This window comes from Triturus cristatus, chromosome 12 (genome assembly GCF_964204655.1).
Source record: "Triturus cristatus chromosome 12, aTriCri1.1, whole genome shotgun sequence".
Lineage (NCBI taxonomy): Eukaryota > Metazoa > Chordata > Amphibia > Caudata > Salamandridae > Triturus > Triturus cristatus.
In genome coordinates this window covers 221,051,192-221,339,549 of record NC_140595.1, presented here as the reverse complement: position 1 = coordinate 221,339,549, position 288,358 = coordinate 221,051,192, and the positions used below count along the sequence as shown (strand labels likewise).

General features: G+C 46.2%; 2 protein-coding genes across 6 annotated transcripts in view; both read left to right on the top strand.

Annotated features, from left to right (window-relative positions):
* The first annotated feature begins 80,205 nt into the window (after nt 1-80,205).
* LOC146775745 (uncharacterized) lies at nt 80,206-191,542 on the top strand. Its single transcript, XM_085637805.1, has 6 exons — nt 80,206-80,818; nt 101,584-101,635; nt 115,703-115,890; nt 147,452-147,613; nt 168,665-168,775; nt 191,326-191,542. Exons 1-6 carry the CDS (start codon nt 80,558-80,560, stop codon nt 191,437-191,439), a joined length of 888 nt encoding a protein of 295 aa, XP_085493931.1. The 5' UTR covers nt 80,206-80,557; the 3' UTR covers nt 191,440-191,542.
* A 75,328-nt stretch (nt 191,543-266,870) lies between these two features.
* LOC146775743 (uncharacterized) overlaps nt 266,871-288,358 on the top strand; it is a 328,795-nt gene continuing 307,307 nt past the window's right edge. For all 5 annotated transcript variants that reach the window (XM_085637383.1, XM_085637382.1, XM_085637380.1 and 2 more), the window contains exon 1: nt 266,871-267,372. In XM_085637383.1, coding sequence (XP_085493509.1) covers nt 267,181-267,372 — 192 coding nt within the window. In that variant the 5' untranslated portion in view covers nt 266,871-267,180. The remainder of the gene's footprint in view (nt 267,373-288,358) is intronic.

The window sequence follows — 288,358 nt, the reverse complement described above, 5'->3', positions numbered from 1 at the left end:
GGGTGTTTCTGCCAAGTGAGCCCGGAGTCACAGTCACAAACGTCCTCTTCTTCCTGAATAAAAGTGAGATTGTGCTGCATACTTGTTCATATTTTAAGTAGTTCGCACAGACACAATGTTTTAAAAACAATAAAGTTCCTAATACCCGCCTTCTCTGAACAGTTAGCTTGCTGCCCCATCCCCTTCCTCCCTATCCTCTGTTGTGTGAATCCATGGACTAGCCTCCTCCCTCCTGCCATGCATGGTCTGATGTGCTGCCACTGCCCTCAATTTAGTATGATGTACCAGTCCACTCCTCCTGCCCTCCATTGCCCAATTCTATGCCCCATCATTGACCTCCTGCTTAAACTTTGTGCTTAGCTTGCTGCCCCTATTCTCCTTCCCCCTGCCCTCCGATGTCTTTGTGCATGCCCCTGCTCCATCCTTTTTGCCCACCATGTCCCATGGACCTGCCACTCCTATCTACTCTGAGTGTTCTGTTGAGCTGCCACTCCCCTCCCACCTGCCTAGCATTGTCAGATGACTGTAACCTGTCCCTGCCACCTCCACCCTGCCTGTCCACATGCCATGCCCCTATCCTCTTCCTCCTGTCCTACATGGTCCATTGTACTGCCACACCCTTCTGCCCTCCCTGGTCTGTTGTGCTGCAACTGCTCCTCCTGCCTGCCCTGTGTGGTCTGTTGTGAGGTCCCTTCCCCTGAACTTTCTTGTCTGTGCACAGGTCCTGACCCTCCCTTCTATCCTCCATCGTCCTTTGTGCATGCCCCTCCACCCTCCTTCTTGACCATCATAGCCATTGTGCTGCCACTAACCCTCCCACTTGCCATGCATGGTCTTCTGTGCTGCCATGGCCCCTCCCACCTTCCCTGTGTGGTCAGTTAGCTGCCCCTGACCCCCTCCCACCTTCCCTCCATGGTCTGTGTGTATGCCATCACAGTCTCACTGTTGCTCTTCATGGTGTGTCTTGCTTCTAGTGCCCATCCTGCCTGACCTCCATGGCTATCTTGCTGCTCCTGCCCTGCCCCCTTGCCCCCAGCCCTACTCCCTCCCTCCTGGCTTGTCTGTTCCATTGTAATGCCCCTGATCCGTCCCTCCTGCCCTTTATGGTCTGTTATGCTGCAGCTTTCTCTCCTGTCTGTCCATTATGGTCAGCTAGCTACCATTGCCTCTTGCCCCTCTGTTCTCTGTTGTCCATGTGCATGGTCCTGTCCCCTCCCTCTTGCTTTCTATGGATTGTTGTGCTGCACTCCCGTCCTGCATGCCCTGTGTGGTGTATTGTGCTGCTGCAAACCCTGATGCCTGCCCTGCAGGGTCAGTTTGGTGCACCTCTCCATGTCCCTCCTGTCCTCTGTAATCCAAGTCCATGTCCCTATCCCATTTCCTTCCATGATCCAATGTACCATACTTGCGAACATTTTGAACTTGGTAAGAGGGAGATTTTGAAAAAAAACTGGGGTATTGATTTTCCCCTTTGAGTTACATTGAAAAAGAGGATATTGTAGACAGGAGACAGATCAAATAAAGCCCATTTGAGCTTAAAAACATTGGACGTTTCCTGGCTGAATCGGGTCTGTTGGCATGTATGGTTGTACTACCATTGCCTCTTCCTTCTGCCCACAATGGTCTATTACATTGCCACAGCCTTGAAGGAGGGTAGATTTTGTATCACAGGGGGCCCCTGGCCCGTTCTGTCCACACCTGAAGTATGAGACCCTTGTCCTTGCCCTGCCAGCTGCATTTGTAGGCCATATTAAATTGACCAGCGGGTCCTGTGTTGCTATATAATTATCCTGAGACATCCTTACCACTCAGCCAGCATAAAACCCCTGTGTAGGCCCTTCTGTTCAATATGTAGGCCTCTTTGTTAAATTGACCATAGCTCTGCAATTTTAGTGTATAGCAGTCTGAAGGCAGGTCTGCGAGGCCTTCTGATCCAAACTAGTAGCCCCCACCCTACCCGAGTGCTCCGTGCTCGGTATCAAAGTTCAACATCCCCCTGAAGCTGTCGACATACAGTAGGCTGCATCCTGGACTGGTACTTGCTTCCTGGGCAGGTTTCCCGCTTTTAAGGAAGTGGCAACCGCAGAGCGTCAAGTTAGGAGAACTGAGGAGATTTTATACATGAATATATTGAATTCCCGTACAATACCCATTATTTTCTGCTTGCTCTATGGAACTTACGATAAGCGATTGGCCTGAGAGACTGACCTTTTCACCCAGTCCATTGTCAGCATTAAGTGGGTAAATGACGAAATGTCTGGTAAAATCTGCAGACGAAGCTTTTGGGTAGCATACGTAGGTAGATGTAGCGTGCAAAGGAGCCCACAAAATGATATAAAAAGGGAGCACCCACAGATATCGACGGACTACCTCGCCGTCTGTATGTAGGTTAACAGGCAGTGCAGGTTTTCCCCAAGAGCTGGGAGCTCTTGTCTTCCTTTGCTTAAAATGTCTTGCTCTGCTTTGCTTGAAGTATCTTATTCTATTTTACCTATATGAAATGTCATGTTATGTTTAACCATTGTTCTCTTTACTTTTGCATTTAAAAGATTTTGTATTGTAATTGCAGGAATGCTTGCTCTAAGAGTAAACGTGAGTGTTCCTAGGTAACATTTTCCTTGGTGTAACTTGTTTCCCATGATGCATTTATAGATGTGTTTTCTCTCTCTCTCTGTCAGTACATTAATTGAGATACAGAGAATATTATGACAGCTGTATGATTATCTGGATTCTGTATTTTGTACTTTATGTCTCTATTCTGCGGTTTCTTTGAAGTTGCATCTTCGCATTAAACTGCCATTGTATTCTGCCTCCAATTCCATGTCTCATATGTCTGTTTTCTTCATTTTTGGAGCAAGCGTTCCTAGGCACCCCGGCTCAAATTAAGGTGCCCCTTTTGTCCCTGACTCACTCTCCTGCTCAGTTCTGTGGTGGCTCCCGGGGATCTGGGGACCGCCCCTAGCTTCCTTGACCCGTAATAGATCTTCCCTCCAACAGCCTCTCTTGCAAGTCCTGTATTGTTGGTTTGTTGCCCCTGCCCCCCTTTCCACTGCCCTCCATAGTCTGTTGTGCTTCCACGGCCCTTCCTGCCTGCTCAGTGTGGTTAAATTGTTGCCTTTGCACCCTCCTACCTGCCTTCAATTTTCAGAGTCCGTGCCCCTGGCCTCTGCCTCTCAACAGTATCCTAATGAACAACTAGATTGCTAACATTCTATATTTATTACAAAAGTGTGGAATGCCTGACATCATCTTGATGTAATCAAAACTGTAATACCTAGAGCATTTCCTTTAGAAATTACATATATGAGAGGGTCTTATTGGCATCAAAATTATGGTTAGTGCTCTAAAAGACTAAAATAAGGACATATTTTCTGAGTTTTCAAATAGCGACAAAGAACTTTTAAATTATTTGTTATCTTTATGTTTTTTTACCCAGTTGACCACTTGATTAAATGTTGCACTTAGGGGAGAGGATGTGGTGTTACTTCCAGAACTGCAGACTTTGCAACTGGGGAACCAGGTTGAAGTTTCTGCTTCAGCTCGACATTCTGTGATTCTGGTCAAATCACTTAGTCTCCCCATGTCTACAACCAAAATGAATTTGTTCTTGTGTGATGTAACCAATGCTCATGTAAAGCACTCCAATACCTGACAAGTCTGCACTATATAACACTGCAAAAACACAAGATAATAAGTGTTTTGCACACTTCTGTCATTGGGCTATATTTGGGCTACATCTGGGTGATTTTGGGCTACATTTGGGCTCTTTTGTCTCCGGTGGCCATCTTGGGAGATTTATTTGTTATGAAGTTTCCTAATTTCCTCATGTACTGCAGTCTCCTCAGTAGGAAATGCTTTCAGTTTTTTACTTTGATTCCATCATGAAGGTATTCAGATATGTCACACATTTGCCATAAATTCTGAATGTTAGCACTCTATTTGCTCATTAGATCACTGTAGTAAAACTACTGCACCATGGAAGTCTGCTCCTGGTATTAAAAGTGCATGTTTCAGTCTGCATGTCAGAATTTTTTAATGAAATAGAAGAGGATTTGAGAAGTCACTCAAAATGTGCCCTCATTTTCTTTCTTCAGCATTAATCATAATTTCTATGGCAAAATGAACCTCCTCATTGTGTTCCTTTTTAAATTAAATGTTTTAAGTGTTACCAGTTTATTCCAATCAAGATGGCTTCAGGTGTGCCATACTTTTGTCATAATGAAGACAGTAAGCGCTCTAGTTGTTTTTAAGAACATTCTGGGACATTCTGTCATTGGGCTATACTTGGGCTACATCTGGGTGATATTTGGGCTACATTTGGGCTCTTTTGTCTCTGGTGGCCATCTTGGGAGACTTATTTGTTATGAAGTTTCCTAATTTCCTCATTTACTGCAGTCTCCTCAGTAGGAAATACTTTCAGTTTTTTACTTTGATTCCATCAAGAAGGCATTCAGATGTGTCACACATTTGCCATAAATTCAGAATGTTAGCACTCTTTTTGCTCATTAGATCACTGTAGTAAAGCTACTGCTCACCAGGGAAAACTGCTGCTGGTATTGAAAGTGCATGTTTCAGTCTGCATGTCAGAATTTTTTAATGAAATAGAAGAGGATTTGAGAAGTCACTCAAAATGTGCCCTAATTTTTCTTTCTGCAGCACTAATCATACTTTTTATGGAAAAATGAACCCCCTCATTTTGTTCCTTTTTAAATTAAATGTTTTAAGAGTTACCACTTTAATCCAAGCAAGATGGCTTCAGGTGTGCCATACGTTTATCATAAGTAGGACTGTTAGCGCTCTAGTAGTTCTTTGGAACACTCTGGGAAGCTGCAGTAGAACACAAAGGAATCAACTGACAGTCTCTGCCCTTGTTGGATGTACATGTTTTACTGAGAATGTCAGACTTCATTCTCACATGACTGAGAAAGATAATGTGAATTTACAGAAAATAAGCTCTCAGTTTAGCCTATAGATCACCTTCCAAACCTCTGTGGTAAAAGCATGAGAAAATATTTTTCTCTCAATCATGATATCCCAGCAGAAGGCTTTTTCACATGGTGAAATCACCTTAGAACATACCACAATTCCTAAAATGAGTATGGTACCATCAACAAATGATTTATAATGTAACTAAAGTCTTAAAACCTTCTATTAACTGCAATGCTTTTTAATGAGGTGCTATCATGTATATTGGTCCCAAGATGGCTGCCAACACTTCTTGGATGAAGTGCTGACAGCCAATCAGATCTCAGGATGAGATGTGTGGTTAGGCTCCGCCCACATATATATATGCTTTTAAATGCTATTTTCTCAGGAAATACTGAACAGATTTACACCAGACCTGCAAAAGGCACTTTCTTGACCTTATGGCTACCTCTCTGCCAAATTTCAAGTAATTCTGTTCAGCCGTTCGGGCTGTAGCTGTGTCTAAAGGTCCTATGGAAAAATGCATGGGGAAAACGCGTTTTGGGACCCCCCTTTTTTCTCGGCCCCTGCTTGACGAATCCCCCCGAGACTTTTAGGGTAGGAGCGGAGCGTAGCGCCCCACCTATTTTGAAAATTTCACGAGGATTCGTCGACCGGCGCCAAAGTTATTCCAAATAGAATGTTGCGGATTTCCTATGGAAACAGGGTCCTAACTATAACTACCTACTGGCGACCGCCAGTAGGTAATATATACGTGTGTGTGTATTTATATATATTCACAGAAAAACCATAGGTTTCAGGGGTGTTATAGTTAGCTGGACATTTCACTCGTGCAAAACCATACAAATTCCTCCGTTATAGTTAGTTCTGCTAACTATAACTCATGCACCCGCAATGCACTGCTAATGATGTCACATATTACATCATTCATGACATGGTCAGTGACATCACGGATGACATAACTGATGACATCTCAAATGACATAACTGATGACATCACTGATGACATCATCCAGTGAATGTGGTTTAGTTTGAAATTTAAATATGTATTATATATATACCAATCTGTATTGAAGATTGAGTGGATATATAACTGTCTGGATGGAGGATTTTGTAGCTGTCTGACTGTCTGTTTAAGTGAGTAATTAAAAGTGTCTCACTTAATACATGGATTAGTAACTAAACTATGTGAATGTGTGCATCACTGTCTCTGTTGTTGTATAACATGCTGCATCAGTTGGTCACTAACTACATGAGTGTGTATGTTAGTTATTGATTAGTTGGGTGAGTATTTGTATGGGACACTGAGTTTGTGTGTGGTTGGATGGGGTGTGGGTAACTCTATGCATAGATGTGTGAATGGTTGATTGGCTAGGTGTATAGGTTTAAGAGTGCATGTGGAAACAGTTGTTTGGGTGACTGAGTGTATTTATTTGTGTGCTGGTGAGCGAATATATGTTTTAGTTGTACATCTTCAACAATGTAAAAAAATAAAAGGCATTATATGTGAGAGTTGGTGTATATAAATAAGTATATATAAGAGTCAGTGAATGTGAGAGTAACTATATGAATGAGTGTATAATTGTAATGGTGATTTTTTAACATATTAACTATGAGTTACTATGTGTTTGAATAAATGAGGTGTTGTGTGTATAATTGTGTAAGTGAGTAAATGTAAGTGTGATTAATTTTTTTCATGAGTGAGTAAGATGACTGCATAACCGACTAAGATGACTGCTGATGTGTCAATGTCTATATATGTGTATAAGTGCATTTGATAGTGTTCTATTAATTAGTGACTGAATGTATAAGTGATTCTGTTGTTGAATGGGTAGTTGTGTGTGTAAACTTAGGAATCAGTGAGTGGGTATGTAGTAACTGGTATTGGTGTGTCAATCGTTTCAAATATGGTACTCTGTATTTTACAGTGAGTGATGAAAGGTTATACTAGTGTATGATGAGGTGTATCAGATTGTCACGTGGATGATGTCATCAGTGATGTCATCAGTGATGTGATTTGAGATGTCATCAGTGATATCATCAGCAGTGCATTGCAGGCATGTGAGTTATAGTTAGCAGAACTAACTATAACGGAGGAATTTCTATGGTTTTGTACGAGTGAAATGTCCAGCTAACTACAACACCCCTGGAACCTATGTTTTTTTCTGTGAATTTCTAAGGTTTTTTAAATGCTAATTTCTAACTATAACGTCTGTGAAACCTATGGTTTTTTCAGTGAATTTCAAAGCTTTTTTAAATGCTAATTTCTAACTATAACGTCTCTGAAACCTATGGTAATTTCAGTGAATTTCAAAGGTGTTTTAAATGCTAATTTTTAAGTGTAATAGTTATACCTAATTTTTTGTACTGATTTTCTACAGTTTTTTAATTGTTTATTTATAAATATTTTATTAATTAAATAACATTATATATTTTTCTGAAAATTGCAACAAAAGTTTTTTTAAAAAAATTAAAACTAAAAAAAAAAAAATGTTCCCAAAATTTTTTCGGAGTTGCGCACCCAAAACGTACACATCTCGGTGGGTGCGCGGATTCTAGCCACCATTTTAGAAACGTCGTGAAGGATCCGCGTACAGTGTGCGACGGCTGCGTGTTTTTCAGTTACATCATATACATTTAATATTACGTGATGTGCGTGATTGGCATGCAACCAGTCCGCGACTCCTGTTCCCACGCATTCGCGACACATGCGTATTGCGGTACGCGACGCTTGCACGGTGGCGGGTGCGCGACTCCCGCAAATTTTTTTTATGTTCTAAAATGATATGTATGTGTGTTTAATATACATATTAGGGCAAGAGACTATCTAAGATAATCATAAAAATATTATATTTGTACTTATAATAAACTTATGTTATTTTTAAATATATTTTTGCGAAGTCGCATCGGGTGCGTGCTTCATGAGCGCAGTGTGCACGGATCCCATGAGACCTAAAAAAAAAAGATTTCATTGGTTCATAACATTTCCCACTGTAACTATTGAAGGACCCCACCGATTTTAATGATTCTTGTTGGGGCATCTTTAGAGAGACATCTCTTTTCCTACAAGAACCCTTTTTGCTTGTTTTTTTTGGTGTTTTTCAAAAAATATCAAACAAAATGGCATCTGGACAGCAGCAGCAGCAGGAGGAAGTATCTTCTGAAGAAGAATTCTTGCAGGAGGCACCATGTCCACAGAGGCCGGAATCTGTCATGTGGAAATTCTTCACTTTTCCACCTGGAGAGAAGAAAGTAAATGCGAGAAAGGTGACGTGCAAAATTTGTGACTGAGTCCTGTCATGAGGCATTGAAAAGAAATACTCTTGTGGCACTGCTTCTATGTACCAGCATCTCCGGACCACACATCCTCTCAATCTTGCTTGGGAGGAAATGAGGCGAGCTGCTTTGAACCCCTCACCTGCTGTGGCAAGTACATCTGGAGCGTCCTCAGGAACACCTGCAATGGACATTAGGCCAGAATTCGCCTTTCTTGAGCAACACTGCGTGAAGTGTAAGAAACTTATATGCTTCGGTGAGCATTCGGTGGATGCAGTTTCTGCTGTGCAACGCAACCATTGTTGTTAATTTTTTTGTGTTTTTGTTTTTGGAATGATGAGTAATTCCAAATGTTTCCTGTTTTATTCGGTTTTTTTTGTTCATTTTTTGAAAAAACACCCAAAAAAATACAAAATTGTAAAAAAAAAAAATTTTAAATACAAAAAAAAAAGAAGAAAAAAAAAGTTCTTATCAGAACTACCTTATCTGGTTAAAGAAAGAACTGTAATTGCAAGGAAATGTGTAAAAGTTTGATTGAATATATGTATACAGCATGATTGACTGAAAGAATGTGTAGTGTGTGGTGAATTTATAGGTGAAGATTTATGAGGAAGTACAGCAGCGTGACACTGCAAGCTCTTTAGCTGCACTGCACTGTGGCACTTCCGAAGCACAGGGATGTGACATATTTACATAAATATGTTGCAACTCTGTGCTTCCCTCTGCACTGCTGCACAAACTGCAGCCATGCGGTGACACAGGCACCCTTGCACCATGGTGCAAGGATGTCTGTGTCGTGTGGAGATTGTTTTTGTGCAGGAAGGGACACCTTCCTGCACAAAAACAATCAGTAAAGGCATTCTCCTCTTTCAATGTATGCTGTGGAATGCAGTATGCACTGAAAGAGAAACAAATGAGGAGAAATGAACACAATTCTCCTCGTTGCGCCTTGCTACACCAACTCTAGGATGGCGCAGCATTCACACACATCTCCACATTTACGATTTCTCATAAATCTGGAGATGTGTCTTGTTCTATGGGTGTTGCGCGGGAACACCCACAGTAACACCTATGGGACACCCCTTCAACGCAAAGTTCTGTGTATGAAGGGGTCGTATTTACAAGGAGAGGAAAAACCACGCAGGGTGGCTTTTCCTCTCCTTGTAAATATGAAGGAGTGCCTGGCGCCATCACTACGCTACAAAAAGTGACGTATTGGTGGCGCAGGGTACTTGTAAATCTGCCCCATAAGTGCTTAGGTATTGGCAGACTGATACAATAAGAACATAGTGCTGGATGGGTGATTGAAGAATTGGATGAGACTGACAGGAGGTATCCTACGCTGCATGGGTACAACTTCAGTATTTAATGGAGTGGACCAATAGTATGTATCTGCTTAGAGATTTGTAGGGATTATGCACAGAATATTTTATGTGTACTTGTGTTGGTGCCTAGGTAATTTTATAAGAATACCACTAGTTACTGGAATGATGACAGTGCTGCAGACAGAGTGAACACTTAATTTATAAGTGCTTACGTATTGGTGGAGTGATAGGATAAATAGATAGTGGTAGATAAGTGATTAAAGAAGTGCATGGGACAGACTGGACGATTCCTACACTACATGAGTACTAACTGGGTATTTAGAAGAGTGTATCAATAGTATGTAGCTAGTTAGAGGTCTGCTTGGATAGTGCACAAAATATTATAGATGTACTTGTGTTAGTAGCTATTCCATTCCATAAGTTCATGACTAGTAACTAGAATAATTACAGTATTGCAAACAGAGTGTATAGTGAATTTATAAGTGCTTAGGTATTGGTGGAGTAATAGGATAAGTAGATAGTGCTGGATGGGTGATTGGAGAAAAGCATGGGACAGACAGGAGGATTCCTACACTGCATAGGTACTAACTGGGTATTTAGAAGAGCGTATCAATAGTTTGTAGCTGGTTAGAGGTGTGCATGCATAGTGTACAAAATATTGTACCTGCACTTGTGTTTTGGGCTACACCATTCTTTAAGTATACAACTAATAACTGTAGTAATTTCAGTGTTGCAAAGAAAGTGTGTGCTAAGTGCTTAGGTATTGGTGGAGTGATAGGATACGTAGATAGTGCTGGATGGGTGAATGGAGAAGTGCATGGGACAGACAGATGGATTCCTAGACTACATAGGTACTAACTGGGTATTTAGAAGAGCGTATCAATAGTATGTAGCTGGTTAGAGGTCTTCATGCATAGTGTACAAAATATAGTACCCACACTTGTGTTAGTGGCTAGGCCATTCCTTAAGTATATGACTAATAACTGGAGTAATTTCAGTGCTGCAAAGAGAGTGCATGCTAAATTTATTAGTGCTTAGGTATTGGCAGAGTGATAGGATGCGTAGATAGTGCTGGATGGGTGAATGGAGAAGTGCATGGGACAGACAGAAGGATTCTTAGACTGCATAGGTACTGAGTATTTAAAAGACTGTATCAAAGCTATGTAGCTGATTAGAGGTCTGCATGCATAGTGCACAGAATATTGTAGCTTTACTAGTATTAGTGTGTCTATGGTTTCGAGAATGGTAGTCTGTATTATAGGGTGTGAGGAGGTGCATCAGGTGATCACGTAGATGATGTCATCAGTGATGGCATTTGAGATGTCATCAGTGATGTTATCAGTGATGTCACTGACCATGTCATGAGTGATGTAATATGTGACGTCACCAGCAATGCATTACTTTAATCCAAAAAGCTGGCAGCCATATTGGCCTGGTCACGATGTGAAAATTCAGGAATTGATACAATAAAGAATACAAGTGTTAACATGCACGCAATGTCATTTCAGCATATCTTGCCCAGTGACCACCATACCTGTATGTTCGTCAACGTGACTTATTCCCCACCACATGGTACATTCTCTTGAATTGATTAAATGATGATACATCCGGGACAGGCTACTAAATTTAGGACGATACGGTACCTTGGTCGTACATTATCATATCATGCCCCCTTAGTGGCTAAAGTGTGGGGGCAAGCATATGTGATCCCACCCCACAATGGAGATTTCTAACACGTGCATTACATAATCAGGCATACAAGGAGATGATCCGTGAAGCGAGTGAGGGAGTTTTTTTATATTAACACTGGTTCAGTTACTTCATCTGGAGTTCTATGGGAAGTTCTTAAAGTAACTATTAGGGGTAAGTATTTGGCTACCACTTATGTCAATTTAGTTTGTAAACCGTTATTGAACATGTATTGTCAGGAATTCTGAACAGGGGGTGCTTCCCGCCACATTGAGAGAGGCATATATAGTGATTTTCCCTAAACCAGGGTGAGATGTGTTTGAATGTGAATCATACCGCCCGTTATCAATGATTAATATTGGCGCTAATATTTTAGGAAAGATTGTGGCTCACCACTTGGCTAAGGTGGCTGAAGAACTAGTGCACACTGGTCAGGCAGGTTTTGTAGGGGATGTACTACCACCACTAATATAAGGAAAATCTAGCCTATCTTATAATGGAGCAGATCCAAAAAGGGGAAGAACCTTGTGGGTTTGCAAATTTGGATGCGCATTAAGCATTCTACACTGTTGACTGGAGATTTATGATGTGTGTACTAAGACGTATAATTTAGGAGAAACTGATTTAAAATGGGTACCATTACTTTACACTGATAGTCGAGCCAGGGTGAAGGTGGTAATGGCTCTTGGATAGTTAGCCGGTGGAACAAGGGACCAGGCAAGGTTGTCCCCTATCACTGTTGATTTTTGCGCCAGTGATCGAACCTCTTGCACGGCTGATATGCTCTCGGAATGAAGGAGAGAGAGTACTGATATGTACTAAAAGGGAAATTATTACTTTGTATGCTGATGATATATTGCTGACTATTCGAGATCCTGAACACGCGTGGCAGTGGGTGTATAATACTATCATGGAGGTAGGGGCCATTCAGAGTTTATGTTAAATGCAGACAAATCTGTTATTTATCCAATACAGATAGCCGTCTTGGGAGACACGTCTGTTTCTGGCATTCACTTACAGAGAGCTCTCATTAAATATTTGGGAGTGCATTTGAGCTTAAACGTCACTGAAATGTATGATGTCAAAGTGGGGACCTTGCTACAAAGTGCAGAAGCAGCGTCCGACAATGGTTAAAGTTTCCTTTGTCACTTATGAGACGAATAGCGATTAACAAGATGATTCTATCACCCCCTGTATTATATGTTTTACAGCACAGGACAATGTGGATCCCGGATGCTTGCTTTAGACGGTTAGATGAACTGCTTCGACTATTATATTGAGGTTCCGGAAGAGTGTGTATTAGCCTAAAGGTATTGCAGTTGCCTTAGGATAGTGGAGGGCTACAGGCCCCACACTTCAGAAGTTATTACTAGGCCTTCCAATTGCTGCACATAGCTATTTGGTTTATGGCCCAGTATTCTGACCGTGTAACAGGTATGTTGGTGAGACCAGTTAAGTCACGTGGACTCCTGGCACTGCTGTTGGTCGATAGAAAGAGGAGGAGACGGCTCCCATTACAAATGTGTACATTATTGGATACATGAGAGCAAGCCACAAAAGATAACAAGCATTTACAATGCAATAGGTCTGGCATTCACGCAAGTTTGAGCTATTGGCATTGTAAATAGCAATGCCTTTTATTTATGTTTTGGGTTTTAAAACATAAATAAAAGGCATTGTAATTTACAATACTAATAGCTTAAACTCTCGCAAATGCAAGACCGATTGCATTGCAATAAACGGCCTTCTCGACCGCTTGTCAGATTGTAAATATCAGAGGAAGAGACCGGCCTGTGACGTCTTCAAAGTAGTGACCAATAGTGCAGTGAAGAAGATGTGTAAGTGTTGTAAATTACACAGACACAAAGTGTGAAGTGAGGGTTACATTTGATCCGAGCTATAAACACTAAGTGCTCCAACACCTTTCGCTCTGTGATTACACTGTCACGGCTGAGGAAGAGCGGGGGGCAATTTCCTGCCCTCTCCGTGATTTGAGTGTGCAGCATGGCATTGTGTAATGTCATTGTTATCTTTGGCCTCCTGGTGCAGAGCAAGCTGTGCTTGATGGCGGGCATGGAGGAAGCGAGGGAGGGATGATCTTGGCTGGAGCTCCGGGCTGGTATAGTGCCCCTGCTATTACTAGTGAGCAAGAGGCCGTGAGGTGGTGGTATTGGTATTGGTGGTGGTGCTGGTATTGGTGGATGTGGTATTGGTGGTGGTGCTGGTATTGGTGGTATTGGGTGCTGCTAGTATTGGTGGTGGTGGTGGTATTGGTGGCGGTATTGGTATTGGTGGTGGTGCCATTGGTGGTGGTATTGGTGGTGGGGTTTTGGTGGTGGTGGTATTGGTGGTGGTGGTATTGGTGGTGGTATTGGTGGTATTGGTGGTGCCGGTGGTATTGATGGAGGTGGTATTGGTGGAGGTGGTGGTATTGATGGTGGTATTGGTGGAGGTGGTATTGGTGGTGGTATTGGTGGTATTGGGTGCTGCTAGTATTGGTGGTGGTGGTGGTATTGGTGGCGGTATTGGTATTGGTGGTGGTGCCATTGGTGGTGGTATTGGCGATGGGGTTTTGATGGTGGTGGTATTGCTGATGGTGGTGTTATTGGTGGTATTGTTATTGGTGGTATTGGTAGTGGTTGTATTGGTGATGGTATTGGTGGTATTGGTGGTGCTGGTGGTATTGATGGAGGTGGTATTGGGGGAGGTGGTGGTATTGATGGCGGTATTGGTGGAGGTGGTGGTATTGGTGGTGGGGTATTGGTGGTGGTATTGGTGGTGGCTTTGGTGGTGGCTTTGGTGGTATTGGTGGTGGTTGAGGTGGTGGTATTGGTGGTGGTAATGGTGGTGGTGGTATTGGTGGTTGTGTTATTTGTGATGGTGGTATTTGTGGTGGTGGTATTAGTGGTGGTGGTTTTATTGGTGGTGGTGGTGGTATTGAGAATGTATTACTATTCATTTGTTCTAGTCATCGCTCATGCAAATATTTGTATTCAATATTTGCACTTAATGAGATGTTAACAGATATTGAAAATCTGTAAATTGCTTCCATGGTTCATAAGTAAATCGGGAAGAGGGAGGGGGTGAGTGGGAATAGTTGAATTTTGTTAATGTACTATTGCAAACCACAATAAAATATATTTAAAAAAAGAAATCTGTGGTCATACTCAGCGGCAGTAGGTCCCTTAGGGAGTTGGGGCATTGCTCCACTCGGATTTTGCCCCCCTGGGCCCCAAATTAATTATTGATTTAATCTGCCCGCAGCAGAACCGGGGCCCAAGTGCACTAGTCGGGTTGGCCAATTGCCTGTCTCCGGCCAGCCCGACATGCGCATTAGAGGAGCCACCACATGCTCATTAGTGAGCTGGGGGTGACTCAAAGTTACATCCCTCAGTCCCTGAAATGTGCGGTCAGGTGGACTGCCCCAGCCAATCCTGGCGCTTCTGTAACAACATAAGAAGCACCAGGATTTGCTTAGAGAGTGATCGGCGCCTATGTGTGTGTGTGTGTGTGTGTGTGTGTACATGTGAGGCAGCATAGGTTTGTTGAAAGCTGTCTCTCTCTCTCTCTCTCAGCAGTCGCCCCACAGAGCCGAAAGAATCTTCTCACATTCTGGCAGCTTGAAGAGCCAGGCCCCGAACTTTCATGTTCAGTTCGGCAGCGGATTGACAGGCCACATTTGGTGCTGGCACTCAGCATGAACAGGTCTGTTCTGAATTGTATCGCTGGTTCAATGCATTGCCCAGTTTCCATCCTAGCCTTTCCATGTTCCTCTCCCTGCACTTTAAAAGCACTGCAGTGAATCAGACACCATAGCCACCACTAGGGCTTTAAGTGGGATGAAAAAACTGAGGGGGTCTCTTAAAGGGGCGCGGCCGATGCAGTTAGGGGCGTGGCTAAACACACCTAAGCTAAAAATCTGTGCTTAGCATAGTGTGCCACCTGACTGGCATTTTGCTGCTTCTGTGATTGAATCCAGATATATAATAAAATAAGTAAGATTACCTACCACAAGCTAGGGTTAGTGGATGTGTCAATGGCTGTTAGTTGCATAAGATACAGAAGCAACAACTATGGCTTTGTTGCATATAATATTGAAAATGCTTCTGTTCTCAATTGAGATTGTAAAATAACTATAGCAAGTATCTTTGAAGTTACATCAGAGGCAGTGAAGGGCGGCAGTGCTGCAGAGTTAAGATTATTTTTTTCACTCCTACGGGTGAGGGCAAAAATGGAGAGTCCGGTGGAGACCCGTTTCAGCACCTGCTTTTTAGAACTGCCGGTGCTCATCACCGGCAAGACCCGGCCCACTTAAAGCCCTGGGAACCACACAGATGCTTCTCTCCTAGCAGTAGACATTCCTCAAATCACAAATCATACCTGCGTTGTTAATGTAAGCTTTCATGTTCCTGTTTGTTTTCACTAGAAAGGCTCTGCCGACTGACACCATTATCCGACTGCCTTTGAATTGCAAATGCTAGAATGTATGCAACCCAAAGGCACATAGGGCGTGTTTTTATAGGCTCTGACATGTATGCAATCCATAGGCACACTGGGCGTGTTTTTTTTCAGGCTCTGACATGTATGCAATCCAAAGGCACACTGGGCTTGTTTTTCCAGGCTCTGACAATGCAAAATTGTACTTGTTTGTCTCCCCTCTCTTTACAGACTCTTACAGACCAACCTGACTGGATTTGAGGATTAGGAAAACAATTGGCAGAAGTATAGTATGTACTGCCCACGTAAAGGCAATGATGCCAGCCCAAGTGTGCAGAGCAGAAACAGCATTGTGATAGCTCTTAAAGACATAGCACACTTCACAGAGCACAGGCAGCCTCCCGATGCACCTTTTAAAGACATAGCACACTTCACGGAGCACAGGCAGCCTCCCGATGCACCTTTTAAAGACATAGCACACTTCACAGAGCACAGACTGCCTCCCGATGCACCTTTTAAAGACATAGCACACTTCACAGAGCACAAGCAGCCTCCCGATGCACCTTTTAAAGACATAGCACACTTCAAAGAGCACAGGCAGCCTCCCGATGCACCTTTTAAAGACATAGCACACTTCACAGAGCACAGACTGCCTCCCGATGCACCTTTTAAAGACATAGCACACTTCACAGAGCACAGGCAGCCTCCCGATGCACCTTTTAAAGACATAGCACACTTCACAGAGCACAGACTGCCTCCCGATGCACCTTTTAAAGACATAGCACACTTCACAGAGCACAGGCAGCCTCCCGATGCACCTTTTAAAGACATAGCACACTTCACAGAGCACAGGCAGCCTCCCGATGCACCTTTTAAAGACATAGCACACTTCACAGAGCACAGGCAGCCTCCCGATGCACCTTTTAAAGACATAGCACACTTCACAGAGCACAGACTGCCTTCCGATGCACCTTTTAAAGACCTAGCACACTTCACAGAGCACAGGCAGCCTCCCGATGCACCTTTTAAAGACATAGCACACTTCACAGAGCACAGGCAGCCTCCCGATGCACCTTTTAAAGACATAGCACACTTCACAGAGCACAGGCAGCCTCCCGATGCACCTTTTAAAGACAGCACACTTCACAGAGCACAGACTGCCTTCCGATGCACCTTTTAAAGACCTAGCACACTTCACAGAGCACAGACTGCCTCCCGATGCACCTTTTAAAGACATAGCACACTTCACGGAGCACAGGCAGCCTCCCGATGCACCTTTTAAAGACATAGCACACTTCACAGAGCACAGGCAGCCTCCCGATGCACCTTTTAAAGACATAGCACACTTCACAGAGCACAGGCAGCCTCCCGATGCACCTTTGAAAGACATAGCACACTTCACAGAGCACAAGCAGCCTCCTGATGCACCTTTTAAAGGCATAGCACACTTCACAGAGCACAGGCAGCCTCCCGATGCACCTTTTAAAGACATAGCACACTTCACAGAGCACAGACTGCCTCCCGATGCACCTTTTAAAGACATAGCACACTTCACAGAGCACAGGCAGCCTCCCGATGCACCTTTTAAAGACATAGCACACTTCACAGAGCACAGACTGCCTCCCGATGCACCTTTTAAAGACATAGCACACTTCACAGAGCACAGACTGCCTCCCGATGCACCTTTTAAAGACATAGCACACTTCACAGAGCACCTGCAGCCTCCCGATGCACCTTTTAAAGGCATAGCACACTTCACAGAGCACAGGCAGCCTCCCGATGCACCTTTTAAAGACATAGCACACTTCACAGAGCACAGGCAGCCTCCCGATGCACCTTTTAAAGACATAGCACACTTCACAGAGCACAGACTGCCTCCCGATGCACCTTTTAAAGACATAGCACACTTCACGGAGCACAGGCAGCCTCCCGATGCACCTTTTAAAGACATAGCACACTTCACAGACTGCCTCCCGATGCACCTTTTAAAGACATAGCACACTTCACGGAGCACAGGCAGCCTCCCGATGCACCTTTTAAAGACATAGCACACTTCACAGAGCACAAGCAGCCTCCCGATGCACCTTTTAAAGACATAGCACACTTCACAGAGCACAGGCAGCCTCCCGATGCACCTTTTAAAGACATAGCACACTTCACAGAGCACAGACTGCCTCCCGATGCACCTTTTAAAGACATAGCACACTTCACGGAGCACAGGCAGCCTCCCGATGCACCTTTTAAAGACATAGCACACTTCACAGAGCACAGACTGCCTCCCGATGCACCTTTTAAAGACATAGCACACTTCACGGAGCACAGGCAGCCTCCCGATGCACCTTTTAAAGACATAGCACACTTCACAGAGCACAGGCAGCCTCCCGATGCACCTTTTAAAGACATAGCACACTTCACAGAGCACAGGCAGCCTCCCGATGCACCTTTTAAAGACATAGCACACTTCACAGAGCACAGACTGCCTCCCGATGCATGTTTTAAAGACATAGCACACTTCACAGAGCACAGGCAGCCTCCCGATGCACCGTTTAAAGACATAGCACACTTCACAGAGCACAGACTGCCTTCCGATGCACCTTTTAAAGACCTAGCACACTTCACAGAGCACAGACTGCCTCCCGATGCACCTTTTAAAGACATAGCACACTTCACGGAGCACAGGCAGCCTCCCGATGCACCTTTTAAAGACATAGCACACTTCACAGAGCACAGGCAGCCTCCCGATGCACCTTTTAAAGACATAGCACACTTCACAGAGCACAGGCAGCCTCCCGATGCACCTTTTAAAGACATAGCACACTTCACAGAGCACAGACTGCCTCCCGATGCACCTTTTAAAGACATAGCACACTTCACGGAGCACAGGCAGCCTCCCGATGCACCTTTTAAAGACATAGCACACTTCACAGAGCACAGGCAGCCTCCCGATGCACCTTTTAAAGACATAGCACACTTCACAGAGCACAGGCAGCCTCCCGATGCACCTTTTAAAGACATAGCACACTTCACAGAGCACAGACTGCCTCCCGATGCACCTTTTAAAGACATAGCACACTTCACAGAGCACAGACTGCCTCCCGATGCACCTTTTAAAGACATAGCACACTTCACAGAGCACAGACTGCCTCCCGATGCACCTCTTAAAGACATAGCACACTTCACAGAGGACAGGCAGCGTCACAATGCAGCTCTAAAGATAGAGCACTATTCACAGATCACAGACAGGGCAATGATACATCTCTGAGACATAGCACAATTGAGGACTGGACTAAAATGCATCCACCAAACCGCAGGCTGACTACAAATTCCAACCGGCCAGGGAGCCCTTTACTCGTACTAGACGGGAAGCAATACTCCTTTTTGATTCAGAATATGTACTTTTTGCTACGAATCTCAAATTTGTCTCTTGCAAAATACTAAAATGTCATTTCTAATGTGTTACTCTGAAATATAATTAGTGGATGGTTGAAATTCTTAATAACAGCTGATGAATATTTGTATTTAAATAATGTGATCCATGGTACTTTCTCATGAAATATGTTAACCTTTAAAAATATATTTTTTCTTTATAATTTCTACTTACCTAAGATAAGGAGCACATTTTAAAAGTATGTTTTTACAGAACACAATACTTACTGTTCTTTTTTATGACTGCACCCAATCATTTGCCCCGGGACCGTTCCGTTCTCTCTTAGACATATTCGACATCTTCCCAGGTTTGCACCTGTTCCCTACCACTTTTCAAATCCACCAGCCGCCACTGATGATACTGCAGTTGATTACCTACAAGACCGTCAGGCTTTTTACTGAAATGGATGAGGAAAATATCTGAGGACTCATGGAATATCTGACTGCATTTTAGCTGTCCAGAGCACTTACCATAATTTCTAAGATAAAAAGAAACCCCTCATATCTTCATGGGTGGTCAGCATGGTGACTGAGTATGAACTCCATCCACTCAGGATCTCCGACCGACCCCTGCCCCCACCACGTCTTCAACAAAGCCGACGCTGTCATCGCACCCCACCTGCGAGACATCATCAACACATCCTTCGACACCGCCACCTTCCCTGAGAGCTGGAAGCACGCCGAACTCAGCGCTCTACTCAAGAAACCCACAGCGGACCCCACCGAACTCAAGAATTACCGCCCCATTTCGCTCCTCCCGTTTCCAGCCAAAGTCATCGAGAAGACCGTCAACAAGCAGCTGGCCGCCTTCCTTGAGATGAATGGATCCCTCGACCCCTCACAGTCTGGCTTCCGAGCCAACCACAGCACCGAGACCGCCCTCATCGCCGCCACCGATGACATCCGAGCCCTGATGGACAACGGAGAAACAGCGGCCCTCATCCTCCTAGACCTCTCCGCGGCATTCGACACTGTCTGCCACCGCACCCTAGTACAGCGCCTCAGCAACGTCGGAATCCAGGAGAAGGCTCTGGAATGGATCATCTCCTTCCTCGACGGAAGAACACAGAGAGTCCGCCTACCACCGTACAAGTCAGAGGCCACCAAAGTCATCTGCGGCGTCCCTCAAGGATCCTCGCTGAGCCCCACCCTCTTCAACATCTACATGAGCCCCCTCGCGGCCATCGCACGCCAACACAACCTCAACATAATCTCCTACGCCGACGACACCCAGCTGATCCTCTCCCTGACCAACGACCCCGCCGCCGCCAGAGCCAATCTGCACGAAGGGATGAAAGAGGTAGCCGAGTGGATGACGACCAGCCGCCTGAAACTGAACTCAGACAAGACGGAGGTCCTCATCCTAGGCTCTTCACCCTCCGCCTGGGACGACTCCTGGTGGCCCCCCGCCCTGGGCACCGCACCCAAACCGACAGACCACGCACGCAACCTGGGCTTCATCCTGGACTCCTCTCTCTCCATGACCAGGCAAGTCAACACCGTCTCCTCGGCGTGCTTCAACATCCTACGCATGCTACGGAAGATCTTCTGGTGGATCCCCACCGAGACCAGGAAGACCGTCACCCAGGCCCTCGTCACCAGTCGACTGGACTACGGCAACGCCCTCTACGCCGGCACCACCGCCAAGCTCTAGAAGAGACTCCAGCGGATCCAGAACGCCTCAGCCAGACTCATCCTCGACATCCCGCGAACCAGCCACATCTCCGGACATCTCAGAGACCTGCATTGGCTCCCCGTCAACAAAAGAATCACCTTCCGCCTCCTCACCCACGCACACAAAGCCCTACACGACCAAGGCCCGAGCTACCTCAACAACCGAATCAACTTCTACGCTCCCAAACGCCACCTCCGCTCAGCCAACCACGCCCTCGCCGCCGTCCCCCGCATCCGAAGAGCGACAACAGGAGGAAGGTCCTTCTCCTACCTGGCCGCCAAGACCTGGAACTCCCTCCCGACCGACCTGCGCCTGACCCAAGACCACCTCTCCTTCAGGAAGAAGCTGAAGACCTGGCTGTTCGAGCAGTAACGGCACCCCCCTCCCCCCAGCGCCTTGAGACCCTATGGGTAGGTAGTGCGCTCTATAAATGTCCTTGATTGATTGATTGATTGACAGAATAAGTCACTTTGAATTGAGCTCCTTCGTGAAGCCCCAGAAAGAGCCAGAAATCCTGCACAAATAAGGTGTTGGGGACCCGCCGCGAATAAGCATGGCTCCAACTGCCTTTGGCGGGGTTGTACTGACACTTAAAAGCTAGAGTGTGAAGGGTGCCAGAGGAGGCAGGTGCAAGAGTAAGGAGGACCTTCAAACCAGTGACTATGGAGAGAGTGAGTCTGATACTGAAACCGCTGCCGGCAAAGAAGAGAACAAATTGTGGCGAAATTTGGGGCATATTATCAAGCACGGCGTTAAAATTATCGCTAAAGCGGCGATAACGGGCTTGATAATATGCCGTCGAGAATTCCAATAGAAGCCCATGTTGACACCAGAACATGGGCTTCTAAGGGAATTCTCAAGGGCATATTATCAAGCCCATTATCGCCGCTTTAGTGGCAGTTTTCAGCCGCTAGAGCGGCGATAATTTTAACGCCATTTCTTGATAATATGCCCCTTAGTGCGCTGGTGGCTGGAGCAGAGACTCTCAGTCATGTTTGAACGTGGTTGGGTGTTTAGAACTCCCGCCAGGACAATCCTTGTAAGTGTGGTGCTGTATGGTAAAGATTGGTGGTGCCCTTCCCGCAGGACTTATGGTTCAGAATATAAGTGCTAGCAGCAGGGGTAATCCGCAGGATCAGGCACAGCGCTCATCTCAACTAAACAGCCCAGTGGCTACCTCCAAAGTGAGTAGTCTACTGCGCACACAGGGCATCGTGCAATTAAAAAACTCTATGTGCATGATTTAGCATAAAAGGCCATTTATTAGGACACAGTTGCAAACACTTGATTTGAGCTTTAGTCAGCATATAAACAATAACATCGAACTTTGTAAATACGACACTCCCACACCTCCCGTCACCTCACACCAAATTTCATCCCCAAGCCCTCATACCTTGTTTCATACTTCTCTCTTCCACTCTTTTCTTTCTCAACGAAGTCCTGCACACTGTCTTTAGTCACCAGTAATCCGGTCTCCCCCCACCAGGGTGTTGATACTCCAGCATGTGTCTTTCCACCCCCCAAGATACCGCCTATGCCCTACAACCAGTCCTAAACTGGCAGCAACACTGTAATACCTTCTCCATACCATCCCATATTCATGTAGGGTGGGTGAATACAATTTGTCTGCGCAAAGCCCCCTAACCTCCTGGTGGTGCTCAGACTCGGGAAGAGGCCAGACATGTCCTTCCTGACACTAGCCTGCCCCTTCCCGTAAAGCAACCTATTCCACCCACGTCCTGTTTCCGCACGAAGCAGGCCGGGGGAAGACTAATCTGCGACTGTACTTACCATCATCATGCCATTAAAACACTCTATGTCCACGATTTAGCATAAAAGGCCATTTATTAGTACACGGTTGCAAACAATTTGAACTTTAAGCAACATATAAACAATAACATCAAAATTTGCACAATGCCTGTCGTATCAGACATGTTAAAGATACAATTTACCATTTCTGCAAAATGGTAAGGACAGTTTGTATGAATAAGTCCCTGTATCTCTGCTGAAGACCTTGTGATCTGGAGATCTGGAATACTTTCCATATTTCATTGTTGGCAGCATAAATGGCAGCATATATGAAACATTTCTGGCGTGGCTTCCTGGGACCTAGTAAAAAATCCTTAAGATCCATATCCTGTGTGAGTAAGGATAAGTGTTGTTTCACCTGTGTGAGTGTTGAGGTTTCTATTTTTTTAACCAATGTGATTCTACCCTGTCATAGTGATACTTATTTATTAATTTGTAGTTTTTTAGTGAAAAAGTGCTCCATGAAATGTCATGGGAAGGCACTAAGTGTTTTTAAAATACCCCTCACACACTATGAATCCCATGGTGTCATGCTTCATCATAGGGATCTTCCCGTCCCTCTACGGGGCGGGGCGGGCTGCGACCAGCGAATACGCGGGAACACTGTTGTTAGTGAAGGAATAGGCTATGTGCAATGTGGGAGTGAGAGTGGTAGGGTTAGTGAATAGTTACAAAAAAGTAAAAATTCTCTGGCTAGTAGAAAAAACAAATGTATTCATTTCCCTGGCTGAGAACATTAAACATGGGGATATGTAGGGGACGTACCTTAATTTGATACTCCCTACTGGGTGAACATGTTTCGTAAGCAGTCCCCACTGCTTTACTCATCAGGACCTAGTTTCATCCCTACTACACTCGAATATAATACTTGGTTTATATCAATTGTATGCCTATTTCTCAAAAGAACCAAACTGCAAAAGTTGTGCAAGTCTGGAGAACGTTTGTAAGGGTGCAATGACCTTTACCGTTTGTAATTACAAAAATCGGTATCTGAAATGATAAGAAAACATGAAGTAAACAACCCTGTGGTTGTTCATTCAAACACATCACCATACTGTGGAGTCACCTTATTAAAAGAAAACGTGATATATTTTCCTCTCTTGCTGTTATAAGCAGTAAAGTTTGTTGTTCTAAAAATCAATGAGAGGCTGCCCAACATTTGCGGAACATTATCGCTGGTTTTCGCACTTGGTTCAGACACAGAACAACATACACAAACGTTCATCGCACTCATCTAGTGTTGTTGAGTATTGTATCAAGAGTGGTGAATTGCTCATCTATGCAAACAAACATGCTTGTGGTAACGGACTCATCCCGGTTCATTATACACATACGTAATGGTGGTTAGGTACATACACTATTGGGAAAGATTATCTGGCTTCATGAGCTTGCACCGGAAGGAAGGATGCCTTGTAATGGTCACTGTAGATAAAGTGAGAAAGCATATATGGCGTTAGCGTTTATCGATCTCGCCGTGTCATCACGGCGCGATCGCAAAGACTTCTGAGCATACAGTGAAAGTGCCTAGTTTTTTAAAGATTTTGGCCTCAGTCTTACTCACATGTGGAAATGTCTCTCCTCGCCTCTGTCTGCCACCGTGCTGCTCCGTGCGATGCGGTGCAAACACTGGCAAGGGATATTTTAACTGATTCGTAATTGGTTAGAACCGGGAAAAGCGTCCATCTGAAAAAGACTAGAGCGTTGCATATCTTCAAAATGGCTACTCTTTTCGTCCATAGCACGGAAACTGGAAAGCCTTACTTCCTGGTATTGCGGGAGATTTTAGGACCACGGGATTATCCTCGGTATTTTTAAAAAATGAAGCGTGAGGTTGGGTTTTCTTTTAGCGTCGTGAATAAGGAAATGGAAATGTTCGCTTTCTGGTATTGTGATTGAAAGTTTGATTTACCCTGTATAGTGGAATAAATAACCGCAGGACGGCTATTGATATTGAGATGGCGGCAAATAGCTGTTCTTTGATGACATAATGTCATCGTGTAGTTTGCACAGGGCATAAGTTGTTGACTGTACTTTGACCTTCATTTTGTGCCGATGTATCGTTGCTTTACCCGTTTCGTTTAGCCAGCACCCCAGGTAGTTATAAGATTTTGCTGCCGAAATAATCTCCTTGCCCGCATGCCATTTCAGCAGTGATTTTTTTGGGAAAGTGTCAAAAAATAACTACTTTGGTCTTTTGTGCGTTTATTATCAATTCATTTCTTTCGTTATAATTGTTGAGGGCATTTAGACACCTTTGTAGCCCAAATTTCGAATGGTCCATCACAACTAAATCATCTGCATATTGTAGTAGTTGGAGTTTATTGGCTCCGATTTTAGGAGTTACTAGACTGGCATTGTGGAGCTTCTTTCCCAGATCGGCGGTATATAGATTGAACAATGTAGGCGCAAGTATGCATCCCTGTTTTAGACCTCGATTTGTGTAGCACTTCTTTGTTGTGGTGTTATATACTAGTTTTACTTTGATCCAAGTGTTACTGTACAGCGAAAAAATGGCATTGAGGAGACCTACAGGGATTTGCCAGTTGTGCAATTTAGCCCAGAGCTTGTATTGAGGCACCCAGTCAAAGGCAGCTGAATAATCTACAAAGCATGCAAAGACTGTTTTTTTATCTTTAGTGTTTGCTTGCTGGCTTAGATACGACATGGCCACGATGTTATCAATTGTAGAACAGCCAGTTTGATAGGGGGGAGGATTTAGTTCTCTTTGGTCCATCTGTTTAATTCTTTCAGTAGGGTGCTTGCATAGGCTTTTCCTTCAATGTCCAAGAGGGCAATCAATCTATAATTTTTGGGAGAAATGACCCACGCCATGAATCGGGCACCTTAACTTGTAAACGACATTCAATAAACAGATTCAATAACATTTTTCACCAATCTGCTGGGTCTTCTCTAAAAATTGCTCCTGGAAGACCGTTAGGCCCCGTCTTTTCTTAACTTTTTTACTATTTTTTGAACGGCTGTGCAATCTTGTTCTTCGGCCATTGTTTCCATTGCGGCCTCCACATCTATGTTTGTACTCACCATGGGATGTACTACAGTGCTTCCAGGGTCAATACAACCTTCCTTTTCAATGTAAATTGTAGATACGTGTCTCTGCCATGCGTCCGCGTGTACGGAGTTGCGCCTGTCCACTTTACCTTTTCCAGGCGGGCTATGTGTTCCCAAAGCTGACGTTGTTTGTGAGGCTTTGACAGCTCGTGTATCGTTATCCAGTCCTTCTCTATTTTATTTTGTTTGAGAGACCATAGCAGATGGTTGCGCTTTTTGGATAAATCTTTACACTTTTCCCTTGTTTCTTGGTTGCCCACAATCCTGTGCGCCCTTTTGGCCTTCTTTAGGTTACGTATTATTGTGCTTAGTTTTGTGTTGTTATATCTAAGTTGTGATGTGATCTTCATCTTTACTTGTGGGCTAGCTTTATTGTTGTTGATGAGTGTAGATTTTAAAGCTGAAATCCACATCGTCTAATTATATATACTAGGTTGGTTTACAGGGTGCTTACCTTTTCACACTTGCTTGTCTTTCCATGCATTAAACAGAGTGGCCTGGTGCTTGTTGCATTTTAACCTTCTAACTAGTGTGTATTCCTCAATCCCTGTTGAATGGGATACTATGGCCGCTTGTTCCTGTTGTATGGTGGTAATATTTAATTCAACCTGCAGCAGTGTAGGGTCACTTGTTTCATGTGATTGTACTTCAAAGTTGACTATTTTCTGATTAAGCTTGTTGCATAGAAAGATATAATCAATTGTGGAGCAGTTCTTAAATGTGGCCGTTCTGGAACATTTGGGATCCGAACTTTTCCATATTTCGTCGGTGGACGTTAAATCAGACTTTTGCAAGAAGGTGTTAAAAATTCTTTCAGAGCTGGTTTGATGCGTCCTGTTTTTCATATTTGTTCCCAGATGATGCAGATTGAAATCCCCCCACTATCACTTTAGCTGGTAGCAGATGAGTGTGTAGGATTTCCTGTATTGTGATTATAATGTTTTTGTGCCTTCACTGTGGCTATTGTTTGGTTGTTATAAAAAATGGTTTGCGCCAATATCTCTACTTTCATTGTATATTACTCATGCGAAAGCACCAGTGATGTATATTATGTAATGGTTTGTTGATTACTGCTTCAATTGTTACAGCATTTATACAGTCTGCTTTTTATACTGTGCAATCCAATAAAAATAATTAAAAAAAAACAAAACTATTAGTGTCTGTGAGCTAAATCAACCACTTCTTCCAATCGGGGTCTGATCTGTTGTATTGTAATATGTAATCTAGTATAATCCGTTCCTGTGATGTTATGTTACCCTCGGTGTGTGATGGAGTCAGTATCCGAGGTGTGTTCAAGTCTTTGTTCTTGGCTAGTCCAAGGCAAGACGTCTGTTGCACTGTCTCATTCAAAAATATGATTTGTTGAGGGATAAGGCATGCTCTGAACAAAGCTTCTATCCCCTGCACCTGCCAATCTCTAGTACCCAAGACAGATTTTTGGTCTATGGTGAACAAGTCGAAACCTTGTTCAGACATCTGGGCAATAAAGGAAGCAGAGTAAATCTGTTTGGTATGTGTCAACATATTTTTCTGTGCTGATATGGAAACTTCTGTTCAAATGTTTTTGAAGTGCCTTTCAACGGTGTTGGACAATGTTCTCACTGGTGGTAAGAAAACACATTTCTAGGATTTGCAGATTTATGCAGAAAGGGATGACCATAGTGTTGATAACAATACATAGTTTCGAAATCTGATGTGCCTTCCAATGTTTTACTATTAGGAAAGGCAGCAGATTTTTCCAAATCAGACAACATGTTATTAACAGTTTCAAAATCCCAATCATCGGAAAATGTACTTGAGGTAATGATATCACTTAATGACATTTTAAATAAACGTGGAATTTTTAAAAGTTCGGTTGGGCCAAATATATCGTAATCAACTTTGTCCCACACTATACCATCCGGTATAGGAACTGCTGTAATGTTCACTGATGACAAGTCTCTTTGTTCTCGATGAGATGATTGATGTGGGTTTAAAATTAAATTCACCTTTTGGGCTGCAAAGCTTTGTTGAAGGTATCTTCCAATAACAAGCATGCTGAAAACTATTACGCCTACCCAGAAAAGAAAGAAAAGTATCCTGGTGATTATTCATAGTTCTACCCAGGCTGACACCAGATAAGTCTCTTTAAGAAAGTTCAGAAAGTCTTTTTTGGCTGGCATCGTTTCCGGTTCGCTTGAATCCAAATAAAACGAATCAAAGTTTATGAAGTAGCCAGAAGCAGTTCGATCAATTGTTGGTATTGCACTTGGTAGTGCACTTTTACAGAGATTATCCTGGAGGGTTGTTAACGTTATATTTGACCTTTATGTGTTCATATTCCCTCTATTTTCTTGTTACAGACTGACTTATTGCAGCAACATACTTGGAACTTGTGAATGTCCCACATTCAAAAATTGAGGTAGCAGGTATGCCGAAGTGGGGCAATTTAATGGTAATAAGATCACTTCTGATGTGCGTAATTTCCCAGTGAGATTATTTTACTCTATGCGGTGTGTGGAGAGAGTTGATGGTATGTGATATGCTGTCTTTTTTAGATGCAACAAACGGAGAAACGAGGTACAGTGAGGACACTGACCCTAACCCTGACGAAATTGCCAAGATGTTTGTAAGGCAATGAAACATGTTGGTTTTAACTTGAGCAAATACACAGCAAGGAATAAAACAATATAGCCAGTGTATCTAGCTCGTTTTTAACACTAAAGCACATCAGGTTTCTAAGATAGATCCCGTCTGTCTTTCAAGGGTCACTGAGAGCACTTTTCTCTAATTTTTTGGTTCTTTATTCCTCACTACCCTATTTATTTTTAAGTAAGCAGTTGCTAATGATGAGAACCTGAGGACACAGGCGAGTACCAGCCTCTTACCTCCCTTGGTGTTACTCCCGTGAGGCACTGCCTACATTCTTCCTCACTTTTTCTTCACACTCTGTGACTGCTTTGGGAAAATTCTATGTCCTTCGTTCTCCTCTGATCATCCATACATTGGTGGGAGATTATTTAGAAATTGACAGCACATACCATAGTTGGAAATAGGGATTTTTGATCGCATGAGGGCAGAAGGGAGACTTGGTTCATCTGCTCTGACAACACGAAGTTGCCTGTTCAATTATATGGTGAACTTTAATAGTTGCACACACAAATAGAGGGAACAGGTCTATTGTTGAGTTACAGTTGATGAGTGGGGGGCGACCTGTTCTCTTTTACCCCCCTGAGCTCCAATTTTTGAATAACCCACCTTCTTGTCCCAAACAGAACCTCATATGGAGTGACCCCACCTAGAGAACTTCTTGGCAAATTGTTCAGAATTCGCTGCAATCCATACAGATGTTTTACCCAGCTCTCATCCGTGCCTAATACTCTATCTGTTAAAGACTGCTTTAAGTCTTGGTTTTTCCTCTCCATGACCAAATTTCCCTCGGGATGGTACGGAGAGGAGTATTGAAATGCTAATCTCAATCCTCGCATGCCTTCCTTGTGAGCCCGAGAACTAAACGCAGGGCCTGGTCAGAATGTAATATGTCCATTGCGTATGTCCCTATAAAGACTCGCAAATCTTTTAGAACAGTTCGAGCGTCAGCCGAGCATTTGGGCTACACCCATAGGAATCTTTAGCAGGAATCTACTGCTACCAAGATATACCTGTAAGCCCCATCTTTTTGTAAGGGGCCGCAGTGGTCCAAGTATACACACGCTAGTGGTTTATCAGATATTAATAATGGTGTCTGCGCTGGACTTGTTACGGTAGAACCTTTCATCTGCTGACAAATGTCGCATTTCAAGACCTAGTCTTTAGTGTGCTAGTTAACCCAAGCCACCAATAGCGTTGCTTCAACAATGAAACAGTCGCCGTAACTCCTGCAGAACCTATCCCTTTGTGTGATGCTAGAATTAAACGTAACCTACTATCCATGTTTGGAATTACTCTATCCCACACTCCAGGAATCTGAGCAAATGGAATGCTATTGGCATCTAACTTGTAGGAGTACTTGAGTGGAAACCTTTTTGGTACTTCTCTGTAGTTTTTCCGACAAGCATTGATTGCTACCATAAACTCACAGTCTATTTTCGTTTTAAAACAAGTGATTGCAGCTACGGAAGCCATGTGTACAGCCCCCTTTGCGGTTTCATCAGCCAATAAATTCCCTTCAACGTGAACGCCATCACTCTGGTGACTCAGTGTATGTATTACGTGAGCCCTCGGTAGTTCGTTTTTTAACTCCACTACCTGGTCCCATAGCATTTTATGCTTAATTGTGCCACCTTTTGCATCTTTGAACCCATTTCGAACCCAGTGCTGTAAATATTCATTGTAAAACTGCACACAGTAAAAGGAATCGCACACAATTAGTGTGGGGAATTCTCGAGCCGTATTTACCAGTGCCAGTATCAGCGCTTTTAACTTTGCCAGCTGTGCCGTGCAGTCTCCTAGAGATTGTGTTTTTGTGCAACTTGGGTGGAATTTTCCATCCCGCATGCGTCCTTTAATGATTGTGTGTGCTGCGCAATATTGTTGCTTACTTCCTATGGCCGGTTGAGCAGATCCGTCTGTGTAAATTATATATTCATACTTATCTAGAGGCATTATTTTGTTTGGTAGTAGATATTCTTGTTCATATTGCACGAATGCTTGTGTCTTTAAATTTGGGTCATACTTGTATTCTACATCTGTTGCAGTGAGAGAATTAGCCCACTGTATCCATCTTTGATGTAAGGCTTTAGCGTTGGGAACGCTTGCCTTTGTCGCAGCCTCTAACGCTGGAACTGGAGTCACTACTATTATTCGTTTCCCCTGAGCCAGTGGTCTTTCTCTCACTACAGCAGTCTGCACTGCTGTTAGAATCTTTTCTCTCGATGCGAAGCGCATCTCAACATTTGGGTACTGTTTCGCCTTCATTATATGTTAGATAGGTGTACCCAGACTGACCCGCTACTATACGGATCACCAGGTTGCGTACGTTTATGCGTGTCTGTAAGTGTTTTGAAGCTATCAGCTTGTAAGGAACGGAGTGTATCTGTATGTTCCTGTGTCAATTTTTTTACTGAAAAATCAGGTTTTATTAAATCGTAGAAAGGCTTTACTCTTTCTGCATAATCCAAAATGTATGTTCTACCAAAATTTAGGAATCCTAGGATTCATTGTAAATTCTTTAATGATTTTGGAGGTTGGAGCAGCGCACATTTTTAAAAAAAAAAGTGGTTGCCAGGCTTTTCCCTCAACTTAAAAGCTCATATCTTAAAAACAGGACGCTGAGGTGGGCAATTATTTATTTTTTATAGTTGAATTTGTAGACCTCAGATGCAAATCCCAAAATTATGGTATTCACCCTGTTCAAGTGTTCTTCGAGGTCATCGTCCGTTAGATAAATATCCTCCACATAAGACAATGCCTCTTCATCCAAATTTTGAAGTACCTCAGTTACTCTGGCCAAAAACAACCGCGAGTTATTCTTATACCCTTGGGGGAGTCAACAAAATTGATGCTGTGACCCTAGCGCTGAGAATGCTGTTAGACGCCTGCTTTCAGGCACTATATTTTGGCAGAAAAATCCATTTGAGATATCTAGTATTGTTTTATATTTTTTCCGCATAATGTTATTCATTAATGCGGCACTGTGTGTATTTTGGACTGCAAATGTCTTAGTACAAGTGTTTAAATGTCTATAATCTATAACTAGACAATATGAATTGTCAGGTTTCATGACAGGGAACAAAGGATTGTTTATTAGTGAGGTGCAAGTTTCAATCACCCCTTGATATAACAGTTGATCTAAGATCTCACTGACCTGTTTCTTAGCTTCTTGCTTTATTGGGTACTGCCTTTGTGCAGTTGTAGTATGTTTTATAGGAATTATGTGGTGAATTGAATCCTCATCCCATCCAACATGGTTTTTGTGTAATGCTGGAGCCTGTGCTACCGCCCACTCCTGCGCATATGTGTGTTGCAAGTGCCTGGGAATATGGCCCGAGAAGGCTAATCCATGACGAATGCTGGCGGCCAATCATGTTCAGCTAATAAAATGTCATAGCAAACGTCAGGTTCTCGCAAAAGAGACCTCTTACTGTTCTTCATTTGTCCCCCTCCATTTGGAGCGTTATTTCATATACTTTATGTGGGACACTTACCCTAGTATCGGGTGTTTCTACAGTGATATAATCATTCAAGTACGCTGTCACCAGAAATTCCATCAGGTTCTGGCGAGCTATTGTTATTTCTGCCGCACTGTCTAGCATCGTTAGAGCCCATTCCCCGTTCACTAGTCGAGTTCTCAGAATTCTGGGCATGTCTGATCTTTAGACCTGCAACTTTCTTCTTTTTGAACTGTGGCTTTTGCTTTGGCTTCTCTTTTTTTTCAGAAGGGTAATCTTGAGCGTGCTGATTTTCACTAAACTTTGTATGTTCTTCTTGTCTGTCTGACAGTTCTTCCCTCTCTGAGTTTTTCGATGAACCCTGAAAGGAACGAGAGGAACGTGTATCAGTATCCTGATACCTGTCAAGTTTCCTAATATTATCCCTATTCCTAAGGTTGTACCTCTTTTTGGAGGGCTCCCGTGGAGGAGAGCTACCTCAGGATTGAGATCTGTTTCCTTTAAACTTTTGTTGTTTATTATTGTCCCACTTCTTCATTATAGAAGTAGCTATCTGCTTGGAAATGTCCTGTTCAGGGCTGCCCATCAGTTGTGCTTTTAAAGCTTTCCCACTCAAACGGTATATGCCTAATTCCGCATATGCAGCTTTAATTATTTTGGGTAGTTTGTGTTGTTGTTCTAAAGGACTGAACTCCTTTGGACGTTGACGGATAGCCTCTGAAGCTGCTTCCCCTTTAATATTAGTTAATAATATGGCTGATACCTGCGCATAGTTACCTAGTAACTTCATTCCTAAGTTTAGGGCAGGCTCTGCTCCATACTCATGTTTACATCCGGTACTACTGCTAATGACATGAGTGCTGGTATAAATTGCAGCAAACACTATACCCAAGTGGTACAATCCCCTAATTGTGGTGTTATCCCCATGGACAAGCAGATTGTTAGCATTCTGTGTTTTTCATACAGGGTAGTATTCCCGAATACTGCCTCTAGCTGTGTTATTTTCTGAGCTACCCAGAATGGTATCTGTTCACGTTTTGTGGGCATTTTGCCCATTACTGTGTGTAATGTTTGTGGTGTGATTTTAGTTGCTGTACCCTGAACTTGTGTTCCATTAGTTGCAACTATTGCTGGTTGGACTGTAAGTGTCCTCATGACGTATTGCGTCAAGTTTCTGTATATTTTTCTCAAATCTTTGTGTTGTGTGAGTAAGTCTCCTGGTGGCATTGTTTCAATGTCAGGATGTGCTTTGTAGGCCGCTAATATTTTCCATGTTGCCCCTTCACTTCCGAGTGGGCAGAGTCTCACTCTTCTTCTTATATGGGGTAGGGCGCCTTTAAACCAGAATAAGTGTTCCTGGTACGTGAGCGGAACCTCTATGTCCTCAAACGGATAGCATTCTGCTGGTGCATCTCCTTCTGTGTATGAGTGAAATGTTTTTATTCTTGCATTTACTGCTGGTAATGTAACCCACAAAAAAAATACCTCTGTTCTGTTTGATTCGTGTGCCTCAATCACGAACACTACTATGCCACCCCTAGATGATAAATCATGCTCTAGCAGTTTCAGGGTGACTGTTTTTCTAAAATTTGGTGCAATTTGTATTGCGTCTGCATTTTCCTCATCTGTGAGGGGCAGTTCTTGTTGCAGTGGGTCTAAATCTTGGTTAGACATTTTGTTTTAGTACACTAAATAACTTTTCTAGGGAACCAAGATACGGTGTCTGTGCACAATTTCAGGAACACTGTGTCCTTCAAGCTTGATTAACCAACAGCCAATAAATAGGATTTTTCGCCTACGGCGGAGTTTTGTGCCCACCCACTCCAGATGTCTCTAGTGTTTTGTGAGTAGGGGTGTGAGAAGTTGGCCTGATATGTAGTGCTCACTATTCTAGTGATCACTGTGTATCATTCCAAACGACCCTTATTGATGATTGGTTGTAAGTCAACCTTATAGACCAGCTATCCTAGTAGCGTGGATACGAGCAGTCTTAGGCTAAACTCTAGAGGGCGTGTTAAGCCAGCTGTTTACCATCACATATACCCCTTGAACACCAAGTGAAAGGACACCACACAAGTTGTTATGAAAATAAAGGATATTTATTTATAACAAGACTACCCTGGCTCTTTATGAGTCAGGGAGCTAAGCACAATACAAAACTCTTAGGAAAATACTTCTGGTTGCACAATTTACACAAATGCCCGAGGGCACGAAACCATTACACTGCAAGTGGAAGGGGTGAAGTTAGAAAGTCTAAAGTTACTGATTCCGGAGTGATCCGATCAGTGGGACTAAACGAAAAAGGAACTGGACACTTGTAAAGCGAACCTGCGATGGAGCACCGAAATGCTCGAGTTACCTAGCCCAGAGGCTGCGGCGGTGGAAGGTTCGGCAAGATGTCGGAAGTCCTCGTTGTAGTCTCAGGAGCCTGAAAGAAGAGTTGCTGGCAGGCGACCAGTGTCGATGTTCAGCGAGATCCAAGCCTGGATCGGTGATGAAGGAAACCTGAAAGCAGAGGGGACTCAGTTCTCAACCGCTAGCCAGCGATCGTGTGGGCACCAGGAGGGTACCGGCTGAAGTCACCTCGACCAGGTGAGTGGATGACGTCGGACTCGGCCGTTCCTCGGACCAGGAGGCGCGGCGGCGACCAGGATGGAGGGCGAGCTGTCCCACGCAGGTGTCTGCTGTTGATGATGCTGGGCCCAGGAATGGGGCAGCGGATCTTGGCAGTGGCAAGCCCACGCGGTGGAGTCAAGATGGCGTCTGGAGTGGACCAGGAGGGTCCGTGGTACTCCTCTGTTGAAGGGGAGCAAGAGCCAGTCTGGAGCAACCAGACTAGTGATGAAACAAACGTGGTGCGTCGTGAAGAGGGCCACAAGCCGGTCGGCAAGTGGTCGAACAACGCGGTGAACAGCAAGGAGCGGAAGGGCCCCCACGCAGATCTCGGGGATGCGGGGGAGGCAGACTTCGGTGCTGGAGCTGCTCAGGGTTAGGGCTTCTCAAACCCTAGGTGCACTCACTCGAGGGTCCCTCGGTGGGCGTGCTAGATAAGCGTCGTGCAGGTTCTGAAGATGGCCGGTCCCGCAGGTCTCGTCACACCTACGACTCTCAGCTGGGCTGATGAGGTAGGTAAAAGGTCAGAGATGGCAGGGACTCAGGCTTCGTCGAGCTGGGCAGTCTTGATCCGTAGGAGAGACTTACAGCAAACCGCAAGCGCTTAGGTGGTGCCTGCTGGTGCAGGGTGGCTACTCCTTAGCCACAAGGGAGAGTCTTCAGAAATAGTCAAGAGTTCCTTTCGTGGAAAGTAGTTCAAGATTCAGAATTATCCAATTTGGGAAGGGGACGCGCTCCTACCTTTATTCTAAGAAAAAGGGGCTGGCCCGTGACTAGGTTCTACCTATGGGTGGAGCCAGGAGGGGGGTGGTTACACCCCTTTCCTTAGTCCGGCTTCGCCCCAGCTCAGGGGCTGGTGTGCCCCGAAACTGGTTTGAGCCGGGCTATGCACAGTGAGCACCGGGGTGCCACTGGCAATCACCTTCCTTTCAGCCCTGCCTACCTTGGATACACAAACCCCGTCTGGGATGGTGCTAACACCGCCCTCGACAGGAAACCCTTTGTCCAAGCTCCCCTCGCTGGAAGGTCTCCCAGCAGCAGGAGGTCAGACTTGTGTCTGGTGGCAGCATCCATTTTGTGATGCTGAGGCTTGAGTCAACTTTAACCAGGGTTCAAGGTTACTTCCATGTCGTGCCCCTCTAAAAGGGGGGAATGCTAACCCCGTCGCCAGAACTGGCGAGGGGTTCGTATTCCAATTCGTATGACACCTTACTCGACATGTGTAGGTGATGCGATGCCAAAGTTAGCAAATAACCGCGAGGATTATAATGCATTTAAAAGTAGTTGGCCCGCGTCACCATGGAACGGCTATTAGGACTTGGTTCCGCAAGCCGTCGACGGGCTCAGCTCGCACCAGAGCACCGTCCCACATGATTCCCTGCACTCTGCCTTCAGGATTGATAAGGCCTACCATAGGAGTGACTTATAGGAATCCATGTGTCCATTTTAGGGTTAGGTGTAGGAATACTACACCTACAGCAACGGGTGATTACACCACGTTGCCCCAGCTGGCGTGCAGCCAGTTGTGTCAGATTTGGGCGGCCATTCCAGGGGTGGCATAATACATGCTGCAGCCCCTGGTAGGCCCTGGGTACACCGATGCCCTGGATACCTGTGGTATGCTGAGACAGGGACTGACAAGGCGGCCCAGTTCCAATTGGTGGATGCACCTAATGTACATGTGTTTAATTTCGAGAGAGAACAGCTAGGCTGTGGGTCTGATTGGCAGGCCCACAGCCGGGGAAAGTCATAAACCAATGAAGCAAAAGCAAAAAGTCTGGGTGATCATAGGATTGCAGACCCTACTCTCCTACATGACCCCCCCCAAACTTTGGGACAATAAGCTAACCTTGACCAGGTGAGTCTTCTTGCTCTAAGTGGAAATACCTGGAGAGCCCATCTGCATTGCCATGATCAGTGCCAGGTCTATGCTCCACTGTGAAGTCCATCCCCTGTAGGGAAATGGACCACCTAAGTAGTTTGGGGTTTTCACCCTTCATTTGATTTAGCCACAAGAGGGGCTTATGGTCGGTCTGAATCTTGAAGTGAGTGCCAAACAAGTATGGCCTCAACTTCTTCAGGGCCCAAACCACAGCAAAGGCCTCCCTCTCAATAGCTGACCAATTCTTCTCTCTGGGGGTCAGCCTCCTGCTAATAAAAGCTATGGGCTGGTCATGACCATCAAAATCCAGTTGAGATAGAACAGCTCCCACACCCAGCTCCGAAGCGTCTGTTTGGACAATGAATGGTCTGGAGTAGTCTGGACTCTTTAGGATAGGTGCTGTGCACATGGCCTGCTTTAGGTCATCGAATGCCTTCTGACAGCTTGCTGTCCACTGAACTTTTTTTGGCATCTTTTTACTTGTCAGGTCGTTTAGCGGGGTCACAATGGATCCATAATTTCTGACAAACTTCCGGTAATAACCAGTCAGGCCCAAGAAAGCTCGAACCTGAGTCTGGGTGGTTGGAGGAGCCCAGTCCTGGATGGCCTGTATTTTGCTCTCCAATGGTTGAACCTGGCCTCCACCTACAAGGTGGCCCAGGTATACAACCTGTGTCTGCCCTATCTGGCACTTAGTGGCCTTGATAGTGAGGCCTGCCTTTTGCAGGGCCTCTAACACTTTCCTCAGGTGGACCAGGTGATCCTCCCAGGTGGAGCGAAAGACAGCGATATCATCCAGATACGCCGCGCAGAAGTCGTCCAACCCAGTGAGAACTCGATTCACCAGCCTTTGGAAGGTGGCAGGTGCATTTTTCAAACCAAAGGGCATTACCACGAACTGATAATGCCCACCCGGGGTAGAAAATGCTGTTTTGGGCTTGGCCTCCTCAGCTAGCCTGATTTGCCAATACCCAGCTGTCAGGTCAAACGTACTTAAGTAGCTGGCCGAAGCCAACCGGTCGATAAGTTCGTCTGCTCTTGGTATTGGGTGGGCGTCAGTCTTAGTGACTGCATTGAGACCTCTGTAGTCCACGCAAAACCTCATCTCTTTCTTACCGCCCTGGGTGTGAGGTTTCGGCACGAGAACTACGGGACTAGCCCAGGGGCTGTCCGAGGGTTCAATGACTCCCAGCTCCAACATTTTCTGCACCTCCGTCTTGATGCAGTCTCTGACATGATCAGGTTGCCGATAGATTTTACTCTTTACGGGCAGACTGTCCCCAGTGTCGACCTCATGGGTACACCAATTGGTCTGACTGGGCGTCAGAGAGAACATATGTCGAAAGGATTGAAGAACCTGTTTACAATCCTTTTGTTGATGTCCAGAGAGGCTGCCACAAAAGACAACACCATCTACTGACCCATCGTCAGGGTTCTGAGAGAGCAGGTCCGGGAGAGGGTCACTCTCCTCCTCCTGTCCCTCGTCTGTGGCCATGAGCAAGCCCATGCCCTCCCTGTCGACATATGCCTTGAGCCTGTTTACATGGAGCACCCTGTGGGGACTCCGGGGAGTACCCAGGTCTACCAAGTAGGTGACCTCTACCTTTTGCTCAATGATCGTGTGGGGCCCAGACCATTTGTCTTTGAGTGCTGCTGGGGCCACTGGCTCCAGCACCCACACCTTCTGTCCAGGCTGGTATACAGTCAGGACAGCCTTTTGGTCGTGCCAAGCTTTCTGTAATTGGCTCGCCTCCAGGTTTTTAGACGCCTTTTCCATGTACTCCGCCATCCGCGAGCGGAGACCGAGTACATAGTCCACAATGTTCGATGCCGGCTGTCTGAGAGGTCTCTCCCATCCTTCCTTTACCAAACAAAGGGGTCCCCTTACAGGATGTCCGAACAGAAGCTCAAAAGGGCTGTAGCCAACCCCCTTCTGCGGGACCTCTCTGTAGGCGAACAAGAGGCAGGGTATCAGGACATCCCATCTCCGCCGAAGCTTTTCCGGTAGTCCGTGAATCATCCCTTTTAGGGTCCTGTTGAATCTCTCAACAAGCCCATTGCATTGTGGGTGATAGGGTGTGGTGAACTTGTAGTTGACACCACACTCCTTCCACATTGCAGTCAGATATCCCGACATGAAGTTTGCACCTCTGTCTGAGACGACCTCCTTAGGGAAGCCCACTCTGGAGAACACTCCAAGTAGGGCCCGTGCCACCACAGGTGCTGTAGTGGTCCTAAGTGGAATAGCTTCAGGATACCTAGTGGCGTGGTCCACCACCACCAGTATAAACTTGTGCCCTGATGCTGTCTGGGGTTCCATTGGTCCGACAATGTCGATCCCCACTCGTTCAAAGGGTACCCCCACCACCGGTAGTGGTTTGAGGGGGGCCTTTGTCGTGCCACCTGACTTACCGCTGCTTGGCAAGTGACACAGGAGCGGCAAAACTCCTTCGTATCTTCGGACATGTGGGGCCAGTGAAAGTGTGGAACAATTCTGTCCCAAGTCTTATTCTGGCCTAAGTGACCTGCAAGGGGAATCTCGTGGGCCAAGGTAAGAAGGAAACCTCTCAGAGACAAGGGGATGACCAGCCTCCTGGTCGCACCAGGTTTGGGGTCTCTTGCATCGGAGTACAGGAGTCCATCGTCCCAGTACACTTTGTGGGTACCTGTGGCGTTCCCTGCAGCCTCAGCAGCAGCCTGCTGTCTGAGGGGTTCAAGGGAGGGGCAGTCTAACTGTGCCTTCCCCAGGTCTTCCCTGGAGGGTCCCCCTGAGCCCAGAAACTCAACCTGACCAGGTTCAAGCTCTTTCGGCTCAGTTTCCCTCAGTTCTTTAAGGTCAGCCTCCTCAGAGACTTGATCCACGACCTGGGGCAAGGGGGAAGGCGAAGCCTTACCCTTACTGCTCCTCTTCTTGGAAGGTGCCTGGTCCGTTCTTCCAGGATCCAGCACCTGTTCAGTGGGGCACCTTTTGGCCTGTGACCTGGTCACAGCAAGGACATGTGCTGGCAAGCCTAACATTTCCATGTGAGTCCTCTGCTCCACTTCTGACCATTGTGACGTTTCCAAATCATTGCCCAACAGACATTCTACGGGGAGGTCTGAACTAACCACAACCTTTTTCGGGCCACTTACCCCTCCCCAGGAGAAATCAACAACTGCCATACTGTGATTGGTAGTGACGTTGCTGGCATTGGTCACTAGGTAACTGGTACCTAGCATGATCTGTCCAGGGTCCACAAAGTTAGGCGTCACCATGGTGACACTGGCACAAGTGTCCCTGTAGGCCTGAGCCACTTTTCCATTAATCAAAGGTGTCTGTCTGTATTTGCCCAAAGTATTGGGACTGGCATCAGGGGACATATCCATATCCCCTGTACAGACAAGGACGGCCTGAGTGAGTGTGCCGACTAAGTCGTCACTCCCCTCGGTTCCCAAGGTTAACCCAACTAATGCCTTGGGAGGCGCACTACCACTGCTGACTGTACTAGGGGGTGCAGGTGCCTTAGGGGCTGCAGTGGTAGGAGTTTGCCCTCCTTTCTTGGTGCACTCACTAAACCAGTGAGTCTTACTTTTACAGTATTGGCACCACCTTTTTGACTGGCCTTCTTGAGTCTTCTTCTTCTGTGAAGCCTGACCCCCACCCTCTTTGGTTTGTTGGGGACCTGTCGAAGACTTCTGGTCATTTTGTTCGTTTTTGTTACTACCCTTCTGGTCTGCTTTCTTCTGACCACCCTGGTTCTGGTTCTGGTTCTGCTTGACCCTTGTTCTGACCCATCTGTCTGCCTTCTTTCCCAATTCTTGGGGAGAGGTCAGATCCGAGTCGACAAGGTGCTGATGCAACAATTGGCTCTGACAGTTGTTTAAAATCTGTTCTCGCATGATAAGATTGTACAATCCTGTGTAATCAGTAACCTTGCTACCCAGCAACCAGCCTTCCAAAGCCTTAGTGGCACAATCGACAAAGTCAGTCCAATCCTGAGACTGAATTTTCTGGGTGTCCCGGAACAGCACCCGGTACTGTTCCGTGGTTAAGCCGAACCCATCAATCAGTGTGTTCTTCAGGACTTGGTAGTTGTTAGCATCCTCAGCTCTTGTAGTGAGGAGCTTGTCCCTTCCTTTACCTTCAAAGGAAAGCCACAGTATAGCTGCCCACTGACTCGGGGGGACGCACTGGACAGTGCAGGCCCTCTCCAAGGCAGTTATCCACTTGTGGATGTCGTCCCCTTGTTTAAAGGGGGCACTATTTTACTCAGGTGTCTACTGTCTATACCCCTGTCTTTCTCTCTATTGAGAATGCTGCCACCAGTGGGATCTAACCCACTTAATTTCTGCTCTCGGGCCAGGGCAAGTCTTTCTTTGGCGAGGGCAAGTTCTTCCCGCTCGATCCTCAGATTGACTTCCCTCATCTTCGCTTCATGCTCCCTTCTCTGAGGGGACGTCATTCCTCTCTGAGAAGATGCCTGAGAGACATGTGTGTGAACCGATCTGCCAGAGCCTCTGGAGAGAGATCTAGCTCGTCCGTTTCCAAGGTTAGGCCTGCTTGAGCGTGGGCCCGGGGCTCCCCCAGTTCCATTCTCATGCTTGCTTAAGTTGGTCCTTGTAAGCCTGCCGACTACCACTGGACCTTTGTCTGCCTCGTCTCCTGATAACTCCTCCTCGTCCTCCTCCTCTGTGTGGAGGTCGAGGTCTGGGTCACCGAGGGTTCCCTCTAAGGGAGGCATGTTCCCATCAGCATCGGGGGGACCTGTGTTAGAGGACCTCCTAGCATAGTACGCCTCTAAGAGACCTATCAGAATTGCGATGGTAGGGTTAGAACCCTGGTTTAGCTTCCTGGAGGCACACAGTTGTCTCATCTCCTTGAAGCTAAGAGTTGCATATCGTGACACGCCCTGTGGAGGGTCACTGACCACTAAGGGAGTCTGCGAAGACTCTCCGTGGACCGACATGCTTTTCTAGTGAGGTGTAAGTGATGCACCTACCTACACTATGTGTTTACCTACTGATCCCTTGCTAAGAGTTGTAGTCAGGGTGTGCTAAGCCCTGTTACACTACAACAGCCGGTTCAGTAGAACTCGGAGTATTCTAAGTTAAGTTATATGTACCTGGGTACTTATGTGATCTTTCACTGCGATATTCTTAGGATACGTGTGTGGTAAAACAACAGCAAGCTCAAATCCCAACCGCTGCTCACCAATGTGAGAAGTTGGCCTGATATGTAGTGCTCACTATTCTAGTGATCACTGTGTATCATTCCAAACGACCCTTATTGATGATTGGTTATAAGTCAACCTTATAGACCAGCTATCCTAGTAGCGTGGATACGAGCAGTCTTAGGCTAAACTCTAGAGGGCGTGTTAAGCCAGCTGTTTACCATCACATATACCCCTTGAACACCAAGTGAAAGGACACCACACAAGTTGTTATGAAAATAAAGGATATTTATTTATAACAAGACTACCCTGGCTCTTTATGAGTCAGGGAGCTAAGCACAATACAAAACTCTTAGGAAAATACTTCTGGTTGCACAATTTACACAAATGCCCGAGGGCACGAAACCATTACACTGCAAGTGGAAGGGGTGAAGTTAGAAAGTCTAAAGTTACTGATTCCGGAGTGATCCGATCAGTGAGACTAAACGAAAAAGGAACTGGACACTTGTAAAGCGAACCTGCGATGGAGCACCGAAATGCTCGAGTTACCTAGCCCAGAGGCTGCGGCGGTGGAAGGTTCGGCAAGATGTCGGAAGTCCTCGTTGTAGTCTCAGGAGCCTGAAAGAAGAGTTGCTGGCAGGCGACCAGTGTCGATGTTCAGCGAGATCCAAGCCTGGATCGGTGATGAAGGAAACCTGAAAGCAGAGGGGACTCAGTTCTCAACCGCTAGCCAGCGATCGTGTGGGCACCAGGAGGGTACCGGCTGAAGTCACCTCGACCAGGTGAGTGGATGACGTCGGACTCGGCCGTTCCTCGGACCAGGAGGCGCGGCGGCGACCAGGATGGAGGGCGAGCTGTCCCACGCAGGTGTCTGCTGTTGATGATGCTGGGCCCAGGAATGGGGCAGCGGATCTTGGCAGTGGCAAGCCCACGCGGTGGAGTCAAGATGGCGTCTGGAGTGGACCAGGAGGGTCCGTGGTACTCCTCTGTTGAAGGGGAGCAAGAGCCAGTCTGGAGCAACCAGACTAGTGATGAAACAAACGTGGTGCGTCGTGAAGAGGGCCACAAGCCGGTCGGCAAGTGGTCGAACAACGCGGTGAACAGCAAGGAGCGGAAGGGCCCCCACGCAGATCTCGGGGATGCGGGGGAGGCAGACTTCGGTGCTGGAGCTGCTCAGGGTTAGGGCTACTCAAACCCTAGGTGCACTCACTCGAGGGTCCCTCGGTGGGCGTGCTAGATAAGCGTCGTGCAGGTTCTGAAGATGGCCGGTCCCGCAGGTCTCGTCACACCTACGACTCTCAGCTGGGCTGATGAGGTAGGTAAAAGGTCAGAGATGGCAGGGACTCGGGCTTCGTCGAGCTGGGCAGTCTTGATCCGTAGGAGAGACTTACAGCAAACCGCAAGCGCTTAGGTGGTGCCTGCTGGTTCAGGGTGGCTACTCCTTAGCCACAAGGGAGAGTCTTCAGAAATAGTCAAGAGTTCCTTTCGTGGAAAGTAGTTCAAGATTCAGAATTATCCAATTTGGGAAGGGGACGCGCTCCTACCTTTATTCTAAGAAAAAGGGGCTGGCCCGTGACTAGGTTCTACCTATGGGTGGAGCCAGGAGGGGGGTGGTTACACCCCTTTCCTTAGTCCGGCTTCGCCCCAGCTCAGGGGCTGGTGTGCCCCGAAACTGGTTTGAGCCGGGCTATGCACAGTGAGCACCGGGGTGCCACTGGCAATCACCTTCCTTTCAGCCCTGCCTACCTGGGATACACAAACCCCGTCTGGGATGGTGCTAACACCGCCCTCGACAGGAAACCCTTTGTCCAAGCTCCCCTCGCTGGAAGGTCTCCCAGCAGCAGGAGGTCAGACTTGTGTCTGGTGGCAGCATCCATTTTGTGATGCTGAGGCTTGAGTCAACTTTAACCGGGGTTCAAGGTTAATTCCATGTCGTGCCCCTCTAAAAGGGGGGAATGCTAACCCCGTCGCCAGAACTGGCGAGGGGTTCGTATTCCAATTCGTATGACACCTTACTCGACATGTGTAGGTGATGCGATGCCAAAGTTAGCAAATAACCGCGAGGATTATAATGCATTTAAAAGTAGTTGGCCCGCGTCACCATGGAACGGCTATTAGGACTTGGTTCCGCAAGCCGTCGACGGGCTCAGCTCGCGCCAGAGCACCGTCCCACATGATTCCCTGCACTCTGCCTTCAGGATTGATAAGGCCTGCCATAGGAGTGACTGATAGGAATCCATGTGTCCATTTTAGGGTTAGGTGTAGGAATACTACACCTACAGCAACGGGTGATTACACCACGTTGCCCCAGCTGTCGTGCAGCCAGTTGTGTCAGATTTGGGCGGCCATTCCAGGGGTGGCATAATACATGCTGCAGCCCCTGGTAGGCCCTGGGTACACCGATGCCCTGGATACCTGTGGTATGCTGAGACAGGGACTGACAAGGCGGCCCAGTTCCAATTGGTGGATGCACCTAATGTACATGTGTTTAATTTCGAGAGAGAACAGCTAGGCTGTGGGTCTGATTGGCAGGCCCACAGCCGGGGAAAGTCATAAACCAATGAAGCAAAAGCAAAAAGTCTGGGTGATCATAGGATTGCAGACCCTACTCTCCTACATGACCCCCCCCCAAACTTTGGGACAATAAGCTAACCTTGACCAGGTGAGTCTTCTTGCTCTAAGTGGAAATACCTGGAGAGCCCATCTGCATTGCCATGATCAGTGCCAGGTCTATGCTCCACTGTGAAGTCCATCCCCTGTAGGGAAATGGACCACCTAAGTAGTTTGGGGTTTTCACCCTTCATTTGATTTAGCCACAAGAGGGGCTTATGGTCGGTCTGAATCTTGAAGTGAGTGCCAAACAAGTATGGCCTCAACTTCTTCAGGGCCCAAACCACAGCAAAGGCCTCCCTCTCAATAGCTGACCAATTCTTCTCTCTGGGGGTCAGCCTCCTGCTAATAAAAGCTATGGGCTGGTCATGACCATCAAAATCCAGTTGAGATAGAACAGCTCCCACACCCAGCTCCGAAGCGTCTGTTTGGACAATGAATGGTCTGGAGTAGTCTGGACTCTTTAGGATAGGTGCTGTGCACATGGCCTGCTTTAGGTCATCGAATGCCTTCTGACAGCTTGCTGTCCACTGAACTTTTTTTGGCATCTTTTTACTTGTCAGGTCGTTTAGCGGGGTCACAATGGATCCATAATTTCTGACAAACTTCCGGTAATAACCAGTCAGGCCCAAGAAAGCTCGAACCTGAGTCTGGGTGGTTGGAGGAGCCCAGTCCTGGATGGCCTGTATTTTGCTCTCCAATGGTTGAACCTGGCCTCCACCTACAAGGTGGCCCAGGTATACAACCTGTGTCTGCCCTATCTGGCACTTAGTGGCCTTGATAGTGAGGCCTGCCTTTTGCAGGGCCTCTAACACTTTCCTCAGGTGGACCAGGTGATCCTCCCAGGTGGAGCTAAAGACAGCGATATCATCCAGATACGCCGCGCAGAAGTCGTCCAACCCAGTGAGAACTCGATTCACCAGCCTTTGGAAGGTGGCAGGTGCATTTTTCAAACCAAAGGGCATTACCACGAACTGATAATGCCCACCCGGGGTAGAAAATGCTGTTTTGGGCTTGGCCTCCTCAGCTAGCCTGATTTGCCAATACCCAGCTGTCAGGTCAAACGTACTTAAGTAGCTGGCCGAAGCCAACCGGTCGATAAGTTCGTCTGCTCTTGGTATTGGGTGGGCGTCAGTCTTAGTGACTGCATTGAGACCTCTGTAGTCCACGCAAAACCTCATCTCTTTCTTACCGCCCTGGGTGTGAGGTTTCGGCACGAGAACTACGGGACTAGCCCAGGGGTGTCCGAGGGTTCAATGACTCCCAGCTCCAACATTTTCTGCACCTCCGTCTTGATGCAGTCTCTGACATGATCAGGTTGCCGATAGATTTTACTCTTTACGGGCAGACTGTCCCCAGTGTCGACCTCATGGGTACACCAATCGGTCTGACTGGGCGTCAGAGAGAACATATGTCGAAAGGATTGAAGAACCTGTTTACAATCCTTTTGTTGATGTCCAGAGAGGCTGCCACAAAAGACAACACCATCTACTGACCCATCGTCAGGGTTCTGAGAGAGCAGGTCCGGGAGAGGGTCACTCTCCTCCTCCTGTCCCTCGTCTGTGGCCATGAGCAAGCCCATGCCCTCCCTGTCGACATATGCCTTGAGCCTGTTTACATGGAGCACCCTGTGGGGACTCCGGGGAGTACCCAGGTCTACCAAGTAGGTGACCTCTACCTTTTGCTCAATGATCGTGTGGGGCCCAGACCATTTGTCTTTGAGTGCTGCTGGGGCCACTGGCTCCAGCACCCACACCTTCTGTCCAGGCTGGTATACAGTCAGGACAGCCTTTTGGTCGTGCCAAGCTTTCTGTAATTCTTGGCTCGCCTCCAGGTTTTTAGACGCCTTTTCCATGTACTCCGCCATCCGCGAGCGGAGACCGAGTACATAGTCCACAATGTTCGATGCCGGCTGTCTGAGAGGTCTCTCCCATCCTTCCTTTACCAAACAAAGGGGTCCCCTTACAGGATGTCCGAACAGAAGCTCAAAAGGGCTGTAGCCAACCCCCTTCTGCGGGACCTCTCTGTAGGCGAACAAGAGGCAGGGTATCAGGACATCCCATCTCCGCCGAAGCTTTTCCGGTAGTCCGTGAATCATCCCTTTTAGGGTCCTGTTGAATCTCTCAACAAGCCCATTGCATTGTGGGTGATAGGGTGTGGTGAACTTGTAGTTGACACCACACTCCTTCCACATTGCAGTCAGATATCCCGACATGAAGTTTGCACCTCTGTCTGAGACGACCTCCTTAGGGAAGCCCACTCTGGAGAACACTCCAAGTAGGGCCCGTGCCACCACAGGTGCTGTAGTGGTCCTAAGTGGAATAGCTTCAGGATACCTAGTGGCGTGGTCCACCACCACCAGTATAAACTTGTGCCCTGATGCTGTCTGGGGTTCCATTGGTCCGACAATGTCGATCCCCACTCGTTCAAAGGGTACCCCCACCACCGGTAGTGGTATGAGGGGGGCCTTTGTCGTGCCACCTGACTTACCGCTGCTTGGCAAGTGACACAGGAGCGGCAAAACTCCTTCGTATCTTCGGACATGTGGGGCCAGTGAAAGTGTGGAACAATTCTGTCCCAAGTCTTATTCTGGCCTAAGTGACCTGCAAGGGGAATCTCGTGGGTCAAGGTAAGAAGGAAACCTCTCAGAGACAAGGGGATGACCAGCCTCCTGGTCACACCAGGTTTGGGGTCTCTTGCCTCGGAGTACAGGAGTCCATCGTCCCAGTACACTTTGTGGGTACCTGTGGCGTTCCCTGCAGCCTCAGCAGCAGCCTGCTGTCTGAGGGGTTCAAGGGAGGGGCAGTCTAACTGTGCCTTCCCCAGGTCTTCCCTGGAGGGTCCCCCTGAGCCCAGAAACTCAACCTGACCAGGTTCAAGCTCTTTCGGCTCAGTTTCCCTCAGTTCTTTAAGGTCAGCCTCCTCAGAGACTTGATCCACGACCTGGGGCAAGGGGGAAGGCGAAGCCTTACCCTTACTGCTCCTCTTCTTGGAAGGTGCCTGGTCCGTTCTTCCAGGATCCAGCACCTGTTCAGTGGGGCAACTTTTGGCCTGTGACCTGGTCACAGCAAGGACATGTGCTGGCAAGCCTAACATTTCCATGTGAGTCCTCTGCTCCACTTCTGACCATTGTGACGTTTCCAAATCATTGCCCAACAGACATTCTACGGGGAGGTCTGAACTAACCACAACCTTTTTCGGGCCACTTACCCCTCCCCAGGAGAAATCAACAACTGCCATACTGTGATTGGTAGTGACGTTGCTGGCATTGGTCACTAGGTAACTGGTACCTAGCATGATCTGTCCAGGGTCCACAAAGTTAGGCGTCACCATGGTGACACTGGCACAAGTGTCCCTGTAGGCCTGAGCCACTTTTCCATTAATCAAAGGTGTCTGTCTGTATTTGCCCAAAGTATTGGGACTGGCATCAGGGGACATATCCATATCCCCTGTACAGACAAGGACGGCCTGAGTGAGTGTGCCGACTAAGTCGTCACTCCCCTCGGTTCCCAAGGTTAACCCAACTAATGCCTTGGGAGGCGCACTACCACTGCTGACTGTACTAGGGGGTGCAGGTGCCTTAGGGGCTGCAGTGGTAGGAGTTTGCCCTCCTTTCTTGGTGCACTCACTAAACCAGTGAGTCTTACTTTTACAGTATTGGCACCACCTTTTTGACTGGCCTTCTTGAGTCTTCTTCTTCTGTGAAGCCTGACCCCCACCCTCTTTGGTTTGTTGGGGACCTGTCGAAGACTTCTGGTCATTTTGTTCGTTTTTGTTACTACCCTTCTGGTCTGCTTTCTTCTGACCACCCTGGTTCTGGTTCTGGTTCTGCTTGACCCTTGTTCTGACCCATCTGTCTGCCTTCTTTCCCAATTCTTGGGGAGAGGTCAGATCCGAGTCGACAAGGTGCTGATGCAACAATTGGTTCTGACAGTTGTTTAAAATCTGTTCTCGCATGATAAGATTGTACAATCCTGTGTAATCAGTAACCTTGCTACCCAGCAACCAGCCTTCCAAAGCCTTAGTGGCACAATCGACAAAGTCAGTCCAATCCTGAGACTGAATTTTCTGGGTGTCCCGGAACAGCACCCGGTACTGTTCCGTGGTTAAGCCGAACCCATCAATCAGTGTGTTCTTCAGGACTTGGTAGTTGTTAGCATCCTCAGCTCTTGTAGTGAGGAGCTTGTCCCTTCCTTTACCTTCAAAGGAAAGCCACAGTATAGCTGCCCACTGACTCGGGGGGACGCACTGGACAGTGCAGGCCCTCTCCAAGGCAGTTATCCACTTGTGGATGTCGTCCCCTTGTTTAAAGGGGGGCACTATTTTACTCAGGTGTCTAGTGTCTATACCCCTGTCTTTCTCTCTATTGAGAATGCTGCCACCAGTGGGATCTAACCCACTTAATTTCTGCTCTCGGGCCAGGGCAAGTCTTTCTTTGGCGAGGGCAAGTTCTTCCCGCTCGATCCTCAGATTGACTTCCCTCATCTTCGCTTCATGCTCCCTTCTCTGAGGGGACGTCATTCCTCTCTGAGAAGATGCCTGAGAGACATGTGTGTGAACCGATCTGCCAGAGCCTCTGGAGAGAGATCTAGCTCGTCCGTTCCCAAGGTTAGGCCTGCTTGAGCGTGGGCCCGGGGCTCCCCCAGTTCCATTCTCATGCCTGCTTAAGTTGGTCCTTGTAAGCCTGCCGACTACCACTGGACCTTTGTCTGCCTCGTCTCCTGATAACTCCTCCTCGTCCTCCTCCTCTGTGTGGAGGTCGAGGTCTGGGTCACCGAGGGTTCCCTCTAAGGGAGGCATGTTCCCATCAGCATCGGGGGGACCTGTGTTAGAGGACCTCCTAGCATCGTACGCCTCTAAGAGACCTATCAGAATTGCGATGGTAGGGTTAGAACCCTGGTTTAGCTTCCTGGAGGCACACAGTTGTCTCATCTCCTTGAAGCTAAGAGTTGCATATCGTGACACGCCCTGTGGAGGGTCACTGACCACTAAGGGAGTCTGCGAAGACTCTCCGTGGACCGACATGCTTTTCTAGTGAGGTGTAAGTGATGCACCTACCTACACTATGTGTTTACCTACTGATCCCTTGCTAAGAGTTGTAGTCAGGGTGTGCTAAGCCCTGTTACACTACAACAGCCGGTTCAGTAGAACTCGGAGTATTCTAAGTTAAGTTATATGTACCTGGGTACTTATGTGATCTTTCACTGCGATATTCTTAGGATACGTGTGTGGTAAAACAACAGCAAGCTCAAATCCCAACCGCTGCTCACCAATGTGAGAAGTTGGCCTGATATGTAGTGCTCACTATTCTAGTGATCACTGTGTATCATTCCAAACGACTCTTATTGATGATTGGTTATAAGTCAACCTTATAGACCAGCTATCCTAGTAGCGTGGATACGAGCAGTCTTAGGCTAAACTCTAGAGGGCGTGTTAAGCCAGCTGTTTACCATCACATATACCCCTTGAACATCAAGTGAAAGGACACCACACAAGTTGTTATGAAAATAAAGGATATTTATTTATAACAAGACTACCCTGGCTCTTTATGAGTCAGGGAGCTAAGCACAATACAAAACTCTTAGGAAAATACTTCTGGTTGCACAATTTACACAAATGCCCGATGGCACGAAACCATTACACTGCAAGTGGAAGGGGTGAAGTTAGAAAGTCTAAAGTTACTGATTCCGGAGTGATCCGATCAGTGAGACTAAACGAAAAAGGAACTGGACACTTGTAAAGCGAACCTGCGATGGAGCATCGAAATGCTCGAGTTACCTAGCCCAGAGGCTGCGGCGGTGGAAGGTTCGGCAAGATGTCGGAAGTCCTCGTTGTAGTCTCAGGAGCCTGAAAGAAGAGTTGCTGGCAGGCGACCAGTGTCGATGTTCAGCGAGATCCAAGCCTGGATCGGTGATGAAGGAAACCTGAAAGCAGAGGGGACTCAGTTCTCAACCGCTAGCCAGCGATCGTGTGGGCACCAGGAGGGTACCGGCTGAAGTCACCTCGACCAGGTGAGTGGATGACGTCGGACTCGGCCGTTCCTCGGACCAGGAGGCGCGGCGGCGACCAGGATGGAGGGCGAGCTGTCCCACGCAGGTGTCTGCTGTTGATGATGCTGGGCCCAGGAATGGGGCAGCGGATCTTGGCAGTGGCAAGCCCACGCGGTGGAGTCAAGATGGCGTCTGGAGTGGACCAGGAGGGTCCGTGGTACTCCTCTGTTGAAGGGGAGCAAGAGCCAGTCTGGAGCAACCAGACTAGTGATGAAACAAACGTGGTGCGTCGTGAAGAGGGCCACAAGCCGGTCGGCAAGTGGTCGAACAACGCGGTGAACAGCAAGGAGCGGAAGGGCCCCCACGCAGATCTCGGGGATGTGGGGGAGGCAGACTTCGGTGCTGGAGCTGCTCAGGGTTAGGGCTTCTCAAACCCTAGGTGCACTCACTCGAGGGTCCCTCGGTGGGCGTGCTAGATAAGCGTCGTGCAGGTTCTGAAGATGGCCGGTCCCGCAGGTCTCGTCACACCTACGACTCTCAGCTGGGCTGATGAGGTAGGTAAAAGGTCAGAGATGGCAGGGACTCGGGCTTCGTCGAGCTGGGCAGTCTTGATCCGTAGGAGAGACTTACAGCAAACCGCAAGCGCTTAGGTGGTGCCTGCTGGTGCAGGGTGGCTACTCCTTAGCCACAAGGGAGAGTCTTCAGAAATAGTCAAGAGTTCCTTTCGTGGAAAGTAGTTCAAGATTCAGAATTATCCAATTTGGGAAGGGGACGCGCTCCTACCTTTATTCTAAGAAAAAGGGGCTGGCCCGTGACTAGGTTCTACCTATGGGTGGAGCCAGGAGGGGGGTGGTTACACCCCTTTCCTTAGTCCGGCTTCGCCCCAGCTCAGGGGCTGGTGTGCCCCGAAACTGGTTTGAGCCGGGCTATGCACAGTGAGCACCGGGGTGCCACTGGCAATCACCTTCCTTTCAGCCCTGCCTACCTGGGATACACAAACCCCGTCTGGGATGGTGCTAACACCGCCCTCGACAGGAAACCCTTTGTCCAAGCTCCCCTCGCTGGAAGGTCTCCCAGCAGCAGGAGGTCAGACTTGTGTCTGGTGGCAGCATCCATTTTGTGATGCTGAGGCTTGAGTCAACTTTAATCGGGGTTCAAGGTTACTTCCATGTCGTGCCCCTCTAAAAGGAGGGAATGCTAACCCCGTCGCCAGAACTGGCGAGGGGTTCGTATTCCAATTCGTATGACACCTTACTCGACATGTGTAGGTGATGCGATGCCAAAGTTAGCAAATAACCGCGAGGATTATAATGCATTTAAAAGTAGTTGGCCCGCGTCACCATGGAACGGCTATTAGGACTTGGTTCCGCAAGCCGTCGACGGGCTCAGCTCGCGCCAGAGCACCGTCCCACATGATTCCCTGCACTCTGCCTTCAGGATTGATAAGGCCTGCCATAGGAGTGACTGATAGGAATCCATGTGTCCATTTTAGGGTTAGGTGTAGGAATACTACACCTACAGCAACGGGTGATTACACCACGTTGCCCCAGCTGTCGTGCAGCCAGTTGTGTCAGATTTGGGCGGCCATTCCAGGGGTGGCATAATACATGCTGCAGCCCCTGGTAGGCCCTGGGTACACCGATGCCCTGGATACCTGTGGTATGCTGAGACAGGGACTGACAAGGCAGCCCAGTTCCAATTGGTGGATGCACCTAATGTACATGTGTTTAATTTCGAGAGAGAACAGCTAGGCTGTGGGTCTGATTGGCAGGCCCACAGCCGGGGAAAGTCATAAACCAATGAAGCAAAAGCAAAAAATCTGGGTGATCATAGGATTGCAGACCCTACTCTCCTACAAGGGGTCTCTGAGAATAGCACGACTGAACTACTCAGATTCTACTGTTAAATTAGTACCCAACCAACTTTGGCGGCGCCATGTTGTGTAGTTCCTATATAACCTGTACAGGATGTGCGCGTTTAAATAACATAAACTGTGGGATAGGTGGCAGACTGATTCTGTGCACCCCCACCGGATACGTTAGCCTGTCTGTATCAGCTAGCTCACAGTGCCACTAGAGTCTCCTGTTATCGGGGAGAGAATAGTTCTTGGTAACCTAGGAACATTACGGGGGAGGGGCGCTTGACTCCCCTTCGTCGATAAGAACAACGGAGCTCCGATATAAACTTGAGTGTGGCCGATGGGGGAGCAGATTTAAGACTGACCTGGTTGCTGCCCAGAGCAACGTAAAATAAAGCGGCAGGGAAGAATCCGAATCCCCGGCGGCCGTGCTGAGCGCCGGCGTATTCATGAATGGCGCAGTTTTCAACGTCCAGCGCATGGTGACCACAGGCTGACTTGCAGACAGTGGCATAGAGTGGGACCGAGAGAGCCCCGGTGGAGAAGACAGGCTGCAAGCTACCTGTGATGGGGTAGTGAACGATCGTGACTAGCTGGAGATCGGAAGGAAGCGCCGGCTCACATGGATGTATGACCGCTATCGGGACCAGACACAAGCGTCCCAGGGAAGTCAGCAACCACCATCTACGTGGAACCTGAGTGCGACGGAGGGGGTGAGTGCAACTGTGGCATGACACTAGGGGTGCAATCTCCTACATTCCCCAAAACCAGTGGGGTGTCATAGCGAGAAGAGGGGTTGCACTGAGTGTGGCAAGGTAATCCCTCCATGCTGCCTGACGCCCTCCTATTCACTCTAATCGTATTCGGCCACGGAACGTACCCGCTCCATTACATTAGACGGTTTTCTACCGCGATCCGCGATCTCCCGCGATCCACCTACCCCGTAGGTCCTGGATAAATTTCCCTCGACCGCCACTCACGATGCATTGCACGTACCCGGGTTAATCCCCCGTTTCTGGCGCCGCATAATTACAATACTACGCTCCTCGAGGCAAATGTTTATGGGCAATTTTATTTAATTAGTCCTGATGATGATCCGATATCCTCTTGATAAGGATCGAAACGCCGTCGACACAGTTGTCAGCCTTACACACTCTATTTATTATGTATAAATTACTGTGAAGGTGACCCTATGTTTATTAGATGTTTCGCCATTCAAAGTATTTACTGACAGAAACATCCATGAAATTGCCTAAGCCTTTTCGTACTTTGTTGTCTATGTGATATGTAAGTTCTAGGATACAGGCTTGTATCCCACTGTGATTTAACTTACATCCTCTATACTACTGTTCTAAAATATTATATAGTAAAAGTGCCTTGTCCGGCTGGATTTTGGCGGAAATATAGTACTGATTGGGGCTATATTCATTATACTAATATCCTCTATCCTCTCAGGGACCACTGTTTCCTGTAACATATCATTTCCTAAAGGTCCCTGACCTATTCCCTTTTTGGGTGCCCTTGTTTTTTTGCATAGCCTGACCCCAAGATGGCACTCAAAATGCCCAGCAAGGGAATCTCCCCATGATGCACCCAGTGAAGTGCCTGATGAAGCGTCCGGAATACACGCGGCCCCCCTGGGACCCTTTAGGAGAAGCAGAAAGTAGAACTAATGTGAGAATAATCCTGGGCAACTACCCATGCCTGACCTCAAGATGGCATTTAGCACTGCTATCGAGTGCATATTATCCCAACAGCAATTCTTGGCTTCCCAGTAACTCCGGGATGGGTGCTGCCAATTTGTCCATGACGATGCCCCCCAGTCGGAAACCTTGATCATGGTACATTCCACAGAGCCGGAATCTACGTGGTCTATTCCTGATGGAACTTTCAATAGTCCTTTGACGATGCCCCCTGGGCGGATACCAAAACTGTTGGTACTTACCTCAGTGCACTAGTAACCGTGGCCGATGCCCGGTGGAGCTGTCATAAGCAGCTATGGAGGAGTCTGACCCTGGTTTCACCCCCTCGAGCGTCACCTACCCAGCTGGACATCTGACATTGTTTTCCTCGTTTCCCCGTTGTGTTCTCCTTCCCTCCCCCTCCTCCTCCTCCCCCGTGACTCTCTGATTTAGTTGATGTGTAACTATGTAACCGTACTTACCTCGGTGCACGAGCAACCTTAGCCGATGCCCGGTGGAGCTGTCATATGCAGCTATAGGGGAGCCTGGCCCTGGTTTCACCCCCTCGGCCATCACCTACCCAGCCGGTCATCTGACATTGTTTTCCTCGTTTTCCCATTGTGCTTCCTTCCCTTCCCTCCCCTCCTCCTCCCTCCATGATTCTTTGATTTCATTGATGCAACTATGTTAACCTGTAACTCGCTGATCCGCATGTAAAGCGCCCCGATACCTCGAAGCACAAGCAACCTTGGCTGATGCCCGGTGGAGCTGTCATGTACAACTATAGAGGAGTCTGGCCCTGGTTTCACCCCCTCGGCCGTCACCTACCCAGCCGGTCATCTGATATTGTTTTCCTCATTTTCCCGTTGTGCTTCCTTCCCTCCCCTCCTCCTCCCTCCATGATTCTTTGATTTAATTGATGTAACTATGTAACCTGTAACTCGCTGATTCTCATGTAAAGCGCTCTGATACCTCCGGGTCTAGCCAGAGCTATATAAAACTTTTCAAATAAATAAATAAATTACAACCTTGATCCCTCAGAATCGTGGAAACAATGTACTACCTTTCGGTCAGTCACTCGTGTTTACTTAGTTTGACTCAGAGAGATACACAGCATAAACAGACTTGGCGTTTTCAATAAGTATTTATTGAACAGTTGTTATTCTAGTGTAGAACAGATGAGCTTTAACAACCATTAGACAGTAGCAGAGATATATGATTAGCAATACTACGAAAGTAAAGGGATGGTATAGTTCTACCCTCTTGCAGAAGTCATGAATATATACACATACATAAACCACATGATAAAAAGTGCGTACTCCTACGATGCCTCCCTAACTAGATGTTGCTTAATGTACCTAGCATCTATGTAGGTGTTATGCCAAGAATCCCTCTAGGTTCTAGTCCACCCCATTACCTGAGAATGAGAGAATATGGGTCCCTGTCCTGGTCTTCAGTTGGACACCCTGCGAGGGATGTTAGACCACTGCTAGCTGGAGCGTCTGCATGCTGGAACCTCAGCGTCTCTTGTCAGTGTGTCAGCCGGTAAGTCTTGGTCTCCTCTGCCTTTCTAATCAAGACATGATGTATATATACCCATAGGTCTCCCCAGGGGTCCTACCTTGCTGTGTTACTGTGTCCGCCTAAAGGATGACATTGGGCCTGAACTTTATACAGAGATATTATACAGGAGATATCAGTCCTCCTGTTAGTCCTGCTGTGCTTCCAAGAAGCCTCATGCATAATGTATGAGATTCGAACTAGGGAAAAACCTGCGTTCTGAATGCAGTGTCATATCTAGGTAAAAGGTCAGTCCATATGAACCGTTATGTATATAATGTAGGGAAGGATATAGATGAAAGGTTGCAATGTTATCTGCGCCTATATGGGGTACCTATATGGAATATAACATCACAACCTGCTCCCCAAGGCACTGCAACATTCCCAGCTGCACCATGGACACAGGTCATTGGGTACACCAAAAGGGACCATAGCTGTCTTTTGGGCCTCAATGTAAGGATGGCACATGTGGAAAGGGATATCTCAGAGATGAACTCCCACCACCAGGACATCAAGGGTGCCCTGGGGCTCCCCTTCTGAGCCCCTAACGTTATGTTCCTTCCCCCTTGTACAGTCCCCCTATTCATTGTTGCATATTTTTTATTTACTTACTGTAGGGTTTTAGGTAGTCTTAAGTGTAGTTGTAGAGTAGTTATAGGTTAGTGTTAGGTGTAGATAAGGTTTTAGATATCTTAGGTATTTAATATAGTGCATTAGGCTAAGTTTCAGTTTCCTTTGGGTGGGGGGTGATGTCTTTTTTACTTATAATAAAATGTGTATATATATATACATGTATATATATTTGTTTAGGATATGTGCATAGTTATTTTATGTTTAGGTTACGCTGTCTTTGTCCCGTCTACAGATGTGCCTTAAGGGGGCAGGTGGGCTAATGTTTAATATATGTTGTTATGTGTATAGTGTTAGAAAAGGTAGTTAGTTCAGTGTTCAGATTGGTTAGCATTAGTTAGATTAGAGTAGGTTAGGATAGGTCATTAGTATTAGTTTTAGTTTAGCTAGTAACTTTTCATGGAATACATTGTTATTGGTTAGTGATTTGTGGTGTCACTTATGTTTAATGTGATTTGATGAACTGGTGATTTGGAAGTTGGATACAGCAGATTCATTCCCCAAACAATCTTTTGAATATCTAAGTATGGTCATGGCGTCATCTTCTAGGGAAGGTTACTGTTATGCTGCTCTTGAATTGTGATTTGAAAACATGCATGATATTAAGGCTAGCAAAGTTAACTTTTGAAATTGCATAGGGATAGTCTGCTGATTTAGTTTGCATCTTGTGAGGAACTGATGGAGTTGATAAACACATCATCATCTTTGTGAATATGGTGAGGGATCTAACTTAAGATGTGGCATGGCATGACACCCATCACAACAACCATTGTACAGACTTTTGACAATGAGTATATCTTCGAAGTATGTCTTGTTAGCAATGCAGGATAAAGGCACTTCTTGTGGCTTGACTCTAACTTGAATATTGAACCAAGTCCCTATCCTCATACTGAAATAGGGAAATGTGAGGTTGCAGCAACAATGTTGTCTTTGAGAATTGAAGGATTGGCTGATTTAAATGTTTTAACATTTAAACGTATCCTGTCATCTCACTGCCTGTCAGGGACACAAACTCAGCAGAACCCATTTTTCAAATGGCCCTCTGGATCAGTTTTGCTGGCTAATCTGCTTATGCATTGTTGGCACGTCTAAACTTGAATAGTCACAGACAGAAGACATTTTTTTAACTTTAGTGCTTTTATTTACAAGTGATTTTCATAAGTTAACAGACTGGCCCAGTTCTTTGGACAACAACCCCCACATTGTGTGCATAGCCAGTGGAGTGCCAGACAGATTTCTGGGAGAACATGTCCAGAGACATGTTTAGAAAGAAGAAAACTTCAGTCAGGAGGCTGATTTCAGTGTCATTGGGGATCAATGGCAACATTGACAGTCCATTAAAAGTCCAAAGTGAATGTAGCAAAGTCTGTCTGAGAACAGTGACAAATGATGTTTCTGAGGCATGATAATAACCACAAGACTGAGCAGAAACTAGCCATTTGACACAGATGAATGCTACTACTGCCTTCTCCTTAAGAATGTTGTTTCATCCACATCTTCCGCCTTTAATGTGTAAAGTGCCTCCCGTGAGGGTGATGATGGATTGGCGGCAGCACTGGGAGGCACAGACACATCAGGGGCAGAAGAGGTTGAAGGTGTAGGTGCAGCAGCATTCATCTGTGCCAACAGATGATGTATCACTGCAGAGATGAGGAACTGCATGGTGGTAGGCAGCCATGGTAGCCAAGTGGGAATCCTGTTTCTGCTCCATGTTCTCCATGATCTTACGCATTTCCCCCAACTGTTTGGCAACATCGCTGGTGCCACTTTGACTTGACAGTTGTTCTGGTCTCTGAGCAAGGACTTCAGCTATGTCACCCATGGAATGCTGGAGTGCATGGAGCTGACTATGGGTGCCTCTGATGGCTTCTAGGTGGTCCCTAATGGGACTGAGGCACCCAAGGATCCCATCCAGTTTGGCTGACAAGCTCTCCAACCCCACCCGTCCCTGGTCTGCCATCTCATGCTGGATTCCTACCCCACTGCGTTGAAATATTATCGATGGATCCTCAGAGTCCAGGTTGACAGCTGTGGTGGTAAGTGGTGCCTGCTGGATGTTTTGCACGGAAGGTGGAGAGGCCAGGACGCTGCTGCTGCCTTCTCCTTAAGAATGTTGTTTCATCCACATCTTCCTCCTCTGTGTCAAGTGTCTCCCGTGAGGGTGATGGTGGATTGGCGGCAGCAGTGGGAGGCACAGACACATCAGGGGCAGAAGAGGTTGAAGGTGTAGGTGCAGCAGCATTCATCTGTGCCAACAGATGAGGTATCACTGCAGAGATGATGAACTTCAGGGCTTGCAGGACTCCAGCAACATCTTGGTGGTAGCCAGCCATGGTAGCCAAGTGGGAATCCTGTTTCTGCTCCATGTTCTCCATGATCTTACGCTTTTCCCCCAACTGTTTGGCAACATTGCTGGTGCCACTTGGACTGGACAGTTGTTTTTGTCTCTGAGCAAGGACTTCAGCTATGTCACCCATGGAATGCTGTAGTGGATGGAGCTGACTATGGGTGCCTCTGATAACTTCTAGGTGGTCTCTAATGGGACTGAGGCACCCAAGGATCCCATCCAGTTTGGCTGACAGGCACTCCAACCCCACCCGCCCCTGGTCTGCCATCTCATGCTGGATTCCTACCCCACTGCATTGAAATATTATTGTTGGGTCCTCAGAATCCAGGTTGACAGCTGTCGTGGTAGGTGGTGCCTGCTGGATGTTTTGCACGGCAGGTGGAGAGGCCAGGACGCTGCTGGAAGGCCCTGCTTCCAGAGATAGGCTGCCTATGTAGTCAAGGAGGTCTTGGAGGGTGTCCTGGTTAATGGTTGTGAGCTCTTCATCATAGGAGAGTGGGACAGGCTGTTGACCAGGAGAGGAGGTGATGTTTCTTCCTTTGCAATGTAAAGGGCAGATATTATTGTATGTGTATGTCCCTTTGGGCAAGCATTTTTGCAGTTGACAATCAGAGTGCATGACACTCTCCGTTCTCTAGTCTTACATGGTACACCTATCACTCACAGCTTGGTTAAGCAATGTACATCGTACATAATGTTACATTTAGGCTGTTCATAGATTAGGACAGTTTCCCTGTATACCAACAATGATGGCCATATTTATAGGCCCCTGTTTCACCTGTTACATCATCTGTTCAAATCTTCCTGTGGTGCTGATTGTGTCTTCACGCTGCATTGTGGATGAGTCTCCCTTACTCAGTAAAGTTTGCATATGGGTGTTAGTCTCTAGGTTTTAAGGTGGAGATTATACTGCTCCCTCCATTAATGTTGGAGCTGCCACCTATTTTGTAGTGTGGCATGAGGAAGACACTCATGCACTTGAGATCAGGGATACAGTGATGTGTACGTTGAGATGTAAAGTATGTGTGCTTGAATTCCCCTCCTCTGAGAAGTATCTATGTGTTTCAAGGTTGGCACGTCACATTGACACCGGTCAATCCTATTACTGGATGTTGAGGCGCAGGGAGGGACACCTTCCTTTTCATTGACAATCATTCCCTCTACCCAGACACCCTTGCACTTTGTTACAGTGCCAATGTTAAAATAATGCAAGCAGGAGGACATAGTACTTTGAGGTTGGCTTCTAAGAATGGTGTATTGTTGCACAGCAGATCTTTGTTGGACCTCACAGGGATGGGCATATGGATAATACATACTGTTGTGCTCAGGGAAATTGGATGCATTTGTTCCTGGAAGGATGTTTACAAACATCAATAGCTATGCATTTGTTCACTACCACTGTATACTATACCTAAGGGCCAGTTTCCATGCATGTTGATCCAGCACTACACTTTATCAGGGATCGATACTCACTAATATTTCATAGAAATGGCCCATACACATTCACCCAACTCATAAATCCCTGTTGCCCTGGGGGTCAAGTTTTAAAGACGTAAAAATTGTTTCCCTCACAGATTTATGTATCATTTCTAAATACATAACTAAATCTATATATCAACACTCTTTCCTCTTGGTCGATGGACCAATTAGTTGAGTAGTTGATGGTAATAATAGTACTATCTAACTATCTAAATAATCACAGGCTCTCGGTAAGATTAATAAAGTTAATCTCAAATGTTGTAAATATTTAATGCTCATTGCATATACGTTACAAATGCAAACAAAGAATCTCACAAGAGGGAGAGAACACAATCAGCAAATGCAAACAGTGTTATACTCGTCATCAATTAACAATATGCATATGAAGGAGTGGAAAGATGAAGAGACAAAAGTTTCAGCAAAATAATGCAAAACAATATACATATGATGGAGTGGATAGATGAAGAGACAAATGTTTCAGAGACAAATATACATTCGCAAATTATGCAAAGTACTAGTCAGGCAATAATACAAACCCAAAGGATCTGTGAAATACCAGCCCCCTGGCCAAGGAGATGGTGGGGGTCCCCTGAAACAGAGTCAGGGTACAAAGATTTCAGAGACAGGAACGGGACAAGAACAGGAACAGCTAGGTTCTCTGCAAACCGTCGGACAGCGACAAAATCACCCCTCTCTCCTCTCCATCCGACCTAAGACTAAACCACATCTCCAAAGGCACCCCAGTAATATCATAAAGCCTACATGTCCGACCCACATCAGTTTAAACAATTCCTAACATTCAACAACTTATTGGTTGGTTTGGGAGGTGGTCTGTCACACCACTAGGTTCCCATTGAAAATATCTGTATGCTCATTGGTCTATATCCTTTCTCATGACATAACGTTTGACTCATTTATTTATTTCAACATTTGAAACATTTCATTATTTTCACATATGTTTCTCAGCTACATCCGCGGAAGAAGTCTTGAGTCCCACGGCCAGCCTCATCTTTTGTCAGGCAAACAATGCTCTTCGAGCTGAATACCCTTGAACTGTTGGTCTTTCTTTGCAGCGCTCAGCACTTTGTCAGGTCATTCCTGCTCATTTTCCAGCCCCTCATGTATCCGGTGAATTCAAGAAATTGCAGGCCCGTTCGGCTCACTATAGGGAATGAAACATATACATTCATGGAAATGCACTGTTCACTGTTTACCACCCACCTTTGCACTAACCCCTATTAATATTTTCCTAGCCTAAGCTTAGAACAAAAGCGGCATTATTTATTTATTAATTTTAAAGCAGAATGCAAGATGTGAAATGCGACCTAAACGTGCATTATTTCTGTTTCTTTCTAAACGTATTGTAATATGCGGCTTAGTTCTTTCATGCATTAGTTCACATTAGTGCACGCATGCGCAAAGAGTTTTCCCTCGTGTTTATGTGATTTGTACGTAGATTTTTCCACTGCACACTGTTAGCATATATTATGGGGGTGTCAATCCGAGCAGGTTTCTTTTTGCGAAAACCCTGCTCCATCAATCCCCCCTCTGATGGCTTACTGGAGCCATCATAAAATACCCACCATACCAAGTGCCATCTTCATCTATCTGAAATTCAGTGTTCTTTTCTCTTTTTATTAAGTGTTCGTCTAAATTTTTCATCTTGTCATAGCAATCTCCTTTCATCTCTTCTAGTTCTATCTCATCTCTTTTTCTCTTTCTTGCTTTTCATTTGTTATTGGATTCTGTCATCTCTTTTCTTCCACACTTACAACATTTATATATGGTTATTATTACTAAGGCTACTACAGCTACTGAAACTATTGGCATTATTATTTTTCCTAATAAACTACTTCCAAAAGTAGAAAACCCTTTACCTACAGAAGAGAAACTCTTATACCAAGTCTTTCCCAGACACCGTCAACCTCCAGTTGGGTCAAATCTTCATGTAATTTCGTAATATTCTTCATATATTCCTCAATACCTTTACTTTTGTCAGAGATATAAGTGCAGCAGTGTTGAATTTTCAACATGCCACAGACTCCACCCTCTTTTGCCAATAAAATATCAATGGCAAGTCTTTTTTGCAAAACCAATGATCTGATTGCAACCATTTCTGTGTCAATCATCAAGAACCCACCAAAAGTATTTGTTGATAACCGATCAACCACTGTGGACAATTTTAGAATTTTATGTGAATTCAGAACGACTCCAACTGATGGTACCAGTGCACCAAATATATCACCTATTATTTCGGAGAAACTTGCTCTCTTATTACGTGTTAGTCATTGTTTTATTTAATTGATTCTGTTGTTACTTTCGTCTACATGGTAGACATTCGGGAAAACAATTGCAAAATAACAGCTACCATACCAATGTGCAGGCAACCTGTAATAGGCTTTCTTACCACACACATAATAGACTCCTGGGAAATTAGGATCCGTTCCACCCTTCAATCCCCAACCTCAAGTAATTTGCAAAGTATGCTCACATTCACTAGTACAAATGAAATAATTATTATAGTTAGTTTTCATTCTAAGCAAACAGATTTTTCCTTTTTGATATCAATCCAGGGACATTGCAGCATATGTCTCACCTTTCTCATAATTTCCCTCCCTAAATGCCCACGGTGATACCTGTGACTTTAATTCAGCAGCGTTTCTTTGGAAACTTTCTCTTCTATTTTCTACCATATCTATGAAGACTTTCTCTTCAACCCGCAAACTACATGTTAGATTATTTTTATAAGCATATTCTACATCTGGTATCTTGGTAATTTGGAAGAATTCTCTCATATACCATGCATTTTTACTACTTAAAACCTTGTTCAACTCCTTTATAATAGGTATTTCTGACAATACTAAATCTATATTGGAATAATGATACTCCAGTTTCCCTGTCACGTAAAACAGGCTGGTTAAAACACTGCAAGACTCACCATATGTTAAAGGTAGGTGATGATATGTCACCCCATCTGAGACAGACAAAGGTAATTGCATGCATACATAACAATCATTCACATTCATTGTATTAGCATACTCATACAACAATTTATTAAAAACGTTTAACAAAAAATCACAAATTGATTTATCATGATGGAGAATGCTTCCATCTATTTGCTCTATGTTAGTGTTTGATGTTTCTTTAGTAGCGTCACTCACTCTTCCACTTATTACATCATTACTATTGTTTCCGTTATTAGTTACCATTAGAATAGGTACAATAACAGTTAATAATACCCACATGAAGTTTAGTAGAGAGAAACTACATAAGCAAGCTTTAATACATCTAAGTTGTAGACTAGACTTTGGATGTTCAGTCACTTTTTTGCTTCGGCCATTATGTAGTCTACTCAAAATATAAAATTCTAAATCTATAAAAAATTCTAAACCTACTCCAAAATTTCCTGAGCAATAGTGTAATCCTACACTTCAATGCTTTCTTCTTTACCCCTTTCTTTTATTTCTTTTCTTTAAGTCTTCTGAGTCAATAAATTAGTTTCGTCTGGCAAGGTTGCACCTTAATTTTTCACAGTTTTTTTTTAAGGTGGTTTCAATTTGCTTTCATCAACTTGCTCAGTGTCAGTACCATCTTTTTCTTCTTTTGAATCTGAGATTTCAATTTCCTCCAAGATAACGTACGACCATTCTGGTGCTGTCTATTCCTTGCTTGGAATTCTTACTCTCCTTGTTTTTCGTACTGTATCTTCTCCTGACTCTTCTTGTTCTGTTTGACTTGAGACCTCAGCAATTTGCTCTGGTCTTCTCTTTGACTTTCTCCTCACAAGAGTGTATTTCAGTCTTTTCACTCCACTTGGCCAATTGTCACCTTTTCTTGGTCTTTTTGTTTGCACTACTTTTTCACCTTCTTCATCTGGTTCACAGGTTCTTTTACTTGGCCTTTCTTTTATTTGTTCATCTTCTTGACTTTCAGTAACTTCACTTTCTTCTGAATCAACAGTAATCTCACCTTCTTCTGGTTAAATAGCACTCTCACTTTCTTCTGGTTTAACAGCAGACTCACGAGACCCAGTAGCTGGTGCCCACTCTACTTGACTTGTGCTTGGCTGTTCATCATCAGTTTGTTCTTCAGAATCTGTCACTTTAGATTTTTCAGCTTCACACACTTCTGGCTCTGGTCTTTGTCTTTGGTTTACCAGACGCTGTTCTTCTGGTCTTTCAAGTGGACTTGGGACTCGTCTGGTATGGCTCCTATGGATCCAATTTGGCAAACCACCACACTTCACGACTGTTGTCGTCACAAGAATCACCTAGTAAGGCCTGTTCCACCTGGGTTCTAAACACAATTTCCTCACGTGTTTCTTGACGAGAACCAGCCAATCTTCTGCAATAATCAAGCGCTAGATCATCAGATATATTCATTAGTTTGTTCGCTGGTACAAAGGCTTGTCTCATTGCTCTTCTCATCAGGACTTATTGTGGGCTCAATCCCGTCTTTTTGTCAGGAATGCTTCTAAGACTCATTAATACAAGGGGTAAAGCATCAGGCCATTTCAGTGTTGTGGATGCACACACCTTTCCTAATCTAGATTTTATTGTGCCATTCATCTGTTCAACCACTCCATATGCTTCGGGTCGATAGGCACAATGCAGCGTCTGTTCAATTTGTAATGCTGCACAAATCATCCAAATGATCTCATTATTGAAATGGGTTCCTCTATCTGTTTCTAAAGTGGCTGGAAATCCAAATCTAGGAATCAGTTCTCTTAGAAGCATTTTTGAGACAGTTAGACTGTCATTCCTTCACGCTGGATAGGCTTCCATCCAGCGAGAGAACAAGCAGACAACAACCAAAACATAATCCAACTGGAGTCGGGTGAAAGGACCTGCTGCTTTCCCAATTCGTCCCCAACTAACAACTGTCTTTCTGCCTCGATTTTGTTGCTGGCAGGTGACGCACCTCTGGCAAAGACTCTTTGCAATGCCCTGAACTGTGCAATAGTGTAATCCTACACTTCAAGGCTTTCTTCTTTACCCCTTTCTTTTATTGCATTTCTTTAAGTCTTCTGAGTCAATCAATTAGTTTCGTCTGGCAAGGTTGCACCTTAATTTTTCACAGTTTTTTTTTTAAAACCACCCTCGGGGAGGATACCACCTCTTGCCACTCCTCATCATCTAGTTCAATGCCATCCCTCACCCATTTTTCTTGGAGCGGCCGGAGAGTACTAGCCATATTATTATTAGTTTCTTGTAAGTTAATGAAATAGTTTTTTTGGGCAGGTGGCTGTCTAGTAGTCAATCTTCAAGTGGCGAGGATTCCGGGGGGAAGGAGCCCGCCTAGATAAGTGATCGAAGGGTGTGGCAAATCTGTCTGTATCTAAAGCATTCCAAGTCTGCTAGGTCATACTGTTGTTGCAAGGAGGTGAACATTATCACATCGCTTTTCACCCAGATATCTTTGATCTGCGAAATCCCAATGAGGTCCCATTTATTTAATCCCCTTGTCCTCCACAAGCTGCCCAACTTCTCCGAGTCCCATAGGGGGGTGGCCAGCGTGAGTGTTTGGTCCCACCCCTGCGATTTGTTTGCAGTATGCCACACTAGGACCGAATGTTTGGTCGGCCCAGTGAGGGAGTGACGTTTGGGTTTCGAGTAGAGTGCCCTATTGTAGTCCCCTCCTGGTAGGGGCCACCTGTCCATGGCATATCCGGGATCGTCCAGGAGGCCATAAGTGACATTGTTAACAGCCGCAAGGTGAGCTGCCCAAAAGTATTTTTTGATATCAGGGAGACTGATTCCCCCGTAGTACCAATTCAGCATGAGTTTGGCTAAGGCTATCCGGGGCTTCCCGTCCCATAATAAGTCCTGTTGCAAGCCCTGGATTTCTTTCAAATACGATGCCGGAACAGGGTCTAGGGAGTTCTGAAATGTGTATAGAAAGCGTGGCAGGGACATCATTTTAAAGAGGGCTGCTTTACCGAGAAGTGTGAGCGGGAGTGTCTTCCAGCTGGCAATGTCGCGTTTCAACCTTTGCAGTGGAGGAAGAAGGTTGCGATTGAAATGGAGTGTCTGATCCAGGGAAATAAAAATACCCGGGCAGTATCTCCCGAATATCGCCAGGATGTCCAGAACTGCAATGAGGAAAGCTTTCGGGAATGCCAAATACAGCAGTATATCGTCTGCGTATAGAGAAATATGGTCCTCCCATTCGGGGGACCAGTGCAGACCTCGTATCACTGGGTCTTTGCGGATCCACGCCGCAAGCGGTTCCAGTGCAAGGGCGAATAGAAGAGGGGAGAGAGGGGAGAGAGGGCACCCCTGGCGGGTCCCCCGGCCTAGGCCGAACACATCAGATTTATTGTTAACAACTTGTGCCAGGGGTTCCAAATATAGGAGCCGACCCACTGAATGAAGCCTGCGAAGAGATACGGCCATTCGATGGTATCGAATGCCATGGTCGCATCCAACAAAACAATTACTGCTGCTTCCTGAATCGTGGTTGCTCTCCCCAACACCCCATTTACCCAGCGCAAGTTCAAGGCAGTATTTCGGTGTGGCATGAACCCTTACTGATCAGGGTGGACCAAGCCGCCTATCACCTGGACCAGGCGAATTGCGAGGAGTTTGGCGAGGATTTTGGGCTCTGCATTGAGCAGGGAAATCGGCCTATATGAGGCACAGTCAGTCTTCGGTTTGCCCTCCTTATGAATAGTGATTAATGTGGCAACTCTTTGGTCCATTGGTAGAATACCCCGGTCCCTACTTTCTTCAAACATGGCCCGCAAATAAGGGGCTAGCGTATCAGGCTTAAGCTTGTACAGCTCAATGGGGATACCATTTGGGCCCAGGGCCTTTCCGAAGTGCAAGGACCTAATGGCTTGTGATAATTCGTCGTTCGTCAATTCCCTTTCCAGAAAGTGACGATCGTCCTCCAACAGGGAAAGAAGCATTATATCTCGTATTAGAGACTGGGAGTCCTCCTCAGGAAATGGCGCAGTGCTGCAGTATACAGCACTGTAGTGAGTTCCGAAGCGATTTATAATGTCTTGTGGGTCAGTCAGGGATTTACCGTCAGCATCTATGAGCTCCGGCACCAGCCTACTAGCCCACTCCTTGTCTAGCCACGCGATCAATGTATCTGCTTTGTCTCCCAGGTCATATATTCTACCCAGTTTTTCCCTCCCTAGACTTTTAGCCCTGTCCGTAGCCAATGCTTTGTAGTCGTCTTGCTTAAGTTGCAGTGTGTGGAGCTTTTGGTGCGTCACCTCCGCTTCTAGTTCTTCCTCCAGTTGGAGGATGTCATTCTCTGCTTCTACAAGTTCTTTCTGTCTTTCTTTTTTCGTCCCAGCAATTTGTAACAGTTCATGACCGCGGATGACTGATTTAAATTCCTCCTATAGGGTCTGAGGGGAGTCCACCGACCCTACGTTTTCCTGGAAATAATTGTCTATGGATTCCAGTAAGACCTTGCGGACCCCAGGATTCCGTAGGTATCACAGATTAATAGGAGCAATTCTCCCCACCCTGAACTGGCTGAGAACTATCTGCGTCCATACCGGGGAATGATCGGAGATTCCTCTTGCTAAGTGTTTAATTTCCAGGATATTTGTCACTTGAGAGGCCAGAACAGGATATAATCTATTTGGGAGAGACTGTGGTGGGCCCCGGAGTGAAAGGTATGTTGGATTCTATCTGGGTTGTAAGTTCGCCACCCATCTACCAACCTCAGCGCCTCCATGAAGTCAGTCAACCATCGTTAAGAAGGCCCCATCTCGCGGGGAGGATAGCGATCCAGTGTGCCCGAGGCTACTGCGTTAAAGTCCCCCCCCTTTACAAGGAGACCGTCTGGGATTGTGAGAAGGAGCGAGCCCAGGTATTTAAATGTTTCGTTCTGGAGGCCAGGTGGCACATACACCGATATGTGCGTAAGTGTGGTCCCTTCCCATAAACCCGTGACCCCAATATATCTGCCCCGATCGTCTGTCTATGTGGACTCTACAGCAAGCGGAAAGGAGTTTTTCGCCATGATGCCAACCCCCCCTCGAGCTGGTCGTGAAGCCGGCATGCGCTATTAGTTTGTAGCCCCATCTATTTAGGGCCTTACAGGAGTTTCCCACCAAGTGTGTTTCTTGGAGAAGAACGATGTCGGGGGCTTGCCGTTTAACATACTGTAGGATGACGTTGTGCTTGACCTTGTCTCTGAGCCCGTTGACATTCCAACTCAGGATTTTAACACTTTTGTCCCAATGTGTACCCATTTGACTCTGCATATATGTCAGACTGTCTTGCCGGTGTAACAAAGATAACATTTAGGAACTGTGAACCCCAACCCCAACAACCCCCCTCCCTCCTCCCCTGAGTGCGGAATCCTTCTCAATCACCCCCCTCCCTGCCCCCCTGCCAGTGGATCTACAACTACCCACTCCCCAACAAGGAAGAGTGTCTGTCGCCCCACCCATCATAGAAGAAGGAACGTGAGTGCAGCCTTACCCCCCCCCGCTCTGGCCAAGCTACTAGAGGGTGTTGGTAGTCAGACCTTCCTCCCCCACCTTTAGCCAACAGTATAGATTATATTGTTATGTCTATTTGGTCACTTCCGGCTCCCTGAATAATAGGGCTTAACACTTTTATTGCATTTGGCCCTTGAGGCGGACAGTAAGCACCCCAAGTCTTGAACGAGCAACCCCCTTTGGCAGGAGAATGTTCCGGAGACCCCTTTGCCCACTCAGCCAGTTCCATTTCACTTATCTGTGACCAGTACAGCGTTGTCCCAGCTCAGTAATTCTTCCGATCAGCTGCGTGTTGTCTCTCCCAACCCCATCTGGGACGAATCTTCGCTTAGCTCAGATCCCTGAGTGGATCTACTTGATCTGTGACCGTTACTCTGGTCCCTTTGTGGTCTTTCAACTCTGCTCCATCCTTCCAACCAGTCCCAAGCCTCGTCTGGTGTGGAGAAGAACCATGTCTTGCCATCCAATTCTATGCAAAGTTTTGCTGGGAAGAGCATGACGTACTTCACCTCTCTGTCTCGCAGCTCCTTTTTCACCGCTTGAAAGCTGCGGCGCTGGGCCTGGACCTTTTCCGTGAAATCAGGGAAGAATTACACTGTTTTCCACTTTAATCTGAGGATTAGCCCGTGCCGTTTGAAGTATCATGTCCCGGTCCCTGTAGTTAAAGACCCGGGCGATCAGTGGCCGTCGGAGGGCTTCCGGTTTTGGTCGCCCTCCCAAGACTGGGCCCTCTCAATGCAGAAATAACTCGAAAGTCGTTTAGGCTGCAGGTGCTTCAGGACCAGTTCTTCCACAAAGAGGTCCACCGCAGGACCCTCTGCTCATTCCGGTACCCCAAGGATGCGTATGTTGTTCCTACGTGCCCTGCATCCATACTCATCCAGTTGCCTCTCCATCGCGCCGTGTTGTTCCTGAAGTTTGCACACTTGAGGTTGGATCTGGGAAGTGTCTTTCCGCAATTCGGTCGTGGTTTCCTCCAGATGAGGGACACTTCAATGTTCACCGAATCGATTCGGGTCTCCAAGGAGGTACGCACCCCGGTGATTGCTTCCATTATGTCCTGGAGCATGAGGCCCTGCCGCGGTTGGGGGTGTTTTGTGTGTTTGGGGCTTCCTGTTGTGTCGTGTCCTGCCCCTCTTCAGTTTTATTCCAGGCATATTTGGCCTGTTTAGTTTGGGTCGACGTTTTAGGCCCTTTTCCGCTCGCCATGTCTTGGCAATGTTGCGGCGAGTCACGCGGGTCCCCCGAGACCAGTCCCAGTACTCCCCGCCGCCTGCCCAGCGAGGATGTCTGTCCCACTAGCGGCCTGTCGGGTTTCCCACGTTCCGGTCTCAAGCCCCCCGGCCACTCCCCACCCTTCTGGCTGTCGCTCACAAAACAGATTCATTCCCGTGGACACTCTGAGTCCTGCAGCCACCTTTGGTGGCTAGTGTGGGGTGCAGTGGAGCTAATGTGCAACCTTTATGCCCGGGGAACTGAGGCCCAGCTGAGTATCTCCTTTCTTGCAGTTTAGGCCGGATTTCTCCCTGGCCAATGGGCTGCTATTCTGGCACTTCAGTCCCCCCAGGTTGTTAAGCCAGTCTCCAGGATACAGTCAGTGTTTCATGCAGGAGAGCCTCCTCACCATGCCCACCAATGCGCAGCTGTGCTTATATTCCACTAGGCCCTGCCGTCTGTCAGAGGGGCCCCTTCCAGATTGCAGCCTCTGCAGACCATCGTGTGCAGTCCCAGGATGCAGTGTCGAGTGCCCTCACCGGGGCCAGAGACGGGCGCCCGGCCCACCAATTGATGACCAACGATGCCAGTGGTGGAATGCAGAGCATCAGCGTTGCGGGCCCTGCTGGCCTCTGTCGCCGGGGTCTCGATTTCAGCCCTGCGTAGCCCCCCGCTCCCTCTTGTGCCTCTGCCGGTCTGCTGCCAAATTACCAGAGCGCCCAAGGGCTGAATCGCGGGTTGTTCTTCGTCCCGCTCGCGGCACCGTCACTCCTCCAGAGGGCAGTGGAAGTCAGAAAGCCTCCGCACGGGTCCCGGAACTCCAATGTTCAGGCGAGCGCCGCCATGTTCTCCGGCACATCTGCTGCTGCTGCCAAATTTCGCCCCGTAGTGCCGATTTCCGGGCCGCTGTCACACCCCTGCGGACGCCGATGAAATCAGGGGCCGGTGAACCGCTTCAGAACTGAAGGTTTGCCCCTAAGGCATCCGGATTATTGCAGGATTGTTGGGAGGGATCGGAGCCTCGCTAGCAAGCCGCCATTCTGCTCGGCTGCAAGCCACGCCCCCTATCTCTTCTTTTGAAGCACATCATAAGCATTCTTTACTTTCAAAATCACAAGAGGGCCCTCGCCCTCCTTTCACATCCCAGTCAGTTTGGATGGTACCTATTTAATCGCACATGCCAACACCATTATTGCCTTCTAAGGGGCAGATTTATGTTCCCTGGCGCATCCCTGCAAATCAGCATGGATGTGCCAGGGAAGATGCGTCACGCAAGTTTGCCCTTGCGCCACCGCAGATGCGCCGCATTTACAATGCGGTGCATCATGGCGCAAGGACAAGCAGATACGTGACACATCTGCCGGCGTAAGGTTGGCGCAGTGCTGAAGTTGCGTCGCAAGCGCGACGCAACTCCAGCACTGTTCCAACCTACCCTATCCCTAACATGGTGCGTCAAGCCTTACGCCTGCTTCAAGCAGGCGCAGGGTTTTGACGCATCAGCGTTGGGAAAGTGACTCAGTGAAATCTATAAGATTTCACTGAGTCACTTTTCAGGGGCATTCCTGCGACGGAACGCCCCCCCTGAGTAGAAACGCCCACATGAAACCTGACGCAGGTTTCATGTGGCGCAGGGCTTTACACCGTGACGCATCTCCATAGATGCGTCACGATGTAAATGGGGCGCAACATGGCGCAGGGTTTACGCCGCCGCTGCTTCACAAAAGTGACGCAACGGCGGCGTAAAAGGGGCGCTAGTCCCTCATAAATCTGCCCCTCTAAGAGTACAAAAGTAACCAATGGCAACGTTTCAAAACTCATTTAGACTTTGCCGTTTGCAAATGGCAGTTAATATCCCTTTCTCTGTGTACTCTCGGTATACTTCACTCTTTTTTTGTGCCTCTTACCTTGGCGATCCACCCATGGACTTTATTGCCTAAATAATGCATGTGCCAGCATTCCTCTTTTTGTGTGCACCTTGCACAATGCGTTCTTACACTTTGGCACAAAGGTGGCACTGCAGTGATTCTAGCCGCAGCCTTCTTCTAGGGGCGGTTTAAACTGAGATGCTAATCTGCTTCAGGGACATGCCCACCACTTCGGCTTGGATTGCTTCTATTGAAGCAGGACAAAGCCTAATTTGCATATGGCTGGTTCCTGTCTGAGCTGATTTGACATGGCGAGCACATACAATTATGGAATTAGGTCTAGCCAGGTAAATACCAGTGGCTGAGATTAATTCAAAATTCCACTCATTCATTTTTTGTTTAACTCAATCTACATTAGGCTGAGGCTGTAGCCTCCAACTTGAAAGTACCATGTGCACAAATGTACCCCTTTATGTTTTTCCCCTATAGATATTTTATTTATGGAGTACAGTCCCATTACCTCATCAAGTATCGCCAGAAAGCATAGTTACCCTTAAATGAAGGATTATTTTATGCATTGTCAGACTGTTTATTAAATGTGTGTCAGTTCTATTGTGATGTCCTGAATAGTCTACTTGTGTCTGTTCTAGGGAGTTACTGACTTTTATTTATGTATGTCCTTGTGTACATATTCATATGTATCTGTGCAATTTAAATGTCTATACATGCGTAGGATTGCTTCTGGAAGTGTGTAATTGCATTTGTAACTGTGCGACTACATGCACATATTGCTTAGAGATAATACACACAAATCAAGTTGAGCGCAAATGCTATTTCAAAGCGTTAGTACATTAAAGGCAGATAGTTTGCCTTCAATAATGTATGTTATAAATGTCACTTAGCCTTATGACAGTTTATGGTTTACAAATGGCAGCAAACAGCTGTGTTAAAAAATATATTGTTTACGTTAAGAAATATATTATGTGCAAATACTGATTACAAATTATGCAGCCCTCCTTATGCCACCATGCCACATAATTTCACTACACAAATCCACTCCGCACCACACAATTCCACCCCACACAATTCTGCAACTAACAATTCCAATTCAACCCACATCATTCCAATGCACATCACATACATCCGCTCCAAACCAAAACACATGGCTGAAAGGCATCATCATTTACGTCAATAGCTCTGACTCTGGCAAATGCTAGACCAATTGTATTGCAAATGCTTGTTGCTGATGCTCCAATACCCATCTAATGTCTATATTGCACCATCATACCTGCCAAGTGGCTCCATGTCATGTTGGACATCTCCAGCCAAACCTGCTGTTTTAGGCAAATCTTTGCTGGCTGCAATTTCTGACAAACTGCAAGTCCAAGTCTGCAACTTGCTGCAGGTTAACAATGAAAGTGTGAATGAAGGGGTTGTAGTAGTGGCAGTTTGGGACTAGGGCCTCAGCACGCTGTAGCAATGTACACTCGACACACTTTTGCAGGTCAGTGCTTGACGCCATCCGGCTCCCAGCCTCCTGTATTCATTTTCTTGCGGGATGCTGGACCGTAGTAACTGGTCCAGTCGGCAAAGGGTGTGCAGATCGCCTACCCTGCCCTGAGGTCACAATGGTTCCAGCCTTGAACGTTACATTGGTCACTCGTGAATGGGGGCACTTCGGAGTTGCGACCAGTTGTAAGGTGTTACTAAGAGAAGCTTGCACTCTTGCAACTCCTGCCTTATCAGCTCTGCGTCTATTAATGATGATTTGTGTTGTTGAAAAAAACAAGCCAAACCATTTTCTTTTTCTTGAGCTGTTCCTTTTCTCTCACTTTTCTCTTCCTACACCTCTTGTTTATTTTTTTAGCCCATCAAGATTAATTGTTCTCCTCTCTGCCTTTATCTGTCTTTCATCCTCTTCCACTTATATTTATTTCAGTTCCTTTACTTCTACTTGTATCTTATTTCTTCCTGTCTTGCATTTTACATTTTTTTCACAGTCTGGGAGGCTTCCTTTCTTGGATAATTTTGCATTTAATTTTGGGTATTCCTCCTATTTATTATTTATGCAAATTAATATAGAGCAGACATTACCCAAAGGTTCCACAGCACTTTGCAATTGAAATATTTTATTTTATTACATGGATGTTACAGATGGTTTCAAATTAACAAGCACTACCACAGTAGGTACAATGCTGAGAAATCAAAAAAGGAAAATCATTACAGAAAACACATAAAAAAGCAGAAAAGGGGATGCATTAGAGGCATAAACAACAGCTGGGGTGCAACTAGACCTGAACTTCGGGGCTAAGACTGCCAGCCAGGGCCAACTCAAGCGCTGGTGGCTGCCGATACGACAGTCTTTTTTGGCGTTGTCCTCCCCCATATACTCCTTCTCCATGAATTCCCTCATTACCACTCTGCAACAGTGCACCTCATCTCTCCATAGCCTCTCTCTAACATACGTTTCATGTTTTTTCTAGTGCAACTCATAGTTCACTCACGCTCAGTTTTGTGATCTGCATAGTACTCGTTCTTTGCAGCAGACACATTAACCCTCCGTGCTACTTTACGATGAGCCAAAACTGCAAATAGACAAAATTCTGAAATCTCACTAGTAGGAACATTAATCACCAGAGTTATCTTGATATTTTTATTGTTGCCTGAAAACTAGCTGTTGCACAGGGAAGTTAATGTGCTTTTAAACCAAACAGTATTTTTAAACACAGCACTCCCCACCAAAGTCAACGCCAGGTGCGACTGCGCCAGTCACATCGCCCTAAAGCCAGTCCTGCTCCCAGCAATGGAGCAGGACAAGCATTTCCAGAAACAGGTTGAGAGTTAACCTCATACGCATTATTTGAGGAAAAAGATCTATGGGGCATATCAGCAAGCTGGCGATGAAAAATGATCGCCGCTTTAGCGTCCGTTTTCGGACGAAAAGCGGCGATAATTTTATCACTTAATCAGCAAGGTCACGCTAACGCGTGATTCCTTGCTTTAGCTTCCTTTCCCATAACGCCCACCTTTGCATCTCTAATGAGATGCAAAGTGGGCGTTCCGTCCCAAAATAACTGTCGAAATGTCGCTAACCGACATTTCTCCAATTGTCAAGGGAATCGCTAACAGGCATAGCGATAAGAAAAGTAGCGCTAACCACAGTTAACGCTACTTTCCTTATGCCTGCTTTAACCCTGGCTTAGCCATTATATCCAATGTAAGGTGGATATAATGGCTAAGTATGCCCTGCCTTATCAGCAAGCTAACACCAAAATGTGTGAGAGTATCGCTATCCAGCGATAATCCCACTTTTGGCTGTTAGCGCGAGGAATTTAATCGCTTTTGAGATAAGCGTTGCTGATAGCACGCTATCTCAGCGATAAAATTCCACGATAGCCGGCGATAATTATCCTAGCGCTAAGTGCGCTTAGCGATAATTATCGCCGCCCTTGCTGATATGCCCCTATGTAAGTGGTGTGTGTGATACTTAACCCAAATTCCAGCAAGCAAAACAAGTTAACAGATTTCTTGTAGTTAATTTAAGGGAGATTAGACTTCTCCCCTTAGAATTTTTTGAATCTTTTGGGATCAAATTTGTTAAAAAGCTACAGACCCTTATGGGCATTAATGAAATATTTCTTTACTTTCTCTGTCAATCAGAGAAACCTGTCCTTTCCTAGGAGTAGATCTTGTATTTTTCATACATCCTAGGTGAGAAATTTCTTCCACTATACCAAGATCATAATTTTTTCATGGGTGATCCTCTCATGCCAAGGAGTACATTCAATATGACAGTGACGGAAATTTACCATGGATAACTCAGCCACAGCCATTGGTACCTCTAATAATTCCCTCCAATATACAATGGTCAGCATTTTGCCATTAACACCCCCTATAAAATGAGTACAGGAAAGCTTATGACAAGAGTTACCACAAATATCAGTTTCAACATGTTGCTATGGATCCATCCCATATGCATAGAATTGCATGCATCATGTCAGTGCCTTCGACCAGGTGAAGTGGTGCGTGTTCTGTATCCCTGACGCTGAGTTTAACTGGGCTAGCTGCTTTTTCAGTTACACAGTTTGAATCCCCACAGCCAATGAAGGTGTCTTAAAGGAAGCATGTCAGGGCCTGCAGTTTTCCATATGCAACACTTGCCATCCATATTCTAATAGTGCCCTTATCCATAAGGCAATAATAACCTCCAGTATGCAAGACCAGTAGCACACTTGTACGCATAACACACATACACTGACACACACACATTCTCACTATGTCTCTTGCATTCTTTGGTACATTTGTATTCTGTCACATTCACACAGACACACTGCCATTCACACTTCCATTAGTCAATCTGCTTTTATTGTGTTAGAAAAGCTTGCCCTGCTGCTTCTGCTAAACCTGCCTGGCCTTGAAGTGAAGCTTAATAAAAACATATTCTCTATATTCTGTTCAAAAGTAATAATGTATTGCCTTGTCCGTGTTTGTTACAAGTATGATGTGCATGAAAGGTACACTTCTTTAAAATAGCTGTACAGGACTTATATTTGGTTTCACATTGTGGATCAAGCAGTTACAGTATTGAAAATAAACGAATCCATGTTCTAACATGTAATATCACAGCATCCATCTGATCTTATGAAATGCTTGACTTCTTAAGTAACCATGAACTTCATCAAGTAACACTTTGCATTTTGGGGTTTTTGAGACCCAACTTAGAATGTGAGACGAAAGCTACAATTCCCAGAATAAAGCATTGCGGTGAATGGAAAGCCAGGAATGGCTGAAGGTGCCACGTAATCCTCAATCCATCACCATACCCCAAAGTCCAGCCCTAGTCTTCTTCCTCGTGCCATCTCACATTTACAGTCCACTCTCCCCTCTTGCACCAACCCCATTGTTGCAGATGGAATTAAGTAGGCATCCATAACTACAGAAAAAGCAGGTATTCTGTGGGTGCCTTTGTAGAAATATGTGTATATTCTTAACAGTTTTGTAATGTTTATATGTGCAGAGTAAGAGGTGTGCTCATGTAAGTGCTGAATGATAGTGAACAGTGTGAGTGAGTGTAGCGGGAGTGGTCCGAGTGTAGGGTGAAAAATGTGCCGATGTGAGTGTTGGGTGAGCTGCATGAATGCAATGTGAGAGAAGGGCCCAAGTGAGTGCTGGTTTAGATGAGTGCAATGTAGAGTGAGAGGAGTGACAGCAGGGTGGTGTGAGCGATGTAAATACAGGGCGAGTGGTGTGCCTGTGTATGGTGCAGGTGAGCAGCAAGAGTGATGAGTGATCTGTGAGATTGACTAGTGAGTGCATGGTGAGTGGTGTGTCCCTATGAGTTCCAGCAAACTATTGTCCCTGTGTGCAGGCAGGATGAACAGAGTGCCTATATGAATGCAAGCTGAGAGGTTTGCCCGTCTGAGTGCAGGGTGAAAGGAGGAAGTGCAGGGTTGCTTGGTGTGTCTCCAGAGGGAGTGTGTGCTTGTTTGCGTGGTGTGAGTGCAGGTTGAGCGCTGTGCCCATGTGAGTGAAGGGAGAGCTGTGTGAGGGACAGGAGTGCCTATGTGAGTGCACAGTGAGCGATGTGACTGTGTGAGAGTAGGGTGAGAGGAGTAACTGCCGGGTGAGTGATGTAGCATATGAGTTTGGGTGCGGGTGAAAGTGCAGAGTGGGAGGAATTAATGCATGGTGAATGATGTGCTTGTTTGAGTGAGATTGCAGAGTGGGCAGTGAGAGTGGCAGGTGAGTGAAGTGTCACAAGAGTGCAGGGCGAGTGGTGTGCTCCTGTAAGTGCGGGGTGAAAAGCATGAGTGTATGGTGATTGGTGTGAGTGTAGTGTGATCATTGTGAGTGCAGGGATAGCGGTGTGCTCATGTGAGTGCAGGGTAGGAGGAGGGTGAATGGAGTGAGTGCATGGTGAGCAGTGTGAGTGTAGTGTGAGCAGTGTGAGTGTAGGGTGAACATGAAAGTGAAGGTTGAGACTGAGGAGAGAGTTGCCTGAATGCAGGATTGACAGCTGGCGTAGTGTTTCAGATATAAGTTAAACTATTTCTATTTTAGCATCAGTCAGGGGTGGAGGCTGGAGAAAATAAATAATGCTCTGATCCTGTAACAAACTTTCAGTTTCCTAATTATGGTTGCCAGCTGATGGGATTTATATGGGAACCACTGGTATTTTAATGACCCAGTCAGTACAAAAATAAGCAAAATCACCTGTGCATTAATGATCCATGACTAATAATTAAAGAAACAAGACAGAAGATTCATGGTACAAATGAATACATACCATTTTATTTAAAGCCCTATTTAGTGTCAAGACCAGGCCTTTGCAGACTCCTTAAACAACAAATGGCTGGTATTTTTCTCTGGGAGAGGTGGCATCCCCACTCATGAGATGCCTTTTCATGATATGCATTCTCCCACTGTGGCAGTAAAAATAAAATACAAATATAAGGAATAGGCAGAATGCGGACCCAGGGGGTACTGTAACCAGAGAAAAAACATAAAGGGGCCTATTACGATGTGAGTCAGAAAGCCTCCGACCACATGTTAGAGGCTTTCTGACTTACATTGTAGGTTTCAAATCCGACAGCCTTATTATGATAAAGGCTGTCGTGTTTGAAACAGGCCGGTCGGACCGACTGGTTCAAGGAGCCCGTCAGCCAGTCGGAGGCTGCTCATAATCCCATATGTACACCATTTACGCCGTGGGGATTATGATGCTGGTTTCCCACAGGCTTTTCATGTTGGGCTTTCCGATATCAAAAGCCTTTCGGAAATCAACTTTGGGGGCCCTATCAGGGCCCCATTGTCTCCCCAGGCTCCGGTTGGGGGCCACCTATAGTGCCCCCCTGTAAATCCCTGCACCCTGAGGTGCCTGTCACGTGATGCAGGGATTTGCACAGGCTCCCAGTTCTCCATTGGAGCTTGTGCTACCACCGGTTCAGGGCCGCAGCACAAGCTCCTATAGGGAAATCGAAGTATGTGACCGCAGCAGGAGCAGTCACACTGTAACGGCGGTGTCGGGACCGCCGACCGGAGGTCGGTCAGTCCTGAGAGCGCGGTGATGACGGGCGGACGTGAGTCCACCCATCATCGTAATCAAAGCCCAAGCCTCGTTTAACCAGTTCACAAAGACATGTAAATGGTCTAAGACCTGTGAAAACACTTAGGTGCGGTGGAGATAAGCTTCAAGCCAGTGGCTGATATGTAAAAAAAAATAGAAGTGCCTGGGCTTTCGTCAGGCAGCTTTCACCAGCCCATTTATCCTGTTAGCGCTGCATTAAACAGAACCAACAGCTAACCAAGAAAGTGGAGGGGGGGGGGGTTGTGGTGCAATGGCCAGAACTGCCAACATCTGAGCTGGGGAAACAGGTTCGAGTCTGGGCGTCGACTCAACATACTGTGATTCTGTGCAAACTACTTTATCTCCCCGTAAAAGAATGTGGGGGATATGTACTAGGAAGTGGAGGAGAGAGGCGTTAGCCTTCCTGGCTTAACACCTCTCTCCACCACTTCTGAAACGCAAGGCTGCACCATATTTACAAGAATGTGGTGCAGCCCTGCGTTACCCCCCTGCGATGGTGGTAAATTTAGCAACTTAGCGCCAACGCAGGCATCCTTGCACCAGAGTGCAAGGGTGTCAGCGTGCAGGGGAGGATTGTTTATGTGTAGGAAGGTGTTCCTTCCTGCATATAAACAGTCCTAAAATGCCATTCTGTCACTGTCATGCGTGCTGCTTCATGCAGCACACATGAAAGTGACAAAATGGAATTTTTTTTTTAAGTCTGTCCCTTCCTGTACATAAACAAAAAAGGGCATTTTGCTTTTTCCATGTGTGCTGCACAAGGCAGCACACATGGAAAAGGCAAAAACGAGGAGGAATAATGCATTTCTCCTTGTTTCGCCAACTTAAGACCACTTTTTACCTGGTCTTCATTTTGGCGCTGCCTCCTATGTTCGCCATTCTTGTACATAGGGGGCAGCGTTAAAATGAATGGGTGTTGTGGTGAAACGCCCACCGCAACACTCACTGCCCACCCCTTCCACGCTAACCATAGCGTGAAAGGGGGCCTCATGTACAAGGCAGCGTTCAGACACGTTAAGTGGCTTAACGCTGCCTTGTACATAAGTGACGTTCCTGTGGGGATAGGGGCTTGTACATATGCCACTGTGTTTTTAACTGGTGCTCATGAAAAGCTCCGGTGTTGATGTTTAAGGAGCATATCAGCAACGAGGCGATATAAAATTATCGCCGCTTTTGCGTCCGTTTTCGGGCGAAAAGCGGCGATAATTTTATCGCCTAATCAGCAAGGTCACACTATCGCGTGAAACCTTGCATTAGCGCCCTGATTATTAACGCACAGCTTTGCATCTCTAATGAGATGCAAAGTGGGCGTTCCTGACCTGACATGACTGGAGAAATGTCGCTGAGCGACATTTCTCCTATCATCAAGCCCCACGCTATGAAGCATAGCGGCAAGAAAAGTAGCGATAACCCCTGATATCGCTACTTTCCTTACGCCTGCTTCAGGACTGACTCAGCCATGATATCCTATGGAAGGTGGATATCATGGCTAAGTATGTGAGGCCCTATCATCAAGCTAACGCCAATCTTCGTGATATTATCGCTGGGTTTCCAGCGATAATCTCACGTTTGTCAGTTAAGGCTAGGAATTTTATCGCTTTTGAGATAAGCGTTGCTAATAGCACGCTATCTCAGCGATAAAAATCCACGTTAGCTGGCGATAATTATCCTAGCGCTTAAGTGCGCTTAGCAATAATTATCGCCGGTTGTTGCTGATATGCCCCCTAGTGAGGGTGCTGAGCACTCAAATTAAGCACTGGCTCCAGACACTGCCCCGCCGAGCCCATATCAGCGCAAGCTGCAGCAGCCCGGGCTACCTGAAACACACGAGGTGGGTAGTAAAGTCCTTTTAGCCCCAAAGGTTGAGGTAGTGTGTGTGTCTGTGCCAGACTGCAGTAGCTAAAATAGGGTTGGACTGAGGAGGAGGACTTTCAGGTCAGTTTTGAAAGTGGCTTGCGAGGTGGTTGCGCGCTCACCTCTCAATCAGCCCCAATTCTTTGTAACAAAACGCAGCGCTGGTTAAAATCTGATGTTATCAGAGAACAGCAGTCAATGGAACGCCTACCCCTTCTGCGTACGAGAGGCCTACGATCGAGGCCAAATTTAGAGAAGCGATGCGTGCGTTTGAGAGATTGCGCGCATTTTTAGAAGCAACCTAAGCACAGGCTGTCAGGTAATGCGAGACTGCGCTCCAACCAGGTGCATGACGAGGCAAAAAATGGACCGTCTCCGCCTCGGTGTTTTGTGTTGGAAGAATGGGAATGATTGTAGCTGTGTTTTTAAAACCTGGTCAATCCACAAAAACAGGGCGAGGCTGCCAACGGTTGGGAGAAACAGTCAAGTTGCAGTACCTCCAAAGGGTTCTGCCGAGATGACGCAGAGAGCGAGAGGCGGGGTGAATGAATTGTGTAAGGTTGAGTGGGGTGAATGCTGCAACTTGTAGCGGCTGCAGTCAAGGAAATTTTCAGTGCAAGAGAACTTTCCGTGCAGTCGAGAAAACTTTCAGCTGGAAGATGTCGTCTCCCCTGGCGCGCACCGTTCTTATAACCGGCTGTAACCGGGGCCTTGGGCTGGAAATTGTCCGGCAGCTGCTGGCAAAGCCCACCGCACCCGAGCAGATCTTTGCCACCTGCAGGACCCCGGAATCACCACAAAGTCAGGTAAAGACCTTCGTATCAATTAGGTATAAGTTGTGCTGGCAATAACGAGGGGGGGTGGGGTCTATCCGGATTTCTGCATCATTATAGAGTCTGCGTAATTTGCCCTCTCCGGTACCCATTCAACAGTAACCGCTCTATCGAGCAGATTTTCCAAAACGTTTATCGCCGCAAAATCTTGATAATATAGGGGCATATTAACAATGCGGCGATAACAAATTATCGCCGCTTTTGCGGCCGTTTTCGCCCGAAAAGCCGCGATAATTTTATCGCCTTATCAACAAAGACAGGCTATCGCGTGTTTTGCTGATTTTGCTCCCGTTTGCAGCACGCCTAACTTTGCATCGCTAATGAGATGCAAAGTAGACGTGTCTGTGGAAACAACATGGGTAAATATCACGAAGGCAGCTTTGTGATATTTACAATGCGGGAAAGCGATTATTTAAATCGCGCTAAGTATGCCTTAACGCAGGAATTTAACGTCTGTTAAATTCCTGACTAAGGCATACTTAACATGGGGGGTGGATTGTGTGGCTAAGACCACAGGCCCCTATTATCAAGGGTATCGCCGTTTTCCATGGAACATCGCTGGAAAACCAGCGATGTTCCATGGAAAACATCGCTATTGCTAGGATAATTAACGCCATTGCGCTGAGCGTTGTTAATACATCGCTAGCATGGAGATAATTATCTGCGATAGCCGGCGTTAAACATTTTAAAGCTAAGAGCGGCCAGCGTTAAAAGTTGATGAAATGCCCCATATTTATTTTCCAGAGCAACATGTTCGTGTGCTGGAAAGTTGCACTGCTGTCTCTTACGTTGCTTCAATAGGTGTTCCATGAGTGGTACTTGGACGTGTAAGCTCTTATTTTGATGCAAAGCTGCATACACACCCAAGAAGATGCTCAGGCTGCTTTGCTTCAAGAAATTATGACTCCTTCAGGAGAAATGTTTTAATTTCTCCCACCCTTTCAAACATTGAGTGGTGTACCATAGAGGAAATGTTGACAAGCATTGGCAAAGCCAATAGGTCTCGCCTATGGAAGAGCTATTGTCTTTGCCAATGCGTTTTAGCCATGTTCATGGCAGCTGTTCAGCATGGCTAAAAGTTAGTGGCGAGAGGAGAGTGATGTGCAGTGTCGTAGAGTGGAATGGTGAAGAGTGGAGTAGAGTGTCATAGAGTGGAGTGGTGCGGAGTGTCGTGTATTGGAGAGGCACAGAGTGTAGTTGTGTAGAGTGGGCTAGTGTAGAGTAGTGTGGACTGGTGTTGAGTGCATTGGCGTGGAGTGTGGCAGAGCATAGTGGCACAGAGTGCAGTGACATACAATGCAGCATCATAGAAAGCAGTGCCTGAATTAGACTGTTGTATAGTCTAGTACAGTGGTACAGAGTGGAGTGGTGCAGAGTAGAGTGGTGTAGAGTGCAGTGACATAGAGTGGTGCAGAGCACAGAGGCGTAGAGTGCAGTGGTATAGAGTACAGTGGAGTAAAGTGGGGTCTGCAGAGTGCAGTGGCATAGGGTGGAATGATGCAGAATAGAGTTGTGTAGAGTGCAATGGTGTAGAGTGTATTGGCATAGAATACAGTAGTGCAGATTAGCGTGTGGTAGAGGTCAGTGGCGTAAAGTGCAGTGTTTCAAAGTAGAGTGTTGTAGAGTACAGTGGTGTAGAGTGGCCTAGAGTGGTGTAGAGCAGAGTAGCCTAGAGTGCAGCAACACTCAGTACATCACTGCAGAGTCGAGTGTAGTGGCATAGAGCAGAGTGGCTTAGAGTGCAGTGGGCATAGAATATTGCAGTTGCATAGAATGGTGTAGAGTAGAGTAGAGTGGCATAGAGTAGAGTGGACTGGTGTAGAGTACATTGACTTAGAGTGTTGCTGAGTATAGTTGCATAGAGTGCAGTGGCATAGAGTGTAGCGGCATAGAATTTAGTGGCGTACAATGCAGCGTGGTAGAATGCAGTGGCACAGATTAGAACGGTGCATAGTAGAGTGCAGTGCCGTAGAGTGCAGTAGTGTAGAGTGGAGTGATGCAGAGTAGAGTAGCATAGTGTGCAGTGGCATAGAGTCTTGTGGCGTAGAGTGCAGTGGTGCAGACTAGAGTTGAGTGCGGCAGAGTAGAGTAGAGTGTGTGTGGTGCAGAATACAGTGGTGTACAGTATAGTGGCATAGAGTGCAGGGACGTAGAGTAGATTGTTTCAGAGTAGTGTGAAGTGGCATAGAGCGGAGTGGAGCAGACTAAAGTGAAGTCGTGTAGAGTGGAGTGGTGCAGGGTAGAGTGCAGATGCATAGAATATAGTGACATAGAGTAATGGTGTAAAGCGGATAGAGTTCAGTGGTACAGAGTATATTAGAGTAGCTTATAGTGGACTTGCATAGAGTGCAGATGCGTGGAGTGGTACAGAGTATATTGCATTGGTGTAGAGTGTATTGGCATAGAGTGCAGTTGTTTAGAGTGCAGTGTTGCAGAATGGCATAGTGTGGCGTAGAGTGGAGTTGTGTATAGTAGAGTCTCTAAGATTGGAGTGGTGTAGAGTAGAGTGATGTGGAGTGCATTGCGGATTGTACAAAGGGCAAATAATCTGCAGGAGGAAGCATAGCAGACATGCTACATTATTTTAAGAGCTTGTGTGTTGCACATTTTTACCAATTACATGGTTCTGTAGCCCTTACTGAGTCTTGATGCACATTACAGATCGGGGATTATTCTTGTCTGGAATCAAGGTGGCTTTTGGACATTTGTATTTGGTATTGATTATTGAGTCATTGTCGGGGCGAGGCTAGCCAGCTGAACATGGCGGACGCGAGCCGGTAAAGCTCCGCATCACAGCCCTCGATTATCCTGTCTGGACCCGGTATCCCCCGCCCTCCGGGTGCGGGGGTAGCACATCTGTACGCCCAAAAAACCGAGGAACAAATTGATGTGATGCGGCTGCCGTTGCGAGCATAGGCGCCGATGTTTGCAGAGGAAGCCTCCTGAGCGATTCCCCTGGTGCCTGCCGCCATTTGCAGTAAGTGTGACAGGCGAGCGCGTGTTCTGGCCAACTGTGGCACAGAAGTACGAGGGCCCCCACACTGTGCTGGTGGCCTGGGGGACGTCATTACTCCTGTTATTGTGCTGCCACTAAAGGGGAAGAGGCGATCACCCACTATGGCGGTGGTTCTAAGGCACTTGTACGCGGCTGGAGGGCAACGGTCGGCGCAGTGGGATCCACTGGTTGATGTGCCTGCAGTCTACCCGCAACATCACTGGTGCCCAAGGTGTAATACCCGCAGGGGAAGTGAAGAGCGCCGCGGAGGGGCGGGCGGCCTTCTCTCCCCTCCCCCCGGCCTCCTCGGACACTGCTTTCTTGGACGCGGTGGTACTGAAGTGAGACGCTGGGGAGGAGCGGCCGGTCCCGCGCTGCGCTTGGGGGTCGGATTGGGCCCAGGCGATGAAGGAACAGCAGCGGGCCGGGCCTGGACGACACGGGGTGGAGACCAACCTGTTAACCCCGTATTACACCCCCCCCCCCCGTGGCGCTGAGAGGGGAACGCAATCTGATATACCGCTTAGGGGTCAGAGTAGCAAGACACTGGTGAGGCCCACAACTCCCTCCCCTTCTGATAGTAGCCGGGCGCGACCAGGCCAGGATGCAGGATCGGGGGGCAACGACGGCGCTTCTAGGAACGGGGGTCGGATCGGGCCCAGTGCGGGGACATACCTAGGGAAGCTGTGGTGACCCCTCTCGGCCAGGCCTGAGAGGTGCGCGGTCTGGAATGGCAGCCAAGCGGCAACAGGAGCTATTAGTGCCTTATCGCCCCTGTGGGATACGTGGGCCAGCGCTCGCACTGGGAGGACTGCCACGGCGGCAGGCACTGCTGCAGAGGGAGGGGAGGGACAGATCTAATCTGCTGTGAAGTCCAAGGGTCGGGTCGGGCCCAGGCTGTGGGTGTTCAGAAGTCGGAGCAAGTGAAACAAGCGACGGCACCAGGGCCTGGCGCCCTTCCTGATCCTGTACCCCCGTCAGTAGCTGGAGCGACCCGTGCTGGACTCATGAACAGTCCAGGGGCCGGTTCGGGCCTAGGTTATGCACCCACTGACGTTGGTACGTGCGGAAACGACAGGGTGCTACGGCAGGTGAGCCCTGCCGCCCCAGCGCCTAGGGGTCACAAGGAAAGGCAGTGACCAAGGACACAGCCCTGGTGAGAGAACCCTCCTGCACTTGGCGGAATCCGGCTGAAGTAAGGACAGCAACAAGTCTGGAAAGCCTACCTGGGTAAAGAAGTGGCAAATACAGATCTGCCCTGCCCCAGCGGTAGTGTGGCAACTCAGACTCAGGCAGTTGCGGTGCTCAGGTGGTGATATTGAACTCCTTAACTGGGAATGTGCTAAAGGCAATCGCTAAGACATAATGCAGGGCCCCGCAGACGCCATAGTGCAGACTCAATCAGGTCTACCACGCAGAATTTTGCACCATTTAACTGCTCGAAGATAGAACAGGTGGTACATTAGAGGTGCAACCAACAACAAGAGCGACATCTACCTGGTCACTGGCCAACCCGCGGAAGTCACCGTATACTTTGGGGGGGGAACATTGTGACACGTACGGCCAGCCCGGTTCATACGACGCTAGCCGAATACCGACAGCGCAACAGTTAGTAATGGGCCGCCTACGCACCAACAATCAACAACTCAATGCAAGCCATGGCACCTCAGGAGCGATGTCTACGGAAGGCGACACGCCCTCGGAGACGTCTCACATGGCGCTTACTGCCAAACTCGATATTAGCAGCGGTTGAGAAAATTGGTTCTGCTCTTACCAGACTCGCTCATCGCTGGAATCCAAAATTGATAAAGTCACCTCAGACTTCACCCTTCTACGCGCAGACCACCACAAGTTGGGGGACAAGGTGAGACAGCAAGAACAAATACTTACAGAACTGAAGCTTGTCACGCAAAGTCACACCGCTGCCTCACAGGATTTAATCGATCGAGTGCACGAACTGGAGGATAAGGTGGAAGACGCCGAGGGACGCTCTCGTAGAAACAACATCCATGTGGCTGGACTGCCGGAAGGGTAGGAGGACGTAATCCAGAAGAATTTACGGAGCGCTGGATCAGAGATCTGCTACCAGCAGGTGCCTGTCTCCGCAGTTTGTGGTGTGCCGAAGAAGTGCATACTCAACAGTGAAGCGGCAGCTGCGAGACCTTGACCTCAACTACTCCCCTCTATTCCCTGCCAGGCTGCGGGTGGTCCCAAATGGAATGACACGCTTCGTTGATTCACCTAAAAAAACAGCACCAAATGCACCACTCAGCCTATATAATCTAAATAAATCCAAATCATTAAGGTTGTTCTTTTTCCAAAAACTTCTTCTTTATTATGCAGTTTATCATGCAATCTTTAAAACTTCCAACAACAGCAAAAGCAGCCGACGCGTTTCGTCCACCTTTGGACTTCTTCAGGGCAAAAACAGTGGGTTGAATGTCAACCTCGTGAGGTTCTTTTTAACTTTCTTCAAGAGTCTTGCTCCATTCAATTTGTAGTATATCCCAGATTAGCAATCCAAGTCCTATTTAAAAACAGATTTTTTGATACGAGTTAGAAAGGTTCAAAATCCGTTGCCATCAGTTTTAAGAATTAGTGTGATGATAGATCTATACGATAACTCCTCCAATAATAAGGGCGAGTGTATCCTGTAATGAGATACCCGATTCAGTATCCAGATACGAGTAAAGGGAGGCACCGACCCCGTCCGTTAGCAGCCAGGCTGCTAACGGACGGGGTCGGTGCCTCCCTTTACTCGTATCTGGATACTGAATCGGGTATCTCATTACAGGATACACTCGCCCTTATTATTGGAGGAGCAAGACTCTTGAAGAAAGTTAAAAAGAACCTCACGAGGTTGACATTCAACCCACTGTTTTTGCCCTGAAGAAGTCCAAAGGTGGACGAAACGCGTCGGCTGCTTTTGCTGTTGTTGGAAGTTTTAAAGATTGCATGATAAACTGCATAATAAAGAAGAAGTTTTTGGAAAAAGAACAACCTTAATGATTTGGACTTATTTAGATTATATAGGCTGAGTGGTGCATTTGGTGCTGTTTTTTTATATGTATATTCCAACAATTGGAACAGCATTGTGCTGGCGGGTGCTATCTAAAATTGCACACTTATGGTGAACAAAATTTTTTTTTCACCAATAGATATATTGAGTTACTCTGAAATCCGTCGCTGTCTTAGTGGGATACCGCTAGCTTTGTGCATTGTATTCTTTGATTCACCTGCTGACGTCTGGGACTGGCTGGAAGAATCAGGGAGATGGACGGGGCCCAGACTCTCTGCAGAGGTGGAACTACAGAGACCAAACAGAAGGCGACAGACCCGCGGCGGACGTGGTAGATCCCTGCCGAATGCCACGTTGGGTACTGCAGCTCCCGACCTCGAACAGAGAAGGGCGGAGAGACAGGAAGCGCTACATGTGGCTGCTGCATTGGGGACAGCGCCGAAAAACACTGAGAGCCCGTTCAGATCCTCTGAAACCAACTCCTCTGCATCCTCTGGACTGGCGATCCAGAAGAAAGTCCCCCGCCTGACGTCACACCGCAGACAGCAGACGACATCATATGACTTTAGGTGGCCGGCTCCTCTGATCTGGGGCTGAGCACGTGCAAGTGTCTGCCCATTCGGCATACATAGTGTGATGCAAAATGTAACCCTTCCCCCACTGTGTTCACCATTTTCTGTCTGATATGTAGGTTGGCGCTCCCACACACGACACCGCAGCTAACACATGTCTGCCCGGCAGCATAGAGCGGGGCGCGCGTGGCGTGCAGGCTCCCCCGCCCGGCTGGATTGGCTGGGTGGAAACACAGGCTACTGTACAACACCGAGGGCCGACACAACTCATGGCAAGCCCACATCAGAAAACGTCTACCCCACAAGAGCCCTAGAGTCACAGTTACAGCCTAAAGTTAGGCAACCTAGTTTGGACGAAATCCTAGTTGGAACTCGTCCCTGACAGTTATGCATTGTTTAATTAGAGACTATATTTTGTTATTACAGATACCGAGATGGAGTACATTCGCACATATTAGTTGCCACGGCAGCTGGCCCCCCTGTCGCCCACCTGATCACCCACAGAATGGACCATGGTGCAAGTTAACATAGTGACGTGGAATGTGCGCAGCATACACACCCCGGCGCGTAGATACTTTATCTACTCCTATTTGCAGCGCAGATCAGCCGGGATTGCTATGCTCCAGGAAACACAAATGTCCCAGGTGGAGTTGAGTCGCTTACGCAGTAAATGGAGAGGTCAAGTGTATGGTACGAGCTACTCGGCTCACGCCCCGGGTGTCCGCATCTGGGTAAGGGCTGAGATTCCATTCACTAGTGAAAGGGCACTAATCGATCCCAAAGGCAGATACACATTAGTCAGTGGCAGACTCAATGGCCAACCGATACTTCTTGGTTCCATCTATGCCCCGAACGTGGGCCAGTTGGCCTTTTTTGACAACCTCACTATGACACTGGCTGGGTGGAGTGGCATGCCCAGGCTCCTCCGGGGAGATTTCAACTCTGTCCTTATCTTAGAGCTGGGTAGATCATTCCCGCCCCTGTCCAAAACCACAGCAGCGTCTAATGCGCAGGACCTCACACAATGGCTAGCACACTGGGCACTTATTGATATATGGCACGCTACCAACCCCCACACCCGGGTCTATTCATACTACTCAGCGGTACACGGCCTCCATGTGCGACTTGATAGAATAGTGGGATCCCCAGCACTCCTCCCCCTGTGCAGAATACTTAGTCCGGACGCATTCAGATCATAACCCACAAATGCTACAACTGCATTGGGATGTCAGGCACCCCCTTACCCCCACATGGAGGCTCCAAACAGCTGCGCTGGAAGACCCAGCATTTTGCTCCTCCCTAGGCACGGCACGGCTCACATATTTTGAGATAAACGAAGGTACGGCAGAGGATGCTTTAACGGAATGGGAGGCCTTCAAGGTCACCATGAAAGGTCATAGCATGGGTATGACCTGGAATGTTCGCATGCAGCGCTCATCTGAACTAACTGCAATAGAAAAATGGCTGCTACAATATGAGGCAGGTGGGGAAGGCGAAGACTGGGATAAACAGCTCTTGGACATGCTACGCACGCAGGACGCGGAGCTGCTAGACCATCTCTGCTGTCATAACTACGCGGCACACACGGTACAGGGCGGGTCGACTTCTAGCCTGGCTAATCCGCCAAGAACACGCCCGCAAACCCATTGAAGTGCTGCAAACTAGTGAGGGAACGCTGATATAAATGCAACGAAACAGCCACGAGGCCCTGACACAACACTACCGTCAACTGTACCAATCTCACTGCAGCTGCAACCCACACGCCTTGACAGATTTTTTAGACCGCACACAACTGCCTGAGATAGAAACTACTCTCGGTGATATGTTGGATGAGTCAATCTCACTCGAGGAGATCGAGGAAGCGATCTTTGTCACTGGCCACAGGGAAAACCCCGGGTCCAGATGGACTCCCAGTAGAGTACTACAAAGCATATAGGGTGACATTAGGCCCAAGACTGCAAGCCCTCTGCACAGCCGCTAAGGATACGGGAAGACTTCCCCCGTCCCTGCGCGAGGCACACCTAATATCGTTGCCTAAACCTGACAGAGACTCAACTAAGATGAGCTTCTATAGGCCCCCGTGTTGTGTTGCTTGACCCGCTTCTCCACCCTCATTTTGTTGCTTGTTTTCAATGGGTGTGGGGATATCTTTTACAGGTCTCGTCTACTAGACAGATTTTATGTAGAAGAGTCCATTCTGTCCCATACCAAAAATGTACTTACACAGTTAAATTGTGTGCTCTCAGCTAAAGACATTAACATTGACAAAGCCAAAAGCTCCAGCATTGCCGAGAACTATTGGCTTTGCCAATGCTTGTTAGTAGATAGGGCTTTCTTTCAAAATCCATGGATGTTTGCATGGGAACACCCAAGGAACGCCCCCTTGGTGTGAAATGCAGCCTACAATCTAATGGTGCAAAGTTCAGAAAGCATGTTCAAGATTAGGCGCTACAGACCGCAGGTTATTTTCATCGCATCCCGCCTGGGGATGCCGAACTTTTCCAAGTGTTCGTTTTCCTTAACAATTAGTCTGATATATTTGCAGCTGGCATTTTTGCCTAGAAGAAGCCCTGGCCTGCAGGCCACTGGGCAAAACACGTGTCGGCTGTCTGTTTTCACCTACATTTAAAAAAATAAAAAAGACAAGATTGCAACAGCCATTTTGCCTTTATTTGCACACTGCAACTACAACAACATACCATGTCACTTCGTGTCTCTTATACACCAATTTAAACTCTGGGATTGCATCAACCCTGAGATTCAAGTGAATGTTTGTAGGCGCAAACCTATCCACTCTGTGTTCAAGATTATTGATGGCACCTTTCAACAATCTTTTGAGACGCCAGGTGAATGTGCACCTGGCCGCTTTTTAGTAAATTTCTTCTCCCATACGGAGCATTGTTTGCTGTTGAGGCATAATAGTAGCTGTCCCCGGTATCTTCATTTGCAGTTTAATGTCACTCTCTTTGTAACATTTCCACAGGTATTTGATAAGACTGCCCACAATTGATCGCACACTTCTACTTGAAGCTCCAAGTTTCCAGTGGAGTCATTTAGGCCAAATGGCTTATTTGGCTATGAAGAATAAGACAGTAGCTGTTGGCTTAACAAGGTTTTTGAACTTCCTAAGTACAACCAAATACGTCGGTTTCGAAATGAATGGCACATGAATTACATTCACTGGCAATAGCAGAACACAGTAAGAAATATAGCAGACCAATGAAGAGGAGCAAGTTATTTGCTTTGATGCATTAACTCTTTATTGGGTGTCCATACGTCTCCTCCTCCAAGAATCTAAGGGGCTTATTTACAAGGCCCTTGCGCCACTTTTGCGTCACTTTTCCCATGTTAAAAATGACGCAAAAGTGGTGCAAGGGCCTTGTAAATTTGCCCTTAAGTGTATTCGTCCGACATGGTCGCACTCAGGGCTCATGTATTCCATCGGGCATGTCCACCATGGGCTGGAGCCGCTGTAGGCCGTTGTTTATGTCAAAGGGCCTCCTCTGCTACTTTCACCCCCTTCCCAGTTCAACTGCAGCAAGTACAGTGATAGTGGAAAGAGAGGATAGACTAAAGTAGAGAGAGAGAGAAGGGAGGAGGAAAGTAGGTGTGGTGTTGGGCCTCAGGCCCACATGATGATGAATGATCGACACGAACACCTGGAGATATGGTGTGGTAACTGGCCCCGAGCACGTGCACTCGGTCCTTTTTATTGACGGGGCCATGTCACTCGTGACACCCGTGATGGATGGGTGTGGGGTGCAGTGTGACCAGCCCTCAAGGGAGTGGCTGGAAGTACAGCTTCCTGCGGGACACTAGAACGTGTCTCGCAGGACACTACAGTAGAAGGAGGGCTTGTTTGCTTGCTTTTGATTCCCAGTCAGTCTCAGCCAACAGCAGGTACTACGAGTGCAGTTGTAATTTCATCTTTGAGAAAATTACTCTTTTATTAGACTTGTTCGCACAATATTTTGTACGGTTTGGTTGTAGGAGAGGAGAGAAAGGCATGACATAAATGCATGGCTTATAGAGCGTAAACTATTTATAAATTCAATTGATTGAAATCGTATTTATTTTAAGGTTGATTGCAGGTTTGAAATTATGAACAAGGTGCAAAAAGTCTGTCTGAAACCTTGGAAACTGCCACTTCACAGGTCAACTAAAGCCTCCTGGGGTCCTCTGTCCAAGGGGTCTTTCCTACAGCATGATTGAAGTGAATGCTGAGTAAACTCATTAAAGCCACAGAAATCTAGCCAATCAAGGCTGTCTATATTGAAGGTCCTCTTGCCTTCAATATATAGCTGTATTTGTTTCCATATCAAATAAAGGTTGATGCAGAGGAAGTCGTCATTATAATTCTATGACATAGAAAGAAGACAAGGACCGGCTCGTGTCTGGACCTGAAGGTCAGTCACTTCAATGTTTCCCAATGATGATAGTGCGCTCTCTTGATGCTTTAACTGATGATAGTGCACTCTCTTGATGCTTTAACTGATGATAGTGCGCTCTCTTGATGCTTTAACTGATGATAGTGCGCTCTCTTGATGCTTTAACTGATGATAGTGTGCTCTCTTGATGCTTTAACTGATGATAGTGCGCTCTCTTGATGCTTTAACTGATGATAGTGCGCTCTCTTGATGCTTTAACTGATGATAGTGCGCTCTCTTGATGCTTTAACTGATGATAGTGCGCTCTCTTGATGCTTTAACTGATGATAGTGCGCTCTCTTGATGCTTTAACTGATGATAGTGCGCTCTCTTGATGCTTTAACTGATGATAGTGCGCTCTCTTGATGCTTTAACTGATGATAGTGCGCTCTCTTGATGCTTTAACTGATGATAGTGCGCTCTCTTGATGCTTTAACTGATGATAGTGTGCTCTCTTGATGCTTTAACTGATGATAGTGTGCTCTCTTGATGCTTTAACTGATGATAGTGTGCTCTCTTGATGCTTTAACTGATGATAGTGCGCTCTCTTGATGCTTTATTTTCATGTTGACGATCACATGATTTAATTCAATAAAGACCTGGCTCTTTAATCGATAAAGAGTTATCATTCTTTTGAACTATTTCTCCTCTGATTGGCATGGCAACAGCGCCAAGACGCATCAGGGCATTCGAGCGCTATATAAGATTAAAAATCAAATCAAATCACAGCTGAGCCTCCACCCTTGGCTCCAGTTAAGAGGTCTTTGTGGTGAACTCAGAGGTTTGTCAGCTCAAGCTTTTGTCCTGGGTGAAAATAGATTTCTGAGGTCAGCAATGCTGATGTGCGTTGCAGGGTACGTGTGTGTGTCCTTGTCACATATAATAGGACTGATTGCCCATAGCCCATGCTTATTCAAATTAACAAGTGCGGGATCGAAGGCTAGTTATGGGTCCAGTGCCAGAGGAAGATCTAAAGACCAAGGGACAGGGCGTGGATTGCCGGGTGGTGGATGTGGGTGCGCTTGCACGAAGATGTTGCATACGTCCACACACCAGCGCAAAGTCTGCCATCAGGAACGAGGTACAGGTGATGACATTGGGAAATGCCAGGGAAACTTGTAGTGTTACATAAATTGGGAAGTTGTGGAAAGAAGTAAGCGGGCGGGGGTAAGCATCAAGAAACAACATAAATGTGCGTCACAGTTTGACCCCATTGCAAGTACCCGGAATTAAGTTACAATATTTAGTGGATATTTATCACACCTGATAAAATCTGTCTCTGCAGCGGTCTAGATTTATCGGGTGCTGTAAATAGCACTTCTTACAAGTTTTTGGGCAATAACATGGATTTTGGTGCTTTCTGCTAAAAATCTTCATGTCCCAGTGTAGATCAGACATTTTCCTCAATAAATTTTGGCAGGTTTGACCTGTTTGAGCGGTATATGCCAGAAAACATATGATCCCATATGTGTGGTTAACAGGCAGTACCACCTATCAGAATTGACCCATAGACTGCTAATTGGGCCTAAGAAGGAGTATTTGAAAACTGAATTAATGGATGCATCTGGGTGGATGTTTTGAGAGCGATAGAAAGAGAAAATTAAGACCTTTGGTGCAACTCCCAAAAATATTTAACAACTGCAAGTAAGATCTTAATTGGGGGGAAAAAGAGAGAGCAAGAGAGATGGTGAGTGTGTGTGTGTGTGTGTTTACGCTTTCATACATTCGCACATTAGGACAATGACTGACCGGAGGGAAGCACAGGGAATGACATCAGGAAAGGCCTGAGTAACTTGAAGTGTGCCGTAAATTGGGATGTGGAGAGAAAAAACATTGATCAGCAATAGGAAACAGTGTTTTTGTAAATCAGAGGCACTAAGAAGGATGATTTTGAAAAATATTTGCTGACTCATCTGGTTGAATATTGTGATAGGTATTGACTTGGAAAGTAAACACTGGGGTGATTTTTTTTAATGCCACAGAATATGAAAGTAACACCTTACTGTGGAAAATGATATCCCAATCTTTCTGTGTCTTTACAAGATTTTCAAGATCCAGTGGATCTCGTGGCAGATTCCATTCTTTGCCTTCACCCTTATTTTTCTCAATACTCTGTGTTTTCTGCTTTTGAGCAAATGCGGGTCTTTGGTACAATAGCAGGTGACATCTCTGGCAGTGATTTATTTGATTGACTTTTTCATCTTTGGTGTGCAGTCTTTGTTAGTGTAGTCTGTTTGGGTTTAGACCTTTTCCTGCTTGCTCTCCGGTTTGCACTATTTACGGAGAGCTATTTTCTCCCTTTGTAAGTGATCGCGTCTATATGTACCAAATTGGTAGTGCACGACCTTGCCTTTTGCCATCTCCTGAATGTCCCCGTCAGATTTGCGCTGTTTAAGGCCAATGGCAGCAGGGATGCGCCCTTCTCTGCCTGTCTGCGCCCCATTCTTGCCCAGGAGCCTACTCAGTCTGTCTCATTTAGTTAAGTAGACACCTTATGTTAGCTCTTCGTAATTGATCTCTATGTAGCAGAGAACCTATTAGTTCACAGTCTCTTCCAAGAGACTTGGAGAGTTTAAGCCACAACTCCTCAAACCCTGCTTTACACTTTTCTCATGGTCCTTTTACCTTCTAGCGTGGCCAGTTTAATGGGAAGTAGCTAGGTAGGAATACTAATGCAAGCATTGCTTGTTTACCTCTAAATGCTCACTCCACGGTGAACCATGCAACTGAGATTAGGGGTCTCCCCAGCTATTGTCCTAAATCACCTAATTGTACACTGTGCCATGAGGTAAGCATAGCGGTCATATATATAAAACTTCAATAAGTAGATTACCAGTGCGTTAGATTTAATTCTATCTATTAAATCTTTTACTTTGCATATCTCCACTCCATCTGCCCCTTGGTACACAATTGATTTGACCTCAGCCAAGAGGAGAAGCCAAAGATTTGAAAGATTACAGTGGCTCAACTATTATTTGGGAGATAAACAGATTTACAATCTAGCTCAATATTTATAAAACACTCCTTAGGAATGCTTGTAAAGAATTCTACCAAGAAAGGATCAGAGCCCTCAAAAGAGGTTTTTGCACTTCATACATTTTTTGCTAATTCTGAAACTCTTACCTCTCCCTTCATTGGGTCACAAACGTTATTCTCAGAGCTAGCCAATATTTTTCATGAAAAGATTGTGTATCTAAGGGTCCTTTTCGACAGCTTCCAACACTGATCCAACGGCTGTTTCTGTGACTTGTCCAACACCATCTACGTGTATTTTGTCATGTTGGTTGGAATTTTGTCCAGTAACTATGGATTCTATTTTTCTAACCTTAACTCTATTAGCTCAGGTGCCCCTCTTGACCCTTGTCCTGCTAAATGTGTCAGGATTATGATACCTGTGGTGACTCCCGGACTCGCCTCCATCTGTAATTCTTCTGTTGCACTGGGTCAGACTCCACTGTGGATGTGGCGTTTATAACTGAAACTTGGATCAAAGAAGCATTGGCACTGGACCTTTCTTTGTCTATTCTCCTGGCTATCGTCTTTAAGCATCTCTTTGTACACTGCACTATGAGAAAGGCATAGCGGTCATATAAAAGAAACAATTAACTGTGTCACAGTGGATAATGAATACATTATCCAATACAGAATATATTTCCATTAACATTCTAATTAATCCGAATGAGTCAAACAAGATTGTGCTAATCTACCTCCTGCTTCTGTCTAGAATTGCACTTCATTGATTCAAGAAGCTGTTTCCTCAGCACATTTTCGATGCTAGTAATTACATTTTACTTGGAATTTTATTCTTCGTGAGGACAGGGAAACAGATAAGGCTGCATTAGATTTGTTGAATATCTGTGCAGTCTTTGATTTAGCTTAATGTGTCAAAGGATCTAACCACTCAGGTGGTTGTAGTCTTGATCAAATATACTCTAGTGAGGATCTAGTTGATATTTTTCCATTCTAAAATTAACATTGTCTGACCATCAGGCAATTTTTATTTCTATTATTTCTAAGAGAGACACAAATAAAAAATGAAGGCATCCTCTACAACAGCGGGTCAATCATTTTTGGAGGCAGGGGACCCACAGCCCAAACAATTTCTATGATTAAACTTTCAGAATAAAACACAAAAATACAAAAAGATGTGTACACACTCCCAAATATTGTAATATTTAGTTTATTTCACAATCAAATTTGGAAACCTTTTCACATTTGCAAAATTGCTTTTTTATTTGTATATATTTTATTAATTTTAATTTACTAATTTTAATATTATTTAGTTTTGTAAAACCGTAGCCTGACCCCCTGAAAAGGCCTTGTGGACCCCAAGGGGTCTCCAGACTACAGCAAACACAAGGAGATGATGGACGGAGTGCTGAAACTTTTCAGACACTCACCCCCAGTCATAGATCTGGGTTGAGTCCACCATCGTTCTTTAGCTCACTTCGCCACTCCAGTTCAGACCCAGCTATATGCAAATCAGTTGTGACCATGTGCCTCATGGGAACAGTCCAGCCGGAACTGCCAAGCCAAGTCTTCCCTGAACTGGAAGCAAGCATCCTGGGACCGGTTTCGGTGTAACACCCCTCATCAGCCAGGCTAGCTTTAATCCAGTGGCAAAGTGAGCAAGGGACTCACTCTGGGCATACCCTGACAATTTACGGTGAACAAAGCAAACACAAGGAGGAACCACTGCTCTATAATAGCCTATCTCGTATGGTCAAAATTGGATCCTGCAAAATTGAGTTATTTAGAATGGACTGTGCCTGATCTTCAGGGTACTATTAACAAGTATGTAGACAGTTGCAGTAAGTAGATAACCAATGCATCAGATCTAATGCTACATAGCAGATCTTTTCCTTCTCATTTCTCCACTCCACATACCCCGTGATACACATTTGATTTGACCTCAGCCAAGAGGAAATGCTAAAGATTTGGAAGATTATGGCGGCTCAACTACAATTTAAGTCAGAAACACATCTACAAAAAAGCTCATGAATTATACAGCCCCACTTAAGAATGTTTGTACAAAATTATGTCAAAAAAGGACCAAGGATGCAATGACACAACAAAAAAGGTTTTTGCAATTTATAAATCTTTGGCTAATCCTGGAACACTCACCTCTCCCATCATTGCTTCACAAAATGTATGCTCAGAGCTAGCCAATATTTTTCATGAATAAGATTGTGCGTTTCCTCTCGTCCTTTTGGACCTCTTTCAACACTGACCTAATGCTGATTCAATGACTCCCCCCAAATCCCTCTATACGTATTTCATCACCCTGGTTGGAATTCTGTCCAATAACTATGGATTTTATGTTTTTTACCTCTATCAGCTCAGTGGCTGCTGGGCTTGCCTCCATCTGCAATTATTCTTTTGGACTGGGTCAGGTCCCTTATGTTTATAAAATTGCATCTGTCAACCCAATCCCTAAGAAACCTTCTATGGATCTGCTCACTTTGGCTAATTATTCACCTATATCCTTCCTTCAAGCAAAGTCCAAAATGATGGAAAGCTATGTCAACCCCCAGTTGTCATGTTATATTGAAGAGAATATTTTTCTCAACACATTTCAATCTATCGTCCACCCTCTCTTCAGCACTGAGAGATGTTGACAGCCACCTGCAGTGCCACCCTATGATATTTGACACTGGAGCCTCTGCGGCCCATATTCTCCTTGATCTGTTGGTGACCTTCAACACAATCTCATACACGATTCTCTTAGACAGACCTAGTGCTGTAGGTTTGCAGAAGAAGGTGCTAGGTTGGTAAAATCTTTTTGGAGCATGAGGTCACTAGCTTTTCATCAGCGCCTTTTCCACTTTACTTATCAACAGCTGGTTCCTGGGTTCACCAAGGCTCATTGTTGTCTTAGACTTTGTTCAATTTATTGTATATGTAATGCTGCTTGCTAATCTCATCGCCTCCTCCAGGTTTCATTTGGAGTCATGCCAATGACACCAGATTATTCTGCGGCTAGAGTGTAGTCAGATGACCAATTTCAGCAGTATTTAACATCAATAGCCCATCGAATGGATGCCAGTTCCTTGAGGCTAAATGCTGATAAGTTTGAGGTCTAAATGTTTTGAAATTCTTCCGTTCGGTTTTCAAACTGGTGACCTCCATTCCTGGGTAACTGGCTGAGCCCATTCAATTGCCCATAATATGGCTGTTATTTTTGACAACAGGTTTTCTTTCCAGACCCATAATAACACTTTTGCGGCCCCCCTGATTCGGCATAATGAAGATTCTCAGGAAAATCATGTCTTCTGCGCCGAACTCTTCAATGATAACTCAGGGGCACCTATTTTTTCGGACCTCCCTACTGTCCACTGCACCCGCCATTACCTGGGAGACACTAGTCCGCTTTTCCTGCGTCTTGCTGAGCTCAGGCTCAGGTCCATGTTGAGTGGGAGAAGCCTTCATGTTGTGGCCTATACTAGTGGCAGGGTGGCTTTGTCAGAGAACTGTCCTGTCTATGAGTTTACTTTCCTTACACTCAAGTGACCCAATGCCTAGAAGGTTAATGGTGATATAAATTTCATGGTAAGGACTGAAAAGAACCCACACAGCTAATGTAATGTCAACAGCCAAGCATGACTTAAAAGGTCAAGTTAACTAGTTGCTTTATACACATCAAAATGTTGAACCCTATTAAGGACCTAGGAAGGCGAGTATCAGTGTCCTCACTGTGCCATGACATCCACATCCGAATGTGCCAGAGCTGCCGTTGTTGGAAATGCCAGCAGCAGGAGTGAAAGCATTTTGCAGCACTGTGGAAATAAGGCCGTATACTTATAGCAGCAAATTTGGTGACCGTAATAGAGGCGGTATCCCCATTCGTGAGGTCCTTCCCTTGGCCTGCTTTAGTGCTTGCAATTTAAATCTAACGTCTTTCCCTTTCTTGCCTAGTGAATACACCTGTGCAGCCAAGCTGAGCAGTCCTAGAATTTCACTGGTGCTGGATTCAAAGCAGATCGGAAAACTATTCACCTCAACCTCATTCATGTACTTACTCTGATATTCTTTGAACTCAGGGTCATTTGATGAGTGACGGCTGGTGAACTTTGAAAGTGATGAGGCGCAAGAACAAACCATGAATTTGTTTGCCTGCACAGTTCAAGGGAAAGGAGGTTTGAAAGTGTCCTCCCCTCTAGAAAAGTTTAAAAAATGTGGTGATGCCTACAAACATACTGCAGAGAGAGACACAGAGGTATGGTCCTTCGGCATACATGTCGAATCACATGATTATCAATGGAGCAACACTGAATCCCCATCTAAATTGTGTTTATCCATTCTCATTCCACTGCATGACTGCGCACCCTGAGATGCCACCAGCGCCTCCGGGGCTTAGTATATGTGCCCTTTGGTGCCGAACAGGATTAGTCTGTGCCCGCAGATAAGTCGTGTGTGTTGTCATACCCTATTTAGTGCATTAACGGCTGCATTAATGTCCTTCAGGTCTCGTTCTGCATCGGACTTCAGATCATTGGACACACTGAGCGCCACAGCCTTGTCTGAGCCCCACGCCTTTCCCAGCTTATCACAGGGTCTATTGTAATCAGTGAAGATTGCTGATCGCACACCACACAGCCTAGGGAAGAACACGGGCAGAAGCTCCTAGCACCCAGGCTGCGTTCATTAGCAAGGATGCTTTGCGCCTTGGGTGGGCACGGTCCGACAGCTTTGTAGGGACCAGGGCTGACACCAGAGAAGCTGGTGAGTCATGAATTCCTTATCATGGATCAATTTGTCAGATATGCGCCGGTACTTGTCGACCCGGAAGTTCACAGAAACATACATGGAAACACGGCCGCGGTGAGCTGGACTGTAAGTGTAATGGCTAACAGGAGAATTTTGTGGACATTCATTTTACCAGGGAGCTAAAAAAAATTGAAGATTTATGGATAATCAACCCTGATTTTTGGTTAATTCATTAATTGTGTGAAACTGCACATGGCAGAGGATACTTTCTCACACGACCGGGACGTAAGTAGAACCGGCATAGAGGTGTGACAAGAAGTTAGTCTGTCAGCCTTACAGCCCTGAAGAAGTCGCGGGGTACTCCCCTGACGACTAAACGCGTGTTGGTTAGGCACAGAAATAATGAAAATTAAAGACAAAGACCAGGAAAAAAAATCTGTGTTGTTATTACTTATTGAATTACTGTATAATTAAGCGTGTGCTTAGGACTGGATTTATATTAATGTGAAGTGGTCATTTCCTGAGGCCGTCTGCAAAGACAGGGGCTTGTCGGAGGAGCAGCACCCCATTTCGAGCTCGACAGTTGTGAGCCCGAATACAAGCAAATCCCTGAGGATTGCTTTACACAAAGTCTGACAATTCGTTTGGACACATATTAAATCAAGAGCTCTTTAATAGCTTTTTCTCCGGAATCAGTGACCAGGAAGAATTTAACCATTTACAGACTTAGCCAGGATTAGAAATTCCACTTTTAACTCATCGTCCTGAAGATGGTCTAAAGATGCTTACACCAAAAAGACCGAAACATCGACAACTTCATCTATTTCCTCAATGATTCATTTTCCTTAAGGAAGTGATTTCTGTATTGATCAAGCTCATTTTCCATTTATGTATTTTGTTCGAAATAGCTGTTCCCATTAATGACTCTGAGGTATTAGTAATTGCAAATCACTTGTAAATCTCGGTCATTGTGTGTTGTTCTAGTCTTTTGTACCCTTTCTAGTTTTCATCATAAAAGTTTGTATTTTGAAAAATTCGCTCCAGTTTCAAGAGTATTTTTGACAGATTTATTGTGATAAAAATGAGCTAAATGCATTATTGATTGTTCAACTGTAGGTTACCGGTTGGAACTTACTGACATTGCTGTCTGTATCAATTGTTGAACTAAGTGCACTGAAAGAAATCCCCTGTAGGCACAGTTACCTGGTAGTAGATTTCCTGAAAGTGGAAAATGTCAAACAGAACCTACCATGTTAAAATTGTACGTGTACTTAAACAGCAAGATAAACTATCAGAATTACTCCTGACATGCGCAGCTGTACTCGAGGCCTGGAAAAAACTTTTCAAAACACCTTTTAAACAAGCTGGTATAAGGATTATGTAAAATGCTTAAGTGAATTAGGCTTGAAATTGCCAAGATTGCCTTCAGAGTGGCGCTCTTTCTAATTTAGGGTAAGGGAAAATATAACAGTGTTTTAAAAGTTTTTACATTGAGATACATGAATGATGTAAATTCTGTTTGGATTCAGTAGTGGGGTACTGCTCCTTTTGTATTGTAATACGTATTGATAATGTACATGCTCAATTAAAGCAAACAGCATAATATATATTGAGTGAGGAAAAAGCCAAATTGACATTAGTTCACAGCTTGCAATGACTAAAGCACACAGGTTGCAGATATTAGGTGGATATACTTTAAAAAGGTACGTAAAGGACCAATATAAATTGTCTGATGTCGGAAATGTGAACATCATATTTAAATAACTGTGCCTTTAAATGATGATCTTGTGCCACTGAGTCCAATTCATCTCTAATAAGTGGCCTTGGTTGTTTTCCCTTGATTTATGATTTTTCTGTTGAAATTAAAAAAGCTCTTTAAATGGCAGATGAAGGCTCACACAGCAAAAATATCAATGTTGCAGCCAGATAACTAAAACATGAAAAATGTACAAAGAGAAATACAGTAAAAAAATGATAAGTCTTTAAAACATGAACTTTTACTTGCTTGTATTTTTTAGGCATTGAATGAACTAGCGGCCAAGCATTCCAACCTGAAGGTGATTCAGCTAGGTAGGTGTTCGATCGCTCTCTAATCCTCATTGTTTTTGATACATCTCTAGAACTGTTTGCACAGGAAAGCAAAAAGAGTAATTTATTTCTGAAGGAATGCATTACATGTCTGAAATTACTTTTAAATTCCTGTATAGGTCTGCACTCTCTGAGATTGTACGAAAAGGTAAATTATTCACAGAGACTCCTAAACAATCATTTCAACCCATATTCATTTTGCCCCATTATCAATTGATATGTCTTGAGGTACCGCTGACTGCACCAGAAAGAAAAACCACCCTGAGTGATTGTTTTATCTTAACCTTCTGTGCTTTGTCTATGTTGAGCTGTGTCATAGTCTCCTAAATTCTCCTGTTTTTGAATGTATGAAAAGTGAAAGGTTTGGAGTGGAGTTTCTGTCTCTGAATGTTTAGAGGATTCTATTGGCCAGAAGGCCGAGTCATCAGAACACCAATGTTCTTGGTAAGAGTAACTGTTATAAATGTCTGAAACTGTAGTCAGTCTCAAGTCCTCTCTTGAGGCTTGCAGACTTTAAACACAATGATGAGGATGAAACCTAAGATTGACACAGTGGAAATACAATTCAAGATGCAACCACAAAAAAGAAGACAACAAATTAAGTACTGGTGCTTTGAGAGTTTGGAGTCATCCTGCTGATGAGATCTGTAGTAACCTGCCTACAGTTAAGACTGCAGACGTAAGTACAGTCTGTTAACAGAAGCCTACTATAGTCAAGGAAGGAGTCTGTTGGCCATGATATTAAGGAATCTCTCCTACTCCTGAATCCACAACACATTTTAGGGAAGAGGGCTGACCTATTCCCTTCTGAGTCGAATCGAATTGTGAACAACACTTTTAGCAAGCAGTGATTGAACGGGGGCTGACCCAAAGGGTATCAAACTGTTATTGTTTCTTTATTACATGATTTCTTTCAGACAGCTGTAACTGTCATACCAGACATAAATGTAATTAATATTGAAATTACAATGACACACACACACACACGAAAAAATGATACATTGACTTAGGCTGAACAGACCTGTGCGAAGCAACCAACTACAAACACCCAACCACATCAACAGCCTCTTGTGCACCCACATCACTGGACCCACCTGTAGTATGGTACCAGAAAAACATGCTAAGAAAATCAACTGTCTGATTAGTGTCAAAAATCCATCATCCAAGATGGATGCTTGAACAAGGGGCTCTACTTCTCTGCCATGAAATTCTGTTATGCTATTAAGTCCTAAAACATTCATGCAGCTGCTGAACCAGAGAAACCGACACAGGAAGGAGCACAGCAGCGTGGAGTGAGGGGAGTTAAACATGCGGTGAGGCAGGCGAGGTCCAGAATGTAGGTGCACCATAGCTCACAAAACACAAGTAAGAGGCAGCTTCTTCAGTGCTAAACTGCCTATTAAGCTGCTCAGCACGGATAAAGAAAAACAGAAACACGCTGGGGCTTACCAAGTGCCAGTGAGGCACCTACACTATGCTAGGGACTGATGGGGGCGTAAAATCAATGCTAATTAATTGTGGCGGCAAGACTGGTAATTCCTAACGCTCACTGCTAAAGCAATTAGCAATACAGTGCATGTTTGAGTTAAATAACTGAAGTCCATCATGGGGCTATCAAGCACTGTTAGTGGTAAGAAGAATCAGCTGCACTATTGAGTAGAGTTCTTGCTACACAGATTTTTTTGGATTAACTATATCCAGCAACCCAGAATGAATAGTGGCCAGGACAACAGGCAATGCAGATCCCAAGCAGGCCAAACTCTAGTTTTAGACCAGACCATCCCTAAAGCTTCCCTAAAAGGAGGAAGCAAATTGCTTATCAAACCCAGACATTGAGACTAGCGATAACACGAACATAAGTAAAAGGTTTGCTGTTTGATACGAAACCGAGTCTGTGAACAATAGATCATAAATGATACACCCTCAGCAACGTATGCATAATATGAATGACAAGATAGAAAAGTGTGAGGAAAGGTTGGGCATATCAGAATAGCGCATCACAGATATAAAAGACAAAACCAAAGGACAGGGGAAAAAGATGCAGCAATTGGAAAAGGGAGGAAAGCTCTCTGCGACTCCAGTACTGTGGCTATAAAAACAATTTCCACTCCTTTGTATTGCAACTTAGTGCCAAGAATGAAGACTTTGAGTCTCGCTTCAGCAGTAACAAATTGCACAAGTCTGCCAGCACCGCCCCAGTGATAAACTTTGTAGACTATAAAAGATGTTGAAATCATTGTTATGAGAAGACAGCTTCTCTCTCCTGTCTTGACCATCACTGGGCTTGACTCCAAGGGCAAACATAGCAAGAATCCTAAACTAAAGAGACAATGATTATGTAGCAGTCAGGCTTGCAAGGGATTTTTAAAGAAGTAGCAATACAAAGGAGTGGAATTTGAACTCTACCTTGATTTTACAGCCACAGTACTGGAGAAGCAGTGAGCTTTCATCCCAGTGAAAAGGAAATGGAAACACTGACTGGTGTATGCAATGCTACATACTGCAAATTTAAAAGTCAAGCATAAAGACAGATGGCCTGATTTATATCTATAAAATTATTATGTGGCAACCCTGTAACCCCTAGGACCCGGGCTAGTACATACAAGGACTAGACAATGGTCTTCTAGAGAAGTTTTAAGCCTAAACCTCCTAGCCGCAATATTATGATTCAGAAACAACCACTTAGAATCATACAATTAATTTAATTCAATCCATCAAATTACATACAGGTGCTCCAGGAATGACACAGTGAAAGTGAATAATGACAGTGAAAAACGATGTGCGTTGGTACTATACAAAAATATATATACAACATATATGTACACTTTTCTCTAGGGCTTTAAATGAAGAAGACTCCCAACAGGACTCAAAATAAGAGTATAGTAAATATATCATGATAGATCATATCGGTCCACTAGTGCATTGGTCAACGTTTCTACCATATCGTGGCAATTTGTCAGGGTCATCATCAGGAAAGCGAGGTTATGGTAGCAACCTGAAAGGAAGAAGAGAGCCAAATTAATTAACATGCACCCTAATCACATAAGGGGCAGATACAAAGTGATGTATACCGAAAGGACCTACCAGTATAAAGGGAAAAGTCACACAAACAACAATCGATCAGGAAATTATGCCTAGGGTCTACAAAGATATTAAATGTAGTCAAAGACGGTAACCTACTGTCATACAACTCAAATATAGGCATTTCCAAAGCATCTATGACATACAGATTTCCAAATAGAGACTTTAAATTGATCGATACTGCAGCGGTATGGGCAAAAATCCACCTCTACAGTGTTAAACAGACTGTGTCATAGCAAAACGGAATAATCTGGGCATTGATATGGGGTATGCACTAAATGCAGTGGAGGGTGATGTCAGCTAGGCACTAAAATCAAACAATGGGCCAGATGTACGACGCTTTTTTTCTTGGACCCGTTTGCGCACGCTAAAAAGCATGGGCCCATGTACAAACAGTATTTTGCTACTCACAATTAGGAAGGGGCATTCCCTTCCTAATAGCGACTGTAAAATTGCGGTCGCAAAACACTCGCAAACTACCACCTACTTTAAGTAGGTGGTAATACATCAAATGGGAAGGGGTTCCCAGGGGACCCCTGCCCCTTTGCAAATGCATGCAATGTTTTTTTTTAGGGGCAGGCAGTGGTCTAAGGTACGACTACATGACCTTAAAAATTTAACGAAAACGTTTCATTTTTTCTTTTTCAAACGAATCCCGTTTTCCTTTAAGGAAAACGGGCTGCATTTTTTAATTTTTTTAAAGCTGCTTTATTTAAAAGCAGACCCAGACATGGTGGTCTGCTGAGCCCGGCAGGCCACCATCCCTGGGAGTGCCAGCCATTCTCAATGGGGTCGCAAATTGAGAGAGGCTCATTAATATTCATGAGCCTTGCAATTTGAGACCCCATTGGGAATCGCAAACAGTGTTAAACACACTGTTGTACATGCCAAATAGCGCCTCGCAAATTGAGAGTTGCAAATACGACGCAATTTGTGAGGCGCCATTTGTGAGGTCGTACATCTGACCCAATGTCATCAAAGTCACCCAGAAATAACCGTAGCAGCCGAGAGGGTAAATACATAGGAAGCCATTCCGCTGCAAAAATATCTATGGTGAAATAAAGATACCGAATAATGTTGGTGACAACAAACACATATTTCAGTCAACACATATTGTACATGTCACCTAAAAATGAAGGCACAAAGGCTAAGTGCTCCATTCCATTGGCTATCTGTCCCGCTGTATTAGTGTGTGTATATAACTTAAGGCTACCGAATATTAGGGGCAACCATCACAACACTAGAGTAAATAATAGGTAATACGTGAAACGGGAATAGCGCATGTGCAATGGACAAAAGGCTGAAAACCTACTACAAGACATGCCAAAAACTTTGAATACCACGTGAGGTAAATTATAGGATGTGCATTAAGAAGACTTATTACTGGTCTGATAAAAATGCTGTCTGAAGGCTGAAAACAGCTCCTTCCTGAGATCGATGCAATAAGACTCTGTCGACAAAATAGAGGTCCAAAAATTAATTATAGAAATGCTGAATTCAAAAGATCTCAAGCTAATGCCATCATGTGGGGAAACAAAGAAACTTACTTCAAACTCGTGCTGGGACTGCTACAATTTGCAATGCTGTCAAGAAGATAAATTGAAATCCAATTAGTCTCATTACTAGAGAACCTCTCTTGTATTCTCCTTTCACCCCTTTCTTTCCTGCTTCTTTCTTTCTATCATCTTTTGCCTAATTTTCCAGCAAGTCAAGTCAGAGGGGATTCACTAAACATATATTTCAAAGTGCCTGTAAACACTGCTCTACAAACTACAGGGCAGATTTACGACTTCTGGCGCATCTCTGCTAATCAGCAGAGATGCGCCAGAAGAGTTGCGACGCATCTGCCCATTGTAAATGCGCCACCTCTGAACCACCGCATTTACAATGCGGCGCACCGTGGCGCTCGGATGGGCAGATGCGTGACGCATCCCCCATCGGAAAGGCGGCGCATTGCTGGAATTGCGTCGCAAGAGCAACGCGGCTCCAGCAAGGCTCAGGGGTGCCTTATCCCTAACATGCTGCGTCAATCCTTACGCCTGCTTCAAGCAGGCGCAGGGTTTTGACACAGCATAGCCTTAAAAGTGACTGAGTAAAATCTTGTAGTTTTCACTCAGCCACATTTAGGAGGCGTTCCTGCGCCGGAACGCCCCCCCCCTGCGCCGGAACGCCTACATGTGGCGCAGGGCTTTACAACGTGACACATCTCCCAGATGTAAATACCCCGCAGCATGGCGCTGGCTTTACGCCGTCGCTGCGTCACAAAAGTGACACAATGGCGGCGTAAAAGAGGCGCAAGGGGCTTGTAAATCTGCCCCAATGTTTGGCTAACCTTGTAACAGAAATGCTAATGTATCTGCTTATAACATTAATTTAAAAAAAAGAAATCCCTACCGCGCTTAGTGTGCATGTGGGTTAAGAAAACAGAAGCCCTTACATGAGCTAAGAACTGGCAGTGAACTGGGGGAGGGATGTCTAGACTAAACAGGATCCAGCCATATGCAAGGAATCAATTCTAGGGCAACCATTGATGAAGTGCAGTTCCAGTGGCTTGCTAAACTATAGTAGAAATAGAAGATCCACTACTCTGAACGATTGAAATAGATGGGGGACCCAGCTCAGTGTCCACTTATGAATACACAACAGACCTTAGGAAAACTGTAGTTAACATACAAAACATTGATTGAAGTGTGTGCAAAACACCGTACAGCTCGGAAAGCAACCAAACAACTTATTAAAAACATTTTTATTAAGTAAATCAATGTTGAGGTGGCATTTTGAGGATCATTGAATTTGACGGAACCATACTGACTGACAATTATGTTTGACTTCGTTGTACATTATGGTGGACCCACGGGGCAAAGCTAGTGCATCTTGGGACTGGGAAGTGGGCACAATACCAGCAGAGGTTTCAGTGTTATGAAAAACCTCCATGACTAGGTCCTTGCATAAATATTTCTTTTTTTATATATATATATATAACTTTATTGGCATATAAAGATTCCATAGGAAAAGCACATCTCAATCTGAAGCTACCTTTAGATTCCCGTGTCCCCACTCTGACCATTCATCATGCACATAACCGATCGTCCACATAATATGATGTCAACAATTGCAGGACCATCTACATAAGAGAGCAAAACGAGAACGGGAGAAATCATACAATCCTTACTCAGGAAAACCTCAGCCCATATCTATAGGATCTTTATTATTTACCATTTATTAACCCCCCTCCCCCCCTTAATTTGCCTTCATTCTGGACCATTGCAGCAAATAAAAAGACACGCAATATAAACAGTATCTGATAACCTCTAAGTTCCCTCAGTCACTTGTCATATTCATGCAATATGTACTCACACTTCTGGAGGTGAGGAAGCTGCCCCCCCCTCCCAACAGTGCTCCCAGACACAGGCAATACCAACCGTTCCAGCAGCTCAGATAACATAGACATCCAAGCTAACAGATCATCCTCAATCTTTTCATCTCTCTGGACATACCTCACCCGTACCCCCGGCAGTTGCCCACTCGCAGACATCTTCTAGCCATGCTTCACACGTCGGGGCGTAGGCCTAAGCCAAGAATTGGCGATCCGTTACTTTGCCAGTATCAGGCCTAAAAGGACAAATTTCCTGCTTAGTTTTTTTTTTTACAGGCGAGGGGAGCAGGCCATAGGAATCTCCCATCCGAAGCCTCCCCAAGACGAGTAAGTATTTTCCCCCAGTAGGAAGCAAAGGATGGGCATGTCCAGATCATATAAATAAAATTGGCGCCGTACAACGCTGACACTCCTCTGAATGGGTGGGTTAAATTATATGCAACATTCGTGGGGTGAGGTGAAACGGGCTTTAGAACTGACCGTTCGTACCTCCTCATGTACCTTCACCTAATCCTCTGCCGATAATGGCTCCTCCAATAATGCATCTCATTTTGCCTGTATAGGAAGCACCGCCTTTAGTAAGTCATCACATAGGGCCCGGTAAAGATGGGACACCAAACGACTACCTTAAGCCATGTTCAACAAGTCTGTCAAAATGTTAGTTTGGGGAGGTTCTTCAGGAAAGGACAGCCATCTCCTGCGCAATGCTTGAGATTTTCTGGTTTTGAAGATATTGTCCCACTCCGAGAGTTAAGGTCTAAATCGCCTCCTCTTGAGTAATAAAACGACGAGCCACATATAGGTCACCCATCGACTGGCAACCCCCATCTTCCCAACGCTGTACTGACATTGACTCGGCAATACAAAAGCAGGGGTGCACTGCTGATTAAGGCATATCCTGCGCATTTGGAGCCCGCCCAACCACCCGTCTAACTGTGCCCTCTCATACAATTGCCACATGCTGTATAATATACAGGAGCGATGAGGGAATCCCGGAGTCAAGCATCCAGACGGTTGGCAGAGACAGTGCCCCATATGTACCTGCTTACAAACTTTTCTCCCAGTTATCACTGTCATCCATCCAATGAACAGCATACTGCAGTTGAGCTGCCCTGTAATAAAATTCCAGAAGGTGAACCTCAAGTCCTTCCCGACTTCACATTCTCTGCAGTGCAGTGAGTCCCACTCTCCTGCGCCTGGAATCCCACATAAGATCCACAATCAGTCTATTCAACATGCAAAAGTAATGCCTGGGAACCACATAAAAGGCGTGTTGTGAAGCGTAAAGGCAAGGCGGTAGGGCTATCATTTTTGTTATCGTTATCCTACCTAGAAGTGATAGTGGTAGGTCCCTCCGAAACCGGACTGAGCCCTGAATTTCTTCCACCAACCTACTGATATTAAGCTCCAAATATTCTAACTCTGTGCGGACCAAGCAAATCCCCAGACTGCAAGCCCCTACAGTCACCTAAGGAAACCCCACAACAAGTAATAAGTGCTTGGGTATCCCTACTGCTCTCCCCTATGGGATCAGCTTAGATTTATTCGGATTGACTCGAAGGCGCCAGACGTCGCCAAATGCCTGCAGAACCCTGAGCAGTATAGGCACCGAGTGAGTTTCACCGGTATAAAGGGAGAACACATGATTGGTTTCCACATATGTTGTGACCAAGGGTTGCATCTGGCAGCACAAGGTCTCCGCTAGTGGCTCCATAGTGATGGCAAATAGGAGTCGGCTGGAGAGAACACCCCTGCTGGGTGCCCCTGTGTAACCTAAAAGAAGCTGGAACTATTCTCCCAGATTGTATCCTAGCAAGAGGAGCAGAATAAAGCAAGCAAACCCAGCAGATTAATCCAGGACCCAAGCCGATGTGACGGAGCACACATCACATATAAGACCAGTTACCAGAATGGAAAGCCTGCTGTATATCAAGGAGCACTAGAGCATAGTCCTCTGCCATGAGATGTGGAGCATGCTATATATGTTCCAACCGTCGTAAATTATGAGCAGTACTGTGCTTTGGGATAAAACCCGCTTGATCCAAATGTATGAGAAAGGGCAGATGAGGGAGCAGACGGGCCGCTAGACCACTGTTTAGGATTTTTATATCAAGATTCAGGAGGGATATCGGCTTGTACAAGGTAGCAAGCGCAAGGCCTCTGTCAGGCTTCAGTATCATGACAACCAATGCCTTGCACATAGAATTCGGCAGGGAGTTAGAATCGAGCACCTCACTATAGACCTCGCAAAATCTGTCTGCTATTAGGGCCACAAACTTATGATAAGATTTCGCTGGCAACCCATCAGTGCCTGGGGTCTTGGCGGATTTAAGGCGCCTGATCATTAGAAGGATTTTCTCTTTAGTAAGTGGGCAATCTAGAGCCTCTGCAACCACAAGTCAAGTCTTGGGAGCTTAAATGGTGTAAGAAAGTCCTGCACCGCCTCCCGCAAAGGGGACGTGCATTCCATATACACCCCATGGAGATGGGCAGTAAACACCTCGTTTATTGCTCCCTGGATATATACTAGGTCTCGGCTGTTTGTACATAGCTGCAATACTGGGGCCTCCTGGGTCTCACGTCTAATAAGTTGTGCCAGCAAAGCTTCCATCTTATCTCCCCCCATATGTAGTTGCTGCCGATAAGCGTATTTCTAGCCTACGCCAGTCCTCCAGCGGAGCCTCGTGCGTAGCACAGCACTCCGACAACCCACTGGAGCGCTGAAGGGAGGGCTGACTCCAGCTTGCCCAATTGAGCTTACTGCGACCTGATATTTTGCTCCAATTGGCACCGAACACAGTATGAAGTCTTAAGACACACACCTCGGTGGAGGACCTTCATGGCTTCCCACTCAAGCGCCCGGCTGGATGCGGACCCCAGTTGTCCTCAAAATAATGTTCCAGGGCTTCTGTGGCCGTCTCCACAAACGGGGGGGGTCTGTCAAGGCCTCTGCCCAGAGGCTCCACAAGGGTATTAGCGGCCAGTCCGGCCCCCCCACCCCCGGGTTAACAAAACAGGGGAATGATCTGATAGATATAGGGTCAAATGTATGGACACCAGATCGGCTGAGAGAAAACAATAATCTAAACGGCCAAAAGTATGCGTCGCAGGAGTATGACAAGAAAACACCTGTTGCTCAAGGTGGCGCATGCGCCAGACATAACGCAAGCGCAGACCCTCCAGGGTATCCTGGAGAACCCCCATAAGCCAAGGCTTAATCTGGGCCTGAGGGGGATCCTGATCCAGCATCCCACCCAGAACACCACTGCTGTACCCAAAATAGGGAGCCGCTGCCACAATCCATATTAGGGACATAAATATCAATAAAACAGATCTCCAGGCCCTCAAATATGCCATGCAGGATGACATAATGCCCCACTGGATCTACCACGTGATTTAAGTGTCTAAAGGGGACCTCCTGAGCCACCCAAATATACGAGCCTCGTGCATAGCCAGAGTATGAAGTGGCATAGAACTGCCCTCTCCAGTGCTTTCTCAAGGACGGAAGACAGTCACCCCATACATGTGTTTGTTGCAAGCAGGCTATCGCCACTCCATACCGTTTTAGATATGCAAACACTTGTCGCCACTTCTCAAGGGTGTCCACACCTTGGACATTCCATATAATCAATTTATTCATGGGGCAGCCATACTTCACATACTCTTCTCCTCCCCACAGCTACTGAGCAGATACGATCACACACCACCAAAAAGGGGACATATTCAATACATTCCGCATGGTTTGTCGACAGGAAAACAACATAAATGTTCCATCCCAAACTCGGACCATCAAACCATAGTCTACCCTGAACTCTCCCCCCCCTGGGCAGTATCTCAACTCCACCTGGCTCAAAAAAGGTAAAACCAAGAATTAGCCAATGCTGCCCCTTTCTCCAACATAGAATAGAAGAAAAAGAAGAAAAACATGTAAAACAGTCACCCCCCCAATCCTTACAAACTTGGGCTACGTAAGAGGCCAAGCAGCTGGGAGGGTGCAAGTCAAACTCACTCCAGCTCCCTTCACAGTCGTCTACCTCTGAGGGGCGAAGCACCTCCCACCGACACGCATCTCAAAGCCATTAAGACTACGACCCCCTAACTATTCTAAACATATATATATATAAGGCAGAGACATTTCTATTACATATACAGGGAGAGCAAAACTTTCCTAATGGAGAGATCAAAATGTTTAAGCCCTTGACACCCCCATCAACAACAGTCATAATAATGTAGGGTGATAAAAACATCCCAGGTATAATAAACAGTCACAGGGCTTAACCATACTTTCAAAGGGAGGTGTTGTCTTTTGGATGTTAGTCACCTTGCTGCTCTTGGGAGGACACATCCGACTCAGGTATAACCTCCATATCTCGTAGGGTGCCATTTGGGCAAACTTGTATTCTCCTGGATCCCGCACTAGTGTCTCTTGCCGTCCAGCGGCCTTACGTCATTGACCATGGCCAGAACAGCCCAATGTTGAGGATTGGGTCAACCCGTCTGGGACACCATGCGCCCACCCGAGTTTTGTCTGAAGTGCAGCCAAGCACTAACCTCCGCAGCTGAGAAAAAAAACATGACTTTCCCCTGATACACAATTCTCAGCTTAGCGGGGAAAAGGAGGCTGTATTTCAGGTTAAGTTCCCTTAGGCGTTTTTTCACAGCCAGGAATGTTTTCCTTTGATCCTGCACACGTTGAGTGTAATCCGGATAAATGGAAATAGGGTGTCCCTCAAACAGAAGAGGCCCTCTAGTGCAAGTCGTCTGCAGGATTGCATCTCATTCTTTAAAGTTGAACAACCGGGCTATGATTGCCCGAGGTGGTGCGCTGGGCCTGAGCGGAGGAACCAAAGCTCTGTGCATGCACTCAACAGTGAAGAACTTAGAGAGCCTCTTGGGTACTAAAGTGGTTGTGATCCATTCTTCAAGGAAAAGTTCAATGGATGGACCTTCCGCTTTTTCAGGAAATCCCACTAAACGCAGATTATTGCTGCAGCTCCTCCCCTCCACATCCTCCACTCGATCTTCCCTGCGCACAGCCTGTCTCTGGAGCCCAATAACAGTGTCCTGAAATGTGCAGAGCTCCTCTTGTAGAATCTTTATGTTCTGTTCCATGGTGGTCACTCGCTTCGATACTTTAAGTAAATCAGCACACAGCAGTTTAACATCAATGTCCACGGAGTCAATTATGTGGACCATCTCATCCCTTGAGTTTGAATTTCTGCCAAAAGATCCACAAGGGAGGGGGTCGGTGTCACAGATTGTGATACCTGGTCATTGTTCCCCTCTGAGGACAATTCCTAGACCTCAGGTCCCAGAGGCACCGGCTGGGCATAGTTAAGGATTTTGTTGTTTTGGATTGCTCAGTTTCCTTTCTCCTTCACCATCTTAAAATCTGGCGAGCGAACTGTCGCCGGCTACCAACCATAGGTGAAACAGAGACCCAAATAGGTCTATCCAGATTTCACCTCAACCACCATCAGCAAGGCTCCTCGCCTCCCAATCCAGGTTAGGGTTCCACTTAGTGAGCTAATCACAGCTTTGTGCCAAATAGAATGTCCTAAGACCTGGGGAGTCAGAGCTGCAATACCTCAGAACCAAGATTCAGCCCACGAGGGCCAAACAAGGCATCACTCTGCCAATTAGAGACCCTAGCCCCTCCAAGTATGCAGTCACAGTGAGAGCCAAGTGGCCTGTCCTGCAATCTGGCTGCACCTCTCAGTAGAACAGATCATTGTTAAAGTGCATCCTAACCAGCAGGCTGCTATGAAAGTACACTCCCTCACTACTCTCCTCTAGTTCAGCAGCCACCGACCGTGGCTTCCAAAGTTGGCCCAGAGTTAAATTACAGGTACAGTGAAAACCACCCAGGCACAGACTGCAGGAGGAGGCCACCAGCCTTTCATTTCAACTTCACTGTATGGCCCCAGTCAGCTCACCTGTCAGGGCTCACCGCCACAGCCTACAGTGGCACTCGCTGGCCCTTCAGATCGAAGTCTCCTCACTATGGGAGGAACCTTGGCAGCAGCAGTCCGGTCTCCTCTGTCTCCCAAAGGGAGCGCAGCAGCACAGGAGACTGCTATTAAATAATGCAGCGGCCGGTCTACCACATTACAGCTCCCCAGGCAGGCTGCTCCGTCCAGGTCGCTGTCACTGTCTTCTCTCCATTCTCACGTTGCGCGGTAATCCACGCCCCCTGCTGCATTCAGGATGCCCTCCGGGGCACCCAATCCGCTTCACACCTCGGCCAGGTCTCAGGGGCGGTTCAGGGCCACAGGACACCGCTACCATGGCCCATCCCCGAGCCACACACGCTGCCCTCAGAATGGCGCCGGCTCCTCTCGACAGGTCGCAACATTGCAGGACAATCAACCTGTCCCACGAACGAGGATGAGAACTCCTCTGCTCACCACTGTCAGTGCTGGCATCACCGTAGTGCATTTTGCCGGGTTCGTGCCGAAGGGTCCAAGGATTACGGCAGGATCTCTTTTGTGTCAGCGGTAGCACCGTCAGGCATGTCTACTTGGCCATCTTGCCTGTGACACTCCCATAAATATTTATTTGTGATGTTTTTCTACTGTTGATTTGTACTGACAATTGCTTGATGCTGAAACTCTTCATTTTTATTATTAAAAATTGGTGTCACCTGTTTCATCTTTCCATTCTCATTCCTGCATGGTTCCACCTGTGGTCCACCACATTTATGCCATCATTTTGTTACTGTATTTTTGTGTTGTTATCTAATTTATTAGTTCGCACTACAGTAGTTGCAAGTAAATTATTATTTTTTTTTTTTTAATTGATGAGATGGAAACTATGATGCTGTATGACTGTCTAGGTATCTGCAGTGAGGGTGTCATTGTTTTTTGGCGGTTCATGTGCTTACATAAAATCCTTTACAATATTGATAAACCTAAAATGGCCAATGTCAGTCTGGAAGTGCCTGCATTTTGAATAGGTAAACATCGTTTACCCCAAATACTTTTCCCCTCAGGGAATTACAACGCAGTCGTTACAATGACCGCGTTGTAACAACGCATACCATTACTCCGCAAGTCGGAATAGCGACTTGCGGAGGGGGCAGAAGGTGTTGAATATAAAATCCAACACCTTCCCTACTGTTGCACAAAGTGGAGTTGGAATAGTAAATTATACTATTCCAACATCCAGCGCCCTCCCCTCCGCAAGTCGTTGTTACGACTTGCGGGTGATGGTATGCGTTGTTACAACTTGGTTATTGTAACAACTGTGTTGTAATTCCCTGCGGGAAAAAAGAATGCAGAAAAGCAATGTATATTCTTTTGAATATACCATATCCTTTAAAAAGGAAAGATCCATGACTAAGAAACAAAGCAGCAGGCAGTGTGCAGTGTTTCAAGTGCTTGTATTGAAAGATACACATGGTACTTCAATTAAGTGTTTTACTTTTTTGTAAAAGAAAAACTATGATGCCAGCCCAAACAGCACCAATCACTTGTTGAATTGTGTGACTCTCTGTTCAGAAGAATAACCGACTCAACCACGATGCCACCATGGTGTTGGGATAAACAGTATGGGTGTCCAGTTTTACTGATTTGATGCTCTCTGTTTTTTAGAAGCTACAGACCCTAAAAGTGTCAACAAAGCTGCAAAAGAAGTTGAGGCACACTTGAAAGGAGCTGGTCTAAATGTGCTGATCAACAATGCCGGGATCATGCCTCCGAGCACCCTTGAAACAGTGGATGCCGAAGACTTGATGCATCTGTACACAACCAATGTGGTTGGTCCTCTGTTGGTGACCAAGGTAGGAAGACGGTAAAGCACTGCTCATCCTCAAATAGTTTAGGAAAGTGGTGAAGACCTATTTTGAAAAAGCAACTGTGGTTTCTTAAGAGCTGTTCAATCAATCAATCAATCAAGAATACTTTATTCGACAACTTAATGCCTTAAAAGTGATCATATTATACAACAATACATTTCAATTACACAGTTTAAAAAGGAGCTAAAATATTCCTGGGACAGTCCCTATGACCATAATCCAAAAATACAGCGAAATTAAAACAAAAACGTTCTAAAAAACAATGTGCAAAGAGCAAAGTCCCTGTAAGAGTGTTTCTGGTCTCAAACCAATAAGCTAGGACCTAAAAATGTTAAAAGGTACAAAACGTGTATAGAGAACAAGGGGCATTCCCAATAACGGGCCAGAAGGTCACGATCTAAAGTGCATGTAGTGCTTGGAAATAAGGTGCAGAATACAGGGAAATAAACTCAAAATTCCAAAGACTTTGCATATATACATACATATGGTTATAGACACAGAGAAGTACAATCTAGGAAATGACCTTGACTTGACGAGCACCACCCTCCTTCTTTTTCACGAATTGCCCAGGACCAACTCAGAAACTTGGCGACCTGTATTATAATGATGGAGTCGCCGCCGTTTTTCAGTAGACTTTTAGCAATCATTGCTGAGTTCGTACTCAAAGTTCTACACAGGGGTATAAGCCACACGCTTCTGGTTGAACGGTAAGCAGGGCAAACATATAAAAGGTGATCAATATTTTCAACAAGGTCTGGACAGAATGGAAACTTGTCACCTTTACCAGTTGACCAGTTGCGGGTGAATTTCCTAAGCGGAATGGTTTCTACTCGAAACTGGTGAAACAACCTGCGATCTCTAGGTTTCGTGATCAAATCCCAGTAGCATTCCATCCGGGGGACATCTTTGTCCAAAAAAAGCTCTTGTCAGTGGGAAACCACCCATGATAGAGTGCCTCCGTTTTTTGAACAGGTCCCAGAAGGCTGCTTTATATGATACTTTCAAAGGAAAGACAGCCGACTCAGGAGACACCCATAAGTCCCTCATCCCCATATCATTAAGAAGGATTTTAATTCTGGAGAGCCATAAGATCTTGTTTGAGCGGTCCAGACCCCTTATTTCAAGTAAAGCATTGGCAAAAGGGAGTAATTCTGGAACCGTCCAAAGCCTTCTCCAGAAAGCCAGCATTCTAAAGTGAACAATGTCCTCGAATGCATTGCAACCCAGGTCAAGAAGGAGGGGAATACGGGGAGTCGATCGGGGAAGGCCCACAATAGATCTTAGAAACTTGTTTTGGGCCAGTGTTAAATCGGATAAATTACTATAGCCCCATATCTCAGCGCCATAGAGAATAGCTGGTATGATTTTCAAGTTGTACAATTTTACAACAGGAGCTATTGGCTTGGTCTGGGAGAGACTGTGTTCCTATATCAGCGCTCCAGCTAGCTGGGAATGTTTCAAAGCAAGTAACTTCACCTGAGGGGACCAGCTCAGTTTTTCTCCTATAGTAATACCCAAATAGGTGAAAACATTGGCCTGTTCCAAGAGCTTCCCACTCATGTAGACTCTTGCAGTAACTGGCCTCGCCCCATGGAGTACCATAAATTTGGTCTTGCCCATATTGATCGCTAGCTCATGGTCGCTACAAAACTCCTCGAAACGAGACAGTGCCAACTGAAGGCCCTGCCTCGTTTTTGATAGAATCAGAGTGTCGTCAGCAAACATGAGCAAAGGTACCCTTTGGCCATCCAGCATGGGTGCGTCTGTAGGGTAATTATCAAAGTACTGTACCACCCCATTGATAAACAGTGAGAAAAGTGTTGGGGCCAGGACGCACCCCTGACGAACGCCCTTCCCCACACTGAATTTCTCGGTGACCTCGCCTGGTTTCCCCCACCTAACCTGTGCATAGTTAGAGTTGTGGAGTTTAACCACAAAATCCACCAATTCCCTGGGCATCCCCAGTCCCAACAGAACATCCCACAGTTTAGATCTGGGAACAAGATCAAACGCAGATTTTAAGTCTACGAAACCTGCGAAAATCAGGCCCTTACCTAAAATGACCTCCCTCCAGTAAAGCATAACAAATCTAAAAACTTGGTCCAGAGTCCCCATGTGAGCCCAAAACCCTACTTGTAGGGGAGATAAAATGTTTTCGTTAGACATCCAATTTTGAATCCTTCCCAACAGGACCCGGGCGATGACATTTTGTAGAGCATCAATAAGGCTGATGGGCCTATAATTGGCCGGAGCTGAACGATCCCCCTTCTTATAGATCGGGATGATTTCCGCTCCGGACCAAGAAGATGGAAAGGGGGTTCCCCCCGCCAGAGAGTTGATCAAGGTCGTAATGTAGGGAACCCAGAGATCGCCATGCTGTTTAAATAAGTCTGGGGGAATGCAATCGGGCCCGGGTGCCTTACCACTTGGGATGTTCCTTAGTACCACCTCAACCTCCTTGGTACTAAACATCAAGGGAGTATCAATACTTAAAGCTGGGGGGGTGATTTCCCTCTCTGTACCCTGGCGATATTGGGCTTCGAAAAAGACAACCCAATGGTGTGGATCCACATTGTTGTTTGGGGTGATCAACCTTTGCCCTTTCCCCCATTTTATCAAGTCCCAGAACTGGGTCATATTCCTCCCTTTACACGCCAACAACAGATCCTTCCAACGCTCCTCGTCCCAGTCTCTTTTTGCAGTTTTTAAGGTGGATTTGTAAAGTTCCCTGGACTGCTGGATGGAAGTGTGATTCCTAGATTTAATGGCTTTCACAAGGGCCTTGTGAGTAGACCTACATAGGTCATTATACCAAGAGATGGGTTCCAACTTACGATTCGCTCTAGACAGCTTGGTGTTTATAAAATACTTTTTCAGCCTACTAAACAGCTCAGTATGGATTGTTGGCAGTAAAGCTTTGAGTGTCTCCTGCGAGCTGCAGTCGTTAATTTTCCTCATTGATCCTGACACTAATGCCCTAATTTCTAGCACACTCTTTTAATTGAGAGCCACCTTGTCCCAACGAACCCTTCTCAGATCATTTCCCAGTATTACATGGTTAGAACTGCTGTCGGACTCCAAAGTGGCAGTAGGGCCAAAGCTCAGACCTTTTAGAGTTAGTACCAGGGGATTATGGTCGCTTTCGGGGCGAGATTGTACCTCCATGTCTAGGACGTGAAACCAAAGTTCAACTTTTACAAGGATTTAATCTATCCTGCTTTTGTGGCGGCCGTTGTCAAAGGTCGCCATCCCCAAGGCATCAGACTTGGTCCTGCCATTGGCTGCCCTAAGACCCCATTCCAGGCACAACCCTTTAACCTGGAGTGTAGCCTCGGTCCATTTTTTAATGGGCTGGAGGTCCAGCTGAGGCACGCCCCAAAGAGAATCCACCTCCTCGCTAAGCCTTCCATCGTCACAGTCCAACGGCTCAAAACATGTATTAAAATCTCCAGTGATAATCAAGTTTGAGTTATGACCACCCACTGCTAAAAGGGTCTCGAGGGCTGAAATGACCTGAGAACTCCTACCCCCCGGTTGACCTCTAGCGTAAACGTTAAACAGGAGTAGATCAAGGCCTCCTGAAGATCTTTCTCTTATAGCAAGGATATCGGGATTATCAGAGGGAATCTCAGCCACAGTTATCCCCTCAATTTGCCTTACCCAACATGTTAGGCCACCTACCGGTCTCCCCCTTACGCCCTTAATAGCCGGTTTCGAAAAATTTAAGTAACCCACATGGAACACGTTGTCCACTGACCAGGTTTCCTGGAACGCCCATATGTCCACACTGTTAATAAAGGATGACCAGTCTAATGACCCGATTTTTGATTCCAGACCCGCTATATTCCACGAAGAGATAGTCATCAGTTCTTTCTGTGGAATGGGTAACAGGCACCCATTGACAACATCTGGGGCCAAAAAACGACTAACCGGGATCGTTACAGCAGTGGAGGGAGCCAAGGTTTGGACCATGGGGTCTACTAAATTAGGGAGACTGGTAGTTGATAGCGCTCCTCCTGTCCCAGGACCTCCTATCACTGCTCCCCCAAGGACACCCACCCGCTGTCAATCTATATCTTCAAGTGAAGAGATGGCGTCAAAACGGTTATTGAGCTGGATAGGGAAGTCTGGCCTAGGATAATTACGTTGGGCTGATCGGGCATCCCTGTGTCTCTGTTGATAAAAGAAACTAAGGGGGAGTATGCCAATAGATGCCCCCTCAACTGGCGCATGAACAACCATCTCTAGAATATGACGGACCAAACCTGGGGACCTGAAACTCAAAACTACACAATCCCCTTGTAAGGTTTTAGCGGATTGCCCAACCCAATCAATCCGCCTAGCCATTTTGAAATCCTCAAATAAGCCGTCCCCAATGTCTGTCACTTTGTTCAGATAGTGTAGGGCCTTATTTTTAAGAGAGGACCAATGTTCTTGTGTGCCCAGGGGAAGGGGGGGAACATTCGCCAAGATGATCGTATAGGGGATCGCTTCAGGGGGCAAGTGAAGATAAGAATGCCTCGATTTATGACCAACGGCACTATTTATATACGACCTCCGAGGGCACTTTGGTACAGAAGGACCTTGGCTGGAGGATGACTCAATATTGCTTGGCCCACTTGGGAGGGCGGGCCTTACACTTCCAACTGTGTCTACCCCAGCCACGTGTGGTTTAGCTTGTACCTTGGCACCACTCTGGTCCTTACGGGTATCCCCCACCGAGGCCTGGATGTTACCAGTAGTGGCTGCCCTATAATACAGAGCCTGGTCCTCGTGTGGTAACCGTGCCAAGGCATCCTCGATCCTAGCTAGCCTATGGTCAACAGAGTCCAGTCTTTTGATAAGTGGCTCAAGTAGAGCGACTAGTTGCTCCTTAAAAGCAAGGGAGGGGTCGTTTTCACTCACGGGGTAATTTGGGTCTATAGGAGCTTTAGAAGAGTTATCAGAAGATACAGAACCAGAACTACCAAAAAAAAATACCCCATTCGTGGCTATAGATGGAAAAAGAGGTTTTTGTTTTGTAATGCTACGGCCCTTCCTTGCTTTTTTTCTGCAGCGCTTTATTAGAACTCCCCACCACTTTCATCCCTCTAGTTGTTACTCCAGCGGGAAGGCACGGGAGACTTGGTAGAGGCGGCGGGTGGTGCTCAATGTTAGTGGTAGCTGGACTAGGCAGCCTAGACTGAGGACAAGTGGCCGGAGCAGCTGCTTCAGGTGATAACCGGATGGTATGTAAAAGCGCACATGGCGTGGCCCCCTCCCCTAAAATCCTAGGGTCTAGAGAAAGTCTTCGTTCGGTGGCCTTGATTTCATGGATTAGGACGGATTCCGCTCTTTTTAGGAAAGTGTCCAGGGTACCAACAACCCTGTCGCCCGTATTTCGTTTGTTCATTGTAGGGGTGCTATACAACCCGCAACACACCTACTACAACAAGAAGCAGGGCATACAAAAGTCAAAACTATGGCACTCCTACCTCAGGTGCCAGCCGAACAAGGGAATAGAAGAAATAAATAATGTGGCCCAGCCCAGCCTCATCCAGCCACAAACGGCACCGCCCTTGTCCCGGGCGCGTCCCGGGCCGAGGGCTCAGTCTGGCCTTTATGCGCCTCCCGGCGCGTGATCAACTGGCGACCTGGCCCATGGGGTCCTGGGTGTAGTAGTTCCAAGGACCAGCGGTCCCTCGTCCTGCTGACGATGCGGGCAGGGGAGGGCGGAGCCAAGCCCGGCCACAGGAGCAGCGAGGGTGCAGGAGAGCAAGCAGAAACCAGGTAGGCAGCCGGGGAAAACAGGGGGCTCTGCACCAGTCTGGCCTTTATGCGCCTCCTGGCGCGTGATCAACTGGCGACCTGGCCCAGGGGGATCCTGGGTGTAGTAGTTCCAAGGAGTGTGCAGGAGAGCAAGCAGAAACCAGGTAGGCAGCCGGGGAAAAACTGGGCAATTGAATTAGGGCCAAATACACATTGTCTCGCAGGCTCTTACCTGGCCGGGCACTTTAACTGAGGGCACACGCACGCTGAGCGATGTCTCATCCTCATCCAAACCGCCGCCTCAGCTGCTGGAAAAAAAGCCCTCCTCGGCTTTCCCCTACGGCGTCTAACTGCCTCCCAGTGCACCGTGTTCAAACGCAGCCTTTCCTTTCCCGCTGCGGCACAATCTATCATGCCTTTCCCATGAGAATTCTTTCCGGCGCCACGCTGCCTCAGGGATTCATCCACACGGCGTACAGAGAACACCTACGAACGCCAAGACACTCGCTGCTCTGCTGAGAGTTCGCGCTGTGGGTGGGTGGGGCCCGGATCACAAGTTCTTCAGCCTGAATGTGGACCTTAACTCAGGTAGGGAGGAGTACCAAGTTCTGTTGATGCTTTAAACCCCTTCAGCACTGCCAATCCCTCCCTGCAATGTGGACCTGATTGTCCCATACTTCTGCTTTGCTTTGATAGGGCATGACCAGCAGGTCAGTTCTCATTAATACAGGTGTGTGAAGACTATTGAGGCCAGCTGCCCAGGGCTCTGCTGGGTGGCAGTGAGGCTCGGTGAGATGAGGCACCCAGCAAGCACTGGTGCTCACTCCTGCTTGCCTTCATCTCGTTCATGGCCTTAGTGAAATGCGAAGGCAATGACAAATAAGCATGCACCAACACTAACCGGAAAGCAATTCGGCCTCAAAGCCCCAGAGAAAGTTGGGGAAACAAAGCTGCAATTCTTGGGATCCCACTACCTAAAACCCATTGAGAATTGTAGAGTCTCAAGTTTAAATATCAGAGTGACACAGTTACACATATAGTTGAGTGAGACAAAATCCACTTCTTCCTCCTTATTATCTTTATTCCCTTGACAACTTTGCACCGAACCGTGGGAAAATGGCCTTTAACATTATCCCTTGCTGTATTTGTTGTAGATTAGTCAATATTATTAAATTGAACCTTACTGTATTTATTGTAGATTAGTCAATATTATCAAAAGTTATAACCTGGGTCTCAAATTCTGTGACTTTTTCTAAAAAGAATGTGTGAGAAATTAGGTTGTTGGTTAAGCAGGATATGAGCCCTTCTCAAGCAACAGCAACAATCTCCTTCTGGGTGAACCACTAAAGTCTCTAAATTAACCTGTGCTTACCCCTCTGGTAGCTTGGCACAAAAGCAGTCAGGCTTAACTTAATGGAAATGTGTAAAGTATGTATGCAGCACACAAACAGTAATAAAGTGAAAACACTACACTAGAAAAATCCTACACCAATTTAGAAAAATTGAGTACATTTTAATATTTTTTTTACATCAAAGCTACCAAAATCAAAGCAGTAAAACTAGAGTGATAGAGGTTTAAAATTTAAAGTGAAAACTAGCACCTAAAAGATGAAAGTGCCAACAGTTGACATCTAGTTGCATAAGACCGGGGCAAAGTCTGAAGTTATGGCCGACCGCGATGGAGCATGGATCGGATACAAGAAGTGGATTCAGCCCAGTCTCCACTTACCTTCAGACTTAAAATACATTTTGCAGAAAAATGTCTGAGAAGGTAAAGTTCAGTGGGGCAAGGCAGCTAACGTTGTCTGAGGAGGAGGTGTATTTGTCGGGGAGCCGCTGGCCAAAATCACATTGAAGATTTCCTATTTTGGACTTATAGTCTCTTTTTTTGGAAGTTAGAGATATCCAGCGAGACAAAGGCTGTTGCCCTTAGCTGAGGAGGGCTCCATGAAGCCAGATGCCCCTTCTGCAACAAGCCACTGAACAGTATTTGCTGCTTTGGAAAAGAATGCAGCAAGAGCTACAGCAAAGTTAGGTCGACCTGCAATGCACCATGGGTGGATCGACGAACAGGTTGGTCCTGGTCTCCTCTTGGTTCTCGGGGCTCTTTTTGGTTGAAAATGTTCTATGCCCCAAGTTTTGGATTTAGGCTTTTTGGGGACCTTTAGCACCACTTCCAAGGGTCCATGACTGGAGGGGCACCACTTGGATGATTAGGACTTACTCAGGTGCAGGTTAAAGATGGTTGGAGCCCGTTATGTCCTTGAGGCTCTGATTAGGAGGCCAGCCAACTAGCCCTTGGTGTCACTTTGGTAGTCCTGGGTTCAAGGAGAAGTGCAGACCACAAGCAGCAGGGCAGACCTCTGGGGCTTTTGGGGAGTTTTCAGGCAGCAGAGTAGTCCTTCTTGGTGCAGTAAAGCAGTCTTCTGAAGTACACAGCAGGCCACAGCAGCATTCAGTCCTCTGAGAGTCCTTCCGTAGGTTCACAAAGTGAACTGAAGAGTGAGTTTGAATGTCTTATTTTTTTTTATACCTGGTGACTCATTTGAAATAAGAGAAGTTTCTATAGGTTCCACATCCAAGAAGACTTGGAATTTCTTGCCTCCTTGCACTGGCTCCAGCCTGGCTTTAGGCACAAAAGACTAGTGTGAAGTTCTTATTTTGTGAGCTGTTCCCAGTATATTGATCTGTAAGGCAGACTGTGCCCAACTCTGTCACCCAGCCTGTCTGAGATGGCCCATTCAGGCACCCATAATCCCTCTATTGTGTAGCTGTCTGGAAGGAATGTACAAAGGCCAACTGCCACTCACACCTAGTCAGAGAGATCCAGGAACAGGTGGCAGGCACCAAATGGTAGGGAGAGGAAAATTCCAACTTTATAAAGGTGGCATTTCCAAAATTGTGAGTTAAAAGCCGATGTTACCATTCAGAGGATTTTAAATTACAAATTCTCAGACATCATATATGCCTTTCTTACATTCTCCCAATCAAAAGCTCTTATTTATTAAAGGTAATAAGGTAGCCCAATTTTATTATATGAGAGAGATAGGCCCCACAATAGAGAAAAATACATTTGTGAGTTTTTCACTACCAGGACATGTAAAGCTTAAGAGTACATGACAGACTTTTAATGCACCATGTCAAGGACCTACCTTAGGGGTGACTTATATATAATAAAAATAGAGTTTATGGCTTGGCAAGGTGGTTATTTTGCCAAATCAAATTGGTAATTCAAAACTGCTAACCGACTACAATGGCAAGCCTAAGAAATTGTTTAAGGACATACTTAAGTGGGTGGCACAATAAGTGCTGCCTGTCCACTAGTAGCATTTAATATACTAGCCCTGGATATACATTATACCAATTTACTAGGGACTTATAAGTAAATTAAATATGTCAATCAGGAGTAAGCCAATTTTTTAGGGAGTGAGCACAAACACTTTAGCACTGGTTTGCAGTGGTAATGTGTACAGAGTCCTAATGCCAAAAAAACGAATTCAGCAAAATTAGGAGGGGTGAAGACAAAAAGGTTGGGGGAAAACCCCCCTAAGGTTGACAAGTCTAACAGCATGGGAATTGCCTGACAAACTCAAGAACTACTGAATGAAAGTCTCCCAAATGTTGTACACAACATACTGCCTTTTTTAGTTGGCTGAATTTTTATTAAATAAGAACTGGTGGCCTAATTTACAAGGTTTTGGTGCAGGGCAGGACCCCAAGGAATCTTACTGCACTGCCCTGCATCAAAAGAAAAGGGCAGGAATATGCCATATCTATGAGATGCGGCACATTCCTCTCCTTTTCCCCTGCACTGGTGCACAATGGGCTGCCATGCGCCAACACAAGGACCCTTGCGTGATGGTGCAAGGGTGCCTGCGTTGCAGGGCTGATTGATTTTATGCATTAAGGGAAAACTTTCTGCTCAAAAACAATCAATTGCGGCGATTTCCTTTTTCGATGTGTGCAGCACACATAAAAAGAGGAAAAAACTAAACAAAGGGCTTGCATTGCCACGCTGCGGATAGATCAATCAGCTGTCATATGACCGAACTATAACCTAATTTCCCCTTGTGGGGTTATTTGTCTAAGCTTATAGTCAGCTTGACTCCGTTACAATCAGTGTCTTATTACATTTCCCACTGTATAGTATTCCCCGATATCTCAAGGAAAATATCAGTTTTGGTCACGCTGCTTTTTCTTGCATGTTTGTGTCCCAAATGAAAAAAATTCTCCTTGTTGTGCCTCTCTAACGCCACCCCTGAGGTGGCATTGGAATCTGACGCATTCCCAGGTTAACAATTCCTCTTAAATCTGGGAATGCTTCAGATTCCATGGGTGTCGTGTGGGAACACTCACAGCAACACCCATGGAACGCCCCTTTCACGTAGTGTTCTGTGTGAAAGGGGCACATATTTACAAGGCCATGAAAAGCCACGTAAACATTTCACCACCGGAGCGTAAAAAAAGTGATGCTCCGGCGGCGCAAATTTGCCGCAAAAAGGCCTCCCTGGGTGTCTAGCCTGCATGCACACACCTCTGCTGTGTATTTCCATAAATCTTGGCACACAACAGATAAAAATTGGTAAACAGCTAAAGTGGTGGCCATTGTTTATGTGCTAAGTCATTAAAGGCATGTTTCCACACCTTGCCCAAGAGTTTGTGAACATTACTGGCCGTAGACGCTGTGTGTTGCAAACATCACAATCAAAAGGATAGTGAACCTCTGTGTGCGTGAAACACCATCGCCTGGCAAGGCACAGCTGTTATAACTACCAGGCACAAATAGAAGGCACCTTATTTTGGCTTCAAAAAGCACGCCTACTCAACGGTTTGTTAATTTCAAATGAAGCACATCTACAAACTGGGCATGGGCGAAGCCCTCCCCATGGCAGGCCCAACTGTCACACTGAAAACATACTCTAGTCCTGAACGTTTGCTGAGTGCAAAATTCAGATCCATGCGACTGTTCTTAAGCAACAAACTAAAAACATCCACAACCCTGGTGGACCCCACTGTCACATCCATCATACACACACAAACAGGATACAACATATGTTGGATGCAAAAAGCTGCCATACTCCAGTGGTTGCATGCATTAAACTGAGCACTAACAATCCACCTTTTGATTTTCCTAAACTTATATGTATAATATGCATACTTAAAGGGGGCTTTCAGCCAGCTCTTTTCATCCATTTGTTATTGTTCTGTCATTCACATTTTGCTTCCATCCCCTACAGCAAACATACAGCACAGGGCAGTGAATCCGTGTACTGCAGGTACTGGTTAACTTCACTTTGTGGGACTGCATTTTGCTCTTTTACAAGGAGCATATATATGTGCACCCACGGTAGTTCTCGTCAGTGCCGTTGTTATTTTCTGTATTTAATTTATCATTAATTTAGTGCTGCCTTTGTGTTGATGTGGTAGCAGGATGCTTTCTACCATCCCTTCATTTTGCTTTTGATGTCGGCACAAGGCACATTCCAGCTTTATGAGGTCCAATCTCCTGCTAATGTAAATTCCTTTTGAAGTGGCTTTTGTTTATCTGACTGCTGCGGTGTCACAACATATTAGATTGTGTCCATTTGAAACTGTTCTTTATAAAGTTATCCTCATTTGAGAATGCACACAATGACGTGCATTTATAACTGCACTCATATATGAAGTGGCATAAATTTGAATTGAGGACTACAATTAGACTTGTGAACTAAATGTGTCGGTATGTCCTGCTTCTGTAAATGTTTAGTTTGCCTTCAGTACTCTTGCATGGAGTGCTCAGATAGACATTTAACTGTTATTTTACTAATTAAAACTGTGTCGTTTATATCTATCTATCTATCTATCTATCTATCTATCTATCTATCTATCTATCTATCTATCTATCTATCTATCTATCTATCTATCTATCTATCTATCTATCTATCCAACACTATGGGCCAGATGCATCAAAGGGTTTTTGCCCATTCTGTGTCTTATGGGAAAATGTGCCCTAAATACCTGTATAGGTAGGCTACACTATGTAACTGTCCATCTATGCAGCACTATATATTTGTCTATGTAGGCAACACTATATATCTGTCTATCTAGGTAACACTACTTATCTATGAAACCACCTCTTTTTATCTGTCTTTGCAACCCTCCATCTATGAACCATATCTATTGTAATATAGATTTACAAAAACAGTACAAAATAATCATTGCAAAGGACAGAGATTAGCACCCAACGCAGATGAACTGGCTTTTTTAGTTCTAGCCCTCTGATTTTACTAATATTCTGTGTATAACAGTCTGTCAGGCAGACTTAATCCAATTGTCTGTTTTCTTTTCATTCAAGATTTTCTTCCACTCACTGCAACATGCGACGTGGGGCAATAGGTCAGTCCACTTCAGCATTTGACTGACTTCACTGTGGTTTTATTGTTGGTGAAGCTGCCAACCCTCAGCAATCTGAAAAACATTTTCTAAAGGCAAGAATATTTTTTGGTCTCAAAAAGCACACATTACCTTAGGAGTCCCTGCCACTGAATGGAACTAATTTTTGTGTGGCTGTGCTCCTTGTGAAAAGGCATCATGCTGTCACTCACAGACGAGAGAACAAAATGAGAATTATCAAAGGTAAAAGGCTGGTGGCTAATGCCAGACCTATTGGCGTTGCCAGTGTTTGTTGAAAGAATTACTCTCCAATAAGTCAGCAGTTAATTATTGGTTCGCCTCATGCCATACATTACCTATTGGTTCGCCTTATGCTATACATTTCCTCTATTGCGCCAGTGCGAGCATTTTGCCATTAGTGCCCCTTACGCCTAGAATTTCCACCCAATGTGCCAACATTTTATAAAGGGGGCCTCTGTAAGCCAATATTTACTTCCAATGTACCAGAGTCGCCCTGACTTATGCACTGGTACTTTCCCGTGCTTACTCACATTTCCTTTTACACTCATTCTTACTCTTGCCATCCCTTGCTTGCACTCACTCATTCCCACTTTCATTTTCACTCTGTTGCAGTTATTGTCACTCACTAACTCTCATTCATTTGAACTCACATGTACCCAGCACATACACATGCTGACACATATACACATGTATATGCTCGCACCTAAGCGCAGAGACACGCACACACACACACACACACACACACACACATGCTCTCATGCATTTTTATTATTATTTTATTATTTACCTTCGAGTGTCTGCACCATGCCTCAGCTGTTGTTTGCTTCTTGGCCCCTCTGGGCAGCAACACAGTTCCTTCCCACCTGAAGTACTTAAGCAAGTATTCAAAGCTCAGGCCTGCGCCGCATGTACATCAACCTAATGCACTACACAGGCTCACACTTTCAGCCTCTAGCTGTTTCATCCTATACTCACATCGTTACAAGTTGATGTGAGATCAGTGATGTTCCGGACAACATCCCACCCTTCAACGAGATCGCAGAGGGTGAGGTGACAGCCTGGGCACTCTAGGGATTAAGACTAAAGTGCCTGGGACTAACTTCAGCAGTGACGCTGCTGCTCGTGACAAAGGAGGTGGCGCCTGGGGATGAGGCAAGGGCTGAGATGTCACCATCCCTGGTAAAACCTTTGAGGGCTGGTGCAGGCGCCTTTCTATGCCTGTGCCAGCGCATCACACATAGTATCGCCATTGGCATCCCTCAGTCCCCCTCCAACAAAATACATTACCCAATAATAACACACACACAGACTGTTTGATTGGGTACAAAATGCTGCAGGTTTATTACATACACCATTATGTAATAGGTGGATTATGTTACGGGCGATCCAAGGGCAGGCAACCAACTGGGCCGCCTGCCCGCCTGATGAGCCGGATCACATGACCGTTGGTAACTTCTACTCACGCCCCTTCCCGGGGAGGAGCGTCGCATAGCAAACCCCCGGTTGTTCAGGCCCACAACCGCCCGAAGGACTAGCGGGGTGCCGACACGGCTTCCAGGACCCTCCCATGAGGCTCCTCGGATTTGGCTCTGGCACCCCCTATGGTGCCACGCAGAGGTACCCTTGGTACCGGCCTGCTTCCAGATCGCCCTGTAACTCCGCCACAGCTCTGGAGGTGGTCCCCGTCACCGCCAGGGCCCCCCACCACAGCTGTAGCCTACCTTCAACCTCTCATCTCTAACACCTCGCTCAGGTCTAAGAGAAATAGGTCCATGCCAACTGGTGACAAGTGCACCCCATCTTTGTCAAAGTACCCCTTCACATTCTCTTTGATCATCTCATGTCTTATGAAACCTAGGCCCCTCTGGTCAGCAAACTTGCGCATTGCCCCATTGAGACGCCTCCTGGAATGCTCTACTGCCTCCACTGATTTGGCCCCTAGCCACGTTCTGCGTGGAATCATCTCTGACCAAAGGGCATCGCACTGCCCTACGCGCTTGCAGATCTCCCCTAGGTCCCTTTTCATGGCCTGCAGAAAAAGCCTTCTGCCCAGAGCAACATTCCCACCCAGGTGAATCCCTAAGATTTTGGGGGGGGGGACCACTGTGTGACCAGTCTCTGCTCCAGCTTGTTCCGGAGCCCGCTCCATCTCATGCCAGGGAAACCCATCCACTCAAACTGTGTCTGTGGGAAGTGCCTCATCCAGTTCTGGTGCAACGCCCATTGTGCCACCCTGGAGATAAATGAATGCCCGATCACCCACACCGGTAGCCCTAGTAAAACAAGAGACACGGTTTACACTCCTAGTCATTTAATAACTTTGTAAAATACACGCAGAATAATCAATAACCACTACAACTCACTGCACACAAAGAATTTGCAAGATACCTCACGGGCGAACGTATCATTTATAGCAGTCTGACTCCCACCGCCCCACCTTCTTCACACTCCAAGCCTGCCATAAAAGCAGCCATGGCCGCCCCAATCTTGAATGAATGGCTGGAGTATCTCTTCTCTGGCTGAGCCAAACCTGCCCTGGACAAGCTGGCTCTGATGATTCTTTCCATTTGATATCTGGTCAGGGGGGCCTGGTCCATATGCATCAGCAAATAGCCCGGGGCAGGGGGACGGCACACCAAGTATTCCTTAACCCAGTGGACCGGGCAAAACCTAGGGTCCCCAAGGGGCCTGAGGACCACGTCAATCCCGTGCCCCGCTTGGTCGGTCTTTGACCTCCCGAGTCGGATCGACAGAGAGTCTGTGATGGACACATTTAAAATGCCTAAGGCATCCCCTGAACTGTCGGTCTTGGACCTGGCCACCAGCTCACTAATTCAGAATGCGCCGAAAAAGGCCAAACAGAAAGCAGCCGCGAAGAGGGTAGCCTCGTACTTGGAATAGGTAACCCCCTCCAGAGCGCCCAGCATACCCATAAGGATGTTGAAATCAATGGGGGCCCTATTGTCCAGAACCCTGGGCTCGTCCCTAGCTCACCCCTTGAGAGCGGCCCTTATGGCGCAAGAGTTCGTTGGGTCTATCCCCCCTGACAGCCTGGTGTCGTGGCTCACGGCCGCCAGATGGCTACCCACCCATGAGTGGCTTTTGCCCTGCTCCCTTGCCCACAATACAAATGCTCTGAGTCTACCCTCGATTGGTGCAGCCGAAATACCCAGTGAATGAGCCACAGTCCTGAAGGTAGCCATGTGGGCACCATAACGCCTCCTGGTGCCTGCGGCCAATGATCTCTGCCCCATGGTTCTCAGTCGTTCGCCCACTGCAGGATCCTCCAAAGGTGCGCCGGGAATGGGGTCATCTGTGCTCTCGCCCGCGGCCAGGCCTCCCTGAAGCGGAGCCACTGAAAACGAAAAAGAGCATCAGCTGCCACATTTTTCACACCTTCAATGTGTCTTGCCCTGAATTCCACATTGGCGCGCAGGCAAATCCTAACTAGTTCCCTCAGCAGGCATAGGACAAGGTGGCACCTGGCTGTCTGCCCATTGATGGCCTGGACTACCGCCATGTTGTCAGACCAGAATAGGACCTTTCTGTCCCACAGGGTTTCAGGCCAAAAGTGTAAAGCAATCACGATGGGAAACAGCTCAAGTACCGTGATGTTCTTGGTGATTTTGCGCCTGCGCCAGGCATTGGGCCATTCCTGGGCACACCAGTTCTCACCCAGGATTGCCCCAAAGCCCTCCCTACCCGAGGCATCCGTGAATAGGCATAGCTCCTGACTGTCCACCCATGGTTTCCGCCATATCACCGTTCCATTGAAATGGGAGAGGAAGTCGTCCCACATGGCGAGGTCCTGCTTCAAACCTGTCCCTAGCATGACCCAATGGTGCTTCTTTTTAACTCCTGCTGTAGCCCTTGCTAATCTCCGAGCAAAAACCCTCCCCATGGGGATGACCCTGGCTGCAAAGTTAGGTTTTCCTAAAAGGCATTGGATGTCACCCAGGGTAGCCTTGTCTTTCCCCAGCAAAATGTGAATCTCCTGACACAGAGCTTGTACCTTGTCCACAGGGAGTCTGGACTCGCCCTTGACCGTGTCCAACTCAATGCCTAAAAATATCATGACTTGCGCCGGACCCTCAGTTTTGCTAGGTGCTAGCGGCACACCCAAGTGTTTTGCCAAGTCTTGGAAACACTGCAGTGCTCGGGCGCAATCCTGCGTGTCAGCACCCCCGATGAACAAGAAGTCGTCAAGGTAGTGGGTCACTTCCTCTACCCCGTACTTGCTCATTAGGGTCCATTGAAGGAAGGAGCTGAAAGCTTCGAAGTACGCGCAAGACACTGAGCAGCCCATGGGCATGCACCTGTCATAAAAAACTTTGCCCTGCCACTTGAAGCCCAGGAGGTGTTGGCTCTCAGGGTGGACCGGCAGCAGTCTGAACGCCGACTTTATGTCCGATTTGGCCAACCACGCTCCCTTGCCTGCCCTCCTGATCATGTCTACCGCGAGGTCTAGGGAGCAGTAGGACACCAAACACCTCCCTTCCTCCAACCAAAAATTTACTGAGTCCCCCTCCGGGTACGAAAAGTGCTGGATCAACCTGAAAGACCCAGGCTCTTTCTTTGGCACTACACCTAGGGGGGAGATTACGAAATGCGGCAAGGGAGGGGTGCTGAACGGGCCCGCCACCCTACCCAGGGCCACTTCCTTCTTTACTTTAGCCATCACTATCTCAGGGTGGTCCCTCGCTGATTTGAGGTTCTCCGCATCCCTGCTCACTAGGGGGCCTAGGTATGGGATGCGAAAACCTTCCACAAAGCCTTCTGCAATGAGGATGCCATCTTTGCTGTTGGGGTACCCATGGATCAGGGGAAGGAGGTTGGCAATGCTAATGGGGGAGGGACCTTTGCCCGGGGTGGGAGGGGCCGGGTCCAACTTGTGGGGCACAAGGGGGCCTGTGTTACAGTTGGGAGGCAAAAAGGTACTGGGTGGTGTGGGAGGAACTTGGACAGGGCAGCGCTTACTTGTCCTGTCTTACCGGTGGTTGGCCCGAGCTGTCTCGCTTGGAACAGGAGGAGGCAGGGTGGGGGGCCCCCACACTTACTGCAGTTGTGGGCGAACCTGCACGCTTTGCCCCATGAACAGGAGCCGGCGTTGAATAGCCTGCAGGTGCCGTTGGACTGTGATCTATATTACGGCTTACGGCCCTCCCCCCGGCCCTCCCGAAAGGGTTTCCTTGTCTGTCCCTTCCCTTCCTGCTTTGTATCTTTGCTCTTGTCACTATTAGAGGTGCTTGGCTTAGCTGTCCCTTCCACTGCGCACTTACCCATATGCATGACCCAAAGCCTAACCTCTAGTTGGTCCCACTCTAATTCTGGGCAGATTGCCCTCTTTTTCCTAAAGTCACAGTCATACCGGTACCAGCCCATACCTCCACTATTTGCGGCCTCTTCCGTGATAATACTTGCATACCGAAATAGCCCTGGCCCTTGGTCCGGGAACCTTTCCATTATTACCGCCGCCAATATGGCGAAGGCTTGCCCCCATGTGACAATGTTCTTTTCGGGCCAATTTTGAAAGCGCACTTTCTTATCGTCCTCCTTGGTGCCCATCTTCCTAGTGTCAACCCCCTCAGCCCCGTGCATGAGTAGGGTGAAGATGTCAATAAACTCCCTCCGCCAGATACCCTCTTTGGCAGCCAGGGGCACTTCCCACCCCAAAGAGCAGCGGCAGGATAATAGCGGTGCCGTAGTGACCAAGGGCTTAGGCACTACTGCGAGGGCTGACACTGTTGGTGGCACCGCCGGCGGGACCACCGTGGGTGAGTTGGGTGCGTTCACCGCCGTGGGTAAGGCTGGGTCGGCTGTGGGATAGGTCGTCGGCGGGGGGACCCCCACAACTTTAGGCTGTCCTCCCATGGGTAAGGGGATTGCGAGCGCCAGTCCTCCCACCTGAGCCAAGGGTGCGCTGGATGGGCTGCCCGCCTCCCCCCCCAAACTTGCGTGAACGCTGCTGGCGCCGGGGCCCCCCCGGGAGGGTGGGAATGATGGGCCCAGCACCAATGGGCGGTCTAGCCAGCGCTAAGCCCGCTCTGACCTCAGACATGAAGCTCCTCAAAGTGTCAGAGAGCTTACCGAGGTCTTCCGATGTAGCGAAAGCCGCCGGGGGAGGGCAGCTGGCAGGTGCGAGCGATGGTCCAGCTCCCAAAGCCGGGGACACCTGGAGGGGGGTGGCGGCCCGAGTGTGACCAGTGTCCCCCTCTCCCCTAGTTTGAGCGGTGTACAATCCTTAGAAAACGGCCGTTGTAAGCCAGCCCTGCCCTTCATGGCACTCCGGCGCCCCCAAGAGCCGGCAGGTTCGGCCACACCGCTTACACCCTGGGGCTGCTCTTCTGAACCTGTAGTACCACAGCGTCTGCCAGACGGAAAGAGGAGAACAAAACACCGCGGCATGGTCACCCACCGCTCGTCCATTGCGCCCCCGGGTGCTCGTGGGGGGAGTTTCAACCGGGGCTGCACTGCGCACTGTCCAAGCGGAAGTCTTCTACCCACCAGGTCCGCCCGCACCTGCTCCGCGGATCGTGCTGCAGCAGCACGCCCCCCCGCACCTCTTAGCCTTCTTGGCTACAACCATTAAATAAGCACCCTCTCAATTGAATTAATTCGGTCGCCTTACGCAAGCGGGCCATTTGTGCATGAGCGCAATTCGCCCCCCAATCATAAGCAAACAGTGGGGTTGGGGGGGGTATTGGGTGGGGTGGATGGGGGTTAATCCATTCAGTCCATTTGCGTGGAACAGGTCTGGCCGCCCCTTCACCTCATGTGGCCCGCGATTGTTATGCGGAAACCGCCACCCTTGCCCAAGAAAACAGCATCCCCCCCCCCCAGGATCCTATAGTGTGACTCCGCACAGCATGCATTTTTTTATTTTTTATATATATAGCGTGAGCTCGAACCGAATGTAGTGGCGCGCCTACCATGAGAGCCGTGCTTGCATCCCATTCTAAAAAAGGGAAAATAAAGTAAAACCGGGGGGGGGGGGGGGGGGCGGGGGTGAAATGCCCGCGCGGCTCGCCCAGCAAGATTTCTTTTTTTTTTTTGCAGATTTATATAGCGCGGGTCGAACCGCCGGTATTGTGAATGCCTACAACCTGGTATTTCCAGGCGGTCTCCCATCCAAGAACTAACCAGGCCCAACCCTGCTTAGCTTCTGAGGTCAGCGAGATCGGGCGCATCAGAGTGGCATCGCCCTGTGAAACGGAAGCTCCGAAGCGGAATAAATAAGTAAATACCTCGACAAGGAGCTGGGGGTGTGTTGTGATCTGACTCTGCTTCCGGCTGTCCTATCTCGACTGTGCGCGGAGGCAGTCGGCCGTGCAGGGAGTGGGTGCGTAATCCTGCAGGACGGGTTTGTGCACTCTCGATGCTGGGGGCAGACAACACTCTTTTGACAGTGAGGACACGTGCCGCAGTGACGTTATTGCCAAAGATCCGGCAAAGCCCTGTTTTCTGTGCCTGCTGCTGACATGTAGGACCTAGCCCCCATGCTGGAGTGCAGCATGACCCTTCTCTGGAGCGCCGAAGTTCCGTGCGCTCTACTGGCTGCAGTGCCTGATGGTCCTGCGTAAGTGAAAGTCTCACCGTGCTGCTGCTCAGCTGTCCAGTGTCCACGACCGCCAATGCCCCGCACATTTAAAACCGCAGGACTGAACAACACTATGGGCCAGATGCATCAAAGGGTTTTGCCCATTCTGTGTCTATGGGAAAATGTGTTCATGCATACCGCCCTAAATTCCTGTATATGTAGGCTACACTATGTAACTGTCCATCTATGCAGCACTATATATTTGTCTATGTAGGCAACACTATATATCTGTCTATCTAGGTAACACTACTTATCTATGCAACCACCTCGTTTTATCTGTCTTTGCAACCCTCCATCTATGAACCATATCTATTGTAATATAGATTTACAAAAACAGTACAAAAGAATCATTGCAAAGGACAGAGATTAGCACCCAACGCAGATGAACTGGCTTTTTTAGTTCTAGCCCTCTGATTTTACTAATATTCTGTGTATAACAGTCTGTCAGGCAGACTTCATCCAATTGTCTGTTTTCTTGTCATTCAAGATTTTCTTCCACTCACTGCAACATGCGACGTGGGGCAATAGGTCAGTCCACTTCAGCATTTGACTGACTTCACTGTGGTTTTTATTGTTGGTGAAGCTGCCAACCCTCAGCAATCTGAAAAACATTTTCTAAAGGCAAGAATATTTTTTGGTCTCAAAAAGCACACATTACCTTAGGAGTCCCTGCCACTGAATGGAACTAATTTTTGTGTGGCTGTGCTCCTTGTGAAAAGGCATCATGCTGTCACTCACAGACGAGAGAACAAAATGAGAATTGCCAAAGGTAAAAGGCTGGTGGCTAATGCCAGACCTATTGGCGTTGCCAGTGTTTGTTGAAAGAATTACTCTCCAATAAGTCAGCAGTTAATTATTGGTTCGCCTCATGTCATAAATTACCTATTGGTTCGCCTTATGTTATACATTTCCTCTATTGCGCCAGTGCGAGCATTTTGCCATTAGTGCCCATTACGCCTAGAATTTCCACCCAATGTGCCAACATTTTATAACGGGGGCCTCTGTAAGCCAATATTTACTTCCAATGTACCAGAGTCGCCGAAACACCCTGACTTATGCACTGGTACTTTCCCGTGCTTACTCGCATTTCCTTTTACACTCATTCTTACTCTTGCCATCCCTTGCTTGCACTCACTCATTCCCACTTTCATTTTCACTCTGTTGCAGTTATTGTCACTCACTAACTCTCATTCATTTGAACTCACATGTACCCAGCACATACACATGCTGACACATATACACATGTACATGCTCGCACCAAAGCGCACAGAGACACGCACACACACACACACACACATGCTATCATGCATTTTTATTATTATTTTATTATTTACCTTCGAGTGTCTGCACCATGCCTCAGCTGTTGTTTGCTTCTTGGCCCCTCTGGGCAGCAACACAGTTCCTTCCCACCTGAAGTACTTAAGCAAGTATTCAAAGCTCAGGCCTGCGCCCAGGCCTGCGCAGCATGTACATCAACCTAATGCACTACACAGGCACACACTTTCAGCCTCTAGCTGTTTCATCCTATACTCACATCGTTACAAGTTGATTTGAGATCAGTGATGTTCCGGACAACATCCCACCCTTCAACGAGATCGCAGAGGGTGAGGTGACAGCCTGGGCACTCTAGGGCTTAAGAAAAAAGCGCCTGGGACTAACTTCACCAGTGACGCTGCTGCTCGCGACAAAGGAGGTGGCGCCTGGGGATGAGGCAAGGGCTGAGATGTCACCATCCCTGGTAAAACCTTTGAGGGCTGGTGCAGGCGCCTTTCTATGCCTGTGCCAGCGCATCACACATAGTATCGCCATTGGCATCCCTCAGTCCCCCTCCAACAAAATACATTACCCAATAATAACACACACACAGACTGTTTGATTGGGTACAAAATGCTGCAGGTTTATTACATACACCATTATGTAATAGGTGGGTTATCTTACGTGCGATCCAAGGGCAGGCAACCAACTGGGCCGCCTGCCCGCCTGATGAGCTGGGCAGCACTGGGGCGAACCCCGCCTTTGCTGCCGTCCAAGTGATTCTCTTACAGGATCACATGACCGTTGGTAACTTCTACTCACGCCCCTTCCCGGGGAGGAGCGTCGCATAGAAAACCCCTGGTTGTTCCAGCCCACAACCGCCCGAAGGACTAGCAGAGCGCCGACACGGCTTCCAGGACCCTCCCATGAGGCTCCTCGGATTTGGCTCTGGTGCCACGCAGAGGTACCCTTGGTACCGGCCTGCTTCCAGATTGCCCTGTAACTCCGCCATAGCTCTGGATGTGGCCCCCGTCAACGCCAGGGCCCCCCACCACAGCTGTAGCCTACCTGCAACCTCTCATCTCTAACACCTCGCTCAGGTCTAAGAGAAATAGGTCCATGCCAACTGGTGACAAGTGCACCCCATCTTTGTCAAAGTACCCCTTCACATTCTCTTTGATCATCTCATGTCTTATGAAACCTAGGCCCCTCTGGTCAGCAAACTTGCGCATTGCCCCATTGAGACGCCACCTGGAATGCTCTACTGCCTCCACTGATTTGGCCCCTCGCCACGTTCTGCGTGGAATCATCTCTGACCAAAGGACATCGCACTGCCCTACGCGCTTGCAGATCTCCCCTAGGTCCCTTTTCATGGCCTGCAGAAGAAGCCTTCTGCCCAGAGCAATGAGGTCATTCCCACCCAGGCGAATCACTAAGATTTGGGGGGGGGGGGACCCCTGTGCGACCAGTCTCTGCTCCAGCTTGTTCCGGAGCCCGCTCCATCTCATGCCAGGGAAACCCATCCACTCAAACTGTGTCTGTGGGAAGTGCCTCATCCAGTTCTGGTGCAACGCCCATTGTGCCACCCTGGAGATAAATGAATGCCCGATCACCCACACCGGTAGCCCTAGTAAAACAAGAGACACGGTTTACACTCCTGGTCATTTAATAACTTTGTAAAATACACGCAGAATAATCAATAACCACTACAAGTCACTGCACACAAAGAATTTTCAAGATACCTCACGGGCGAACGTATCGTTTATAGCAGTCTGACTCCCACCGCCCCACCTTCTTCACACTCGCAGGCTCCAAGCCTGCCATAAAAGCAGCAATGGCCGCCCAATCCTGAATGAATGGCTGGAGTATCTCTTCTCTGGCTGAGCCAAACCTGCCCTGGACAAGCTGGCCCTGATGATTTTTTCCATTTGATATCTGGTCAGGGGGGGGCCTGGTCCATATGCATCAGCAAATAGCCCGGGGCAGGGGGACGGCACACCAAGTATTCCTTAACCCAGTGGGCCGGGCAAAACCTAGGGTCCCCGAGGGGCCTGAGGACCACGTCAATCCAGTGCCCCGCTTGGTCGGTCTTTGACCTCCGGAGTCGGATTGACAGAGAGTCTGTGATGGACACATCTAAAATGCCTAAGGCATCCCCTTAACTGTCGGTCTTGGATCTGACCACCAGCTCACTAATTCAGAATGTGCCGAAAAAGGCCAAACATTAAGCAGCCGCGAAGAGGGTAGCCTCGTACTTGGAATAGGTAACCCCCTCCAGAGCGCCCAGCATACCCATAAGGATGTTGAAATCAATGGGGGCCCTATTGTCCAGAACCCTGGGCTCGTCCCTAGCTCACGCTTTGAGAGCGGCCCTTATGGTGAAAGAGTTCGTTGGGTCTATCCCCCCTTACAGCCTGGTGTCGTGGCTCACCGCCGCCAGATGGCTACCCACCCATGAGTGGCTTTTGCCCTGCTCCCTTGCCCACACCACAAATGCTCTGACTCTACCCTCGATTGGTGCAGCCGAAATACCCAGTGAATGAGCCACAGTCCTGAAGGTAGCCATGTGGGCACCATAACGCCTCCTGGTGCCTACGGCCAATGATCTCTGCCCCATGGTTCTCAGTCATTCGCCCACTGCAGGATCCTCCAAAGGTGCGCCGGCAATGGGGTCATCTGTTCTCTCGCCCGCGGCCAGGCCTCCCTGAAGCGGAGCCACTGAAAACGAGAAAGAGCATCAGCTGCCACATTTTTCACACCTTCAATGTGTCTTGCCCTGAATTCCACATTGGCGCGCAGGCAAATCCTAACTAGTTCCCTCAACAGGCATAGGACAAGGTGGCACCTGGCTGTCTGCCCATTGATGGCCTGGACTACCGCCATGTTGTCAGACCAGAATAGGACCTTTCTGTCCGACAGGGTTTCAGGCCAAAAGTGTAAAGCAATCACGATGGGAAACAGCTCAAGTACCGTGATGTTCTTGGTGATTTTGCGCCTGCGCCAGGCATTGGGCCATTCCTGGGCACACCAGTTCTCACCCAGGATTGCCCCAAAGCCCTCCCTACCCGAGGCATCCGTGAATAGGCAGAGCTCCTGACTGTCCACCCATGGTTTCCGCCATATCACCATTCCATTGAAATGGGAGAGGAAGTCGTCCCACATGGCGAGGTCATGCTTCAAACCTGTTCCTAGCTTGACCCAATGGTGCTTCTTTTTAACTCCTGCTGTAGCCCTTGGTAATCTCCGAGCAAAAACCCTCCCCATGGGGATGACCCTGGCTGCAAAGTTAAGTTTTCCTAAAAGGCATTGGATGTCACCCAGGGTAGCCTTGTCTTTCCCCAGCAAAATGTGAATCTCCTGACGCAGAGCCTGTACCTTGTCCACAGGGAGTCTGGACTCGCCCTTGACTGTGTCCAACCCAATGCCTAAAAATATCATGACTTGCGCCGGACCCTCAGTTTTGCCAGGTGCTAGCGGCACACCCAAGTGTTTTGCCAAGTCTTGGAAACACTGCAGTGCTCGGGCGCACTCCTGCATGTCAGCACCCCCGATGAACAAGAAGTCGTCAAGGTAGTGGGTCACTCCCTCTACCCCGTACTTGCTCATTAGGGCCCATTGAAGGAAGGAGCTGAAAGCCTCGAAGTACGCGCAAGACACTGAGCAGCCCATGGGCATGCACCTGTCATAGAAAACTTTGCCCTGCCACTTGAAGCCCAGGAGGTGTTGGCTCTCAGGGTGGACCGGCAGCAGTCTGAACGCCGACTTTATGTCTGATTTGGCCAACCACGCTCCCTTGCCTGCCCTCCTGATCATGTCTACCGCGAGGTCTAGGAAGCCGTAGGACACCGAACACCTCCCTTCCTCCTTCCAAAAATATACTGAGTCCCCCTCCGGGTACGACAAGTGCTGGATCAACCTGTAAGACCCAGGCTCTTTCTTTGGCACTACCCCTAGGGGGGAGATTACGAAATGCGGCAAGGGAGGGGTACTGAACGGGCCCTCCACCCTACCCAGAGCCACTTCCTTCTTTACTTTAGCCATAACTATCTCAGGGTGGTGCCTCACTGATTTGAGGTTCTCCGCATCCCTGCTCACTAGGGGGCCTAGGTATGGGATGCGAAAACCTTCCACAAAGCCTTCCGCAATGAGGGTGCCATCATTGCTGTTGGGGTACCCATGGATCAGGGGAAGGAGGTTGGCAATGCTAATGGGGGAGAGACCTTTGCCCGGGGTGGGACGGGCCGGGTCCAACTTGTGGGGCGCGAGGGGGCCTGTGTTACAGTTGGGAGGCAAAAAGGTACTGGGTGGTGTGGGAGGGACTTGGACAGGGCAGCGCTTACTTGTCCTGGCTTGCCGGTGGTTGGCCCAAGCTGTCTCGCTTGGAACAGGAGGAGGCAGGGCGGGGGGCCCCCACACTTACTGCAGGTGTGGGCGAACCTGCACGGTTTGCCCCATGAACAGGAGCCAGCGTTGAATAGCCTGCAGGTGCCGTTGGACTGTGATCTATAGCACGGCTTACGGCCCTCCCCCCGGCCCTCCCGAAAGGGTTTCCTTGTCTGTCCCTTACCTTCCTGCTTTGTCTCTTTGCTCTTGTCATTATTTGAGGTGCTTGGCTTAGCTGTCCCTTCCACTGTGCACTTACCCATATGCATGACCCAAAGCCTAACCTCTAGTTGGTCCCACTCTAATTCCGGGCAGATTGCCCTCTTTTTCCTAAAGTCACAGTCATACCGGTACCAGCCCATACCCCCACTATTTGCGGCCTCTTCCGTGATAATACTTGCATACTGAAATAGCCCTGGCCCTTGGTCCGGGAACCTTTCCATTATTACCGCCGCCAATATGGTGAAGGCTTGCCCCCATGTGTCAATGTTCTTTTCGGGCCAATTTTGAAAGCGCACTTTCTTATCGTCCTCCTTGGTGCCCATCTTCCTAGTGTCAACCCCCTCGGCCCCGTGCATGAGTTGGGTGAAGATGTCAATAAACTCCCTCCGCCAGATACCCTCTTTGGCAGCCAGGGGCACTTCCCACCCCAAAGAGCAGCGGCCGGATAATAGCAGTGCCGTAGTGACCAAGGGCTTAGGCACTACTGCGAGGGCTGACACTGCTGGTGGCATCGCCGGCGGGACCACCGTGGGTGAGTTGGGTGCGTTTACCGCTGTGGGTAAGGCTGGGTCAGATGTGGGATAGGTCGGCGGTGGGGGGACCCCCACAACTGTAGGCTGTCCTCCCATGGGCAAGGGGATTGCGAGCGCCAGTCCTCCCACCTGAGCCAAGGGTGCGCTGGATGGGCTGCCCGCCCCCCCCCCAAACTTGCGTGAACACTGCTGGTGCCGGGGCCCCCCCGGGGAGGGTGGGAACGACGGGCCGAGCACCAATGGGCGGTCTAGCCAGCGCTAAGCCCGCTCTGACCTCAGACATAAAGCTCCTCAAAGTGTCAGAGAGCTTACCGAGGTCTTCCGATGTAGCGAAAGCCGCCGGGGGAGGGCAGCTGGCAGGTGCGAGCGATGGTCCAGCTCCCAAAGCCGGGGACACCTGGAGGGGGGTGGCGGCCCGAGTGTGACCAGTGTCCCCCTCTCCCCTAGTTTGAGCGGTGTACAATCCTTAGAAAACGGCCGTTGTAAGCCAGCCCTGCCCTTCATGGCACTCCGGCGCCCCCAAGGGCCGGCAGGTTCGGCCACACCGCTTACACCCTGGGGCTGCTCTTCTGAACCTGTAGTACCACAGCGTCTGCCAGACGGAAAGGGGAGAACAAAACACCGCGGCATGGTCACCCACCGCTCGTCCATTGCGCCCCCGGGTGCTCGTGGGGGGAGTTTCAACCGGGGCTGTACTGCGCACTGTCCAAGCGGAAGTCTTCTACCCACCAGGTCCGCCCGCGCCTGCTCTGCGGATCGTGCTGCTGCAGCGCGCCCCCCCCCCCCGCACCTCTTAGCCTTCTTTGCTACAACCATTAAATAAGCACCCTCTCAATTGAATTAATTTGGTCGCCTTACGCAAGCGGGCCGTTTGTGCATGAGCGCAATTCGCCCCCCCAATCATAAGCAAACAGTGGGGTTGGGGGGGTATTGGGTGGGGTGGATGGGGGTTAATGCATTCAGTCCATTTGCGTGGAACAGGTCTGGCCGCCCCTTCACCTCCTGTGGCCCGCGATTGTTATGCGGAAACCGCCACCCTTGCCCAAGAAAACAGCATCCCCCCCCCCAATCCTATCGTGCGACTCCGCACAGCATGCATTTTTTTATTTTGTATATATATAGCGTGAGCTCGAATCGAATGTAGTGGCGCGCCTACCATGAGAGTCGTGCTTGCATCCCTTTCTAAAAAAGGGAAAATAAAGTAAAACCGGGGGGGGGGGGGTGAGATTCCCGCGCGGCTCGCCCCGCAAGATTTCTTCTTTTTTTTTTGCATATTTATATAGCGCGGGTCGAACCGCCGGTATTGTGAATGCCTACAACCTGGTATTCCCAGGCGGTCTCCCATCCAAGAACTAACCAGGCCCGACCGTGCTTAGCTTCCGAAGTCGGCGAGATCGGGCGCATCAGAGTGGCATCGCCCTGAGAAACGGAAGCTCCGAAGCGGAATAAATAAGTAAATAACTCGACAAGGAGCTGGGGGTGTGTTGTGATCTGACTCTGCTTCCGGCTGTCCTATCTCGACTGTGCACGGAGGCAGTCGGCCGTGCAGGGAGTGGGCGCGTAATCCTGCAGGACGGGTTCGTGCACTCTCTATGCTGGGGGCAGACGACACTCTTTTGACAGTGAGGACACGTGCCGCAGTGACGTTATTGCCAAAGATCCGGCGAAGCCCTGTTTTCTGTGCCTGCTGGTGACATGTAGGACCTAGCCCCCACGCTGGAGTGCAGCATGACCCTTCTCTGGAGCGCCGAAGGCCATGCGCTCTACTGGCTGCAGTACCTGATGCTCCTGCGTAAGTGAAAGTCTCACCGTGCTGCTGCTCAGCTGTCCAGTGTCCACTACCGCCAATGCCCCGCACATTTAAAACCGGGCGGTCTCGACCCGGAGGCACTGGAGCGCCAGCATGAGCACCGTGCCTGCAATAGTGTTCGAAATGGTGGAAGGGGGGGGGTGACCAGGAAAATGGGGGGATGCCCCCGCAAGGAATGATCCCCGCAACCCGCCACCGCAAGACTCCTTCCCTTGTTGCACCCTACAGATGGCGCGAACCATAAACGAAAGGCCCCCGCAGCGGCAACAAACCAGCCCGCGACCCTGCACTCCTATCCAGCGCGATCTCGATCCGAGAGGACCGGAGCGCGCAACATGAGCACAGATGGTGTCCCAACGCGCTGCTATGCTGGTCTACACTCGGTCCAGCTCCGTGTCCGGTTGGTGGGGGCTCTCTGCCCGCACTCCGGCTTTCACCCAACCGAGCCCGCGGCGCCCCTTTGCAGGCAGGCCCATTTTTTGGCCGCACAGCACCCGCCCCCGCCCCAGCTGCGAACTGCGTGCCTCACACCCCGCACCTAGCCGGCCGACACCGCACCAAGCCCGTGCCACCATGTCCCAGTCCGCCAGGCCAAAACAAGCCACCTAGGGCCACGTGCGAGGCTTGCGCCCCTTCCCCCGTCTGTGGCAATCCATGCCACAGGGCCCCGTACGACCTGGTACTGCCCAGGGACAGGGCCGGGGCGGGGGCGGGGTAGCAAGCGGAACTCACCGTTCTGAATGGAGACAAACGACGAAATGACGACGAGCGACCCTCCGGCGTGCGAGGAGGGATGCGGCGTGCGAGGCGAACAAGAGGTCGCCAGCATGGTGGGGGAAGGCTATATAGCCTTCCCCTTCGCCCAAAGGAGCCCCGGAAGTGACGCGAGGGGCGTCACTTCCGGGGCTCCTTTGGGCGAAGGGGGAGGCTATATAGCAGGAAAGAGGAGAGGGACACCAGCCGGAGTCCCTGCCCCCTGGAAGGGGGGGCGGGGAGGGGTGACCGGTGCCCAGGCGACACTAGGGCACCGACCGCTCTAGTAGCCCCCTGTGGGGTCCGCGGTCAGCGGCAGATTCACTGTCCGAGGCTGCTGTAGGTAATAAGAAAACAATGATTTAATATTGGTGTGATACAAAAGGTCACAAAACAAGGATTTGGACAATCATAGACTATGGAAATAATTTAATGCTGCTTCATCAAGCAGATGTTCAAGTGTCATTTGACCGAACTATAACCAAATTTCTCCTTGTGGGGTTCTTTTTCTAAGCTTATAGTGAATTTGAATTGCTTACAATCAGTCTCGTATTACATTTGCTACTGTATAGTATTCACCGATATCTCACCCAAAAGAGACAGTTTTGGCCACACTCTGAACAGCAAGAGGGAACAGTGCCCTTCACGCTACATGATATTTACTTATTCCTAATTCCCCACAGTTACATTTTCTCTTTAGGGATTCCACTTGCTAGGTTTATGTCTATCTGGCGATTAGCTTAATTTATTAATAAATATAGAGAAATCTTCTGCATTTTTGTCCCATTTACTAAAACAAGAATCTGTTATAGGGATTCCAATGTCATGGTTTTAGTTTTATTTAGATTTATGATTAGTTATTTTTCCCAATTGGAAATGTCCCTGGCAAATGATAGGCGCTGCCGTCTTATAAGGGTGTTATCAACTAAAACCTAATCCTCTGGGTATGCTAACATAGAGGAATGACTTCTGCTGCAGTATATGCAATATGGAGACCAAAATGTAGACTCTTTGTAAAGCATTTTCTTATCTGACATTTCTTTGTATGGGCTCTGCTTCCTCTAAAAAAGGGGCTCCTTCCTGCACATCCTAAGCGGTGTTTTCCTCTTCCTATGTGTGCATCAGAATGCAGGTGTTTTCCTCTTCCTATGTGTGAATCAGAATGCAGGTGTTTTCCTCTTCCTATGTGTGCATCAGAATGCAGGTGTTTTCCTCTTCCTATGTGTGAATCAGAATGCAGGTGTTTTCCTCTTCCTATGTGTGAATCAGAATGCAGGTGTTTTCCTCTTCCTATGTGTGCATCAGAATGCAGGTGTTTTCCTCTTCCTATGTGTGCATCAGAATGCAGCTGTTTTCCTCTTCCTATGTGTGAATCAGAATGCAGGTGTTTTCCTCTTCCTATGTGTGCATCAGAATGCAGCTGTTTTCCTCTTCCTATGTGTGCATCAGAATGCAGGTGTTTTCCTCTTCCTATGTGTGCATCAGAATGCAAGTGTTTTCCTCTTCCTATGTGTGCATCAGAATGCAGGTGTTTTCCTCTTCCTATGTGTGCATCAGAATGCAGGTGTTTTCCTCTTCCTATGTGTGCATCAGAATGCAGGTGTTTTCCTCTTCCTATGTGTGCATCAGAATGCAAGTGTTTTCCTCTTCCTATGTGTGCATCAGAATGCAGCTGTTTTCCTCTTCCTATGTGTGCATCAGAATGCAAGTGTTTTCCTCTTCCTATGTGTGCATCAGAATGCAGCTGTTTTCCTCTTCCTATGTGTGCATCAGAATGCAGGTGTTTTCCTCTTCCTATGTGTGCATCAGAATGCAGGTGTTTTCCTCTTCCTATGTGTGCATCAGAATGCAGGTGTTTTCCTCTTCCTATGTGTGCATCAGAATGCAGGTGTTTTCCTCTTCCTATGTGTGCATCAGAATGCAAGTATTTTCCTCTTCCTATGTGTGCATCAGAATGCAGCTGTTTTCCTCTTCCTATGTGTGCATCAGAATGCAAGTGTTTTCCTCTTCCTATGTGTGCATCAGAATGCAGCTGTTTTCCTCTTCCTATGTGTGCATCAGAATGCAGGTGTTTTCCTCTTCCTATGTGTGCATCAGAATGCAGGTGTTTTCCTCTTCCTATGTGTGCATCTGAATGCAAGTGTTTTCCTCTTCCTATGTGTGCATCAGAATGCAGCTGTTTTCCTCTTCCTATGTGTGCATCAGAATGCAGGTGTTTTCCTCTTCCTATGTGTGCATCAGAATGCAGGTGTTTTCCTCTTCCTATGTGTGCATCAGAATGCAGGTGTTTTCCTCTTCCTATGTGTGCATCAGAATGCAGGTGTTTTCCTCTTCCTATGTGTGCATCAGAATGCAGGTCACATAGACAGAGGAAAAAACAGGAGGAAATAAAGATTTTTCTCCACTTTACGCTTCACCTCGGGAGAGGTGCGGATTTGGCGCTTCTCCAGATCAACCTGCTTTTGTAAATTTGGGGCAGCATCAAATTCCGTGGGTGTTGCATGGGAAAACCCACAGCAACGCTCATGGAACGCCTCCCGGGCACAGAGTAAGGCGAGGCAGCAATTTCTTTTAATTTATAGACATGACCCAGAAACACATTACAAAATAAAACTCCATGAGTCTCCTGGTCCATTCGCCAACATAAATCACTTTATGTTACTAAACACTATTCAAACAACAGAAATCCGCTCTCTGCAATCATTGTATTTATTTCAACATTGTCATTGTCAAAGCTAAAGAACTGAAAGGAATGGTCGCCTAATACAGTTTTCCCTCAGAAATGCCTCAGCGCTGCTTGTTCTAGCATGTTTGTGTTCCAAATTACAGTTTATATGATTTCTGTCTTTTCAGGCATTTCTACAACTCTTAAAGAAGGCTGCGAAGGACAACGCCCAGGCTGGTATGAGCTGCAGCAAAGCAGCCGTGATCAACATGTCTACAAGATTGTCATCAATCGCTGCGTGTCAAGAACAATTCGATCATGTTCCTGTTGTCTCCTATCGTTGTAGCAAGGTAAGGCAAGCAAGTTCAATTCAATGCACAGATTTACAGCGCCTGTTTCATTGTCACTATATATCTTTGTCTGTGATGTAACCCGTTTTCTCTGCTGCCTTTCCACAAGGTTCTCTGGAGTGTCAGCATTTCCATTTGGAATGTTCCACTGGCTCCACGTTAAACCACGTATGGCTTTGGGGGCTCTTTTATTTTATTTGGATTTCTTTTCTAAATTTTCCATTGAGGCCTCGAAAGGTCTTAGGTGTCTAGCTAGCAGGACACAATTGCCATTTGGAGGTGGGCACTTGAGTAATGGAACAGCTGGAGCTCAAGGGAGAGAGGGGCGTTGCCCTACCATCATTGGGGGACTACAAGTTGCCCCTGAGATATCAGCCCAGGCGGGGTTTTTCCCCAGCTCCAATGACTTTCTTCCCCACGGATTCCCTCACACCACCCAGCAACAGTTCCCCTCACTTCTCCATAAACACTCTTTCACATTAATTTCTTTTTTTTATAGCATTACTCTTATCAGTGTAGGGTGTCAGATGACTTTACATCACACACACACACACACACGCGCACGCTCGCTTGCACGCACACACACACAGACATTATACAGACAATGAATCATATGTGTGTAAATCAATCTATAGGAAATGTTACATAAGTCAATGATTAATACAAGGTTTAGGACTCACATGTCATCCATACTAGTAGGCAGTATATTTTTTGAGTGATTGGTTCTCTCCCCTAAAGATGGTTTGATTGGCAAACCCTTAATTGGCATATTTAATTTACCTATAATTCCCTGGTAAAGTGCAGCACATGGCAGGGCCTGTAATTTAAATGCTACTAGTTTCCCTGCAGCACTGATTGTGCCACTCACTTAAGTAGCCTGTTAAACATCTCTCAGGCCTTTCACTGCAGAGCCTGTGTGTGTGCAGTTTACATTGCCATATCGAATTGGCATTTAGCACCCCTTGTCAAGCCGTAAACTCCCCTTTTATTACATATACGTCACCCCTAAGGTGGGCCCTATGTAGCCAATAGAGCAGTGTGCTGTTTAATTAAAAGGTAGGACATGTACTTTTAAGTTTTACATGTCCTGGTAGTGGAAAGACTCCCAAATTTGTATTTCAGTGCTATGAGGTTTACCCCTCCTATTGGTTAGCATTTGCGATTCCCTGTTACATCTGATAAGCTGTAACTCCTAGTTAGAAGGATGTAGAGCTGTCATGTCTAGTGCCTGTGGATTTGTAATGATACATCCTCTTTAGTGGTAAAGTGAAATTTATCATTACAATTTTAAAAATGCCACTTTTAGAAACATGGTTATTTTTATTTGCTCTTAGACCTGTGTGCCTGTCTCTAATAAACGTCTGGGGTGGGTGACAGCTGGGCTTTGTGTATTCCTTCTTGACATCCAAACACAAAGGGAGCTTATGTGTGACTTGATTCACATCCTGATGGGTCATCCTGGGAAGGATGGGTGGGAGGAGCTGGACACAGCTTACACTTGCACCTGAATAGGCTCTGTCCTGTTGCCATACAAAGGACTGCTTTGCACCCTGTAGTGAGTCTGGAGCCGGGGCAGGAAAGGAGGACATCTGTGCACTTCAAAGTCCTTTGTGGAAGTATGCCCCACTTCAAAGGCACCACTGTGTATAAGAACTGGACTTCTGGCCCAACCACTTCAGTACACTGCTGAACCTGTGGATACTCTGCCAGGAAGACCGAATGCTGTGCTGCTGAAAAACTGCCACTCTGCTGGACTGCTGCTAGGAAGAACTGCTTTCTTGCTGTGCTGACCTACTGCCTGCTTCCCTCCTTGCCTGGGAGAGAGGAACTGGACCCACATCACTTGAACCCAGAACCAGAGTGATTCCAAGGGTGTGCTGGCTTGCCTCCTAATTGAAGTCTCAGAGACATAAAACACTTCTAAGTCACTTGCCTCAGCACTAGGACTTTGTCATCTGTGAGTCTGCCCTGCCAAGTGGTGTCAATCCAGTCCTGGGCCCTTGGAAGTGGGTTTAAAGTGCCGCTCCAGCAGAATCCACGCATTGTCGTTGATGTAAGGGACTCGGAACGGCGCATCTCCTCCACTGCGGACGCATCCACGCATTTGCAGGGATCAACTCTAATGCATCGCTGACTGCCCGGCGCATCAACTTCATCCTCAGTGCATTATCACTGTTGCCCAACTTGGATCTGACGCATCATCTACCTGAGTGGATTGATGATGACTCATTACCTCCCCTGCACCCTCGCCTTTGACGATGACGCACTTAAGGTACTTTGCAATGGGCCAAAGCTAGTCCTCGTATCTGACCCGTGCTCCTAAGTTGTTGGCCTGAACATTTGGATTTGACCCGTTCCAGCTCGATCAGATAGCCCAGATTGGTGCTCATTGCTTTTAAGCACTATATTTCAGTTAATTCTTTAAAAATCACACCTTGTGTTCTTAGTTTTTGGATTTTTGTTGTTTTGATCTTGTTTTGTTCATTCGATTGTGGTACCTTTTTGTGTGGTGTTTTCACGGTTTTACTGTTTGAATTGTTGCACCAATACTTTACAGATTGCCGCTTAAGTTAAGCCTGACTGCTCTGTACCAAGCTACCTACGGTGAGCACAGGTTAATTTAAGGTGTAAACAACAACACAGTCCCCAGCATATGCTAGAATTACAATTCACATAAACGTAAATGCCAAAGTAGACAATCAATGAATCCTCTTTAATTCTTCTTTTCTTTAATTCTTTATTTCATTGTATTAATTTTTTAGCCAACATCAGTATATATTAAAACGTCCTGTGTATTATAATGATATATCAAGTCTTTAAAATCAGTCCCGAAACGGCTGTTTAGCGAGTACGCTGTAACTATCTTGAGGGCCTCTCCACAAATTAGGCCGTGGCCCAGCACTGCCCCCAATACGGGGATGTATATCTTTAATCACATCATGGGATAGGGAAGCTGTCCCTCCCACTGTCTCCGTCTACGAGTTCTCCGTTTCGGGACTGATTTTAAAGACTTGATGTATCATTATAATACACAGGACGTTTTGATATCTACTGATGACCAGCTGAAACCACTTTGATGATCTACTGATAATACATGGACAAAGATTAATTTTTGGTTATCGTTCGGGACGGAATTATCACCGAATGAGAAGTGTTAAAAATAGAAGATTGAGCCTTGAAGAAGTCGCGGGACAGTGTGCCCATCAGGCGACAAAACACATGTTGGCTAAGAAATTAATACAACAAAATAAAGAATTAAAGAAAAGAAGAATAAAAGAAGATAAATTGATTGTCTACTTTGGTATTTATGTTTATGTGGATTGTAAATATAGTGTGTGCTGGGGACTGTGTTGTTGTTTTGTTGGCCAAGGCCACATCATAGGGAGAAAGGTGTCTCTCTCTACCCTTCAGCACCGTTGTTAATACTAGGCTTTGGGCTTATCAGCTTGTCAGTTCCCTATTTAAGCACCACCCACCCGCAATTAAACATTTAATTTAAGGTGTGTTTTGACTTACCCTGACTAGGATTATGGTTCCTGCTTGGACAGGGTGCATACTTCTGCCAACCAGAAACCCATTTTTTCCCAAACTGCAACTAACATAAGCGTCTCTGTGACAAAAGCAGCGCCCCACTGAGCTATCCACATAAAAATACATTTCTGTGATCTGCATGGTACACGCTCTTTGCAGGAGGCAAACAACCCTTTACTATACTTTATTAAAACTGCCACTAGACAAAGCTAGATCTCTCTCTAGCTGGGACAGTAAACACCAGTTATCTTGATGTTTTCTTTGTTGTTTTCTTTCTTGCCTGAAGACTGCAGGACACACAGTTAACTCTACTGCAGGTGCCTTTAAACCCATAAGGTGTTTCTAAACACAGCAGACCCCCCACCGGGCTCAGCGTCCGGTGCAGCTGCACCAGTCGCACTGCCCCAAAGCCGGTCCTGAGGTCAGCAGAGCTCCATTGCAGCAGTGGGCCAGGGGTGGAGCAGTACTGATAAGTACAAGTCAAGAATGAGGGTAGCGACATTAGTGAGGGTTCAGCTTCCTCCACTCTCACCCGCTGCTGGCTGCATTCTGACTTTTGGTTTCTTTCATGCTTGAGAAATGTTGAAAAGCAAGCACGTCGTCTTGTTTGCTAAGGAAGAACTCTTCATTTTTCGTCAGTTCAGCCGAAGAGTTTGGTGTTGAGGCCAGACGAGCTCTGGAGAGGCTCAGCATTGCGAGGTGCACTTGCTGGTATTGGACCAATATTCTGATGATGGTGATGAAGGAGCAGGTACCAGTGCTGCAGTGCCAGTGGAGCTCTGTTCCTTCTCTGCGAGCCGCAGCTTGGCAAGGTGCTTGCTGAACTCCGATGCAGAGGTCACCACCGCCCTTCCTTCACCTCTCTTTAAACCTTAGGTATTCATGCTTTATTTTTTGCAGGCTGGCAGGCATTTATTGGGTCGGAATGTCTACCTAGGTATCCTGTTCGGGATGTCGGAATCCTACTGGCCTCTCACCATGAACACTTTCAGTGTGCTGGTGCCATGTACAGAGTAACACAATTAAAACTAAAATAACTATGCTGGAAAACAATAGCTGTGAGTCTAATTAAGACTGCTGAGCTATGGCCAAGTTTTTTGCACATGGGGCAGAAATTTCAACTTAAATGTATTTCTGAAGCTGCTAAGGTGTCTACATCTGAGCATTAATGTGTTTGGCGGAGAGTGAAATGTAGACCACACGCTCTTAACTTGAACAATTTATGGTACGATTTTTCTGCTTCTCTTTAATTGCTAAGACTGCAGTTGTACCAGCATGTCCAGGCTTGAGTCTGCAAGTCTGGTCAAGCTTGAGTTGGACAAGTAGAGCTGTGTGTGGATCTGTGATTTAAGTTATTTCATGCCACATGGCTTGCATGTGATACAGGGGAGTAATGAGCCGTATTCCTACTTTGCAATCCCTGCTCTATGTGTGTCTGGAGTGTATGTAGGTGTATAGCCAAGAATCCCCCATTGGATGCTCAAAACCCCATTACCTGGCGAGAAAGAATGTAGGAGCCCGTCCTGGTCACAAACTGGACACCCTTCACGGAGATGTCAGGCAGCTCTTGGTGAAGTCTTAGCATGCAGAGACGTTCGATGTCAGCAGAAATGTCTCCTCTGCCTAACCATCGAAAATGCATATTTATTTATAATGAAAAGCATCCTTGCAATGTAATCGCAGATTAGCATTGTCATGGATATGTAGATAGCCCTGTCGCCCTGTGGATGAAGGTAGAACAGCATTTGTACAGCGTGCGTAAAGGCCTTGTAGTCAGTGTTCGAGGCATTATGATAATGTTGCGCAAAATGTATAAGCAAAGCGGTTACAGAGAAACTTATCCAACGTTGTCCCACACGCAAATATGTGCTAAAGGTTATCTAAGAAAATGTTACTGTGCAGAGCGAGGGCAATGTAAGGAATTGTGCAGTGTTTCTACATGGGCCTAGCTCGGGCACATAACACTCTCGGGAATATTTACATGTCCCTATCGCCACAGGAACCTCACTTTTTATGATGTTCCTGTGGCGATAAACCCTTTGCCTTATTTAGAAGGCAGCATTAAGCCACTTAACGCGGCTTAACGCCACCTTGTAAACAAGGCCCTTTACATGCTACATGTAGCATGAAATGGGCGTACAATGGGTGTTGTGGTGGGTTTTCTGCCTCAACACCCATTGATTTTGACGCTGCCCCCTATTTACAAGGGTGGCGTAAATGAGAGGCAGCGCCAAAATTAAGACCAGGGAAAACGTGGACTTAACATGGCGGAAAGAGGAAAAATGCTGGATTTCTCCTAGTTTTTGCTGTTTCTCTGTGTGCTGCAATGTGCAGCACACAGAGAAACAGCAAATCGCCATGAATGATTGTTTATTTGCAGGAAGGTGACCCTTTCTGCACATAAACAATAATTGAAAAACGGACGATGTTCAACTTCTATGTGTGCTGCATTCAAGTTACAAATCACCATTTTGGACTATTTATGCGAAGCAATGGGCACCTTCCTGCACATAAACAACCATTCCCCCCAATGCAGACATCCTTGCACTACGGTGCAAGGGTGCCTGCGTTGGTGCTAGGCAGCTAGATGTAGTGCCAGCGCTAGGGGAAACTCAGGGGTGTGCGCTCATTCTTGTGAATATGGCGCATCTCTGCGTTTTTCAGAATGGCGGAGTGTGACGTTAGCAATGTTTGCTTAATGCCATTCTTCGCCAGTCCCTTGTGAAAATGCCCCTCTGACCTCTTAGTGAATTGTTTGAGTACTAACCTTTTCAAGCTAAGAATGTCTATATCTTTGCAATACATTTTGAGTGGCTGCATTAGAAAAGTCACCTGTCCTGGCTTTCAGATTGCTAAAAATAAAATCTTCATTGGATATAGTTAATATGTTTTGAGCAATGGCAAAGAGGTCAAAGAAGAAAGCATTAAGATGTATTTTGGGATGATGGCAGGTATAGCACAGGAAAAGAAGGTTGGCGGCTTGGGTATACCCTCAATGGGAAGATATTCCACTGAGTTCTCTGATGGGCTGCGTATTTCTTTGATAGAGATTGAGTTGGGTTTGACCACAGCAACACTCCCCTGCTGTGTGCCTTATTCTAACTTAGGTCGTTTTAGTTATTTCGGAGGAGATGATCTATTTCAGGTGCCAAAGAGTCAGTGAATCGGCCAAGTAGGAGCTAAAATATGTTTATTAAAATATATCTGATATTAAAGAATAGGTGCACAGAGGCTAGTGTTGGAATAGAAAATTAGTAAGGAACATTATTGGAAGTGATTGGGATCAGAGTAGATAGTGCACTCTGGGCTATTACTGGGGTGGTGTAATGGAAAGTAGTAAGGGGCATATTTACAAGCTGGCGATAAAATATTATCGCCGCTTTTGCGGCCGTTTTCGGCCGAAAAGCGGCGATAATTGTATCGCCTAATTACCAAGGCCACGCTAACGCGTGAAACCTTGCTTTAGCGTCAGGATTCCTAACGCCCAGATTTGCATCTCTAATGAGATGCATAGTGGGCGTTCCTGACCTAACATGACAGGAGAAATGTCGCTAAGCGACATTTCTCCTATCATCAAGCCCCACGCTATGAAGCATAGCGTCAGGAAAAGTAGCGATAACCCCTGTTATCGCTACTTTCCTTACGCCTGCTTCAGGACTGACTTAGCCATGATATCCTATGGAAGGTGGATATCATGGCTACGTTTTTGAGTCCCTATCAGCAAGCGAACACCACACTACTTGAGATTATCGCTGGGTTTCCAGCGATAATCTCACGTTAGGCAGTTAGCGTGAGGATTTTTATCGCTGAGGAGATAAGCGTTGCTAATAGCACGCTATCTCAGTGATAAAAATCCACGTTACCCGGCGATAATTATCCTCACACTAAGAGCGCTGAGCTATAAATATCGCTGGTTGTTGCTGATATGCCCCTAAATGAGTTTGCAGTGCGGTATTGGTGTATAGGAGAGATCAGGAGGGGGTTTGGTCATTTGAGCAGCTATCAAGAGCCAGTCATCAGACTCGCCTTCCTGATCTGTGAAGTAATAAGGAAGCTGAGTTTAAAACAGGGAACAGACTAGAGTAATATGGGAGGCAGATAACACAAGAATTTAACAGCAGGACAATCTGGCCGTTGGGTTTTAGAAGGGCAATTAAAACATGGGGAACAGCCACAGTGATCGTAGAACAAGAACAATATTTTCAGAAGCTTCCAAGATCTGAACTGCAGCCACTATAGCTCTCAAACTTGGTTGCTCAGCTGCAACTGCATAAAGCAATAATGAATACATAAATGAATAATATCTTTAGCCAATTATTATAACATAATCATAAAAGAACAATCTACACATTAAAATACATAGTAACACATCAAATAGATTGACAAAAATGAACATGGAAAAAACATATATATTTTTTTTAAAAAGCCCCCACGGAAGAACACACATCGAGATCAGGTAACATACAAAAATAATAAAATGCTGTCCTAAATTGTCACATATACTGAGCTTTTAGGATAGGTAATAAATATCTGTGTCCAATGGAGTTCATAATATTTACAAAATAGTATAAAGTGTGTCATTGTCTGATGGGAAGTACTGTCACAGGGGCACACTAAGTTAGGTTTTGTGTCATACTGTCCCAAAGGGAAGCAGAGGTTGCATCTGATAGAGCCCAATTGAAATCTGGTCAAGAGTGATCTTTCCCAAACATTTTTGACCTACAGAAGTTAAGGTACCAAACCTTCACACATCTTATACATAATATAAACTCTAAGAAATGGTTTCCCCAGTTCCTTCACCTCTCTAACAACTGATGCAAATCTCAAAAACTCCTTCTTTCCTACTGGGGCGGGGGTATTGCTCACTGCCAGGCTTGGCCACCTCATCCTTTAGTTTGTTTTGTTGCCAGTGTGAAATCCAAGGTGTCTAGCGGGCTTTCTGGTGCAGGTTGGTGGTGAATGCCCCTATCCCCCCGGAGGGGCAGAAAGTCAGTTGGACCCCGGGGTCTGAGGGAGCGCGGGCCAATGTTCAGAGGGACCTCAAACCACCAAATACTGCATAAATGCGGTCCCTGGGGTCTAGTGCTCTTTCTGCCCCTCCCCAATAAATAGGGGGTTATTACCCCCTATCTGCCTCCCAGGGACAGAAAGACTACTGGGCCCTTTTTTGGGTTGTGAGCATGGTGATAACCATGGTGTCAGCCCCCACCCCTATGTTTTTCCCCTGGTGTCTAGTGGGCTTTCTGCCCCACCTGGGAGGGGGAAAATGGAGGATAATCAACTCCATCTGAACCCCAACCCCCCCCCCGGTGGCCAGAAAGACTGTCTGTTCCCTTTTGGGATGGGGGCATGGCCATGTCCATGGCTGACAACCACCACCTCTGTTCTTTTTTCCGCTGGTGTCTACTGAGCTTTCTGCCCCCAAAGAGGGGGACAGACTTGAGGTAATCATCCCCCTCCGCCACCCGGAAAGACTGTGCATTTATATGGGTTGAGGGCATGGCCATGCCCATGGTGTGAAGCCCCCATCAGTATGGGTATTTTCCTGGTGTCTTGTGGGCTTTATGAAATGTGTGGGCAGATTATGTATAATAACCCCCTTATGTCCCCCAGGGGGGCAGAAAGACTGTGCATTTATTGGGAGGAGTGGAATTCCCATGATCGGTAGCCCTCAACCCTATGTTTTCTGTCCCCCTATCTAGTGGGCTGTCTGCCCATTGGTGGTTAACTCCATCTGCCCCCAGAAGGGGCAGATAGACTGTCAGTGCAGTTATTTGGGGTGGGGGCATGACCATGGTGGGCAGCCACCAACTCCATAATATTTTAAATTTTTCCTGGTGTTCAGTGGGCTTTCTGAAGAGGGGAGAAAGACTGACATTTTGAGAGGGCAGGGGTGCACAAGTCCTTGCTCAAGGGGCTGCTCCCCCAAAATCCTTAGTGTCTAGTCGGTGGATTCCCACTTGGGGATCTCTCCTGTGACGATCTCCATGCAGGGATCTACTGAGCAGAGATACTATTAGAAAGGGGAGAGTCTCCCTTTTTCTAATGATACCTTCCTTCCCCAAGAGAATCAGTGCCTGGTGGACTGAGATATGAGATATGAGATATGATGCAGTGAAAGTAAAATAAGCCCATGATCTTGTTTTGCTGTAACTTTACTGTAATGACGTTGGTGTTCTGATCATTAATGCAGAAAAAAGGCTCAGGATGCCTTTCCAGAGCAGACCAATTTAAAAATAAAAATAAAGGATTCCTTTTATATCCCTCCTGAGTGTCGGCCAGCAGACACATTGGGGAGGTAGTGCGGCTGTCGGCCATTGGCCGACTACCGATTTAAGAGGTTAACTGTAGAGTGTAATAGATATAGAAGCACAGTGCTAGGTGTATTAGAGTTTTGCCCTGAGGTACGCTGTGGAATTGTAATCACAAAAAATAGGTAGAGTGCTGGCGTCCATGTGCACAATAACATTATTTACACTACTGAGCTTTAGTAGTGTAATAATTAAAGATGGACTAGCCAGGGCTGGTCCTAAGTGACTTTAATTTATAAGTTTGGCATACCAAAATACACCCCTTTATTTTCCATATGGCATTATTCATATAGTGCAGATTTAATGGGAGTATCGCCGATAGCCTACCTTCAACATGGTCGATGGGCAGTCTTGGAGAACTTCTTTGTGAATGAAGAGAGACGGTCTAAGTGCTGACTGCCATCCTGGTAACTATATAGTTGATTCCAGAACAAGGACAGGTGGACAGTTAGTGCCGCTCTCTTCAAGAAAACAGCAGAGGAACCTTGTCTGTGACCCCAACCTAAGCTGAAGCAAGTCATTCCTGGCCCTTCAACATCTGACTCATGGGAAACGTGTCTGAGATGGTACTGTCCCCATCTTGAACCTCCAAATAGTTGCAGCCCATTGATGTTCAACAATCAAAGCACCAGTGGGTCATAATCCAAAATGAAGAATGCTACTAAACCAGCACAGCAGAACCGTCTCCAATCGGCCACTGAAGGGGCTTGAGGACTGGGTAAAAGTTGATGAAGGCTGATGACAGCAGGCAGCACCAAATGCAGCAGAGGTGGTGGCAGACTGAGGCTGGGCAAAATGTGGAGGTTCATCAATATATTCTCCAAAGAGATGAAGCTGGGAAAATTATATCTAAATTCTACATATGATTCAATGTTCCATTCTGGGAGACAGAGTCTGGGTAACCAAGGTTTAGTCACCTACCTTTCAGCCTCTGGCCTTTATGTCTGCTAAACTCATAGTACGTCTGCCTCATCAAGAGTTGGACAAACTGTAAGCTTTCTGTAGCTGGAGCCCCTGCTGGTTTTGTTGATGAAATGCCTATTCCAAATTCCAATGAAGTAGGGCCGCCTGAGGAAGTGCTTTGCTGATTAATTTCTATAATTGCTGCCTTGCTCTGTGTGAGTCTTTTTAAAAAGAATCTGCAGATGCATACTTCAACTGGCAATGTGATCACCAGGTCTAGCTCCCCACTCAACCAAAGAAAGAAAAATTCAGTCTAAATATAGTCCTCACAGCTCGTTCTCTTTTCTGCTACCAGAGAAAGATGATAAATATGAATATTTCTACCCTAGATGGTTCTGGTGCTTGTAGATCGACTGGTAGAGAAAGAGGTAGCAATGTCTCTATTTCAGAGTTACCTTTTGTGGGGTTAATCTTTCTTGCATTAGGGCAATCTAGAGATTATATTTGATATTGTTGGGCTGGAGTAACCTGTAGATCTCTTCTAACTCCACAAAGCTCAGCTTGAACCTCTTCCATTTGCTTCTTTGTCCTACTTTGGACAAAGACAAGGAATGTCTCAGGCTCCTTATTGACAAAAGGAATTACGAACTGCTACCTGCAGATCCAACTGATTTCCTAAGAGTTTGGATTTGCAGTATGACGGAACAGGCACTAGCACATGATTAGATATCACAAAAAGAGGGTGAGTTTCTGCTAACAAGAACCTCGTCAGACCCTATTTTTAAACAATCCCTAAGATACATACGAATCTGTAAAAACCCTCCTGGACGGCTTAGAGTGTCAGGGATAGGTTCAATCTTAGAACCATTGTCTAGGTTTGTAGATGCTTTCCTGAGGCCTATAGTTCAAAATATAAACATGTATCTGAAAGATACCGAAGACGTACTCCATCTTCTAAGAGACACTCTGTTCGACCCAGACATCCATCTACTCATGGATCTGGACTCAAGAGTCTCTATACAAGCCTTCCCCATACTGAGACTTTGAACATAATTAAAGACGTTCTTTTTGAGGTAGATTGGGAGTACCAAAAAACAAGAAAAGTAGTGATGGAGTGTTGCAAATAGGCCTAAACTTACAACTTCTTTAAATGTGAAGGAACACTTTACCTATGGAAACAAGGGACTAGGATGGGCAGCACCTTTGTGCCTAGTTTTGCAGATCTTTATGTCAACCATTTGGATGTACATACAATTATATGCCCTTAGAACCTCTATCACCAAGACATAAACCGGGGAAGAGGTATATTGACAACTTCCTAATAATATGGGAGGACATTGAAGCCACAGCAAAAAACTTCTTGAGTTGATTGAATGTACAAAATGATTTTCTGTTATTCACCCATACCTTAAGCCAGAAAGAGCTGGTATTCCTTGATCTTAATATCATATCTGACTAGGGAGCACTCAGAACCACCACACATGTAAAACCGACTGCCAAAAACAGCCTTCTCCTTTATGACAGTTTTAATTCTCGCCACCTCAGAGAAAACCACCCTTTTGGACAGTTCCTAAGATTGAGGAGGAACTGTTCCAAACTAAAGGACTACAAAGTACAAGCAGATCATCTGGCAATCAAACTAGAGGCCAGAAAATACCCACCAAGGATTGTGTCACGTGCAATGAAATGGGTACAAAACAACAGGAAAGCCCTGCTTGACATTCCCCCTCAAAAAGAAAAAGAGGAAAGATTTATTTGTATCACCACTTTTAACTTAGTCTCGAACCAAATGACTAAGATCATCAATAAACACTGGCACATTCTAAATAGCAGTGCTCTAGAGTTTCCCAAGCCAATGTTCTCCTACAGACGCGGGCAAAGTCTACGAGATATGGTAGTACACACATGTCCCCAAAAAGCATCCACAGAAAGATCACAAACACAGGGCACAATATGCCCAGTCATTGGCCATTACTCATGTGGCAGATGCAGCGCCTTCCACCTCACCAAGGTCAGGTAAACAGGTTCCTTTATTAACAACACAACATGGGAACTGAGAAAATTCACAATTTGTAACACAAAACGGGTGGTATATGTAATAACTTGCCCCTGCAATTTACACTATGTAGGAATGACGCTTTGTAAGATAAAAACAAGGATCTGCGAACATCGCAGCAACCTTAGATGTGGCCGTGCAACGATGAAAATGTTGACTGTGAGTCCAAACTGTTTGAAAAAGAACAACGCCAGTTGTTGAGGCTCAAAACACATTTAGAGGGCCTCAATGACAATATATACCATGGGGCCAGTTTACAGCATGACCCGCTTTCCATGACAAGAAGTCAGGTCCAGACAAACACAGTAGATAACCTGATGAAGGGTTAAGCTTCAGAAGGGAACACATTTTGAGTTTTCTTGGGTCATCAATTACTAGCCTTTTGATTGTTACCTGCTTAGAAGAAGGTTTTTTTATTGCACTGATAAACCACATTGTTGTCAACTTTTCAACATCTGGAAACTTTTTGTATCCAATACGACATTCTGCATAATAAACAGTCTACTGTCCACAGCTCACTCTTTTTTATAGACCAGAAAGGGATCTTATGAAGGTATTAAGCAAATAAGTAACACCCCCTCCCCTTTTTTTTTTTAGCTCCGCATTGACAGTGGCCAGCATTAACAAAATGTTGTTCCCCAAATTTGAGATGCACCAATAAAAAACGTATACCTGCAACCTTATATATATTTTTACACTTGTACCACGATGTCAGGCATTTTTCTGCCTGATTTCTTATAAGCGAAGAACAGTTTTGTTCGGAGTTTGCCTATATTCCAGGCTGGCAGTGTGGCCCGTAGACTTCAATGGAATGTGGAAGGTGTTCCTTTTGCAGGCACCATCTTAGTGTGCATGGAGCAGTTTAGTTTCTCAGAGCAGTGAGGACATGCTTGGCATACATGACAGTAAGATGCGGTCGTGGCTGGCAAATTAATGTAAATTGTACAGAGGAGTAGCCTTGGCATACATAGTAAGTACGGCACCGCCCCATGGACCAATTTGTGACACATTGGGATTTCTCTCTCCTGTTTTACTTTATAGAGTGTGACAACAGGCATCCCTCTCCCCCAGAGGACCTATGACGCAAGATTTCTGGATTAATTATGTATGTGGCGTGTTTTTATATGTATACTGTGCTCTATGTTGTTTATCACAAGGATCATTTGGTATCACTCGAGTGCTCAACTCAAGTATGATTTTATTTCTCTTCACTAAACGCGTTTGCCAAACTATTCTTCCCTTTCCATCACCTACTGCCCCAGCCCCATTATCCACCCCTTTCCTGCACGGGAAGCCACGGATGCAATTTACTACCTACTCAGAGGATGTGGTAAGTAGTAGCATTAAACCACTCAGAATTGGGAATGCCGGGTACTCATAGCTCCGGTGAGCTAGATTCACTGCTCTGTGGTGTCATAAAGTGCCCAAGATGTTACTGCATGCTCAGGGAGGGCTCCCGTGCTTCGGCAAGGTGAAATTAGCAATCCAAGAACCCCTCTGTATCTGGCCAGGCCCAAGCCCAGACTTCAACTCCAGCTGCTAGCCTGAGGTGCCCATCTGTGCCCGCTAGTGGCACTCATTGGCAAGCAGCAACTCACCTGTGAAGGCATTGTATGGCAAGCTGCTCTGGAATTCCAGATAAAGGTTCATTTGAAGCTACCTTGCCAGTCAGGGCTGTAGGAGACCAGAAACATTCACTTGATTGTCCCCTGGGTCACCCAAGGTACTCAGATTATAAGAAAGGCTACTGTCTTTGCTCCCGATAGTAGGGAGAGGTTGTTCCTTACTCGTTTAACATCTGGGTATTCTTCCAAGGGTACAAGCCACCAGCCTCCCTGTAAGTGGCTCATATGGTCCCCTGGAAGCTTGGATCTGCAGCCATGTTTTAGTCTTGCCCCATTGCAGAAGCCTGCCTTCCCAGAGGCATGTAGGGGTGCAAAGCAGACATTCCAAGCAGAGCGGTTAGTTTGATCACTACAGCTGTTACTTTGAGACCAGTGATAATTCTAGAGATAATACATGTCAATGAGTGCTGACCGTGTAATCAATAGGGGGACAGAAGAGCTAATTTTTATAGAGGTCCTGTTCCTATGCTCCTCTATATACATACTTTAAGACACTAAAGGAAATCAGTTCCTCTGTTGTGGCAAGCATGTGAAAGATGTCACTTTATGCCTGAAATGTCTGTCGCTGGGAGATCTGAATTTCAGATCATAATGCCCTCATACACCTGTTAGGGTGCCATGCTTCATCATAGGGCGCTCCTCGTCAGACCGGCGCTGCAATGTCCAACGGGCCTGGTGGCTTCTTTAGCGGAGTTCTTTTGATCTAAGATCGCCGTAGGTGAAGGGTGTATGTGGGCAGCAGGTGCCACCTAAGTAGGAAAAAGAATATTGTCTATATAGTCTACTTATAATATTATTCTTAGCGGTGTCAATATTCAAAATAATACAAATCAACAGAGTCAAGCTAGAATGGACCACAAGAGGCATGTTCTGACCATCCACAATTAAAGCTTTTTCCAAATGATTCATAGGCAGGACTAAGAACTGTCAGACCCATACCTTTCCCTTGGCCATATCTGTGATAGTGAATTAAATGCACTGGGGATGTTTTGGCCAAAACGTGATTTCAAAGCTGGCATGGTTTACTTAGTCCCAGCCCTTTTTTCGAATTAAAATATTCATAGGTCTGGAGCCTATTTTATAACCACCTATTCACTTTAGCACACACCTAGCACCTCCTGCCCACATACACCCTTCACATATGGCGATCTCAGATGAAAAGAACTCCGCTAAAGAAGCCACCAGGCTGGTTGGACATTGCAGCGCCGGTCTGACGAGGAGCGCCCTATGATGAAGCATGACACCCTAACAGGTGTGTGAGGGCATTATGATCTGAAATTCAGATCTCCCAGCGACAAACATTTCAGGCTTACAGTGACATCTTTCACATGCTTGCCACAACAGAGGAACTGATTTCCTTTAGTGTCTTATAAATGAGTGCTGACCTTCATAACCTTGGGTCGATTGCATATTCCCCATAATGCTGATGATGAATTTGGATGTCTGCCCTATTAATTTTCAATCATGCTCTGTGTTTTTACCATGATGGCCACAGATAACCGGGAAATAAGACTTGATTCTTGGAGAGGGAGCCTGGAAAATGGCTTGCGCATGCAAAAAAGACAGGAGGCACTCAAGTTACCCACTCCAGACCATGGAGGAATCTCATGCTCCTCTGGCGACCAGATGAAAGAGGCTCCGGGTGGGAGATTTGTGAATCCACGTAGGTGCATGGAGCCTAGCCCCTCCCCACTGAAGAGTCACACCAGCCCCCAGGTTTAGCAACATTTAAACATTTGCCTGTTAAACCATGCCAGCTTTGAAATCACGTTTTGGCCAAAACATCCCCAGTGCATTTAATTCATTGTCACAGATATGGCCAAGGGAAAGGTATGGGTCTGACAGTTCTTAGTCCTGCCTGTGAATCATTTGGAAAAAGCTCTGATTGTGGATGGTCAGAACATGCCTCTTGTAGGTCGGTGGTCCATTCTAGCTTGACTCTGTTGATTTGTATTATTTTGAATATTGACACCGCTAAGAATAATATTATAAGTAGATTATATAGACTATATTATTTTTCCTACTTAGGTGGCACGTTTCATTCTACTAGTAACTGGTCGGTTCTTTTATGTCCAACGTGGAAACTTTTTTCTAGAGCCATTGCTGCTGTTTTTGATTTTGCATCCAGAATCGCTATTACACTGATCAAGCTGTGTGTAAAATATATCCGGCATAATGTGTTACCATGGCCACATACGGTTGAGATATATGGGTTATACGATTAATCCTTCTTTATAAACTGAAGAAAATAGGATCCTCAGACGTCTTTAATCTTTGGCACAGGGTTTTGCTTCTTTTATTGTTCCTGAGGAACTAGGTCAGGAGTATATTTCTTACATTATTCTTTTACGTTCTCTTTTACTTTGACTTTCACTCTGGCTTAAACCAGAGACTGGACTTAAACGAGCTTTAGTTAATAATTTGTTAAGCCTAGACTTGGCCAATAAAATTCTGTGGTTTAATCACATCTAGTCATCTTTTGAGAAACTTGGGCATCCTGACCTTTTGCTACAGGGCTCCATTTTTAAAGCAAATCCAGCATGGACTAAACGAGCATTTTTATCGCATGGATGTGCTCTTAAACAATAAGGATAGGAGAGCAACATATTGACCAAATCATAGGAACTCATGGGGTCTTACAGAAGCAGCGCGAGGAGTTGTATATATTTCTGTTTGAATCGACGGTATGAAACACAAATCAAAATGAAACAAATGAAACACCTACACATTAAATATTCCGATTGAGTTGTTTCTTTTTCCAGTTCACAATTCTTACACCACCTTAATATACAAATTCTCCTCTCCCACTTGGCCCAAAGTTGCAGGAGCACCAGCCTTTACTGGAATGCCTCCTCACCTCACAGTTCAGCCTAATATAACCTCCTCTGAGACGATTAGTCTTCCTTATCTCCCCTAGACCACTTCATTAGGTTCACAAATTACTTGACTCCCCTTACCAGTCCTGCACATGCAGGCCCACAGACGTCCACTCAAAGTACACGTTCCAGTGCTGTCTTTCCACTGAGCAGACAGCTGCCAAATAGTCAATATTAGCTTCTATGGCAAAGCAGGGCTTCCTTGTGAATGTTATCCACAGTTGCTGGTCCCACTGCAACAGTTGTATACAGATGATTCATTGTAGCCCATCATATGCAACTGTCCACGTTTCCAGTGCACATGCATTTGCACTTTCTCCATATATGGCTGTACATTTGCAGCCTGCACGTTGAGCAAGCAGAACAATGCAAACAGTCCTATGCAGCTGCTTTCTACGTGCTGTGGAAGTGCGCACGCTTGTGCTGCTGGGCACACTGGACATTTGCAGCTGTATTGATGCTATGCATGTCTCTGTAACACCTGGGCACCCACAATCCAGATCCTAATCTCCATTGTGTGATCGTCTTGCACCAAATAACTGCAGATTGTATATGCAATCTGGCATGCTGTGCTCCAGAAATGCAGATGTGCTGTGGAAGTCCTACCACAGTAGGTCAGGTATCTTGCCAGTGGTGCCAATCCTCAGCTCTGAACATTAGAAAGCATGTTGGCACTGCCTCAGGAATGCCTGCATTCTGAAGAATGGGAGGTGTTCAAATGTATACCTGACCCAGAAAATACTGACCCCATTATCCCAAGCGCTAAAGCGCTGTTTCATGGTCTTCCAAATCAAGTCTGTCCCTGATGTGGTGGTGAGACGGGAGACTGTACCAGTGCAGGAAAGGAAATTCCACCTTCATTACTTTCTCCTGTCACTTATTGTCATTTTAATTGTATTCATATAGTGCGTACTATCCCTGACGATCCCTTGAAGCGCTTTTCGGTGAGTAGTACACTAACTATAACCACTTTCATTGCCTGGCTTTGGAGTATAGCAGGATTATGCAGGCATAATGAACCTGGAGGTCAGATTTGAATCATATCTTTTAGAAAGTACAACATAATCTATGTTCAACTTTGGGACATAGTCTGTTTCCTGGTACATAATGTTGCAGTTTTTGAGGAAGCAGCAGCGCAGGAAAAGTCCACCTGAGCTCAGCCTTTCTGTGCTTGTAGCTAGTCATTTAGAACATCAAGGACATAATAATGTCACAATCTACGATTCTTTGTTTGTCATGGAACTAACGTCAACCCTGGCACATGCCATAAGGCAGGCGTTAGTTGTAGTAAATCTTTATATGCCCTTGTCAACAACACAAGCATCTGATACATTAGATAAGCTGTTACATAAATTTGAGTAATATCACATATTTGTTCTGCTCTAATTATTTTAACTGGAGATTTCAACTTAAAACATATTCATAGAGAAGGGGGTTTAAGATAGTGGTGTATAAAGAGATGCATACTCTGCAGTTCCACCATACCTTTATTCATTTCAAAGACAATATCCAATAAACAAAATCTTCAATGTGTTAGATAAGTGTGGATTTATGTCCCTTAATAAAAGGTTCAAAATTATTGTCCTACACTAATTACATACTCCTCACGTCACGAGTACAGTGTTCCATTATACACACCTACAGATCTCAGACTGGTTTCTTTACAGTGAGTTTAGACATTGTTTTAAGCATTAAGTGTTTTTCACCCTCAATCTATTTTTGGCACACATTATGTAATGAAGCTACACAATACCAGAATTCAAACAGATCTTAGTGGCTGCATTTATAAAAAAAACATTAGGAATCTAAGTGAATGCTTGGAATTGCATGGGTAAATCTACAGTTTAGCGCAGCATTGACTTTTCTAATAGTAATATGTTTTGTTTTACTGTAGAGCTACAGTTATGAAATTAGGTTTAGATTTACTGTCTTATCCATTGAATAGTATGGCAAATGTAGTACTGTGGAATAAGCTTTTAATATGAAAGGTGAGTTTAATGATCACAAAAGTCAGAGGTTTAAAACAGAATTTAGAAAAGAGCTTAGAGGGCTCTGTAAATGATGGATAGACATGAGTAGGTAGACTGTAATTAGATCTTTGAAAGGGATGTACAGGAGGAGTCCTGTGACAGTTGTTAGTCACGAATGACATATGGAGACTTGCACTAACTACACTTCTGGAGGTGAAAATGTTGGAAGACAGTTGTAAGTTTTTGTTCTTGGAGAATGGTGTAGGGGAACATAAGCAGGACTCCAACATCCATATTTTGTCTGAAGTCTGAAAGTCATAGGTTGGCAACCTTTAAATATTTTGTGAACAGACAGTTTCTTTAATCTGATCTTGGAAATTTAGATTGGATTCAGTAGTTCTAGCTAAGGATGCTGCTAATCGCCCAATGGAATCCAGTAGATGGTTTGAAAAAGGGCATTGTACGGTGGTCAAGGACTTTACTCCTACAGTATAAAAACATATTGAATCACAGCTTCATCCCATGGTCAGTCATTAAGGGTATCCAGAAACTGGGATCAATTAGTGACCCATTACCTTAAAGTCTGGACACAAACGCGTCAGTTGATTGATTTCATCCAAACAAGTTTAGGAAAGAAATGTCCTTCATAGAACAAAATCACCGTACAGATATTATTAACAAGAAAAGAATTAAGCTCAAAGGATCATTATTTTCCTGAATGCAGTATTGACTAGAGTGCTGCGTTCAACAAATTTGATTCGGGCTCAACAACTTTGATTCAGATGTGGTCTAAGCTTAGATCATTGGAAATCGATCATTCACTTTTTAATTTGTTTTAGAATTCCATGAAAAGGCCTGGCTCAGGATGAAATGTACCCTACCCACAAAAATCTGGGCACCTGTCAAAACCTCACCACTGTACACCTTAACGACTGGTCCCAGAGCACATGTAGATCAAACAAAACACTTGACACCAATGTACCCTTCTTCCAGGACCAGGGACCTGTTAAACCTTCCTCTACGTACACAATGGTGACTGCTCCCTGAGTACATACAGGCAGAAGATAGACCTCCCAATCTCTACACCAACAGGCATTTTAATTTCCCAGGTTGCTTTATATCCTGCTTCTCTTGTCCAACGAGATAAGGTTCTTGACTCAAAGATTTTTTTATATAACAAAGGGTTATATTTTCTGAAGCTTTATTCTTTGATTATTTCAGTATCATAGCCAAAGCAATACACAGCATAATGACATGTTGAAATGTAACTTAAGGTCGTTGGTGTTTATTTGCTGGCATCAAAATTGGTAACACTGACACCAATTAAAAAAGCAAACAAAATGAGGGTGCACACAACCAAAGGAGAATTTATGGCAAGCATCTCTTTATTAAAGTTTTCAAACTTTTGAAGGGGATTATGAACTCTGCGATTTGATCAGATGTAATCTGGAGGGATAGTGGAATCTGTGTTTAAAGAGACTGGAGTTTGTAAAGAAGTGTTTTTTACAGTTCTTTAGTCTGCAGGAAGCTGTCATGTTTTTTGGCCCTCAGGAAATATTGGTATTTGAGTATGCTCAAACAATGACACATGACTACATCTCAGGTAATGTTGTTAAGTGGAATGACATGTATCATGGTCTACGAGGACGCTTCTGTGATTAATCTTGAATTGACTTTGTCACGTGTGTGGATGAAATGTGAAGTTTTCGGAATGCATCTCTTTGTTTAACTCTTGGCCCGGTTTAACATGTCTTATCTGTGTTTCCTGTTTCCCTACAGGCTGCTCTGAACATGCTCACTAAGTGCCAGTCATTGGGATACAAACCAGATGGCATTATGTGCACTGCCATCCATCCTGGCTGGGTCCAGACTGATCTTGGTGGATCAGAGGTAGGTACAAACATTAATTCCAAAGGCTTGTCTACTGATAAGGTGTCTGCCAAACTAAACTCACAAAACCCTTCCAAGGTCTTACAATCAGCGTTCCATATTTTAAAAGCTAGTGTTTACTACCTTGTCGGAGGGAGGGTCGGAAATGAAAGCTAGGAGGCTGTATAGGGTGCGTAATGGTAATGGGATTTTATTAATGCTCTTTAGTCAGGTTGGCTTGGTTGGCTGATAAAAAAAAAATAAACAGTTGGTACACGGTTGTGAGTCGAGATTGCTATATTGTCCAACCATAGGGTGGGGAGTTCCACTTGCTGGTCGAGAATGGAGAGCTTCTGTCTTTTTGGGTTCTTGGATTCTTCTCTTGTTCTCGCTGGTTCCCCAGGATACTCAAAAAGGGAAAACATGAAACAAAAGTGGCGGTGAATACTCAGGTCCTAAATATTCATGGTTCTATGTTACCCTTTACCACTCCAGGTCCAGATAGTGCTGTACACTAGCAGATGGCGGTGTGAGACGTGGGGTAGGGTGTGAGGGGTTGAAAAGAAGGTCGTGAGGGAAAAAGTGGAGCTCTTTTACGCAATCACTACTGAAAGCAGGGGTACAGGAAGGGTTCGGTTTCAGGCGGCTAAAACAATGAGGTATGCGGCCCTTTTTATTTATGGCAAAAAGTATTCAAGGCCCAAGCAAACAAAAAACACGAAAAAAAAAACAAATGAAGTCGCAAGCACCAGCGCAAACTGAGGCGATAACCTAAACTAAAAGCGGGGCTGTTCTGTTGCTATCAGACATCCGCCCCGGATTGGACAACCATCTCACTCCTCCTTTCCTGATTTCCCTATTCCCTGCCACTCACTGCCAATGCCGTAACTCTCCTGAGTTATGGCGGCATACTCGTGTCTCCCGGGGGCGTCCACCAATCCTCACTCCACGTCTCTAGCTCTTCGAGGGTCGTGGCGTGTTCCGTCCTCTGGGTCTCTGCCTCTGAATTGTCTGGATTCCCCGGCATACAGGGATCTTCCTCCTCGGCGTCTTCGGTTCCGCTCTCCCCGCCCTCAGCGGCTTCCGCCTTCGCCCCGTCTTCCCGCGAGAGGTTTCTTTTCTCCGCCTCTCTTGGCTCTGATTGGATGGCTTCGTCGGTGATCACTGCGTCATCCTGTAGAGGAGAGGGCGTGAGGATTTTGTTAACCCTATGTGTGCCGGACTCTTTTCTCTCCGTGACCAAGGGCCGAGCACCAGGGGAGTCGTAACTTGACCCCCATTCGGTCTCTTCCTGACATACCTATTGTAGAGTCACCATTATCACCACAGGTTGTATGTCCTATGGAGCCATAACATTTTTTAAACCATATTCAGGATCTGCACATCTCTGATGGACCGGCCCTATGTGGACCAATCTCCCTCAGGAAGAACCAAACATAATTCTGTTGGAGGAGTCCACACTGTACTCAAACTCTACCTGCCAGTATGCAAAGGAGCAATCAGAGCTGTGAAGTGGCCATTTGTCAACAAGTCAACGCAATAAAAAGGCCATAGAAAAGCAAGAGTTAAAAAACAAACTAGAAACAATAACCCTATCTTCAGCACCACTGCCAAAAATGTGCTTGTGGGTAAATCGACCTCAGGTGACTACACTTTGCCTAGGATTACCTATTTCCACCAACCCATCATATCCTAGCTTCTGTAATATGGACCCCGCCCCCACGAATGTTCCTGACCACACTCCGAGTTCAAGATGCCTGTGCTGTTGTAAAAATATTCCTTCTAAAGCGTTCCATTCTCTCTTGCTGTAGTTAAGATGATGCTAATGTACATGAATGCCATTTTAATTATGATGCAGTGTGCCCCTTTACACCCTAGTTTGGCCTGTGACCTTCTTAGATGCAAGATTGGCCTGTTTCCCTTTTAGACCCTATTTTGGCCTATGCTCCCCATATGCCCCCACTTATGTTTCAGTATGCCCTGTGTTCTTCACCACACCAACTTACATTAGAGACTGGTCTGTGCCCCAAATTGCCCAAAAAGCACGCTCTCAAGGCGTATGCGCTAACGATTCCATCAGCAGCTCTTGAGGTGTTGAATGTATTCTCTGGTCAAAATTAATTTACCTAAATAGAGTAGAAAGTGAAATATCCAGATCATTACTTCCCATAAGAGGAAACATCCAGTACAAAGAATTAATCTAGAGTTAGGCCTAGCTGCCTGTCACCTCAAAGCGTACAGTGCTATCTATAGATGGGAATATAAGATTACCACAGCAAGTACAATATGGCAGCTGGTAAGAGGGAATTGTGGTTAGATGAATTTCATAGATCTACATTGATAAATAATCGTAGCCTGGCGTTTACATGTCTAGATCTTAAATCTGGGAAGAATTTAACAAATATTCCTTTAAAAAAATCCTATTTTGCTCTATTAAAAATGTTGACAGTGAACCCCAGTCTTACAACAGATGTTGTCTACATTATACAGAAATAGTATTATCAGTATATCTCTGAAAGCTTCCCCCTAAAAAGATGCAACCTTATCTGCTGCTTCTTGTAAACTATAATTTATGTATGCTCAATTTTAGATAGCAGGACTTCTAATTTAACATTAATCTGGCAAAATGATATAAAAACGTTGATTTGATTGCACTTTGTACTTAATGACAGACTGCAATTCAAGATTTGAAGCATGTTTAATTTATTTACCCACCATTGCAATATTTATAACATCATTATTTTAAAAGAATGTTTTTATCACATCACATTTGCATACAAATAACGCTCTGTGTTGTTTTTTTAATCCAATCAATCGAACAGAAGTTCATAGGATTTTTAATATTATTAAATGTTTTCAAATTCTGTGATGTAATTTTGAAGTGATTAACCCCTTAAGTGCTGGGTCTTTCCCCCTAGTTCGGAGTCTTTTTTTTTGCTATTTGGGGTAGTTTGCTCTTAAGGCTCCATAACTTTTTTCCAATTAGGTACCCTCGCTAAATTTGCTTTCTTTTTTTCAACAACCTGGGAATTCTAAAGGTACCCAAGGATTGTGGATTCCCCTGGAGGGGACTAAGAAAATATTTAAATTTAGATGTTTGTGGGAAAGATAGAAAAAAAGTGCTCTGGATAAAAGAGCCTGTTTTTTTTTCTTCTAAAAATGCCATTAGTGAACGGTTTGCTGTGCTAAAGTTTTCATCTTACCAGCTTTCAGGAGCATGCAGATCTGAATAAAAAATCTAATTTGTTTGCCACAGTTTTGGCATTTTTCAAAGAGGTAGCCCATGATTCTGATTTTTGGTGCTGTCAACCTACTTCCAGTTTGTGGTGGAAACCAGTGTGAAACCCATGGGTGATCCAGGAAAGCTATAGATTTCCAAAAATTTAGACAAAAATCCATATTCAGCAAGTGGTCATGTAGCCATATTCAATTGGTAATGAGAAATGTTCTACTATTCTACACTCCACATGTCTTCTGATAAAACTGGTACCAAACTTGCATACATAGGCCTTGTGCCCGCAACAGAAAATGGGTCAAAACAGCATGAATACATCACATTTTTCTCTAAAAACTGACCCTTTTTTACAATGTGGGTAGCTTCGGATTTTGAACACTAGCTCAGCTGACACCTAGGGAAACCTAGCAAACCTGCACATTTTTTAAAACTAGACACTCGGGAATCCAAGTTGGCGTGACTTGCGTGACTTTCACCAAGTTTTTTTCACCCAGAATCCCTAGCAAACCTCAAAATTTGACTTAAAGAAACCATTTTCCTCATGTTTCTGTGATGGAAAGATCTGGAATCTGCGGGGAACCTCAAACTTACTTCCACCCAGCATTCCGCTAAGTCTCCTGATAAAAATGGTACCTCACTTGTGAGGGTCATCCTAGTGTCCGTGACAGGAAACAGCCCAAAACGCAACATTGATACATCACATTTTTTCACTCAAACGAACCCTTTTTTTTATCACAGCAGGTTCCATGTGGATTTTGGGCCCTAGCTCAGCTGGCACCTAGGGATACCTAGCAAATCTGCACAATTTTGAAAAACTAGGTACCTGGGGGAGTCGAGAGTAGTGTGCCTTAGAAGGACCCCATGAGGTTTTCTCACCTACAATGCCCATCAAACTGTGTCTGAAATCACCCATTTTCAGGACATTTCTATGATGGAAACGTCCAGAATTAATCAATCAATCAGGGATTTATAGTGTGCGCTACTCACCCGTTAGGGTCTCAAGTCGCTGCGGGGGGTGCAGCTCCGGATCAGTCGAAGAGCCAAGTCTTGAGGAACTTCCTGAAGGTGTGCAGAGTAGGGGAGCGTTTGATGTTGACTGGGAGCTCGTTCCAGGCTTTTGCTGCGACGTAGGACAAGGCTCTTCTGCCTGCTCTGGTTCTGCAAATGCGTGGGGTCTCTGCCAGGGTGAGTTCGGCGGAGCGGAGGTTCCTTTTGGGTATGTGGAAGGTTACTCTCTCATTGAGGTATTTGGGTCCGATGTTGTGGAGGGATTTGTAGGCATGGGTGAGTAGCTTGAAGGTTACTCTCTTCTCGACGGGGAGCCAGTGGAGGTCTCGTAGGTGCTGGGTCATGTGCTTGCGATGTGGGGTCCCGAGGACGAGTCTGGATGCAGTGTTCTGGATGGTTTGGAGCTTGTGTAGCAGGGTTGTGTTGATTCTGGCATAGAGGGAGTTGCCGTAATCCTGTCTGTTGGTTATGAGTGCGTGGGTGACGGTCTTTCTGCATTGGGGGGATCCACTTGAAGGTCTTGCGGAGGATGCGGAGGGAGTTGAAGCAGGTGGAGGCGACGGCGTTGATCTGGCGGGTCATGGTGAGGGAGGGGTCTAGAATGATGCCGAGGTTTCAGGCGTGGTCTGTTGGAGTGGGTGGGGTTCCAAGGGCGGAAGGCCGCCAGGTGTTGTCCTAGGTAGTGTAAGAGGGTCCAAGGGCGAGGACCTCTGTCTTCTCCGAGTCGAGCTTCAGGCAGCTGTAGTTCATCCAGGCTGCAACGTCCTTGATTCCTTCCTGGAAGCAGTGTCTGGTGTCTTCGGGATTTTTTGTGAGGGAGAGGATGAGCTGGGTGTCGTCGGTGTAGGATACTATGCTGAGCCCATGCTGTCTGACGATGGTGGCGAGGGGGGCCATGTAGATGAAGAGCGTGGGACTGAGCGAGGATCCTTGGGGTACTCCACAATTGATCTCTGTGGGTTTGGAGAGGAAGAAGGGAGTCTGATCCTTTGGGTTCTGCAAGAGACAAAGGAGCCGATCCAGTCGAGGGCGGTTCCTCGTATATCGGCGTCGTGGAGTCTCGCTGCGAGCGTGCGGTGTGAGACGGTGTCGAAAGCTGTGGAGAGGTCCAGTAGGATGAGGGACGCAGTGTGGCCCTGGTCGAGTAGCATGCAGATGTCATCGGTGGCAGTGAGGAGGGCTGTCTCAGTGCTGTGGTTGCTGCAAAATCCAGGCTGGGAGGAGTCGAGTATGGTGTTCGCTTTGAGGAAGGTGGTCAGTTGGGTGTCGACTAATCTCTCGACGACTTTGGCTGCAAAGGGAAGGAGAGAGATGGGCCGGTAGTTTTTCAGGTCCGTTGGGTTGGCTGAGGGTTTCTTGAGGAGGGGCTTGACCTCTGCTCGCTTCCAGTCGTAGGGAAGATGCCGGATTCAAGGGAGGCATTAATGGTCTGGCTAGTTCGAGTGCTATGGCAGTGGCGGCTCTGTGGTAGATGTGCGGTGGGCAGGGGTCCGTAGGGGCTTCATGGTTGTGGTGATTTCTTCAGTGGTAGCAGGTTTCCAAGTGGCGATGGTCAGCTGGTTGTCAGTGGTGGAAAGAGGGGTGGTGTCTGGAGTCTGTTTGTGAAGTTGTCGTAGAGGGCCTTGATTTTCCGGTGCAAGTAGGAGCTGAGCTTGTTGCAGAGGTCCTGTGATGGTGTGACATCCGTTGCTTCGCTGGGGGGTTTGGTGAACTGCTGTAAGACGTTGAAGATTTCTTTTGCATTACTTGCGTAGGTGAGGATTTTGTTCTTGATAAAGGTCCGCTTGGTGGCTGTTATGCGCTGGTGGTATTTATTCATGGAGTTCCTGTAGGTGTTCTGGTCTTCGGTAGTATTCCGGTTGCGCCAGAGTTTCTCGAGGCGTCTGCAGGAGCGTCTGGCTTCTTGGAGGTCGGTGGTGAACCAGGCGGCCTTCAGGGGGCGTTGTTTGCCGAGGTGGCGGAGCGGTGCGAGCTTGTGTGCGCAGCTGGAGGTCCAGCGGTGTAGTTCTTTTGCTGCAGAATTGGCATCGGTTGTGGTGGAGGGGGGGTCGTGGAGAAGGGTGGTGTTGAGGTGTTCCTCTGTGATCTTGCTCCAGTTCCTTCGTGGCGGGCACGGGCAGGTTTGGATGCGGTGGTGGTGTTGAAGGTGAAGTGTACACAGTGGTGGTCTGTCCAGAGGTGCTGCGTGGTGTGGCTGAAGTGGATGTTTGTCCCTCCTGCGAAGATGGGGTCGAGGGTGTGTCCGTCTCAGTGGGTGGGGGTGGTGACGAGCTGCTTCAGTCCGAGGTTTGCGAGGTTGTCAAGGAGGGTGGTGGAGTCGGGGTTGCTGCAGTTGTCGAGGTGGAAGTTCAGGTCTCCAATGAGAATGTAGTCCGTTGAGGCGATTGCGTGGGGTGTGACGAGGTCGGCAATGGTGGTGGCGGAAGAGGCGCGAGGCCCGTGGGGTTTGTACACGAGGGTCCCGCGCAGAATCTACAGAAATCCACAAAATTCCTACCACCCAGCATTACCGCACTTATGCCCATAAAAACGCTGCACCACTTTTGCGATTGGGTCTAGTGTCTGCAACAGGAACTGGACAAACCAAGGTCATTGCTATCCCTTGCCATTCAATGATGGCCACAATAAAGGGGTTAATTATGTGTATTATTGTTTACATTTTTTTGTTGTTCACATTAATGCCTTCTTGTCAAACAAATGAATAAATATGAATTTATATATCTGTATATATAAAAATTGCATTCAGTAGGTAATGGAATTCTGGACCGGCCCCTTACTCTCAGATCACTTGTTACCGTCCAATCGCAAAGATTCATGGAGCCAAGAAGAAATATCTGATTATCTGAGAGACAATATAAAATAATTGATCTGTGAATATTTCATAGCAATGTCTTATCACAGGTGAATGGTAATTTCGAGAAACGTCTTTTGATTGTGGCTGATGAATGTCCAATTTGGCATGATTCATCATACAAAATAATACAGAGCAACCATGATTCTTCATACAGAGCAATTGATAACAGCCAACACGTGTTTCGTGAATAATTGCTTCTTCAGGGCTCAAATATCAAATTTTGAAACAATAAGATACTATGTTCAATTATTTAATCATCTAATTGAAGATGTCACACTTAAGAACGCAAATAGAACTATCTTTAAGGCCCGGCTCCAATATGTTTATTCCCATTAATAAGGGTATAGCAAATATTAAATTCTAAAATAGTTAGTGTGCTCAATAATTTGATTGTCGGATTGAAATTGTTTCACTTATGAATACGAATGGAATTATATTGAATGGCTTGTGCCAATATCCTTGTTCACTATAAACTGTTAACTGTAACGGTTGGATCAGGATGTATAACTTTGAAGAGCGAGATACCCTTAACAAGGAGGTATAAAGACATTGGAGCAAAGCACTCAAGATAGTTCTATTTGCGGCGCTAGGAGCACCGCATGGATCTCAGCTATTTTTGCAGCTGAATTACCTAAAATTTCAGTGTGCATATACAGCCTTGAATTCACCACCTTGGAAAACTCCCTGCACTGCAACACAAACCGCATAATATTTTCTGTATAGTGCTATGTGCAGGCTATACAGAACCGTCTTTGTTGAACACCACCTTAAACTTGTGTATAGGTAAAAAAATATGTGAAGTTTGATGTTCGTTGAGATTTTAAGAATTCCTGTGTTTCAGATCATATTCAGACTTTATATCTTTAGAATCTTGCATTACGGCTCATTGCACCCAGCACAGGTGTAGATCACTCCCTCTAAGGATACTTGCTTTAGTAACTGCCTAGAGTGTAGGTTTTGGAGAAACTATGGTAATCTGTTTTCCCAGTGCTGGGTGACATTTCTTCAAAATGGCCATCTGTACTGTCACGAGAATTTTCTCAGTTGGAGTGAATCATTCTTCTGTAGTAGAGTATAACTGTGGTTTGTATGCTATGTGGGTTGTCTATCCCTAATTATAACTATATATATGTAGCCTGAAGTGGAATGGACAAACGTCAATTAGTAGGTATTTCATTTTCCATGTCTGGAATAGTTCTTCTATTACATGTCTGCTTCTAGTCCGCTTAAAATAGCTGTATATGCACTTGTCAATTTCTTTTCCAAAAAGGTGGGTATCATTAGATCCTATAAAGACTTCACACTTTCTGCATAATGTGGCAAGTAAGCTCCTGCAAAGTTCAAGACCCCAAGAAGGGTTTGAATTTGAATTTTCTAAGTGTAGTTGGACACTGCAAGGTAGCACATATGAGTAAGAATCTGATAGCAGTCCTTTGCCTTTAATGAAATATTTTTGGGATATGACTAATCCAGTAAAGTATGCACATTTTGATTTGCAAAAATGTATTTTATAGCCATATTGAGCCAGCATAGTTAGTAGTCTGTCCACCCTATTTAGATGTTCCTTTGAGTTATTGTTTGTGATGCATAGATCATCAATGTCCAATAACACATCTGGATCTTCTTGTAAGGTCCTCATTATTCTTGCTGTGAAGAACCTAGGACTATGCTTAAACCCTGGGGCAACCTTGTATAAGCATGCCACTAAAACTGAATGCAGTTAGGGACTGTGATTCAGGTGCTATATTTTGGCTAAACAATTTATTTGAGAATTATTTAATATATAAATTGGTCACAGTACTGTGTGCATTCGCACTGCGTGTGTGTATGAGAGTTCAAATTTCTATATTCTAGTACATTTCTATAGAAATTGTCTGGTTTTAACACGAGAAAAAGTGGAGTGTTCATGTTTGAGTAATATGACAGTATTGCACCCCTATACAGTAATTGATCCAGGATGACCCGTAAATCATGCTTTGCCTCTCATTTTAGTTTATGGTAAACCTCCACCTGAGGTTCCCTAATAAGGGGAATCACATGTGGGACAGTGTCTCTTAAACACCCCTCTTGATTTCTGGGTAAGGCTGGAGGTTTCTTCAAAGCCTACTTGTGTGCATACTTGTCCCCGAGATCCTCAGGCTCCAAGGAGGAAAACTCTTCTATTACTCCCGCTCCACAAGGTGCATCTCTTACAAAGGGTGGAAGCCAATCATTCTCAGCCACAATAATGTCATAGGCATCTGAAAAGTATGGCCAGAATACAACTTGAACTGCGCCCAAGATATCACCCTCTATCTGTATTTCTACACTATAAAATGAGGGGAAGTTAAATTTCTGTCTCATGTCTATTCTTGAATGTGCTGATTAGTTGACATTGTGGTCAGATTTCTTTGAGAGCCTGGCAAACTATAGTTACTTCCACTGCCTGCACTGTCCAGGCGTGCTACTGGCCATTTCCTGTTCTAAAGAAGTTCTATTGTCCTTTCTTACTCTTCTGTCTTGTGTAATTACGTTTGCTCTGATACCCAATTTGTTTTCTCCTATTTCACTTTCTGCATGTCGACTTTCCCCAGAATCTTGCGATGAACTTTCCATAAGTATACATATCTGGCTTCCTAAAGGATATCCAGTCTTTGTTTTCTGTTCAGATGCTTGGTCTGTGTTGGAGGTTTCTCCTTTACTGTACCCTCTGACTCAGTTTTAGATATGAGTTGCAGCTTTGAAGGCTGAGTACCCAACCTATTGATGTGTATATATCTGAAATAACTTTAGGTAGGTCACTATCTTGCAATGGAACAAAAGTCAGTTGCTGGTGTAGGGCCAACAACACTGCTTGCCATGAATGTTACTAAGAACTATTGACGAGACAGTAGCAAAGTTACTTATCAACTTTCAAAATCAAATCATCCACCGGAGTGGCCCCACGTTTATTTTGTATTTGTTTCAGGAACATCCGGTAATACCACCAAAGAGGACATAGGCAGTAGTATATATATTATCAAATATAGTTCCTTATGTGGTACAATTGACTGTCTTTTATGAATGGTACCATGCCAAGGGATCACACATAGTTAGAATTGTGTAACTATCTTGGAGTGTTGTATATGGCAAAACCTTGTCTCATTGATTTTACAAGCTATTCACATTAGGATGTTATCTCATTTATGGAGCACTTTGCTCATAACTGCATTTATAGTGTGTAGACTGTCAGTATTTGAGGCAGTGCCTTCACAGCTGCAGTGCTACAGTGTTGGTCCCTAACATCTGTAATACGTACTATCGAAGTCGTCTATATATAGTAACTAAGCCCTTTAAGTCAGTTTCTCAGTTGTGCTTGATTCACGTTTCTAGTGTCTGATTGTAAGGCATAGCCAGACAATACTGGCCTGGTAGGTTTAATAAGGCTTTAAGGACCCATTCCTTTGGAATCCACCACATCTGGTAACTCCCCATTAAACCATAATGTATAGTCTTGGAAACCTATGTGGATTTCTTGTCTAACACATAATTTCCAGGAACTCAGCAGGGTTATTTGTTGTAAAATGCCTAGTGCCTTGACTGGATTAAAACCCACTCTTGAATAGTATATTTCAAGAGAATAAGCTGCACCTACACTATCACTATTAGAATTACTTCAACTCCTGCCTCTGGGATCCCCCGCACATCAAATATTGTTTTAATGGACCTATTCAGATTGCCCTTATTTTTACAGCCACTATTTTAGCACAGATTCAGAATACAATTCAAAATTCAATAGAATGGGGGAAACCTTTCACTAGTCAAGCACTTGCTAAACACGCCAGTAAATTGGGAGTTCCTTTCTGAACTGAGGGAGGAAAACAATTTTATGATAGACATCTCCACATTTGTACTATTTGATACTTCCATGTGTGTGGCCCCTAAGGGCATTCAGAGCTCTAGCCCATTAAATTAGACATCATGATATCTTTGTATATACTCCCCGAGTAGACTTTCACAGCTCCCTGGCAATAACAAGTATGAACCTACTAGCCAACACATGCAGGAAAAACAGACCCGCTTTAACCCAATCACCACCCACGAGGCACCTGGAAATAATGCGGATAAGGCAATTGTCAGTCCTATCAGAGGCTGCCAGAAATATATGTATTGGTTAGTGGGTACTAGAATTCCTTCCTTCAAAGTATGTGGACACAAAAGAAATACATATTACTATATTTATTAGTCTGCAGTCTTGCTTTCAGAAGCGCGGCCAATTTCTGCCTTTGTTTTGTTGTGCTTTGGCTTAGAAGAACAAGCTACTCACTTTTGGTAATGCTTTTTTTGGTGGATTATCTATCTAACTGCAGATTCCTCCCCTTAGATTACCATTCAGGTGCCAGACTAGATCTGGAGAACTTTTGCCATTGAAATGCTCTTACTGACTCCTCACTGCCCCAGAGGTGACGGAGCAGAGCCGCATGTGAGCACCAGCCTTGCTCGCTGATGTCAGTTTCTTGTTTCCCATTCCTCACCACAGACCCAGAGCATAAACAACTTGGAACCTTTTCAAATGTTAAAAGGAAGTCCCTCCTCACAACAGGATGATGGGAGGGTTTAGAGGAATCTACAGTTAGGTAGAGTAGCCACCATGATGAGTATTACCCAAACGTAATTAACATGCTCTTCTGATAGGTACTTCTAACTGCAGATTCCTCACCTTAAAAAAGATACCTATGTGTTACCTCCCCAGGTGGATGGTCTAAAGAGTGGACTCAGACCCAAACGTCTTGCAGGAGAGAGTGGGCAAAATATAGACTTGGCTGTCAAGGCAGTAGCGCTTGTGAACTTATGCACTGAGGCAAACATTGCAGACTGGCAGTTGTCAGGGACAGGCACTCCACATAGCGCCGTGGTAGCAGGCTTAGACCTGCTGGAATGGACTCTCTGACCTTATGTAGGCTGCTTCTTGGCCAGTGCATAGCATATCTTATTGCAAAGGACTAACCACCTTGACAAGGTCCACTTCTATACCACCTTCCCTTTCTTTGTTCCAAAAATCCCACAAAAAGCTGCTTGCCCACTCGACACTCCATAGTCGTTAGTACTATTAATGTAAAAGCTTAAAGCCCTATTGGAGTCCAATCAATCCAGCCTCTCCTCCTGTTTCAAGGGGTGGTAGTGTGATGGAGTGCTCAACCTCCACATCACGACTTTTGGTAGAAAGGCCAGCCGTGTCCTCTGCACCAGTTTGTGTGGGGAAAAGGTAGTGTTGGGCGGTTGCAAAGGAAGTGCCTAAAGTTTAATAATGAAGATGGTCTTTTAGGTCGGGAGAAACAATGAACAGCTATGCATCAGCTTGAAGAGCGTACACATGAGAAACATCAAGACCAAGTTAAGGTCCCACTGTGACATCACTGTGAGGATTTGGGTGTGTTATATGGTATGGTCGTGCAACATTACTGTACAATACACTCACAAAAATTGTCTTGGGTTCAGTCAGGTTAGTTTGTAAAACTATTAGCCAACCCTGGATAGCTGTGGCTTAAACAAAGGAACTAATGTTAAGGGTGAACAACCATTACAACGCAACTTTTACAACGCACTGCCATTACAACGAAACTGTTACAACGCAAATGCTGTGACAACGCATGCCATTACAACGCAAGTCTTTACATCGACTTGCACTAGATGGCGTGCTAACATTAAAAATAGTGTAGTTTACTATCCAAACACCTTCCCTACTGCAACGTGGACTGGAGTTAGAATAGTAAATTACCCTTTTTTAATGTTAGCACGCCATCTACTGCAAGTCGATGTAAAGACTTGCGTTGTAAAGACTTGCGTTGTCACAGCATTTGCGTTGTAAAAAATTCGTTGTAACAGCATGCGTTGTAAAAGCATGCGTTGTAACATCATACATCCAATGTTAAGCATTTAGAACCACAAAACAATGGAATAAGAAAGTCATACAACACAAAAGAAATCAGACACCAATTTACAACAATACATTATAATTTTATGATTTTTTGGTCCAAGAAGTATCAAATCCATTGGAGGGTTCCAGAGATATAGATTTTCAAAGGTAATGTAAATCTCAGTTTGGAATCTTTTGAAAAGTTTGTAAGAGTTATGTTTGGCTACTCTAGCCCAACTAGGGTGAGCAAATCCAGCAGAGAGAAGGTCGGGGGGCACTAAGAAGTATTTGGACAGTTACCTTGCCACCAAAGCATTCTCCAGTCCAGTTCTGAACTTTACATCACAACCACCACAACCTGGCGGCAATGGGAAAGACAGAGAAAGTCCAGTCCAAGCTTCCATTTGAGCAACGGAAGCCCAGAGGTCGGGAACGTGACGACTCTCAACCTCCTCCTGACCAAGGTGAAGTAGGCGATGAGAACTCTGCGGATCTTCGTCAAATCCTGACCAAGATACAATCTAGTCTTAGTGCCATTGATGGGAAGATAGACTCGTTGGTCTATCGGGTTGATCGGATGTCCGAGCACCTGAATAAGCATACAGAGAGGCTCGACATGATGGAGCGGCGTGTTACTGAGGTGAAGGAGGCCCATACAGAGATGGACGCTACGCAGAAAGAGATGTGTAAAGCCCTGACGCAGCTCCAGGACAAAGCAGAATACCTTGAAGCTAGGTCTCGAACGAGCAATATACGCCTTATGGGCCTACCCGAGTCTACATCTACCGGGAATATGGAACTCTTCATCTAAACCCTCCTAGTCACACTTCTGGGCCAGGACACCTTTTCCACCATGTTTGTCATCGAGCGGGCACATCGATCGTTGGGCCCACAACCTCCCCTGGGGTCTCCGCCGCACCCTATCATTGCCAAGTTTCTAAACTATAGAGACAGGGATTCGGCCCTGAAACCAGCCAGGGACTTGGGAACTTTGCAGAACGAAGGCTCCACAATCTCCTTGTTCCCGATTTTACAGCTAAAGTTCAAGAGGCACAGAGACAGTTTGCCCCACTAATGCTCGCGCTGCGCGCTCAATAACTGATCTATGCTATGCTTTACCCTGCGAGGCTGCGAGTCACCATGAATGGTGTCTTAAAGATTTTTCACCATGGACGACAATGACTAGATCAGTACTGTATGCATTGCTCGCAGTGAGTTCTCATGATGCGGTGAGGATGGGGGAGAAGGAAGATCATTGCCCCCCCTCTTATTCTATTTGTTTTTGTCACTGACCAGGTTGCGTTATTGATTGTTTGATAACTAGGGTGATGCACTGGATTGCACTTGCCCGTTGGCTGTAGTATGAGGCGCTCCCCATAAAATTGTATTACTAAGTCTGACTATTATAGCTGGGATGCTATGGCTGCACAACAAGTCACACATGTGTACATGATATAGGGCTCTGTGGGCACTGGGATTGATTACTTAATAGACTAGAGTCTCCAAGTTAGATGGGTAGGTGCTAGCCTGGCGAGGGCACCTTGTTAGTTCCCAAATATAATGTGACAATAGTAGCTCTAAAGCAGTAGGTAGCAGGGGTCGCAATATCGTAGCTGCAGCCTTTAGAGCAAATGACTTATTGAACTTGAGCGGCAGCCAACGGTTTCAAGATGCTCAGTTAGACTGTGCGAGAGAGAATTCTTATCATAAAAGTATGGAATGTATCTGCCATAATAGTATTGAAATGGCAGTTGGTTACCCTTAGTGGTTGCCGGCAGCATGACGGCGGAGTGGCAACATCCGCTCCGTGTGTATACCACCAGATGGCAAGTTGCCGTCATTGTTTGATTTTTGGAGGGAGAGGGAAAACCGTTTGTGTCCAGTTGGGGTTGGCACAACGTGGGGGGGTGATTGTTGGGTATTTTAGTTTGGGCAGCAGCACAGTAACAAAGACAAGAAGCACTAGAACTATTCCTATCAGTTGGCAAGGATGGACATGGCGGGGTTGCTTCTGTCACCTGTCGCTCCCTATATGATGACACAGGAGGAAGGACAAACAATTAGATTTTTACTTGGAATGTCCGAGGCCTGTATAATCATGGCAAGGTGCACAATGTAATTGCTTACCTTAAACAACACTCTATAGACATAGCCCTACTGCAAGAAACCCACCTGCCCACGGATAGCACAATGTTAACACAGAAGTGCTCCAGGGTCGGTTCCACGCCTCGGGGTTCACCTCACATGCCAGAGGGGTACTTACATGGGTTAACTCGAAGTCAGGCTTCACAATTGATCTAGGCGTGACGGATACTGAGGGGAGGTTCACCACTTCCAGGAGTAGGGGGAAGGGACTTGACTTACTGGTAATTAATGTGTATGAACCCAATTATGATACTCCACAATTCTACCAGTCCGTTTTCACATCCCCAAGTGTAAATGTAGTGCTCCCTCTGCTAGTCGGAGGTGATTTTAATTGCGTTCTAGATCCATTAATGGACCGCTCTGGCGGCCCTGAACGTTGCACCTCGGCCTCAGCTAAACGTATAAGGGATACTACAATACGATTTGATATGGTTGATGTCTGGAGGGCACGATTTCCGGGACAAGGAGGGTACACGCATTACTCTGCCCCACATGCCCTCCATGCACGAACAGACTATTGGTTACTGTCACGGGTAATGTATTCAGAAGTTAGAGACTGTAGGGTACACCCACGCACTTTGTCAGACCATGCTCCTGTGCTCTTTGTCCTGTGCAGCCCAATGAGCCGACCTGCCCCGTTCACGTGGAGGTTCCCACCATATTCGCTGCTAGATACAGCTTTCAAAGCAGAGATGGCTGAGGCAATTGAAGATTTCTTTGCAAACAATATAGGATCTGTATCACAGTTCTTCACGGTCTGGGAAGCCTTTAAGGTGTATATTAGAGGCACAGCTATATCTAAGCACTCTGGGGTGTTACGTGCAATGAGGACCAGGCTAAATCAGCTGGAGAAACATCTGACTGAGCTGGAGGCGGCGTTATGTGGTGGAGGGGTGGCGGAGGTTGATGACGAACTGCAAAAAACACTTTTGGAATATCAGGAGACTGCAGATAGTGAAGTCCAACATATGGGGAAATATGCGGTAGCCAGAAGTTATGGTGAAGGAGAACGTCCGGGAGCCACATTAGCTGCTCTGATGAGAAATAGGAGAGAGGCATCTATGATCACGGCAATACGATCGGAGGAAGGCGAGATGCTGGTTGACCCGGAAGGTATAGCCAACCAATTCAAACAGTACTACACGTCCCTTTATAGCTCTCGCTCGCAGGCAGATGACAGTGCTATTCGTGACTATTTAGAACACATAAAACTACCCTGGCTTACGAACGACCAACGTGAGTACTTGATGCGACCCCTGGAGGCCTGGAAAATACATGAGGCCTTACGCCATATGAGATCTGGCAGCACCTTGGGGCAAGACTGCTTGACAGTGGCCTTCTATAAAGAATTTAAGGATCTCCTTATCCCACATTTAGTAACGCTTTACGAAGAGCTCTCTGAGTCAGGGGAACTGCCCCCTTCAATGAGGGAGGCCATGATAGTCACTATACTTAAACCTGGCAAGCCTCCAGAGGAATGCTCCTCTTTCTGGCTGCTGTCATTGTTGACCGTGGACACTAAAATATACGCCAAAATATTAGCTAACCATCTTGTCCCCTTGGTCCAGAGACTGGCCAGTACAGAACAGGAAGGGTTTGTTCCGTGTCACAACCTAACATACAACCTGTGCACTTTCTTTGGTGTACTTCAACATGTCAAACCCGAGTCAAGGCTACAGTGGTATTTTTGGACGCAGAAAAAGCTTTTGACTCGGTGGAATGACCGTTTATGCAGGCAGCGTTGGAAAGAATGAGAGTAGGCAGGGTGTTCCTGAAATTAATAGCAGTGCTGTACAATTCTCCAACTGCAAGAATTTGCATGGGTGATATAGTCACTGCCCCAGTAAAAATCTCTAGGGGTACTATGCAGGGTTGCCCGCTGTCTCCTCTCCTACTTGCCATTGTAGCAGAACCCCTCGCCTGTGCTCTCAGGGAATATCATGGATTCCGATGGCTCCGGTTCCCGGACTACAACCTGATAGTGTCGACATACGCTGACGACACATTTCTCTATATCAACCCAGAGGTTAACCTATCCCCCATGCTCAGGTAAGTTGTTCGCTTTGGGGAACTTTCTGGCTTAAAGATCAACTGGACTAAGTCCATAATTTCCCGCTGACACCACCCACCACTCCAATTGAGCTAGATTTCCCTTTAACGTGGATCACGGAGCCGGTTCGCTATATGGGAATACAAATTCATTAATTCATTATGGACATGGTGGTCTAATTAGAAATATCATTATTGACAGACTGACTAAAGAAGAGATGGAAGCTGGAAAGCTGGATGATGGTGTATCAAAGATTGATTTCGATTTTTTTTTTTGATCATACGTTTTGGATCATACTTGGTACAAAGGATACTAAACTTCAAAAAGTATAGAGCATGCAGATGAGTGGTAAATGCTTGTTTTAGGCAAATCTATAACGAAAAACAGAAGAGGTTTAAGTAATCATAAGGTTGTAGAAAAATGCCTTGAAGAGGATTCGGGTAGTTTCCAGGATGATGCAAGTAAGTGCAATATATATAGTAATTCCATAGGTATGGAGCATGCAGGTCAATTGGAAAAAAAGATGGAAAAAATATTTATAATATTAGTTCCATACGTATAATGTATTTAATCAAACAGAGCATATCTGTTCTATGATGATGCAATAATTTGCCTTGAGATTACAATTTAAGTACATAATTAAGGTGACATTAAGATGGAGAGGAATCGATTAAAAGCCATCGAGCAGTACTGAATTGGATTTGAGTGGTGGTTGGACTGTACCATCTGATCTTTACTGGTAGGGTACGACCTATTCTTTTCATGCTTCATTCCTAGGTAGTTTGCAGAGCATTCCCTAGTGCACATATGGTGTTAAAGGTAGGACTTTGAGCAAGACGTGTTTAGCATAGCCAGCGGACAGTATCGATCTCCAAGATCCATTCACATTCCGGTTTATCTAACTGTACGTCACAATAGCTGCTTCTTGGATTCCAAGTGATTGGTTCAGGGTCAATAAATGTGAACTGCTGTTTGTGTTCCTGGTCTCTGAGGAAGTGTTTCGATAGTGCTGTGGCGTTGTCTTCTTTTTGAATGTTTATATATTTTTCTTGTATGCAGATTTTTAGAAGTCGAATTGGGCTACCTATGTAGGTTTGATTTGTTTGTAGATCACAAAAGTACTATTACATTTAATCCAGTTCTTCAGTTGGTAAGCTGATCCGTTATGAAGTGTGATTTTGGTTGTTCCCAGTTTACAAACTGAACAATTTTGACAAATATAGAAGCCTTTTGTTTTTTCCAGAAATGTGTTACGGGTTGTTCTTTTGTCCTCAATAAGGAAAAGGAAAAGATATTGTTTCAGACTTTTAGCTTTTCAAAAGCCCTTTTCTGCAAAAGGTGCTGTGTTGCTTTGAATTGCTGGATGGTTTTCCAGGAGGTTCAAGGAGAGATACCAGTGGGCCATATCAGCAACAGCCAGCGATAATTATCGCTGGCCGTGCTTAGCGATAATTTTCTTATCACTGGCTATCTCTGCTTTTTATCGCCATGGTAGCGCGTTATCATCAACGCGCTGCTCCAGGGCGATAAAAATTCCAGAGATAGCGATGTTATCGCCGTTTTGCAAGGAACATCGCTGGTTTCCCAGCGATGTTCCCTGCAAAAGGGCGATAACCTTGCTGATACGACCCTGTGGTCGTATCAGCATAATCCACCCCCAATGTTAGGGGTGGCTTAGTCAGGATTTTAGCAGACGTTAGTTTTTGGAGAAAACAGCAGTTTTCTCCAAAAACTAACATCTGCTAAAATGCAAGGGCATCCTTGCTGATAGCGCAAAGACGCGTTATTGCTCTCCTGACACGTAGTGTATGTCAGGAACGCCCACTTTGCATCTCATTAGAGATACAAAGGTAGGCGTAGTGTAAAAGGGTGCTAACATGCAAATACGCATGTTAGCACCCTCTTGCTGATAGGGCTTTTAAAGGCAGAAAAGCAGAGAATAAAGCCCTTGATGATATGCCCCAGTATTTGTTAAGTATTTTTGAGTATGGCTCTCTAAGGGGCATATTATCAAGACAGGCGATTAAATTATCCCCGCTAAAATGGCGATAATGGGCTTGATAATATGCTCTATGGAATTCCAATTGAAGCTCAGGTTAGATGTCCTTCACATCTAACATGGGCTTCAATTGGAATTCCATAGAGCATATTATCAAGCCCATTATCGACGTTTTAGCGGTAGTTTTCTGCCGCTAAAGCGGTGATAATTTTATCGCCTGTCTCGATAATATGCATCATTTGACTCCATGTTTTGGAAATAAATCACAATTAGTAAACCCTCAAATAGTTTTTTTAAACTATTTGTACTTTAAAAGTCAACCAGTCGCACACATTTTGTGGGGGAAAAAGCTTAAAACACTAAATACGGGGCCCTAGGAGAGTAGGGTGCCTTTTATGTAACCGATTAAAACTGATACTTAAAAACTGGAATTTAACCAGAAGTTTACTGGTGGTGAAAAATGGCAGTGTGGTCTGTATCACACCTGGTTATTACCGAGTGTGACTAACATTACACAACAGGTTATTACGATGTCTGTGAAAGCAGTTGTTTGTCCAGGGGTTGTTAATTAACAAGGCACTTATAATTGAGACCACAGAAAAACAGACCTGCTATGAGTTGTGAAACTAGGAAATCATCAATTCAGGGAGTGGCTGAGGAAATCTGGACTATTGACTAATGTGGCCTTTATCTTGCTTGCATGAGGGTCCTAAAAAACCTTGCTGCACCCCTGGGGTTGTGGGTTATCATGACAGTAACACAAGAGAGAGGTTAGACTCTCACCCACTTGATATGAGGTTGATTAGTTCACTGTCCTGGCATTACAGGAAGAGAGAGGTTCAAGGTATTATTTGATATGGGGATGTGGTGTATATCACTGCAGTTAGCTATAATGTTACTTAAGTAGGAGGGATGACTTCGATGCAAGTCTTTTTTATTTTGTTCAATTAATGCAAATAATTGAAAGTTTGTGTTCTATGTCATATATTCACATATTTTCTCAAATATGATTAATCCAAAGAGGCCATACAGCATAAAACACAGAGTTCATTGTAACCTTAAATTGATTAAGAAGATTAGATCCTGCCCTGTCATGCACATTTATAAGCAACTGTTTAATCTTCCATAGGGCAAAGTTTTACATTCAGTGTTGCCTTGTATGTATTACATCTTAATAGAGCATATACCCTAGAATGTGCATTTATACCATAAACACAGTCTTCATTTTTTCATAAGTTTAGGTACAAACGTTTAAGCTATCCTAGTTTAAGCTATTCAAAGCCCCTGAATGGAGTGTTCCTCAGAATGGGCCCAGGACCTAATAGTCCAAATATTGAGGCACTTTTGATCTGTACTGACAACTAGCAGAGGACAAGGAACATGATTGGCAAGCGTACTCACTGTTATGAAACCTTACTCACTTTATACATTACTTAGTTCACCCTGCTCAGTCATTGCACATTTGCGGCAATCTGCAGATTGCAGGTTGCTCTTAGATTGTATGCAGTTCCTTAAATGATTTGTCAAAATATTTAACCGTAAAAAACAACAAGGTGATGGATGGAATGTTTGAATTAATCTTAGCCACTGGCGGTCGCTCAGGCCACATCCCAATCGAATGCTTTTTGACCACCATGCCACCTCAGTTTGGACCGATCCGTATGCAAATCAGTCTTGACCCTGTTTCTCACGGGAATAGTCCAGCCCAACCTACCAGGCCTGGTCAACCCTTAACCGGAGCACAAGCAACCTAGGACAGGTTTAACCCCTTGTTATGGTCCTAGGTTGCTTGTGTTCCGGTTCAGGGAGGACCTGGCCTTACAATTTGGGGTGGACTGTCAATTTGGTGCATTCCCAGGTTTACGATTTCTTGTAAATCTGGGAATGCTTCAGATTCCATGGGTATTGCGTGGGAACACCCACAGCAATAACTATGGAGCACCCCTTTCATGCAGTGTTCTGCGAAGAAGGGGCACATATTTACAAGGCCATGAAAAGCCGTGTAAATATGCTGTGGCACATTCTGCCACCGGCACGTCAAAAAAGTGCCGCAAAGGGCCCCATAAATGAGGTCCTAAAATGTGAACTCCATTTGGACTTGGGGAACTATTACCTCTGGAAGAAGATAGAGGGCCAGATGTAGGAAAATTCAATTTAGCGAGTCCTTAATAGCGAATTTTACCGATTCGCTATGAAGGACTCGCTAAATTGAATGTACGTGGGAATCGCTAAAATATTAGCGATTCCTATATATTCCTTAATAACGAATCGCAAAATGAGATTCGTTAATAAGGAATACCTACCCATTCATTCCTATGGGCTAAGAGGCCCATAGGAATGAATGGGAAGATATTCACTATTTGCGATTCGGTATTAAAGAATCGCAAATAGTGGGAGCTATTTCAAGGGTGCCAGGGTGTCAAAAGGACACCCTGTTGTACCCCTGAAATGTGCATGTGTGCACATGTGGCGCACATACATGCCCTAAGGGCATGGATGTGTGCCACATGGCACGTTTAAAAAAGCAAATAAGTGCTTTTCTAAAGGAAATCGCTAATTACCACCAACCTGAAGTTGGTGGTAATTACCGATTCCTTCATGCTGAAGTGCACTCTTTTTTTGTGCCACTTACATTGCATTTAAGGAATCGCAATTTCCGATTCCTTAAATGCAAGAGCAAAATAAGGAATCGCTATTTTGCGATTCCTTATTTTGCAAGTAGGTTTAAACTCACCTACATTGCTCTCCGCCAAATACCGGTCGGTAGCGCAGAAATTCTGCTAATTTCTGCGTTACCGCTCGGTATTTGGCCACCTAAATATGGCCCAGAGTCTTTTAAACTTTTTTTCACTGAGAATTCCAATATGGTCGAATACAATTGTAAAGGCTCAGATTTAGCTTCCGGGTGATAATATAACTAAGTTAAGTAGCCCATCCAAATGACTGAACTGGTTGCTCTAAATTTCGAATGAGACTCGAACATTTTTTCCATTGTGTAAATTTGCCCATTCGGTAATATCATGCCATTGTTCAGCTCAAAGAATTGATTTTTTAGGGTATCTAAGGCGGATCACGTTAGAAACCCGGAAGATGCACCTGTCCATGAGCGAAGTTTGACCAGCACATTCAGCCGGCATTCAAGGCTCTCAGAGCTGGGTTTTACCATGTTAGGTGCTGATTTTTTTTATCTAACTACTCAACAGATGTGAAGTTTGTGAGGTAACTGGAGGAACCATATAGAGCTACTACGCCACAAAGCTAAGATATTGGAGACCCGACCAATACCCATCTCCCATGCTAGAATTCAAGAAACTGCAGACATGCTAAGGGTTTTTGTGTAAATGTTTTGACTAAGCATAGCAGGATTGTTACCAGCTGTACTAAACATTGTGTGTCTTTTTCCAGGCCCCCTTGACCACAAAAGACAGCATAAAAGGGATTTTGAATGTTCTCTGCAATCTCACTGAAAAAGACAATGGATGTCTGGTGGACTGGGAAGGAAAGTCAGTCCCTTGGTGAGGGACCAACCTGCCATCAGCATCAAGGATACCTCAAGAAGAGCCTATGACGGTTTTATGCTCATTACTTGAAATTTCACTCAATAAATCATGTTTTATCATTATGAGAGTTTACTGTGATTGTTGACCTTCCTTTGAGCTGAGCAGTGAGTACCTTTGTACATGTGTATGGATGTCTATGTGTGTGCGATTGTGTTGAAGTGGTTTGTCTGCCAGGCGAAAAGCAGTACAGTGAACTGCGGTACAATTTCCACCTTGTCCCTTCGATGGAGAGTCTCAGTCATAACAGTGGACTAAAAATCTCCTTGAAAAGGTAGACTGGAAAAACGAAAGAAATAAAAATATTTAAAAAGGGTAAGCAAGGTGATATATATGGCCTGCAAAAATTACATGTTTTGAACGTCCTTTATCACCTTTGGCTTTTAGGATATTTATTTTTTAGGGAAGCTGTGCTGAGAAATGTCTCCTCTCTCAAAACTTTCTTGGGACAGATGATCTGGCAAAACTCCTGGTGATGGCCAGATTTCACTCACACACCGTAAAGATACTCAAACATTTCACAAGTGCCTTTTCACAACCTATGGCTGTTTAGTAAATCTATGAGACAAATATGCTGTAAAAGTCACTGTTTGGCCACATTTTTTCAAAATTACCTGGAGGAGAAAACCATCCACAAACCTCTCCGGAGGGTGTTGGTGTTGCACACTCGCTGCAGGTTTGGGAAGGTTACATTCCACCATTTTAAAGCTCACCAGTTGCCACTCTGTACAGGTTGATCCTCTTGTGTATGTGAGTGACCAAACTCACAAAATATATGTGTTCTGCAGCTCTCATGGTGCAGGTGTTTTTTTTAGGTGCACTGCCTGTCATTTGGAGAATGCCATCCTTAGCTCCCCGTACCACACCACCTACATTTGCACTGATTGTTTATTCTTTTTAGGTCAAGCCTGGGCAGCGCATGCACTGCTCTGCGAAGCATAATCAGGTATGGACTTGAAGCTCTGCCCACTCTCCGCCCATATTTTTCATTGGCTTGTGTCATTGTCCACTGTAAACTGAGGCTTTTCATTGGTCAATAGGCTTAGAAGTCCCTCCTTACTACCGCCTAGTCTCATTTTGTAATCTCCAATGAGGACGCACCATGTTACATGTGTTGTTACTCGGTAGGCTTTAATTACAGCCTCCGAGCACTATTTTCTCAAATAGCCAGCAGGCAGGACATGCTCTCTCCTAACACTTAAAAAAAACAACCTTTATAGCACGAACGTGGAACACATTTGCAACGCAATAGGTCTCGCATTTGTGAGTTGAAGCTATTGTAAATGACAATGCCATTATTTATCTGTTTTAAAAACAACACATGAATAAAACGCATTGTCATTTACAATGCCAATAGCTCAAACTCGCGTAAATGCGAGACCTATTGCATAGCAAATGCTTGTTTATTATGTATCTAAGTACCCCCAAGTTGACTCCATTATCTAGGATCTGTTCTGCACATATCTTAATGTGTACTTTTAACACTCTCACTTGTTTTTTACTGATCTGCAGGCCTTTTGCAATTAGTTGTATCACACATATCCTAATACATCATCCTATTGTACTATTTTGGTAACTAATATGAGAGGAAATATAGCTTCTTTTTACTCACCGTGATTTTGGCACATCATTTTTCTATTGATGTAGGTTTTTTAATGGGTTGTTAATAACTGGTTTTATCTATTTATGGTATGGGCAGCTATGACTTTCTGATTGTCCTTTTTATATCGTGACTGGTCATTTTAAAGTATTTGAGTTTTGTTTATGTTGTATCGTTTTATGTACTTGTGATGGTTCTCAAAAAACAAATAAAGTATTATCTATCTAGTCTAATATAGCAGACAAATGGGATATAGAGAGGGGCTCTTGACATGGCTGCCCACGCTTGCCTTTGCTGTTCCAGATTCCAGAAAACTTTATTGCGATTTGGTTGAATCATAAAAGTACAATAAAAAAAACAATTCATTTAAAAATACATATTCCTGCTAATATAAAAATACATAGTAAAAAACAAAATAACATATTAATTAATCAGAAGACAGCCCCCTATTTAATCCGAAAGGTCAGTCGGTAGTGTTACTTATTAGTTTCCTGCGAATTAGCCACATTGCAAACAAAAATTTAGAGACTGCAGCCACAACAACTGAGTTTAAGTCACTTCGCAAGATCCTAAAGAAATCGAGATAACTCCTTGTACCCAAATTTAAACATAATTGTATAATCCATTTTTTCCGAATACCGACATATGCGGGGCAAAATAGCACAACATGAATCGTAGTTTCTAGTTCAGATAAGCAACCAGGGCAAATATGCTGGGAACCACCCACCCATCGATCGGTAAAAGAATAAAGGGGGAGGGTTCCATATCTGAACTGTAGATACAACTTCTTTGTTAAAATGGGTTGGATAGCATCAAGGTCGGGAACAAAGGCGTAATGAGACTTAACGTCGAGGAAAGCATCTGTCAGACTGGATAGTCTGACTGAACTATAAGCTTTCGTTAGGAAGTAATCTTTAACGGTTAAAGCGAGGGTTTTTTTAGAAATACCTAGAGTAGAAACCTCTGGATTAACCCAGAGATGCGCAAGACCAATATGAACTAAGGTCTGCCTGACATATTGGAGCCAAGGAATCTTATCGGCCCCAAGTAAACCCAAGATTACTTTCAATTCGTCTCTGTAACATGCCAGCTCGGGTGTACTCCAGAGCCTTTTCCAGTACATCACCGGTCTAGTGGCAATGACCTCGGAGATGGGGCGGATGTTAAGATCCAACCTCAGTGGCATAAGCGGCGTGTTAGTTGGAAGGGATACGAGTTTCCTCATAAAAGTATTTTCAGTGGTGACCAAATCATTTACACGGGAATGACCCCACAGTTCGGCCCCATACAATGTAGCAGATCGAGATTGCACCCGGTAAATTTCTAAGGGAGCACTTATGATTTTTGTACGACAGTTCTTATGGACTTTTAGGATGCCCCCCACAGCCTGATTAAGTTTTAAGTTTGCCTTGCGCATTTGTGGTTACCAGCCCATTTTATCATTCAGGGTCAAACCTAGATACTCGAAAGTATTAACCCGATCCAAGGCAATACCCTCCATTTTAGGGGGCGGATAGGTAGAGGGTTTTACATTGAAGGCCATATACTTCGTTTTACCTATATTGACCACCAAGTTTCTCTTTTTGCAGAAATTGGAAAACTGATCCAACACCCGCTGCATACCCATTGGGGATTTTGACAGCAGCAGGGTGTCGTCAGCAAACATAAGAGCAGGGTATTTTCTAGAGGCCAATTTGGGTGCATCTATATCAGGTGAGTCCAGTAGATCAGCAATAAGCCCGTTAAGAAAGAGAGAAAACAGGGTTGGGGCAAGGACACAACCCTGTCGTACTCCCTTTTCAACAGGGAAGGGTCCAGTCAAATTGCCATGTTTTCCATAACGGACTCTAGCATAAGTCTCATCGTGAAGGATCTTCAATTGATAGCATAGATATGGCGGGGCCCCCATGACTAAGAGTAGGTTCCATAGCTGATTACGATCCACCATATCAAAAGCGGATTTCAAATCCACAAAAATCATATATAGACTCCCCCCATCCAGTATAACATGTTTCCAGTGAAGCATCTGGAGCCTAAATAATTGATCCATAGTTGACATTTTGGGCCTAAATCCTGCTTGTAGTGGGGTTAGTATGTCTTCCTCTTCTATCCAATTCAATAGCCGTTGCAAGACAAGCCTGGAATAGATTTTTTGGCTCACATCTATTAGGCTTATAGGCCTATAGTTATCTGGATCAAGGGGAGATCCCTTTTTAAAGATGGGGATAATTTCCGCACCCTTCCAGGTTGATGGTACCGGTGAACCTTGTAAAATGGCATTGAAGAGGATTTGAAGATAAGGGGCCCAGATCTTCGGTTCGTCCTTATATAGATCCCCGGGAATACGATCTAACCCTGGGGCCTTCTTTGCATGAAGCTGATCCAAAGCCAGATCAACTTCTGAAAGGGTCCAGGGAGGGGCAACCCAGGAGGGATCCCTATCTAGTAAGGTGGCGGGAGGGTCAACAGTCCTGATTGTATTAGTCGAATATAAATTTTCAAAATGAGAAGCCCAAGCATCTTCAGAGATGTTTGGGTCAATCGGGGAGATACCCTCCGGTTTCCCAAAGTGGACAAGGTTCCAGAATGATCTTAGATCTTTTGCCACAAGAGCTAATCTCATAGCAGCCCATCTTTCCTCTTCCCACTCAGTCTTGGCAGTTTGAATTAACTTTCTATAGACCCGCCTAGCGACCCGGATATGTAAAGGATTGCCCCCCCTAATGGCCTGTAGTAAATCATGTTTAGCCAACCTGCATCCCTTTGTAAACCAGGAGTTTTTGTTACCCGACTTCATTACTTTAACTGTTCCAGTGGTGTAGAAAGAACCACTCAATACTTCTACAAGGTCCTTATGGATTTTAACCAGGTCCGTGGTTCCATTGGCTGCGGTATTGTTAACATCACATTCAAACACCATATCGAGCAGGGGGAGTATTTTTAAGTACAAGCTGGCTATCGCAGTATCTGACTGTTTAATGGTTTGCCAGCGAATCCTCTTCCCCCCTTGTATAGCTCTTAGATTATCTGCTGGAGGAGTAACCATATCTGTTCCAGTGCTCAATAGGTGGAAGTTTAATACGGCTATCAGGGGGTCATGGCCACTTTCGGTTCGCCTAGTTAGCTTAAAGTCCAGCACATGGGGCCATAGGTCTAGACTAACCATAACATAATCAATTACAGTTTCGTGACCCATACCCCTGTACGTTGGTTGGCCTGGTATATCTCCACTAAAGCGACCATTACACGCTCTCATGGAGAAAGCGTACGTAAGGGAGGTAAGCTGGAGTACCAGAGGGGTCCACTGTTTAGCAGGGTACATACTAGTGGACGGTATTAATCTAGCCTCGTCTTCCTCAAGTGTAAGCGAGGTCACTCCAGACAGAGGCTCAAAGTGGCAATTGAAGTCTCCTCCAATCATCAACACGACGTCGTCTGGAAGTAATTCCAAAAGGGTTGACAAGGAATCAAGGGTGGGTGATGAACCTCCACCACGAGTTGGACGAGAATAAATATTAATAAGTGCAATCTTGGGAGTCTTTTTATGGGACAAAAGAATGCATATTATATCATTACAATTCGTTTCAACCCTTTTAATATTAAAACCAAGGTGAGTACCCACCCAAACACACAGACCCCCGAAGGTCTCCCCCGGAGGCTTTTTATAGCAGGTTGCATGTAGGTGATGTACCCCAGTCTATGAATAGATTCGGTTGACCATGTTTCCTGAAATAAACAAATCCCAAAGGGGTCCATAAAGGAACACCACTCTGGATTGCAGGTATTGGAAGCTAGGCCTGCAATGTTCCAGCTAAGAACTTGAAGATGGCGATCAGAATCAGGAAGAAGCTCAGTAAGGTTTGATTGAGTAGTTAAGGTGTCAATAGTTGCAGTTTGAGTCACAGGGGCAGCCGTCAGAGCCGAAAGTTGGGCGAAGACATCCCCCATAGGACCTAATGGGTTGGGGGAAGTAAATTCAGCTACCAAAGGTACAGAGGCCACATAAGTGGGCACTTGTGAGTCTCCATAGCCTCCCTTAGCACCGGTCTCATCTACAATGTGTGTGAGGGAAGGTAAACCACTAGCTTGTGTATCTAGTCATTCAACCTCATCCAGCAGGCTAAACCTATTATAGGTAGGAAACCCCAAAACTCCATTAACAGGTTGCCTACCCCACATTCCCTCATTGTATTGCTCTCTGTCAGCATAATTATATGACGGAGCGAGGGGCCTTAGGCATGGGAAGGGGAGTTTAGTGGGCGGGGGGTAGAAATAACCTAAAGGAAGCGTTTTAATGTTAGAAGGAGGATTATCAAAGGCGGGGCTACAAATGTGGTCAACAACCTCATGTGCTTGAAAATTAACAATGACACAATCACCACCCACATTTTTATGTCTGTGGCCCACCCAACCAACTCTTCTAGCAAATAAAATGGATGACCGTACGTTCGTAGGCAGGGGTCTATTAGCATTCAACCAGAACATCACTTTGTTTTTAAGTTCCTGAAAGGATTCTGGTTTCTTAGAAGTCAATTTAGGAACATTGGTCAAGACAACCACGTAAGGGGCGCTTTCGGGGGGAAGGTCAATCCGTGGAAATTCCTGTTGGTAGGGGATCTCAACAGGGGGATCTGTACAAGGAATATCTGTCTGATGGATGCCAGCAGTCATATTGTTGACAGCTGATTTCTGTAAAACAGGCCCCCGTCTATGGCTCTGATGAGAGTTACATGCAGCTCCCCGATGTTGCGTCAACTGGGAATTAGTTAAGTCTTGTGGGGTTGTTAGATCTTCTGGAGTATTAACCTGGGTTCGACTTGGGAGTAGACGTGAAATAGTAGATTGTATGTTTTCATCATATTTCAGTACTACTGTCTCCAGAGCAACCAATCTCTTTTCTATAGCAACCAATCTAAGCTCGAGCGGCTGCATGGCTATGTCTAGTACTGTAGACATTTTCCCAAGTAGCAAGTCTATATCAAAAGGCGGAGAGGCTACATCTGGGGAATGGTGCTCTGAGCAGATTAGGTTGGTACTGGCTGTGGGTACGGTCAAAGGAGACTCCAGAATATCAGGGTTAGGTTTCTGAATTTTATTCCTTCTGCATTTTGGTGATAGCCCGTTTCGTTTCCTTTTAGGAATGGTACCAGTAACCCGAACTGGAGCCACAGAGTCAATGGCAGAGCCAGATACCTCAACGGGAACATTTCCAGGCATAACTGCAAAATCGTCAATAGAAACGGTAGATAAGGTTGGTGGACGAAGCTCGCCGTTAGTAGTAGCCAGGATGGGCATGGTAGCAGGAGGAATAACAGGAGAGCGACTAGATGCGATGGAACCCAGTGACGAGCGTTTGGAGAAGGGTGGGTCCAAAGACAGGCGACGCTCAGTAATAGCGATTTCGTGCTCAAGTATGGAGGCTGCTCTTACAATAAATTTGTCCAGCGAACCAGCAACATGATCAGTGGGGCCTGTTTTCGGGCCCCTTTTAATCACCATTGTTCTCCTGTAAAATAGGACACACTTAAATATACTCACAGAACTGGAGCACTAAGAGGATATGGCCGAACCGGACCCACTCGGGCATAAACGGGCCCGCCCTTGGCCCGGGCTTCGCCCGCGCTGCAATCCGCGCTGCGGAAATGATTGGGCGGAAGGATATAGTCACAGCAAGGGGTGGGTCCAGAGGAAGAGGCAGGCAGCAGCAGCAGGAAGTGAAGGGCTGCTGGACCTCGCAGTCCTCGGAGCGGGATTCACAGGCAGCAAGGTCAGTTTCTCCACGAGCGGCCCCCGCAAAGCGGGGGCCGCGAGTTTTAAACCTGTGTCCAGGGGCGGGTGCAGAGGAAGAGGCAGGCAGCAGCAGCAGGAAGTGAAGGACTGCTGGACCTCGCAGTCCTCGGAGCAGGATTCACAGGCAGCAAGGTCAGTTTCTCCACGAGCGGCCTCAGTTTCTCCACGAGCGGCCTTTGCTGTTTGTACAGGCCAGGTACTTTAGCCCGTAGACTCAGCGAACACATGCAGGAATGGGGAATTAAAGTAGGGACCTCAAGTCATGTGGTATCAATGCAAACAGACATCACATTAATACATCTGACCCGCCCGATTGGGACGATCATCGTCTTGCTCTGTGAACCTCAACGCTTTTGAGACCTGCCAGGTCTACGGCTTAATTACCATAAGGCAGTAAGGTTTCCCCTGCCGACATACGCTGGATTTCCCCCCGAACAGTTACCAGCGGTGGGACTACAATGGAAAATGAAAAAGTTCTGCTATTTGGGAATATAAGTTACACACACAACCCAAATCGATCTTACACCTACAACATAGGCAGAATACTCACACAGTTGGAGGCAATGGTTAAGTTCTAGAATATATTTCCTATTTCAGTTGCTGGTAGGATGGCACTGATCAACATGATCTTTCTACGCCACTGCCTGTATGCACTATAGAACTCCATACACCACAGCCCACGATAGACCTATAAAGCAATTAGACACATTGTTGAGCTCCCTGCATTGGGCTGGCAAGAGGAGCAGGGTGCGACAAACACATAACAAGCTGGACAGGGTTGAGGGAGACCTAGGGCTCCAAGACCTAGAACCCTCCTGCATTGCCACACAGCTCCAGCACGCAATGGATGGTGTGAGCAAGGGGCACCATAGATTTGGAAAAGCTACCCACTACTTGGTGCAGGAATCCCACCAAACTGATAAACTCCTGACAATAGTCCAGAGGGCAGCAGCAGCGTGGGAAATAGCTGTCTTGCGGGACTACAAGAGACATACAATTGATGGACGGAATGCAGAACAAATCAAAACATTCACCCCCAGTCAAGAGATCTGGGTTAAATTCATCATTCTTTTGCTCACTATGCCACCCCAGTCTACGCGAGCCAGCGTTCTCCAGGGCGCTACAACTGGATGGGTGAAGCCTTTCAGAGACAGAAGTAGGGTTATGTTCCTAGAGTGCTGGCGAGAGAGGGGCTATACTACTCTGGGTGACCTATACCCAGCGGATATGTTCATAACCTTCTCTGATGCCTGTTCGACCTTTGGGATAGGTAAGGGCCAACTTTTGCAATTTGCAAAATTGAGTACAACTTCCAGAAACGACTGGGCAGAGTTCCAGAATAGGCCTAAGGTGTCAGTCACATTAGAAACGATTCTAGAAGGGCTAAGGGACAGACATCTAAAATCTAGAATATATAAAAGCCCTGAAAGGGAATAGGATGAAGGAACCGATGGATGTCCGGATAAGATCAGAGAAGGACCTTGGGGAGCCCCTACTAGATAAGGAATGGGCGTCCACCTGTGAATTAGTTCAAACAATAACCAGCAACCCAAGATTTAAATTGACCCCATTTCAGGTTTTACACTGCACCCAGCTAACCTTAGTGGTGTCCACAAAATCTACCCACAATGCCCTCTGAGCTGCCCTAAGTGTGGCGCAGATAGGGCAACCTTCATCCATATATTTTGGGAAGGTGAGCAGGTGCGGAGATACTGGGAGGTGACTGTCACATCCTTAAGATGCTGACCCCTGTGTCAATCACTGTACAGCAACGTATACTGGGACTTCTGCCATGGTCTGTTGGAACCAAAATGCCCCGCAAATTTGCAAGCCTGGACTGGTACTGGGAAAGTGACGTATAGCAATCCACTGAATCTCCCGAAGGGCACCCACATACAATGAGTCGCTGAAAGGTATGACTGAATGGGCACTAACAGAAGAAAGATACCTCAGAGTAGTCAGGACAGACGTTAAGGCTCTAGATGACATTGAACAGTGGGCAGAATGTATACCCCTGCTCTCCCAAACCACACACAGCTCATCCATCGAGCGAGGGGGGTTGGGACACAGATGGGCCTCATCTATGAGGTATTGACGTAGGGCAACACCGCAAGGAATCTTGCTGCACTGCCATATGTCAAAACAAAAGGGCAGGAATGTGCCATATTTATGAGATATCGTTCATTCCTGTCCTTTTCCCCTGCGCTGGCCCACAATGGCCTGCAATGCGCCAATGTAAGCAAGGGTGCCTGCGTTGCGGGCTGATTGATTTTGTGCAGGAAGAGGAAGAATGCAGCACACATAGAAAAAGGAAAAAACAAGGAGAAATGAAATATTGTTCCTCGTTACCCTAGGGTGGCTTTAGATTCTGACGCATTCCTATGTTTACGATTTCTCATAAATCTGGGAATGCTTCAGATTCCTTCCATGAGGGTTGCGTGGGAACACCAACAGCAACACCCATGGAACGCCCCTTTCATGCAGTGTTCTGCGAAAAAAGGGGACATATTTAAAAGCCCATGAAAAGCCACGTAAAGTGGCTTTACGTAGCCTTGTACATATGCCAGGCCACATTGCACAACAAGACCCTCAAAAAAGTGGCATTCAGCGGTGCAAAAGTGCCCATAAATGAGGCCAAGATGACAATAGTTCACTACACGAGACACCTCCAAACTACAGTAATGGGAGAGCCCAAGATTCCTGCTCAGTGGCATCCCTTTAGTGTGAGGAATTCGCGCTAACAGCCGTGGTACCAGATCCCCTTGTTCTAGTCTGCAGCTCCACTCATAGCTTGTCAAGCATCTGGTGGGTTCACAGAATGTTGTTACCAGTGGTTAATTTGTAAAATAAAAGGTGCAGGGGCTCTCCTCAGGAGGCAGCACTAAAAGGAGAAATGTACTGGTGCAAACTTTCTCCTGACTAGAGCCCCGAAACTTATTATTCTGGATAGGACTTGGCCTAATGGCTAGAGCTCCCAATTTCGGAGCTGGAGAACCGGTTTGAGTCTCTGCGTGGCTCAAAATTCTTGTGATTCTATGGGAAAATGATGTGCTTTGAAAAAGAGTGTGTCCTTAATTGGTGCTATAAGCGCCGGTGCTAGAGATAAGGTGCCGGTGCTGAGCACCAGAAATCCCTGGTTCAAATTAAGCACTGGTTGTTACCGCCTGACTCCTCTCACCTGTAGCTATGTATGTAAGGCCGCAGCAGAGTAGAACTGTCTTCTCCATACCATGTCAGTCAGGTGGAATTTCGAAATGTAATATGATCAGTGGACAAACAAATACTTAAACAAATAGATGTGTTAATAGAATTTATCTGAGGAAAACGCACACAGACAAGTCTTTGAAAACATGTCTGAAATTCATTGGAAAGGCACCTTTGAATCCTTTGAAAAAACTCGTAGCGGTCTTGACATTCTTTCGAAAGGTGTTCTAATTTTTTTCTAAAAGATCTGCAGGTTTCTTTGAAAGGGTGAATAAGGCTGCTTGGGAAAGAAATGCAATTATAATTGTTCAAAAGAAGTTAAAGGTGTTTTCTAAGCTAATGGAATTGTGTAAAAGAGTGCATAGATGTTGGAAATGTGAGCTGTAGAGGGGGCTCTTTGAAATCAGCATTTCAGATATTGTTACAGAACAGAGTAAAGAGACCTTTTAGGGACCGAACATAGCACAAAACTGTAGTTATTCGTACCAGAATGTAAATGTCTTTTCCTGGCTGTTCGCCAGACACAGCCAGAGTGTAGTGATGTTCTGCACAGCAGGAAAGTTTCCTGCCTAGAGCAGGCACAAAGAGGTGTGAGGTTTCAGCATTTGTCTGTGACCAAGAAGGACAAAAGGCTGGGCCTCAACTACACTAAAGGACCCCTTTCAGCTTGCACAAGCAGACTCTGTAGTCCCAAATTGCCCTCGTATAATTTACAAAGTGGCTGGGCTTCAGGAAGTTCATTCAGTAGCGCCTTTCTAAGGAAGTGTTTATTTAAAATCTAAGGGGAGCACAGTCACCACCCTACCAACCTCAATGGGCCTCATTTATGAGTTTATGCCCTAGGGCAGGCCTTCCTGCTGCACTGCCCTATGGCAACAGAAAATGGCAGTAATGCACTGTGTCTATCAGATACAGCACACTCCTGTTCTTATCCCGTGTGCTGGCGCACAGTGGGCTGCCGTGCGCCAACGTAGACACCTTTGCACCATGGTGCAAGGGTGCCTGCGTTGTGGGAAGGATTTTGTTTCTGCAAGAAGGGTAACCTTCCTGTACAAAAACAATCACAAGAGGCTTTTTCCTCTTTGTATGTAGAAAAAGAAAAACGAGGAGAAATAAAGATGTTTCTCCTTGTTGTGCCTCTCTTAAGCCTCCGATGGAGAGGCGTAAGCTGCCTTGGAGTAATAAGTTCTCATAAATCTGGGGCAGTGTCAAAAAGCCAAAAAGTGTCAAAAAGCCATGGATGTTGCTGGGAACAAAACAAGTGGCTTAGTGCTGCCTGGTAAGTATGGAGCAGGCTCCTGCGCCACCAAATTGTCACAAAAGGTGATTCACTGGCTGCGCAAGGGGCTTAAAATAAACCCCAATGTCTTGTTTTCCTCTCTCAAGCCGCAGGAATGAAGGCAATACACTTCCGCTGTCCAGGAAGCTTGCTTCACCCCCCGTCTCGTGCTGTGCCACAAACAGGGGCATCCTAAAAGGATCTTACCCTGCTTTTATAATTATTACTGTGAGCCAAACATGAAGATAAACATCACCAAAAATCCACTCCAGCATTTGCAGAATCTCCTTCTCAATGTTAGCATTATTTACCCGCATATGTTCTCCCAGTGCTATGATCATTTGGTTACAGCTTCCCTCAAGCACTGCCCCAAGCTCTTGTTATAATGAAAAGTTGGGTGGAGAGAGAAGAAAGGGAATGTAGAGTTACAGATTTGAGGTAGAGATATTTGGGTTTGATGAAGAGGTAGAGAGAGGTTGAGGTTGAGAAAGAGTTTGAGTCAAATTGCTATGGTAGTAAAATATATACAGAAAGGGAGGTAAGGAGAGGAGAGCGAAAGAGAGTGAGCTAAAATAGAGAAAAGTAAAGTGAATGGTGGGAGAAAAATAAAGGGAAGGTAATGATAGAGAGGTGGAGGTTGAGAGATAAGGAGACAGATAGCAAGAAAAGAAGATGTACAAAGAAAGGACCAGTAGGAGAGGTTAACTGATTGTGAAGTAAACTAGTAGGTTTGATAGCACGGAAGAGGTTGGGTAAAGATGAGGTAATGATAGAGATATGAAATAGAGAAGTGAGCTAGAGAGGTGCAGTAGAGCGTGGCACGCTAACGACAAGGGTAGAGCGAGTAATGCAAGAGGGTGAGACAGGTGTGGTTCAGAGAGGTGAGGAATAGAGAAATGAGGTAAAGAGAGATGAGGCTGAGAAAAAAGTGAACAACTGATAGTTTAAATGTGGATGAAAACAGCAGTGAGATGTAGGGCGAGTGGTGTGGTAGAGAGACTGTTTAGGTGGCGAGAGATGAGTTCGAAAATGGTGGAATAGAGGTAGAAGTAGGTATAGTGAGTGGCAGAGAGAGTGCCTCAATGACTTTCCCTGGAGGATCCTTGGATGATGTGGCCATGGACCACTGCCCACTTTGCTCATGGCGTGAAACCACTCTGAGTTCATAGGGTGTTCCATGCTGAGCTGCCCTGTTTAGAAGTGGTTCCTCCCCAGCCAGCAAGTTGCACATGGGCAATTTCTCCTACCTGTCACTTAATCAAACTAGGACAATTATTTAGCAAGTCTTGTAGACCGGGGCTGAACACACGGGAGTTGGCAATGTCAAGAAAAATGTGAAAGTGGAGCTCTGTTGTATGTAACTAACTCATGCATGTCACACATGCACACACTTGCTTACACACATTCACATACACATATTCAGACACTTTCAATCACATATTTGGATACACAGGCATTCACAACTCCTAGCCAGATACTCTTGTGAGTAGATTGCTCTAGAAGTCTTGATAACAAAAAACGGTATAAAAGGAAAATAATAGTATCTGTATTTTCTATTCATATAGTACTAAATACCAGCGGTCTTTAGGTAAGCATCTTATGACGACTACGTGTGGTGCTACATAAAAGTGGTAAATGAAATAATGTATGGATGTCCAGGATTACAGGTTGACTATATGTGGTACTCGGGGTAGCTCGGGGTCATCCACGTTTGGGCCCTATATATTGATTAGGGTCAGCACCGATCCACTACACGTGCCCTGCCATATAATATATCTACCTTGGCCGTCTGTTTCGGAATGAATCGTGTGAAATGGGGTACCCTTACGGACTAAAATGAGAATTCTTCTGGAATAAGAGGAATAGGAGGATGGCAATTTCGTGTGTGCCCATCTTGTCCCTATCTTGGTATCTGTTTGCGTAGTACGGTGTGTCTGTTGTGTAAATGCAATGTGTACGTGATGTCGGTCTAGGTACGCGAATACTTGTCGCACCATTTTTGGGTTGTTCAATCTGAGTACATCCCAGGTAAGCAAGTTTAAAGTGTCATTCACCGCACTCGTCTACCTCTGTGTTTGCACTGCCTCATTAAGTGACTTGACCACGCGGCCGGGAGCATATCAATATGTTCACTCGTATAGTGTATGCTTCGAGTCTCGAACAATGAACAAAATACCCACATCTTCCCACACTGGCGTGATGAAAATGTCAAAGCGATCCCCAATACAATGAGAACAAACAGTAACAGTAATACAAAAAACTGTGGTCTAACTGGACCAAAAGAAATTGTCCCAGATATCATATCTCAGTGTGGTGTACCCTCTTGGGGGGAGCAAGGCACCATCTACCCTCTGGTGTTACAGAGGGGGCCAGGAAATTAGATCACGTTGTCGAACCAACAGTAGGTTTGGGCTTGGGGAGAACTATTACCCACTATGTGCATCTAACAACAGAATATATATCAGTGCATTCGTGCATATCATGTGCTTTATGATGAGATCATCTATGCAGTTTTCAATAGGTTACCATAGGGGATGCATTAAATTATGCTTAGACATATAGAAAAAGGCATTTGAATGGTTTAACCCATTAACAGCTATTTTCGCAAATTCATTAACTTATGTACAACTAGGACATCGGCCAGCGTATGATAGTCCCCAGCATCTGTAACATCCACTTCCGATCATGGTGAGGCTCGGTGTTGTCATCCATGGGTCTTGATGAAGGCCATGGCCTCTTTTGGGGAGCTCAAAACAGTCTGTGTACCTGCATGGCTGACCCATAAGTGGGCAGGATGTAGCATGGCGAAAGCAAGTCCCAGAGTCTATAATTTCTTTTTTGCTGGGATATACTCTCAGCGGGCTGCCTGAACGGTTGCAGTGAAGTCAGGGTAGAAGGTGATATCATTCCCCTGATATTGTATGGGACCCTTTTCTTGTGATTATCACAAGACTGTGCCCTGGTCCCTGTAATTTAGGAGCTTGGCGATGATCGGTCTCGGGGTGCTCCGGGCAGGGGGTCCGCCTCTAGCGATCTATGTGCTCTTTCTACTATTAGCACTGTTGATAGGTGTTCACTACCAAATGCCTCCCTTAGCATTGTTTCCACATAGTGTTGTAGGCGGCCAGTATTTGTGGACTCTGGAATGCCCATTATATGTGAATTATTTAGTCGTGAATCAATCAATCAATCAAAGACATTTATAGAGCGCGCTACATACCCGTGGGGTCTCAAGGCGCTGGGGGGGGGGGGGGGGGGGGGTGCCGCTACTGCTCGAACAGCCAGGTCTTCAGCTTCTTCCTGAAGGAGAGGTGGTCTTGGGTCAGGCGCAGGTCGGTCGGGAGGGAGTTCCAGGTCTTGGCGGCCAGGTAGGAGAAGGACCTTCCTCCTGTAGTCGCTCTTCGGATGCGGGGGACGTCGGCGAGGGCGTGGTTGGCTGATCGGAGGAGGCGTTTGGGAGCGTAGAAGTTGACTCGGCTGTTGAGGTAGCTCGGGCCTTGGTCGTGTAGGGCTTTGTGTGCGTGGGTAAGGAGGCGGAAGGTGATTCTTTTGTTGACGGGGAGCCAGTGGAGGTCTCTCAGATGTCCGGAGATGTGGCTGGTTCGTGGGATGTCGAGGATGAGTCTGGCTGAGGCGTTCTGGATCCGCTGGAGTCTCTTTTGGAGCTTGGCGGTGGTACCGGCGTAGAGGGCGTTGCCGTAGTCCAGTCGGCTGGTGACGAGGGCCTGGGTGACGGTCTTCCTGGTCTCGGTGGGGATCCACCAGAAGATCTTCCGTAGCATGCGGAGGATGTTGAAGCATGCCGATGAGACGTTGTTGACTTGCCTGGTCATGGAGAGGGAGGAGTCCAGGATGAAGCCCAGCTTGCGTGCATGGTCTGTCGGTTTGGGTGCGGTGCCCAGGGCGGGAGGCCACCAGGAGTCGTCCCAGGCGGAGGGCGAGGAGCCCAGGATGAGGACCTCCGTCTTGTCCGAGTTCAGTTTCAGGCGGCTGGTCGTCATCCAGTCGGCTACCTCTTTCATCCCTTCGTGCAGGTTGGCTCTGGCGGCGGCGGGGTCGTTGGTCAGGGAAAGGATCAGCTGGGTGTCGTCGGCGTAGGAGATTATGTTGAGGTTGTGCTGGCGTGCGATGGCCGCGAGGGGGCTCATGTAGACGTTGAAGAGGGTGGGGCTCAGCGAGGATCCTTGAGGGACGCCGCAGATGACTTCGGTGGCCTCTGACTTGTACGGTGATAGACGGACTCTCTGTGTTCTTCCGTCGAGGAAGGAGATGATCCATTCCAGTGCCTTGTCCTGGATTCCGATATTGCTGAGGCGCTGTAATAGGGTGCGGTGGCAGACAGTGTCGAAAGCCGCGGAGAGGCCTAGGAGGATGAGGGCCGCTGTTTCTCCGTTGTCCATCAGGGCTCGGATGTCATCGGTGGCGGCGATGAGGGCGGTCTCGGTGCTGTGATTGGCTCGGAAGCCGGACTGTGAGGGGTCGAGGGATCCATTCGTCTCGAGGAAGGCGGCCATCTGCTTGTTGACGGTCTTCTCGATGACTTTGGCTGGAAACGGGAGGAGCGAGATGGGGCGGTAGTTCTTGAGTTCGGTGGGGTCCGCTGTGGGTTTCTTGAGAAGAGCGCTGAGTTCGGCGTGCTTCCAGCTCTCAGGGAAGGTGGCGGTGTTGAAGGATGTGTTGATGATGTCTCGTAGGTGGGGTGCGATGACAGCGTCAGCCTTGTTGAAGATGTGGTGAGGGCAGGGGTCGGTCGGTGATCCGGAGTGGATGGAGTTCATCGTGCGGATGGTGTCTTCGGTGCTGACCGGGGTCCAGGCGTGGAGGGTGGTGGTGGGGGGTGGTTGTTCGGTCTTGGTGTTCGTTGGTTGGTTGTTGAAGCTGTTGTGTATGTCCGCGATCTTGTTGTGGAAGTATGAAGCGAGGGAGTTGCAGAGGTCTTGCGATGGGGTGATGTCGTTGTTTCCTGCGCTGGGGTTGGAGAGCTCTTTCACGATGTTGAAGAGTTCCTTGCAGTTGTGTGCGTTGTTGTCCAGCCGGTCCTTGAAAGCAGTTTTCTTGGCGGCGCGGATCAGCTGGTGGTGCTTCCGGGTGGCCAGCTTGAAGGTGGTCCTGTTGTCTGGTGTAGGATCCCTTCTCCAGACTTTCTCGAGGGCTCGGCAGTTCTTCTTGGAGCTCTTGAGTTCGTCGGTGAACCACGGGGCTTTCTTGCTGCCGGATCTGCTGGGCGGGGTTCTCAGCGGGGCGAGTTCGTCCGCGCAGTTGCTGATCCACCTCGTGAGGTTGTCGGCGGCCTGGATGGGGTTCGCTGAGCTGGCGGGAGGGTGCTGGCTCAGGGAAGCGGCGAGCTGGTCTGCTGTGATCTTGTTCCAGCTTCTGCGGGCGGCCTGATGCTGGTGGTGGTGGGCCGTCGTTCTCTTGAAGGTGAAGTGGACGCAGCTGTGGTCCGTCCATTGAAGCTCTGTGGCGTGGCTGAAGTCGATGTCTGTGCTGGAGGAGAAGACTGCGTCGAGTGTGTGTCCGGCGAGGTGGGTGGGGGTGGACACCAGTTGCTTGAGTCCAAGATTGGCGAGGTAGCTGGGAGGCGGGAGCAGAAGGGAAAGGGGCGTGGTCAGCGGTGGTGGCGGGAAGCGGGGAGCGGGGAGGGAAGGCGGAGGGCGGCGAGGTAGGCGGGCAGACAGGAAGGAGAACGTGAAAACGGGCAAAAGTGACCAAAACAACGGGCACAAATGCTTAAGCAAGACGCTAGCAAGGGAAGTAAATACAGTGAGAAAAACAAGCACAAATGTTATCCAGCAACAAAACAAAAACAGACGGCAGCGGCGTCAGCCGGCCACGAGGCAGAAAAACAAGCACAAATGTTATACTAAAGCAAAACAAAAACAAAACAGACGGCAGCGGCGTCAGCCGGCCACGAGGCAGAAAAACAAGCACAAATGTTATACTAAAGCAAAACAAAAACAAAACAGACGGCAGCGGCGTCAGCCGGCCACGAGGCAGAAAAACAAGCACAAATGTTATACTAAAACAAAACAGAACAGACGGCAGCGGCGTCAGCCGGCAACGAGGCAGGCAGCGAGGCAGAGGGCAAAGCGGAGTGGCACACGCAGCAGCTGGTGGCCGTGCGGCGCGGGGGTGTCCCACAAGTGGGTCGCGTTTTTAAGTCTTACTTTTTAGCCTGGATAACAGACAGAATTTTATCCATGTTTAGTTGATTGCATTTGGGCACCTGTAGGTCATCTTAAGCACCAGATATACGTTGTTCCCCTGTGGCAAGGTGGGCGGAGTGTTTATCAAGTTTGGTGGCCATTGTATGCATGCGTTTGTTTAAAGGGTCTGTCTTGCCATCTATTATTTGCAGGCTCTATTGCATGGCTAGTAAAGTGGCCTCCAAGGCTTCTCCAGTTTGGGGCACCGGCTCCAGCTCCATATCTGAGTGTGAATGTTGGGAATGCCTGGGCGTTCGCTTCGCCTCAAAGTTAAGGCGGGATTGCTGCTCATCGAACTTTGCCCAGGTAGATAATGCGCACTATAGCTGTGGACTGGTATCTTGTTCTGCCCTTATATCCTGATGATTGTGCATTTTAGCACTCACATCCAAATAGTGCAGTAGTTCCTTGCAACTGAAGCAGGGGGATGTTCAACACCCAACTCATCAGGTCGCAGGGGGCCCTACTGGTGTCACCGCACCTTGCCACCCGATGTATAAATTGTGTCTCGCAGTATAATAGCTACCTGTAGCGCGGCGGGGCCACGTGGGTGAAGGCTGCAGCAGCGCTGAATAAGGTACACCACACTAGTATAAGGTTACTGGCCGGAAGACCCCAAGCGGTCTTCTGCCGTTTATTTATCCCCTCGGGTCGAGCCCGCCCCGAGGGGTGTATGGATGCGTGTTGTGCGACACATTGTTGAGGAGAGCCCGGGTGGCTCTCTACATCCCTCCTTTCTTTTAGTGACCGACAATCAGGTTCTTCAGGTTCACGGAGAGGTGCACACAAAGGGGCTCATTTATGAGCCCCTGCGCCACTTTTGCGCCACCGTTGCGTCACTTTTTGTGACGCACCAGTTGCGTAAAACATGCGCCATGCCGCGCCATATTTACGAAGTGACGCATCTATGTAGATGCGTCACTTCATAAACCCCTGCGCTACATTATACCTGCGCCAGGTATAATGTATGCAGGGTGGGCGTACCCACGCAAGAAAGGGTTGTAGGAGTGGCGCAGTGAAATCTATGAGATCTCGCTGCGCCACTACTAGGACGCCAATGCATCAAAACCTTACGCCTGCCTCATGGCAGGCGTAAGGGTGACGCAGGCCCTGTGAAAGGAACATTGCTGGAGTTGCATCAGGCTTCCGACACAACTCCAGCAATGCGCAACTTTTTGCGCCGACAGATACGTCAGTTATACTGACGTATCTGTCCTTCCTTGCGACATGATGTGTCATATTATAAATATGACGCATCATTGGTGTCGCAAGGAGGGCGCACTGAGAAGTGACGCATCCCTGCTTTCACGCAGCAATGCGTCACTTCTCATAAATGAGGCCCAAAGTCTTTCAGTCTTTGACTCAGCGCAGGGTTCGGCCGGAGACCATACTTCTGGGGACGGCCCCTTCGCTCTCCGCTTGCGAGCCCCTCGGCAAAGGACTCAGCATTCCTGGTGAGCCAGGCGGGGAGAGACTTGTGGTGTTCTCTGGCCATTCCGACTCTTCTTGGCCAGAACTTTGCTTGCAAATCTTCTAGAAGCTAGACACATTACTCGTGACAAACGGCTGCTCGCACCATAGTCCCTTGAATGCAAACCACTGTCCACCCTTCTGGCTCATAGGGTGCCCTGAACTTCCAACCAGGGTGCCTGTCCTTGACCACCACACAATCCCCCACTTTCAGCTGTGGCTCTCTTGCCCGGCGGGCCTCGCTCGCCTTGAGATTGGTCATTGTACTCTTCGCTTGGACTGCTATGTTGTCTCGTTCTGGGGGCTGCCACGTTGGGTCCGTCGGGATTCTCTTAAAGAATAGGTGGGATGGGGCGCCTGTGGGTATGCGCCAAGGAATTGGTCAAGTGCTGCTTCTGCATCTTCCCCTTGGTCCACGGCAATGGGCAGTGCTCGGTTGAGCGTTTGCATCAGACGCTCCACCTCCCCGTTGGCTTGAGGCCACAAAGGGGTGATCTTTCGGTGATAAATCGCTTTATTCTCCAGGTATTCTCCAGGTATTCCTGAAATTCCTGGCCCTGGAATGGGGGCCCATTGTCCGATCTGATTTCCTCAGGCAGACCCATCAGTGCAAATGTCTTGTCCAAGACTCTCTTTGCGTGTGTGAACGCCGTCGACATCGCCACCACTACCAGCATGTTGCGTCCATCAGGGAAGCTTCCAAAATCAAGGCTGATCTTGGCCCAGGGGGTCTCGCTGGGTTCTGCAGTGATCAACAGCGCTGGGTCTCCTCCTGTGATGGTGCAGGCATAGCACTGTCTCACCATTTCCTCCACCATGGAATTCATTGCCGGAAACCAGACTATTCCTCAGCCTGACTTTTATCTTTGCCATCCCCTGGTGTCCAATGTGCGCCAGCAGAAGGATCTGTCTCTGCAGCCTTTCCGGATTCACAATCACATGTCCTCTCAGGATGACTCCCTGCTCACCCACGCTAAGTTCGTGGCGCACCTGCCAGATTTGTTGCTGAGCGTAGCTGTCTTCTGCTCTCAGATCTCGGGTCCCATCCATGAAATGCGCCCAGCATGGTTCAACAGCATGGTCTTCACCCAGGACAGTGTCTCGTCTTCATCCGTGGCACAGTCGATTTCCTTGAGTGTCATGCCATGGGGCACGCCCCTTGTGAGACCATGTTCACAAATGCCTCTGAGAAGGATACATCACCTGATGAGCTTCGAGGTGATATGGATTCTGGGTGGCGCGATAGGTAGTCTGCTGGGTTGTAGGCCCCAGGACGAAAAATGACCTTGAAATTGTTGGACTACAGCTGCACCGCCCATCGCTCTATCCTCGGGGGCGCCAGCCTGCATGATCCTGCAAAGATCGAGAGTAAGGGTTTGTGGTCAGTAACAACTTGGGACTCCTGGCCGCACAGGTATAAGTGAAAATGTTGAAACGCCCATTTTATCGCTAGGGCATCCCTCTCGGTTTGGGCATACATTGTCTCAGTGTCTGTGAGGCGTATGCTACAGGTCTCCAGGCTTCTGGGCTGTGTTCCTGAAGAAGGCAGCTCCAAGGCTAACTGGTCTGACATCAACGATTAGTTCAGTACGCCGCCCTGGATGGAAGTAAGCCATGACCATTTTGTCCAACAGCGCTGTCTTGATGCTGTTGAACGCTGTATTGGCGGCCACAGTCCACTCCCACTTGTGGTCATTGCGTGTAAGAGTACGGAGCGGTTCTGACAGGGCAGCGAGGTTCGGAATAAATCTTCCACAGTATGTGGCCATGCCAAGAAAACTTTGCACTTCCGTGGGGTTCTTCGGGGTGCTGGCTGCTCGGATGGCTGCGGCCTTCTTTGGGTCCACATGTAGTCCTTTCCTGGTGAAGGTGTACCCGAAGAAATCGACGGATTCCTGGTAAAATGAACACTTTGACTTGTGGAGGGTTAACCCGCAGTCTTCGAGTCTCTGCAGGGTTGCCCGGAGGTGAGTGTGGTGATCTTCTAGGGTGTTCAAGAACACCAGGATGTCATCACTAAGGTTGATCACGCCAAGCAGACCTGACAGTGCTTCCATGACGGCATTTTGGAAGACCTGGGCTGCCGACGACACCAAAAAGCTGAGTCTCTTGTACCTCCGGAGGCCAACGTGCGTCAAGAATGTAGTAATGTACCTACTCTCGGGTTCAAGCTCTAACTGGTGGTATCCTGCGTTCGAATCCAGTTTTGAGAACCACTTGGCTCCGTTCAGGTCTGCCACTATGTCGTCCATGGTGGGCGTAATAAGGCGTTCTCTCTTGACTGCCATGTTTGGTAGCCTCATGTCTACGCAGAGCCGGATGGCTCCGGGCTGCTTGGGTTTGGAAGCCACGACCAGCGCGGACACCCACTGGGTGGGGCCAGATACCTTCTCAATCACGTCGAGATCCTCAAGCTTCTTTACCTTTTCTTCCACCTGCGGGCGAAGATTGAATGGCACTCTCCAATGCCTTAGGGCGACCGGCCTCACAGTGGTGTCGATGTGGAGTTTGAACCTCTTTCCTTTGAGTTTGCCCAGTCCAGTGAACAGCGTTGGAAACTCCCTCAGAATGGCTTTGGCGTGGGAGTCATGGATCTGGTGGGCAAAGAAGACCAGTCCCAGGTCCTCAGCTGAGCAGCGTACCTTTCCTCCCTTCCGTGATGTGGAACCTGGTCACTGTGGTATACTTTCCGCTGACGACTTTGGCGTGGATGACCCCTCGGAGGGGGAGTGGATCCGTCCCTTCGTACGTGTAAATCTGTGCCTTGGTGGGTGTGAGCGGGGGCCGTGGTGATAGACGGTCATACTGCTCCCAGTCCATCAGGTTTATGGAGGCACCTGTGTCGATGAGTGCCTGGACAGCCGTCCCTTCCACCGAGACGGAGCACAGTGTTGGCGGCCTTCGGCGGTTGTCGGTCCTGCTGACATGCGACACGACAAACACTTCGTCATCATCATCCTCGAGGGCAAGGCAGCGTTCCTGCTGTGGGATCTCCCTTGTCGATGGCGGGTCGTCAATGGAGACTTGGCAAAGGCGTTGCAACATGCCCCATGATCTCGGAGGAGCCTGCCTGGACCGACCGCTGCGGCACACTTTGGCAAAGTGATTGATTTTGCCGCAGCGGGAGCATGTCTTTCCTCTCGCCCCGCATACGGCTGTCACTGAGTGATCGTCACCACAGTAGCCACAGGGCGGGATTCTCGGCGCTTAGCGAGCTGTGTTGGGGCGTCAGTAGATTTCCTCGACCCTCTCTTCCTTGATGGGCACGTGCCTAGATGCATGTGGCGCTGCGACGGGCGTGTGTAGAGCGGCTTCCATTTCTTCAGCCCCAACATCCGACAGCTCGTGTGACTGGGCCAAGACAAGGATCTCATCCAGAGAGATCCCGGTTTGACGAAGGATCAGCTTCCGCAGGATTTTGGAACGGCATCCCAGGATGATTTGGCCGCGTATCTCTTCCCTGTGATCCGGGAAGGCGCACGTGCTGGGCAGCAGGCGCAGCTGCGCGTAAAACATGTCGACGGACTCCGTATCTGATTGTGACACCCATCTGACTTTGAACCTCTCAAAGTCGGGGTTATGTTGGGGATCAAAATGCCTGTTGAGCACGGCGACCGCCTCTTCGTAGTCGTCGTCATTACCTGTGTTGGGGAGCATTTCAAAGAGGTTGTAAATCTCTGAGCCTCCGTAGTAGATGAGTAGTGACCTTTTCACAGTGCCATTGGTCTCCCTGGTACCTTTGAAGTAATGATTAAGCCATCCGATCCAAGCCTTCCATCGTGGGGCCACTGTGGCAGGGTCTGAAGGTTCACTGAAGGGTGGCAGCGGGCCGACAGCCGTGTGACTGTGCCCTGGGGGTGGTGCGTTGACACCCCTGTCTGGATTATCTCTCCCGGCCTGCTGTCCGGCAGCGCCGTTCGGAGCTGGGTCACCCATGACTGCGCATCTGTGCGCGGGTGCGGTGGCGCAGCGTTGGCGCTAGGGGTCCGTGAATGTGCATGCGTGCCGGCACGTGGCCACGTGCGTCTGACTGGTCTGTAGGCCTTGTTGTCACGAGCGAGGTGGCTTCGCTCCCTTGCATAAACTGTGGCAGACAGTGTCTTCCTGGTGTGTTGGTGAAGGAAACCAGGTGACAAGGGACCCCAGTGGGAGCTGGTATGCAGTGCTGTCTTCCCTGTAAGACTCTCTCCTTTGCTGTTCGTTTTTTTTTCTTTTTCTTTGTGTTTGGTGATTTTACACCATTCCCTCTTTAACTGGGTCCTGTTCATCCTTGCAGGTGCAGGCAGCACACGGGGCAGCTGTGGGGATTGGGGGCCTGGTGCCAGATGAGGTGCAGGGCCTGAGTAAGGGCTTGCAGGAAGACGTCCCTTCCCAATGCTGCTGGTGCTGGGAGTATGGGGTCAGGCCACTCACCGCAGAAGGAATCTGCAACAGCACACGCCGCCGGCTGAACACGCTCCCGTTGCTCGAGGAGACGCGTGGGCGGGCGCAGGGTGTGCGAGCCGGTCCACGTGGGCCTCAGTAGCAGCAGCGGCAGCGGAGACCGCAGACAGTGATGCACGGAGACACAGGTCAGGATCTCCGCCCCACGCAGGAGCGGAGCGACGCGGGTGGGCTCCGCAAGCTCCCAGCTGACCGGAGGACAGGAGGCGGTGCACGCGTGCAGTGCAACCGGCCTCGCTGCCAATGTAGCGCAGCGGGGCCACGTGAGTGAAGGGGTTTTCTGCTGTTTATTTATCCCCTCGGGTCGAGCCCGCCCGAGGGATGTATGGATGCATGTTGTGCGATACATTGTTGAGGAGAGCCCGGGTTGCTCTCTACACTATCGTGCTCTCGATGCAGGAGCAGAGTAAAGGGCCTCGCTGGCCACCACAGGTACAGGAGCTCTCATGAATGCGCCTAGTTGTGGATATCAGTAGAATACAAGAGGCGCCTCACCTCAGGACATTAGCCTGACCCATGAGGTATCTCCTGTTGGGAACCAAGGGGGAAGTCACGGCCCAGAGTCACCCACGCAGCGATGTGCAGGCCCCGTCCATCAGGCCGCCGGTGTCACACTCCATTTGCCTCCGTTGTCACGTCCTCTCCAACTGGGGGCAGCGGACCTGGACCTCCTTCGCGCACTTCGTTATGGGTGTCGGTCCACTCCTCTTAGGGCTCAGCGCAGCGCTCCACGATCGGCCGCCATCTTCCGATGCAGGTGCGAAGGGGAATGTCTAGTCGCCCGCCACATGCCTGGAACCACCTGCCAAAGTGCTGAGTCTCAGGGAACAACTGAGTACAGCAGGTGCATTGACACAGCCTCTCAGCATTCCAAACCGAGGCCCAGGGTGTGTGAGCGGTCCGGAGGCACCCACGTGTCGATGGTCAGTCTGCGCTCAGCGGGCCCAGGGAGTCACTCGTACATCGCTTTCCGCTCGCTTCTGCAGTCACAACTTCCCCAGTCTGGGCGGGCAGCCTTTTGTTTCACACCCCAATACGGGTGTCGAACCTCCCCTATCGAGGCTCAGTGCTACACCTTGCGATCGGATGCTGCCTTCTTGGGGAGTGTAGTCATCAGTCCCAGGTTCTTTTTCTGAGCAGCTTAATGCCCACGCTGCAGGTTGCTATGATTGTAACCTCAGCGGGCGATGCACATGATGGTATTCTGCCCCAGTAGAGTCTAGGATAATAGGCGGATTGAAGTCCGGGCCAGCCGAGCTGCACTAATCTGTGGCCATCTTGCTGTGGGCTTTCTAGTGCCCCATCTTCAGATTACCCTTGCAGTGGTTGGGGGGCCTTGATCTCAGCGGGACACTGAATCTTTGTTTTCTGGGGTGCGGGTGTGGATTCACACCTAGGGCTACTACAAAGTCCCACTCATTGACTATGACAGGCATAGGTTTGAGGGGTGCAAATCGGGCTTGGGGGTCTGGCACTGGTAGAAGGAGAGAGGGGGCGGGTTTGATGGATCAGTGGTGGTTTTGGATAAGATTTCTAAGGTTTGTGGAGGAGCACATGGTTAAATTCAGTTAAAAAGAGGGGTAATAGCACAGATGGCAGCGATTTGGAATCATCATTTCATGCACAAGATATGTCTCAATTAATCAATAGATGACACTACTTGTGGTCGTGACCAAGGGTTGCGCATTTCCAGCTGGAGTATCAATGGTACGCGCTCAAATGCCAAAGTGAGATACTTCAGGGAAGAACTTTGCACATTTAACCCTCAGCTCGTTTGTATTCAAGAGACTCACCTTACTTTTGGGGAATCTTCTCTGCTTAATAGCTTAGGATACCATATCCTTGCTGCCTCTGAGGCCCCAAAGATGGGGGTTGCCTTATTATCTAAGGGTAAAGAATGACTGGCTGAGGGGGATGCACTCAACAGTCCTGGGAGGTGGCTAATCTCACATTTAGGTAATGGCATCATATCTTTAACAGTCTAAGAGGCTCATGTCTCAAGCACGGATGGCACTGCTCTGTAGGGGAACTTTGCAGATAGCCTGACCCAATTGTGATGTGCGGGGATTTTAATCTAGTTTTGGAGCCAGCGGTTATTTCCTCTGCCTCTATGTTGGCCTCCCAGGGGAGGATGGCCAAGTCCTGGATGGTGGTTAAACAGATTATTACAACATAATAACAGATTTATAACAGTCTGATGTCTGGTGTGCATGCTGGGCCCTGAGCCGGGATTCACATTACACTCTATTACTCACAGCACAATAATCCCGACCCAATGTATTTTTCGTTACTCATTGTTTGTTTTCAGTGGTAACTATGGGGCATATCTACAACGCGGCGATAGAAAATTATCGCCGCTTTTGCGGCCGTTTTCGGCCAAAAAGCGGCGATAATTTTATCGCCTACTTAGCAAGGTCACGCTAACGCGTGAAACCTTGCTTTAGCGTGGGGATTACTAACGCCCAGCTTTGCATCTCTAATGAGATACAAAGTGGGCGTTCCTGACCTAACATGACAGGAGAAATATCGCTAAGCCCCACGCTATGAAGCATAGCGTCAGGAAAAGTAGCGATAACCCCTGTTATCGCTACTTTCCTTACGCCTGCTTCAGGACTGACTTAGCCATGATATCCTATGGAAGGTGGATATCATGGCTACGTTTGTGAGGCCCTAGCAACAAGCTAACGCCACATTTCGTGAGATCATCGCTGGGTTTCCAGTGATAATCTCACGTTAGGCAGTTAGCACTAGGATTTTTATCGCTTTTGAGATAAGCGTTGCTATAGCACGCTATCTCAGCGATAAAAATCCACGCTAGCCGGCAATAATTATCCTAGCGCTAAGTGCGTTTAGCGATAATTATCGCCGGTTGTTGCTGATATGCCCCTATGAAGTTAAATCTGTGGATCGTCTCAGACCATAGACCACTGCCACTCTTCATCAAATCTAGCTATACGTCCAACCCTCCACTTCCACGCAGATAGACATTTGATCATAAGTCGCTACTGGATCATCAGTATATCACCTTCATGGCTTCGGGCTTGAGAGAATTTATCTCTATTAGTAAAGGGACAGCTCGTTTAACTGTAGTTGGGACACCTTAAAGGCTTTTATACGGGGTCAGACCACCGGTTATACCATTTGTAAGGTCAAGGAGGAGCAAGTCACGGAGGTTTGGTTACAGCAAGGCTTGTTCAACTTGAGTTTGAACATTCATTCTGTCAAAGGTTTCCTTACCTTTCAGAAACCTCTTGAAAGCTCTCTCAGCAACTGACATTTTTGCAGATGTAGCTCAAGAAGCGGATGGGGTTAGGGTTTGCACTAATTATCAAGTGAGATGGCTTCTGTGTTTCGAAAACTCTGAAGAGATGGGGCAGGTATTGGCTTTCCAATTGGCAAGGTGGTTACAAGCAGCCTTCAGATCCCAGCAGCTTTCCATCAGTTTTACTCTGAGTTATATAAAGAAGAATGTGTCTCTCTTCACGATAGGATCGATTAGTGCTTGCAGAATGCAGTGCTGAATCAGCTTGTGAAAAGGCAAAAAGCTGCGCTGGATGTTATGGTGTCCAGGGAAGAGATCAAAATCACTATAATGCAATTTGTGAGTGGCAAAGTAGCAAGGCTGGACTGAGTTTTATAAACAGTTTAAGGACGTTTTGACCCTTTTGTTTACTGGGGGCCATATCAGCAAGGACTTGCGGTAATTATCGCAAAGCGCGCTTAGCGCTGTATTTTTTATCGCCGGCTATCGCTGGTGTACATCGCGGAGATAACGCGTTATTATCAGCGTTTATCTCCAAGGCGATAATAAACCAGCGATAGCGGTGATTCTCCAATAATAATGCGGGAATTCCAGCGATGAATTCCCATCGCTAAGGAAAAGGTCGCTAATAGGCAGGTGAGGATTCAGCCGTAGAATCCACCTCCCATTGGTTATAATGGGTAAGTCAGGTTTCTACCAGGTGTAAAATCTAAACGATAAACGCGGTTAGCGTGCTTTTTTTATTGCTTCGCGGGCCTTGGGAATAGGAGGAAGGTGTGATTGCGACTGCTTTCAATCACTTTCAAGTTGGGAACGCCTCCTTCGCATGTCATTTGCGATAAAAACGCTGACATGCAAAACGGCACCCAAAACGGTCGCTTTCCCCCTAAAGCTGTCACTAACAGATGTTAGCGACAGCTTGCTGATAGGGCGATAAATATATCGCCACTTTAGCGTCAAAAAGTGCCGCTAAAGCCGCGATACTGCCCTTGCTAATATGGCCCCAAGTTAGTTAACTCTGCGTCTTTTTTAACAGCAGTTCTGCTATCATGGAGGGAGAGATACATCTCTATATTTGTAAAAAAGAATAAAGGGGCATATCATCAACGAGGCGCTAAAAAATTATCGCCGCTTTTGCGTCCGTTTTCGGACGAAAAATGGCAATAATTTTAACGCCCTTTTAGCAAGAACACACTAACGCGTGAATCCGTGCTTCTTTGCCCTTTCCCTTAACGCCCAGCTTTACATCTCTAATGAGATGCAAAGTGGGCGTTCCTCCCCAGTATAACGGGAGAAATGTCGCTAAACGACATTTCTCCTATCATCTCCTATCATCAAGCCTCACGCTAAGAAGCATAGCGGCAAGAAAAGTAGCGACAACCCCTGTTATTGCTACTTTCCTGACACCTGCTTCAAGACTGATTTAGCCACGATATCCTATGTAAGGTGGATATCATGGCTAAGTCTTCCTTGCCTTATCATCAAGTTAACGCCAAACTTTGTGAGATTATTGCTGGATTTCCAGCGATAATCTCATGTTTGGCAGTTAGCGCTTGGAATTTTATCGCTTTTGAAATAAGCGTTGCTAATAGCACGCTATCTCAGCGATAAAATTCCACGTTACCCGGTGATAATTATCCTAGCGCTAAGTGCGCTTAGCGATAATTATCGCCGGTCCTTGATGATATGCCCCAAAGACCCTTTACATTGAAATTCAAGTTAACCCATCTCTTTATTTAACTGCGATTTTAAGATCTATACTCTGGTCCAGTCAAATTGACTTGCAGCTGTAATCTCTTCATTAATTGATCCTACGCAGCATGGATTCGTCCCCTCGCAGGACACCACCTCCCATGTTAATTTTGCTATCTCTGCCTTGGATGGGACTAGGGAACCTAAGGGTCTGCCAGGATTATCCTGTAGGATGCTGAAAAGGCATTCAACAGCGTCTCCTGGCAGTATCTGTGGAAGGTTATGGAAGCGATGGGATCTGGGCACGGCTATGCAGCCAGGAGCAACGCACGATACTCAACTTTGACAGCAAGGGTCTGGTTCATGGGAATGCTTTCAGAGATTATTCAGATCCGTCGGGGAACTAGGCACAGGTGTCCTCTCTCCCAACTGTTATTTGCTTATATGTGCATATTAAAGAGGACAGCCTCTCCTCCATCTTTCATGTTGCACACATGGGAGGCCAAAATTCAAGTCTATGCTGATGATATTGCTCTGCATTCAACATCTCCGGCAACAGCTTTACCTCCAATAGAGGATGCAGCTAAGGTAGCTAAGGTTTTTGGGTGTATCTCGAGGTATAAACTAAACATTGATAAAACTTAGATTATCGCCAGCCAGGAATATAACAGAGAGGACCCTCGCTATGAAACTACGGCTAAATATTTGGGCATTTATGTATCGTTTGATATGGATTCTGTATTATCTTTGAATTATGAAGCATTATATTCAGAGTCGTTTTCTCTTTAAAACATAGGATAGGTGACATCTCTGTCTGATTGGACGATGCATTGTTATCAAGATTACTATTTTGCCATGCTATTTATATCTGTTTAGGGATATTTCGTTGCACCTATTCAGAAGTTTTCTTTTTAATAAAGTGGAGAGTAGGTGGCAAAAATGTACCTGGGTTTACAAAAAGTCTCACTGTTCTATACGCTATCTTCCACTCTCGTAGATAGGGGGGGGGCTCTGCGCTCCGGCTTTTGTGGAACTTTTACCAGCTGCGCTCATGTTCCGGCTTTCTGCTCTGGTGGTGCTTAGAACATGAGTCTTAGCTGGCCTATTTCCTGAGTACAGGACACTCTCAACAACTGTTAAGCCAAACCGTGGGCTGGTTGACAATGCTTAATCCAAACATACCTGGTTTAAGACCTCTGACCTCCTGGTCAGAGACCTGCTCTCCCCCCGCAGCTCCGCTGTCAAGTGCCACCGCTCCGACACTGTACTCTGAGCCCTGCTGCTCAGGTAGGTGTTGAGGCCCTCCTCCAACCGCAGGCTCCTGCCTGCGCTTCATCCTTGGTGGTCCAGTGGGAGAGCCTTGCTCTTCTGCTGATCGCTGTTATCTCTGTCTGTCTTGCACAGTTTTCCGTCCTTTGTGCCCTTTCTCTGTCTTCCTTCGAGCCTCCTCACTCTATCTCTGTTGTGTCTTTTAAGGTAAACAGACATAATATCGAATAAAAAAAATCGACAGGACAGAATATCGAGTTTGTAATATAGAATGGACAGAATATCGAATTACCAAAATATAGTGGTGAAGAATATCGAAAATCAGGTAAGAAATATTGATTTAAATAATATAGAAGTAAGTAGTATCGACAGCCATAATATAGTTGTTAAAAATATCGAATTTTTTATAGTGTTTTAAGTGTTAGTATATGTGTTAAAAGTATGTATTGATTTTGGAATGTATGTTTGAATATTTTTAAAGTAATGAATTTTATGTTATTTAATTTTTGTGTAATTTAATTCCGTAGCGGTTTGTGGGTTTATAGGGGAATAGGGTGGGAAGTAATTTAATTATAGTACATTAAATAATAATTTTTAGGAATTATTAATTATTTTTAATTTAATTTTGCGTTTTACTTCTGTAGCTGGTTGTGGGTTTACAGGGGAATAGGGTGGGAAGCAATTTAATTATTAGGTAATTATTAATTGGTATTGAAAATTAATTGGTTGTTGATTAATTATTAATTGGTAAATAATTTGTATTAATTGTTAATTAATTTGTATTCATTGTTTAATTGATAATTATGTTAATTGTATTAATTTATTATTTGTAGCGGGTTGTGGGTTTATAGGGGAATATGGTGGGAATTAATTTAATTGTAAATTAATTACTTATTGAAATAATTTTTGTATATTGCTAATTAATTTATTATTAATTAATTATTATTTGGTATTAATTTTATTTATTTTTGGTATTGAACATTAATTGGTTGTTAATTAATTATTAATAGGTAATTCATAAAAAACAAATATTGGTATTCATAATGAATTAATTATCAAATATTGTGTGATTGGTATTTAATTGTAATACTTTTTTTTGGGTATTAATAATTTATCTATTTTTAATAAAATATTACATTATTATTTTCCCTACTATTGCACTCACTTGAGTGGGAATAGTAATTTGTACCCCTACGCTATCTGACGCTTTCCCTACTATTGCACTCACTAGAGTGGGAATAATAATTTTTACCCCTACGCTATCCAACGCTTTCCCTACTGTTGCACTCTTTGGAGTGGGAATAGTAATTTTTACCCCTATGCTAGCCAACGCTTTCCCTACAGTTGCACTCACTGGAGTGGGAATAGTAAATTTTACCCTCCCGCTATCCAACGCTTTCCCTACTGTTGCACTCTCTGGAGTGGGAATAGTAATTTTTACCCCTACGCTATCCAACGCTTTCCCTACTGTTGCACTCTTTGGAGTGGGAATAGTAATTTTTACCCCTACGCCATCTGACGTTTTCCCTATTGTTGCACTCACTGGAGTGGGAATACTAAATTTTGCCCTCCCGCTATCCAACGCTTTCCCTACTGTTGCACTCTCTGGAGTGGGAATAGTAATTTTTACCCCTACGCTATCCAACGCTTTCCCTACTGTTGCACTCTCTGGTGTGGGAATAGTAATTTTTAGCCCTACTCTATCCAATGTTTTCCCTACTGTTGCACTCTTTGGAGTGGGAATAGTAATGTTTACCCCTACGCTATCCAACGCTATCCCTACTGTTGTACTCACTGGAGTGGGATGAGTAAATTTTACCCTCCTGCTATCCAATGCTTTCCCTACTGTTGCACTCTCTGGAGAGGGAATAGTAATTTTTACCCCTACGCTATCCAACGCTTTCCCTATTATTGCACTGTCTGGAGTGGGAATACTAATTTTTACCTTCCCGCTATCCAACGCTTTCCCTACTGTTGCACTCTCTGGAGTGGGAAAAGTAATTTTTACCATCCCGCTATCCAACGCTTTCCCTACTATTGCACTTACTGGAGTGGTAATACTAAATTTTACCCGCCCGCTATCCTACGCAAAAAATATTGGATATTTTTAATTAATATTACGTTAATATATATGTATTATTTTTTTTTTTTACTTACATTAATTATTGATTAATTTTAAAGTTATTTAAGTATTTTTAAGTATGTTTCAGTTAATTATATGTATTATTTCATTAATTTTACATTACTTTTAAGACATTTAAAAAATTCGATATTTTGACTAGCTATATTTTTTACAACGATATTTTGGATTCTATATTTTTGTACTTACCTGTTTGGAGATAGGGCTTCGATATTTTGGCATTCTATATTTTTACCTCGATATTTTGGCAATTCGATACTCTCCTTATCGATATTTCGTCAGTGATCCGTCTTTTACTGTGCCAGTAATTGTACCTGTGTTCTCTCTGTCTTATTATGCCAGTAATTGTACCTGTGTTCTCTCTGTTTTAGACGTTTTTCCTTCTCCATGCCTTTTTTTCTCTCTGTGCCCTTCCCGCGGCCCCCACTGCCGCTTTTGCGGCCGTTTTCTGCCGAAAAGCAGCGATAATTTTATCGCCTAATTAGCAAGGTCACGCTAACGCGTGAAACCTTGCTTTAGCGTGGGGATTCCTAACGCCCAGCTTTGCATCTCTAATGAGATACAAAGTGGGCGTTCCTGACCTAACATGACAGGAGAAATGTCGCTAAGCTCCACGCTATGAAGCATAGCGTCAGGAAAAGTAGCGATATCCTCTGTTATCGCTACTTTCCTTACGCCTGCTTCAGGACTGACTTAGCCATGATATCCTATGGAAGGTGGATATCATGGCTAAGTTTGTGTAGCCCTAGCAACAAGCTAACGCCACATTTCGTGAGATTATCGCTGGGTTTCCAGCGATAATCTCACGTTAGGCAGTTAGCGCTAGGATTTTTATCGCTTTTGAGATAAGCGTTGCTAATAGCACGCTATCTCAGCGATAAAAATCCACGCTAGCCGGCGATAATTATCCTAGCGCTAAGTGCACTTAGCGATATTTATCGCCGGTTGTTGCTGATATGCCCCTATAAAGTTAAATCTGTGGATCGTCTCAGACCATAGCCCACTGCTACTCTTCATCAAATCTAGCTATACGTCCAACCCTCCACTTCCACGCAGATGGACATTTGATCATAAGTCGCTACTGGATCATCAGTATATCACCTTCATGGCTTCGGGCTTGAGAGAATTTATCTGTATTAATAAGGGACAGCTCGTTTAACTGTAGTTGGGACACCTTAAAGGCATTTATACGGGGTCAGACCACCGGTTATACCATTTGTAAGGTCAAGGAGGAGCAAGTCACGGAGGTTCGGTTACAGCAAGGCTTGTTCAACTTGAGTTGGAACATTCATTCTGTCAAAGGTTTCTTTACCTTTCAGAAACCTCTTGAAAGCTCTCTCAGCAACTGACATTTTTGCAGATGTAGCTCAAGAAGCGGATGGGGATAGGGTTTGCACTAATTATCAAGCGAGATGGCTTCTGTCTTTCGAAAACTCTGAAGAGATGGGGCAGGTATTGGCTTTCCAATTGGTAAGGTGGTTACAAGCAGCCTTGAGATCCCAGCAGCTTTCCATCAGTTTTACTTTGAGTTATATAAAGAAGAATATGTCGCTCTTCACGATATGATAGATTAGTGCTTGCAGAATGCAGGGCTGAATCAGCTTGTGAAAAGGCAAAAAGCTGTGCTGGATGTTAACCCATCTCTTTGTTTAACTGCGATTTTAAGATCTATACTCGGGTCCAGTCAAATTGACTTGCAGCTGTAATCTCTTCATTAATTGATCCTACGCAGCATGGATTCGTCCCTTCGCAGGACACCACCTCCCATGTTAATTTTGCTATCTCTGCCTTGGATGGGACTAGGGAACCTAAGGGTCTGCCAGGATTATCCTGTAGGATGCTGAAAAGGCATTCAACAGCGTCTCCTGGCAGTATCTGTGGAAGGTTATGGAAGCGATGGGATCTGGGCACGGCTATGCAGCCAGGAGCAACGCACGATACTCAACTTTGACAGCAAGGGTCTGGTTCATGGGAATGCTTTCAGAGATTATTCAGATCCGTCGGGGAACTAGGCACAGGTGTCCTCTCTCCCAACTGTTATTTGCTTATATGTGCATATTAAAGAGGACAGCCTCCCCTCCATCTTTCATGTTGCACACATGGGAGGCCAAAATTCAAGTCTATGCTGATGATATTGCTCTGCATTCAACATCTCCGGCAACAGCTTTACCTCCAATAGAGGATGCAGCTAAGGTAGTTAAGGTTTTTGGGTGTATCTCGAGGTATAAACTAAACATTGATATAACTTAGATTATCGCCAGCCAGGAATATAACAGAGAGGACCCTCGCTATGTAACTACGGCTAAATATTTGGGCATTCATGTATCGTTTTTATGGATTCTGTATTATCTTTGAATCATGAAGCATTATATTCAGTCCTTTTCTCTAAAATGGGATAGGTGACATCTCGGTCTGATTGGACGATGCATTGTTATCAAGATTACTATTTTGCCATGCTATTTATATCTGTTTAGGGATATTTCGTTGCACCTATTCAAAAGTTTTCTTTTTAATAAAGTGGAGAGTAGGTGGCAAAAATGTACCTGGGTTTACAAAAAGTCTCACTGTTCATTCGCTACCTTCCACTCTTGTAGAGAGGGGGGGGGGGGTTCTGCGCTCCGGCTTTTGTGGAACTTTTACCAGCTGCGCTCATGTTCCGGCTTTCTGCTCTGGTGGTGCTTAGAACATGAGTCTTAGCTGGCCTATTTCCTGAGTACAGGACACTCTCAACAACTGTTAAGCCAAACCGTGGGCTGGTTGACAATGCTTAATCCAAACATACCTGGTTTAAGACCTCTGACCTCCTGGTCAGAGACCTGCTCTCCCCCCGCAGCTCCGCTGTCAAGTGCCACCGCTCCGACACTGTACTCTGAGCCCTGCTGCTCAGGTAGGTGTTGAGGCCCTCCTCCAACCGCAGGCTCCTGCCTGCGCTTCATCCTTGGTGGTCCAGTGGGAGAGCCTTGCTCTTCTGCTGATCGCTGTTATCTCTGTCTGTCTTGCACAGTTTTCCGTCCTTTGTGCCCTTTCTCTGTCTTCCTTCGAGCCTCCTCACTCTATCTCTGTTGTGTGTTGTACGGTAAACAGACATAAAATCGAATAAAAATATCGACAGGACAGAATATCGAGTTTTTAATATAGAATGGATAGAATATCGAATTGCCAAAATATAGTGGTGAAGAATATCGAAAATGAGGTAAGAAATATCGATTTAAATAATATAGAAGTAAGTAATATCGACAGCCATAATATAGTTGTTAAAAATATCGAATTTTTTTATAGTGTTTTAAGTGTTAGTATATGTGTTAAAAGTATGTATTAATTTTGGAATGTATGTTTGGATATTTTTAAAGTAATGAATTTTATGTTATTTAATTTTTGTGTAATTTAATTCCGTAGCGGGTTGTGGGTTTATAGGGGATTAGGGTGGGAAGTAATTTAATTATAGTACATTAAATAATAATTTTTAGGAATTATTAATTATTTTTAATTTAATTTTGCATTTTACTTCTGTAGCGGGTTGTGGGTTTATAGGGGAATAGGGTGGGAAGTAATTAAATTATTATTAGGTAATTATTAATTGGTATTGAAAATTAATTGGTTGTTGATTAATTATTAATCGGTAAATAATTTGTATTAATTGGTAATTAATTTGTATTAATTGTTTAATTGATAATTATGTTAATTGTATTATTTATTATTTGTAGCGAGTTGTGGGTTTATAGGGGAATATGGTGGGAATCAGTTTATTTGTAAATAATTAACTATTGAAATAATTTTTGTATATTGCTAATTAATTTATTATTAATTAATTATTAATTGGTATTGACTTTATTTATTTATTTTTGGTATTGAACATTAATTGGTTGTTAATTAATTATTAATAGGTAATTAATAAAAAAAATGGTATTTATAATTAATTATTAAATATTGTGTGATTGGTAATTAATTTTAATACTTTTTGGGGGGTATTAATAATTTATTTATTTTTAATAAAATATTAAATTATTATTTTCCCTACTATTGCACTCACTGGAGTGGGAAGAGTAATTTTTACCCCTACGCTATCTGACGCTTTCCCTACTATTGCACTCACTGGAGTGGGAATAATAATTTTTACCCCTACGCTATCCAACGCTTTCCCTACTGTTGCACTCTTTGGAGTGGGAATAGTAATTTTTACCCCTATGCTAGCCAACGCTTTCCCTACAATTGCACTCACTGGAGTGGGAATAGTAAATTTTACCCTCCCGCTATCCAACGCTTTCCCTACTGTTGCACTCTCTGGAGTGGGAATAGTAATTTTTGCCCCTACGCTATCCAACGCTTTCCCTACTGTTGCACTCTTTGGAGTGGGAATAGTAATTTTTACCCCTACGCCATCTGACGTTTTCCCTACTGTTGCACTCACTGGAGTGGGAATAGTACATTTTGCCCTCCCGCTATCCAACGCTTTCCCTACTTACTGTTGCACTCTCTGGAGTGGGAATAGTAATTTTTACCCCTACGCTATCCAACGCTTTCCCTACTGTTGCACTCTCTGGAGTGGGAATAGTAATTTTTACCCCTACGCTATCCAACGCTTTCCCTACTGTTGCACTCTCTGGAGTGGGAATAGTAATTTTTAGCCCTACTCTATCCAATGCTTTCCCTACTGTTGCACTCTTTGGAGTGGGAATAGTAATTTTTACCCCTACGCTATCCAATGCTTTCCCTATTATTGCACTGTCTGGAGTGGGAATACTCATTTTTACCCTCCCGCTATCCAACGCTTTACCTACTGTTGCACACTCTGGAGTGGGAATAGTAATTTTTACCCTCCCACTATCCAACGCTTTCCCTACTATTGCACTTACTGGAGTGGTAATAGTAAATTTTACCCGCCCGCTATCCTACGCAAAAAATATTGAATATTTTTAATTAATATTACGTTAATATATATGTATTATTATTTTTTTTACTTACATTAATTATTTATTAATTTTAAAGTTATTTAAGTATTTTTAAGTATGTGTCAGTTAATTATATGTATTATTTCATCAATTGTACATTACTTTTAAGACATTTAAAAAATTCGATATTTTGACTAACTATATTTTTTACAACGATATTTTGAATTCTATATTTTTGTACTTACCTGTTTGGCGATAGGGCTTCGATATTTTGGCATTCTATATTTTTACCTCGATACTTTGGCAATTCGATATTCTCCTTCTCGATATTTCGTCAGTGATCCGTCTTTTACTGTGCCAGTAATTGTACCTGTGTTCTCTCTGTCTTATTATGCCAGTAATTGTACCTGTGTTCTCTCTGTTTTAGACGTTTTTCCTTCTCCATGCCCGTTTTGCCCTCTGTGCCCTTCCCGCTGCTGCTGCCCCCACGGCCCCCACTGCCGGTTCCCGCTTCCCACCTCCCAGCTGCATTTCCCTCCCCCTCCCCTACTTAACGGCGGCCCCAGTGCGGCCGCACTGCGGCCACGTTCAGCAGTCGCGCCAAAGGCAAGCCCGTCTGCGACTCGACTGCAGCCAGCGCCAGGAACCTTGGCTCTACGACCTCCCAACACTACAACTCTGCTAATCTCCTCGCACTCAACCCCGGAAGGAACAACAGATGCCAGCGAGCTTTGCCGAACACCACCCACGGCCAGTTCTTCTGCCGACAATCCTTCACCATCAACAGCCCCCCCACAACCGCTGAACCCACGCCGGACGCCTCAACATGCTCTCCTTACACAGACACGCAGTAGAGATCTGGGACCTGCTCGACACCCTATCGCCTGACGTCGCATTCTTCACGGAAACATGGACCAATCCCACCTCCACCCCCGACATCACCACCACCATCCCTGACGGATACAAGATCCAGAGAAAGGACTGCCCCCACCGCCCAGGAGGAGGAATCGCCATTGCACACAAGAGCTCCCTCCGACTCTCCACCTCCAGCACGAGCGACCCCCCTCTCCAACACAGAACACCTCCACTTCTAGATCCAGATCAGCCTCAGAACCACGCTGTCAAGGACCCTCACCTACAGACCCATTGGGCCCGTGCCTCTTCCGCCACCACCATTGCTGACCTCCTCGCACCCCACGCCATCGCCTCCACGGACTACATTCTCATCGGAGACCTGAACTTCCACCTCGACAACCACAGTGATCCCGGCTCCACCACCCTCCTGGACAACCTCGCCAACCTCAGACTAAAGCAGCTCATCACCACCCCCACCCACAGAGCCGGACACATCCTCGACCCCATCTCCGCAGCAGAGACAAACATCCATTACAGCCACACCACGCAACCCCTCTGGACAGACCACCACTGTGTACACTTCACCTTCAACACCACCACCGCACCCAAACCCGCCCGCCACAAAGGATCTGGAGTAAGGTCACTGAGGACCACCTTGACATCAGCCTCCCCCAAGACCCCCCCTCCGCCACGACCGATGACAACTCTGCAGCCAAAGAACTACACCGCTGGATCACCAACTGCGCAGACAGGCTCGCACCCCTCCGCCACCCCATCAGACAACACCCCCTGAAGGCCGCCTCGTTCACCACTGACCTCCAAGAAGCCAGGCACTCCTACAGACGCCTTGAGAAATTCTGGAGGAGCAGGACAACCACCGAAGACCAGAACACCTACAGGAACGCCATGACGGAATACCACCAGCGCATAAGAGCCACCAAGCGGACCTTTATCAAGAACAAAATCCACACCAATGCCAGTAACGCAAAGGAACTCTTCAACATCATACAGCAGTTCACCAAACCCCCCAGCGAAGCCTCAGACATCACACCATCCCAGGACCTCTGCAACAAACTCAGCTCCTACTTGCACCTGAAAAATCAAGGCCCTCTGCAACAACTTCAGCAAACAGACTCCAGACACCACCCCCTCTCCACCACCGACAACCAGCCCACCATCACCACCTGGAATCCGGCTACCACCGAAGGCACGGCCACGACCATGAAGAACACCCACTCAGGAGCCCCCACAGACTCCTGCCCGCCGCACATCTACCACAGAGCCGTCGCCACCATAGCACCCGAACTATGCCGGACCATCAACGCCTCCTTCGAATCCGGCAACTTCCCCTATGACTGGAAGCAGGCAGACGTCAAGCCCCTCCTCAAGAAACACTTGGCCGCCCAACAGATCTGAAAAACTACCGACCCATCTCTCTCCTTCCCTTCGCAGCCAAAGTCACGGAAAGATTCTTCAACGCCCATCTGACCACCTTCATCAAAGAGAACACCATCCTCGACTCCTCCCAGTCCGGATTCAGCAGCAACCACAGCACTGAGACAGCCCTCCTCGCCACCGCCGATGACATCTGCATGCTACTGGACCAGAGCCACACTGTGGCCCTCATCCTGCTGGACCTCTCCGCAGCCTTCGACACCGTTTCCCACCACACTCTCGCAGGCAGACTCCATGACGCCGGCATACGAGGAACCGTCCTCAAACTGGATCCATTCCTTTCTCACCGGCAGAACCCAAAGGATCAGACTCCCACCCTTCCTATCCGAACCCACAGAGATCAACTGCAGAGTACCACAAGGATCCTCGCTCGGCCCCACGCTCTTCAACATCTACATGGCCCCCCTCGCCACCATCGTAAGACAGCACAGGCTCAGCATAGCTTCCTACGCTGACGACACCCAGCTCATCCTCTCCCTGATGAAGAACCCCGAAGACAACGGACTCAGTTTCCAGGAAGGAATGAAAGATGACATGTCCTGGATGAACCACAGTTGCCTTGACCTCATCTCGGAGAAGACAGAGGTCCTCGTCTTTGGACCCTCCTCCACTGCCTGGGACAACACCTGGTGGCCTTCCACCCTCGGAAACCCACCCACTCCATCAGACCACGCAAGAAACCTCGGAATCTTCCTTGACTCCTCCCACACCATGACCCACCAGATCAATGTCATCGCCTCCACCTGTTTCAACTCCCTCCGCATCCTCCACAAGACATTCAAGTGGATCCCCCCCGAATGCAGAAAGACCGTCACCCATGCACTCATAACCAACAGACTGGACTACGGTAACGCCCTCTACCCCGGAATCAACAAAACCCTGCTACACAAGCTCTAACCATCCAGAACACTGCAGCCAGACTCATCCTCGGAACCCCACTACACGAGCACATGACCCAGCACCTACGAGATCTCCACTGGCTTCCCTTCAAGAAGAGAGTAACCTTCACCCACGCCTACAAATCCCTCCACAACATCGGACCAAATTACCTCAACAAAAGAGTCTCCTTCCACGTACTCATAAGGAACCTCTGCTCCGCCGACCTCGCCCTGTCAGAGACCCCACCCATCCGCAGAACCAGAGCAGGTGGAAAAGCCTACTCCTACATCACAGCAAACACCTGGAACGAGCTCCTAGTCAACATCAGACGCTCCCCCACCCTGCACACCTTCAAGAAGAGTCTCAAGACCTGGCTCTTCGACTGATCCGGAGTTGCACCCTCACCCCCAGCACCTTGAGACCCTCACAGGTGAGTAGCGCGCTTTATAAACCCCTGATTGATTGATTGATTGAAGACATTACAAATCTATCATAAGGCCTGGTTGGTCATTTGTGACATCTGCCAAGCAGCAAGGTTTCATCAATACACCCGGTTGGGTAACAACCCTAATTACCCATCTTACTTTCAAGGTCGCTTTCTTAATTTTTGGCGCTCCACAAAAGTTCACGCTCTAGGTCAAATTTTAAGGTTGTTATCCTTTCCTCCTTTTATGATATGAATAGGCATTATAGGATCCCTAAGATGGAGATGTTCTGTTATTTATAATTTAAAGAATTTGTGCAGCAATGTCCCAATATTTAAATACATGTGAGTTGCAATGAATTCCTTGTATTATTTTATTACTTTTTATGTGATTCTGGAGTACTTGGGGAAAATGGGGGATAGGTTTGATATACTTGCCACTAAGAAGTCTCGCACCCTGCAGTGTAATGTTTCTGCTTCTGTGATACACCACATTAACACATTGGCCCAAGACTCTCTTAGTGTTCCTCAGCTTAAATACCATACTTTTAAACTACTGAATGATATATATTATACACCATATAAGCTTAAGAAGTGTGTCTTGAGGGATTCATTAGCCTGTTTTCAGTGTGAGGAACTGGAGGCTGAAACTGTACATAGGTTTGCAACATGTGGGACCATCAAACCATTCTGGAATAGAGTATTTGTATTAATAAATCAATTATGTAAGATAAATGTTTCCCCTGATGCCAAAACTGTCTTGTTCGGACATGCACCTGACCTTCCTGCTGAGGTTGCTCGGGTGATCTATTTCATTTCGAGAGCTGGGCCTCTCCATGTAAACGCCTTTATTGTTATTTTTTTTTCCTTTTCACTATTGGCAGAGTGTGCGTTCAGCTGGAATTGTCAGATGATCATCTCTTTCAATGTAAAAAACGCCAAAGCTAAGATTTTTTTTTTCTCGAAAAAGGTATAATAGAATGTATCAACATGAAATAGAAATGGACAGGTCAACAATAAAAGTATTTTCAAGAAAAAGGTATTGGCAGCAAGAGGTTGAATGAAATAACTAGAAAAATGTAAGCTTGCAGAAATCCATTTCAGGATGAGGGTGAACGAGTCCAAATGTTTTGTTCTCGGAAAATATCAATCTTTTCAAGTCTCAAAAAAAGAGTCCTTGCCAGCTCCCTGGCCAAGATGTTTCAACGAGCCCAAGACTTTGAGCACCAGGAGGTGGAAGGTTGCACTACGCCGTGCATCCAGACATACCCTGGGATCAGTGGTTTGGCATGATACTCTTTCCACTCACCACTGGGCTGCTGGTGACTGTTGGGGCGGTGCAGTGCAGGCACCAGACGCACAGCTCCTCTGGACCAGAAATCAGGGGGGAGCAGAGCATGTCACCAGTCCAAGCAGAGCATCCCCGTGCTTCCCAGACAGCCCTGTAGTGCGGTGGATGGGTGCTGGAGGCACTGAGGGCCAAACTTGGGGAAGAGGAGGAGGCAGAGGAAGAGGTTAGGGAGAGGAGATGGTTTGGTGGACAGACCAGAGAGGCAGGTATCATGGAGGTGGACTCTCACAGCACTTGTCTAGCGGTGCACTCTTCCCGCTCCCTCCCATGCACAATCCATACTTCCTATTTGTAATATCCAGATGTGAGTGATGCAGTAAGAGGACGCACGCCCTGGTGCATAGCTGGGAATATGAACTACTAGCTTAATTCCTCCCCACATGATTGAGCAGGGTTATGGAGGAGACTCACGCAGGCTTCCAACACAAAATGGCTTCCAACGACCCTAGTGATTCCAATGGCATCCCTATCTCTACATCCATCCTGCCTAAGGACATTGTCCAGTTCCATCTTCTCTGTTTCTCCTTTCCTTGACTCCATTTCTGTCTTCCTATTCTCTTTTCATACTTTATACTTCCCTTAGTTCTTATGGCTTGAAATGGAAAATGGCATAGAAAGTGCCGCGGCTATCAGAAGCTGTGAGCCACATAGGCGACTTAGAACAAAAGTGCAAACCTCTATATTAGAAATGTTCTGAAGCACTAGGACCAAGTGGAGACAGAGCCCTGGATCAGCCCAGGGTATGTCCCTTAACTCCTCACTACACAGTTCATTAGAGGAAAGCCAACCAGGAGCTCCAAATCTGGTGACTGCAGAAGAAGATGTTCATTAACAGAAAAAGAATGTGGGGAATGTGCTAAACTCCAGAAACTAAGGGGCATATCAGCAACACCCGGCGATAATTATCGCTCAGCGCTCTTAGCGTGAGGATAATTATCACCGGGTAACGTGGATTTTTATCGCTGAGATAGCGTGCTATTAGCAACGCTTATCTCCTCAGCGATAAAAATCCTCACGCTAACTGCCTAACGTGAGATTATCGCTGGAAACCCAGCGATAATCTCACGTAGTGTGGCGTTAGCTTGCTGATAGGGACTCACAAACTTAGCCATGATATCCACCTTCCATAGGATATCATGGCTAAATCAGTCCTGAAGCAGGTGTAAGGAAAGTAGCGATAACAGGGGTTATCGCTACTTTTCCTGCCGCTATGCTTCATAGCGTGGGGCTTGATGATAGGAGAAATGTCGCTTAGCGACATTTCTCCTGTCATGTTAGGTCAGGAACGCCCACTTTGCATCTCATTAGAGATGCAAAGCTGGGCGTTAGGAATCCCCAAGCTAAAGCAAGGTTTCACACGTTAGCGTGCCTTGCTAATTAGGCGATAAAATTATCGCCGCTTTTTGGCCGAAAACGGCCACAAAAGCGGCGATAATTTTTTATCGCCAGCTTGTAAATATGCCCCTAAGACGTAAGAAGAGAGCAGCACACTGATGTTGAGCACTCAGTGACCACATGCTCAGTGTGCTTCCCATTCATTCATTCATCAAACCACTCTGTTTGTTCCACCTGAGTTCCCCTAAAGAATGAGTAGGAAGGAAATTTCAACAAGCATTGGCATAGCCAATAGGTCTCGCCTTTGGGACCTTATTAGTGCTTTGCCATGCAACAGTTGCATAACTAAATACTTATAAGGTCCCAAAAGCGAGATCTATTGGCTTTGCCAAGCGGCCGTGCGACCGCAAAAGTGAAAGTAATCGCGGTCAAGCACGGCGCCCGCACACATGCACTGTAGCTCTAGGCTGGCCTGGTAGCACTTTTTGGAGCCCTCTCAATAAGTCTTGCCAGACCAGCGCATGCGCTGGGTCAGGCGAGACCTAAAAAGGAGACAACTAGAATGAGAATAGGGAAACAATTCAAGAACTGTTGTCCTCTATAATAGGCGGTGATCCCACCCAGTGACCAGAGGGGAAAGAGGAGGGCAGAGACTCAAGTATTTATTCCATATTTATGAGATTGTATAGCTTTACATGAGCTACAAAGTGGCATGGGGAAGCTCTGACTAAAATGTCCAATTAGGTGCCCTAAGAGAATCTGATACAGTGAAGAATACAAGAAATAAAATACCACGGTTCAAATAAAATCCGAGCAAGAAGTGAGAAACTCAAAAGCAACACTGATAAAAGATACTCTTCTAAGACCACCATGCACCAAGCTTCAGTCGGAGAGCAGAGCACACTGCAGCCCCATCCTAAAAACTATAGGGCATATCTTCAAGGCCAGGCGATAATTATCGCTCAGCGCGAGGATAATTATCGCCGGCCAACGCTGAATTTTATCGCGGAGATAGCGTGCTATCAGCAACGCTTATCTCCAAAGCGATAAAATTCAAAGCGCAAGCTGGCAACTGTGCAATTATTGCTGGAAATCCAGCGATAATTGCACAACGTTTGGCGAAAGCTTGCAGATAGGGCAAGGCAGACTTAGCCTTGATATCCACCTTCCATAGGATATCATGGCTAAGTCAGTTGAAAAGCAGGCGTAAGGAAAGTAGCGATAACCGAGGTTATCGCTACTTTTCTTGTCACTCTGCAGGTTAGCGTGTGGCTAGATAATAGGAGAAATGTCGCTTAGCGACATTTCTCCCGTTATCTTGGGGTGGAACGTCCACTTTGCATCTCATTAGAGATGCGAAGATGGGCGTTAGGGGAAAGGGCGATAAGGCAAGGATTCACAGGATACCTTGCTGATAAGGCAATAAAATTATCGCCGCTTTCCGTGCGAAAACGGATGCTAAAGCGACAATAATTTTATCGCCTGGCCTTGATGATATGCCCCTTGGAGTGGTTCTTCTTTCCAAAACTACCTACATTCAACCTGTAGCACAGGCCCATTCAGTAAAGTCCACCTAGAAATGGCATTAGAAGAAGTAGAGAAGGACAGCCTTCCAAACTTCCAAAAACGCAACAAACTATGGGGCATATTATCAAGAAACCGGCGTTAAAATTATCGCTGCTTTAGCGGCAGGAAACTGCCGCTAAAGCGGCGATAATGGGCTTAATAATATGCCGCAGAGAATTCCCATAGAAGCCCATGCTCAAGCCCATTATCGCCGCTTTAGCGGCAGTTTTCTGCCGCTAAAGCGGCGCTAATTTTATCGCCTGTTTTGATAATATGTCCCCAAAAACTTTAAAACCAATTCACTCCCTAAACTGGCCTAACATACACTAGATCCTAAAGCTCTCCTTTGTACACCAAAAAACAATGTACCCATTGTTAAAAACTTAGCACCAGACTTTATTTTCTCCGGTTGTCCACTAACCCCCAAGCCCCAGATGGCTGTATATACCCTTACAATACTTCAAGCGTGCTAACTTGTGAACTGCTACATTCGCATTGTGAAAGTAGAGCTAAAATATATTCTCCTTAAAGAAGTTTCACAGTCATCTCTGTGAAAAAAGGGGCATTCCAATTGGCCTTTCTCAATAGGTCCCACTGAAGCCTTTGGCAATAAGCATTTAAAGGAACTTAGGGGCATATCAGCAAGGGCCGGCGATAATTATCGCTCAGCGCTCTTAGTGTGAGGATAATTATCGGCGGCCAACTCTGAATTTTATCGCGGAGATAGCGTGCTATTAGCAACGCTTATCTCCAAAGCGATAAAATTCAGAGCGCAAACTGCCAATTGTGAGATTATCGCTGGAACTACAGTGATAGTCCCACAAGGTTTGGCGATAGCTTGCTGATAGGGACAGACAAACTTAGCCATGATATCCTCCTTCCATAGGATATCATGGCTAAGTCAGAAAAATACCAGACATAAAAAAGCAGCGTTAACCGCGGCTAGCGCTGCTTTTTTTATCTCTAACAGGGTTAGCGATATCCTTGATAATAAGAGAAATGTAGCTTAGCGACATTTCTCCTATTATTTTACTCTGGAACGCCCCCTTTGCATCTCATTAGAGATGCAAGGGGAAGCGTAGAGTAAAAGGGTGCTAACATGGGAATTTGCGTGTTATTACCCTGTTGCTGATAGGGCGCTAGTTTTAGCTCTGCTTTTTTGGCTTTTAAAGCCAAAAAAGCGGAGATAAAGCCCTTGTTGATATTTCCGCGTTAAAGGTTTGTTCAGCTATCTCAGATAATAGAGCATGAGTCTGTTAATGTAAATGTCAAAAAGTTACGTTCATAATCAGGTACCAATATATGGCCCACTCCATGCTAGGACCTTCAGAAACTGCATTATGCATTTGCTCTCTCCGGTGGACACCTGCCCTACATCCGCAACAAACCATGTGCAATAAACATGATACCTCGGCTCCAGACCGACCAAGACTGTAGTGTGTCAGGAGATCAGGGTGCTTGGATCATGCCTTAATGCAACGTCTTTTTTGTGTGGCAAGTGGTTTCGGCTCTCTTGGGGTCCAACTGCTATTAGGCCATGTACTTTTCTCACGTCAGGGAGATTCTGCGTAACTCAGAGTACCAGAATTCAGGCTGCATCTTTGAGTGACGTCCTTTCTATAACAAGGAAACTGTATTGGCGTTGCGTAACATTTACATTTTGACTCTGACCTTTTTGGTGCTTGCAAACGCTATCAAGATTTCTAAACTTCAAAAAATGTAGCAGCAGAACACGTCTCGCGCTCTACATTGTTTTTGCTGAGATTACACAATCAGCTTTTGCTGAACTTTCTCGCAACGTAAACTTTTCAAACTTCACAAAGTTTACGAATCTTGTAAAGTTTTAAAGGAGACCATCAAAATTGGGGAGGAAAATCTTTGCAACTTGCACATCCCTGGCCTGTATTAGTGTAGTGAAAGAGGCACTCTTGTGGTTTGGCACCCTATGATGACCTTCAACGACCATCATTTTAACTGACTTTATTTGTGTTATTTTACCCTAGCTGTAATGTAGGACGGTCCTGCATATGCCTGCTTCTCGTCTTTCAGTGGAAGCTCGCCACAGAATAGACATATTGCTGTGGAGGTGACGGAATTTGAGTCCTGATCGAACTCCTTCCTGTGCTGGTGAAGGGCTCCCCCAGCTTGAGTTGGCAAGGATGATGCTTATTCGATCGGTGAGGTGTTCCTAACCATTTTGTATATATTTTCTATTCTTTGCTATTTGTATATACTGCATTTTATTCTAATTGTTCATTTTATCCACTTGATGTTTGGGAATCTGCATTTACTGATACATTTGACCTACCGTTCTAAACATTGCATTAATAAACTTGCGTTTGTTATTTTAAATACACCTGAATTTGTTTTCTTGCCTCGCCCAAGGGGGTGCTGCGTCTTTTCCCCGCCTTAGGGAGTGCTGCTCAAAGTGTATATTATTTAAAGGTGCAGTGGTATATTTACCTCCAGAGTGGGAGTTCAGGGTTTGGGTGTGTCCTTTTAGTGAAAAGCAGATTCATTGCAATTAGGGACAGAGGAAGGTAAAAGCTTTGCCAGCAAAGTTGAACTAATTAGGAAACTATTATCAGGGAAGCCAGGGAAAGTGTTCTGCTCTGCCCAGCCTTCACAGATGCAACATGTCCCTGCCCGCTGCCTGCACTCAAAACTGAACTGTTTTCCATCTGCAGGATGTCATACATGTGATTGGGGGGCGGTACTTCCTGCTGCAGGGAAACAGCAGGAAGTGATATAATGTTATGGCAGGAGATGGGACAGAGAAAGGAGTCAGGGCCCATCATTGTGGTTTGGAGCTCAGGGGATAGGGTGCAGGGGGAGCGGAGAAAAAGGACCTTGACGTGGAGGGGATAATGCAGGTTATGGGGCAACGGGCGGGGTGGGAGGCTCTCACCAGGGCGCCTGCCATGTGGCCCCTGTCCACTCACTGCCCTTCACAACAACAGGAATGGTCTCTCACTGCCACTAAGGGACACTGAAGCTCATCCTCTTTTTTTAAACAAAAAACTTTGCAAGCTTTTCTTTTTAAAAAGTTTTCAAAGAAAAAAAAACTTCGACACTGATAGTAGGTTTCTCTAATAAACTGTTTCTGGTGGTTGATACATTGCTTAAGAGGAGGTTTCCAATAGCTTGAAAACACCAGAGTCAATATAAGCTATGGAGAATGTGGGATCCAGTTAATGGGGGTTTATAGGCTCTCCTACCTGGTTGCGAGCTTTAAAAAAAAAAAATGTGTAGCTATAAGGGATTTTGGTTTGATTTTTCTACTTATGTATGTGTGATTTTTCCTACTTTTTTTCAAATCTGTTATGCCGCTGCTTAATATGTGTAATTTTGTAATGTGATCTAATGAATTATTGCCTCCCAATAGAAATTAAATTTAAAAAAAAGTCTTGTCAGTATATGGTAAGAGTGTGTATATTTCTGGTTAATGGACCACCCATGGAGAGTGGCTTCATCCACACATTCATTTAATTAATAACTTTTGAAAATAAGTCCACAGTGAACCATTGTTGTTTTTTATGTGATATTGCCCCATGTTCCTGATCTAGTTCATTGTGTAGACCATTGTTTTCTTTTTTACAGAGACCCAGTGGAGACATGGGTAAAATAGAAAGCATGTTAAAAGTAGTAGGAGGATTGCCAAGATTCACCTTAAATCATCATAAATACGTAAACGACCCAATAAATGGAAGAGAGTTGGGGCGAGAGGCTGATTTGCCTCTTCAAATACAGATGACTCTGTTCCAATACATGGGAATTTTGATAAGTGAAGGATGGGTGATTGTAAACAAAATAACTGGGATTCCATGCTCGCAATGCTGGAAAAGACTTTTGCTATGTTGTTGAAGTTCTCAATGTCACGGTATTGCTTTGAGTAAAATGGTTATCACATTCAGAGTACTCTATGTATTACAACACTTGTCAATTAGTAGCCGTAAAGTTTCTGTAGATTTTATTAACTGCTCTGTTTACTAGAGGAAAAGCAACAATATTGCTGAAAGTGATTAAATTGCCGTGGGAAGAATGAGATATGCTGGTTCCTAATTTTAGGGTATATTAATGGGCTACACAGTTGCAATTTGTAGTACCATGGGTAGACCAGGAGACACAAGACGTAGGGCCAGATTTATCAAAATTTGACGCAATGCATCAAGATTTGCTGTGCTGCTGTTATGAACCCCAATGCACCCCAATATAGACCTAGGTAGGTGCACGACCTTTTACCCACATCTGTCTTACCTTGCTCTACATAACCGTTCTGGTGCAGAACTTCTACCTAGTTAGGTACTGAAAAAATGTTGTGTGGTTTTCTCCGAAAACGAGCATAAATTATTATGCATGTGGATTCTTAGGGGCATATGTACAAGAAGTTAACGCCGCCTTAGCGGCACCTTTCCGACAGTTCAGCGGCGATATTTTTATCGCCATATATACAAGCTGTAGCTAACCTCTTTTAGCGGCAGTTTTCCAGCAAAAACGTCCATAGAAAAGATCACCACTTCTGTTAGCGATAATGACATGCAAGGGAGGCATTCCCATGCAAGAACGGCTGCTAACCCTATTTCGCGTTATGTACAAGGGAATTCTTGAAGGTAGCAAGACCAAGAAAACTGCCTCTAACTACAGTTAAGATAACACTTGGGGACTCATTTCAGCAGGTGTTGGTGCTGTGACAAAACTGCAGGAATGAGCATCATCAATAAGATAGTGCGCATTCCTAGGCCTCAGTCATGAAAAGTGTTGCAGCGCTGCGACAAGACAGCATTGCAACACTTTCCACTATGCCCTTCTTGCGACACCATGGATGCGCTGTATTCACTGGACAGTGCTCCATGACGCAAGGAAGGACAGGTACATCTGGAATCCTGGCATACCTGTCTGCGCTAAAGTCACGGATTTCTGCAGTTGTGTCACAAGCATGATGCAACTCCAGCAATGCATGGGGCCAGCCTATCCATGTGGTCCTCGACACCCTCAGGGAGGGTATGGACACTAATCATCACCAGGCCCTTGTGCTCCTCGACCTCTCAGCCGCCTTTGATATGGTGGCCCACAACATCTTACTTTCCCGTGTCAGGGCGGCGGGGATCGAGGGGACTGCCCTGGTCTGGTTGTCCTCCTTCCTGAGCGACCGCACCCAGGCTGTTCGCCTGGGTGACTTCACAGCGGACTTCCGGAAAGTCCAGTGCGGGGTTCCTCAAGGTTCATCTCTCTCCCCTCTTCTGTTTAATCTATATATCGCCCCTCTTATCTTTTCTCTCCAACAGATGGAGGTCGCCGTATTTAACTATGCGGATGACCTCCAGCTGGTCTTTGATCTTTCCTCTCCTTCTGCTGTCCTCAACTTTCAAACTGTCATGTTTCACATCAGGGACTGGATGAGCCACAATCACCTCAAACTTAACCCGGACAAAACCGAGTTGGTATTGACGGGCGGTTCATCCAGCCCCTGGTCCCCCCTTTGCTGGCCTCCCTCTCTTGGTTCTCCTCCTGCCCCCTCCTCCTCTGTTAAAACACTAGGCATTAAGCTCAATTCCCAACTCACCCTCCACTCCCAGGTTAGCTCTGTGGTATCTTCTTCTTTCCTCTCACTGCGTACTATTCGCAAGGTGTCCCGCTTCTTTACTTTTTCCGCTCTCAAACTTATTATTCTGGCCATGGTGGTGTCCCGCCTGGACTACGGGAACGCTCTGTATGCCGGTATTCCTGCATACAGTTTGCGCCGCCTTCAACAGATCCAAAACCAGGCGGCCCGCCTAGCCTTCAACCTTCCCAAATTCCACCACTCCACCCCACTTCTGAAATCTCTCCACTGGCTCCCAGTGCGGGCTAGAATTCAATTCAAACTCGCATCCATCACTTTCCTGGCCCGATTGGACCTGGCACCTGCCTTCATCTCCTCTGAGATTGTTCCCTATGTCCCCTCTAGGGACCTATGTTCTTCTTCTCAGTCCCTCCTCACCATCCCTCGCTTCCGGAGAAAGAAGTGGAGCGGCTCCAAATTTGCCATTCTAGCACCAACCCTTTGGAATTCCCTTCCCCTCCATCTTCGTGCCATCACCCTCTATCCCCAATTCCGCAAAAATCTTAAAACCTACCTATTCACAAAATCCTTTGAATAAATGCCCATTCCTCTCTCCCTGCTCTTAACCCTCAGTCCCCACTAGCTACAGCGCCAAGAAACCGCCGGTATACGTGCGCTTTAAAAGTGCTTTTAAACTCAAACTCACTGCGTCACCCTTACGCCTGCTATCAGGCAGGTGTAAGGTACGAACGCAGTGCAGTCCTACAATTGTTACAGTGAAATCTGATGGATTTCACTCTGCCACTCCTATGAGGCCTTGTTGCGTGGAAACGTACACCCTTCATACATCATACCTGATGCAGGTATGATGTGGCACAGGGCTTCACAAGGTCACATATATGCCTACATGTGTCCCTTTGCAAATACGGCGCTACGTGGTGGTAGATTTTGCCTAGTCTTTTCTTGAGGGGTGCCACGGTGTCGGCGCAGTTGGATATCCATCTGTGGCAGTTGCGCACTGCAGTATTATCACCTGTAAGTGTTGGTGGAGTGGTGGAGCTGAGGGAATTGACGAGAAGTTCTTCGGTGGCCTTGATCCAACTGCCAGGGGCGGCAATGATGGCAGTGGTGCACAGTGGGTATGGTGAAGACGTGATTTATACAATGATGGTCGGTCCAGGAGAGTCCACTGTTGTGGCTGTAGTTGAAGTTCCCGCTGGCGGAGGAAACGTGCTTGACTGTGTGTCCTGCTATGTGGCTTGCTGAGGTAACTAGCTGCTTGAGTCTGATGTTGGTGAGCTTCCCCAGGAAAGGGTGGTCACTGGGGTTCTTCAGGTGGAAGTAGAGTTCACCGAGTAGGATGTTGTCGGTGGATGGGAGAGCCTGGGGTGCAATGAGGTCTACAATGGTATTGGAGAATGGGGGTCCATGGCCCGGGGAGCCTGCAGATGAGGGTGCCGCAGAGGATGGGGTTGGGGTTGCTCCATATGAGGAAGTTGAGGTGTTCCATGGACACCATTGGGTCATCAGAATGCGTGGTCAGTCGGAGTGTGCATCTGTTGGTGATGGCAATGCCTCCTTCTGGACGGTCGGGGTGGTCCTTGTGGTTGATTTAGTAACAGTCAGTGATGGCGATGGCGATGTCCGGTCCGGAGCAGAGGTTGTTCCTGGCAGGCGATGTGGCGTCCAGGGTCGATGGCGAGGAGGGTGCTGGCGTCGTAGCGATGGAGTGTCCAAGAGGAAGGGGCCTTTGTGCTGAGCGCGGTCCAGGGGCAGACGGACATAGACGGGCTTGCCTATGGCTTGCCTTTGGCATGGGAGACATCCATTACATCGCAGGCATTGCATCATAATGCCTTTACAATGCAACTACAACAATGCAGGTGCCTTTACAACGTATTCCATTCCAACGCATTGTGAGGTTAGTAATGGTGTTTTTTAAGTTTTAGGGTGGGTATGGGTGTCAGGGGTCAGAGATGAAATTTGGGGTGTATTTTGGGGATAGTAATTTTTTCATCTCCGCTATCCAGCAGTTTCCCTACTGTTGCAATATGCATAGTATTAGAATGCATTGTAATGGAATGCGATATGATGGTAGGCGTTGTAACGTCATATATACCTTAGGCACCCCATGGGCAAACCCGCTGCGCATGGGCGCACAGCGCCTGCCATAGAGAAGTGCTGCGGGGGGGACTGGACAGCTGGGAAATGCCAGAAAGGACACTGGATGGGGCTGGGATGCGGGGTGTGTGTGTGAGCGGGTGTTGTAAATATTTAAATGAAAGACATCTTACCTCGAGGACGGGTCCCTTGTCTTCATTGCTCCTGTTCTCCTGAGTCTGCTTGAAAGCACTGGGGTGAGGCTCTTCTGTCATTGCGGCTGAGCCGCCACTGGGGGTGCGTCACACCAGGTGCTAGGCCTGGGCAACAGCTGCACTCTCTCCAAATCTGTGACTCAGCCAGCTAGCAGGAGCATCAGCCAGGTGGGATTTTACAAGCCTGGGTACAGCAGTCGCCGCCTAGTCCACTGGGGATCCTCACAATGCAGGTGATGCAGCAAGGCCCCCTAAGGCGTGAAGTTGCAGCGCTCCCACTACACAAGTTCGGCGCAGCTCAGGTGCTTCACCCTCCACAGCGTCCGGCCAGCGCAAATTCATCCGGCCTGTGTTGCAAAGAGGCGCGCCCACCGTTGTTATCCCCTCTGTGAACCCCGGTGTAATGGTGGATTGTAGTATGCGATGCAGACCTCCCTATGTCGGTGCGCAGGAGCACCTCCACCATTCACAGCTTCAAGGGGATGAAGGCAGTCTTCTCACACAGGTCAGCAACGTGTCTCCGTGCGCCCTGCCAGACCACCACCAGGTAAGGATTATTGCCATGCCTCAATGTCTACCGCCACGGCTCATCGACTCCACGGCACCTCCACATCCCACTCCAGGCTCCAGATTCAGGTCCAGCGAGGCATCTAGGCTACAGACGCAGGACCCGTGGGGCATCCAGGCTCCAGACACAGGACCAGCGAGACATCCAGGCTCCAGACGTAGGACCAGCGAGGCTTCTGGGCCCCAGGGACTGTCCGCGCTTTCAAGGTTTTGGATGCCATGGTGTTGCGAAGAGTGCGCAATGAGAAGTGATGCATCACTGGTGTTGCACTGCGATGTGCCTCTTTTCATGGATGTAGCCCTGCATTTCCTCTTCCCCTGGGACTCTGGCTGGTCATCCTGGATGTTGGAGGGCTTGAGGGGGTTGTTGATCTGTGCTGCACTTGGCCCTGGCTGCTCCATTCTGTATTTTATTGTTTTTTTGCCTATTTTTCATTGGAGGTCGACTGGCTATTTTTGGCTATAGAGGCAAAAAAACAACTCACGTTGGGCTGACTAATGTGCGTTTTTTTGCCACTAATGGACCTTTCATTAGTTTTCGCCCGCTAACGCCTGAATTCCTATCGCCATCACGCTAATGTTACTGGCAGTTTTCACCGCTGATCCTTGAAGCAATCGCCATGTAGCGACCTCTTGTACATACGACGCTAACAAGGTGATAGTTTTCAGCGGTACACGGCGGTAGGAAAACTGCTGCTAACTAGCGTTAGTGGTAGTTCAAGCCAGTCCTTGTACCCCTTAGTATCACAGCAGGATTACCATCTTCCGCATGATAACTCTGTATAAGGGTCATCACTATCGTTATCCTTGGCCGACATGCCTGCAGTACTATGACACATCTAGGTAGAACCCCTGAGGGTACCTGTTGGGTATTTAAGAACCATATCTTCACTGGGCAAACCAGAGGAAAAAAAGCTTCCATGCTGACACGAGATGCTGAAGTCCCTGCACGCAGACCCTCCGGCACGCAGTAGTCTGACCTCCCTTGTTGGGTGTCTATCTCGAGACTAAGACAGGGTCCTTCATTCTCTCACACCAGGTAATGGGGTTGGCTCTTTCCTAGGGGGATTCTTGGCTATATACCTACATACATGCTAGGTACACTTAGGTATAGCTAGTTAGGGTTTGCATCGTAGGAGTGTGCATTATTACTGTCATATATCTATATGCCTACATATATTCACTGTTTTAGCACTATGGTAGAATCCTACCTTTTATTTACTCTATTGGTGCTTGTAATCATCTATATCTGTTACTGCCTAATGGTTGTTGCAGCACATTTATTTTATACTAGAATGACGCTGGTTCAATAAATGCTTATTGAAAACGTTCCCACCGTTTATTCTGTGTAACTCTCTGAGAGCGAGTGAGCACGAGTGACTGAACGAAAAGTGCTGTACTGTTTCCACGATCCCTGAGGGGTCAGGGTTGTCATGTTCGATAGTTGCCAGAAACTATTTGCTCCTTGGTAAGATTGTGGGGCTTGTAATGGCACTGTGAGCTAGTTGATCTACAGACTAGTATATACTCTGGGGGTGTCTGGAATCAGTCCGGACACCAATCCCTTGGTTTATGTTGTCTAAATGTGCAGAACCGATATAGATTTGTAGGAAATACACAACATGGCGCCCAACGTTGGTTTGGTTCTTATTTAACGTTCAAATCTGAGTAGCTCCATCGTGCCTTCTCAAAGACCCCTCTCACATTTACCCAAAGACGTCTGGAGTGGGAAGGGAAAATCTGCCGCAGCTCAGTAGGTATACCCTATGTATTGGCTGTAGGTTTATTCAAGCTCGAAGGATAATATTTCCCTCCATTGTGCGTAAAACCTTCTCTCAATTTCCTTGAATCTCCTTTAACAATGTCTATCGAAGATAACCCTGCGGCCACATTAAATGCAAACGCAGCAGAGGATGGAGAACAGGAAGGTGCAATAACATTTCAGAAAATGTCAGAAATGCGCTTACTTTAAAATGTTCAGATTTTGGAGTCCCAGCATTAGTTGGCACTGTTACCTTCACGATTGAGGCACACAAGGCATACAGGACAGTGGTGTTCTATCCTTGGGTCAAATTCTCACCTGCAGATGCACGTAGACATACATTTCATTCTTAGATTGCGGATGAAATACCAAATGAATACAATTCATTCAAGGACATAGAAATCGCGTTAATGACCCAGGAACATATAAACTGGTTTAAAAGTGCCCTCCCACACACCACAGAAAAAGTGAGACTCAGTCCGCTCAGCAGAGAAAGAGCGACTTAGCCATTCCTAGTTGCATACACACTGCATCCAGAGATTGACACATTGCCAGTAGCAGACTTACGTCCACTTCACAAAGAAATTATAAACTTTACAGAAATCTGACACAGTTTGTTACGAGAACACTCACACTTCAACCTACAAGGGTTACCCCAGCAGGTCAACTACAAGGGACCACAATTAAAATCACCCCACAAACACTGAACGCGGTTATGGGAAGAATTCCCACTAAATGTGCAGCAAATGCCATTCTGGATAGCACAAAAAATAGCACTGCTAGAGGATGTGTTTCCCCACACAGGCCCACAAGAAAAACACAGAATACTAACAATTTGCTGGCCAATGGGAATAGCTCCCCAGATAGAGGACTGTACCACTTGGGGCACAGCTTTTGCTGACATCTATACCAGGACTCTTGGCACCCCTTCAATAGTAGTGATACCAGAGGTATTACATTAAGACAAATACAGAATGAGTATGGGGCAGAACGTGCCCTGAATTTAGGGATAAATTAATAGGCAATTTTTACCAGGTATCTATGATTATGTTAGCAAACATAAAAGGGGAGGCAGCAGCGGTGGCCATACGCCAATGCCAGAGGGAATGCACTCCTGCACAACAGCGAGAATTACCAAAATTTATCGAAGACACTTATGCTTCCTTGGGTAGAGATAATTTGGGAGCTAGACCTGTGAAACCACAAGTAATGGATAATCCTGAACTCCAAGCAAGCACCTGATTCTTCTAAAAAGAAATGGGATAATAAACAACAAAAAAATAGACAAAATGGATCACAATCACGGGGTGGGTCTCCTCAACAGGAGCCCTCTGACAGGAAGTATAACCTTAGGAACCGTGATAACATTAAAAAACCTGACTGGTATCAGGATACTGATACACGTTCCCCTCGTTCCTTTCAGGGTTCATTAAAAAAACTCTGAGAGGGAAGGACGGTCAGAACACAGATCAGAAGAGCAAGCAAAGCCAAGAGACACACACCGCACTTCAGACTACATTATCAAAAAAGAAGATAAACCCAAGAGTAAACCTTAATTTAAAAAGAAGAAAGTAGGTGACCTTAAAAGAAGAAATGCCTAGGCTACTGAGGACTCAACTTCTGAATGGGGAATGGCCTCTGACGATGCTAAACAGCAGAAGTAACAACAGCTCACCAGAACCTGATGGAATTTCTGGTGACAGCAGCGTTGAATGAACATATCACGGTGTGAACACCTGATGCAAGGGTAAGCGTTCCACATCAGTTACCTGAAATAACACTCCATATGGAGGGAGACATACCAAGGAAAGTGAAGGGCCTCTTTTGGAAGATCCATACATATGGATATGATATCCTTTTAGCTGAAAAAGATTGGCCACCTGAGTTCATTATAGACTGCCCAAAAGGAGAAACAGTAATTTTACCAGCTTTTACTGACCTCGTTCCAGAATCACTAAACCATTATTACGCGCAGGAGTGGGCGGTAGCACTAGCTCCTGCATTATACCGCAATCATGTAGGATGGGCTGCTGAGTCACCTCACCAGGTAATCCCAGTAAAAGCTACTCCAACTCAACAGAGACAATACCCAATAAAACATGATGCGAAAACAAGTCAGCGAGACCTTAGATCAACTTGAATACCAGGGTGTGATTGAGAATTGCACCTCTTCCATGAATAATCCTTTGTATCCCGCAATGAAACCTGACAATTCATACGGTCTAGTTTTAGACTACAGGCATTTGAACACATGCACGAACGAAAACATTTGCAGTACAAAATGCACACAGTGCCGCATTAATGAATAACATTGTGCTGAAAAAATACCAAACATGACTAGATATCTCAAATGGATTCTTTTGCCAAAATATAGCGCCTGAGAGCATATATTTCACAGCATTTTTGGCCCTAGGCTTTTAACGCCAATTCTATAGACTGCCCCAAGGGTATAAGAATAGCCCAGGCTGTTCTCAGCAAGAGTATTAGAGTTACTTCAAAATTTTAATGAAGAGGCATTATCGTATGTAGATAATATTTATCTGACGGACGATTAATTATTGAATCATTTGGTCAGGACGAACAACATAATTTTGGGCTTTACTTCTGAGGGCTACAAATTTAACTTTAAAAAATAAAAAATTGCCCACCTCAATGTCCCATTTTTAGGATATGAGCTATCAAGTGAAGGGTAAAGCCTAGCAGCTAACTTTTTAGAGAGATGTGCGCTGCTCCAACCTCCAAAGACTCTGAAAATTCTACAATCCATTTTAGGATTCCTAAATTTTGGCAGAACATACATTTTGGATTACGCAGAAAAAGTAAAACATTTCTATGACTTAATTAGACCCGATTTCTCAGTTCAACATTGGAAACTGGAACATTCAGAAATTCTTCATTCCCTACAAGCTGACATGATAGCTGCCAAACATTTACATACACGTGTAAATACTACAGATTTGGTGATCCATGTACTCCCGGGTTAATCCGGGTACACTTACCTAACCTTCAATGAAGGCAAAACTGTACCCATTGCATACAAATCACATTTGTACACAAATGCTGAGATGCGTTTTGCATCAACAAAAAAAATTTGGACAGCAGTACAGACTGCTGTAGTAAGAGAAAGAACACTGGCTCAGGGTAAACAAATAATTGTCGTAACTCCAGTACCAACCTTAGAGGCGAAAACTAAAGCAAGCGTTCCAAACGCTAAAGCACTGCATCCGCGATGGATACAATAGGCTAATTCTCTCCCTGCAACAGATGTAGACTGTAAATGTTATTCTACATTAAAAACACAAGCATTTTTGTAGTACGAACAAGAATATCCTCTCCCGAATGAAATAATGCCTCTAGATCAGTATGACCACATCATTTATACTGACAGATCTGCTCAACCTGCCATAGGAAGTAAACAGCAATACAGTGCCACATGCACCATTGTAAAGGGACGTATGCGGGACGTTAAGTTCCGTCCTAGCAATATGCAGACCCCGTCTCTAGGTGGTTGCATGGGACAAGTGGCAGAACTGAAAGCCTTGATACGGGCGCTAAGAAATACCGATCGCGAACTCCCCACACTCATTGCGTGCGATTCATTTTTATTGTGTCCAGTCATATAATGAATATCTTCACTACTGGGTCAGAATGGGTTTAAAGATTCAAAAGGTTGCACAATAAAGCACAAATTACTTTGGGAACAAGTGGCAGAGCTGAAATAGGGCTTGCATTGGGCTCACATGATTCATACACTGATTCATCAGCTTGTTGGCATTCACGTTGAAGGGAATTCATTGGCTGATGAAGCCGCCATGGCGACAGTGCGAACTGCTGGCGTTGCTGCAATCACTCGTTCTAGTACAAGGATAGATGAACAGATAATGGTAGCTGTCAACGCTTCGCGTAAAAACAGCTCAATCTTGCTCAATGGTTATCCACTCAAGTACTCCTATAAGTTAGATGTGCAAAATATTCCGTATGCTCATATTCCAGGAGTGGGGAAATAGTGTAATACCAAACGTGGATCGCAGATTAGGTTTAATATTAGCTACACAAGAGGGTCTGGGCTCAGCACATGCAGGTATCTTGCGACAGTTTCATTGCTCAAACAACACTATTGGTGGCCAGTTTTTACCTAGCAGACCAAGGGCTTTGTCCGTATGTGAGACATCTGTCAGCAGATGAAGGGTTCCACTGTAGGACATTTGCCACAAACACCACTACCGATATCATACAGACCACTTGCATGTGTCTATTTGGACCACTGTGGCCCCTTACAATCTGATGGTGCTTACAAGTACATCTTGGTGGCACTGGATTCATGGTCTAGATTCCTGTGGGTTTGGCCCCAGCACTTGACTGTTATAAAGGACTTGTGAGTTTTCATAGGGACATGCGCAGTTGGCACATTACATTCTGACCACGGCCCTCCGTTAAGCTCTTGCGCTTACAAAGAAGCCATGGGAAGTTTGGGTGTTGCATTGCAGTACTCCATCTGTATCATCCAGAGGAAAATTCGATTGTGGAAAGGAAAAACTAGGGCTTAAAGCAATCCTTAAGAGCAAGAGTATTATGGTCGGGTGGCAGTTGGATCACTCACCTATCTGGGGTCCCTAGGTCACTTAATGACATGCCAAGAGGTTCCCTAGGAGGCCTTACACCTTATGAGGTCCTGTTTGGGACGAGAATGTGGCTACCCGACCTCGATTGTGGCAGCACAGTGGCGGATGAAAAAGCAATTGACATCAATGATGGTTTGGCTGTTTTACAGGAATTCTATGAATTCTGGGAACTAGAAAGCAACGTCCAAGTAAAATGCTCCACCACTGGGGAAGTAAAAGCAGTTTCGGCAACATCTGCCTGGGTCCCGAAGATCGGGGACGGGATCAGAGAAAAGATTGTGGACAAAAAAGAATTTGGGCCATCTTACAGAGCGCCGGTACCTGTCCTGGCTGTTGAAAGAACAAGAACCGTACTTCTTCCGCCTCTTGCAGGCAAGAAAGAAAAGAGATTAGTCTCCATTGATCTGATCAACCCACACTATGGGTCGATACTGAATAGCAGGCCATGTGGGCTCCTGGGTAGCCACCGATCTCCTCTCGCTACCATACAGAAAGTTCAGACAGAAAGACTAATAGCAATTGAAGATTCTACTTTATGAAGCAACGTAGTTGCCAACAATGGAATGAAACTCGTGCCTGTTGAAGTTGAACAACAACATACTACAAATGAAGCACAGATCTCACTTCGACCTAATACCGACATCTATGTGAATATGTCTCGCAACGAGTCATCTAACAACTCAACAAAATCTGCTGAGCTACCAAAGATAGATCAAAAAGCATCAGGCTACTTCATCGATTTTGACACTTCTTCTCTGGATCCGAGTGAACGTGAGTCACAGTTAGTTTCTATTTCTTTTGATGAAAAAATCTTTAAATTCTACCTTCGGTTGAAAAAGACTTACTTTGTTTCTCCCTGGCTACAGCTCTGGGTGGCAATTGGTCTACTTTTCGTAGTCCTTGGATAGGTATGGTGACTGTCTTTTTCCTGCTCCTGAATGGACATTATCTTTCAGAACGCTCCGCAGTACAACATTTGAACTTGGTCCTTAAACCACATACATCAACTCATCGTGAACAAAGACACCTGTCCTTTGTGAATATTACAGCAGTTCCTATTCCAGAAGGAATAGTTTTGGGCTATGGTTTCATAGGATGTATTTGGTCCCACTGAACATTTGAAAATATTACATAAATGTAACATTTCTTTGAATGATATCATCACCTCCAGTACATTCTCTGATGATTGGGACTTTGAAACTGTGAATAGTATGCTGTCTGATTTAGAACAATCTGATGCATTCTGTAAAAATAAATTGTATGATGGATTTTGATACCGTGTATTGTTACCAACAATTTGGTCATCATTTCCTGCACGAAACGAGTATCCCACATAATATTTTTACTTACAATCAATAGGAACATTGCCCTACACCACTAAACGTTTGCACACAAGTTTGCTTATTTTTCTGGGTTTAACACTCCAGACCTGACCTCATATTATGATAAGGTTGCACCTACATCTGCAAAGAAAGATATGCTCACTCATACTCTGCTTCCTTTATTTCCCAGCTGTCTTCACAAAGTTTTGACTTTTGAAGGGACACCATAGACACAATAGACACAAAATCTGTCTGGGGGACTAAAGATTGGCAAGTTCAGGGAAATGAGGCATCATTTAGAGCATGTCTTATACCGCAGCAGATTATCTGATTATCAGATTATCCAGGATGGCACATATGGAACGGGACTGCTCGGTGATAAGTGCCAAATCAACACATCATACACCCCAAAGCCACCAGCACACAATGCACAACTGTGGGACTGCACATGTGACCAAACCACATACAACATGTCAAACTACACGACCACCTACCAGACATGACTACACCACTCCATGGTCATCCTGGGCTACCCCTGCACCCAATACAGACATTTCATGGCACCACAGCCACACAACAGCTGAACGCGTGGAGATGCGGAATGCAGCCATGTGCGAGGATGCAAGTGACCCGTGAGTGGCAATGTACACAACGAGAAGTGAGGCGTGGATGTGCAAGACAGACATGGGAATGCAAACAACTGATATGTCCATGCAGACCACAACTGATGGTGACTAGAGAGTAGTGAGCAGTGGACGCAACCATGTCACCCCAGGCCGTGGGACAGATAGCAGAAGTGTCGCACGCTGCGTCCCCCCCTGTGTGCATAAGCGTAGGGGGTTGGCCCTGAGTACGCCAGGGCTGCGCAGGGGTGTGGTGACCAACCCTGTTGCGCAGGGCAAGGGCCACTCCCAGGCAGGCCAACGTCACTGACAGTGCGGCACCTCGCAGTCCGCTACGAGGCCGACGCCGTGAGCAGTGGGGCCTGCGACCCTGTGCGACTGCTGCACCCCAGGACGCTGATGCACAGACCAGGCCTGTCCGCCCCAGTGACGCACTGCTCACCTGCCGACACCGTTGTGTGTCAAAGAGGGCCCAACACGTGCCGGTGCAAGCACCAAGCCCCAGTACCGCTACCTCTGCAGCCTTCGCAGACCATCGCTGGCCCCCCCACGCTGGTCCACATCACTCCTTACTAATTTACATGATCCACCCGCATCTTCTTCAGCCCAGTAGGTCTCACATGTTGAACAGTGTCCTGAGTCCTGAATGGCAGTGACCCCAAGTCCGTGGCAGCAGCCACAGCACAAGACTCCTTTCGATCAGTGAGGTATAATCCCATATCGCAGGCCTGCGAGACATGGTGCCACTAACCCTGTGCGCCATGAGTGACCGCCATCCTCCGGCGGTACATCATTGGTGTCTGAGCCTGTGGCCTGGGGGTTGTCATCAGCAACAGACAGGTACGGACTTGGTGTCTGGCCTGGGTCTGTGTCATTCATATCCGCCATGTTGCCGGACACAGCTGGCATGTGCCCTCTGCATCATGCACTGGAGGTAGGCCTCCCATTCTCCCCCATGACACTTCGCGGAAGGCACCCATGACACATGTGAGTCCCTGCTCTGCCCTCATGACCCTACCCCAGTCTCCCACAGGTCAGCGTCCCGTGGCAGTGGGCATGTGTCGTGTGCATCCGGGGCAACTAGCCCTGTGCGACTCGAGTCATTCCCCCTTGTAGTTCTGACATTGCATTTCTGAGTGCCTGATGACTGTTGGAGTTGGGGCCAGCACCAGCTACTCCCTGAGGCCTGGCTTACACTCACCCCACACACACAGCCAGCACAGACATCACTGTATTAGTGGGCCTGCCATCACATCCTGCAGAACCAAGTATTGACTCTTTTCTCCCTGCACTGTCACAAGTGATCAAGGATTTGCACTCGGATGATGACACCCCTCCGAGACCCGAACACACCCGCCCAGAGGCAGTACAATGCAGCCCACATACGTACCAGGGGCATCATTGAACACACATTTGGCATGTTGAAGTCACGTTCAGGTGCCTGGAGGGCACAGGTGGAAAGCTCCTGTACAGCCCAGACATCGTGTGCAAGATGATCGTTGCATGTTGCACAACATCTGTCTTCGCACCAATGCCCCATGGATCCCAGTTCCAGAAGTACCGGATGATGAAGGTGACGATGTGGCAGGTGGCCCACATCCCGCTGCAGCAGGAATGGCCCGTAGGAATTCCATCATTCACACTTACTTCTCATGAGCATGTCACATTGTGGCCGTCCATGGCAATCATGGGGCAATAGAAGATGTCCAATTGCACTGCATGTGTGATTAAAACATATTTGCAGGTTACAGGTTGTACTTGTACATTGTCATGTTACATTTTCCTGCGGTTTCAGATGTGATTTACCAGGTTGTGCACATTTGCGGAACCAGTTGTGTCCTGTGTTCAGTTGTGGAGGGGTTGCTGTTTGTACCGGTATGTTGTCAATGTCGAGGTGCACTTCTGCTTATGTGCGTATGCTGCACGGTGGGTGGGTTGCTCCTGCGACTCTGATTTGTCTGGCACTGGTCTCTTTCATGCAGTGTGCCTGTCAGTTCTGTTCTTCCACGGTGCTTGGATGTTGTGGTGTACATGTTGTTCTCAGCAGTCGGTCAGGGTGCATCCGTGGTACTCCGCTGTTGATGTATTTTTTCTGTGGCATTTTCCGTATGCTGTTCTTGTGCTTTTTACCGCATTACGCGTGAGTATTGCTGCCCTCACGCTGGTTGTCACTGTTTTCTTATCGCGCTTTGGCCCATCGCAGGATTTTTCGCGTTGGGGTTTGTGTTTTTATCTCCGCCAAGGTGGTTGTATTGTATTGTAGGCATTGGCCGCGGTTTCGGCAAACTATCGCATAGGGCTGCCTTGTTGTGAATTCCACGTTGACACAGGGTTATTTTCCCGACGTAGGCTGCGATGTTGAGAGTTGCGCAAAGCTACTCTTGCGGTAGTTATCACACGTTCTTGTGAATATACTCCTATGCTGCTCCACTGTACTCTACACCACTTTGTTCAACACCTCTCGATGCCACTCAAAGCCACTCCACTCTACCTACTCCATCATACCCCAGTCCACTCGCACTAGCAGACAGCATGCACTCGCGTATGGACCGGAGCAGCAGACAGCTCGCAACCACCCCCTGTGAAATACAAATGGAGGTGAGGCCCGGTGTTTGAGCTTGAGGAGATATTGTGTGGTGGGGATCGAAGTCTGTGTATACTGGACCCTCGCCTGATGGTTTCAACGGTCCCTAACTGCCACACCCATAAGAAGCCACGCTCAGGGGCTGCATCCCCCCACACTCCTGCCTACGGAGAAAAGTGTGAGGCCCCCCTGACCAGACCACTCAGCGCAGATACACAGGGCCTCCCAAGCGGAGACGGATCCTCGGAGGGAGGGCCCTTCGCCAGGCTTACCTGATGCGATCCCAGGGAGGCCTGCGTTCCGACCCCCAAGGCCTCAGATGCGGGTCAGCCGCTGCATAACTGATGAAGCAAGAGCAGCGCCAAACCCTCCTTTTATCCAGACGGGCAGCTGTCACCACCAAGCCCGGTAAGGTAACACACAGGGGAAGAACATTTAATAAGGGATTAGCTAGCAACTGTGGGCCTCATGCATAGAACGCTGTGACATAAACGACCTGAACAGTCTTTGGACACAGTCACCATTGCATATCCCCTTACCTCAAGCTAACGATATAGCAGTACTCCTGACTAAAACGGGGCCCAGCGCACTCCCACTATAATAGATAAGGGGAACATCCAGATCTCTGCTTATAGCTCTATAAGCACGTACGGCCCACCTGGAAGTGCGACCTGAAGCAGTCCCATACGCAAGTACACTAACGAGGGAGAAAAAGCTAGCCTTTTAGAGAGGCCGTCACTGCAGGAGACACAAGGTGATCATGCCATGTCCTATCTGTGCAATGGGTAAGCTCAGAACAGACAAAGCACAACCTCAGATGGGGGAAGCTACAAACCAGGTCCCTGGCACCAAAGGCACCACACAAACAACGGCTGCAAAACCCACAGACCACGCAGATCATTTGCATTGCTTTGATGAATTAATGGTGGCAGCCTTGGACGTTAAAACATGTTGGGCCTTAAAATAGACACACTCTGTATTGAAATGGGATTCTTACGCGAAGACCACAAGGAATCAAAAGACAGAGTGAAGGAATCCGAATCAGCGCTGGCCTCTCTGCGACTCACAGTGTCTTTGGCTACGGACCAGATCAAGTCGCTCCAAAAAGAAGTGGAATACCTAAAGAGTCGGGTGGAAGATCAGGAAGGTACATCCCGCACAAACAATGCGCGCATAGTTGGCCTACCAGAACGAATTGAGGGTCAAAGCATGGAGCTGTATCTCAAAACTTGGTTCTCTACAGACATCCTCAACAGCAAATATTCCAAATTCTTCTCGGTTGAACTGGCACATAGGGTGCCAGGTGGCCCTCCCCACCCAGGCAACCCCCCTAGACCAGTGGTTGCACACCTGTTTAACTACCGGGACAGGGATCACATCCTGCAAGTGACATGGGCCCTTGGCCCATGGCAAATGGAGAACGCCATGGTGCATATCTACCAGGACTACACAATATCAACACAACAACGCAGGTCCTCCTATATGGATGTCAAGTGATGCCTCCGGGACAACAAAATACAATATGTGCTGCAGTACCCCGCCACACTACGCATCAAGCACAAGGACAGCACCACCCTCTGCTAAACCCCAGGGAAAGCCTGGATGGAACAGAATGACTTCGCACATGTCCCGACGGCGTCAATGGCGGCCACCAGCCAACAGTGAAAAAGTGCAAGTACACGCAGGAACCAAGGTAAAGGACTTGCGCAACGCCCTACCAAAGCCCAGGCAGCAAGGGAAAGGTAACAAGCTATCAAACAGGCGGAAAATCACAGCAACCCTAAATCCCCCTCTAGATAAGAGTCTGAAACAGATATAACTCCAGAACAAGCATACCAGCTAACAGAATCACAACACACAGCAATGCTAGGAGGAGGTCCTACAGTAATGCCGCAAATTGCTGAAGAACTTGGGTGACCCTCCACATATCACCGATGGGATATGCGCAGCAAACAAAGGGATGTTTACAACCATAAGTTGCTCCAGCAAAAATAGACTTTGGGCGACGAACAAACACAAGTACTAAGACTACGGCAAGCCTTAACTGATATGGTGGCCACTCTGTAAACTAACAAAACAATCTGCTGTGCCTCCAAATACAAGATAAGTGGCTGATATAGCATCACTATGTTTTTCTTTTCTCTCTCCTCTCTTTTATTATTTCCTTTTTAAAAGCACCCGTTCAAATATCCTATATTTCTTATTCTTATTTGTGATTTAAAATTTAGTTTATTAGCATTTCAGTGCAGATGGCCTTTTGCCCGTTGGCAAGCTGGCCTGGGGTGGGCAGTTGGGTATCGCAGATGGTTATTGCAATCTTCCCATTCCGTTCTGATATATACTACGTTCATTATGCGCACTACCACTGAATCTATAATCAGGATTTGGTTGCCATGGGGAGGTTAGGCGGCCACCAGAGGTATTATGGGTGCGAGCATACCCCCCCCCCCCGCAATTTGCTCTCCATAAAGAAGATGCAAGGTAACAATTATCTCCTACTGACCTGGAATGTACGGGGATTCGTTGGCTGCGCTAAATACCACAAGGTATACCAATATCTATGGTGGCACAAGATTTCAGTGGCACTAATCCTAGAGACACACCTCACCCAGCAAACCCTCACATCACTGCGCAAGTGCTGTACGGGCACAGTAATAGGGAATACGTATTCAGGTTATGCTAGGGGCACCTTGATATTGGTGGCACCAGGGATCCCACTGCAGTCACTACACACTCACACAGACCGACAAGGCCGATATGCGATTCTGGAGGGACTCCTGGCTCCCCAATAACGCTGATCTCTTTATATGCACTAATTTTGAGGCAAGCTATGGTCCTGAAAGCAATGACCCCTTCATTACTAAGTGACCTTATGGCTCCAATATATTGGGGTGGAGACTGTAAGTGCAATCATGATTTAGAATTAGACCGCTAGCGCCCGCCACTTCTTGGAGCGAAATCCATAGACCTGACACAACATATGAAAGACTGAGCCAGCAATATGCAACTAAGCAAAGCCTGGCAGAGCAAACATCCTACAGAACGCATATATTCCCATTATTCAACAACTCATGATCTCTACACTAGAACTGATGCAATATACTGCTCAGCAGTAGCCATGTCTAGAGTGTCGCAAGCGGAGTACTTAGCACGCACGTTACATGCCCTTAGCCCCCTACAAATACAGTTAGCTTGGGAACATAGGGGGATATTAGCAACAACATGCGATAATTATCGCAAAATGCGCTTAGTGCGTTTGTTTTTATCGCCGCCTATCGCTGGATATTTTCGTGGAGATAACACGCTATTAGCAACGTTTATCTCCACTGTGATAAAATATCCAGCGATATCGGCGAAATGCCTGAATGCCTGAATATCCAGCAATATTCACGCATCCACGCCATGGTAGACTTAGCCGGACAATCGACCTACCATAGAAGAAACAGGTAAGTCATGTTTTTATCAGGTGTAAAATCCTGGCGCTAATCACAGTTAGCGCGCGTTTTTTTATCGCGCCGCGGGTATTGCTAATATGCGATAGCTCTGTTAGCTACTGCTTTCAGTCGCTACCAGTTTGGGTACGCCCACTTTGCATGTCATTAGCGATAAATATCGCTGACATGCAAAGCGGGCCACAAACTGGTCGCTTTCGCCTGGAAGCTGTCGCTAACTGCTGTTAGCGACAGCTTGGTAATTGGGCGATAAAACAAAAACCGCTGCTTTATCGGCAAAAAGTGCCGATAAGCTGCGATCTGGCCCTTGCTAATATGCCCCTTATAGAAACAACATTCTGTCTTGGCGTCTCCCCTTTTTGGCACTCAAAGACGTAGCATTACACACCTCCATATCACAGTCCATCAACTCATACTTCCAAACAAATACAGGCACCACAACACATACGGGCTTAGAATAGGATGCATTTAAGGTTGTATTGCGTGGACAAGTAATCAAAGCAGTATATGGTTCTCGAATTACGCTCACGAAAGAACTAAAGGAGCAGGAGTCTGAAATACGATGGTGTGAACAACTTTCTACTCCAGATCCACACATTATACTCAAATTGGTTAAAGCTCGCTTGGCCTATAAAGAGACACAGGACAGACTCTGCGCCCTAGACTAGTAGCAATATCTGGTCGGCCAACACACTGTAGGCAACAAAGCGGGCAGGACATTGGCATGGTTACTAATAGCTGACTCCTCGCAACCCCCCATTACGGCCATATGTGACTCAGTCTGTCAATTGGTAAATACGCTGGAAAAGATTAATGACTCCTCCTATAAATATGACACCTCCCTTTACAAAGCGGTACACAAAGCACCAGGGGCAGACGGATGGCCATCTGAGTTCTATGCAACATACACGGAACAGCTGACTCCCCGCTTTGCACCATCTATAGAGAGGTGTTTGATCGTGGCACACTCCCACACTCTCTACGGGAGGCGATATTGTTGGTACTACAGAAGCCAGGTAGGGACCCACTTCAAATGGGCTCATACTGCCCACTGTCTCTACTGAATTCGGAGTACAACATCTTAGGCAAGATATTGGACAACAGGTGAACAGATGTTGTACAACTGCTGATTCATAGTGATCAGAATGGATTTATCCCAAGGAGAAACACTAGCCTAAATTTACGCTGGCTCTTTAAATGATTAGATTGGGCACAAACCGAAATAGAATTGCCATGGATTGCTGCTTTAGGTATCAAAAAGGCATTTGATACTTTAGGAAGGGAATATCTACTGGCAGTATTGATGAAATTTGGCTTGGACCCTAAATTTCTACGGTGGGTAAAGATACTGTACACTAAACTGCAAGCCAGAGTAAAGACAGGCTGCACCATCTCTCCCTCTTTCAATGTAGAATGAGTAACGAGACAGGGATGCCCTTTGTCGCCCATTATTTTCTCATTGCCTATGGAGCCTCTGGTGAGCGTACTCTGTAATCGTGTCCTAGACTGAGGCATACAAGCATACACGCAATGGCACATTGTTTCCCTTTATGCAGACGATGCACTAGTCTAGTTGAGTGGTAAGAATACGGTCCTACAGGACTTAATTAAGTTATCGGACGAGTATGCCTAAACTTCAGGCTTGAAGGTGAACTGGTCCAAATCAGTAGTACTCCCAATGAAACTCCTCTCCATAGCACAAAGACTAAATCTACCCACTACTCCACTCACATGGGCCTTCGACTCCTTCAAACAGCTAGGAGTTCAAATTTATCACTGTCAGCCAGACCTGATAGAAGGCGACTTAGGCAGAGTAATTACTAGAGCCCGTGCTGAGCTTCCATTCTGGATGGAGCTACCATTGTCCCCTATGGTTTGGGTTGCCATTTTTAAGATGCTTCTGCTTCCCAGACTCCTGTACTTTTTGGCAACCCTCCCCCGTAGACTCCCGCACAAGTTCTTCTAAGACCTGGAGTCACTTCTTGTGTCTCTCGTTTGGGGTAGCTCCATGGCCAAAGTAGCACTCCAGAAATTAGACCTTCACCTCTCAGAAGAGGGTTTGGGGGCACCCAAATACGAACAGTACTAAGCTGTGGCACAACTCCAATGGCCCATGAGATGGCTGGCGTGTAGTAACCTCGCCGAAATAGATCCCTGGGTGGTGTTGCTGCGACGGCCAGCTATGCTGGAATGGCTATTCGGCTCCAAAACACCACTACAGAAAAAACAGGGCAACCTGCTGATGTCGGCATCCTGAAATAGTTGGTCAAGATATGTGCTGTCTAGCCAACAATCCTCACTGTATGCCCCAGACCTCCCTCTTGAAGCGCTTCCTGGCTCCTACACCTGCCTTAGGAGAACGTAATTAGAAGTGTGGCACACCGGAGAACTCGACACATGGGGGGATTTATTCATGGATACGAATTTATGTGATTTTGCGGTTTTGATGGATGACTACGGAGTGCCACCAGGGGCATTCATGCTCTACGCAGCACTGACACAGCAACTCCTCCAGGTATGGGGGAACGAGCAAACTGAACCCACCACATCCATGGTACTACAAAAATTATTGACTTGTGGTCTAGGCAGGAAAGCAATCACAGTAATATACAACTCCCTTAGGCCCGCCTTGGCCCCCCTGATGGCGCCATTATGTGAATACTGGGATACAGCACTGACAACCAGAGTCACTGGTAAGCAGTGGACACAATGTATAGGATATCCTAAGTATATATCTACCAATGCTAGACTGAAATTCACGTAATTCAAATACCTCCATCACACATATTTAACACGTACGGACTAGTGCGCATGTATCCTACCTCCACCGATATCATACTAGTTATCACGAAACGTAATGCCTGCCCCAAGAATCTCAACAAATTCCTAGATCTGGCAATGGGTTTGGCTAAACGCAGAATAGCCATGACCTGGATGTCATCCACGGGCCCAAGTATGCAAGCATGGCGCAAGCATGGCTTTTAGACCGCTGCAGGACACTAGTGGCAGAACATGAGACCCAGTTGACCAATGCCACGCAATTGTCCCCATCAACAAACCCCATGCAATGGCAAGATTACTTAACCACCATAAAATCAAAGTTGAACACCACAAGCCCAAACTCATCGTAGGTTATACCACTATATTGTGCCTCAATGGCAACACACTAGGAGAAAGAAAGACAAAACATATATGTATATTGGTCACACCTGTACACTCAGGTTCAGTACAGGTGGAACCATAGGCAACAGCACTGAGCGCAGACCTCCCTACACTAAGATGCTGAACAGACACCCGCATATATTCCCGATTGTGTTTGGTAGGTCACACAGCATAGACACATAACTGACACGAATGGAAAGCACCGGACAGTTACCTCTGTTAATGTTAGTAATATTGGAGATAATGTGTATGCGGAATAGTATGACAATACTGTTAGATGATCAACGTTATTATTATTTCTTGGCACCCAGCCCAAAGCTGTATTTGTAACTGTATGTGAAATGATGTATAGAACAGAAATAGATAGAGGTGAAACGAGGACAAATATCTTTATTTCTTCTTGTTGTTTCCTTTCTAAGTGTGCTGCATTGTGCCGCACACTTAAAAAGAAGAAATGCCTCCAAGGATTGTTTTGGTGCAGGAAGTGTCCCTCCCTGCACAAAAACAATCCTGTCTGCAATGCAGGCACCCTTGCACCATGGCACAAGGGTGCCTGCATTGGCGCTAGGCAGCCAGAAGTGCGTCAGCGCAAGGAGAGAGCAGTGATGTGCCATATCTTGATAGCTAGGGCGCATTCATGCCCTTTCCATTTGATACAGTGTATCAATTTGTCCTGATGATTTGCCCTGCTTTAAGTATTGATAAATCTGGGCCTAAGTCCCAGGAATGACGGTTTAACTTGTTGTGCTTTAAAAAGATGCATTAGGGCGAGGTGCACACGCGTTCCCAACCTCGAAGAAAATATTTCCTTGGTTCAGATGAGGAATAGTAGTTTTTATTTTCAGTCTGGCCCACTGAAAAACTCAAATGCCATGAGGCCTCATTTCTGAGGCCCCTTGCGGCACTGAAGCGTCACTTTTTTGACGTTCCGGTGGCGCAATGTGCCCAGGCATATTTACAAGGCTACGTAAAGCCCCTTTACGTGGCTTTTCATGGCCTTGTAAATATGTGCCCCTTCCACACAGAACACTGTATGAAAGGGGCCTTCCATGGGTGTTGCTGTGAGTGTTCCCATGCAACATCCATGGAACCTGACACATTCCCAGATTTACGAGAAATCGTAAACCTGGGAATGCGTCAGAATCTAACGTCATCCCAGGGGTGCGTTAGGGAGGCGCAACGAGGAGAAATGTTTTTATTTCTCGTCATTTTTTCCTTTTTAGATTGAGCCTATACAGCACTTGCGCTGTTAGGCGATCTGTTGTAGGTACTTTGTGGGGGTCTGAATCCTCCCACATTTTGAATTGGCTTTCGTGTCTGTCCTTAAAAAATCGTAGCCTGCTAATGATGGGGGTATGTCCCACTTTTCTTCAAAAGTTCTCTCCCATGGAGTATTGCAGCGGGAGCGAGCAGCGGCGAGCATGGTGGCGGCTGCTGAGGCGGAAAGCACGCTTTGCTCCTAAAGTATCCTCTCCAGGAGTATGTATCTCTATACATAATTAAAATTAATTAAATTAATTAAAATAAAATTCACATCTAGTAAAAATGTAACGCATATATTAAAAAACATAAATAATACCTCTACAAAAAAACATACATCACATACATTTAAAATATAAACTAAAATACATAAAATTAATTAACAAATTGATATTTTACACATATATATTTTTGCAAATGATATTAATGACTTCTATATTTTTAAAAACAATATTTATTACCTTAAATGCGAGATTCTTGACCACGATATTCTTGCTGTCGATATTTCTGGATCACGATATTTCCAACTCGACATTTGTGTAAGTCGACATTTCCAACTCCATATTCTGCCTCAGCACCCAGTGTAATTTTTCCCGGTGCCCAGGGGACTAATTGACCATAGTAAAAATGGTACGTGAAAGTGATTAGGAACTAGCTTTAAAAAACATATACTTCATCAGTCTTGTGGTGGAAAGAAAGATGAGGAGGTCAATTATGTTTACAGTTGCTTGTAAACTAACTATGTTTCATGCGCAATTATTACACCAGGTTAGTTGCTCTGCCCCGAAATTACACTTTTACACCAATTAGATCTGACAATAATGTTGCACTCTGCGCGTCTAGCTGGTTTAGACAAAGTTTAATCGTTTGCAAACAGTTTTGGCGCTAATAATTCAACAGCCTGCTGTGATGCTAATGAAATGACTTTGTTGTGATTCATGTGGAAAATAATGTAATGTAATTGAGCACAACAAAGTGAAGTAAATGCTTTCAGCGCTGTCTGGAACCCAAACTCAATGAAGAAATCAAATGTGGTTATGTTAGTGAAAGTATTCAGAGAGGTGCACAAACAATGTGGCCTCTGGGCGCACAAATTTGCAGCTGCAACGTTCCCCCGCTCATCTTCTTCAATCTTCCTCTCTTTCTGCCCCACTCTCTCCTCCACTTCTATCTTGTGAACCCAAAAAATGCATCACTTTACTTTGTCTGGGTTACTGCAGTGCAATGCATTTTCTTTCCTCATTATGGTGATGTGTGCATGTGATATTGTCATGTTAGTCAGGTGCGCAATGCCCATTGGGCTCAAGGGCTTCAGCCCCCTCCGTCGTGTGTGTCAGCCGGAGCTGAGACAGCTTACCGGGCTGGTGACCATCTTATTGTAGCCGCACCCGAGTACTTCACAGGTCTTTAAAAGACCATTTAGTTGTTAACGAGGCTTTGTTGTGTTTTAACCCCTTCTTAGAGACCCTGCAGCTCCACTCTGCCTATTGCTGGAAGACTAAGCCCCCCCTCCGAAATTTTTATTAGCCCCCCCTCCCCCGAAATTTGACTCTAGTTGCGCCTCTGATGTTGGTGACTCATGCATGTGGTGGTTAAATGGCAGTGTGATGTGCTTGTGATGACATTTGTGGCAGTATTGTGTAAGTGTTATGCTGAGTTCTCCCGTCACTTGTCTATGTAATAATGTACATCTTGGTCACGTACATTTTAAAGCATGTGTTTATTTATATGTAATGGAGTATGTGGCTCCTAACTGTGACGTATGTATTTGGTGATGTATATGGCAATAGTGTGTGCATATGACAACGTACATGGAAGGAGGCAAGAGTCAGAATAGCATTTCTGCTCAGCATTTATTATTCTATTATACAGTATTTTATTTGCTAACAAGGGTTTTCCATTCCAGGACTCAATAGTAGTGGTACATTTGTGCCTTCAGTTCCTTGAAATCTAGGCCACTACTAACCAAGTACTTCCAATTACCCAATAAGTGTGGACAGGCATTATGCATTATGGCGCATATTATTTAATAGCATTACCTCTTTATTTTGTCCGGTCAAAAACTAAAATTGAGGATGCTATATTAAATTTGTTAATGCTTAAACAGCACCTTTATATACAGGTAAGGACATCGCCTTAATAATCTCTTATAAGGTCCCAAAGGCGAGAACTATTGGCTATGCCAATGCTTGTTCTATGTGTGTTGCGTTGGTGCAGGGCAACCCATTGTGCACTAGCTCAGGGGAAAAGGACAGGAATGCACCTATAAAGCGCCAGCACAGCAAGATTTCTTGCTGGTGTTGCCCTACATCAAAACCTCAGTGTGGGCAAGTAAAATTAGCCCATGACTGCTGATGGAGAAAGTACAAGACACAAAATTGAAGATGAAATGCAGAACAAATCAAGACATTCACCCTCAGTTAAGAGATCTGGGTTAAATCCATCATTTTTTTCCTCACCATTCCACCCCATTTTAGACCTGGCCATATGCAAATCAGGCTTGACCCTGTGCCTCATGAAAACAGCCCAGTGGTAAGTGTCAAGCCAGGACCGGAAACAAGCATTCTAGGATCTTTCAGGGTTTCTCTCCTTTTCTGCCAAGATAGCTTGATGCTAGTGGCTCAGTGGGCCGAGGACCCACGTCTGGGCATACCTGGTGCACTTAGGGCGAGAAAGCAAAAGACACACAATTGATGGCTGAAGAGGGGTGAAACCCCGAAACCTGTCCTAGGATGCTTGTTTTCAGTCCAGGGAGGACCTGGCTTGGCAGTTCGAGCTGGACTGTTCCCATGAGGCACAGGGTCAAGACTGATTTGCATATGGCTGGGTTCAAACTGGAACGGCATGGTGAGCAAAAAACACGATGGATTTAGGCCCAGATCTCTGTACTGGGGTGAATGTATGACATTGTTCTGCATTCTGTCCATCAACTGTTTTTGCGACGGGGGAAAGTACAGCATAATGCAGATAGCCCCTGAGTCACCTGGCTCCAGCTGCATCATTGATAAAAACGCACCTGAAGCGGCCACATGACGAGTGTGAGAAAGCACCTGTCAATCCGCGGGGGGGGAGGGAGGGAGGGAGCGGGGTCGACAGCGTCACGTCCGGGCACTGAAAGAGGCCCAGCGAGGGAGGCAGCAGTATTAATTAGGAAAGAAAGCGAAAGTTTGCTAGCTCACAGCGACGTGGGGCCTTTAAATTAGAAGATTGACAATTATTGGTTCTGGTTTTTAATTTGGCCAAGTCAAAACAGGGAAACAAGCAGAGGCAACTGGTGGGTAGGAGAACGAGCCAACGGAGTCATGCGAGGACACTCGACGGGTCAATGCCAAGATGACGCAGGGACCGAGAAGCGGAATGAAGTTAACGGGGGCTCCAGTTGAATGTTTCCACTTACAGCGGCTTCAGTCAGCAGAACTTTCAGCTGGAAGATGTCTCCCCTGGCGCGCACCGTTCTTATAACCGGCTGTAACCGGGGAATTGGGCTGGAACTTGTCCGGCAGCTGCTGGCAAAGCCCAACGCACCCGAGCAGATCTTTGCCACCTGCAGGACCCCGGGATCACCAAAATGCCAGGTAGGAGGGGGCTGTGCCCTCATTTTGAGTTGGTATAAGCAGTGGAGGAAATTAAATGTATCCATTCGCGTCCCTGCAGTTGTTCAGGAGCGGGGCACTGGCGGCCCTCAACATTTTGAACAGGGGCAGCACCGAGGCTGGGAGTGCGCAGCACCGAGGCTGGGAGTGCGCAGCACCAGGTGCACGAGCATTCAAAACCTTTTCAGGATTGACTCCTGTGTGCCTGTCTAGACCGTAGTGACTTAGACTGTGGCAGGGCTTCGCCAACAAACAGTGACACACTTGGTAGGTTACTGCAATTTCACAGTATGTGGATAAACAAAGAACCAATAAAAACAGGCCTCAGAGTGACAGCAGCAGGGTTATCAGGATGCTGATGTAATACATCACCTATGTGAGGATGGTGTTAGAATTCGTAAATTCACTCACTCATCCATCCACCTCCACAGTGACGTAAGCACCCACTCTAGATACATCTCCGTGAGCTATATGTCCCTCATGCTTTAACTGTGCATTTTTATGAGCTGTTAAAGTTTGTACAACTCTGCCATGCTGGATCTGTTCTGAGGAAATGGAAGATTGAACGGTCTCAATTCAGTCATGCTGCCCACACTCACTCAGTTATGCGTGTGGCTTGGCACCAAGGGCTGTCTCGTGGCCTGTTTGATAGTGCAGGCTAAGATTACAATGACTCACCCTGGGAAACATGCTGCATACTGACACTCTCGCCAATAGCCTCTTGCAAGGCCTGCCCCATCGTCCTCCCCTTCTGAGGCTGGTAAACAAGCCCTATGAAGCAGGGATTGTCTCACTACATTTGATGTGAGATACCTGCATTGATGGGGGAGACACCGGAGCTCAAAGGGGCAATATTCAAGCATGAGGACATGTTGATGAAAAACAGAAGTAGGCTGCGGTGCTCGGCCCTTCTGCTTTTAATCTTATTAGGGAGACCCCCCCCCCCCCCAAAATATTTTAGCTCACCCCATAAAATTGTAATATAGGTCTGACAGCTGAACAACCGGAGTGCATGCATGTTAGCATAAGTGACATACCCAAGGAACCCATAGCTGAGAAACTGTACAACCAATGAACATTAGTACTGCTGAATGCCAGCCATGGATCCCACCGAGCACACCACAATGGGCAGGTGAGCATTCATCATCCTATATCTGTACATGAATATATGGTAATTTGGCTGTCTCTTACATGAGTTTTGAATGTCCTCTATGTTTATGTCTGTTTACAAAAAAATATACAACTGTCCTTTAACTTCTTGCTCTCACTATTCAGTGTGTTCGCTACCTGTGTTGCAGCTGTCATGTATATGTGAGAGAATCGTCAGATGCTCTTTTTGGTGCTACTACATGCCTTTCTCTTATTCATGTTAGGAAAGGCTGCGTTGCAGCTTTCCATGTTGTACCTTAATTGTGTGGTGAAGCTCGGTATAAAACTTTCCATTCCACGTAGGCAAAAAAAAGATCCCCATTGCCAAAGCTTGGGGCATATTTAAAAGCGTATTTTCGCTGCTTTAGCGGTCGATTTCGGCCGAAAAGCGGCAAAATAAACATCTCTGGGGCATATCAACAAGGGCTTTATCTCTGCTTTCTTGGCTTTAAAAGCCAAAAAAGCAGAGATAAAATTAGCACCCTATCAACAACAGGGTGCTAACATGCATATTTGCATGTTAGCGCCCTTTTACTCTACGCTTCCCCTTGCATCTCTAATGAGATGCAAAGGGGGCGTTCCAGAGTAAAATAATAGGAGAAATGTCGCTAAGCGACATTTCTCCTATTATCAAGAATGTCGCTAACCCTGTTAGAGACAAAAAAAAAGCAGCGCTAACCGCGGTTAACGCTGCTTTTTTACGTCTGGTATTTTTCTGACTTAGCCATGATATCCTATGGAAGGAGGATATCATAGCTAAATTTGCCTGTCCCTATCAACAAGGTAACGTGAGATTATCGCTGGGTTTCCAGCGATAATCTCACGTTAGCCTGTTAGCGTGAGGATTTTTATCGCTATTGAGATAAGCGTTGCTAATAGCACGCTATCTCAGCGATAAAAATTCACGCTAGCCGGCGATAATTATCCTAGCGCTAAGTGCGCTTAGAGATAATTATCGCCGCTTGTTGTTGATATGCCCCTCTCTATTTTCAAGGACACGCCAACGCGTGTTTCCTTGATGCATTAGCTGTTTCCCCTCCATTTTGCATGTCAGCGATTATTATCGTTAATAACATGCAAAATGGGCGTTCCTCACAATGTCTGCATGAATTAGGTGGCAGACAGACATTCGCACTATTTACAATGCGGCCCCAGCGATGTAAAAAACCGCGGTTATCTGCTTTTTCTTCTACGTAGGTATGCTGATAATGGGAGGTGCATCTCCAATATTATCGCTGGATTTCAGGCGATGTTTCTGTTTCTCACCATCCATCGCTGGAATTACATCACCAGTTCGCAAAGCGTTGATAATACATCGCTAACACGGCGATGTAATTCAGTGTTAGACAGCGATAAACAGACTCGCGCTAAGTGCGCTTAGCGATGTTTACCGCTCTTCCTCAATGATATGCCCCCTTGTTTTTTGCATAATGCGAGTGAAAGAGTGAACTCTCACAAAATAGGGGGCATAATATCAAGCCAGGCGATAAAATTATCGCCGCTTTAGTGGCAGAAAACTGCAGCTAAAACGGCGATAATGGGCTTGATAATATGCTCTATGGAATTCCAATTGAAGCCCATGTTAAATGTGAAGGACATCTAACCTGAGCTTCAATTGGAATTCCATAGAGCATATTATCAAGCCCATTATCGGCGTTTTAGCGGCAGTTTTCTGCCGATAAAGCGGCGATAATTTTATCGCCTGGCTTGATACTATGCCCCTATGTGAGTAGTGTTTGCTCTAGGCTTTAAGGCGTGAAACAAGCAGTTTTTGACATGGAGGAGGCAACTTTGTAAAATGAACTGAGAAGTGGTTCCATGTTATGTACAATACCTCCCACCAATTGTGGCATTTTCGACAGCAGCTCTTTGTATTCTGTGATTTTGATCCGGTAATGAAACTAAAACATAAAACCAAGCCCCGAAATGCTATATGCTGGTGGTGGCTGACAAAAATAGATGCTGGCATCCTAACTTGAAGTCCCAAAGGGCAGAGTTGTGAAACGAAAAATACATTTGAGTTCCTGGCTTTCTGCCTTCATTCTAAAGCAAACACTGGTTAAACAGACGAGTGAGTGAGAGGGCGGAGTTAGCGTTTCAGATGCAAATGCACCTCCTGCTAATGGGCTAACATTAACACTCCTTGGAAAATCAGCTAACAGGACATGTTTACCAGTACTGCTTGAGCATCCACAAATTAGACCTGTCCAGAGACACAAACATGCACATGCATCAAGAAAAGCTTTTGCGAGTCCTTAATTGCAATTATTAAGGAATCGCAATTAAGGACTCTCAAAAGCCTATGCATGTAGGAATCGCTATAACAATAGCGATTCCTACAAATTCCTTATTTGCGACTCGCAAATTGTGAGTCGCAAATAAGGAATAGCTTCCCATTCATTCCTATGGGCCTACAGGCCCATAGGAATGAATGGGAAATTGCAAGCGCAATTTGCGAGTACCAATAGGTACTCGCAAATTGCGCATGCAATTTCAGGGTGCAAGGGTGTCAAAAGGACACCCTGTTGCACCCCTGGAATTGACCTGTGCACATATGTTGCGCACACACATGCCCTTAGGGCATGTGTGTGCGCAACATGAAACTTTGTAAAATGCACAAAAGTGCTTTTTTCAAAGGTTTTGCAAATTACCATGAAGTTCAACTTCATGGTAATTTGCGCACCCTATTAGTGAAATCGCTATTTATTTTACTTTAATGCATTGCATTTAAGGAATCTCAATTTGGAATTCCTTAAATGCAATCGCAATTTAAGTAATCGCAATTTAGAGATTACTTAAATTGCGATTTTTGCATTTGGGATGATGCATCCCAAATGCAAAAATACCAGTCGCAAAGGGGCAGATTCTGAGAATCTGCCCGTTTGCGACCGTTTTTTTGTATGATGCATGGGGCCCAAAGAAAAGAAAAATAATGACCTTTCACCCCCTCTTTTCTAGTCCATCCTAAGGATTTGTGCAATTTAGGTGGAGAGCTTACACCACCACTGTGAGGTACCCTACCTCAAACAAGGGCAGCACAGGCTACATGTGCTGCCCCGCGAGGCCGGCAGTGGAGCGGGTCTGGCTCGGCCTCAATGAAATAGATTGGGTTTCTTCCCCGTGTAAATTGCAGACACTGGAACCCATTTAGCATTGCCCACTCTATGGGGCAGCTTTTTCAAAACTTTGCCACATCACAAACATTTTTATGGAAAGGTACCTTTTTTGCACTGCATTGCCTCAAAAAAGCTGTTCCATGGATCGTGTTTGGGCATTAAATGCTTTTTGATGCCAACCTAGATCTACAAAAATTGTCAGACCAGGCTGTGTGTAAAAAACATAACACCTCCTTGAGGCAGATACAAAGTCAGTAAAATGTTTTGATTTTTCCTAACATTTCAAACATTTTTTGAGTGCTGCACCGTACAGTACACATTCAGTGTGCGGAATATTTTTTAAAAAAAAATAGTTGAAGCATAGAATTGTGTACTAGAAGTGTGCCCTTCTAGTACAAAAGCTATGCTAGACAGTACATACACACAACTTTGCACTATGTTGTGTAGTTAGGATGACAGCATTATCACGCATACCTTTACAAAGCATGCCTTTAAAACACAGCCTTTACCACACAGATGCCTTAACGACAAATGTTAAGTATAATTAAGGTAAGTGAAACCCATATATATATAGATATATAGCTGTGTGATCATGTGATCAAGGCAGGTGTACTGAAACGCGTTACAGTGGAAAAGATGGCCTCAACTTTATCGAAAAAGAAATTCGCTATTTTATCACATAGTTCCTGGCTGGCCAGGTTAGCGGGAGAGGCTGGGTGTGCAAGGGTAGTTACCGTTTTAAACAGCTCTTTGGTCGAGTTTTTTGAAGAGTTAATTCTTTTGGCAAAAAACTCTTGTTTCGTTATTTGAAGCAGCTGTTTATACTATGATAAACTATGTTTGTACTCATTCTTTTCCCTATCGTTATACTCCTTCCTCCATTTTCTTTCTAGGTGCTTACAGACCAATTTTTCGTCTCTAAGTTCTTGGGAATACTAGGGAGAGGATGGTCATGCCCCATTGGGGCAGAGTAGTTTTTGGGAGCTAGCTTGTTACCTGCTGCTTCAAACCAATTAGTGTATGATAAGGTGGCCTCATCAAGGTCTGTCGGTAGAATGTATGATGTAGAGATTAGCAATTCCTGTAGTTCCTCAGCTTCTACCTTGTTCCACGCTCTGCTCACCAGCTGTGTATTTGCTGGTTTCATAGTCTGACGGTCTGACGGTCTGGCAAGATGAGCTTGAATAACACTGCCTTGTGATCTGACCATACTAAAGGAAGAAGGGCGGTAAGCAGCTGTGAGTTATTAGAAAAAATGCCATCCAGTGTGTGTCCTGCCTGGTGAGTGGCACCAATAACAAGTTGCTTTAAATCAGCATTACTCATCAAATCCAACAGGCTTGATGTATCTGGATCAGAATGTACTTCCAGATGGAAGTTAAAGTCTCCCAGTATCGTGTGTGAGCTGGCGTAGAGCCCATTTTCCAGTATTCTACCTACTAGTGTTAGGAATGGGCTTCTAAGGCCAGGTGGCCTGTAAATGAGGGTGCCTCTGAAGATATAATGGTGTGAAAGATAAAGGCAAAACTCCAGAGCTTCGCATTCCGCATTAAAGATACTGTTATCTAATTATGGTAAATGACCGCTAAGCCTCCTCCTTTCTAGATTGGCCTATTTAATGTGTGGCAGGAATAATTGGGAGGGTGGCTTCGACCAAATCAGGACCTGAGGCGTCATCCGTCCAAGATTCAGTAGTAATGTAATACTTATTTTCTCTTCTTCAATTAGGGAAGCACATTCAATACTGTGCTTCACCAAGGACCTAGCGTTAAAAAGAACACAGTTCAATTCTTTATTTAACACGCATCCTTTTCTGTCCTTGCCGGGTTTATGCAAGGCGTTGACTGGCCGGAACATTAGTTCCGGTAACTTAGTGCTGCAGCCAGGGCAAGTCATTTGGGCATGTGAAGGCCAGGTGCAGGGTCCGATACATAGGCATCTGGTGTCTGAATTAGTAGCATTCAAACTATGCAGAGTGCTGCCAGAATAATGTATTAAAATGGGGTTGCCTGATTTAAAAACGGCAGGGGGGGCTGGCACCGTGCGCTGTGCGCGGGCCGTGCGCGGACGGTCGCAGATGGGCTTGCCTTTGGCGCACTGGCGGTGCGCCCGCTGTGCCCGTCCGCTGCGCGTTTGCACCATCTTCTGCTTAAATGTAGTCAGGGGCGAAAAGACTAGCCCGCTGACCCGACTTCTCCCAAAATGACGGTCCTGCTCTTCCAAATGCGGACCCCGGGAGTAAAGAACTATCTATTAGATTGTGAAAAGTATGCAATGGTATTAAAAAAAAAACAGTGCAAAGCGATATAAAATTTAGGCAGAGTAAAATCACACAATAGGTATTAGTACTGCTTCGTTGGTCAGTCCCGGCTCAAGCCTCAGGAGGACTTCACTGAGCGCGCCCACGCCTGCCTCGGCCTCAAATGTAGTCAGGGGTGAAAAGACTAGCCCGCTGACCTGACTTCTCCCAAAATCACGGTCCTGCGCTTCCAAATGCGGACCTGGGAGTGAAGAACACTGACTCAATGACTAATATGACATCGGACCATACAGTAGGTCTTAAGTCAGGAAAGAGCTCAGCGTTGACGTTTGATAAATTCGCCCCAGTAACTGCCACAGATACTTATAATCTTCTCATGACGTCTAAATCTAGCTACCCGTACGTTTTTTGCCCAGTTTCAATATTAAAATTAGCCCCTGAGCCAGTCACACTAGTACTGACCTCCATCTTGAATGCCATGTTTGCTGAAGGTTACTTTCCCAAAGCCTGGAAAAATGCATCTATAGTGCCCCTGCTGAAAAAAACGAGTCTAGATCCTAAAGAAACTAATAACTTTAGACCGATCTCAACACTCCCACTTCCTGCAAAAATCGCTGAGAAAACTATGAATGTACAACTTAGTTTGTTTCTGCAGGAAGCTCAGGTGCAGGAACCCTCCCAGTATGGTTTCAGAGAGGGGCACAGCATGGAGTCGGCTCTTCTTAAATCCACAGAAGAGATCAGGGCAATTCTTGATATGGGAGGAAAAGCCGTAATGATTATGTTAGACCTCTCAGCGGCCTTTGATACGATCCATCACGTTTTATTGATGGACCGGCTGCGAGAGATTGGAGTACAGGGCACTGCCTGGAAATTGCTCAAATCCTTTCTATCCAATAGAATACAAACTGTCTCTCTCAGCGAATTCTCTGCCAAACTATTTTCTTTGCCTGGTGGAGTCCCTCAGGGGTTATCTATGAGCCCCACACTTTATATAGTTTGTGTCGTCGTTAGCTCCCCTGATTGAATCATTTGGCTTTAGTCTAACATCTTATGCAGACGACACCCAAATTGTGGTGTCGCTGCTGCCAGGGAGGATGCTGGGAATGGCATCCCAGCTCCATGATTGTATGACAGCTGTGAAAACTGGATGGCCCAAAATTGTCTCAAACTCAGCTCCGGTAAAATGGAGGTTGCGTTATTTGGAAATGACCCTAATTTCTTTGTCTCGGCCTGGTGGCCAGATACATTAGATCCTCTTCCCATTCCCATCAGGAAGGTAAAAAACTTGGGAGTCTGGATAGACAATAAACTTAGCTTCAGGGATCAAGTAAATACAGTGGCCTCATCCACATCGCATATTCTTAGATCCTGTAAGAAAATAATGCCATCCCTGCCCAAAGACAGTCAACAAACAGTTATCAATGCTTTAACTATGTCCAGGCTGGATTACTGCAATAGCCTTTATATTAATATTCAGGAAGGGCTTCTGAACAAACTCCAACTTTTGCAGAATGGAGCTGCCAGACTGCTTACCGGCATACTAAAATATGCCTTAGTCTCTGCTGAGATTAGATGGCTCCACTGGTTGCCTCTTAAGAAGCGTGTTCAGTTCAAATCTCTATGCATGGTTTACAAAGCCCTTCAAGGAACTGGGACCGACTACCTAAAACATAAATTCCATTGGTGTGGACCAAAATGACCACTGCGCTCCTCAGAAGCAAAATTGGTATCAGTGCCTTTTGTAAAAAAAGCCAGTTGTAGTGGCAGAAGTTTTGTGGTCGGCGCAGCCTAGGCATGGAATAGTCTGCCTTTTCATCTTAAGTGCATGACAAAATTACTGGCCTTTATGAAGGCCTTGAAAACCTGGCTTTTCACTGTTTACTGCTTATTTCCTCCTATTTAGGCCTCAGTAGGATTTCACATAGCGCCAGGACACCTTCGGGTAACAGTTGTGCTTTATAAATGTCATTAACATTGACATTAACAAAGACTGTTGTGCCCAAAAAAATATGGGGGGAGCAAAGGCCCTTGCCCAAGGGGCCGCTCCCCCCTCCCTGGTGCTAGTGGGTGGATCCCTGCTTGGAGATTGCTCTCCTGGGGTGATCCCCAAGCAGGGATCCACTATCGAAGGGTACCATTGGAAAGGGGAGATTCTTCCCTTTCCAATGATACCTCTCCCAAGTGTTTCGGTGCTCAGGGGGGCTGAGATAGCCCCACGAGCCCTGAAACACTAAAACTGAAACTACATTTTAGTTTTGTTTTCAATCTAATGACGACAGCAAGCCATTCGCACGATCGTTATCAGATTGAAAACCAGGAAAGGGCCTCGGGAGGTTGGGGAAGCAGGTACAACAACTATAGCCAGTGCTAACACAGGTGTGGATGCGTCCAGGGAGATGCCAGCGAACCACAGCACACCAGGGATGAGAAGCACAAAGCGGGTGACGGGCTGCTGGGCCAACAGGAGGAGAGGTGGCCAGGCCAGGCAGACTCTGGGCTAAGGGCAAGCTGAGGAGTTTCACTGGTACAAAGTCCAGAGGTGAGTTGCGGATCGACAGCAGGGCCCAGCCGGTATCAGACACAGGAGAGCCCGATGCCGCCGGGATCGCAGGCCGACCTTGCGGGAGGAGGCAGCGGACTGCGGCGGATGCGCAAACCAATAGGGGTCGAGGCGATGGGCAGCAAGCAGGGCCGCAGTGCCAAGGCGACCTCAGGGGAGCGCCGCGTCTACAGGGCAAAGGCAGTAGCTGGTAGCTGCCGTCACCGGGGAGCCGGAGGTCGCAGCAGGCGGTAGGCCGACCGCAGCAGGGGGTCAAGGGGAGCGCACCGCCCACGTCGCCAGGCCCGATGACAGAGGCCTAAACCCGGGGAGCCAGAGGAGGAGTGGAGGCTCCCAGGAGTGTGTAGGCCGGGTCGGGCGGTACGACGAGCACGCCCCCGGCCCCGCCGCGAATCGCCCCCGCCGCAGCGAACCTACCGGCAACAGTGTCCGCAGGGAAGAGATGTTGCTTCAGACGATAATCCGGTCCAGGTCAGAGTCCTGCTGTCGGCTCCGGGAAGGCCAGGAAAGCCGCGCGCGCCACAGGGCCAAGGCCCAGGCCTCGCACAGCGGTAGATCTCGGCTTAGCAGTGGCCCAGGGAGGTGGAAAAAGTCTCAAAACACACCGTCGGAGCAGGTGAGTAACGATGATGCTGGTACAAGGTGGCGATTAGTAAAATTGCCTGCAGGATTATGAAGGATGTTGGGCTTGGCTGGCAGAGCCCACTCAGAGTGTGGCCATTTTGCAGCCGGCTAAGCCACGCCCCCTTCACAGTGAAAACGTACCCTTTTTTTGCAAAGTGCCTAGCTGTAGATTTTGAACCCTAGCTCTGCCGGCACGGAGGGAAACCTAGCAAACCTATACATTTTTGCAAATAAGACACCCAGGGAAATCTGGGATGGAGTGACTTGTCTGGCTCTCACCAGGTTCTGTTTCCCAGAATCCTTTGCAAACCTCAGAAATTGTAAAAAAAAAAACATTTTCCTCCAATTTCTGTGGTGGAACGTTCTGGAATCTGCGTGGATGCACAAAATTCCACCCACCCTGCATTTCCCAAAGTCTTCTGAGAAAAATGGTACCTCACTTGTGTGGATAGGCCTAGTGCCCGTGACAGGAAATGGCCCAAAACGCAACGTAGACACACCACATTTTCACAGTGAAAACAGACACTTTTTTGCAAATTGCCTAGCTGTAGATTTTGAACTCTAGCTCTGCCGGCACCTAGGGAAACCTAGTAAACCTATACATTTTTGAAAACTAGACACCCAGGGAAATCCAGGAAGGGGTGACATGTCTGCCTCTCACCAGGTTCTGTTACCCAGAATCCTTGCAAACCTCAAAATGTGTAAAAAAAACACATTTTCCTCACATTTCTGTGGTAGAAAGTTCTGGATTCTGCATGGATCCTCAAAATTCCACCCACCCCGCATTCCCCAAAGTCTGCCGAGAAAAATTTTCTCGGAAGACTTTGGGGAATGCTGGGTGGGTGGAATTTTGTGGATCCACGCAGATTCCAGAACATTCCACCACAGAATTGTAAGGAAAATATGTTTTATTTTACAAAGTTTGAGGTTTGCAAAGGATTCTGGTGAGAGCCAGACAAGTCACACCATCCTGGATTCCCCTGGGTATCTAGTTTTCAAAAATGTATAGGTCTGCTAGGTTTCCCTAGGTGCCAGCAGAGCTAGGGTTTAAAATCTACAGCTAGGCACTTTGCAAACAAAGGGTCAGTTTTCACTGTGAAAATGTGGTGTGTCCACGTTGCCTTTTCGGCCGTCACGGGCACTGGGACTACCCACACAAGTGAGGTACCATTTTTCTCGGAAGAATTTGGGAAATGCAGGGTGGGTGGAATTTTGTGGATCCACGCAGATTGCAGAACTTTCCACCACCGAAATGTGAGGAAAATTTGTTGTTTATTTTTACACATTTTGAGGTTTGCAAGTGAATCTGGGTAACAGAACCTGGTGAGAGCCAGACAAGTCACCCCATCCTGGATTCCCCTGGGTGTCTAGCTTTAAAAAACTTAAAGGTTTGGTAGGTTTCCCTAGGTGCCGGCAGAGCTAGGGTTCAAAATCTACAGCTAGGCACTTTGCAAAAAAAGGATTCGTTTTCACTATGAAAATGTGGTGTGTCCACGTTGTGTTTTGGTCCGTTTCCTGTCGCGGGCACTAGACCTACCCACACAAGTGAGGTACCGTTTTTCTCGGAAGAATTTGGGAAAGGCGGGGTGGGTGGAATTTTGTGGATCCACGCAGATTCCAGAACTTTCCACCACAGGAATGTGAGGAAAATTGGTTTTTGTTGCACAAATTATGAGGTTTGCAAGGGATTCTGGGTATAAGAACCTGGTGAGAGACAGACAAATCACCCCATCCTGTATTCCCCTGGGTGTCTAGTTTTCATAAATGTGTAGGTTTGCTAGGTTTCCCTAGGTGCCACCAAAGCTAGGGTTCAAAATCTACAGCTAGGGTCAGTTTTCACTGAGAAAATGTGGTGTGTCCATGTTGCGTTTTGCCGTTTCCTGTCGCGGGCACTAGTTTTACCCACACAAGTGAGGTAACATTTTTCTCGGAAGACATTGGGGAATGCGGTGTGCGTGGAATTTTGCAGATCCACGCAGGTCCCAGAACTTTCCATCACAGAAATGAGAGAAAATTTAGTTTTTTTTAACTTAGTTTAAGGTTTGCAAAGGATTCTGGGTAACAGAACCTGGTGAGAGGCACACAAGTCACCCCATCTTGGATTCCCCTTTGTGTCTAGTTTTTAAAAAATTTACGGGTTTGCTAGGTTTCCCTATGTGCCGCCTGCGCTAGCGCCCAAAATCCACAGGTAGGCGCATTGCTAAAAACAAGTCTGTGCCTAGTGGGCTGTCTGCCGCCCTGGTTGGGAATCGGGGGGGGATGCCCCAAGGGGGGCAGAAAGACTGTGGCTATTGTTTAGGAGGGTGGGGGCATTGGTATGCCCATTCTGGGCAGCCCTCACTGTGTTAATGTGCCTTTTTAAGGGCACACCGGTGCAGGGGTCAGCCTTATCTGTCCACGGGTCCTTAGACCAACAAAATAGACATTGACACTGAAGCTGAAATTCAAAGTAACAAGTTTATTCACTTATGAGCGAGACCATGTCCATACAACACCCTCATGTGTTCCAGGAGGTAGTGGCTTGAATACACAGACCATGGTGCTTTTATACACAGTTTTCTGCACTGGTAAGAATGTAGTTGCAAATAGAAGGTACAGGTCCACACAGGAATAGCTTCCGACAAACATGGAAAAATGGGAAATCACTTAGTCAGCAAAGTGGGAGGGGGAGCAGGAGTGCTTATGGCAGCACTAAGAGATTGACAGTTGAGTCAGACCAGGTGTTCAGGCAGCTACAAACTCATTAGCATGTATATTGCTTTTAGCTGAGTCAGGAAGTTAACTAAAATAGACAGCACAGGCAGGGAAAAAGACGAGCTGCAGAGGATGGGAGAATTACCTAGCTGACAAAATGGATGCCACAAACAAGATGGTTTCAGCTTATGCTAACAAAGATTATTTGCGATTTCCACAGACGGCCCTTTTAGCATATGCTGAAGACCTCTTCCTATTCTTTTGAGGGAGTACGGAAAACATTGTGCACATCTATCTGCATTAATTCAGTAATTTCTTGATCCATTGCCATACGAGCATTTTCATTTGTAACATTTCGTTTAGTCGGTATACATGAGGTAACAAGAATAAATACATCGGGAACAGAGCATTGGGCAACATTGTATACAGAGGCAGCAAACGAAGAGAATAGCAAGAAATATACATAGGACTGACAATAATTTCCAGCCCAATACAGTAAACATAGTCCATAGCCATCCAGTCAAAGTCCATGTTCCAGAATCCTGATGGATTTCAGTGGCTGTTTTATGCAGCTTAGAAATTGCCTCAAAAACTGAAGGGGCATGGTCAGGGATATAGACACAACAACTGCTTCCGATGATGCGGCATGCTCCACCACGGTCGGCCAAGACCACATCCAATACCATCCTATTTTGGACCACCACAATTCTCGCTATTTGCAGTTCTTCCATGATGTTTCCAAGGGCCATGGCTGTCTGATTGGTTACAGCCTCTACAACACGTGTCAAGCACCTGATTTTTCTGCTGTTTAAGGCCGCACCAACAAAGAAGAATAGTCCCAAATGAAAGTCAATGTACTGCTGCAGTGCAGTATCAGTCTGATCCACCTCCTCACGATTTATTGTCCTCTTAAATCGACTCTTAGAAATGTCATTATACAGTTTATAGTCTTTGTGGTAGGATGCAGGTGCCAAAAACACAGGTGGTAGCAAAAAGGACACAAAACAGCTACCTGACCACCCAATAGGTAGGTGGTAATACCTTTTACTTCCACAAATGAAATAGGTGTTATGTGCTGATAAAAAACTACTGTTGTTTATTCCAGTAATGTTCAGCACTGTAGTACAGTCACTTTTTCCCACAGGGATACTGCCAATACTGCTCACACAAAGGTCTGCTCGAGCTCTAGTACCAGCTATAACAGGAGGCCCATTACCTTTAACAGTTCGAGTGTTAGGGAAAACATAGTGCGTGGGGGAATTTCCTCAGCGATACTCCTTCATTTCCTATACAGTTCCTTTAGCTTGTGGATCTCCTTCCTCATCAGTGTAACAGACTCTATTTAACTGAGCGTTAAGTCTTCCTACATCAAAGTTGGTAATATTACCAATATGAGAAACCCACAATAGTGCAAACCAGGCTCTGCGGGAGCCATTATGTGAAAACGGCAAAGGAATGAAAGGCGTTCCTCCCTTTTTCTGATGAGCTGGCATCATTCCACACACGCAACAGTTGGTAATGTTCGTAGCATTATGGGTGTGATGCAAAATTTGAATGAACGTATTGTTGAGATAGGACATTCTATGCTTCTGCTCATGATAGGGAAGAGTAAAATATCGGTGCTCAATGGGGATAGGAGTAGTAGCAGTCAGTAGATTTCGAGCAGAAGCTATTCCCTCTACAACCCATGTTATTGTAGCAATCAGAACAATAATTAAAGTGAGTTCAAAAATGAACATAATCTTTCGATCACAGATTCTTGCAGTAGTTGATTTCTTTTCCGCAGGCATGTTCATCTCAACGTTGATCAACAGAACAGATGGTGCCCTAAGGTCCTGGGCAGACGTTGGTTTCTTCGCTGAGTTTGAGACGAGTAGCCACTAAAAGAGTACCCCCCTTTGTAACTCAGTCTTTTACTACCCAGGACAGTGGCTCAAACAGTCTTTTTCAACAACAAAGTGTCTCTCTTTCGGGGTCGCAGCTGATATTGAGATGTACCAGGGATCGTGTGGTCTGGAACGACTTCCGCAGGTTCTTCAGGTGACGTGGCTTGTCCTTTCTCTGTGTCCAGGATGTTCCGATGATCTGCCACCACAACTGGGCTCACGAGGGCATGCGGAACCTTTCGACAATGGGTGGCATGCACCCAGTTCTTCCTGTTGGTCACTCGAACAGCAGTCCTGGATGCGGAGGCCCTGAGCACCTGCTCAGGGCCTCCCCATCTGAGTGCTAGGGAGCTGGCTCTCTGGAAGAATTTCGTCAGCACCCAATCTCCAGGGCGCAAGCAGTGGCCCTCACCTTGCGACCTGTCTGGAAGAGTCTCCTGAACCTGTTAATAAATAGAAGACAAACTGTCAGTCAACTGAGACAAGTAGTCGTTCATCAATACATGGGGTACATCATGTGTAGGGCGTGGCTTAGGAATCCCCCAAATATTCATTGGCCTCCCAAAAGCCACCTTATACGGTGTGAGGCCAGATCGTGTAAGTGGTATCGATCTAATAGATTGCAAGGCTTGGGGCAGTGCGTCAGGCCATTTGAAAGATGTGGAAGCTTGTATTTTGGCCAATTTTAGTTTGAGGGTAGAGTCGTAACGTTCCACTAGCTCTGCCGATTGTGGGTTGAAAGCAGCATGGAACTTCTGCTTAATTCCCAATCCTTTCATTAGGTAATCAACAACTTGCCCAATGAAATGGGGTCCGTTGTCATTCCACAAAATTCGACAAATGCCAAATCTGGGGAAAAACTCCTTTAGGAACACCTTTTGCTGTAGTAAGAGCTGTATTATCTTTCGTAGCGTATGCCTCCACCCATTTACTAAAGCCGCAAACCACTACCAAGACATACTTTAGGTTGTTACAACACTCAAACTGTATGTAATCCATTTGCAGGACCTCAAAAGGTGCAGTAGGTATGGCAAACCCTCCTGCTGGAGTTCGAGTTCCCTTTCCAGGATTATATTGGAGACAGATCAGACAAGACTGGACTATCTTTTTAGCTGTGTTGGTAATATCTGGATGATCCCATACTTGCATAACTTGCTTTGCCATTGAGGATGCTCTAACATGTGCTGGCCCATGTGAATCATAGGATGTAAATAGGCTGTGGGTAACTTCCATTTTGTCATTTCTTTATTCCTCCAACAGCCCTCATCATCGAGTGTTCCCTCCTTAGACCATTGGTCTAATTCATCAACAGAAGCAGATCGTTGCATATCCAGTACCTCTTGCTTGGCATCATGCCAACGTTCAGCCTGTGACTTCACTACATATATAAGTGTAGTACTTCGCTTCATTGCAGTCTCACGAGGTGTGTGAATCGCAAAGGCATTGCCTTTTCCTATTTTATCAGTCACTTTCTTTTGTGTGCTACACTTAACAATTGCCACTTTCTTAGGATATGTCAAGGCAGTAAGGAGATTATGTACTAATTCCCCATGCACTATTTGTGTCCCATGTGAAGTAAGAAAGCCTCTTTCCTTCCAGAGTTGCACAAAATCATGAGCCACTCCAAAAGCATATCGGCTATCGGTGTAGATGTTAACGAGTAGATCTGTACTAAGCTCACATGCTCTTGTCAGTGCTATCAACTCAGCTGCTTGAGCTGACTCCTGTGGGATACGAACTGTCTCAACTATTGTCTGAAGTGTTGTAATTGCATACGTAGTAGATGTCGTGCCATCAGGCAAATTCAAGCAGGACCCATCAACCCACAGTTCCCCATCAACACTAGAAAGGGGCGCATCTTGTAGGTCAACACATCCCTTTGTTTGTTCTTCAGTAAGTGATATAGAATCATGTAACTCTTGTGACTGAGACTAAGTGGCTGGAAATGGCAATAACGTAGCAGGGTTCAGAGTCGAACATCTTTTCAGTGTGATATGAGGGGCCAAAAGTGTCAATTCATATCCTGTCAAAAGGGCACTAGTCAAATGTTTGGTTTTCGTTTGATTTAAAAGGGCATCAACTGAATGGGGTACTAGCACAAGCAATCTATGTGACAAGACTATTCCCTCACTTTGATGTATGGGTACAGCTGTCAACGCCACCGCTTGAAAACACCCAAGCAATGCATGGGCAACTGGATCAAGGGCAGCTAAGAAATATGCACAAGGGAGCTGCTTATCACAGTGTGTCTGTGTTAAAACTGAGAGAGTGCAACCGTCTCTCTCGTGTACACAGAGTGCGAAGGCCTTAGTGTAGTCTGGAGTTCCTAATACTGGTGCAGAACAAAGAGCTTGACGCAACTGTTGGAAAGCATACTGGCATTTAGTAGTCGATAGAAGAGGCATCGGAGTGTCTTTAGCCAAAAGAGCCAACAAGGTTTTAACAATGTGAGAAAAACTAGGGATCCACTGCCTACAGAAAGAAGTAAGGCCAATCAGTGCACGAACATCCTTCTGAGTACGGGGCACAGACGTGTCTAAAATAGCTTGAATGCGGTCTGGTGTGAGTGCACGTCCCTCCTTAGACAGGAGGTGACCTAAGTAGGTAACCTGCTGTCTACTATATTGCAATTTCTTTGAAGAGACTTTGTGATGATGAGATGCAAGGAATGATAGCAATAACAGTGTTCCTTCTTCGCACTGATCAGGGGTATCAGCAGCCAGCAAGATGTCATCAACATATTGAATAAGAGCCACCCCTTTTGGTACAGGGAAGGAATCAAGCTGTCTTTTCAATGCCTGGCTATAAATGCTAGGACTCTCTGTATACCCTTGTGGAGCTCTATACAATCTGAATGATCGATTATTCGAAGTGAAGCCGAACAAATACCGGCTGTCAGGATGAATAGGTATCGAGAAGAATGCATTCTTCAAATCGATCACACTGAATGTAGTTGTAGTAGGAGGAACCATAGTAAGAAGTGTCGTGATGTCAGAGCCTACCGGATATTGGGGCACTACGATCTTGTTGACCTCTCGCAAGTCAATGATAAATCTATAAATTTTAGAATCGGTGTCTTTTTTCAAAATAGGAAGAATAGGGCTATTACAGGTATTGTAAGGGACTTCTTCCACAACCCCCACCTTGATCAAATCCTGAACAATGTGTATCACTGCTTCTTCGCCTTCCTGAGATATTTTATATTGGGGCAGTCGAGGCAAAGAAGCACCTTCTTTCACTTGAATATGAACTGGTGGGATAACCATTTGTCCCACATCGGTATCTGATGTAGCTCACAAGGTACTAGGTAACGATGCCAAAGCAATATCCTCTTTAATAAGACAAGAACTCTCAACCATTGGATAGTCATCATTTAACATAACACACACACCCTCTGGAGAGCATTGTTTTGTAGCACGAAAATGTTTAAGCATATCGATACCCACAATGTTATCCGGCGTTTTAGGGGAAAGCAAAAATGGACATGTTGAAGTGAATTTATCAAGACTAAATGCAAGTGGCTGTGATAGTGGGCTAAGGGAAGGTGTCCCATCGACTCCTATCGATGTTATCATTGTGCCAGACAAGGGAAGCCCTAGGAACCAATTGTTTAGACAGAGCACAATGAGTAGCTCCTGTATCAACCAGAAACTGATCAGTAGAACTCAAGACGTTTGCATCGACATAGGGACCCCTCTGATCCACTGGGACCTCAACCGGTTCCCTACCCCATCCTAGGTTTTCCTATGCATAATCGGAATCCTTAGGACAATCAGCCGAATAATCAGACATTTGGTATTGATTTCATCTATCAAAGGTATTAAAAGAATTTGGATTGTTGTCAACTGCCTCAATTCTGGTACGATTATCCATGCTTCCCCTATTTGCTGTGTTCCCTGGGCAGCTTCTCATACTTCCTCTACCCGGCTGATACTGCTGACCTCACAAATGGGGGCACTCAGAACGCCAATGTCCAATTTCTTTACAATAAGCACACTGATCAGAAGACAAAGTTGCTTGAGGAAAGGGGGGTACACCAGGGTGATACATCGCACGTTCACCTCTACCACCACCTCCAAATGAGGGACCATAGACTTGAGTCAACATAACTTTTTAAATCCTTAACCTTTTTATCCTCCTTGCCTTTTGCTTCCAATTCCTGTCGCTCATAATACTGAGCCATTGTCAAAAGGGAGATGGGGGAAGACGTAGTCCATGAACTCTTGCTGGCCTTTAGTCAACTAGCTATTTCCGGCAACATGTTAGCGACAAATTTGTCAATGAACAGATGCTTACCAGTGTCATCTGTCAACGACTGTCCACTAAAATCATGGAATGTCTCTTCAAATCGTGTAAAGAAATCAGAAACAAACTCATCTGCTTTCTGTTTACAAGACGCTAATGTAGTCCAATCTATTTTCTTAGGGGGTATGAGAGTTTTTAACTTAGTCACAATAGCTTTGGGAAGATCTAATATCTCCTGTGTGGCTTCTGCGCAGGCTCTCGAGCCGCATCTATTTGCTCTAAATGCACCCAAGTATCACCATAGGCTACATTATCATCTACCTTCCGAATTGATCTCCACATATCAGGGGGCAAAATAAGTCCAAAACACATGTCAATATCTGGCAGAGTCATAGTACAGGAGCTAATAGCTCCTTCCACTTCTTCATAAAAAGCAGCCGTATTTTTCTGTGGGTTGGGCAAAGCAGCTTTAAGAGCCATAACGTCTGCTCTACTCCAAGAGGTATAGACCCATTAATAAATAAATTATCCCTTCGCATTATCTGAAGTTTTATCGTCACTCGTCCCCGCTCCCTTTGGAGTAACATACAAAGGCGCAGCTCCACACATCGGTTTTACAGTAACTATAATATCACTAGCATATATCTGTCCCTGTAGCTCCTTCTTGTCGCACTGGAATCTGAGCTGTTTATTCAGCTGTAGCTGTACCAGCTGACTTTTTCTTCTCTCACAGACGGAATGCGTCAGTTTGCAATTTAACCACTCGCCTAATTAGATCGGACACCTGTGTAGAAAGAAAGGCTCCATCACTTAACTGTTTATAATTAAGGCTCCCGGTTTTCCGTTTAAACTGATTTTTACATATAAATACAGACGGAAAACATTTTGGTTTTTGTCTGTATTTATATATAAAAATGGGAAAATACTTCCAAAACAAATGCTCCTCCTGCCTCTGTGCTCCTTTGTAAAATCCAAGTCAGAGGTGCACAGGGGCGGCCAAAAGAAACTGGAAACTGCTGCCCAGAAACTGCTCCAGAGACGGGGGAACTGGTAGCACCGTGTCTGCAGAGACACTCCAGCACCTCCCACAGCGCTAGTTTTCGCAAGATAATTTTTGGAGCAGTGCAAGCAGCCGATGTCCATTAAGAGGTGTGAAAACACCCCAGGACAGCGGCTGCAGCTCCAGCAACCTTTTGTTTGTTGTTGTATGGGAGGGTGAAGGAGGTTGATGTGGCAGGGCAGGGGGGGAGAAATGCCTTCAAAAACTATTAGCATAAAGCCTGGCTGCCTCACTCAGTGACTATGCACGCTGTTTGGCAGTGAGGCTGAGTGAGAGGTGAGCAAGTCAGTTAGCATGACTTCATTTTTCTACTTAATGTTTATTTAAGTGCTACTTAAATAAAAACAAGAACAGAAATGACTGTTGCACCACCTGTGCTCTACATTTTCTCCATAGTGTCCATATCAACGCACTATTCTGTACAGATGAAGATGCAGGATTCTTTAGATATTCTGGCGATTTACAATGCCTCGGTGGGTAGGTCGTCTTCTAGTGCACACTAAGAATGATCTGATATTCTAAGAGCAGACACTCCCTGAGATGGCTGATTAAATGTGAGTAAAAGAGGTAGTAATGCGTTGACATTTTGCAAGACAGCTGCGCAAATGAGACCTAATCAAAATCACTAATTCACGCATCTTTTGTTAGAGGACAGGGAAGAAATGTACTCCCAATATGTTAAGTGCACTTAGCATAGGCTTCAATTTAAAAAAAACAGCTATAACAACCGAGTGCAAGTGTTCATGTCAATTTAAATAAATGTGGAAAAATATTAGCTTTAGCGTTTTTTTTTCTTGTGTCAAAAATAACTGTGGATAAATACAGATAAAACGACCAAAAAATAAATATGGATAAATACAGACGGAAATGTGGAAAAAATAAATACCATAAAACCGGGAGCCCTATTTATAATCAGAATTTATATCAGAGAGCTGTAGATCACCAGAATATTTTCTAAAACTGAGTATTACTTCCCAAGTAAAGGTCTCTACAAAATATAACTGCTCTAAATCTGTCCATTGCTGATCCATTGCTATGAGTTCTGGGGCGGAGGCACTCCCATGAGCTGCTTTACAAGCAGCGGATTTAAAAATAGCTTTGCATTCAGTAGTCAAAGTAGAGCGGCTCTTCCGCCCGTCCTGCTTATCTTCATCTTTTTCTTCTGAAGACAAATGCTCTTCACCAGAACCTTCATTCTCAGGGGCACTAGGGAATTGATACGGGGGTGGAGGTCTATCTAACAGGATGGAATCATCCTGAGGTCTATTAAGTATGGGATAAATGGGGCGCCTAATAGGGTACTGGCCAGTTACCTCTAAATGACGCTCCCTATCTTCTTTTTCTTTTATTTCCTTTATCTCCTTATTTTTC

Bases quoted from the DNA above. Each gene is read 5' to 3' on its own strand.
- LOC146775745 (XM_085637805.1), top strand. From the start codon at position 80,558: ATGAATTGTGTAAGGTTGAGTGGGGTGAATGCTGCAACTTGTAGCGGC. The intron at 80,819-101,583 runs GTAAAGACCTTC...TGTATTTTTTAG, and splicing joins CGGAATCACCACAAAGTCAG to GCATTGAATGAACTAGCGGC. The intron at 115,891-147,451 runs GTAGGAAGACGG...CTGTCTTTTCAG, and splicing joins GTCCTCTGTTGGTGACCAAG to GCATTTCTACAACTCTTAAA.